We start from the raw sequence: 288358 nt of genomic DNA, 5'->3' as shown, positions 1-288358 counted from the left end.
TTCTTAAGTTCTTATGGATGTGACAGTACAGAATATTTAAATTGAATAACTCCATTTCAGTGCTGTAAATAAGAAATAGTGCCATAATCAGATCAGACATGTTGACAACATTCTAAAAAACCAGAAAATAGGGTCTCTTTGACAGATAAAGCTGAGTAGATCTCATTCCTTTTTATGGCTTCATAGTATTCCATAGTGTACATGTAGCACATTTATTTATTTATTCAGTCTACCATTGATGGGCATTTAAGTTGATTCCATGTCTTTGTTATTATAAATAGTGTTGCAATGAACATATGCATTTATGTGTCTTTATGACAGAAAAATTTATATTCCTTTGGTTACATTCCCAGTAGTAAAATTGCTAGATCTAAATAATGGGGACACATGGTCAAAAAGAGGGGAACAACAGACACTGAGGTCTACTTGAAGGTGGAAGGTGAGAGGAGGAAGAGATTCAGAAAAATTATGCCAGGTACTATGCTTAGTAATTAGGTGATGAAGTAATCTGTACACCAACACCCCGAGTAACTTGTTTGCCTGTATAAAAACCTACATATGTACTTCTGAACCTAAAATTAAAATTAAAATCTTAAAAAAAACTGAGCAGAGTTGCCACAAGCCTAATATACAACTGTGAGAATGTTGCCTTTTAGATGGGAGCCAGTCTTCACAGAGAAGTTATCTCTGTGAAGCTATGATTTAGCAAAAATCGATAGCAGAAGTGGTTTTTGAAGTAGAAAGAACCACTAGAGGGACTGTTCATGAATGGGCTTGGTTAGTTGGACACTTAAACAATAGAATACTCTACAGTTGTTAAAATATTGATGCTAGTTCTTTATGTTCTCACAAGAAGTGTCCTTGATCTTACTGTCATGTGAAAGAAGCACATTGCAAACCAAATGCATATTATAATTTCATTTTTGTTTAAGATACTAGCAGGAAGATAGAAAGAAGCATACAGTATATGTAAGAATATATTCAAAAGTATTACTAGTATGTTTCTCTAAGGGATAATATAGCAGTGGACTTTCTTAATATTCTGTGCATTTATATAATGTTTAAACTGTCTAAACTGATATGCATTTCTTTCATAAACATAAAAGGAAGAAAAACAGGGAAGGCACATTTTAAAAGGCTGGTTGGGTTGGGGAAGAAAAGAGGGATAAGAAAAGAGTGATTCATGGTGTTGAACATATCATGGAGCTGAAATAGACTGAAACTGAGAAAATGTTATCTTTATGCAATATGGAAGTTCATGGAGGTCTTTGCCAGAGTAATTGCAATTGTGATGAGCTGCATTGTCTCTCACCAAGAAGGGATAAATAATTCAATGTTTCTCAAAATTGACCATGGAACGCTTTTTCCCATGAACATCTGAAAAGGCTGTGATTTTCTTTCTTCTCATCTCCTCAAACAAGTAGATTTTAGACAAATAGTATGAGAGTTATATAAGAACTGTAGCACAGGGTCTGCACTATAATGACATAAGTTTTCCTTAATCAAATGTGCACCAAAGAGAAGACATGAACCTACACCTACTAATTTCAGTAACCCATGTTGTTCTTTACGCTTTCCTGATATCCTACCAACCAAAAAAAGTCCAGGACCAGATGGATTCATGGCTGAATTCTACCAGAGGTACAAAGAGGAGCTGGTACCATTCCTTCTGAAACAATTTCAAACAATAGAAAAAGAGAGACTCCTCCTTAACTAATTTTATGAGGCCATCATAATCCTGATACTAAAACTTGGCAGAGACACACACAAAAAAATAAAAAAGAGAAAATTTCAGGCCAACATCCTTGATAAACATCAATGTGAAAATCTTCAATAAGATACCAGCAAACTGAATCCAGCAGCATGTCCAAAAGCTTATCCACTATGATCAAGTAGGCTTCATTCCTGGGATGCAAGGCTGATTGTACATATGCAAATCAATAAACATAATCCATCACATAAACAGAACCAATCACAAAAAACACATGCTTATCTCAATAGAGGCAGAAAAGGCCTTTGATAAAATTCAACACCACTTCATGCTATCAAGTCTCAATAAACTAGGTATTGATGGAACATATCTCAATATAATAAGAGCTATTTATGACAAACCCACAGCCAACATCATACTGAATGGGCAAAAACTGGAAGTATTCCCTTTGAAAACCAGCACAAGACAAGAATGCCCTCTCTCACCAATTCTATTCAACATAGTATTGGAAGTTCTGGCCAGGGAATCAGGCAAGAGAAATAAATAGAAAGAGAGGAAATCAAATTGTCTTGTTTGCAGATGACATGATTGTATATTTAGAAAACCCCATCTTCTCTGCCCAAAATCTCCTTAAGCTATAAGCAACTTCAGCAAAGCCTCATAAAAATTAATGTGCAAAAATCACAAGCATTCCTTTATGCCAATAATAGACAAATAGAGACCCAAATCATAAGTGAACTCCCATTCACAATTGCTACAAAGAGAATAAAATACCTAGGGATACAACTAACAAGGGATGTGAAGGACCTCTTCAAGGAGAACTACAAACCACTGTTCAAGAAAATAAAAGAAGACACGAACACATGGAAAAACATTCCACGCTCATGTATTAAAAGACTCATTATTGTGATAAAGGTTATACTGCCCAAAGTAATGTATAGACTCAAAGCTATTCCCATCAAGCTACCATTGACTTTCTTCATAAAATTAGAAAAAAAATACTACTTTAAATTTCATACGGAACCAAAAAAGAGCCTGTATAGTCAAGACAATCCTAAGCAAAAAGAACAAAGCTGGAGGCATCACGCTACCTGACTTCAAACTATACTACAAGGCTACAGTGACTGAAACAGCATGGTACTGGTACCAAAACAGACATAAAGACCAAGGGAACAGAACAGAGGCTTCAGAAATAACACCACACATGTACAATCATCTGATCTTTGACAAACCTGAAAAAAACAAAAAATGAGGAAAGGATTCCCTGTTCAATAAATGGTGTTGGGAAAATTGGCTAGCCATATGCAGAAACTGATACTGGACCCCTTATCTACACCTTATATAAAAATCTGTTCAATATGGATTAAAGACTTAAACGGAAGACCTAAAACCATTAAAACCACAGAAGAAAACCTATGGAATACCATTCAGGACATAGGCATGGGCAAAGAATTCATGACTAAAACATGAAAAGAAATCGCTACAAAAGCCAAAATTGACAAATGGGATCTAATTAAACTTATGAGCTTTCACACAGCAAAAGAAACTATCATCAGAGTGAATAGGCAGCCTATAGAATGGGAGGAAATTTTTGCAATCTATCCATCTAATGAATGACTAATAACCAAAATCTAAAAAGCACTTAAACAAATTTACAAGAAAAAAACACACAACCCCATCAAAAAATTGGTGAAGGATATGAACAAACCCTTTCCAAAAGAAGACATTTACACATCAATAAACATATGAATAGATGCTCATCATCACTGGTCATTAGAGAAATGCAAATTAAAACCTCATTGAGATACCATCTCATGCCAGTTAGAATGGTGATCATTAAAAAATCCGGAGACATCAGATGCTGGGAGGATGTGGAGAAGTAGGAACACTTTTACATTGTTGGTGGGAGTGTAAATTAATTCAACCATTGTGGAAGACAGTGTTCCTCAAGGACCTAGTGCTGAAAATACTATTTGACCCGACAATCCCATTACTGGGTATATACTCAAAGGATTATGAATCATTCTACTATAAAGACACATGCACAAGTATGTTTATTGTGGCACTGTTCACAATAGCAAAGACTTGGAACTAACCCAAATGCCCACCAATGATAGACTGGATAAAGAAAATGTAGCATATATACACCCTGAAACACTATGCAGCCATAAAAAGGATGGGTTTATGTCCTTTGCAGGGACACGGATGAAGCTGGAAACCATAATTCTCAGCAAACTGACACAAGAACAGAAAATCAAACACTGCATGTTCTTACTCATAGGTGGGTGTTGAACAATGAGAACACATGGACACAGGGAGGGAGCATCACACACTGGGGTCTGTTGGGGGGGAATAGGCCGGGATGGGGTGGGTAGGGAGGTTGGGGAGGGATAACATGGGGAGAAATGCCAGATACAGATGACGGGGAGATGGAGGCAGCAAACCACATTGCTATGTATGTATCTATGCAACAAACCTGCATGTTCTGCACATGTATACCAGAACCTAAAGTGCAATAATATATATATGAAATAATTATATATATACGTGTATATATATATATATATGTGTGTGTGTGTGTGTGTGTGTGTGTGTGTGTGTGTACCTCTTAAGAAGCACTAATATCCTCCAGAAGATTTTCTTAATTGAAGCATGGGTAGTATTTGAGACAAAAGATATTCTTTCTCAATGGCTTTGAAGATGGAAAGCTGACATGGCTAAGAATTGAGGACAGCCTAGAAGATCTGACAGTGATCCTCATTTCATTTCTTCAGCCTCAAGGAACTTAATTCTGCCTACAACATGAACAAACTTGGAAGCACATTATTTCCCAGGGCTTCCAGATGAGAGCACGGAAGGCCAAATTCTTGATTTCAAGACTAAGACTGATTCTTGTGAAACTTAGCCTGGACTCGAACCCACTCTACGAGTGGACTTCTAACCTATTAAAGTAATAAATGAGTATTGTTTTTAAAATCTTACCAGTGGTGTATAAAATTTCCTTTTGCCTCATGTCCTCATCAACAATAATATTGCTTCATATTTCATTTTTGTCGACATTATGGATAAGATAAGACATGTTGTTATTGTTTTAAGTTGAATTTCTATGTTTACTAGCAGCCAGATCATTTTATAGATAATACAAATAACACTAAAAAGTGAGTGTGTTTACCCATATCAATAAGATATCAATAAGGTAATAAAGAAGCAGAATAAGGATTAAAAGTTGGAGTTAATGAAATAAGTTATGTCACTCTTCTTAAAACCTACTGGAACAATATTTATGTCATAACTATTCAAATTATATAAAGGGAATACATGGAATATAGTATGAATATTTGTCCTTACCCAAATTTCATGTTGAAATTGTAATCTCCAGTGTTGGATGTGGGGCCTGGAGAGAGGTGATTTGATCAGGGGTGGATTTCTCATGAATGGTTTAGCACCATCCTCTTGGTGCTGTCCTAGTGTTAGAGAGTTATGTTTTGCCAGATCTGGTTGTTTAAAAGTGTGTGGGAGGAGCAACGAAGATGACTGAATAGAAGTAGCTCCAGTCTTCAGGCTCCCACATAGAAGAACAAAAACAGCCAGTGAATTATAAATCTTCTATTTAGGTGCCCAGGTTCTCTCATCAGGACTGACTAGGCAGTTGGCACCATGCACAGAGAGCAAGGAAAAAGAGGGTGGAGCAAGGGCCTGTCAATAAGTTGCATGGGGCAAAGGGAGCTTCCTCCCCCAGCCGAGAGAGGAGGTGTGGGATTATGCTACTGAGACCTGAAAACCACGCTTTTCTCACATATCTCTGCAGGGATCAGGAGGTCCCCTTGTGAGCCCATGCCATCAGGGCCTTGGGTCCAAAACACAGAGCTTGACAGACTCACCACAGCTACATGAGTCAGCAGCAGCTGGGTCAGGAACTGAGACAGGATTTTTTGCATACTCCAGCACCAAGAATGTTGGTGAGGCAGGAGATCCACCCATGCCCATGGGAAGGGGACTGAAGCCAGGGAGCCAAGTGATTTCACTCAGCAGGCCCCACTTCCATGGAACCCAACAAGCTAAAACCCACTGGCATGGAATCCCCACTGGCCAGTGCAGCATGCTGGAGACTGCCTAGGAAGACTGAGTTCTGGGGAAAGGGGCAGCTACCATCACCACCATTCCAGCCAGGGCTTTTCACTGTTGCTGGTGCCAGTGAGACTGGGTGGTTTGGACCAGGTCACACTGCTTCTTTACCCGGGACCCTGACCCACTCCTTCTCACTGGGCAGAGGCTTCCTGTGGGATTTTCAGCATCCTCAGCCTGGAGTTTATGGACAGATTTCAGATTTTCCTGAGGGAAACTTCTAGGAGGAGGGGCAGTCAGAGTATCATGGGTGAGCAGTCTTAGTGTTTGCTCTCTGCCAGCTCTGGAGAGTTAGGGCAGCCCAGACAAGGAGGATTCTCCCCAGTGTAGCACATCTACTCTGACAAGTAACAGGCTGCTTATTTAAGTGGGTTCCTGATCCTCTTCCTCCTGATGGGGTGAAACCCTCCAACAGCGTTCTCCAGACACCTCATACAGGAGCATTCCAGCCAGCATCTGTGCCCCTCAGTGAAAGATTTCTCAGAGTAAGGAGTAATCTTCCATCTTTGCTGTTCTGCAGCCTCCACTGGTGATACCTCCAGGGGTGGAAGGGACCCAGGTGAATCGGATCTGGAGTGGACCCCTAGCAAACTGCAGTACCCCTACAGAAGAGGGGCCAGACTGAAAAAGAAAAAGCAACAACAAAATAAATGAGAAAAATCCCATGAAACCCCATCCAAAGGTCAGAAGCCTCAAAGATCAAAGGTAGATAAACCCATAAAGATGAGAAAGAATCAACAAAAAAACACTGAAAACTCAAAAAGCCAGAGTGCTTCTTCTCCTCCAAATTACGACAACATGTCTCCAACAAGGGCACAGAACTTGGATGAGGCTGAGATGGATAAATTGACAGAAGTAGGCTTCAGAAGATGGATAGGAAACTTTGCTGAGTGAAAGCAGGATGTTCTAACCCATTGCAAAAAAGCTAAGAACCGTGATAAAACATTAGATGAGCTGTTAACAAGAATAAACAGTTTAGGGAGAAAAACAAATGACCGGTCTAGCTGAAAAGCACAACATGATAATTTCATAATGAAATTCTCAACATGAAATTTCACAACATGAGAATTTCATAAGTATCAATAGTTGAAGAGACCAAGCATAAAAAGGATATCAGAACTTGAAGATTATGTGGATGAAATAAGGCACACAGACAAGATTAGAGAAAAAAGAATGAAAAGGAACAAACCAAACCTTCAAGAAATATGAGATTATGTAAAAACACTGAACGTACAACTGATTAAGGTACCTGAAAGAAACAAGGAGAATGAAACCGAGCTGGAAAACACACTTCAGGATATCACCTAGGAGAATTTCCCCAACCTAATAAGAAATGCCAATATTCAAATTCAAGAAATCCAGAGAACCTCATTAAGATACTACATGAGAAGATCAACCCCAAGACACATATTCTATATTCTCCAAGGTAGAAATGAAGGCAAAAATTTTAAAGGCAGCCAGAGAGAAAAGCCAGGCCACCTACAAAAAGAAACCTATCAGATTTACAGCAAACATCTAAGTGGAAACCCTACAAGTCAGCAGAGATTGGGGGCCATCATTCAACATTCTTAAAGAAAAGAATTTCCAGTGCAGAATTTCATATTCAGCCAAACTAAGCCTCATAAGTGAAGGAGAAATAAAACCATTTACAGACAGAAAATGCTGAAGAAATTTGTCACCACCAGGCCTACCTTGCAGAAGATCCAGAAGGAAGCACTACATCAGGAAGGGAAAAACCATTATCAGCCACTACAAAAGCATGCTAATATACAGAGACCAGTGACACTATGAAACAACTACATTAACAAGTCTGCAAAATTACCATCTAGCATTAAGATGATAGGAACAAATTCACACATAACAATATTAACCTTAAATTTAAATAGGCTAAATACTCCAAATAAAAGACACTGAATGGCAAGCTGAATAACGTGTTAAGAGTCATCACTGTGTTGTATTCAAGAGACTCATCTCACATGCAAAGACACACATAGACTCAAAATAGAGAGTACAGGTGGAAAATTTACCAAGCAAATGGAAAAGAGAAAAATTCAGGGATTGCAATCCTAATTTTTGAAAACTCAGACTTTAAACCAACAAAGTTCAGAAAAGACAAAGAAAGTCATTGCATTATAGTAAAGGGGACAATTCAACAAGAACTAACTACCCTAAACATATGCACACCCAATAAAGGAGCACCCAAATTCATCAAACTAGTTCTTAGAGACCTACAAGGAGACTTAGACTTGACACAATAATAGTGGCTGACTTTAACACCATACTATCAATATTAGATCATTGAGACAAAAATTAACAAAGATATTCAGGACTTGAACTCAGCTCTGGCTCAAGTGAACTTAAATAAATAGCTACAGAACTCTTCACCCATAAACAACAGAATATACGTTTTCAGTGCCACATGGCACTTACTCTAAAATTGATCACATAATTGGAAGTAAATCACTCCTCAGCAAATGCAAAAGAACTGAAATCATAACAGTCTCTCAGAACACAGCACAATCAAATTAGAACTCAAGATTAGGAAACTTACTCAAAACCACACAACTACTTGGAAATTGAACAACCTGCCCCTGAATGACTCTGGTGTAAAAAATGAAATTGAGGCAGATACTAAGAAGTAATTTGAAACTAATGACAACAAAGTGACAATGTACCAGAATCTTTGGGACACAGCTAAAGCAGTGTTAAGAGGGAAATTTATAACACTAAATGCCTACATCAAAAAGCTAGAAATATCTCAAATCAACACCCTAACATCACAACTAAAGAACCTACAGATCCAAGAGCAAACAAACCCCAAAACTAGAACAAGACAGGAAATAACCAATATCAGAGTTGAGCTGAAGGAAATAGACACACACACACACACACACACACACACACATACACACACACACATACAAGCACTTCAAAAAATCAAAGAATCCAGGAGCTGTTTTTCATTTGAAAAAAGAAATAAAAAATAAAATAGATTGCTAGCTAGAATAATGAAAACTAAAAGAGAGAAGAATCAAATAGACACGATAAAACATGATAAAGGGGATATCACCACTGAACCCACATAAATAAAAACTACCATTAGAGAATACTATAAACACATCTCTGAACATAAACTAGAAAATCTAAAAAAAATAATAAATTCCTGAGCAAATACACCCTCACAACACTGAACCAGGAAGAAATTGAATCCCTTAATACACCAATAACAAGTTCTGAAATTGAGGCAGTAATAAATAGCCTACCAAAAAAAAAGCTTAGGACCAGACAGATTTAAAAAGCTTAGTACCAGACAGATTTACAGCTGTAGTCTACCGGAGGTACAAAGAGAAGGTAATATTCTTTCTTTTGAAACTATTCCAAACAATTGAAAAAGGAAGGACTTATCCCTAACTCATTTTATAAGTTCAACATCATCCTGATTCCAAAACCTGGCAGACTTGCAACAACAACTATGACAACAACAAAACTTCAGGCCAATATCCCTGATGAACATTGTTGCAAAACTCCTCAATAAAGTACTGGCAAACCAAATCTAGCAGCATATCAAAAGGCTTATCCACCACAATAAAGTCAGCTTCATCCCAGGGATGCAACGCTAGTTCAACATTCACAAATCAGCAAGTTTATCATGACATAAACAGAACTAAAGACAGAAACCATGAGTTTATCTCCAAAAGCACAGTAAAGACCTTCAATACATTTCAATATCCTTTAATGTTAAAAAAAATCAATAACCTATTTATTGAAGGAGCATACTTAAAAATAGTAAGAGCCATTTATGACTAACCCACAGCCAGTATCATACTAAATGTGCAAAAGCTGGAAACATTCCCCTTGAAAACTAGCACAAGGAAAGGATGCCCTCACTCAGCACTCATATCCAACATAGTATTGGAAGTTCTGGCCAGGGCGATCAGGCAAGATAAAAAAATAAAGGTATTCAAATAGGAAGAGAGGAACTCAAATTGTCTTTGTTTGCAGATGGCATGATCCTGTATCTAGAAAACTTCACCATCTCAGCCCAAAAGCTTCTTAAGCTGATAAGCAACTTCAGTAATGTCTCAGGATACAAAATCAATGTGTAAACCATTTTTATACATCAACAACAGACAGAGTGCAAAATGTTGTATGAATTTCCATTGACATTTGCTACAAAGACAATTAAATATCTAGGAATACAGCTAACAAGGGAAGTGAAGAACTTCTTCTAGGAAAATAACAAACCACTGCTGAAGGAAATCACAGAAAACACAAATGGAAAATCATTGTATGCTTATGGATAGGAAGAATCAATGTCATGAAAATGGCCATACTGCCCAAAGTAATGTATAGATCCAATGTTATTCCCATTAAACTACCATTGGCATTTTTCACAGAATTTGAAGAAACTATTTTAAAATTCACATTAAACCATAAAAGAGCACATATAGCCAAGACAATTCAAGGCAAAAAGAACAAATCTGGAGGCAACACACTTCCTGGCTTTAAACTAAACTACAAAGCTAAAGTAACCAAAACAGCATGGTACTGCTACAAAAAGAGACACATAGATCCATGGAGCACAACAGATAACTCGGAAATAAGACCGCACAACTACAACTGTCTAATCTTTGACAAACCTGACAAAAACAAGCAACGAGGAAAGTAATCCCTATTTAATAAATGGTGCTGGGAGATCTGCCTAGGCATATGAATAAAATTAAAACTGAACTTGTCTCTTACAACTTCATCATCAATGATAGACCAGATAAAGAAAAAGTGGTACATATACACAATGGAATATTATGCAGCCATACAAAAATTAATTCAAGATGGATTAAAGAATTAAATGTAAAACCCTAAATTATAAAATTCCTAAAAGAAAATTTAGGAAATACCAGTCAGGATATAGGTACGACTAAAGGTTTCATGATAAAAATGTCAAAAGCAATTACAACAAAAGGAAAAATCAACAAATGGGATTTTATTAAACTAAAGGCTTCTACACAGCAAAAGAAACTATCATCAGAGCAAACAGGCAACCTACAGAGTGGGAGAAAATTTTTTCAATCTATTCCTCTGACAAAGATCTAATATCCAGTATCTACAAGAGACTTAACGAATTTACAAGTAAAAAACAACCCCATTAAAGAGTGGGCAAAGGACATGAACAGACACTTCTCAAAAGAAGACATTTATGTCATCAACGAACATATGGAAAAAGTTCAACATCACTGATTATTAGAGAAATACAAGTCAAAACCACGAAATACCATCTCACACCAGTCAGAATGGTGATTATTAAAATGTCAAGAAACAACAGACCCCAGTGAAGCTGCAGAAGAATGAGAGTGCTTTTACTCTGTTGGCGAGAATGTAAACTAATTCATTCACTGTGCAAGGCAGTGTGGCAATTCCTCAAACATCTAGAATGAGAAATACCATTTGACTCAGCAATCCCATTACTGTGTATATACCCAGAGGAATATAAATTATTCTGTTACAAAGATACATACATATATATGTCAACTGCAGCACTATTCAAAATACCAAGGACATGGAAGCAACCCAAATGCCCATCAATGATAGACCAGATAAAGAAAAAGTGGTACATACACACAATGGAATATTATGCAGCCATATAAAGTAATGAGATCATGTCCTTTGCAGGGATATGGGTGGAGCTGGGAACCGTTACCCTCAGCAAACTAACAAGGAATGGAAAACAAAACACCCTGTTCACACTTATAAGTGGGAGCTGAACAATGAGACTACATGGACACAGGAGGAGAAAAACACACACAGGGACTGTTTGGGGGTGGGGGAGGAAGGAGAGCATTAGGAAAAATAGCTAATGTATGCTGGGCTTAATACCTAGGTGATGGGTTGATGGACACAGCAAACCACCATGGCACTAGATTATCTATGTAACAAAGCTGTGCATCCTGCATGTATACTCCAAAACTTAAAATAAAAATAAAACAAAAAAGGGTGTGGCACCTAGTGCACTCTCTTTCTCTAGTTTCTGCTTTGGCCATGGAGGAGCCTGCTCCTGCTTCACCGTCTGCTATGAATAAAATCTCTCTGAGGCCTTCCAAGAAGCAGATGGCATTACACTTCCTGTACAGCCTGCAGAACTGTGAGCCAGTTAAATCTGCTTTCTTATAAATCAGCCAGTATCAGGTACTTCTTTATAGCAATGCAAAAATGGCCTAATGTAACATGTTTTATATCTACATCAATTTTTAATACTTTACCATAAAGATATTTTACCACTGAAGAACAATCCAAGAAAAAAAAATGATTGAGTTCCCTAAATAGCTAATTGTGTAATTTCATTGCTTTTCTATAAAATCTATCTTGACTACAATTTTACTAATCATCACAGCTGCTTCTGTCAAAACAAGAATGCATTATTTCTTAATTCCCTTTCCATTAACAATTAAATAACAGAATAATAGAACCTGCAATAATAAATATGCACTGTTAATTCAAAACTATATTAACAGTGGATAATATGTAATTGCTACCTACTTATGCTTGCTACACAATTATATATTTGCTATGCTTTGCAAATACATTATAGAAGAATGTATGTCTTCAGGAAATAATGATAAAAGAAACTTGTAGATTACAAATTCACCTGCTGAAGTCAAAGTCACGTGTTTCAATGGTTATTTCTTCAATATGACAATAGCACTAGCATCCTGTCTTAAGTGTATTTTTCTAAGTTAAATAAATATTGACATTTTTATTAAGCAATATAACAAGAATTGCAGATACTATACTTATAATGGTAACTATTAACATGTTTAAACCTGTAGTGAGTATATTTTTGTCAATGATTCCCATATTTTGACTAGTTGAATATTAGAGTTTAAAAGGAACTCCCACGTGTTGGTATCCATTAAGAAACATGCTTATTCAAGCTAAAATGAAGAAGGGAGAAACATGAAAATACATCAAAAGATCAATGAATCCAGGAGCAAACATTTTCTCTTATTCTGTAGATTGTCTGTTTACTCTGTTGATACTTTCTTTTGCTGTTCAGAAGCTCTTTAGTTTAATTAGATTTCATTTCTCAAATTTGCTTATGTTGCAATTGCTTTTGGTGTCTTGGTCATGAAATGTTTGCAGTTGCCTGTGTCATAAATGGTATTGCCTAGGTTGTCTTCCAGGGTGTAAGGAAGGAGTCCAGTTTCAATTGTCTGCATATGGTTAGCTAGTTCTCCTAGCACCATTTATAGGAAATCGTTGCCCTATTGCTTGCTTTTGTAGGTTTGTTGATGATCAGATAGTTGTACATGTGCAGTCTTATTTCAGGGTTCTTTGTTCTGTTTAATTGGTGTATGTGTCTATTTTTGTACCAGTATTATGCTGTTAGGTTACTGTAGCCCTGTAGTATAGTTTGAAGCCAGGTAGCATGGCGCCTCTGGTGTTCTTTTTGCTTGGGATTGCTCTGGCTATTCAAGTTCTTTTTTGGTTCCATGTGAATTTTTAAATAGTTTTTCTTCTAGTTCTATGAAGAATATCAATGGTAGTTTTATAGGAATAGTATTGAATCTATAAATTGCTGATATGGTTTGACTGTGTTCTCACCCAAATCTCATCTTCAATTCCCATGTGTTGTGGGAGGGACCACGAGGGAGGTAATTAAATCATGGGGGCAGGTCTTTCCTGTGATAGTGAGTACCTCTCACAAGATCTAATGGTTATTATAAGGGGCAGTTTTTCTGTACAAGGTCTCTTTGCTAGCTGCCATCCATGTAAGACTTGACTTACTCCTCCTTGCCTTCACCATGATCGTAAGACCTCCCCAGGCATGTGGAACTGTAAGTCCAATTAAACCTCTTTCTGTTGTAAATTGCTTTGTCTTGGGTATGTCTTTACCAGCAGCATGAAAACGGATGAGTATAGTAAATTGTTAGCAGTAGAGTGGGGCACTGTTGAAAAGATACCCAAAAATGTGTAAGAAATTTTGGAACTAAGTAACAGGCAGAGGTTGAAAGTGTTTGGAGGGCTCAGAAAAAGATAGGAAAATGTGAGAAGGTTTGGAACTTTCTAGAGACTTGTCAAATGGCTTTTACCAAAAGCCTGGTAATGAAATGGACAATTTAGTCCAGGCTGAGTTGGTCTCAGATGGAGACGAGGAACTTCTTGGGAATTGGAGCAATGGTAACCCTTGTTATGTTTTAGCAGAGAGACTGGCAGTATTTTGCCCCTGCCCTAGAGATTTATAGAACTTCAAACTTCAGAGGGATGACTTAGGGTATCTGGAAGAAGAAATTTTTAAATATCAAAGCATTCAAGATGTGACTTGGGTGCTATTAAAGACATTTGGTTGTATAAAGGAAGCAGAGCATAAAAATTTGAAAAATTTGCAGCCTGACAATGTGATAGAAAAAAAAATCAATTTTTCAAGGACAAGGTAAAACTGGTTGCAGAAATTTGCACAAGTAAAGAGGAGTCAAATGTTAACTCCCAAGGCAATAGGGAAAATGTCTCCGGGTCATGTCAGAGGTCTTTATGCAACCCTTCCCATCACAAGCCCAAAAGGCCTAGGAGAAAATGGTTTCATGGGCAGAGCCCAGAGTCCTTGTGCTGTATGCAGTCTAGGAACTTGAGGCCCAGTGTCTCAGCCAATCCAGCCATGACTAAAAGAGGCCAAGGTACAGCTTGGGCTGTTGCATCAGAGGGTGAATGCCCCTAGCCTTGGCAGCTTCCATGTGGTATTGGGCCAGCAGGTCCACAGAAGTAAAGAATTGCGGTTTGGGAACATCTGCCTAGATTTCAGTTGTATTGATTCTTCACATCCATGAGCATGGAATGGTTTTTCATTTGTTTGTGTCATCTCTGATTTCTTTGAACAGTGTTTCATAATTCTCCTTTTGGAAATCTTTCTCCTCCCTGGTTAGCTGAATTCCTATGCATCTTATTCCTTATAAGGCCATTGTAAGTGGGATTGCATTTCTGATTTGGCCAGCAATAATGAGGCCATCCCTCCATAATGTCAGATTGTATGGGGAACCAAAATACCTATGCCCCAGGTAATAATGTGGAGCCCTCCACTCAAATATCAATAGAAGCCAAGTGGGGAACCTAAATCTGTATCTCTACTCTTTAGCAATGAAAAGTACTCCCTTCTTTTCCTGCTGGAGTGGTGTCAGAAAATCTTAGCTAAATAGAAGGTTTAAGTAAGATCTAGTATCTCATAACATAATATTAAAATGTCTAAGTGTCAGTCAAATAATCACTCATTATGTCAAGATCACCAGGATGATCTCAAATTAAATGAAAAACTAAAATCAATAAATGCCAACATTAAGATGACAGAGATGTTATAATTATCAGACAAAAATTTTAAAGGAACCATAAAAAAGCTACAATGAGTAATTGTGAGCATGCTTAAAATAAATGATGAAATAGAAATTCTCAAAAAAAAACCCAGAAAAGTTCAAAAAATAGAAAATATAAAGTAGAAACAAATGGAAATTTTAGAACTAAGAAACACAATAAGTAAAATAAATATTTCAGTAGCTGAGCTCAACTGCATAATGGATGAGTTTGAATAAATAATCGTTGATTTGGGAAAAATAACAAAAGACATTATAAATCTGAACAACACTAAGAAAATAAACATTAAAAAATGAACAGTCTCTCAGGAACTCTTGAGACGACAAAAAATGTAACTTTCATGTTATCAGAGTCCCTCCCAAAAGAGGGCAGTCCTACCTTCCCCCCAAAAAAACAGCTGGGCAGCCCTTTGACCCTCACTGCCTGCACCTACCTGGCCCAACAACCAGCCTGGTGTTCCTACCCCCAGAAAAACTAGCTATTGTCTTTATGAACTACCACAGCATAGGCAACTGAGTCAATGGCAGACTTTGTTAACAAGGATTACAGCTGAAGAAACTGCACAGAGATAACCCTGCTACGTCAACCCAGAAATAAAGACAATGCACCATAACCAACCAAAAACTCCGGACCCACGTACAGGAAAAAGTCTCTCCCTACAAATATACTCCAAAAAAATTGGAAAAGAAACTATTCAACTAGTTGCAGAAATATCAATATAGGGAAGGAAGAAAGATGAAAATGCAAGAAAACATGAAACTCCATAAGTATCATTAAAAGTTTTCAGTATGTTTTTCAAGATAGCAGATTAAAAGCTTTTAGTGTGCCTCAGCCACTTGGAAATAGAATGCTACATAAAGATTAACTCTGTAAGCTTAAATTCAACAAAGAAAGTGGGAATACACTGGGATAGCAAAGGACACTGCAGATTCTGATGAAGAAAAAGTGGACAAACAACCTCCATGACAGTGTCCAGCTGATAAAATTGAGTGATGCCCTTGTTAGTGAAAGGGGCAGAGCATGTCCCTCTATGACTCACCTTTCCACTAGTGATCTGTGCAATCCAGGCTAAGGGAAGCATTTTTTAGTACATTTTTCTTGTTCACTTATGTATTTCCTGGTTAACTGGGACATTGAGCTTCTTTCCATTGATTCTTGGCTGTTTGTACTTTTCCTATGAGTTGATGGCTTATTTTCTTGCCCATTTTCTTTCTTTTGGGTTGTCTTTTAATTATTATTTTTTAGGAATACAGAACACTATTAGAAATGTGACAAAAGTTTTATCTAGGTTTCTTTGATATGTTTTGTCATTCACAAGTTTTCTAAAAATTAATATACTCAGCTGAGTGCTAATGCCTGTAATCTCAGCACTTTGGGAGGATGAGGTGGGCAGACACTGAGGTCAGGAGTTCAAGACCAGCCTGGCCAACCTAGAGAAACCCTGTCTCTACTAAAAATACAAAAAAATTAGCTGGCATGGAGGTGGGCACCTATAATCCTAGCTACTCAGGAAGCTGAGGCAGGAGAATAGCTTGAACCCGGGAGGCAGAGGTTGCAGTGAGTCGAGATCATGCCACTGTGCTTCAGCCCAGGCAACAGTGTGAGACTCTGTCTCAAAACAAAAAACAAACAACAAAAACAATAATAATTTTGTGTTCTTTTTCACCTACAATTAAAAAATACTCCATTTTTTCTTCTAACATTTGACGTTGAACTCCATATTCCATCTAGAACCTATCCGGAGATGTAACTTGGGCTATAATTCTTTTTTTATTTTAATTTTTAATTTTTTAAATTTTATTTCAAGTTCCAGGTTACATGTGCAGAACATGCAGGTTTGTTACATAGGTGTATGTGTGTCATGGTGGTTTGCTGTACCTATTGACCTTTCCTCTAAGTTCCCTCTCCTCACCCCCAAACACAGGATGGGGAACAACACACACCAGGGCCTGTTGAAGGAAATCACTTTCTCCCATACCCTGAAGCTAACTTGGGGAAGGATTTGAGATGCTGAGAGGGAAAGAAACTGGGACTGAGAGGAGGACACCATTTTTAATCCAGGCTTATACAAAGACAGTAATTTTTTGGCTACCCAGCAACGTGGCTGTGAAGTCATTTCAGTCTTATGCCAGAAACTACAGTGCTCACTCTGGAGCATGGTAAGGGCCCTCATAGCCAGAGCGGGATGGCAAGTGTGGAAAACACCCCAGCAGTAGGTACTGAAATTGTGTTTTCCCTCATCATAGGTCTTGAGAGGGAGGAGAGTTGCTACAGTTGCAGTTACTTGGAGATAAGACTCTCACCCAAAGCCAGTTTGGCAACCTGGGACTTGTCTGCATGTGTCATTGTTGGGTGTCTCATTGACATTATGGTGCACAGGGTCCCTCTCTGCTCCACCCCAAGAACATCTTCAGCAATTCTGAGCACCTGCTTGGCCAGAAAAGCCTCCTGAGTCACTCTATCCTTCCTATGCAAAGATAATGGGGCATTCAGGCCCTCTCTACTTCATGTATAAACAAATGCCCAGGTACTTGAAGCACCTACTCACCTAGATCAGAAGCTGAGCCATCCACCCTTTCTGTGCAGAGATTGTGGTAAAGTGGGGTCCTTTCTACTCCATATCCAGGCTTATCTCCAGGCATTTGGAGCACCCCTCTACTTGGATCAGTAGCTTGAGCCACCTCACTCTTCCTGTGCAGAGACTGTGGTGAAGCAGGGCCTCTCTGATCAATGCCCAGGCAGATCTCCCAGCATCTAGAATACCACCTCTTCTGTATTAGGAGTTTAGACTGACCTCCTTCCTGTGCAAAGCATTCGTGCAGAGAAAGCTTCTCAGTTTTCTGAGAAAGCTTTCTCAGAAACCCTTATGAGTGCTTGTGTTGACCACCCCCATCCCTGGAACTGTTTTTTGTGCCTGCCATTGTGGGACCTGTAGGCAGACCTGCCCAGGCTGATTCCACCCATCTTGGTTGCCCATCCAGGCCTATGCATGTAGCTTAGACCATTGTGAACTTCATGAATCAGCCCATTGCCTGAGTCAACAGTGAGCTTCTCCCAGTAAACAAGTATCAAGTAAATAATTTCCATTGTCCATAGCTGGTTATTATCCATGAGATCCACCTACTGGTCTAGAGGTTGAATAGTGGGACACAATGGGAAATCTTCTGACATAAGCATACAGCAGTGGGAGCAAGATGAGTTTCCTGAGGCTCATAGGAATAATATGAGCTTCCTGAGGCTCACCCCAGCCCCACACAAGGTATTTAGTTTGCTAACACATCCAGAACATTGCTACTATAACCAGCATTTGGGAAAGCCACCATACAAAGGCTATCTATAACCAAGAAACTTATACAATCACTTTGCCACTGAAAACATCCACAGAGATCTAACCCTTGGCATGGTCTGTCCCTAAGTGAGGAGAGTAATCCAGCTTGCCAAAGCCCCCTTGAGTCAAAGAAAATGTGGGAACCTGGCTGCTGAAGTTGGTAACCACCACGGCCCAGGAACAGATGTGGAGAGGAGATCATTTTTGCCCCTGCCCCCTCTTCAGTACACTATTGAGGATTTGGCAGCGGCTCTTCCTGTTTAGGACCCAGGGAGCATGGACTGAAAAAGAGTCCCATTCTCAGGCTTCTATAGTGGTCCTACTGAATGCTAAAGGGCACTGGAGGATAGAGTTTTTCTTACTTCTCCATTACCTCTGCACCCATCTCTACCTGCCAGCTATTGCTCTTAAGTGCCACCTATTGGACTGCAGCCTAATCTACACAATCAAACATAATTGCATTGCTACAACAAGCAACATCTGAGAAAGCTGCTGCATGAACTTATCTGCAATCAAGAAATCAGTACAAAACCTTGGAACCCTGAAAGCACACCGAAATGGAGCCAATCAATCATACATGGGCACATCCCCAAAGGTAAAAACAATAAAAAATCTGAAGCCCCATTCATATGATCGTTTTTTTTTTTTTGAAAGCTTCAACTTTCTCAGATGACAAGAAGCCACTGCAGGACCTCTGGAAATAATAATAAAAAAAATCCAGAGTGTTTTATCACCTGCAAATGATCCAACTAGCTCCTAAGCAATAAATATTAACCAGAATGAAATGACAGATTTAAAATTCAAAATATAGCTGGCAAAAAAATTAAATTAGATGCAAGAGAAATTTGAAACCAAACACAAAGAAAAATAATAAATGATCCAAGATCTAAAACACAACATAGCTATATAAAGAAATAAAGAAGCAGGGCTTCTAGAATTGAAAATTTCACTACAGGGATCTCAAAATACTTTTGGAAGCTTTAACAACAGAGCAGAACAAGCAGAAAAAGGAATTCAGAGATCACATACTCTGTATATGCATGTTGGGTGCATACACATCTAGAATATATAAATCTTGTTCTTGATTTGAGACTTTGATTCAACCCAGTCAGACAAAAATTTATAAAAAAAGGACTTTTAAAAATAAACAAAACTTTCAAGAAATATAGGATTATGTAAAGCAAGAAAATACATCATTTGTTGGCATTATTGAGAGAGAAGAAGATAACTTAAGAAACTTGAAGAGTATATTTAGTATTTATTTCAGGAAAATGTCCGTTGTCTTGCTAGAAAGGTCAACAAGTAGATACAAGAAATCCAGAGAATGATGCCAAGATACTATACAAGATGATCGTCCTCAGAAGACTATCCAAGGTACGTGCAAAAAAGAAAAATAAATCTTAACAATATCAAGCAGTAATCTTATGAGATAGAAGAGATTGGAAGTCCATTTTCAACATCCTTAAAAAATGCTAGTAAAAAATTTCATATCCTACCAAAATATGATTCATCAGTGAAGGTGAAAAAAATTATTTTTCACACAAGCAATCACTAAGATAATTTATCACCAGATCAGATTTACAAGCATTGCTTAGGGGAGTTCTAAACATGAAAACAAAAGAATGATACTTCCTACCACAAAGACACACATATATACAAAGGACCCTATAGGGCAACTATTAATTGAGACTACAAAGAAGTTACTAACAACACTATGACAGGAACAAAACCTCACATATCAATATTAATTTTGAACATAAAAACAGACTAAATGCCCCTATTTAAAAGAAACACAGTGACCAGTTGAATTTTTTAAAATGCATTCTTATTTTGTCTACAAGAGATCTATCATGTAATGACACCTTTAAGTTCAAAGCAATGGGATGGAGAAAAAACTATAATGCAACTGCAAAACTTAAAAACAGCAGGGCTTACTACTCTTGAGTCAGATACAATAATGATAAAGAGTTGAATTCAAAAATATGTATCTTTTCTAAATGTATATACATCCAATATTGGAGCACCCAGATTTATAAAACCATTAGATCTAGACCTAGTAAAAGACACTAATGACCACCTAATAATAGTGGAAGACTTAAATAACATAATAACAGCATGAGAGAGATCATTGAAGCAGAAAACTAACTGAAAAGTTCTGTTATTAAATTTGACATTTGAACAATTAGACCTAATAGACATCTAAGGAATACTCCACCCAACAGTCCCAGAATATATATTCTCATCTGTATGTGAAACCTGAAGAGTGACAATGTGCTTGGTTATAAAGTAATTCTCAGTAAATAAAAAAAAATTATAGAAAGCATCTTCTTAGATCACACTGGATTGAAAATGGAAATTAACACCAAGAGGAATCTAAAGTTATACAAACTTTTGAAAACTAAACAACTTATTCCTGGATGGCTTTGGGATTAAAAAAAATGAGGCAGAAATCAAAAAGTTCCTTGAAACAAAGAAAAATACAGACACACTATACCAAATTTCTTGGAATATGGTGAAATATATTTAACCAGAGAAGTTTATAGCAATAAATGCCTATATGAAGAAGATAGAAAGACTTCAAGTTAATAAGACTACACATACAGGAACTAGAAAAAGAAGAAAAACCTGAATCCAAAGCTAGCAAAATCAAAGAAATAACAAAAAGCAGAGCAGAAATAAATGAAGTTGCAACCCCCCAAAACCATACAAAGGACCATGAAACCAAAAGTTAGTTTTTTGAAAGGCTAAACAAGGTTGATAGACTGCTACTGGATTAAAAAAAAATTAAAGAGAGAAGTTTCAAATAAGCACAATCAGAAATAACAAAGGAGATGTTACAAGTTTTCCCACACACAAAAAAAGTTTCTCAGAGACTACTATGAAAATCTCTATGCACACAAATTAGAAAATCTAGAAGGAATTTATAAATTCCTAGAAACATGCAACCAACCAAGATTAAACTAAAAAGAAATAGCAATCCCAAGTAGACAAACAGCAAGTAATAAAACTGAATCAGTAAGAAAATCCTTTTAACTAGAAACAAACACAAACAGACAAAAAGACAAACCCTTGAACCAGATGAATTCACAGCCAAATTCTAGCAAGTGTACAGAGAAAACATGGGGCTAATCCTATTGAAAATATTCCTAAAATTCAATGAGAGATTCCTCCATATCTCATTCTATAAACTAGTTTTACCCTGATACCAAAATCTGTCAGACATACCAATCAACAAGAAAAAAAATCCCAATTCCATTAAAAAGACTGCAATGGATAGCCTGGGGAGAAATGCCAAATGTGGGTGAAGGGGAGAAAGCAAACAAAATACACTGCCATGTGTGTACCTATGCAACTGTATTGCATGCTCTGCACATGTACCCCAAAACCTAAAATGCAATAAAAAAATAACAATATTGAAGCATTAGGACTTCAAAGGTTGTGTTTTAGTAACTCAATAAAGCTTTCCTTTCTCATAAAAAAAAGAGTGCAATGGATATGAGCAGACACTTCTCAAAATAAAAAGGCATACAAGTGACCAACAAACACATGAGAAAATGCCTAACATCACTATTAATCACAGAGATTTAAATTAAAAGTGCAATGAGATACTACCTCACACCAGTCAGAACAGCTATCATTAAAAAGACAAAAATAACAAATGGTGAGGTTGTAGCAAATAGGAAATGCTCATATACAATTTGTCATAATGTAAATTTGCTCAGCTCCTGTGGAAAGCAGCTTAAAGATTTCTCGAAGAATGTTAAGTAGAATTACAATTTGAACCAATAATCCCATTACTAGGTATAAATTAATCAGAAAATTAATAGTTCTACCAAAAAAATCACATGCCCATGTATGACCGCATTGTACACAATAGCAAATTAACCTAGGTGCCAATCAACAATTGATTTTATACATAAAATGTGGTTCATATGCACCATATAATATTGTACAGCCATAAAAAACAAAATCAAGTTTTTTTTGCATCAGCGGGGATGCAGTTGGAGGACATTATCCTAAAGCAAACTAACGTAGAAACAGAAAATCATATATTGCAAGCTCTCACGTATAAGTGGGAGCTAAATTGGGTTCACCTAAACATAAGGATGGGAATGATAGACACTGGGGACTCCAAAAGGAAGGTGGGTTGGATGAGGGCAAGGCCTGAAAACCTTTTTTTTTTTTTTAATTGAAAGCAAGTTTATTAAGAAAGTAAATGAATGAAAGAATGGCTACTCCATAAGGCATCCCTGAGGGTTGCTGGTTGCCCATTTTTATGGCAATTTCTTGATTATATGCTAAACAAGAGCGGACTATTTATGCCTCCCCTTTAAACCAGAAAAACTTCTTATTGGGTACTACATTAACTATCCGAGAGACACGATCAATAGAAAGTTATAACTCAGCAACACAATGTATCTTTGTAACAAAAATGCACATGTACCATCTGAATCTAAAATAAAAATGAAAAACTTTAGAATGTTTTCATTGAAAGGCCCCAAACGAAAAATCATTTATGACATGTCTGAACTACTAGAAGAATGCTCAGCAGAAACCTTGCAGGCTAGGAGAGAACACAATGATACATTCAAAGAACATGAGAAAAAACCTGTTGTCCAAGAATGCTATATCTTGCAAAGTTCTTTTGCAGAAATGAAGTAATAATAAAGACAAGTAAATGCTGAAGGAATTTATTAACAGTAGATTGACCTTTCAAGAAATGCTTACTGGACTACAACAATTGATAATAAAATGATTATAGTGACTATCATGAAAACACATGGAAATTTAAAACTCACCAGCAGAGATAAATTCATAAATCAAGCTTAAAATACCCCAGTGATGTAATAGTGCCATGTAAATATCTTAATTCTTTAGTATAAGGGTTTAAAGTAAAAGTGATCAAAAGCAACAGTTGCAATTAGTACCTAAAAAATCCCACAGTAGCTAAAGAGATAAATTGAGACAACAGAAATATAAATTGTAGGGGATAGAGGAAAAGTCTAGAATGTTTACATTTGACCAAAGCTCTGGGGCTCTCAGCTTCAGAGAGTTTACTATCAATACAATATTCTTTAACTTTGCTCCATCTTATCTTCAAAAATAAAAATAAATATTAGAATATAAACAAACATAAAAGGGCACTGGGAAACAGCTTAAAACCACTGAAAACCACCAAACCACTGAGGCAAATAATCAGATAGGAAGAAAGGAATAAAACAGCCAGAAAATTAACAGAATGGCAGGACTAATGTTCTTGTTGATCAAAAATCTTGACTTTAAATGGATTAAATATATTAATTAAAAGAAACAAAGTGGCTAAATATATAAAATAAAACCCAACTATATTCTGCCCTCAAGAGACTAACCTCACTGTTAAATGCACACAGATTGAAAGTGAAGGAAAAAAAGCTATCATGTGCAAATAGAAAAAGAAGAAATAAAAAGCAAGCAGAAGTAGCCATACTAATATCAGATAAAATAACTTTAAGTCAAAAAATATAAAAAGTACAAAGAAATTCAAACTACAATAACCAAATGATCAATTCAACAGAGTATAAAATAATAAAAACTATATTGGCACCAAAAATTGGAACACCCATAATCATAAAGCAAATATTAGAATTAAAAAGAATGATACAATGCAATAATAATAGTGAGGTATTTCAACACACTAGATTCAACAATGAATATATCATCTACTCAAGATATCAGCAAAGAAACATCAGACTTAAATTGCATCACAGAACAAATAAACCTAACATATATTTACAAAATGTTTCACCCAACAGCTACCAAATATACGCTCTTCTCAATTTTACACAAAATACTCTTTGGGAATATATCAAATTTTAGGCTATAAAACAAGTCTTAACATATTTGAGAAGCTTGAGACCACATTAATTATTGTTTTGACCACAATGTCATAAAACTCGAAATTAACAGCAAGAAAATTATTGGAAACTTTATAAAATATGTGGAAATCAAGCAATGTGCTTTAACAACCATTTTTTCAGCAACCATTGGAGGTTCCTACAGAACAAAGGAAAAGCATGTAGAGAAAAATTCATAGCAGTAAACATTTAACTCATAAAAGAAGAAATATGTCTAGCAATCTAATGATACACATCAAGGAAATAGAAAAGCCAGAAAAAACTTAATGCAAAACTGGAAAAAAATTTCAGCATAGAAATACATAAAACAGAAACTAGAAATATAACTGATGAGTTCAACAACTATATAATAGGCTTTTTGAAAAGATGAAATTGATGAACCATTAGCTACATTAAAAAAAACCCAGAAGATTCAAATAATAAAATCATAGATAATACATAGATATTACAATTAATAATGTAAGTACAAAGAATTTTAAGAGACTACAGTGAACAATTACATGTCAACATAATTGGCAACAGAAGAAATGGATAAAATCTTAGATACATACAACATACGAATATTAAAAAAATGAAGAAACAAAATATGATCAACCAAGAGTGATTGAGAAAGTTGAAATATTAGTAAACAGCCTTTCATTAAAGCAAATCCCAAGGCCTAATAACTTCACTTCTGAGTTCTACTGAACATATAAAGAATATCATCTTTTTAAACTAATGACAGAATTGAAGGGGTGGGAATACTTTCAACTCATTATAGATACCAGCATTATCCTCATTTCAACCTGACCAAAAAAAAAAAAAATACCAGAAAACTATAACCAGTTTCCCTGATGAATACAGAGGTCGAAGCCATTCAACAAGTCTCTAGGAGATTTCGAATTTTCCCATATTTTCCTGTCTTGTTCTGAGCCCTCCAAGCTTTTCCAACTTCTCTCTGATATCCGGTTCCAAAGTTGATTCCACATTTTCGGGTATCTTTTCAGCAGTGCCCCACTCTACTGATACAAATTTACTGTATTAGTCCATGTTCACTCTGCTGATAAAGACATACCCAAGACTGAAAAGAAAAAGAGGTTCAATTGAACTTAAAATTCTATGTGGTTGGGAGGTCTCAGAATGTATATATATATATATATATCTCAAAAAGATATTAGTAAACAAAATTCAAAATCAAATTGTAAAATACTTCCCTCGGACAATTGGGATTCACCACAGGGATGTGAGGATGGCAAATTATTAAATGCAACAAAACTCATTAACAGAAAAACAAAAAGCATACAATTATTTCAATACTTGCAGAAAAAGCATTTGAAAAATTCAACATTAATCCACAATAAAATCTCTAACAAATTAGGTATAAAATTTGTATACATCACCAGAATGAAGATCATAACTGACAAATCCACAGCTGATACCACAGTGAATAGAAAAAAGCTGAAAACTCTTCCTCCAAGATTATGAACAAGACTACGATGTGAACTTCCACCACTTCCATTCAACATACTATTGACAGTCCCAGCCAGAGCAATTAGGCAAGAGGAAGAAGTAAAAGACATCTGAATTGGAAAGGAACAAGTCAAAATGTATTTTTTTTTTTCCTGCAGAAGGCATGTTCTTATATATTAAAATCCGAAAGACACCACAAAAAAATCTTTTAGAACTAATAAAGTTGCATGACACATATAAAAATCAGAAGCATTTCAACATATAAATATCAGAAACATTTCTATATAATAATAGTGATCTCCACAAAAACAAAGTCAAGCAAACAATTTCAATTATAATAGGTAAAAAACAAAATATACCTAGAAGGAAACTTAACCAAGTAGGTGAAAGATATCTTCACTGAAAACTATAAAACTTTAAGAAATGTAATTGGAGAGAATAAAATAAATGAAATAATATTTTGTGTTCATTGAATGGAAGATTTAAAATTTTGTAAATGGCCACACTAAAGTAATATACAGACCTAATGCAATCCATATTAAATACCAATGACCTTCTTCACAGGAATCGAAAACAAAATCCTAAAATTTATATGGAATCACAATAGACCTTGAATAGACAAAACAATCCTGAGCAAAATGAACAAATTTTGAGACATCACACGATCCACTATTAAGAAATGTATCCCAAGCAGCATGGTTCTAGCCTAAAAATAGACACATAGACCAGTAGATGAGAACAGAAAGCCTAGAAATAAATTCAGGTACCTACAGCTAACTGATTTTTGACAAAGTTGCCAAGAATACACATTAAGAAAAAGGCAATCTCATTAATAAATAGTACAGGAAAAACCATATCCACATGAAGAAGAATGAGAGTGGACACCTACTTCTCAGCTTATGCAAAAACTAACTCAAATTGGATTAAAGAGTAGAGTTGGCCCGGACACGGTGGCTCAAGCTTGTAATCCCAGCACTTTGGGAGGCCGAGGTGGGTGGATCACGAGGTCAAGAGATCGAGACCATTCTGGTCAACAAGGTGAAACCCCGTCTCTACTAAAAATACAAAAAATTAGCTGAGCATGGTGGCACATGTCTGTAATCCCAGCTACTCAGCAGGCCGAGGCAGGAGAATTGCCTGAACCCAGGAGGCAGAGGTTGTGCTGAGCCGAAATCGCGCCATTGCACTCCAGCCTGGGTAACAAGAGCGAAACTCCGTCTCGGAAAAAAAAAAAAAAAAAAGGGTAGAGTTAAAAGAAAAACCTGAAACTATCAAACTACTAGAAGAAAACATATAGGAAAATGCTTCGCAACATTGAATTTAGGCAAAGAGTTTTAAATAATACCTCAAAGCACAAGCAATAGAATAAAAAATAGGCAGAAGGAATTACATCAACTAAAAAGCTTTTGCATAGTACAGGAAACTGACAACAGAGTGAAGAGAAAACCCATAAAATAGATTTTTCCGCAGGTATCTAGGGATTGCAAATATATTTGCAAATTATATCTGTGACAAGGTTTGAATATCCAGAATATATAAAAAAATTTGAAACAACAACAACAAAAAGATTTCTTTAAATGAGCAAATAACCTTAATAGATATTTCTCAAAGAAGCCATACAAAAGGCCAACAGTTACATGAGAAATTTTCAACATCACCAATCATAAGGGAAATTCAAATAAAAACTACAAGGAGACATCATCTTACCTTAGTCATGATGGGTATTATAAGAAAAAAAAAAGAAAAGGAAAAAAGTGTTTGAGAGGATGTGGGAAAAAATGAAAAACATCTACACTGCTGGTGAGATTAAACTAGCACAGCAATTATAAAAAAACAGCATGGAGTTTCCACCCAAAACTACAAATATTACTACCATATGATCCAGCAATCCCACTACTAGGTAGGTGTTCAAAAGAAATAAAATCAATATGTTAAATATATATCTGCATTTCCATGTGTATTGCAGCATAATTCACAATAATGAAGATACGGAATCAACGTAAGTGTTGAAAAATGGATGAATGAATAAAGGAACTGTGTATAAATACACAATGGAATACTGTTCAGTGCTAAAAAATGAAATTCTGTCAATTTATGAAAACATGGATGAACCTAGAGGGCATTACGTGAAGTAAAATAAGCCAGACCCATAAACATCACATGATCTCACTCATATGTGCAATCTGAAAAAACAAAAAAGATTGATATCATGGGAACAGAAGTAGGGAGGAAAACAATGGTTACCAGAGCAGGGATTGGTCAGCAGGCAGAAAGCTACAATTCAATGGGAGGATTAAATTATGGCATTATTTTTTTACATTAAAATGACTATTGTTAACAGTAAAATATTGTATATCACAAAATAGCTAGAGGAGAGGCTTTTGAATGTTCTCATCACAAAGAACTAATAAATGCATGAGGTTGTGGATAGACCAATTACCCTCATTGGATAATTAGACAACATAGACATGTATCAAAATGTCAGATTGTATCCCATAAATATGTGCAATTACAAAGTGTGAATTAAAAATAAGTTTAAAATTTTTAAAAAGGAAAGGGTAAAGTCTCAGATAAAAAAGTCTTAGCTTCCACCTTATGAAAGTAGATAAAAAGAGAAAAACCAACCCAAAGAAATTAAAAAGGAGAATAATACAGAAATTGAAAACGGGCAAACAAAAGAAAAAAATTTTTTTAAATCTGATTTTTTTTAAAAAAGCAATAAAATTGTCTAATCTCTAGCAAGTATGACAAGGAACAAAAGTATATATGAATATAAATAAAACAGAAGATTTCAATATGAATGCTGAAGACATAAAAATAAGGAAAAATTACAAACATGACAAAACACACAAATTTGAATAATTAGGCAAAATGTATCCATTCCTTAAGAAACAAAACTATCACAACATATTCAATTTGAAATAATGTATTTTTAATATTTCAATTACTATAATTATTAATTAACTTTAATTGGTATTTTAAAGCTCCCCACAAAAATCAACTAAAGATAGTATTGCTGGAGAAATCTATCAAACATATACAGAAAAATTAACTATTTCCAATTTATTTTATAAAGCTAGTATTATCTTGATACAAAAACAAAACAAAATATATAGGAAAATAAAACTATAGATCAATATCCTTCATGAATACAAATATAAAAGTCCTTAACAGTAAGCAAACAGCATTCAGAAGTATGGAAAAGAGAATTATCCACCATCACCAAAGGAAGTTTGATCTAGGTATGCAAGGCTGGTGCAGTATGAAAAAATCAATTGATGTAATCCATCATATTAAGAGCCTAAAGAGAAAAGATCACATGAACATACCAATCAATGAAAAGAAAAGCATTTGAGAAAATTCAATCCCCATTCATGATACTCCAAGGAAAACAGGAAAAGAAAAAATCATATTTAAGTTACTTTAAAATTATCTACACAGAACTACCTCTAGCCTTATTTTTTTTAATTGCATTTTAGGTTTTGAGGTATATGTGCAGAACATGCAAGATACTTGCATAGGTACACACATGGCAGTGTGTTTTGCTGCCTTCCTCCCCTTCACCCACATTTGGCATTTCTCCCCAGGCCATACCTCCCCAGCTCCCCGCCCCCCACTGTCCTTCCCCTATTCCCCCCAATAGATCCCAGTGTGTAGTACTCCCTTCCCTGTGTCCATGTGTTCTCATTTTTCATCACCCGCCTATGAGTGAGAATATGCGGTATTTCATTTTCTGTTCTTGTGTCAGTTTGCTGAGAATGATGATTTCCAGGTTCATCCATGTCCCTACAAAGGACATGAACTCATCGTTTTTGATGGCTGCATAATATTCCATAGTGTATATATGCCATATTTTCGCAATCCAGTCTATCATCGATGGGCATTTGGGTTGGTTCCAGGTCTTTGCTATTGTAAATAGTGCTGCAATGAACATTCGTGTGCATGTGTCCTTAGAGTAGAACGATTTATAGTCCTTTGGATATATACCCAGTAATGGAATGGCTGGGTCAAATGGAATTTTTATTTCTAAGGCCTTGAGGAATCGCCACACTGTCTTCCACAATGGTTGAACTAATTTATACTCCCACCAACAGTGTAAAAGTGTTCCTATTTCTCCACATCCTCTCCAGCATCTGTTATCTCCAGATTTTTTAGTGATAGTCATTCTAACTGGCGTGAGATGGTATCTCAATGTGGTTTTGATTTGCATCTCTCTAATGACCAGTTATGATGAGCATTTTTTCATATGTTTAATAGTCTAATACTACACAGAACTACCTCTAGCATTATTCTTAATAGTCTAATACTAAACGTTTTCTGTTAAGATTATGGATGATTCAAGGTTGTCCAGTCTAACAATTCTCATTTTAATTCAACATAGTAATAAAAGTCCTGGACAGTTCAGTGAGGCAAGTAAAGAAAATAAATGACATATAAATCATAAAAGAAGAAATAAAAATATCCTTATTTGAGATGACATTATTGTCTATCTACAACACTCCAAGAACTCTACCAGAAAAAAAATAAAAACACCTCTCATAGAATGTGTCAGTAATTTCAACAGGCCAGTAGGATATAAGTAAAAGATCCAAAAATCAATCGTATTTTTATGTGCTAGCAATGAGCATGTAGGCAGTAAAATTGAAAATACAATAACACTTACAGTTACTTAAAAAGTTAAATACTTAGATGTAAGTCTTATGAAGCAACTACACAATTTGTATATAGAAATATACACAATGGAGAAGACAGAAATAAAAAAGGTCTAAATAAATGGAGAGACATACTGTCTCAGTCTGGTTGTGCTGCTATAACAAAGTACCACAGACTAGGTAATTTATAAATAACAGAAATTTGTCACAGTTCTGGAGGCTGGGAAGTCGAAAATGAAGTTGTCTGCTGTTGAGTGCCCAGTGTTTCTGCTTCCAAGATGGTTTCATGTTGTGCTGTTATCCAGAGCAAAAACATGCTGTGTCCTCACATGGTGGAAAGAACAGAAGAGTCAAAAAAAAGTGAATGTCCTCCATAAAATCCTTTTATAAGAAAAGCACCTCATCTCATTCATGGATATGAAGCCCTCATGACTCAATTGCCTCCCAAAGGCCATATCTCTCAACAACATGACATTGGGGATCAATTTTGAAAGAGGAAAAATAACTCAAACCATAGCACATAATATGCCCAATGATTGTTAGGCTCAACATACTAAAGATGTCCATTCTACCCCAAGTTTTATGTAGGTTAAATATAATTACTATAAAAATCCCAAAATGTTTTCTCAATAGTATAGAAAAGATTATTCTAAATTGGATATGCAAAGGAAAAGGACCTAGAATAGCTAAAACTATTTGAAAAAGGATGCAGTGAGAAGAACCAGTGTTCTTGACTTCAAGGCTTATCATATATGGTGATAAAGTCTGTGCTGTTGGCTGTGATTTGACACACATCAGTAAAACACAATAGCGAACCCTGAAACAAATCTGCACAAATATACTTATTTAATTTTTCAAAGAAGTGCAAAGTCAATTCAATGGAGAAAGGGTATTCTTTTCAGCATATGCTGGAGAAACTGGACATTGATAGGCAAAAAAAGGAAATGAATCTTTACCCGTTTCATACCTTATATAGAAATGAACTAAAAATGGATCACGGACTTAAATGTAAAATGTTAAACTATAAACAATTTAGCAAAATGCATATGAAAAATTTTTTTGAATCTAGGGCTAAGCAAAGAGTCCTTTAATTTTGTTCCAAAAACACGCTCCATGAAAAATTAATAAATTAGTCTTTATGAAAATTAAAACTTTTGCTTTGTGAAAGACCCTGTTAAGAGACTGAAAAGACAAGCTAAAAGACTGGGGAAAATATTAGCAAAGCATATATATGACAGCGAACTAGCATCTAGAGTATTTAAAGAACTCTACAAACTCAAAAGCAAAAATGTAAAAAATTCAATTCAAGTGCAGGCAAAAATCATGAAGATACATTTTACTGTAGATATACAGATGGTAAATAATAACACGAAGAGCTGCCCAACACCATTAACCATCAGGGAAATAAAATTTGAAAACACATGAGATATCATGAAACACACCTAATATAATGACTATAATAAAAAATCATGACAACATCAAATGCTGGCAAGGATGCAGAAAAACTGAATCACTCATCTCAACTGCTATTGGAAATAAAAATGTTACAATCATTTTAGAAAAATGTTTGGCAGTTTCTTACAAAATTAAACATTCCTTCTTTTGAGAAATGTATATTGAAGTCATTGACCTATTTTTAAATCAAATTATTTTTGTTATTAAATTTTTTAGTTTTTTATATATTCTGAATATTAATCCCTTGTCAGATGCACAGCATACAAATACAGCTAATCCTTGAATTGTATGGGTTTCAACTGCATAGGTCTACTTATGTGCAGATATTTTTTTCAATAAATATATTGAACACTCCTTTGGAGACTTGAAACAATTTGAAAAAAAAACTCAGTCGAACTGCAGAACCTAGAAATAGTTATATCATGAATGCATAAAATACATGAAGATATTAATCTAGTTTATTGTGCACTACCATGAAATATACACAAATTCATTATAAATTTGAATTTATCAAAACTTAAGCATACAAACACTAACATATCATAAACAACATAATTTTCAGTTGAGAGAAATGTAAACAAGCATAAAGATGCAGTATTAAATTATGACTACATAAAACCAACTGTAGTACTTACTGTACTACTGCATTAATTTTGTAGCCACCTCCTGTTGCGACCATAGTGACCTCAAGTTCTGTGATAATCCCATTAAAATGCAATGTGATGCTCATCATCTGCATATGAGTAGTTCATCTCTCTAGTAAATTTTGTATAGCAGTAAAAAGTGATCTCTTACAGTAAAAAGTGATAAAAAATTATTTTTTATAACATTTAGTGCAACACTATGAACCTTGCATAACACCACTGGAGACTCATATGAAGTGCAATTAGTGATATTGGAAGTGTTTTCAAGAATCAGAGGAAAGTCATGTCACTGTAAGAAAAAGTTGATTTACTTGATGTACACAGCAGATTGAGACCTGCAGCTATAGTTGCCTACCATTTCACACAGGTGATCCATCTTGTAAAACAAAAAATGTAAACTTATAGAATCTATAAATACAATAGAGTATTGTAAATGTATTTTCTCTTATAATTTTCCAAATTAAATACTGTTTTCTCTAGCTAACCTTGTTGTAGGGATGCAGTATATAGTGCATATATCATATGCACTACGTATTAATTGACTTGTTTATGTTATCAGTAAGACTTCTGGTCAATAGTAGGCTATCAGTAGTTAAGTTTTAGGGGAATCAAATGTCAATTGTAGATTTTCAGTTGTACAGGAGCTGGAAGTCTGGCACCCCTAATTGCTGTTGTTCACGGATCAACTGTATTTTCTCCCATTCTATACGTTGTCTTTTTACACCATTAATGGTTCCCTTTGCTGATCAGATGCTATTTAGCTTGATATCATTTCATTTGTTCAATCTTGCTTTTGTTGTCTGTGCTTTTGAGGTCTTCCTCAATAAATCTTTATTCATAAATCAATATTGTGTAATATTTTTCCAATTTTTCTACTAATTTCATAGTTTGAGGTCTTAGATTTAAGTATTCAATCCAATTTGAGTTAATTTTTCATATGGCAAGCCATAGGAATCTGGTTTCATTGTTTTGCATGTAGATATACAGTTTTTCTGGGATGTTTAATTGATAATACTGTCCTTTCCCCAATGTAAGTTATCAGAGTGTTTGTAAAAAAAAAAAAAATTAGATGGCTGGGTTCTCTGTTTTGTTCCATTGATCAAAAACACAAATACTGCATAATATCATGGATATGTGAAATCTAAATATTTCATCTCCTAGAAGTAGAGAGTAGAATGGTGGTTACCAGTGGCTGCAGAAGGAAAGAGTGATAGGAGAGGAGGGATCATTCAGTGGGTACAATGTTACAGTTAAATAGAAGAAATAAGTTTTCAAGTTCCATTGCACAATATGGTGAGTATAATTAACAATACCATATTGTAGATTTCAAAATAGCTAGAAGAGAAGATTTTGAATGTTGTCACCACAAAGAAATGATAAATATTTTAGGTGATTGATATACTAAATATCCTGATTTGATCATTACACAATGTATAAAATGTACAAAAATGTTAAACACAGTGTATAAAATACAGGAAATACAATGTATAAAATATTAAAATATCACACTGTATTCACACTTGGTGTGACTACAAAATGTTAATATGAGGAATTCTTATGGTGATGGAACTATTCTGTATGTTGACTGTATTCATGTCCATATCAGTTTTAATATGATAGATTTTCAAGATATTACCATTGGGACAAGCTTGGTAAAAGATACATGGAATCTCTCTGAATTGTCTTTTAAATCTGTATGAGAATCCACACTTATCATAAAATTAAATATTTATTTACATATAATTTAAAATGGTGCTTAACTCAAAGGTTACATGATATACAAACATTATTTTTCAATTGACAAATGATTAAATGTGTTTATGTGGCATATGTGATGTTTTAATATATGCATATATTGCAGAAACAATAAATCAGGCTAACACATAAATTGCCTCTCCTGCTTGTTACTTTTTTGTGACAAGAATGTTTAAATCTACTCTTTTTATTCAAGATTTTTTGATATAGCTTGTACCTTCTCCATGAGAAAGAAACAGAATAGTTAGGAGTTATATCTCAAATAGATTGTGTAGAAGAGAGTGCCAGGATTTATCAGAGAAGTGACAAGAAATACCAGAAGTAGAAAGAAGGTTTGAGGTAGCTTGCCAGGGCAGGGAATGGCTGAGAGCCAGGAGATGCTCTTGGATCTCCTGGATGCAGGAAATCAGTAAGACAGGACTCTCCAGGGATCCACACTCCAAAACGGGCTTTTGCAATCTTGGCTATAGGAGAAATCCTTGATCCACTAGGGTCCCATACTGACATATAGAGCTACCTAAAGATTGCACAGAGACATATCTCCAGTAAAAGAACCCACAGAGAACCCCACAGGCTCTGAAACCTACAGCCCCTTCAGATGGGTGACATGTTGAGATCCAAGCCAAAGACATGAGTGCAGCCACTGCACTGCTCTAAGGAGTTCTGGGTATTCCCACAGACCCTGGGAGGATTCCTACCACTTTGCTTCTGTTGAGACTGAGACATGAGTGGACTGCATTCCCCAGTTTCCAGCCCATGTTGCTTGCCTGGGAGGGACTTCACCTCCTTTGGTCCCAGGCCCAAGGCATCATTTTGAGAGTGTAATGTTGGGTTCTGCCCTACCCTCAGGCTGCTTTTGGTAGAGACAGCTGTAGCCACCACACGGCCAAAGAGGGACAAAGGAACCTGGCTTTCCTACACATATTTAGGACAATACTCACTGTGTTCAATGGGCTTCTGTGAGATGAAGACACAAGGAAACCATTCTCTCCATGGCTTCTTGCTCATTCTGCCTGCCTATCAGGGGCCCCACACTTCTTGTTGCAGACCTAAAGCATCATTTTGATAGTTTAATACTGGGATAAGCCCACAATCAGTCCAAGTTCAATGTGATATGACTGTAGCTGTTGCCTAGCTGTTGTGAAACAGACAAAACAGAAAACCTTTTGTGAAAGAGGAATAACAGGATTTTTATGCATATCTAAGACAGTACCCACTACCCTGCAGCAGACTACTGTGAGACTGAAATAGAAATATACTGCATTCCACAAAGCTTCTTGCCCATGCTGATCACCTGAAGAGGCTGTGCTCTCTATGGTCACAGGCCCACAGATGATGACCATTTGAGAGTTTATTGCAGAGCTGTGTCCCTCAATTGGGCTGACTTTGAGGTGACATGGCTGCAAGCACCACCTAGGTGGTGGAGAGGCAGGAGATGGTAAGCTCCCCTAAGGACACTGAGGACAGTACCCACTGTCTTACTACAGGCATGTGTGGGACTGGGGACAAGGCTTACCAACATACCCCAGCTATCAGCAACACCAGAGATTGTGTGCATTCTAGTGTATTGCTCTACCACTGTTACTGCCATTACCCACAGGACACCACCTAGTCAGGGATCTGAGATACTGCCCACAGTCCAGCCCACCACTCCTGCAACTAAATGTCTAAGCAAGCTGGGGGCCCAATAATCAGCCCTTCACGACCCACTAACATCAGAGCCAGCATAAGCTGTTTTTGTTCTTAAAAACAGGCATACTTAAGTTTCTTCTGCCACCACCAGGGCACAAGAACTGGCTCAGTTGGTATTTGAGTGCCCATCACAACTTCACCACAGTATTAAATAAATGTACTGTAAGCTGCTGAAAATAAAATTACAGATACCACTGATCCCATGTATTGCTGAAGAAATCATACAAAGATCATGTTATTGCAGGAATCCAAAGTCAAAGCCAAAATGTCCTACTCAACTAATAATCATATACATTTTCAGAAAAAAATTCTCTCCAAGAAAAGCAATTTTAAAGAATTGGAACAAACAATAGCTACTACTGATGTGCAAATGTGAAAGGACATAGGAAACATGTAAAAGCAAGGCATTATGATACCACTAATGTTTCACAACAGGTGTCCAGCAATAGATTCTAGTCAAGAATTCATCAAAATTTCAGATATAAATACAAAATAGTGATTTTTAAGAAGTTCAATAAAATGTAAGAGAAACATGAAAACCAATACAGAAAAAAAAAACAGAAAATCAATTCAAAATACAAATGAGAAATTTACCAAAGAGATATCTTTTAAAAAATTTTTAAAAAAACAGAATTTCTGAAAATAAAAAAAAATTTATTGAGTTGCAGGGAACACAAAATACATCATAAAGCTTCTGTAATAGAATAGAGCAAGCAGAAGAATCTCAGAACTTGAAAATGGGTCAGTCAGAAAATTTTTAAAGACAATACAAAGAAATAAACAAAGGCTTCAGAAATTTGGGAGTCAATAAAGAGACCAAACTTGGAAAATATTGGTATTTCTGTGGGATCAGAGTGATCAAAAGTTTTGAAAATCTATCTGAGGAAATTATCAACAAAAACTTTCTAAGCCTAGCCAGAGAGTTAGACATCCAGATACAGGAGGCCCAATGATGTGCAGTATAAAATACATTGTAAAAAGGTCTTAAACTTGGCATATTATAGTCAGAATGTCTAAATTCAAAGTGAAATAAATAATTTTAAAATTAGCATGAGAAAGGTGTCTGGTATCCTATAAGGGAAGCTCTAGCAGACTAACAGCAGAATTTTTGGCAGAAACATTACAGGTGAAAAGAGAATAGCACTACATTTGGAAGTGCTAAAAGAAAAAAAAAAAAACTCTCCACCAAGAATTTTAAGTCCTGCCAGAATAAGCTTTATAAATGGAAGAAAATTAGTCTTTCCTAGGCAACCAAAGGTTAAGGAAAATTGTCACTGGTAAACCTAACTTACATGAAATGATCAAAGAAGTCTTAAATATTAAAATGAAAGGTTGATATTTACAATCTCAAAACACATAAAAACATAAAACTCACAGGTTTTATAAAACAGTAACCAGAGGAAGAGAAAGAAATCAAATGCTGACATTACAGGATATGATCAAACCACAAAGACAAAAAGGGAAAAATAAACAAATAATTTACAAAACATTGTGGACACAACTAATACTATCACAGGAATAAAGCCTCACATACTAATATTAACCTTGAATGTAAGTAGATAAAATGCCACACTTGAAAGATGTAAATTTGCAGAACAGATTTAAAGCATATAATCCAACTATATGCTATTTAGATGAAACTCACTTTACCTCTAAAGGCATATATGTAAAAGGAGTAAAGGATAGAAAAAGATATTCCATGCATATGAAACCCAAAGCAGGCAGGAGTAGCTACACGTATATCAGGTAAAATATACTATAGATAAAAAATACTACAATAAGACAAAGAAGGTTATTTTATAAGGATAAAGCAATCAATCAAATTAGAGGTGATAACAACTTTAAATACATATGCACCTAACATTGAAACACCCAAATTTTACAAACAAATATTACTAGACCCAAAGAAAGTGACAGACAGTAATACAAGACTAACGTGGGCCTTCAATGCCCCTCTCACAGCACTAGACAGATCATTGACACAGAAAATTAACAAATAAACATTGTACTTAAATAGGATTTTAGACCAAATAGACTAAATAGACTTAACAAGCATTTATAGAATATTCTATCCAAAAAGTATAGAACACACATTATTTTACTCAGCACACAGAGCATTCTCCAAGACAGATCAAATAGTGCCAATGTAATAATTTTTAACAAATTTGTGAAAGTCAAAATTATATCAAGTATATTCTTAGGCTACAGTAGAAAAAAGCTAAAAATCAATATCAAGAGGATCTGTGGACACTATACAAATATACAAAAATTAATAACGTTCTCCCCAATGTTTATTGGGTCAATGAAGAAATTAAGACACAAATTGAAAACATTTTTTAAATGTAGGAAAATGAAAACACAACATACCAAAAATTGTAGGATACAACAAAAGTAATGCTAAGAGAAAAGGTTATAGCATTAAGTGCTATATCAAAAAGGTAGGAATACAACAAATTAATAATGTAACATAGCATCTCAAGTAACTAGAATAAAAAGAACAAATCAAACCCCAATTTAGCAGCAGAAAAAAATTCAGAATAGAACTAAATATAATAGAGAGAAAAATAAAACAATACAAAGGATTACCAAACTGAAACAGAAAAAGAATGCATAGTGAGACTGAACCAGTATTTAAAAATCTTTTCATAAAATGTCTCCCAACTTATAAAAGGGATCAATACTATTTCTCAACTGAATTCTATCAAAGATACAGAGAAGAAAAATACCAATCTTCCTGAAGTTTCCAAAAACCTGAGAAGGACATTCTCCCTAACTGATTCTACGATGCTAGTATCACTGTATTAGTCCATTCTCATACTGCTATAAATACTTGAGACTGGGTAATTTATTACAAAAAGAGGTTTAATTGGCTCATGGTTCCACAGGCTATTCAGGGAGCATGTATTGGGAAGCCTCCGGAAACTTATAATCATGGTGGAAGGTAAAAGTGAAGCATGCATATCTTACATGGTCAGAGCAGAAAGAAGACAGAAGTGGGAGGCAATACACACTTTTAAATCACCAAATCTCGTGAAAACTCACTATCACAAGAACAGCAAGTAGAAGATCTGCCCTCACGATCCAATCACTTGCCACCAGGCCACTCCTCCAACACTGGGGATTAAAAATCAACATGAGATTTAGGTGAGGACACAAATCAAAACCATATCATTGGGCCCCTGACCCTTTCCAAATCTCATGTCCTTCTCACTTTGCAAAATACTATTATTGCTTCTCAACGGCCCTCCAATTCTTAATTCATTTTAGCATTAACTCAGAATCCACAGATCAAATTATCATCTAAGACAAGATAAGTCCCTTCCATCTTTGAGGCTTAAAACAAAACAGACAAAACAAAAAACAAGTTAGTTATTACCACGATACAATGGGAGTCTAGGCATTAGCTAAATATTTCCATTGCTAATGGGAGAAATTGGCCAAAACAAAGGAGCTACAGGTCCTATTCAAATCTGAAGCCAAGCAGGGCAGTTATTGAATCTTAAAGCTCCAAAGTAATCCCCTTTGACTCCATGTCTTGCATCCAGCACATACTGATGCAACATATGGGCTCACAAGGCCTTGGTCAGCTCTGACCCTGTGGCCTGGCAGGGTATATTCCTGGCAGCTGCTTTCATGGGCTGGCATTGAGTGCCTTTGACATTTCCAGGCACACAGTGTTGATGGATCGACCATTCTAGGGTCTCGAGGAAGGTGGCCCTCTTCTCACAGCTCCACTAGGCAGTGCCCCAGTGGGCACTCTGTGTCAGGGCTCCAACCCCACATTTTCCTTCTGAACTGCCCTAGAAGAGGTTCTCCATGAGGGCTCTGCTCCTTCAGCAGACATGAGGGCTCTGCCCCTGCAGCAGACTTTTTTCTGGATATCCAGGTGTTTCCATACATCCTCTGAAATCTAGGCAGAGGGTCCCAAGCTTCAGCTCTTGCCCTCTGCAAACCTGCAGGCTTAACACCAAATGGAAGCTGCCAAGGCTTATGGCTTGCATCTTCTAAAGAAGCAGCCTGAGAAATATCTGGGGCCCATTCTGTGACAGCTGAAATTGGAGTGTCTTAGAAATAAAGAGTAGTGTTCTGAGATTGCACAGGACAGTGGGGCCCTGGTCCCAGCCCATGAAACCATTCTTTTCTCCTAGACCTCCAGGCCTGTGATGGGAGAAGCTGCTGTAAAAGTCTCTGAAGTATCTTAAAGGCCTTTTACTCATTGTCATTACTATTAACATCTGATTCTTATTTATTCATCTAAATATCTACGGATGGTGTGAATTCCTCCCCAGGGAACAAAAAATAGGTTTTTGTTTTCTAACATATGGCCAAACTCTAACTTTTCCAAACTTGTATGCTTTTCTATTCTTTTAAATATGAGTTCTAGATTTGTGTTATTTTATTTGCTCATAAATATAAACACAGGCTGCTAGAAGCAGTCTTGCCACATCTTGAACTTTAAGCTGCTTAGAGAGTTCTTCCGAGATACATCCTAAACCATCATTTTCAAGTTCAAAGTTCCACAGATATCCCGGGGAGTGGTACAATGTCTCCAATCTCTTTGCTAATGCATAACAATAGTGACCTTCACTCCAATTCCCAATAAGTTTCTCATTTTCATCTGAGTCCTCCTCAATCAGGACTTCATTGTCCATATCACTGTTAACATTTTGCTAACAAAAATTTAGCAAGTCTCTAAGACGTTACAAATTTTATCTCATCATTCTCTCTTCTTCTGAGGCCTCCACAATTTTCCATCCTCTTCCCATTACCCAGTTGCAAAGTTGCTTCCACATTTTCAGCTATCTTTACAGCAATACTCTACTCTTCACTACCAATTTTCTCTATTAGTCTACTTCTTGCATTGCTGTGAAGAAATACCTAAAACTGGGCAATTTATAAAAATGGAAGGTTCGATTGGTGCACAATTTTTTAGGCCAATTAAGCATGAATGGGGAGGCCTCAAGAAATTTACCAATATGGTGGAAGGAGAAGGGGAAGCAGGCATGTTTTATACGGCTGGAAGAGGAGGAAGAGCAATGGGAATTGCTACACACTTTTAAATCACAAGATCTCAAGAGAACTTAGTATATCTTGAGAACAGCAAGTGGAAAATTGAAACCCATGATCCGATCACCTTTCACCAGACCTCTCCTCTAAAATTAAAGATTACAATTTGACATGAGATTTTGGCAGGGACACAAATCCAAACCATATCAATTACCCTGATACCCAAACCAGACAAAAAAGTAAACTTAAGAGGAATATCCCTGATGAACATTGACACAAAAATCCCCAACAAAATACCAGCAAATCAAATGCAACAACACATTGAACAACTAATACATTAAGGTCAAGTGGGTTTTATCCCAGTAATTCAAAAATAATTTCGCTTGTGCAAATCAATAAACTTTATATGCCATATAGAATTAAGAACAGAAACTATAGTAGATAAATATAGAAATAGTATTCACCATCACTTTATAATAAAAAAAGCTCAACAAACTAGGAATAAAATGAACATATCTCAACATAATGCAGGCTGTATACATCAAACCCACAAGCAACATCATACAGAAAGAAGTAAAGTTGAAAACATTCCCTCTAAGAACTGGAACAAGACAAGGATGCCCACTTTTACCTTCTTATTTAACATAGTAATAGAAGTCCTTGCCATACAATCAGGCAACAGAACAAAAGCCATCCAAATTGGAAAAGAAGTCAAATTATCCCTGTTTGCTAATGATATAATCTTACATCTAGAAAACCCTAAAATTTCCAACAAACTTCCTACATTTGGTAAATAACAAATGAATTCAGTCAAATTTTATGATATAAAGTTAGCAGTATTTTTATACACCAACCCCAGTCTAGCTGAGGATCTAATCAATAAGACAATTCTATTTACAATAGCTACAAAAAATAAAACATCTGGAAATATTATTTAACCAAGGAAGTGAAAGATCTCTACAAGGGAAATTAATAAACACTGATGAAGAAAATAATAGATGACACAAACTGATGAAACAATGTCCATTGTTTATAGAATACAACAATTGATATGATTAAAATGACCATATCACCTAAATAAATCTACAAGTGCAATGTAATCCCTATCAAAATATGAACATTATTTTTCATGGAACTAAGAAAAACAGTTTTGAGTCCATATGGGATCAAAAAAGAGTCCAAAATAGCCAAAAGAATTCTAAGCAAAATAGAAAATAGAAAGAAAGGAAGAAAGAGAGAGAGAGAGGAAGGAAGGAAGGAATGGAGGGAAGAAGGGAGGGAGGGAGGGAGGGAGGGAAGAGAGAAAGACAGAAAGGAAGGAGGGGGGAGGGACAAGAGGAGGCAGGGAAGAAGGAAGGAAGGAAGGAAAGAAGGAAGGAAGGAAAGAAAGAAGGAAGGAAGGAACAAAAAAAGAATCTGAAGACATCACACTGACTCACTTTAAATTATACTACAAAGCTGCAGTAACCAAAACAGCAGGAAAAGGATATTGATTTCAATAAATGGTCCCAGAAAAACTGGATTGTCACATGGAAAAGAAGGAAAAGAATGACCCATATCTCTCACTATACACTAAAATCAATTCAAGTTGGATTAAAGACTTATATGTAAGACATTAAACAGTAAAAATACTGGAAGAAAATCTAAAGAAATCTCTTTTAACCATTGTTCTAGGCAAAGAATTCATGAGTAAGTCATCAAAAGCAGAGGCAAAACAAAATCAAAAATAGACAAACGGGACTTATTTAAACAAAAAGTCTTATGTATCACAGAAGAAATGATCGAGAGTGAACAGGAAACCTGTGAAATGATACAAAATATTTGCAAACTATGCCTTGATAGGCAGTAATATCTAGAATTTACAAGGAACTCAAATCAACTCAACAACAAAAATAATTTTATTTAAATGTGGGCTAAGAACATAAATTGACATTTTTTCAGAAAAAGACAAATGTTTGGAAACATCATAAATATTCAATATCACTAAACACTACATAAATGCAAATTAAACAATAATAATATATCACCTTACACCAGTCAAAATGGCTATTACTGAAGTTAAAAAAAATACAGATACTGGAAAAGATGCAGAGAAAATGGAATGCTTATACACTTTTGGTGTGAATTTTAAATTATTACAACCTCTATGAAAAACAATATGGATGTTTCTCAAAAAACTAACAATAGAACTACCATTAGATCCAGCCATACCATTATGGGGTATTTACCAAATGAAAAATAAATTATTAAATTAAAAAGATACTTTCACTTCTATATTTATTGCAGCACTACTCACAATAGTAAAGTCATGGAATCAAAACCTGTTAGCACCTGGGGTGCTAACTTCCTGGGTCTCAGTTTTGTTAATACAAAAAATTGGATAAAAGTAATATATATTATATGTTATTAATATACATTTATAATAATGTATTAATAACAATATATAGATTCAGCCATGATAAAGACTAAAATTATGTTTATTGCAGCAACATAGATAAAACTGGAGGACGTTATGCTAAGTGAAATGACTCAGATACAGAATGACAAATGCCACATGATCTCACTGGTAAGTGGGAGCTAAATAATATGAGTACACATAGGAGAAGAGTGTGAAATGATGGATAATGGGGACTCGGGGAGATGGAAGTGGAAAGGGGTTGGTGAATACAATATGTATTGCTCCAATGATGTATGCATTTAGGGGTCTGACTTCATCTCAGTATGATATATTAATATAGCAAAATTTTACTTTTACTGTATAATTATATACAAATAAAAAGAAAGGAATACAATCTACTCTTTTAGACATTTTGATATATACAACATATTATCATTAACTGTAGTCCACATGCTATGCAATAGCTCAATGAAGCTTATTTCTCCTGTTTAATTGAAACTTAATATTTTTGATCAACTCCTCTCTATTCCCTATCTCCCTTAACTGCCAGCCTCTGGTAACCATCTTTCTATTCTCTGTTTTTATGCATTCCACTTTTGTAGATTTCAAATATAGCTGAGTTCAGGCAGTATTTTTTTTTCTGTGCCTGGTTTTTTCAGCTTAGAATAATGTTTTCCAGGTTCATTCATGTTGTCACAAATGATGCCTCAAATTTCTACTTTCTATGGTGGTATAGTATTTCACTGTGTATATATACTATTTTTTCTTTATCCATTCATCCTTTGTGTATATTTAGGTTACTTTCTATTTTCTGCATGTGAATAATATTGAGATAAACATAAAAGTGCAGATATATCTGTAAAGGATTTCAAGTTTTCTGGATATATACAAATAAGTGGGATTCCCTAATCATACAGTAATTCTATTTTTAGTTTTTGGAAGAATCTCTGTACTGTTTTTCTGTACTGATTTCCATAACAGTTTACCTGAGTTCCATTTTCTCCACATCCTCACCAACACTCATTAACTTTCATCGTTTTGATAATAGCTACTCTAATAGGTATGTGGTAACAGCTCATTGTGATTTTAATTTGCATTTCACCAATGATCAGAGATTTGAGAATTTTATCATATATCTGTTGGTCATTTCCATGTCTTCTTTTGAGAAATACTTTTGCCAAAATTTTAATCAGCATTTCTTTTCTTGCTATTGAGTTGTTAGAGCTTGTTATTTATTTTGGATATTAGACCCTTATTAGGTATAAGATTACAGAACATTTTCTCATTATCCACAAGTTTTCTTTTCACTCTGTTGTTTTTTTTTTTTGGTATATAGAAATGTTTTAATTTAATGAAATCCTATTTTTCTATCTTTGCTTTTGTTGCCTGTGCTTTTGAGGTTCTAGTCAAAAATTCACTGCCCTGATTAATGTCCATCCATGTTAAGTGTCCATCCATGTCACAGTAATGTGATAAGATACATATGATAATATATATATATGGAGTGAGTTAAACATATGGCACCTTTATCTAAGGAAATTTCGCAGTATCCTCCACACCCTGTTTTCTTCTATATCTTAGGAAATTAATTTAAAATTGAGAGGCCGAGAAAGGTGGCAGAATAGAAGGCTCTCCTCATTGTACCCCTCACAATAAGGACACCAATTTAACAACTATCTACACAGAATAAAAACCTTTCATGAGAATAAAAAAATTAGGTAAATCTTCATGGTACCTGGTTTTAACTTTGCATCCCTGAAAGATGCATGGAAGAGAAGGAAACAATAGTCTTGAATCACTGATACCACCTCTTTTGCATCCCCCAGCAGTAACATTATGATACAGAGAGTCTTTCTGTGTGCTGGGAAGGAAGAATACAGCAATTTTGAGGCATTAATCTCACTGGTGTTCTGTCAGAACAAAAAGAAAAAACAGACCAAACTCAGCTGATATCCACCCATGAAGGAAATATGTAACCAGCCAATTCCCAGAGGGGAATTGCTGATGCCAGCAGCTGGAAATTGAGTTCCCGCAAACCTTGTCACCAAGGGCTAAAATGCCGAGGGTCTCAAAGTAAACCTGAAAGGCAGTCTAGGCCACAAGGTCATTTGTATATCTAGCACTAGGCCCTGTTCTGGGCCCACCTTACAATCTTAGGTTAGCCCTAAGACTTACCTAAGACTGTAAGTCTTAGGTGAGTCACAGGGCTGAACTTGGCTCTGACACAGTGGACTGAGAAGCAGGGCGGATGCCACCTCCTGAGACACCAGCTGGGGCAGGTAAGAAATTGATAGAATCCCCCCATCCTATCCAGACTGCAGAGCTCACAACTTCAAAAGAGATGCATTTCTTCCACTTGAGAAGAGGAAAGGAAAGAATAGAGAGTACTTTGTCTTGCACCTTGGATACCAGCTAAGCCAAAGTAGGATAGGGCACCAGTCAGAACTGTGAGGTCCTCTGTCCAGACCATAGCTCTTGAATGACATTTCTAGACATTCCCTGCACCAGAAGAAAACCCATTGCCTTGAAGGGAATAATTTAATACTGGAAGCATTGGTCACCTGATAACTGAAGAACTCTTGGGCCCTGAATAATGAGCAGTGTTACCTAGGTACTATGTTGAGGGCCTTAGCTGAGTTTCTGAGGCTTCCTGGCTTCAAGTGAGACTCAGCAAATTACCAGCTGTGGTGGTTACGAGACAAAACTTTTTCTGTTTGAGAAAAGCCGAGGAAAAACAAAGAAGACCTTGTTTAGCACTTAATGTACTAGCTTGGCCACAGGGGATTTTGATTCTGGAACTTGACTCTTGGGTAGCATTTCTGGATCACCCTGGGTCAGAGGAAAGCCTGATGCCTTTAAAGGTGAGTCTAAAGCCAGGCAACATTCACCACAAGCTGATTTAAAAGCCCCTTGGCCTTAAGGGAACATTTGCTCTAGTCTAGCACTACTCTCCATGGCCCATAGTGGTGATGGCTATGAGTCAGTCTCTTCTTCCGGTGCAAAGGAAATGAAAGAAAGGAAAGAACTGCATCTTGTGGTTTGAATGCCAGCCAGCTCAACCACAGTACAATAGAAAACCAGGTAGATATTATGTCTGAGGCTTCTGACTCTAGACATTAACTTTCAGAAAGCACATTTGGACCCACCTGGGGCCTGGGAGAACTCACTGCCCTGAGGGGAATCCATGGGTATTTCTGGATTTGCCCTCTATTGATTGTAGAGCCTGAGGGCTGAGGGACTGGAGCAAACATAGTCAGTAGCCAAGGAGTGGTTACAGCTGGCCTTGGGTGAGACACAGTGACATGATGGCTTCAGGTCTTAGCCAACACAGTGATAGTGGTGATGTCAACAGGGGTGCTTATGTCACAACATCTCTAGCTTCAAGTGGTTCAGAAGAGAGAGAGATAGAAGAGAGAAAGACCTGACTTCAAACTATACTACAAAGCTGTATTAGTTTGTTCTCATGCTGTTATGAAGAAATACCTGAGACTGAGTAATTTAATTTTTTAAAATATTTTCTTTGTCTCACAGTTCCACATGGATGTGGAGGTCTCAGGAAACTTACAATTATGGCAGCAGGTACCTCTTCATGGCGTGGCATGAGAGAGTAATTAGAATAGAGTGAAGGGGAAAGCCCTTATAAAACTATCAGATCTCCTGAGTACTCACTTCCTATCATGAGAACAGCATGAGGGAAATCATCTCAATGATTCAATTATATCCACCTGGTTCTGCCCCTTACACATGGGAATTATTGCAATTCAGGGTGAGATTTGGGAGAGGACATAAAGCCAAACCACATCATGCTGCCCCAGCCCCTCCCATATCTCATGTCTTCACATTTCAAAACACAATCATGCCTTTCCAACAGTCCACCAAAGTCTTAGTTCATTCTAGCATTAACCCAAAAGTGCAAGTCCAAAGTCTCATCTGACACAAGGCAAGTTTCTTCCACCTAAGATCCTGTACAACTGAAAGCAAATTAGTTACTTCCTAGATACACCAAGGGTACAGGTATCAGGTGAATACACCTGTTTCAAATAGAGTAAATTGGCCAAAACTGAGGGGCTAAAGTCCTTATGCAGGTATGAAACCCAATAGGGCAGTTATTAAACCTTAACATTCCAAAATGATATCATTTCACTCCACATCTCACACCCAGTTAATTTTGATTCAAGAACTTGGCTCCCATGGCTTTGGCCAAGTCTACCTTGTGGCTTTGCAGGGTACAATCCCCTCCAGGCTGCTTTCATAGGCTGGCATTGAGTGTCTGTGGATTTTGCAGGCAAACTGCCAGTGGATCTGTCATTCTGGGGTCTGGAGGACAGTGGCCCTCTTCTCATAGCTCACTAGGCAGTTTCCCATTGAGGACTCTGTATGGGGCCTGCAACCCCACATTTCCCTTTCACACTGCCCTAGCGAAGGTTGTCCTGAGGGCTTTGCCCATGCAGCAGACTTCTTTGTGGACACCCAGGCATTTCCATACATCCTCTGGAATCTAGGTGAAGTTTCTAAAAAACAATTCTTGACATTGTGCACCCAGAGGCCCAACACTACATGTAAGTCACCAATGCTTAGGGCTTACACTCTCTGAAGTAACAGTCCAAGCTATACCTTGGCACCTTTTAGGCACAGATGTAACTAAAGCAGCTGGCATGCAGGGCACTATGTCTCAAAGCTGCATAGAGCAGTCCGTGAACCTGGCCAACAGAAACCAGTTTTCTCCCCTGTGCCTCCAGGCTTGTCATGGGAAGGGCTGTTCTCAATATCTCTGACATGTTCTGGAGACATTATCCCTGTTGTCTTGGTAACTAGCATTTGGATCCTCATTACTTAGGCAGATTTCTTTAATTTCTCTCCAGAAAATAGGATTTTTTTTAAATTTACATCATTAGGCAGCAAATTTTACAAACTTTTATTCTCTGCTTACTCTTGAACACTTCGCTGCTTAGAAATTTCTTCCACCAGATACCCTAAATTATCTCTTTCATGTTCAAAGTTCCACAGATATCTAGGTCAGGGACAAATGCCACCAAGCTTTTTGCTAAAGCATAGGAAAAGTCACCTTTGCTCCAGTTCCCAAGAAGTTCCTCATCTCCATCTAAGACCACCTCAGCCTGGAATTCATTGTGCATATCACTATCAGCATTTAGGTCAAAATAGTTTAACAAGCCTCTAGGAAGTTCCAACCTTTCCACATTTTCCTGTCTTCTTTTGAGCCCTCCAAACTGTTCAAACCTCTGCCTGCTACCCAATTACAATGTTGCTTTCAGAGTTTTGGGTATCTTTACTTCAGCATCCTATTCCTGGTACCAATTTACTGCATTAGTCTATTCTCATACTACTAATAAAGACATACCCATAACTGGCTAATTTATAAAGGAAAGAGATTCAAATGACTCACAGTTCAGCATTGCTGGAGAGGCCTCAGGAAACTTACTATTGTGGTGGAAGGCACCTCTCTATAGGGTTGCAGGATAGAGAATGAGAGCCAAGAAAAGGGGGAAACCTCTTACAAGAACATCAGATCTCCTGAGAACTCATTCACTATCACAAGAACAGAATGGAAAACCACCTCCATGATTCAATTATCTCTACCTGTTCCCACCCTTGACACATGGGGATTACAATATTTCAAGGTGAGATTTGGGTAGAGACACAGAGCCAAATTATATAAAAAGATGTAGTAACCCAAACAGCATAATACTGCATAAAGACAAACATATAGACCAAGGGAACAAAATAGAAAACACAGAAAAAAATGCACACACCAAAAGTGAACTCATTTTCTACAAAAATGCCAAGAATATATACTAGGGAAAAGACAGTCTCTTCAATAAATGGTGCTGGGAAAATTGATATGCATATACAGAATAATGAAACTTGACCCATAGCTCTCACAATCAAAATAAACCATATCAATATTGATTAAATATAAGACCTGAAATGATAAAAAATACTAGAAGAAAACATTGGGGAAACTCTCCAGGACTTCAGTCTCTGTAAACAATTTCTTAAGTAATACCCTACAAGCATAGGTGATGAAACATAAATGGGCAAATGAGATTAGATCAAGTTAAAAAGCTTCTGCACAGCAAATATTCAACAAAGTGAAGAGAATACCCACAGAATGAAAAAATATTTATATATTTGCAATCTACCCATCTGAAATGAGATTGCTCACCAGATTAAATAAGCATCTCATAGAATTCTGTAGGAAAATAGTTGATAATCTAATTAAAAAATGGAAAAGATGTGAATTGCTATTTCTTAGAAGAAGACATACAGGTAGAAAACAGGCATATGAAAAGGGGTCCAACATCATTGATTATCAGGAAATTAAAAATCAAAACTACAATGAGATGTCATTTCACCACAGTTACAATGGCTTTTATCCAAAAAAGAGGCAATAACAAATGCTGGCAAGTATTTGGAGAGAAAAAAAATAATAAACATGTACACTGTTTGTGGGAATGAAATTAGTATATCCACTATGGAGAAAAGTTGGGTGATTTCTCAAAAAACTAAAAAAAAAAAAATGTAGCTACCAAATCATCCAGCCATCCCACTGCTGGGTGTATATGCAAAGGAAAGGAAACCAGTATACCAAAGTGATATCTGCACCATCATGTTTCTTTCAGCAAGGTTCATCATAGCTAAAATTTGGAAGCAACCCAAGTGTCCATTAACATACGATTGAATAAAAAACATAATACATATACACAGTGGAATATTACTCAACAATAAAATAAGGGGATCCTGTCATTTGCAAGAACATAGATGGAACTGGAGATCATTATGTTAAGTGAAGTAAGCCAAGTACGGGAAGACAAATGCCACATGTTCTTACCTATTTGTGGTATCAAAAAATCTAAACAATTAAACTCATGGACATAGTAGAGAGTAAGAGGATGGTTTTCAAACGCTGGAAAGGGTACTGGGGTTTCGGGAAGGAGGTGGGGATGGTTATTGTGTGAGAAAATAGAAAGAATGAATAAGTTTGGCTGTTTGACAGCACAGCAGAGTGACTATAGTTAATAATAATTATGCACTTTCACATAACTAAAAGAGTGTAATTGAACTGTTCATAACACAGTTTAAACACTTGAGAGGCTGGATACCTCATTCTCCATGATGTCATTGTTGCACATTGATTGCATGCCTCTATCAAAACATCTCCTGTATCCCATAAATAATATACACCTACTATGTACCCACAAAATTTAAAAATAAAATAACAAAACATAAATAAACAAATAATTGTGAAAAACTTAAGTACAAATATCAACACTCACAAAGTAGAAAGGGCTCTTTTAGATAAAAAAGAGTAAACTTTTCTTTTGGTCTCAGAAATGACCATTGTACATTTATTTTAAATATTATATGAAAATATTTTAAAATAATTTACAGTTAACTTTGCATGGTATGGTACTTGAAATGATTCAATATTTAAATTCCATTTGAAGTAGAATCTTCAATATATCTTTGCATACTTAAACTTGGTGTATTAGTCTGTTTTCACATTGCTATAAAAATACGTAAGATTGGGTAATTTATAACAGAAAAAGTTTTAATTGAATCAAGGTCCACATGGCTGGGAAGGCCACAGGAAACTTATAATCATGGCAGAAGAGGAAGGAAATACGATCTTCTTCACAAGATGGCAGGAGACAGAAGAGTGAGGAGCAAAGCGGGAAGAGCCCATTATAAAACCATCAGATCTTGTGAGAACAACATGGAGGAAACCGCACCCATGATCCAATCACCTCCCACCAGGTCTCTCCCTAGACAAATGAGGATTATGAGAATTACAATTCAGTATGAGATTTGGGTGGAGACACAAAGCCTAATCATATCACTCACACTGAAAAAGATGGCCCATGAAGCCATTCAAGTTTAGGATGATCCTATCCTCATCTAAAACACAGAACACTAAAAAAGATTTGAGTAGATTTTTTCCCAATTGTTTCAAAGTTGGTGCAGAACTAGAACCATTATAAATGCACAGAATATACGTTATTTTATTACATGAAAGGGATGCCTTAAGGCATTAGTGTTTAATTCTCTCTCCTGTTTCTTATTGAGAAAGAGTAGCAGATATTAATATAGAAAGCACCAAATTGGTAGCTAATAGCCAAAATCAGACAGCAGGTAAATTTGGATAGGTTAAAGAGTAGGATGGAGAGATTCAGGACTCGGGACATTACCTGAAGAAATTGGACTCATGTAGTTAGTTCTGTTATGGGACCCTGAGCAACAAGAGGAAACTAGGCAACATTGTTTATTTGTTTGACAAACATTCATTTAATATACAACTTCTGATAGGCATTGAGCATAAAAATGGTAATAAGACTTATTTCCCATGCTCAAAAACTCACAATAATTATTGCTAAGCAATTAATAAGGTTACATAATTCCTGAATCAAAGTAAATAATTATTGTTGTGTTAAATGATTGTGCTTGTTTTTTATTTCACATAATAAATGACCACAAATTTAGCAACTTATAATTACATCAATTTATTATCTCACAATTTTGTAGCTGAGAAGTCCAAGCACATGTTAACTGGGTCCTCTGCTCAAGGTTTTGCCAAGCTGAACTCAAGGTGTTGGTTGACTTGTTTTTCTATTTGGAGATAAAGATCCTCTTCAGAGATCATTGAGGTTTTTGGGCAACTTAAAATCTCTGACAGTTGTAGGACTAAGGTCAATTCTTCTGGCAGGTTGTCACTCAGGGATTACTCTCAGCTAGTAGAGGCTACTCTAGAGTCTTCGCAACATTGCTTTTTTACAGTCCTGCTCTCATTCACACCTCAAACCTCTGACTTCAGGAACAGACCAGTCCCTTCACCAAAGGCTCATATGGTGAATTAAATCCACCCAGGATAATTTCTCTTTTGATTAACTCACAGTCAGTGGACTGGTAACGTAATAACAGGAGTGATATATCATCACATTCACAGGCCCTGTCCACATTCAAGTGAAAAGTATTATTCAGGGCAAATATACCAGAGGGTGGAAATGTTAGTGCCTTAGAATTCTATGTACTCCAGTGGTGTAAAGGATATAAATAAATTAAATGTTCAGGACTACAAAGCAAGAGGCATGAAACACTGCTTAGGGCAGGAATGGTAAAGTAGCAGACTTACCTGCCATACTCTACTCCCTTGCCTGTGGCAGAATTCCTTTGCTAATAGCCTTAGGCACTTTATCACTAAACTGAAATATGGCTTAGCAGTCCATTTGTAACTAAACAAGTTGAAATTGCTATTCCAATCTTATCCCAGAGGAATTAGGGAAGTCATTACAGAGGACTTGATGCTTGTGCCTCTAAAAATGAGTAAAAAATCACTTTGTGAAAAAGCGGAGGAAGACAATTCAGGCAGAAATAACCATATGTACAATAATATAAGGATACAGCAATGCATGGGGCTTTTAGGACAGAAAGTTTCATGTAGCTAAAGCATAAGGTAAAAGTAGAAGAGATAGTGTCTGAAATATAGCCTTGGGGTAGACTATAAAGAACCTAATAAATTGTACCAGTTATTCTATTCTATGGATAGGATAATTATATAATTTATTATCTAAATTGGAACACTTTGGAGAGTGAAAGGTGGAATTATTAATGATGATGCCAGAATTACATGTATAAACTGGAATTGCCCCAAGCAAACCCTACTTATAGCTAACAACACACCAACATTTTAATTTTAGAGAGTGACCTTGAACAAGGGCACTTAATAGAAAGTGAATGGAAAATTAATTTTATTCAAATGTAGTGTTCAATTAGGCTGGTCATGGTGCTAATTGCACCAATTTGTTCCATGATCCCTGCTTTTATTGAAGGTTTTCTCTAAATTTTTGGTAATCATAATGAGTGTTGTGCCAGCTATTTCAGATTATTGCTGAATTAATTCTAGATGATGTGAAAGGCATGTTTATTCTGATGCAATATTTAGCAAACCATGAGGTTGTATTCAATGGAAAATTCAAGGACAGGGTGACCATAAACTTATCAAACATATGTTTGAAAAATTTAAAAAAGAATCCACACTGTAATTTTTCTAATTAGTATAATAAAAGCAGATTTTTCTTTAAAAACAAAACAAAGAAAACCCTCAATTCTGCAATGCTGCTTTTTCATGTGCCATTTTGTGAAAAGATAACTTTAATTAATAGCTCAAATTATATGAAAACACAGCAGGATGAATACTGTTTCTCTGAATAAATACCCTTTAATGAACTGAACTCAGTTATGGTGATATATTTTTACATTCAGCTATGTAAAATAGACACATGATTCTAAACCAAAGATTTTTATCTGGATGACAAATGGAAGTTTGCTCTTTCCCATTTTTCATCATCTGGAATGACATTATGTGGTTAAATATGACATAAATTCACCATGTAAATTTGTTAGAGACCATTTCATAATGGGCACCACTAATTATGAAATAAATTCTAGCTTGTTTTCTCTAAGGTATGGAATCTCAATTTATGAATGTCAGCACTTCATAAATCATTCTCAGAAGCAAAGGGGAATCACACAAATCTAATTTTTAGACCCCACTGGTCTTCCTTTAATTTTTAATAAAATAGAAAATATACTTTATCAATAGCAACAAGAAAATAACTTAAACATTCAACTTTGCAAAAGACTTATAGAAAATATCAAAAACTTCCAAATATAATATATTTTGTAAAGAGCTAAAGGTGAAGAAGAGCAGGGGATGTAATGATATTTCAGTCTTGAAAGTAGAAAATGACCAAAATGTAATTACATATGATACTACCATGAAATTGTCTTTATTTCAGCATAAAATAGATCAAGAATTTTGGAGATTTAGAGGACTAATTAATTCTCCGAGTAAGATAATTGTCAATTTGCCACCATATTTTACAGAGGATCTGCCCATTATGTGAAAGCTTTTCTTTTGAATTGTGACAATCAGCAATTTGTACTTCCTATGTTCATAAATGTTTGGCCAGGTTTTGTAGTTATAGCTTGCAAATTGCAACAAAAATATGATAGACAAATTGCATATAATTGCAAATTTTTGTTCACATAATGAACACTTTTGTACATAATTTTTTGCCTTTTATGTTTTCATAGTCTGTGCATCCATGATTTATAAGCAAAAAAACTATGACTATTATAAGCAAAAAAATGAACAAATTACTGTGATGGATACCAAAATATGTATCTTAGTTATTTAATACAAAACAGGAAGTTTGGGGCAAATAAATAGAAGCATAAATGAAAGTGATGTAGAAAATCAGTAGAACTTGTTTTCTGAGCACTGGTCACCACCCCACTGATGAAAACAGTATCTGGTCAAAACAGAATGCAGTAAAGAAACTATCCAAAACCAGGTAAAACCAAGATGTTGATGAAAGCAACCTATAGTTTCCCTCACTGCTCATTAAATGCTAACTTTAATTCATTATCATGCCAAAAGACACTTCTACCAGAGCCATGGCAGTTTACAAATGCAATGGCAATGCCCCCAAGTTAACTTATATTATTTAAAAGAGAAGGAAATTTGGGTTCTGTGAACTCCCCAACCCTTTTCTAGAAACTTTATGAATACCTGTCCCTTTTTTAGCATGTAATTAAGGAGTAGGTATACATATAGCTAAGCAGCAATACACAAGTGCTGGTCTGTGAAGTAGCCCTGCTCTGTATATGGAACAGCCATTTTCCTGTACTCCATTGCTCTAATAAATTCGTTTTATTTTCACTTTACTCAGTTGGCTCACTCTTGAATTATCTTCTGGATGAAGCCAAGAACACAAGAACTCTCCCAGGCTATAGCTCAACTTTGGGATTTGCCTGATTCAAAGGGGGAGGATTCAAGAAAGTTATCATAGGGACGTTTATATTTAAGTGGAGTATATAGCCTGTGGAATAAGATTTGAACAGGTGGAGTTCAGAGAAACAATATAATATAAGAAAACAGAATATGGGAATAAAGAAAAGATAAAAATATCATGACAACAAATGGAAAAACAAAAAATCATGTTTCACAGAAAATCATTTTTGTTGTATGCAGATCAGTGGCAGAAGAGAAGTGTGGAAATGTAGATTTGGGGCAATTTGGGCAAATGTCTAATATCAAAACTAGATATTTACAATTTGTTAAACTTCAGAATATAATCTAAGGATCTTTTGTTGTTATTTGTTTCCCATATACATCATATCTTAAATCGATTTATTTAGTCCTAACTTGCACATAGAATCCATTATTGTAAAAATACAATTTGATATGCTTTGACAAATGTATACAACTGTGTAATCACCAATTTGATAAAAACAAGAAACATTCACATCACTTTTTATGACCCTGTACACTTAATCCAAAATTTTTCTGCCATACAGAGGCAACCTCTAATCTGCTTTCTCTCTATACAAATTATTTTAACTACCCTAGAAATTGATAATAAAATAATACTATTATGTACTATGTTCTCACTGGCCTCGTTCTGTCAAATTAATATTTTGAAGATTAATCCAATTTATGTATTGCAAATCAGCAGATAATCCCTTTGTATTCATAAATAGTATCCCATTGTATACATTTGTCACAATTTCAATATCTGTTTACTTGTTGAGGGACATTTAGCTAGTCTCCAGTTGTTGACTACAATGAATAAATCTTTTATGATTATTTCTGTAAAAGTATTTCTATAGGCATATAATTTTATGTCTCTTGGGTAAATACCTAGGAGTAAAATTGATAGATCATATAGAAAGTGTATGTTAAATGCATATGTAACTGTCAAGATGATTCTTAGATGAGTGTATCATGTTAGATTCCAACAAACAGTATATGAGAGATCCAGTTGCTCTAGATCCTTGCTAGCCCTTGGTACTGTCAGTTTTGCAAATGTTAGCTATTCCAATGGGTATACTGTAGTATATCATTTGAATATTAATTTTTATTTCCCTTCTGACTAATAATGTTTAGCATTCAATGTTGTGCTTACTAAGCATTTTTACATCTTCATTTGTGAGTTAATGTTCACAATTTACCAATTTTTATGGAGCTATTTATTTGTTTTGCTTTGTAAGAATCCTTATGTGGTTTGGATATAAGTCCTCTTTTAGATATATATTCTACAAATATTATTTTCCCAATCTATATTTCATCTTTTGATTTTATTAATGTCATACAAAACACAGAATTTTAAAAAACTTAATGAATTCAATTTATCATATTTTGTTTTATAATGCCTTTTTTGTCTCTTACATAAAAAATCTTTGCCTACTCTAAAAATTTAGGAAAGTACTGAAGCATTTCATGAAAGGATACTATGTTTATTTCATAAATATTATAGTTTTGTCTTTTATCTCTAGGTATTTGACCCATTTGACATAATTTCTTTTTTCGTTTTTACTATGGCATGAGGTAAGTCAAGGTTTATATTTTTTACATAGGTTATCAATTTGTTTCAGCGTGATTTGTTGAAAATGCAGTTGTTTTCTGTATTAGGTTCTTACTGATGCTGTAACAAATTCCCAGACATAGCAACTTAAAACAATGCAAATTTATTACCTTACTGTTCTGTAGTTTAGAAATACAGCATAGATATTACCAGACTAAATTCAAGGGCATTCTCAGGGTCATATACTTTTCTGGAGACTTTAAGGAAGAATTCATTTTTTTGTTCAATCAAATAATTGGGAGAGCTCAGTTTCTTGTGAATGTAGGACTGAGATCCCCATTTCTGTACTGGATGTCAGCTGAGGGCTATACTAACTTCTAAATGCTACCCTTTCTTTTATTTTCATCACCAGCAATGGTTGGTCAAATATTACTCACACTTTAAATGTCTACCGTCCCTTCTCTGTTAGAGCTACCTGACTGACTCTTCTGCCTTCTTCCACTTTTAGTAACACATGTGTTTACACTGGGCCTATGGGGATTATTCAGAATCATCTCCATATTTAAGGTCTGTAACCTTAATTCCATCTGTAAAGTTTCTTTGCCCAGTGACATGACATACCCATGAGTAACACGAAGAAGCAAATATAATGAGGGCCAAAATCCTGCCTACTACATTTCCCTTTCAAATTGCCTTGGTATCGTTATAAAAAATCAATTATTCTAATATGTGTGGCTCTTTTTCGTACTCTCTATTTTGTTCCATGGATCTTTATGTATAATCTTATGCCTAATATATAGTCTTGATTATTGCAGATTTATAATAATTCATTATATTTGGTAGTTCAATCCTCCAAATCTATTCCCCTTTTCCTAAATTGCTTATGTTATTCAAGGTCACTTGCATTTCCATATGAATTTTAGTATTATCTTGTCAAAACAAGCTGAATTGAATTGAATCCACAAATAAATTTGGGGATAATTAGCATCATTATCACTGTCTTTCAAATTACCAATGTTATATACTTATCCACTTATTTTTTCCTTAATTTTTCTCAACAACTAAAAAAAAGTGAACATTTTGCCAATACGTTATAAAATTTATCTCTGTTTTTTGATGCTAGATGCTATAAAAATGTTATTTTAATATCTAATTTTCTAATGGCTCCTTATTTTAATACAGATATAAAATTTATTTTTGAGGATTGACCTTGCTAAACTTATCTATGAATTCTACTAGCTTTTATGTAGATTCTTCATTATATTCTATATGCATGATGCCATGGCTTAAATGTTTGTCTCCTCCAAACTCATGTTGAAATTTAATTACTATTGTGAATCTGAGGAGATGAGACCTTTAAGAGGTGCTTAGATCAGAGGGCGTCAACTTTATCAATGGACTAATGCAGTTTTGTCAATGCATAGCAAGAAGGCTCTTCCTATATACTGGAACCTTGATACTGGACTTCTCAGACCCAAGTACTATGGGCTAATTTCTTTTCATTGTAAGTTACCCAGTCTAAAATATTCTGATATAGCAACACAAAATGGGCCAAAACACACAATCATGTTGTTAGAAAATATTATTTTATATTATCATTTCTATTTTGCATTATTTTAATTAATAACTTTATTTGTTTTTGCCTTACTTCACTAAAATTTCCAGTACTGTGATGAATACAAGTAGTTCAAACTAGCATTTTGGCTGATTTCCAAATTCTACAAAAGATAATTTAGTCTTTATTTTATTAAATACAATATTATTTGAAGGAATTTTGTAGATGTCTTTTCTTAGGCTCATAAATTTACCTTTTTAGTCTTTGTAGACTTTTTATACTGAATTGATGCTCTATTTGTCAAATGCTCTTTCTGTATTTATTGAAATGATCTTATTTTTGTTTCTTTGTTCTGTTACTGTGATAAATTACATTGATTCATTTTCAAATTTTAAGCCAGCATACATTATTAGGATGCAATTCACTTGTACACAATGCATTATACTTTTCACTTACTCCAATATTTGATTTGCTGGATTTAAAAAAATAATTGTTTGTATTCATGAAAAACAAATGCCTATACTATTATTTTTTATAATATAGTTACTTTTCATAATATTTTTGTCTTTTAAAAATATTTGTTAAGGTTAATTATAGCCTTGCAAAAACTAGTAGGGATATGCTCCCTCATCTGTTTCTGATAGAGTGTGTATAGATTTGATATTATTTCTTCCTTATTGTTTGATAAAATTCACCATTGAAACCACCATCTAAGCCTAGAGGTTTCTTTGTGGAAAGGTATGTCTTAACAAATTTCATTTCTGTAGTGGGTATAGGGTGATTTGGATTCACAATATTTTATGAATCAGTTTTTATAATGTTCATTTTTGAAGTAATTTATCCACTTCATTTAAGTTATCAAATATATTGGCAAAAACATTATATTTGTTCAGAATATTCTCATCCTTTTAAAACCTGTTGAGTCTAATGATTTTCTCTTTTCCATCCCTGATATTGCTAATTAGTATTTTCTTTATTTCTTAAACTGTTTAGCTAGAGATTTAACAATTCTATTGATATTTGAATTTTTGTTAGAACCAGCTTTTGGTTTCCTCTACTATTTGTTTGTTTTCTATTACATGGATCTCTTCTATTATCCTCATTGTTGCTTTTTTATGTTCATTTTTCTTAGGTTTTACATTTCATAAAGTAGCATTTTGAACTTTTAAGACAATTACTCTCATCTGCTGTCAGTATTTTCTAGAATTTTAAAGAAATAATATCATCCTATATGTAGCTTTTTTGACTGATTTCTTTCACTCAGAGTAAATATTTTGAAATTAAGCCACCTTGGTATATCTAACAATAATTAATTTTTATTTCTTCATAGCATTCCATCATCTGGATACACCACACTTTATGTATGCATTCTCATATTGATGGATATTTTGAATTATTTCTAGTTCTTAGGAATTTCTAATAACAGCATTATGAACATTCTTAAACAATTATATTTGTGTGGATATGTGCTTTTATCTCTCTAGGATATATCTCTAGGATATATACTCTAGGGTATATACTTGGATATATATATATCTAGGATATATACTTGGCAGTAGAATGTCTACGTCAATGGTAGCCTAATTGTGAATTGTTAGGAAACTGTAAAACATTTTTTGAAAGCAGTCGTGACATTTTATATTACCACCAGTTGTGTTAAGTGTTCATATTACTCCTTATTACCAGGGCATGATATGGTCAGTCTTTTCAACTTTATAAATTCTAGTTGAAGTATATCTTATTTGGTAAAGTGTTTGCTGAAATCTGTAACCCATTTTACTGAGTTGTTTGCATTCATACTATTTCATTCTGATAGATTTATTTCATACTCTGTATACGTGTTCTGGATCAAATATGAGATTTACAAATATTTTCCCCCAGTCTGTAACCTGTATTTTCATTCTCTTAATACTTCCATCTGAAAAGCAAGATTCTTAACTGTTATCGATTTGAATTTATTATTTTTAATTTAATGGATGTATTAATGTCACATGTTTCAGTTTATTTGAACATGTATAGTATCCATCAAATTTTGACATTTTTTAGCCATGGTTTCTTTAAATATATTTCTGTTCTACTTTTCTCCTCTCATTTGTGGACTTCAATAACATTTATATTAGACTACTTCAAGTCATCTAAGAACTCCCTAGTGCTGTTTCATATTTTTCCCACTGTTTTCTCTCTCTGCTTCATTTTGGAATCTTTCTATATTACAAAATCACTAATACAGTTTCTCTCAGTGTCTAATATATTTTAATCGTATCCATTGTATTTTATCTCATATGTTTTATTTTTCAAGTTTAGGATCATTTGGATCTTTAGATCTTCCATGTCTCTACTTGACATGCTTATTTATTCTCTACTTTCTTAAACATATGTAATATAGTGATAATAACTCTTACTGTCTTTGATTCCTAATTCTGTCATCTCTATTATTTCTGGATCTGTTTATATTTACTTAGTTCTACCTTTATTATTCATTTTATTTTTCTGCTTTATTGATTGCTTAACTTTTTTATTTAACACCAAATATTATAAATTTTACATTGCTAGGTACAAGACTTTTTATATTCCTATGAATGTTCTTGATCATTTTTCCAAGATATAGTTTTGTTTTTCAGATAAGGTTTCATTCTTTTACAACTTACTTTTAAGTTTTGTTAGGTGGGATCAAAGCAGCCTTTAGTGTGTCAGTACTTTTGCTCCACTAATTAGACAATGCCCTTATGAGTACTGGTCTTAATTTCTTGTGAATTATAAAGGTTTCTTCTGGCAGGTGAAAACAGGTACTATTCTTGGAAATATGTGATTTTCATAAATTGTTCCCTCTGCTCCTTTTGGTTTGCACATTTTCTCTCAGGTAGTTTTTTGCACATTCATTCATTCAATACTCAGCTGAAGATTCAAGAGGAACTCTAGAGCATTCCTTCAATACTGCTATCACCTCTCCAGTATTTCGTCTTGTGGAGTCTAGCCTTTCTTACCTTTTTGAGTTATCTACTCATCTCCTTAATTTATAAAGACTCAGGTTTTTCCTGGCTTCTGCCCCATTCATTTCAGTGTTGAAATTTACTATCATCTCAAAGATCACTGTGCTATATTGCCTGATGTCCAATGTCTGTAAATGTTGTTTTACATATTTTGGCTGGTATTTTAGTCAATTCAGATGGAGGGAAAATTCGCTTCTTGTTCTTTCCATTTTGTTTCAAGTAGAATTTTTAATACTGTGATTTTCACTCAAATATAGGAAAATATATATTTTGTATATTTTGTCTAGTTTTCTCACTGTTAAGTTAGGAAGCGAATTATGGAAAGAAATAAAATTCCTATGCATGATTTGCGATGTGTTTGTAATATGGGTTGTATTTTTGTAGCAGTAATAATTGAACATATAGGATTGGTAGAAGGCTGAATAAAAGAAATGACAGAAATTAAGTAAATGACTAATATAAGGTAAAAAGTATGATGAAATAAATGATAAATTCAGCTTTGAATATGCATAATAATTTGTGGTATCAATAAGACACTAAGAACATTATCTATCAGGAAATTGGAAATATAGGACTGGAATTTGGGAGAGAGGTTAGAACTACATTGCTTAAGAAAGAAAGAAAAAAATAAAGAAAAATGCTGGAAAATAGGCCAGGATCTTATTCATATTTGTAATCATGGTAACTAGCACAATGTCGGCATGTTTTAATTGCCCAGTAGAGGAATTGTAAATAAAGTAATAAAAAAAACAGAACTTAATTTAGTATAAAGAGGAAAAAAAGTTAGAGAATGGATAATCAGAGAGGTAAGAGTTTCCTCAATTCCACATTATTGGTAGCAAAGTCCTAAAAGTTTGACTTATGAGCAATTTTGAAAAGACATATATTGATTTTATAAAATTAATTAACATGTGAGAACATAAAAAGTAGTATTTTTTAATAATCTCTGTTTTCCATATGCCAGCTGCAAGATAAATGGCAAGTGAGATGGTTAATACTTAGGGTCAACTTGATTGGATTGAAGAATACAAAATATTGATCTGTGTATCTGTGAGGGTGTTGCCAAAAGAGATTAACATTTGACTCAGTGGGCTGGGAAAGGCAGAATAACAATTAATCTGGGTGGGCAACATCTGCTTAACTGCCAGTACAGCTAGAATATTAAAAGTAGGCAGAAAAATGAACAAAAGACAAGGTTGGCCTAGCCTCCCTGTGCTTGATGCTCCCTTCCCAATCTTTCTCCTGTGCTTGATGCTCCCTGCCCTTGAACATAGAACTCCAAGTTCTTCAATTTTGAGATTTGGACTAACTCTTCTTACCCATCAGCTTATAGACAACCCATTGTGGGATCTTGTGATTATGCAAGTTAATGCTTGATAAACTCCCCTATATATGTACATAAATACTATTAGTTCTGTCCCTCTATAATTTGTGGTATCAATAAGACATTGAGAAAATTTTCCATCAGGAAATTGTAAATATAGGACTGGGATTTGGGAGAAAGGTTAACTAATTTGAGAGAAAGGTTAACCCTAACGAATACAGATTTTGGTACCAGGAGTGGTTCTAGAGGGGCAGAATACTAAATACACAGTTCTTTCATTGGTTTGGGGTTTCTGGATTTGGCTGCTTAATATAATTAGACCCCAAAATGCTAAGAACTCTACTTCTAATAGTACGGAGAACACTGATAGCTCTTGGCATGAACTGTTTAGAGAGTTAGGCAAAATAAATGCATTTGACACTCCTGATTCACTGCTCATGAGAAGCAAGGGGTTTAGTGACTCTATACATAATTTTGACCATATTGGAGAACCAGTGAATATAAGGAAGCTGGTTGGTTGCTCCTAAGTTTAATAGACAGAGTGATGAAAGAAAATGATGAACTCAGAGACACTATCTCTCATCTTCAGAAGAAGATATTGGGCCTCAAAGCTGCTAATATTGCCCTGAGTGAGAATCTTACCTCCTGTAGAGAAATAGCTAAAATTGTGGAAAAACAGACACCAGCTCTTATCATGCAAGTGGCTGATCTGCAACAAAGGGAGCATGCACAGCCACTCCAGATGTCTACTGTTAAAGTGAGGGCAGTGATTGGAAAAGAATGGGACTCTGCAACTTGGAATGTGGACATGTGGAAGGACCCTGATAAAACTGAGTTTGTAAACTCTGATAAAGCTTTTTTTTTCCCCAGAAGAAACAGCTTCCTTATTCCCAGTAGTGGCGACTTTTTTTTTTCCATCTTTGTCTGAGGAGATAAACCCTGTGCTGCCTGAGGCAACAGTGATGGACTCCCCTGAGGCAGTTACCAGGCAAAATAATGTTGATTTTCCTCAGAAGCCAGCCACAAAACCCGCGTTTGCTTATAGGCCTATAACTAGACTAAAGTTCCAGTGTATCCCTAGAGGTGAGGTTGATAGTATGACCCATGAGGAGGTGTTCTACACTTGAAAATAACTGCTGGAGTTTTCTAACTTAAGTAAACAGAAATCTGAAGAACAGGCATGGGAACAGATATTAGGGGTGTCTGATAATGATGGAAGGAACATAGAGTTGTATCAGACTGAATTCATTGATTTGGGCTCACTAAGTAAAGACTGCATTTAATGTCACAGATCAGGGAGTTAAAAAACATTCTAATAGTTTATTTGCTTGGTGAGCTGAAGTATGGATTAAAAGATGGACCAAGGTGAGTGAGCTAGAAATGCTAGATCACCCTTGGTTTAATGTAGAGGAGAAGACTCAAAGGCTTACGGAGATTGGGATGATGGAGTGTATTAGTCCCATTAGACTTAATTATTCCAGTTGGGAGGGTCCAGAAGATATACCCTTGACCAATGCCTTATGAAATAGATTTGTGAGGGCAGCACCTGCATCTTTGAGGAACACTGTAATGTTTCTACTATGTATGACAGTTCTAACAGTGGAAAAACAGTAACTCAACTATAAAACTTAAATACAATGAAAAAAATTAGATCTAAAGGTGACAGATGCCAAGTTGCATCACTCAACTATCAAAGGCAAGGTGGGTGTAGCTATCGTAATGGACAGCAGAGGAAAAGCAGCAATCAGAGTAGTCTGACTCATGTAGAGCTCTGGCATTGGCTAATTAATCACCATGTTCCTGGAAGTAAAACTGATAGGAAATCTAATTCATTCCTACTTATTTTATGTAAGCAGAAAACTTTCAGGTTGAATGGACAAAAGACAAATTTGAGTCATAAAAACAGAGAATCATGGCCCCTCAATCAATTTCCATACTTGAGCCAGTTTAAAGACCCAGAGCCTCTTGAATAAGAGCCTCTGCAGAAGACAGACCTTTCTTGGAGGATGACAGTGGATTATCAGGTGATGAATCCAACTGCAGCTGCTGTACCAGATGTGGTTTCATGGCTTAAGCAAAGTAACAAACCTCCTGGTACCTGGTATGCGGCCATTGAATTGGAAAGTTCCTTTTTCTCTATTACTGTCCATAAGGCCCACCAGAAGCAATCTGCATTGAGCCAGCAAGGCCAGCAACATGACTTTAGTGTCTGACCTTAGGAGTATATCAGCTCTTGGCTTTGTGTTACACTTTTATTCAGAGAGACTTTGATTGCTTTTTGGTTCCAGAAGATACCACATTTGTCCATTATATTGATTACATTATGCTGATTGGATCAAGTGAGCAAGAAGTAGTAAACACACTGGGCTTATTAGTGAGACGTTTGCACGCCAGAAGATGGAAAATAAATCTGACTTAATTCATGATCTTTCTACCTCAGTAAAATGTCTAGGGGTCCAGTGCTTTGGGGCCTGTAGAGATATTCCTACCAAGGTGAAGGATAAGTTGCTGCATTTAGCTTCCCCCTACAACCAAGAAAAAGGTACTATGCCTAGTGGGCCTCTTTGGAATTCAGAGGCAACACATTCCTGATCTGAGTGAGTTACTCCAACCTATCTTTCATGTGACCTGAAAGGCTTCCCTTTTTTAATGGGATCCAGGACAGGAAAAGGCTCTGCAGCAGGTCCAGGTTGCTATGCAAGCTGCACTGACACTTGGGCCACATGACTCAGAAGATCCAATAGTGCTTGAGGTGTCATTGGCAGATTGGGATGCTGTTGGGAGCCTTTTGCAGGCCCCCATTGGTGAATCCAGCACGGGACTCTAACATTTTGGAGCAAGGTACAGCCATCTTCTGCACATAACTGATCTCCTTTTGAGAGACAGCTCTTAGCCTGTTACTGAGCTTCAGTGGAAACTTGATGTTTGACTATCAGTCATCAAGTCACCATGTTACCTGAACCGCCTATCATGAACTGTGTTCTTTTTGACCCATCAAGCCATATTGTAGGTTGTACACAGCAGCATTCTATCATCAAATAGAAGTGATATATATGTGATTGGAATTGAACAGATCCTGAAGGCACAAGTAAGTTGCATGAGGAAGTGGCTCAAATGACCATGGTCTACACTCCTACCACCCTGCCTTCTCTCCCCCAGGCTGTACCAGTGGCCTCATGGGGAGTTCCCTATGATCAGTTGACAGAGGAAGTGAAAATTAGGGTCTGGTTCACAGATGATTGTGAATGATATTCAGGCACCACTCAAAAGTGGACAGCTGAAGCACTACAGCCCCTTTCTAGGACATTACTCGAGGATAGAAATGAAGAGAAATTTTCCCAGTAGGCAGAAGTTTGAGCAGTGCACCTGGTTATGCACTTTGTATGGAAGGTAAATTGGCCAGATGTGTGATCATATACTGATCCCTGGGCTGTAGCCCATGGTTTGTCTGGATGGTCAGGAACTTGGAAGAAGCATGATTGGAAAATTAGTGACAAGGAAATTTGGGGAAGAGGCATATGGATGGACCTCTCCAAGTGGCCAAAAACTGTGAAGACATTTGTATCCCAAGTGAGTGCTCACTAATGTGTGACCTCAGCAGAGGAGGATTTTAATAATCAAGTAGTTAGGATGACCCATTCTCTGGACAACACTAAGCCTCTTTCCTCAGCCACTCCGTCATCACCCAATGGGCCCATGAACAAATTAGCCATGGTGGTAGGGATGGAGGTTACACAAGGGCTCAGCAACATGGACTTCCACTCCACAAAGCTGACCTGGCTACAGCCACTGGTGAGGGCCCAATTTGCCAGCAGCAGAGACCAACACTGTCCTCGATGTGGCACCATTCCTCAGGGTGATCAGCCAGCTACTTGGTAGTAGGCTGTTTATATTGGACCTCTCTATTATGAAAAGGATAGAGGTTTGTCCTCACTGGAATAGACACTCACTCCAGATATGGGTTTGCCTGTCCTGCACACGATGCTTATATGAATACTACTACCGTCTGTGTACTCATGGAATACCTTATCCACTGTCATGGTTCCCATGCAGCATTGCTTCTGATCAAGGTACTCACTCTACAGCTAAAATAGTGGGACAGAGGGCTCATGCTTATTTAATTCACTGTTTATACTATGGTCCTTATTATACTCAGGCAGCTGTATTGATAGAATGTTAGAATGGCCTTTTGAAGTCACAATTACAATGTCAACTAAATGACAATACTTTGCAGAAAGAGTTAGGGAGGATTCCCTCTTTTTGTATTGTTTCGAATAGTTTTGGAAGGAATGGTTCCAGCTCCTCTTTGTAAGTCTGGTAGAATTCAGCTGTGAACCCGTCTGTACCTGGACATTTTTTGGTTGGTAGGCTATTAATTGCTGTCTCAACTTCAGACCTTGTTATTGGTCTATTCAGGTATTCAACTTCTTCCAGGTTAGTCTTGGGAGGGTGTAAGTGTCCAGGAATTTATCCATTTCATCTAGACTTACTGGTTTTTGTGCATAGAATTGTTTGTAAAAATATCTGAAGGTAGTTTGTATTTCTGTGGAATCATTTTTTATTGCATCTATTCAATTCTTCTCTCTCTTCTTTTATATTAGTCTGAATAGTGGTCTGTCTATTTTGTTGATATTTCCAAAAAACCAACTCCTGGATTCACTGATTTCTTGAAGGGTTCTTTTTGTCTCTATCTCCTTCAATTATGCTCTAATCTTAGTAATTGCTTGTCTTCTTTTGAATTTGTTTGATCTTGATCCTCTAATTCTTTTAATTCTGATGATAGGGTGTTGATTTTAGATCTTGTCTCCTTTCTCATGTGGGCATTTAGTGCTATAAATTTCCCACTAGACACTTCTTTAAATGTGTCCCAGAGATTCTGTTACATCATGCCTTCATTCTCATAGCTTTCAAAGAACATCTTTATTTCTGCCTTCATTTCATAATTTATCCAGTAGTCATTCAGGAGCAGGTTGTTCAGTTTCCATGTAGTGTGATTTTGAGTGAGTTTATCCTGAGTTCTAACTTGATTGCACTGTCGTCTGAGAGACTGGTTGTTATGATTTCCATCCTTTTGCATTTGCTGAGGAGTGATTTACTTCCAATTATGTGGTCAATTTTAGAGTAAGTGTGATGTGGTGCTGAGAAGAATGTATATTCTGTGGGTTTGGGGTGGAGAGTTCTGTCAATGTCTATTAGGACTGCTTGGTCTCAAGTCCTGGATACCCTTGTTAATTTTCTGTCTTGTTGATCTAATATTGACAATGGAGTGTTAAATTCTCCCACTATTACTGTGTCATGTCTAAGTCTATTCATAGGTTGTTAAGAACTTGCTTTATGTATCTCGGTGCTCCTGTATTGGGTGCATATATATTTATAGTTAGCTCTTCTTGTTGCATTGATTTTTTTTTACCATTATGTAATGCCCTTCTTTGTCTCTTTTTATCTTTGTCAATTGAAAGTCTGTTTTATCAGAGACTAGGATTGCAACCCCTGCTTTTTTTCTCTCTCTCCATTTGCTTGGTAAATCTTCCTCTGTCCCTTTATTTTGAGCCTATGTGTGTCTTTGCATGTGAGATAGGTCTCCTGAATATATCAAACCAATGGGTCTTGAGTTTTTATCCAATTTGCCAGTCTATGTCTTTTGATTGGGGCATTTTGTCCATTTACATTTAAGATTAATATTGTTATGTGTAAATTTGATTCTGTCATTTTGATATTAGCTGGTTGTTTTGCCCATTGGTTGATGCAGTTTCTTCCTTGTGTCAATGGTCTTTACCATTTGGTATGTTTTTGCAGTGGCTGGTACTGGTTGTTCCTTTCCACATTTAGTGCTTCCTTCAGGAGCTCTTGTAAGGCAGGCCTGGTGGTGATGAAATCTCTCAGCGGTAGCTTGTCCATAAAGGATTTTATTTCTCCTTCACTTACAAAGCTTAGCTTGTAAATACGAAATTCTGGGTTGAAATTTCTTTTCTTTAAGGATGTTGAATATTGGCCACCACTCTCTTCTGACTTGTAGTGTTTCTGCCGAGAGATCCACTGTAACTCTGATGGGCTTCCCTTTGTGGGTGACTTGACCTTTCTCTCTGACTGCCCTTAGCATATTACCCTTCATTTCAACCCTGGAGAATCTGATGATTAAGTGCTTTGGGGTTCCTCTTCTTAAGGAGTATCTCTGTGGTGTTCTCTGTATTTCCTGAATGTGAATGTTGGCCTGCCTTGCTAGGTTGCAGAAGTTCTCCTGGATAATATCCTGAAGCCTGTTTTCCAGCTTGGATTCATTCTTTCCATCACATTCAGGTACACCAATCAAACATAGATTATGTCTTTTCACGTAATCCCATATTTCTTGGAGGCTTTGTTCATTTCTTTCTACTCTTTTTTTCTCTAATCTTCCCTTCTTGTTTTATTTCATTGAATTGATCTTCAATCTCTGATATCCTTTCTTCTGTTTGATCGATTCATGAAACTTGTGTATGCTTTGTGAACTTCGTGTGCTGTGTTTTTCAACTCCATCAAGTTGTTTATGTTCTTCTCTAAGTTGGTTATTCTAGTTAGCATTTTGTATAACCTTTTTTCAATGTTCTTAGTTTTTTTGCATTGGGTTAGAACATGTTCATTTAGCTCAGAGTAGCTTGTTATTACCCACTTTCTGAACCTTGCTTCTGTCAAATCTTCATACTCATTCTCCATCCAGTTTTGTTCCCTGTGATCCCTTGGATGAGGAGAGGCATTCTGGGTTTTGGTGATGTAACCCTTTTTGTGCTGGTTTCTTCCCAGGACAAATCTTCGTGGATTTATCTACCTGTGGTCTTTGAAGTTGGTGACTTTCGAATAGGGTCTCGGAGTGGACATTTTTTCTGTTGATGTTGAAACTATTTCTTTCTGTTTTTTAGTTTTCTTTCTGCTGCAGAACTATTGGAGGTCCACTCCACACCCTGCTTGCTTGGAAATCACCTCCAGGGGCTGCAGTACAGCAAGGACTGCTGCCTGTTTCTTCTCGTAGCTTCATCCTAGAAGGGTACCCACCAGATGTCAGTGAGAGCTCTCCTGTATGAGGTGTTTCTTTGGATATACCGGGGTCAGGGAGTCACTTGAGGAGGCAATCTTTCCCTTATCAGACCTCAAGTGCTATGCTGGGACCTCCATTGCTCCCTTCAGAGCTCCTGGCCAGGGACGTTTAAATCTATTGCAGTGGAGCTCACAACGGCCCCTTTTCCCAGGTGCTCTGTCCCGGGAAGGTGGAGCTTTATTTATAAGTCCGTGATGGGCTGCTGCCTTTTTTCAGAGATGCCCTGGCTAGCAAGGAGGGATTCTATTCACAGTCTGCCTGCAGAGGTGTTGCTGAGCTGCCACAGGTTCCACCTAGCTGCTGTGTAAACTCCTTTGTGATTCTGTTTACACAAGTAAGGTTAGAACTGCCTCTGTAAGGCAGATTGCCTCAGTAATGGCGGACTCCCTCAGTGTTGGTGGACTGCCTTCATAATGGTGGACACTCTTCCTCCCACCGAGCTCGACTGTTCTGGGTCAAGCTCAAACTTCTGTGCTGGCTGCAAAACACCCAAGCTAGTGGATTTCAATTTTCTTGTCTTTGTGGGAGTAGGACTCACTGAGCTAGATCACTTGGCTTCCTGCCTTCAGCCCCCCTTTTCTTCCCAGTGGAATGGGCACCTTGTCTCTTAGCCATTCCAGGCACCAGCTAAAACTGCAGCCCAGATTTGTGCTGGATACCTATGGCACCAGCTGAAATGGCTGCGCAGATTTGTGCTGGAAACCTGTGGCACTTGTCAGCCTGGCAGGAATCTCCTGGTCTGTGGGCTGTAAAGACCATGGGAGAAGTGCAATATCTGAACTGGAGAAGTCTCTTATGGCCTTTGTTGGGTAGGATGAAGGGTCCTCTGGCCCATTGCACTTCCCAGGTGTGGCAGTTCCCCACTCTGCCTCGGTTTGCCCTCCTTGGGCTACTCCCATTGTCCAACCAGTCACATTGAGATGAACCTGGTACCTCAGTTGGAAATGCAGAGATCACTAGCTTTCTGCATCACTCTTGCTGGGAACTGTGCTCTGGAGCTGTTCCTATTCAGCCATCTTGGTGACATACTCAAATTCTTTTCAAATTTAGCTTTCTCAGTATGGATTGGGTAAATATATAAAGCAGAAAAAGATAGTAAGTATATTATCTTTCAGGTGTCAAGATTTTATCTGTTTGTGATTAAAAATTGGGCATTCATGTGCTTTTGGTTTCATTAAATTATTTTGAGATGAGGATTTATTTTGCAGTAGGAAATATACTGATAGATGAATTAATGCATATTAAAACTTCAGACAATTTTGTGAAAAATAAGTGTAGCTGGTTCTTGTCCTCTACCTTTTATAGAACTCTGATACTTAGAGAAACCATAATCATTTTACTTAAAAAACTTTTGACCATGTCATTTCACTTTTCAAATGTCTGCAGTTTCTTATCACTATTTTTGCAAAATTTATCTTCTACGTTTCTATGGTTTCAGTCAGCTCTCACCTTCTCCATCTCACTATGCCAACATTCACCAAATTTATTTTTAGCTACTCTCTATTATGATTTGCTCTTCAGCCAGGAAAACTGACTTTACATTCCTAATGTAATATTTTCACTTTCACTCTGTCTCTACAAGTTAACAATCTTTCAGAGACCATTCTCCCTAGCCATAATTACACTAAATTTCTTTCAATAACTTGATTGAAAAAAATATTCTGGCACAGAGATTCTTCTTTAATTAGTACAAATCATATGTGTATATCCTGTATCTTCTAACATTGATTTATACAGCTTGATCTACATAACTGATACTTACTACAAACTTATTTTGGACAGGATTATTTTTCTTTCTTTTTTAATTTTAATTTTTATGGGTACACAGTAGGTGTATATATTTATGGTATACATGAGCTATTTTGATAAAGGCATGCATACCCTAATAATCACATCATGGAAAATGGAGTATCCATCCCATCAACCATTTATTCTTTGTATTACAAACAATTCAATTATATTCTTTGAGTTATTGTAAAATAAACAATTAATTTATTTGCACTATCATCACCCTGTTGTGCCATGAAAGACTAGGTCTTATTTATAGTACTCATTTTTTGTACACATTCACCATTCCCACCTTTCCCTAACCCCTCTTTCCAGCCTCTGGTAGTTATCCTTCTACTCTTCATTTCCATGAGATTAATTGTTTTGATATTTAGTTTCCACAAATAAATGCAAACATGCAATGCTTGTCTTTCTGTGCCTGACTTATTTCACTTAAAATAATGACCTCCTGTTTTAACCATGTTGTTTAAAATAAGATATAATTCATTTGCATGGCTGAATTGCACCCCATTGTATATATGTGCCATATTTTATTTATCTGTTTATATGTTGATGAACACTTAAGTTGCTTCCAAATCTTAGCTATTGTAAACAGTGCTGCAATAAACAGGAGTGCAGATATCTCTTCCATATAATTATTTTATTTCTTTTGGGTATGGATGTAGCACTGGGATTGCTGGATTATGTGGTAGCTCTATTTTCAGTTGTCTGAGGAACCTCCCAAAACTGTTCTTCATACTGGTTGTACTAATTGACATTGCCACCAACAGAGTACAAGGGTTCCCTTTTCCCTACATCCTCACCAGCATCATATATTGCCTGTCTATTGTATAAAAGCCATTTTAACTTGGTTGAGAAGATACCTCATTGTAGTTTTGATTTGCAGCTCTCTGATGGTCAGTGATGTTGATCACCTATTCATATACCTGTTTGCCATTTGTAGGTTTTCTTTCGAGAAATGTGTATTTAGATATTTTGCCCATTTCTATTTAAATTCGTTTTTTTTTCCTATGGAGTGGTTTTAGCTCTTTATATATTCTGGTTATTAGTCTCTTGTTAGATGGGCAATTTGCAAAATTTTTTCCCATTCTATGGGTTGACTCTTTACTTTGTTGATTGTTTTCTTTGCTGTGCATAAACTTTTTAACTTGATGTGATCACTTTTGCCCATTTTTCTTTCAGTTGCCTGTGCTTGTGGGGTATTACACAAGAAATATTTACACAGATGAATGTCCTACAGATTTTCTTCAATGTTTTCTCATAGCAATTTCATGTGATCAACACTTAGATTTAAGTATTTAATTTACTTGGATTTGATTTTTGTATATGGCAAAAGACAGAAATGTAGCTTTATTTTCTGCATATGTATATGCAGTTTTCTTAGTACCATTTATTGAAAAGACTGTCTTTTCTCCAGTGTATGTTCTTGGGACCTTTGTGAAAAGGTGTTACTGTTGGTTTGTGCATTTGATTTGGGGTTATTTATTCTGTTCCATTGGTCTGTGTGTCTATTTTCATGACAGCCTCATAATGTTTTTGTTTGCTATAGCTCTGTAATGTAATTTGAAGTCAGGTAATGTGATCTCTCCACTTTTGTTCCTTTTTCTTAGGATATCTTTGACGATTCTGGGTCATTTTTTATTTCATATAAATTTTAGGATAGTTTTTTTTCTATTTTTATGAAGAATGTTATTGGTATTTTGGTAAGGATTGCATTAAATCTGTAGGTTGCTTTTAGCAGCATGGACATTTTAACAGTATTAATTTTTTTCAATCCATGAACATGGGTCAGCTTTCCATTTTTATGTCCTCTTCAATTTTTTATCAGTGTTTTATAGTTTTTATTGTAGAGATCTTTCACTTCTTTTATTAAGTTAATTATTAGGTTTATAATTTATTTGTGGCTATTGTAAATAGGATTAATTTTATAATGTTCCCCATGTTCACTCTTGGCATATAAAAATGCTACTGTTTTGTCTTAATTATTTATCCTGCATCTTGGCTGCACTTGTTCATCAGTTTTAATAATTTTATTATGGAGTCTTTAAAATTATTCAAATATAAGATCTTACTATTTTCAAGCAAGGATAATTTGATTTCTTCCTTTCCAATTTGGATGTCCATTATTTCTTTCTCTTGTCTACTTCCTGTATATAGGACTCCCAGTACTCTGTCAAATAACAATGGTGAAAAAGGGCATTCTTCTCATGATCCACATCTTAGAGAAAAGGCTTTCAGATTTTCCGCATTCAGTATGGCACTAGCTGTGGGTCTGTCATATATGGCTTATATCATGTTGAGGCATGTTCCTTATTTTGGTCATTATTAATTTAATTTTCACATTTGTCTGTCTTGGCTCCCCATTAGGTCATAATTTTGTAAGAAAACAGATATTTCTGAAACTTTTTCTTTACAGTACCAACTATGGAATTAATTTAGATTTAGAATAACTATTGAATAATTATTATTGATGAATTAATGAACTCTATAATGTTTTCTATTATAAAACAGTTATTAAACAATAATGTTATAAGTAAAACTATTCTGGATATTTGTGGAATGCTATAAAATTTGCTCTGATAAAAGCAGCTATAATATAATAATGTTATAAATAAAACTATTCTAGATATTCGTGAGATGCTATATAATTTGTTGTGGCTGCCATGCAAGAAAATATAAGCCAAAACACATGTAACTAGATGGTTTCATTAACCATCCTACTGAAACTTCAACTGCATACTAAGTTTTTAGGATAAATGTTTTTAAGGGTCCTAGATGATACCATAGCTTTTGCATTTTAAGACAGGGACTTATGTTGGGGTAATGTCTCTTATACCTCCTATGGCTATCTTTATTTTAATAATAATAATAGAATCTTGTTAATAACATGTATACATCTTTATTTTTCACAATTTAGTGAGTATTTTGTCTTGCATTAGGCATGGAAATAAATTCTTTTGTTATGGAGATTATTGAGTTTTAACAATATTTAAAGACTTAACAAAAATATAAGTTCATGGGGGATGTGATCCCATCATTTCATAACATACTTCCTCTTCATCAGAGCCCCAGATTACGATAGCAATTGTGTTTGAGAATCTTCAATCATTAGAATAATAAATCAATCTAGGCTGCATGTTAGGGGGGAAAAAGACTTATAGAAATAACACCAATTTTCTTATTAAGTCATTTTATCAAATTTGGGGTGCGAGAAATATATATAATCAGAAGGACATTTTATGTTTTTTTTCTTTAATTTTAAGGGGTGCATGTGCAAGCTTGTTATATAGGTAAACTCATGTCACAGAGGTTCAATATACAAATTATTATATCACTCAGGTGTTAAGCCTAGTACCCACTAGTTATTTTTTCTGATCCTCTCCCTCCTCCCACCCTCCACTCTCAGGTATGCCCCAGTATCTATTGTTCCTGTCTATGTGTCCATGCGTTCTCATCATTTACATACCACTTATAAGTGAGAGCGAATGGTATTTCATTTTCTGATCCTGTAGAAGTTTGCTAAGGATAAGGCCTCCAGCTCCATCCATGTTTCTTAACAGGACATGACCTCATTCTTTTTTATGGATGTACAGTATTCCAAGGCATATGTGTACCACATTTGCTTTATCCATTGATAAGTATTTGTGTTGATTCCATCTCCTAGCTATTATGAATAATGTTGCAATTAATATATACATGCACATCTTTTTATGATAGAACGAGTTATATTCCTTTGGGTATATACTTAGTAATGGGATTGCTGGGTCAAACAGTGTTTCTGGTTCTAGACCTTTGAAGAATCACTGCACTGTCTTCCACAATGATTGAACTAATTTACATTCTTATCAGCAGTGTAAAAGTGTTCTTGTTTCTCTGCAGCTTCACCAGTGTTTGTTGCTTTTGTAATTTTTAATAATTGTCATTCTGACTGGCATGAGATGGTGGCTCATTGTGGTTTTGACTTGCATTTATCTAATAATTATGGATGTTGAACTTCTTTTCATATGCTGTTGGCCATATGTACATCTTATTTTGAAATTTATCCATTCATGTCCTTTGCCCACTTTTTAATGGTGTTTTTTGCTTATTTATAGATGCTATTAGACCTTTGTCATATGTAGAGTTTGCAAATTTTTTTCCATTATATAGGTTGCCTGTTTATTCTGTTGATAGTTTATTTTGCTGTGCAGAAGCTCTTTAGTTTAATTAAATTGAATTTGTCAACTTTTGCTTTGGTTGCAATTGCTTTTGGCATCTTTGTCATGAAATATTTGCTATGCCTATGTCTTGAATTGTATTGCCAAGGTTGTCTTCCAGGTTTTTTTTTTTTTTTAATAGTTTTGTGTTTTACATTAACTTCCTTAATTCACGTAGAGTCGATTTTTGTGTATGGTGTAAATAAGTGGTCCAATTTCAATCTTCTGCATATTGCTAGCCAGTAATTCTAGTGCCATTGAATGAATAAGAAGTAGTCACTCCATTGTACTTTTGGTCATCTTTATTGAAGATCAGATGGTTGTAGACGTGGAATCGTATTTCTGTATTCTCTATTCAGTTCAATTGGTCTATGTGCCTGTCTTTGTACCAGTCCCATGCTGTTTTGTTTACTGTACCCTTTTTATAGTGTAAAGTCTGATAGCATGATGCCTCCAGCTTTGTTTTGTCTTTAGGATTACCTCGGCTATTCAGGCTCTTTTTGGTTCCATATGAATTTTAAAATAGTTTTCTTTAGTTCTGTAAAGAATATCATTGGTAGTCTGATAGATATTGAATTGAATCTATAAATTGCTTTGGGCATTATGACCATTTTAATGATATTTATTCATCCTATCTGTGAGCATAGAATATTTTTTCATTTGTTCTATTATTTCTGACTTCTTTGAGCAGTGTTTTGTAGTTCTCATCATAGAGGTCTTTGACCTCCCTGCTTAGCTGAGTTTGTGAGTATTTTGTTCTTTTTGTTATAATTGTGAATTAGATTGCATTCCATATTTGGCTCTTGGCTTTACTGTCATTGGTGTATAAGGATGCTAATTAATTTTCTACATTGATTTTTGTATTCTGAGATTTTTCAGAAACTGTGTGTCAGCTTGTGGAGCTTTAGGGCCAAGACTATGGGGTTTTCTAGATATAGGATCATGCCTTTTACAAACAGGGATGGTTTGACTTCTTTTTTTCCTATTTAGATGTCCTTCATGAAAAAATTAATAACATAGACTGCTAAATAAGATAATAAAGAAGGAAAGAGAGAAGATTCAAATAAGCACAATTGGAAATGACTAAGAGGATATTACCACAAACCCTACAGATATACAAATAACAACCAGAGACTGTTATGAACACCTTTATCCACACAGACTAGAAAATCTAGAGGAAATGGATCAATCTCTGGACACAAACACCCTCCAAGACAGAGCCAAGAAGAAATTGAATCCCTGAACATACCAATAATGAGCTCCAAAATTGAATCAATAATAAATAGCCCACCATCCAAGCAAAGCCCATGACCAGCTGGATTCACAACCAAATTCTACCAGATGTACAAAGAAGAGCTGGTACCATTCCTACTGAAATTATTCCAAAAAAATGAGGATGAAGGATTCCTCCCAACTCAGTCTATGTAGCTAGCATTATCCTGATAGCAAAACCTAGCAGAGGCACGACCAAAAAAAAAAAATTCAGACTAATATCCTTGATGAATATCGATGCAAAAATCCTCAACAAAATTCTGGCAAACTGAATTCAGAAGCACATCAAAAAGTTTATCCACCATGATCAAGTAGACTGTATCCGCATGATCAAGATTGGTTCAACATACACAAATCAATAAATGTGATTCATCATATTAACAGAATTAAAAAAAAACCACATGATTATCTCAATAGATGCAGAAAAGGCTCTTCATAAAATTCAATACTCCTTCTTAATAAAACTCTCAATAAACTAGATATTGAAGGAATATGCCTCACAATATAAGAACCATCTATGACAAACCCACAGCCAAGATCATACTGAACGGCAAAAAGCTGGAAGCATGCCTCTTGAAAATTGGCACAAGACAAAGATGCTTCTCTCATCACTCTTATTCAGCATAGTATTCAACAGAGGCATTTTAAAATTACCTTCCATACAGGGAGAAACTGTGGTCCTTTAATTTGAAGTTTCCTAAAATTATTTACATCTAAATCAATTAGTTAATTTACTCACTTCACTAACATTGAGGGACCCTCTGGAACTCTGTAAAAAGTATTCTCTAATAAACCAAGACATGTCTCATGCTCCCAGGAACTTCATAGTTTAATAGGAGAGATTAAGTGTGAATTGATATAACCATTGTGCTTGAGAAAGCAATGGCAAATATCAAATTTGAGTATCAGTCGTTTCAATAATTCTAGTCCTTACCAAGTCTCCTTTGGTTCTCTGCCAAGTGAATCAACCTGAATTGAATATGTAGTAATGAAAGACTTTTACCATGATATTCTAAATATAAATTCCCCAAATTTGCCTCTGTTTCTGCCCTCCAATGAAAAAAACATGGAATTTTTTCAAGGGATGGTAGCTGTAACTCTGGTTATTACCTGAACTCTGTTATTTGTGTCATTTTCTGTTTCCTTCTCAACTTTCTCCCACTGTCATAAAATAATTCTTTCCAATGGCAAAAAAAAAAAAAAAAAATCTTTCACTATGGCCTGATGTTACTCTGGTTCTTAGGTCTTTCAAAATTAGAATTATGCCAGGCTTGGTGGCTCATGCCTGAAATCCCAGCATTTTGGGTGGCTGAGGAGGGCAGATCACCAGAGGTCAGGAGTTTGAGACCAGCCTAGGCACCATGATGAAACCCCAACTTTACTAAAAATACAAAAATTAGCCAGGTGTGGTGATGTACACCTGAATTCCCAGCTACTTAGAATCTGAGGTAGGATAATTTCTTGTACCAAGAAGGCAGAGGTTGCCGTGAGCCATTGCACTCCAGCCTGGGCAACAAGAGTGAAACTCCATCTAAAAAAAAAGTGAAATTCTAGGGTACATCAATCCAGCAGACATTCACCTTGAGACCGTATTGGATTGGAGGGAGAGCACTGGCTCTGACGTCATAGCCTGGGGTTTGTTCCTAATGCCAGCACTTACTGTTTGTTTGACTTTGGATAATTTATCTAACATTTCTAAACTTTAGCTCCTATCTAAAATGGAGTAATAGCAGTAGCTGCTTCATCACTTTAATCTGAAGACTAAATATCAGGATTAGATCAGATTAGATAAACACATTATAAGCACTCAAAAATGGAAGGTTTAATAACATCAGTCTAGCCTTTACTGTGATATTAATACTGCTGCTATGAAAGTATCCTGTTTCTGATCAATAGCTGATATAACCTTGTTACCTTTTGCAGATTTACTCTATTGCATATGTGCTATATAGGCTGTCTCCTGTTAGCAACCCAATTTAGCATTTATCTACATTATCTGATTTCTTTCATATACCTAAAATCAAACCTACATTCCTAGGGATTAAGTAAGAGATCACTTTCCCATGTTGCTTCATCCAAGTTGATCCCAGTAGACAGGCATATTCAGATATTTAGTATAAACTCCATAAACTCTGAAGAAAGAAAGTCATAAGTATTTTAAGGAAGGAACAGAGAAGGTAATATAGGAGCTCAGAAAGTGGACCCATGTAATTGTCAGTTGCCAAGAAGCTTGCATTCTTCTATATTAATTTACTTATTATTCATATCCTATCTTACCTATGAAGAGATATATGCTCACCAAAACATGTGAGCAAATACTACTTTAAGATGGGATGTTTTCCTTAGTAATTTTAGTGAAAAAACTCACTAACCAAATTAAAAACAAAAAGACAGAATTCATATATTGCTGGTGGAAGTGTAAAGTGGTTATACAATCACTTTGGAATTTTATTTCACAGTCTCATAGATTAAAAAAATGTCTACTCCATGACCCAACAATTTATTATTCAGTATATACTGAATCCAAATGAATGCATGTATTCAAGAAAATATTTGTACAAGCATGGTCTTAGAAACCTTATTAAAATTAGCCAAAACAATCAACCAAACATTAATAAAAGTAACACACATATCCCTCAATCTGGAACAGATAAAGGAATTTATATTAGCAACATGGAATGCTACACAGAAATAAAAAGTATGTACTACTAATAATTGAACTATCATGGATAAACCTTAAAAGCACTATATTGAACAAAAAGAAGCCATACACGAAAGATTTTAAATTGTACGATTCAAATTATATAAGTTTCCAGTAAATAAAAAAATGCTAATTATTGTATTATAAATCAGTAGTGGTTAACTTTGGAGAGGTATTGACTTAGAAAGGTGTTGACTCAGAAACAACAGCTCAGAGGGCGATGAAAATGTAATGTTGCTCTAGAAAAGTGTAACAAGATGGTACACATGTGTAGAATTTCTTCATGAGGTGTGCATTTTACTACAGGCATACCTCGAAGATATTGCAGGTTCAGTTCCAGACTACTATAATAAACTGGGTCACACAAACTTTTTAGTTTTCCAGTACATAAAAAAGTAATGTTTACACTATACTGTAGTCTATTAAGTGTGCAATTGCATTATGTCTAAAAAGTGTTCATGCCTTAATTAAAAACTCACCGTATACAAAAATAAAATGAAAGTGGATTAAATTCTTAAATATAAGACCTAAAACTATAAAACTAATAGAAGAAAACATTGAGAAGGTGCTTCAGGACACTGGTCTAAGCAAAGGATTTTAGAATAAGACCTCAAATTCAAAGGCAACGAAAGCAAAAGTAGACAAATAGAACTATGCAGAACTAAAAAGCTTCTGCATAGTAAGTAAACAATAGAGTGACAAGACAAATAACAATAGGAGAAAATGTCTGCAAACTATTCATCTGGAAAAAAGATTACTTAGCATCTCAATAGCAAAAAAAGGTGAGCAAATGAAAACCAATTGCAACAAAAACAAAAATTGACAAATGGGATCTAATTAAACTAAAGAGCTTTGCACAGCAAAAGAAACTATCAATGGAATAAACAGACAACTTACTCTATGAGAGAAAATATTTGCAAAATATGCATGTGACAAAGGTCTAATATCCAGCATCAATAAGGAACTTAAACAAATATGCAAAAAAAATGAAAAGCACCTCCATTAAAAGGTGGGCAAAATATGCGAAGAGGCAGTTTGCAAGAGAAGATAGAGACACAGCCAATGAGTATGTTTTTAAAATGTTAAACATCACTGATTATTATAGAAATGCAAATCAAAATCACAATGAGATACCATTTCATACCAGGTAGAATGGCTATTACTAAAAACTCTAAAAATAAGAGATGCTAGTGAAGTTGTGGAGAACAAGGAACATTTATACACTGCTATTGAGAATGTAAATTAGTTCAGACATTGTGAAAATAAGTTTGGCAATTTCTCAAAGTACTTAGAACAAAACTACCATTTGATCCAGAATTCCCATTGTTGGGTATATACCCAAAGGAATAGAAATCATTCTACCACAAAGGCACATGCACACGTATGGTCACTGCAGCATTATTCATAACAGCAAAGTCATGATACTAACCTAAATGCCCATTAACAGTACACTGGATTTACAAAATATAGTATACATCCACCGGGTATGCAGTCATAAAAAAAGAATGGGATCATGTCCTTTTGCAGTAACAGGGATGGAGCTAGAAGACATCATTATAAGTGAACAGAAAAAAACAAATACCACAGACTGTCATTTATAAGTAGGAGCTAAATATTGAGTACATATGGACACTAAAATGGAAACAATACACACCAGGGCCTACTTAAGGGTAAAAGTCAGGAGAATAGAGAGGTTCATTATCTGGGTGATTAAATAATCTGTACACCAAACCCCTGTGACATGCCATTTACCTATACAACAAACCTGCTCATGTACATCTGAAATTAAAATAAAAGTTAAAGGTATACAAATAAATAAATAAATGGGAAAATGGCCTGAATAGACATTTCTCAAAAGAAAATGCATAAATGGCCAACAGGCATATAAAAAATGCTTGCCATAACTAATCATCAGTGAAATGCAAATCATTTTCATGTTATGGAGACCTCTTATTTCCTTACACCTGAAACAACCTCTGCTATCTCAAACTTTTTACTCTGCAGCTTCCTCACCTCTCTCAGTTTTCATAGAATTGAAGAGAGTTAGGGCTTTGCTCTGGAATAGGCTTTGGATTAAGATAATGTTGTGGCTGGTTTGATCTTCTGTTCAGACCGTTGTAACTTTCTCCATATCTGCAATAAGGCGGTTTGCTTTTTATTGTTAATTTGTTCCTTGGAGTAGCACTTTCAGTTTCCTTCAACACCTTTTTCTTTGCATTCACAATCTGGCTGTTTGCCAGAAGACCCTGCTTTTGGCCTATCTTATCTTTCAACAGACTGTCCTCACAAAGCTTAATCATTTCTGGCTTTTGATTCAAAGTGAGAGATGGGCAACTCTTCCTTTTGCTTGAACACTTAGAGATCATTATAGGGTTATTAATTGGTACAATTTTGACATTGTATTGTATCGGGAAATAGTGAGGCCCAAGGAGAGGAAAAGAGTTGGTGGAGGAATCAGAACACACACAACATTTATCAATTAAGTTCACTGTCGTATATAATTGCAGTTTATGTTGCCTAAAATAATATCAAAAATGCTTGCCATTACTAGTCATCAGAAAAATGCAAATTATGGTGATCACAGATTACCATGACAAGTATAAAAATGAAAACGTTTGAAATATTGTCAGAATTACCAAAATGTGACACAGAGAAAAAAAAGTGAGAACATGGTGTTGGAAAAATGGTGCCAATACACTTGCTCAACTCAGGATTGCCACAAACCTTCAATTTATAAAAACACAGTTTTTTCAAAATACAATAAATCAAAGGGTAATAAAATGCATTATAACTATATTTAGAAATTATACTTCAATAAAAATGCAAAAATACAAAGCAAGAAAGTGACTGATGTCAAATATATATATATATTTATATATACATACACAAACACTATGTATATACATGCACACACACGTGTGCATACTATTTTGGATATGGCAATCTGAACTTCAATTCTGAATCTACAATTGTCTCTTTCATTGTGCCTTTGTAGAAAGTGAGTCATTTAAATGAGCAGATTTTACAGATAACTATAACCATTTAAAGCACCAAAATATTTAATAATAACCACTTTTTAAGAAGAATCAGTATAAAATCTAAATAACATTTTACCACCTCTTTGCAAATCAAGTTTGACATGTTTTAGGTTATAAAAGTAAACATTACCATGGTATAATATTCAAGGAATAGAAAAATGTATGAGGAAGAAAACAAAAACATCTATATTTGTGAAATTTAAGTACAATCACTATTAGTATTTCAGCATGATTTCAGTCTATTTCAATGAAATATATTTCTATGTGTAGATACCATTACATATCACATACTTAACATACTGTTTTACCTTGCTTTTTAAAATATATCATGATGCAATTTTTTATATTTCTCTGCCTAGACATATTATAAAAATGACTACTTATATTTTTATGTATTTTATCTGACTTTTAAGGTAATTTCTAAATAATTACACCATAATTAATTAACAAATTTGACCAGTTTCATAATTTTATTTATATTAAAAATTAAGAACAGTTAAATTATAAATAATGGACTTCAATCTGTTTGCATAAATCCGTATATCATACTATGTCATTTAAAAGTGAGAACTGGATAACCATTCAGTGAATGCTATGTAATTGGAGATGATGTTTTATGGACTTATTCTATGATGGTTTTTACTTATTTAAAATGTGATCTCAGTAATGAGTATCTGTGAAAGATTAAAAATAGACACTGTCTAGTAGGTCCTTAATAGGGTTACATTTAAATACATGTCTATTTTTAGTATGTTTTCTCATACTGAATTTAGTATGCTAACAGTAGACACAATACCAATGAATCAATAATTAACCCAAAGTTTCAAATACATATACATTATTAAGTATGAGTGGGTAAGAAACTGTAAAGGGAAGATGAAACGCCTTTTAAAATTTCACAAAATGTGGAAACATTTATTATGGAATCAGAGTATTTCAAGGTGCCTTCCACCCTAGAGATCCTAGGAAACAGAACATTAAAACGGAGGTGACATCTACATTTATATTGAGTGATAGGTACAAAGATAACTACTAATTCAAAAATACTTTATATAGTTCCTCGTTAACACTGAGAATGATAGATGACAAATATAAACCCTTAGGGTTTTATTTATAAAGTCACATATGTTCATTCATATTGACGCTGATATGAAAAGAGACAGAGTGGATAAAAATAGTCAGGTATGAGAACCCAATGAAGCACTCAGAGAATGCTGAACACATAGTCAACTGGAAAGCAATCGGTCCTATATTCTGGGGCCAATTATTCAGAAAAGTGTGATGTACTTTTTAAATTGTACTACACTTTAATTTCTTTAAACTTCAATGGTGACCCAGTAACTCTACAAATTCCATGAAGGCAGGATCCATGAGCATTTTTTTTTTTAACTCTTGTATTTCTAGCACCAAGTATAGTATGTGACACTTTCTAGGCACTCAACAAATATTTTTTTATTGAATGAAAGAAAATATAGCTTAGTTATAAAGTACGTTAAAATTATACATGAGACATTATGGATAAATTAAATGCATATATATATATATATGAGAATATTTTATACACCTATCTATAGATTTATATCTATTTTTTATTTTAATTTTATTTTTTTACCTTAGGTGCATACTATATTTGGCATTTCTCCCCATGTTATCCCTCACGGATCTAGAAATAGAAATTCCATTAGATCTATATCTATTTATATATACATTATAAAATAGTTATAAGCACAAGTCTTTTTTTATTGTACTTTAGGTCCTGGGGTACATGTGCAGATCATGCAGGATTGTTGCATAGGAAGATACATGGCAAAGTGGTTTGCTGCCTCCATCCCCCCGTCACCTACATCTGGCATTTCTCTTCATGTTATCACTCCCCAACCTCCCCACTCCCTGCTGTCCCTCCCCTACCCCCCTCTACAGACCCCAGTGTGTGATGCTCCTCTCCCTGTGTCTATGAAAACACAAGTCTTACCAAAGTTTTAATCAATACTTTGTCTTCCCTCCAAAACTCTCATACTGAAATATTTTCACCCTCTAGTATAATAAACCTTAGCTAAGAAATTTTAAGAAATCAATATAAACTATTTCATAAAGGTGTTTAATATTTTCAAGGGATATAGCAAAACTTCCTGGGATTATGTAAGGACATAGGGGAGAGTGGTTTAATACCTGCATATATCATTCCAAATAGACTAGGTATCTCTATAACATTGGCCTTCAATTTTCACCATTTGTTCTTGTTCTATTTCTGGCCTTCCAAATTAATGTTTTTCATTTTTTAATGAATAATCTTCAGTGTAGTATCTTTAAGAGCTCTGGCTGTGGTAGATGGGACCACACTGAGAGATATTTATTGGTTGGTCATTTTAAGTTGAGTGTTACTTCTGTAATTTGTATACATTACACTGAATATTTACTTTGCTCAAATAAAAGGAAACTTTTTAGAAATTATCAACAAAATAGTGTGGCATTTTGTCTGCAAATATTTCTATATAAATGTTTATGTCTATATATAGGTATTAAACATATATATTCATTTTACTTTTGCTAGGACATTCAGCATGACAGTTATTAAAATATGTTATTTGTCTAATGATTTTACTAAAATACCACAATTGCCATTCTACATTCTACATATCAGGAAAATGGTCCCCCACTGAAATATGAAAGCAAAATTTTGTACACATTTTTCACCTCAATAGGTTTTGTTGCTCTAGATGATTTAGGCATCTTTAATATTTTATTCAGTGAATGTTGGTATAACAGGATGGCAGTTTGCTCATCACAGCTTCATTGAATTTCTTTTTATGGCATTTAAATAATAAATGTCACTTTTTAATAAACTGGCATTTTAAAATAATATTCTGGTATATTTTATCATTTAAATATGTATGTATAAGTCTGCTTTGATTTGAAGATTTCTGCTATTTTTAATGGAGCTTTCAATGATCTCTCACTCAAATTTAGAGGTTCTTTTCCTTTCACTCATCAGAAACAAATAAATGCAAACTGTAAATTGAGCCGGAGATGCCAATGTCCACAAAACAGACTTCTGTCAATACATGGAGCTTTTATGGTGTTGGTGGGAATCACTGTACTTTATTTCCCAACCTCCATTGAACTGCCAGAACTCGATGTGAAAAATGAATGGAAGCTCATTTTTAATGTAGAGAGCCTTTTCACCAGTGTCCAAGCTACTGTTCAGTAACTAGTTACTTGGGAAAGGGAAGTAACATTTCTAACTGTGAACCTCCCTAAATCAATCAAGTATAAACTGAATGGCTTTAAATGTATTCAAATTAATATAATTTGTCACAGTATACAACTTCAGTTAATTCCTGCAGTAATAACATGAGGTAGGTTTTATCCTCATTTTGCAAATAAATGAACTGAAACTCACAAAGGCTAAAAACACTACCCAAGGTACAAAACCTAATAAGAGAGATAAGATTCCATCCCTGCCTTCCTACCTCAAAGCCTGTGTTTTCTTTTCTACTCTTTGATGTCTCCCAGTAATCTTAACACTGTATTTAGAAGGCTGAATTTTAACTTAAAGCCTATAAATGTAAAGCCCTTTCAAAATTGCTCTCATGTTTACTCAGAAAAGTTGTTGACTATAAATCAGTTTTCACCACCCATTTACTCAGTATTTCTTAGAAAAAAAAAATATCCTTACCATCTTATTCTACAGTAAAAACTCCTCCACTGCTATTTTGGGAAAATACTTATTGTGTTGAATAATTGGAGTGCTTTACATTAACAGTTCATTTTGCTTCAGCTCTAGCAAGATTTGAAACGTCAGCATGAGCCATTTCTCTATATTCTGGAAGAATGAGAGAGAGTAGGGAATATTTGAAGACTCCAGACACATACAAAGTGTCATCCAGACCAGAGAGAATGATACGTCAGTGCCTGGCAGAGAGCATAATGAGGTGGGGAAGCTAATGTCAGATGAACTTGGTGAATTAGGCAAAGCAAAAGAGCTTTTGGCTAACTAACATAAAAGGCCAAGAAAGCACTGAAGGAGTCTACTTTTTTCTGATAACGATGCCAGGTTGAATTTAGAAAACAATGTAGTGAGGATAAGCCATGTGGAAGATAGTACAATAATATTCTTGTATACACATGGTATGGTAAAGGCAGCTAATGTAAGCAAAACGTTTGATGTTTTTGGTTAATTAAACCCTTTTGTTTGACAGATAAGGTTCGTAACATACTCTGTAATCATTCTATGTTGTTAGGGTAAAATATGATTTTATAAGTTGATTACTATATCATATAGTTAAACTTTAAATTTTACTACAGTCTTCATGAATTAAGTAAATTGGCTACAATTATGGATTTTATATTTTATGTTAAGAAATCAAGAATTCATACTATTTGAAATAATTGTAGTGTTTTCTCTAAGCTACAATTTTCCTTTGATACTGATCAAAAGGAACCACTGTTTTTCATTTATTGATTAAAATATCTCGTGTGCGTATGATGTTTTATCAATCTAAAAGGATAGCGAAACTACAAAGCAACCAATAATAGAGCATTGAGATGTTCTCCCCAGTAGCTATGATGAACTTGCTTCAATCCTGTCAAACTATTTAACGTTGTACACTTTATTTTTTCAGCTTTATTAAGGCATAATAGACAGATAAAAATTATATATATTCAAGGTATACATGATTATTTTATACATGTATCCATTGTGAAATGATTGCCACAGTCAATTCAACTGACACATCCATCATCACAATTAGTTATCATTGGCGTGCGTGTGTGTGTGGTGGAAACACAATCTACTCACTTTGCAAATATCAAGTAAACAATGTATTATTATTATTAGCTATTATTACCATGCTTCTCCCAATAGCTTATTCAGCTTATAACTGAAAGTTTTTACCCACTAACCAGCATCTCCCTGTTTCCACCAGCCCCAACCCCTGGCAACCACCGTTTTTTACCCATTTATTTGTTTATGGATACTTCTTTTATACACTTGTGACATATGCTATGTTGAATAATTAATTGGAAATTTCTAGATTAAAATATATCTGATCTTTAGTTTCTGACTAAATCGCTCCAGATATCCTATAAATTATTATAAACCTGTAGAAAATTCTAAGAACATGCAAAGCAATAAAAAAATTAAAAAGAGACAAAAATTTTAAAAAAGATAAAATGAAGGCCAATATATGGGCTAATGAGACTAGATTAAGAAACTAGAAAAAGTCTACCTCATGAAAGTAAGATCATCTGTGAGTAGAAGTGAGGTTAACCAACTCAGTTATGGCCCATTCAGAATCCTAGGATCTACAATAACCAGAATTCTAGACAACCATGTCTCTACTGTGAAGGTGCTACTTTGTGAGACAAACAGAGTATTCTTAAACTCATCCATCTTTCTATGTTCATTGAGAGATAGCAACTCCCAGAAAAATTACTGGACAGGCAATTGGTAGTTGTACATTTTATCTGGTGAATATGTAAGACCTAGCTGAAGTGCAGTAGTGTGATCTCAGCTCATTGCAAATTCTGCCTCTTGAGTTCAAGCCATTCTAGTGCTTCATCCTCCACAGTAGGTAATTTTTGTATTTTTAGTAGAGATGGAGTTTCGCCATATTGGCCAGGCTGGTCTTGAACTCCTGACCTCAAGTTATCCTCTTGCGCCTTGACTTCTCAAAGTGCTGGGATTGCAAGTGTGAGCCATGGTACCTGGCCAAAAAAGAGAGAGAGAGAGAGAGAGAGAGAGAGAGAGAGAGAGAGAGAGAGAGAGAGAGAGAAAATTCCAAATTTTTATTATACATTATGGAATAAGTGGGGTGCAAAAAACAAAGTGTTGCCGAAGGAAAGCAAAACTACCTTAAGTGCATGGCATATAAAAAACTGGAAACAGGATAAAAGCACGTGCACATTAACTGTTCTCTATGGACCAGAAAAACTAACCATTCTTTGAGTTAGGCTAGACTGAAAACAAATAGATCACTGGTTCTGTTGTTAAATATTTTGTTTGAAGAGTATTTTTGTCATTTGAAAATGATTAAAAAAGGAAAACACACAGCAATTTAGCCTCACCTAAAATGCAAAAGAAGAGAATATCACTGCAAATAAGATCCTGCAAGAGCCAGAAGAAAATATGTAAAATTTCTTCGACATCCTAAACATAGTAGAGAAAACCCATGTCATGAGATACAAGAGCACAAATGCATATGGATAACAGACTGAGATGTATAGGCAACAAAAATAGATAAAAACGAAAATAAGCAAGACAAGGAAGAGTTTCCGTGTACCTCAAATGCAATAAAAGATAACAAAATTAAAAGACACATTGGAGTTTCTTAAGAGAAAAACATACTGTAGAAGATAAAATTAGTAATGTAGACTGAAAACTTATTTTTACTGGAATCCAGAGACAGTGAAAAGGGATAAAATGGGAGAGAAAATTGTAGCTATGGAAAAAAGAAAATGGAGATCTAATCTATAAATAATTGTCATACCTGAGGAAAAAATTTACCAAAAGTTTAAATTAAAAATATGGTAGAAGACAACTTTCCAGAGGTGAAAAAATATGCATATTGAAAGAGATTACCAAATTACAGGCAAAAATAATGAAAATAAATACATATTCTGAAATTACTTCATCATTAGGAAAAATTTGAAAGTTCTACATGCATTTAAGATGTGGGAAAATATTAAATATAATTTTGAGAATACAGCCTGGCTCCACATATCTTAGTCCTGGAGGAAATATAACAGCATCTAAAGAGATCTGATGGGAAAAGGATTTGACAGGTCTTTTACATTCAGTCATGATGTATGAAGGCAATAGAAGTAAATCTTCAGATATAGAAGGGCTCAGAAAATTTACTATCCACATAGACTTTTCAATAGTTATATTGGGGCTTAGTTAAGCCTATTGAGCCTATTTTTAAAGTCAACAATGTGAAAATTATAGTATTATGAGACTAGCAAAATTTTCTTTACTCAATTTGAATGTCACTTTGGGTATCACATTGAGATTATAAATTTTAGGTGGTTTATGGAAACTCAGAGATAGCTTACAGCACTATCATAAGATAGTATTATTTGATTTCACCCTTTTTTCTATTACCAGGAAATGTGTTTTTTACATGTTTTTTATTTCACTGTTCAGATGAAATCTCTTGTCATTTTAAATGACAACTTTTACAAAAATTATTGGTGATGTACTATTCCAGAACTTGTTTCAGTATATAAACAATTTACATAGCTATTGTTTCAGAGTATTGTGCAGGAGAATTGCTGAATAATTTCCATTCTCCACAAAATCATACCAGAATAAAGGAATAAATATAATAAAATATTTATGATGAAGGAAGATGACTAATAGTTTACAGAATCTTTAAAACTCATTGACAATCTTGATTAATTTCTGTATAGATTGGTGCTTTGTGATTTACCACATCTAAACTCAGGTGGGATATCGATAATGCATACAGTAACTGATAGAGTTATGAGAGTGGTTGGAAAATACTAAGGTGAGTCCTCTACACCAAAATATCTCCTCATTGGCATGGCAGTATAAAATCTAGTTTAAAAAAAGACAAAAATCAGTCTGAATTCATAATCTTCCACCTCAACTTCAGCAACACAATAATTACATTGATGTCAATATTGATGGCCCAGGTATACAATATTATTTATTTATTTATTCAATAAATAATTGTTGAACAACTCTCATGTACAAAGAACTTTCCTGAAAACTAGATACAGAGCTGTGATAACCTTGTTCGGTGATCATCTCTTTTCTTAATCATATTCTTAATAACTTCTTTACTCAGATATATTAAATATTTAAACCTTCCTCATTCTTACATTTTAACCATCTCCTGGACTTAAGTCACATCATATTCATATCATGATACAATACCAATAATTCCAGTTCCATTCTTACCATTTTTCTCAATTCCTGGTTCTTTTTATTTTCTATTCTAACCCATTACTAGTATAAGAAATGATATAATACATAGTTAAGAGATTATCGTTCAGAAAATACTAACAAGTCAAATATGTATTTTACCAAACGAACAACACAAACAAAAAAATCTGCATCCAAATGCTACATATGCATTAGATGCTGATTTTTCAATGCCATATGAAAAGAAAATAATATCCAAAAACTGGGGAAGGAAAAAAATTCTACCATTCTCTTTACGGGCATTTCTCCACCTCTTCTTGGGACCTTGGAATTCAGGTCTTTGTTAGGTTATGTCGAATCCCATCTTTGTAAATATACATACAACTTTGAAGCCAAAATTTAAAAATTACCTTGAAAAAAATATTTCCTTGTCCAGATCATTCTTACCAACACTATTCAGGGATTTTATACATTAATTTACTGCCAGTTTCCAATTATATGTGAAAGCCAGTTGACTTGTACCATTGAAGAAATACGAGTGTGTGTGTGTGTGTGTGTGTGTGTACTGCCCATAAATATAACTTTGAGGGTGATGATTTAGATATCACCATATTTTCAGAGGGAAAAAACCTCAAAGTATCACATATGCTGAACTAAAGATTCAGTGAAGCTGGAGGAAATCTATTTATGGGATATATTTTAATGTGATGAGATAACGGGCACCTACAAACAACCAGCAGAAAGTCAGAAGTTACAGATAGAATAATTGATTTGACCAGAAAAACTTATTGAAATTTCAGGTCATTTTACCACTTGTTTGTAGATATTTCTCCCATTTTCCCACTCCTCAGTGTATTTTTAAACATTTTAAATTTTATTTGTTTTGGGTACATTGTAGGTGTACGTATTTATGGAGCACATGAGATATAGTGATACAGGCATACAATGCACAATAATATCAGGGTAAATCAGTTATCCATAACCTGAAGCATTTATTTCTTTATGTTCCAAACTATTCAGTTATACTGTTTTAGCTATTTTAGATGTACAATAAATTAAATTATTATTTACTGTAGTCAACGAGGTGTGCTATAAAATAATAGATCTTATTCAGCATATCTAACTGTATTTTTATCCACATTCACTGTTCCCTTTCCCCACACCCCATTCCTCTTCCTGTCTTTTGTTAAAATTAATTATAATCTGTCTTTATGAGTTAAACTGTTTTTATACCTCTGACAAATAAGTGAGAACATGGGAAGTTTACATTTCTGTTTGTTTCATGTCACTTGACATAATAATCTCCAGTTCTATCCATGTTGTTATGTTGTTGCAAATGACTAGATCTCATTCTTTTTTGTGGCTGAATAACACTCTATTGTGCATATGTACCACATTCTCTTTATCTATTAATATGTTCATCTACAGTTAAGTTGCTTCCAAATTTTGGCTATTGTGAAGAGTGCTGAAATGAACATGGGAGTGCAGATGCCTCTTCCATATACCGATTTCCTTTCTTTTCTGTATATATTGAGCATTGGGATTGCTCGATTGTATGGTAGTTCTATTTTTGTTTTCCTAAGGAACCTCCAAAAATTGTTCTCCATAGTGGCTGTACTAATTCGTATTGCCACGAACAGTACACTAGGATTCCTTTTTCTCCACATCCTCACCAGCATCGAATATTGCTGTCTGTTGGAAAAAGCCATTTTAACAGGGTTGAGAGGATATCTCATTTTAGTGTTGATTTTCATTTCTCTAATAATCATTGATGTTGAGCACCTTTTCATATATTTGTTTGCCATCTGTATGTTTTTTTTTGAGAAATGTATATTCGGACATTGTGTCCATTTTTAATTGGATTATTAATTTTTTTCCTATTGATTAATCTGAGCTCCTTATATATTCTAGTTACTAATCATTTGTCAGATCAGTAGTTTGCAAATACTTTCTAACATTCTGTGGGTTGTCTCTTCACTTCATTGTTTCCTTTGCTGTGCATGAGCTTTTTAACTTGATGTGATCCCATTTGCCCATTTTTTGCTTTGGTTGCCTGTACTTGTGAGGTATTGTTCAAGAAATTTTTGCCCACACTATTGGCTTGGAGATTTTCCCTAAAGTTTTCTTGTAGTGATTTCACAGTTTCAGGTCTTAGATTTAAAAGTCTTTAATTCGTTTATATTTGATTTTTTATATGGCAAGAAATAGGGGTCTAGTTTCATTTTTCTCCACATGGATATCCAGTTTTGCCAACACCATTTATTGAAGACATTGTTTTTTCTCCAGTGTATGTCCTTGGAGTCTTTGTCAAAACTGAGTTTACTGTAAATGTACAGATTAATCTTTGTGTTCTCTATTCTGTTCCAGTGAATTATGTACATGTCATTATGAAAGTACCCTGTGGTTTTGGTTACTAGGGCTCTGCAGTATAATTTTTATATTGGTTTATTATTTTAAACTTATTTTTATGTTCAAGAATCCATGAGAAGTTTTGTTATATAGGTAAACTTGTGTCACAGGGATTTGATGAACAGATTATTTCACCACCAAGGTACTAAGCCTAATACCCATTAGTTATTTCTTATGCTCCTCTCTCTCATCCCATCCTCCACCCACAAGTAGGCCCCACTGTGTTGTTCCCCTCTTTGTGTTCATATATTTTCATCATTTAACTCCTATTTATAAGTGAGAACAGGCAGTATTTTGTTTTCTGCTCCTGCATTAGTTTGCTAAGGATAATGGCCTTCAGCTCCATCCATGTTCCTGCAAAGGACATGATATAACTCTTTTTTATGGCTACATAATATTCCATGGTGTATGTGTGCCATATTTTCTTTATTCAGTCTTCCACTGATGTACTTTTAGGTATATTCCATGTTGTTGCTTCTGTGAATAGTGCTGCAATGAACATACAGGTGTATGTAAATTTATGATAAAATGATTTACATTACATTGTGTTTATATATACAGTAATGGGATTGCTGAGTCAAAAGGTGGTTCTGCTTTTAGCTCTCTAAACAATCACCACATTGCTTTCCACAGCAGTTGAATTAATTTGCACTCCTACAAACTGTATAAGCATTCACTTTTCTCCACAACCTCACTAGCATCTGTTATTTTTTGACTTTTTAATAATAGCCATTCTGACTAGTGTCAGATGGCATCTTATTTAGGTTTTCATGTGTGTTTCTCTAATGATCAGTAATATTGAGTTTCTATTTATGTGATTGTTGGCCATATGTATGTCTTCTTTTTAAAAGTGCTCATGTCCTTGCTTATTTTTTAATGGGGTTGTTTGTTATTTTCTTGTACATTTGTTTCAGTTCCTTATAGATGTTGGATATTATACCTTTGTCAGATGCATAGTTTGCAAAAACTTTTCTTATCTTGTAGGGTGTCTGTTTACTCTGCTGATAGTTTCTTTTGCTGTGAAGATGCTCTTCAGTTTAATTAGACCCCTTTTGTCAATGATTGCTTTTGTTGCAATTGCTTTTAGTGTCTACATTATAAAATCTTTGCCCATTCCGTTGTCCAGAATGGTGTTGCTTAGGTTGCCTTTCAGGGATTTTATAGTTTTTGTGTTTTACATTTAAGTCTTTAATCCATCTTGAGGTTATTTTATAACAAGGTTTAAAGAAAGGCTCCAGTTTCAATCATCTGTGTATCACTAGCCAGATATCTATGTCACAGGATCCTATGAGTGTCGCTTCATCAGCCAAAAAGCTATGTGGCTGGTGGTACCTCTGCTTGAGTTTTGTTTTGCTCTCACCCATTGAACTTGTTTTTCCCACTCAGCCTGGCGGGTTGCACTCGACTCGTGCTTCCTGCCCAGATCTCATGCTTGCCAACAGTGAGCCAGACACAGACCTGTGACCGGTGTGTAGATGAGCAAGTTCAGGGTCCAACCACTGTGTCCAGCCAGGCATGCTGGTTGCTGCAGTGGGGCAGGCAGCTCCAAGCACCAGCACAGTTACTAGCTCTGTGTGAGGCTGGACCAGATGCATGGCAAGCAAGCACCAGCACAGTTACTAGCTCTGTGTGAGGCTGGACCAGATGCATGGCAAGCAACTTCCATTGTGGGCACCAGCATCTGGACAAAGGGAACGTGGTGACACCCAAAAGCTTGGAGACACTAGGAACTGCAGAGCCCCAAAGAGGACGTTACAACGTGTCTCATCCCTGGTTTGGCAAGCCCTGATGTCTGGGCTCCCAGAAGGGCCACAGGTTTCCTCTCCTTCCTGTTGCCCACAGCACAGTGAGCAGGGGTTGGGAGCATGTTTTTGGGGGGCATGCTTCAGCCTGTTTGGGTTATTAGCCTTTTAGTCCCGCTGCCCCACTCTGGTTCACAGCTAGTGGGCTGACCTGGCCCTGCCACTGCTTCCCATTGTGTGAAGTGGCTGCCCAGTGCCAGTGGAGCATGGGAGGGCTACAGTGCTACAGCAGCTTTGGCTTGGGAAATTCCTACGTCTGGGCCCCCAGGAGGGTCACCATTTTTCACTCCCACAGTCCAGGAGCATGTCACCACATGCAGCTCTGTGAGCCAAACAAGAATTTGTTATAGTTCCTTTCACTCCCACCATTTGGTGGGTCTTGAGTTCTTGTCCTGCTCCTGGAAAGAATGAGGTTACATAGGCAACTGGAGGGTGGGCAAGGCAAAGGGGAGCTTCATTGAGTGACCGGACAGTTCTCAGCAGAGAGAAGACCTGAAGTCGCAGCTCTTATCCACAAGCAGGTTGTTCTGACAAGCATGTGACTCTGTCTGAGTGGGGGTGGGGGGATGGTGTTTATGGTTTTGGAATAGAGGAAGTACGTGCTGATTGGTCCATGGGTGGCAATGGGCAGGCCTGGGAAAAATCACCATCCCATTGGCCAAAAGACCTCAAGTGCAGAACTCCACCAGGAACTGGTAGCCCAGCCACCAGTCTTCAGGCTGTCCCTGACTTGAAGATTTCACCGAGGATATGGCCCTTCCCACCTAGGTACCTGTGTGCTTCCCACTGCCAACAACATACTATCTGTGGTGCCCAGGCAGTCTGCACCAAGGGTCACCAGCAGGAACACGTCAAGCCGCCCTCAGTCCCCAGCCTTGCTCCTATGTTTGTTGGTACTCAAAGTACAAATGTGGCTGAAGTGGCAGGGGGCTGGTGTGTCAGTGCCACCTGGAGCATGCACACACCTGTATGGGTTATGACAGCACCTGGGCTCAGTCACAACTTTGGTCTGCACCAGACCAAGCACCATGAGTGGGGAGAGGTCACAGAGCAGTAGTAGGCATTTCTGAGGCTGTGGGGGTAGGGAGCTTCCCAGTCCCCTAGGAGTGCAGGGATGCCTGTTCCAGAGCCATGGCTGGGCAGCTGCAGTTGTGCCTGGGAGTGTGAGCTCCTGCCTCACCAACTCAGGAGAGGATGGGGCTGTCACTGAGATCATCTGTTCCTGTCCCTCAGTGGCTCCCTGGAGCACACAGCCCTGTCTACACTTCCCACACTGCAGCTGACATCTTTGTAGCCACTGCTCCAGATGGGCTGCCACCACCATCATCAGCACCATTTTTTGAATAGGGGGTCCTCTCCCTATTGTCTGATTTTGTCATCTTTGTGAAAATCAAGTGATTATGAGTGTGCTGTTTTATCTCTGGGCTCTCTATTCTGGTCCATTGGTTTATATGCATGTTGTTGTACTAGTCCCATGCTATTTTGGATACTTTAGCCCTGTATTGCTTGAAGTCAGTTAGCATTAGCGTGATGCTTCCTGGTTTGTTCTTTTTGCTTAGAATGGCTTTGGTTATTCAGGCTCATTTTTGGTTCCATATGAATTTTAAAATAGTTTTTTTTAGTTCTGTGAAGAGTGTCATTGGTTGTTTTATAGGAATTGCATTGAATCTGCAAATTGCTTTGGGCAGTATGGCCATTTTAATGATATTGATTCTTCCCATCCATGAGCATGGAATGGTTTTTCATTTGTTTGTGTCATCTCTGATTTCTTTGAGCAGCGTTTTGTAATTCTCCTTTTAGAAATCTTTCCCCTCCCCGGTTTCCTGAATTTCTAGGTGTCTTATTCTTTATATGGTCATTGTGAATGGTATTGCATTCCTGATTTGGCTCTCTGATTGACTGTAGTTGATGTGTAGAATGCTAGTGATTTTTGTATGTTGATTTTGTATCCTGAAACTTTGCTGGATTGGTTTATCAGCTTCAGGAACTCTGGGGTCAAGACTGTGGAGTATTTCAGGTATAGAATCATGTCATTTGCAAATAAGGATAGTTTGACTTCTTCTCTTCCTATTTGGATGTCTTTTATGTCTTTCTCTTGCCTGATTGCTCTGGCCCAGACTTCCAATACTATGTTGAACAGTACTGGTGAGAGAGAGCAACCTTGACTTGTCTGGTTTTCAAGAGGAATACTTCTGAGATTCCCACAATCAGTATAATGTTGTCTGTGTGTCTGTCTTATATGGCTCTTATTATTGTGAGGCATGTTCCTTCAATGCCTAGTTATTGAGAGTTTTTATCAAGAAGGAAGGCTAAATTTTATGAAAAGCATTTTATGTATCTATTGAGATAATCATGAGGTTTTTGTCCTTATTTCTATTTATGTTATGAATCACATTTGTTGATTTGCATATGTTGAAACAACCTTGCATCCCAGGGATATAGTCTACTTGATCATGGTGGATTAGCTTTTTGATGTGCTGCCGGATTCAGTTTGCATATTTTGTTCAAGATTTTTGTACCAATGTTTACCAAAGATATCAGCTTAAAGTTTTTCTTTAATTATGTTTCTGCCAGATTTTGCTATCAGGATGATGCTGGCCTTATATAACGAGATTGAGAGGAGTCCTTTCTCCTCAGTTTTTTGTAATAGTTTCAGTAGAATTGACACCAGCCCTTCTTTGTACATCTGGTAGAATTAGGCTGTGAATTTGTCTGTTTCTGGGCTTTTATTGGTTGCTAGTCTATTTATTACTGGTTCAATTTTGGAGCTCATTACTGGTCTGTTCAGGAATTGAATTTCTCCCTGGTTCAGCTTGGATGGGTGTTTGTATCCTGGAATTTATCTATTTATTCTAGATTTTCTAGTTTGTGTGCATAGAGGTTTTCATAATAGTCTATGATGTTTATTTGTGTTTCTATAGGGTCACTGTTAATATCCCCTTTGTCATTTCTGATTGCATTTAATTGAATATTCTCTCTTTTCTTCTTTATTAGTTTAGCTAATGGTCTATTATATTAATCACCTTTTAAAAAACTGCTACTGGATCCATTGACCTACTGAATGGTTTTTCTGGTTTCCATCTCCTTCAGTTCAGCTCTGATATTAGTGGTTTCTTGTCCTCTTCTAGCTCTGAGATTTGTTTGCTCTTGCTTCTCCATTTCTTTTAGTTGTGATGTTAGGTCGTTCATTTGAGATCTTTCTAACTTCTTGATGTGGGCATTTAGTGTCTAAATTTTCTGCTTATCACTGCTTTAGTTCTGTCCCAAAGATTCTGGTATGTTTTATATTTGTTCCCATTAGTATCAAATAACTTCTTTATTTCTGCCTTAAGTTCATTATTTACGCAAAAATCACTCAGGAGCAGGCTCTTTAATTTCCATGTAATGGTATGGTTTGAAGTGGTTTTCTCTGTCTTGAATTTGCTTTTTACTGTACTGTGGTCTGAGGCAGTGGTTGGTATGATTTCAGTTCTTTTGCATTTACTTAGAAATACTTTATTTCTGAATGTGTAGTCGATTTTAGAGTATGGGCCATGTACAGATAAGGAGAATGCATATTCTGTTGTTTTGGGGTGGAGAGTTCTGTAGACGTCTATCTGTCCAGTGTTTAGTTCAGGTCTTGAATATCTTCATCAATTTTCTGCCTCAATAATCTTTCCAATACTGTCAGTGAGGTGTTAAAGTATCCCACTATTACGGTATATAATTTGAAGTCAGGTAATGTGATTTCTCCAATTTTATTCTTTTTGCTCAGAATAGCTTTGGCTATTGAATCTTTTGTAGTTCCATATAAATATTAGACTTTTTATTCTCTATTCTGTGAGAAATGTATTTTGAAAGAAATTGCATCGAATCTGTGCACTAATGTGTGTATTATGGATATTTTAAAAATCCCGATTCCAATCCATGAACAGGGAATATCTTTCTATTTTTTGGTGTCCTCTTCAATTTCTTGCATCAAAGTTTTACAGTTTTTATTGAAGAGATCTTTCACTCCCTTGGTTAATTCCTAGGTATTTTTCTTTATTTATAGCCATTGCAAATGGGATTACTTTCTTCCTTTTCATGGATGTACTTTATTTATCTCTCTTGTCTGATTGTTCCAGCTAGGACTTCCTGTACAATCTCAAATAACAGTGGTGAAAATGGGCATTCTCCTGTTGTTCCAGATCTCAGAGAAATGGGCTTTCTGCTTTTCCTCATTGAGTATGATACAAGGTCTGTCATATATGTCTTTTAGTGTTTTGAGGAATGCTCCTTCTCTACAATATTTTAGTTTTTAACATGAAGGGATGCTGAATTTTATCAAATTTCACCATCAATTGAACAAATCGTATGTTAATTGTCTTTCATTCTGTTGACATGATGTATCAAATTGACTGATTTGCATTTGTTGAACCATTCCTGCATCCCTTGGACAAATTCCACTTGGTTATGATGAATGATCTTTTCAATCTGTTACTGAATTCAGTTTGCCAGCACTCTGTTGAAGAGTTTTGCCTCATTGTTCATCAGGGATATTGGCCAGTCTTTTATTTTTTATGACTCATTGTCTGGTTTGGGTATCAGGTAATGTTGGCCTCATAGTCCTCAAAGAATGACATTGAAAGTATTCCCTCATCCAGTATTTTTCAGAATAGTTTGAGTGGGATTCACATTAGTTCTTACTAAATATTTTGTAAAATCAAGTAGTGAAGCCATCAAGTCCCCGGGTTTTCTTGGCCAGGAAACTTTTTATTGTGGCTCCATTCTAATTACTTGTTATTGGTCTGTTTTGGTTTTGGATTTCTTCATGATTCCTTCTTGGTAGGTTGTATGTGTCGAGGAAATTATCCATTTCTTCTACATTTTTCAATTTATTGCCACATAGTTAATCATATTAGTCTCTACCTACCCATTGAATTTGTGTGGCATCAGTTATAATGTCTCTTTTTTCAACTCATTATATTTATTTGGATCTTCTCTCTTTTTATTCTTAATCAGTCAGGCTAAAGGTTTGTCAATTTTTGCTTCTGCACAGCAAAAGAAACAGTCACTAGAGTGGATCGGCAACCAACAGAATGGGAAAAAATTTTCGCAGTCTACCCATCTGACAAAGGGCTGATATCCAGAATTTACAAACAACTCAAGCAGATTTACAGGAAAAAAACAAACAAGCCCATTCAAAAGTGGGCAAAGGATATGAACAGATACTTTACGAAAGAAGACATATATGAGGCCAACAATCATATGAAAAAATGCTCATCGTCACTGGTCATCAGAGAGATGCAAATCAAAACCACATTGAGATACCATCTCACGCCAGTTAGAATGGCGATCATCAAAAAATCTGGAGACAACAGATGCTGGAGAGGATGTGGAGAAAAAGGAACACTTTTACACTGTTGGTGGGAGTGTAAATTAGTTCAACCATTGTGGAAGACAGTGTGGCGATTCCTCAAGGCCTTAGAAATAGAAATTCCATTTGACCCAGCAATCCCATTACTGGGTATATACCCAAAAGACTATAAATCGTTCTACTATAAGGACACATGTACACGAATGTTCATTGCAGCACTGTTTACAATAGCAAAGACCTGGAATCAACCCAAATGCCCATTGATAATAGACTGGATTGGAAAAATGTGGCACATATACACCATGGAATATTATCCAGCAATCAGAAATGATGAGTTCGTGTCGTTTGTAGGGACATGGATGAATCTGGAGAACATTATCCTCAGCAAACTGACACAAGAACAGAAAATGAAACACCGCATATTCTCACTCATAGGTGGGTGATGAAAAATGAGAACACATGGACACAGAAAGGGGAGTACTAAACACTGGGGTCTATTGGGGGGAAAAGGGGAGGGCCAGTGGGAGGGGGAGGTGGGGAGGGATAGCCTGGGGAGAAATGCCAAATGTGGGTGAAGGGGAGAAGAAAAGCAAAGCACACTGCCATGTGTGTACCTACGCAACTGTCTCGCATGCTCTGCTCATGTACCCCAAAACCTATAATCAAATAAAAAATTAAAAAAAAAAATCTGTCAGAAAAAATAAAAAAAAAAGGTTTGTCAATTTTTTTATTGTTACAAAAACACATCTTTTCATTTTGCATTTTTTTTCATTTCAGTTTCATTTATTTGTTCTCTGATTTGAGTTTGTTTTCTCGTCTACTAATAATGTTCAGTTTGTTTTGCTTTTGCTTTTTTAACTTTAAGATGACTCATTCAGATGCTTAATTTGTTTCTACTTTTTTGATGCAGGCACTTATTGCTCTAAACTGCCTTCTTAGTACTGCTTTGGCTGTGTCACAAAGGTTTTGCTATGTTGTAGTTCCATCTTCATTTGTTTCCAAAAATTTTTCAATTTTCTTCTGAGTTTCTTCATTGACCCACTGGTTATTCACGAGAATAGTATCTAATTTCTATCGTTTGTATAGTTTCAAAAATTTATCTTCTTATTGATGTCTAGTTTTATTCCACTGTGGTCAAAGAAGGTACTTGATATTTTGGTTTTTCTTTAATACTCATTTTCTGACCTAACATGTTGTCTATCCTTGAGAATGATCCATGTGCTGAGGAGAAGTGCAACAATTGAATAATATGCTTTTTAAAATACATATTAGGTCCATTTGGTCTATCATGCAGATTAAGTCCGATGTTTCTGTGTTAATTTTATGTTTGCATGATCTGTCCAGTGCTGAAAGTGTCATTTTGAAGTCTTCACTTATTATATTTTGGTCTATCTCTCTAATTAGATCTTAATATTATTTGTTTTATATATTTGAGTGCCCCAGTTTTTTGTGCATACATAATTGCTACATCTTCTTGTTGAGTTGAACTTCTTTAACATTCTATGATGACCTTCTTTGTCTCTTTTTATACTTTTTGTCTTGAAATCTATTTTGTCTGATATAAGTATAGCTACTCCTGCTCTTTTTGGTTTTCATAGGCATGTAATATCTTTTCCACCCCTTTATTTTCAGCTTTCATGTGTCATTATAAGTGTCCTTTTTTTTCTTTTACTCTAGTCAGCTACTCTATGTCTTTTGATTGGTGAGTTTAGTCTGTTTACATTCAAAGTTATTATTAATAAGGAAGAACTTATTCCTGCCATTTTTTATCTTTGTTTTCTGGTTGCTTTGTAATCTTTTCTTCCTTGTTTCTTTTCTTCCTTTTAGTGAAGTGGGTTCCTCAGCTGATAAATTTTTATTTCTTTCTTTTTATTTTTTGTACATCTCTTGTCTATTTTTTGATTTCAGGTTACCATGAAGCTTGCAAGTAATATCTAATAACCCATTACTTCAAACTGATGGCAACTTAACACTTATTGTTTAAATATACAAACTCTCTAAGTAAAAAACACACAAAGAGAAGTCTAATACAAATTCTACCCTTTAACTTCTTCCCCAACATTTTAACTTTTTTTGTTTCTATTTATGTCTTATTATATTATTTATATCTTGAAACGTCATTGTAGCTATTATTTTTGATGCATTCATCTTATTTTTCTTACTCAAGATATAGTCTATACATCAAAATTACAATGTTATAAAATTCTGTGTTTTTCTGTATACTTAGTATTACCAATGAGTTTTCTTACCTTCAGATCATTCCGTATTGCTCACTGGTGTGGTTTTTTTTTTCAGATTGAGGATTTCCCTGTGGCATTTCCAGTAGTACAGATCTGATGTTGATGAAATCTCTCAGCTTTTGTTTTTCTCAGAAACCTTTATTTTTTCTTTTATTTTTGAAGTGAATTTTCACAAGATATACTATTACAGGACAAAAGTTTTGTTCTGTTTTTTTTTTTTTTTACCCTTCTGCACTTTAAATATGCCATGCCACTCTCTTCTGGCCTGTAAGGTTTCCAATGAAAGGTCTATAGCCAGATGTATTGGAACTCCTTTGTAGGTCATTTATTTTCTCTTACTGATTTTAGATTCCTTTATTTATCTGTCACCCTGGGAGTTTTATTATTAAATGACTTGTGATAGTCTTTCTATTCCTTTCTCATAGCAGCTTTAAAAAAATTAGTATGCTTGCTTTATGAATGTAAAATTCCATCATATATATAAATAATTTAGCTTAAATATATTTAATTTATATACATTTAATTTGAACATATATATTTAAAGTGTTATAATATATTAATATGCAGTCATTCTTCAGTATACATGAGGTATGACTGTATACCAAATTCTGTACATATCCATGTCTCACAATCAGCCCTGGGGAATCCGTGAATACAAAAAGCCCTTGTATACACATAATACAGTTAGCCCTCCATTTATGGCTTTTGCATCTCATGAATAATGGATTTTTGATCTGCAATTGGTTATAATTAACCTCCATAAAAGTGAACCTATGCAGTTCAAATTACTGTTGTTCAAGTGTCAACTGTATATGCCTTTCCTTCTGCTACATATCATATCTTTGTTTTCGTCAAAGTAAATTTTTCTATTAGTCAAAATTTTATTTTTCTATGATTCAATTTTTCTGTAATCATCTTTTCTTTCTAATTCAGGTGCTAAATTTCCCATATGGCTTTAGATTTCTAGTTTTCCATTCATTTTTGTCAATCAAACAGTATGTTTGTCACTTTCTTTGTCTGGGTGGCTATAACTAAAATGCCATAAACTGGGTGGATTTTAAACAACAGAAATTTATTGTTCATAGCTTTGAGGCTGGTAAGTCCAAGATTAAGGGGCCAGCAGAGTTAGTTTCTTGTGAAGACTCACATTCTTGTTCATAGATGTTACCTTCTTATTGCATCCTAACGTGGTGGAATTGGTTAGCTAGCTCCCTGGAGTTTCTTTTATAAGGGCAAGTAATCCCATTCCTGAGGCCTCTGCCATAATGACTTAAACACCACCCAAATAACCCACCTTTTAGTACTATCACATTAGGGATTAGGTTTAAATGTATGAATTTTGGAGGGACACATTCAAATTATTGTATGCCATGCCATACAGTAGTACCATGTTGCTATTTTTGATTGCTTTAGAAGTTACAGGTATGTTTTCCTGCTAATATTTTTTCTCTTAAAGAAAGGATACACTGTGATACATTCTAGCCTGTGGAAAGAAAGACTTCTACTTCAAGGTGAGAGATGAGAAGCAGGTAGATGGTCAAAATTTCAAACTTGCTCAAGTAAGAAAAGCTTTACTCAGAGTACATTACTTAAACCTAACTGATTTTGCTGTCTTATTCTCCATATGGACTCTGACTTTTTGCTTATGAATTTGTTTGAACTTAAGCTTTTTCTCCTTCTATGATCTGAAAAGACTTTGACCTACAAGTAGTGACCAGTGTTACTGATCGTGAGAATCTATATCTGCATTATCATGTGATAGCATTTGTATTATTGGTGACGATTATTCAAGTTAAACTACCATTCCATCATCTTAATATGAAAGTCTCATTTATTCATTACTATTGGAATATATAAACTAAAACTTTTAGTTTATCATGCTTATAGTTTCAAAATAAGTTTTACATAAATTATAATAATTAAGTTCTTTTCTTTAACATTTTGAATCATTCTGTATTGATCCCCCAAAAGGTAATAGCAAGCACATACCAGTGTTTTAAGTGCTTTATATATATTGTTTTAAATCTTCACAACAACTCTATGAAGTGGGAATTATTATTGTTCTCATATTGTAAATGACTAAATCCAGCCACTGAAAGGTTAAATAACTTGCTTAAGGTAACACAGCTACTCTATAACAGAGCTTAAGTTTGAGTAAAGATAGTCTAGCTTCTGAGTCTGTCCTTTTCACCATTATGCTTCTCAAAAGCTACTCAACAGCATTTTCTCTTTTTTCCAAAATTATAATAACAGAAATTTAGGAACATTTATTAACATCTAAGATTAAAACCTCAATTTATTCAGCACTTGGATTTCTTGATGTCTTAAAGATAGGCTTGCTCATCTGCTCTTAACAAGAAATCCCTTGATTATCTGTATTTGTTCATTAGTCAACTACAGGTAAAATAGAATATAATCACAAACACAATGACTTAATTTGCAGGTTATACTAAAATTCATAAGTTTTCCACATCTCTATTTACTTCAATTTTCATGTAATTTACAAAAGAAATGGCTTATATGATTCACAACTTCATTTGATAATTGACTTTTAACTTCTTTTGCATTGCCATTAAAAAATAAGAATATATCAAGGTGCATATAGTTGTCCCTGCCCTTCACATATTGGCCTTTAGAACTCATTGCTAATAGCTTTAGGCATTTAATAATGTATTTTATTGCAAGTTCGTATTAGTGAGGTATATCCTATTCCAACATTTTGCTCAAATGATTGCTAAACCAAAAACTTCATCTCTGATGAGAAAACTTTTTCTGAATATTTATTTATACAATTAATTTTAGTTGATTTAATAAGAATATAGGTAAATATCCAAGTGGATAAGTAAATATTATACCTATCACCAATGCATATGTTTAAAACAGTTTAAGAGTATGTGAAACTTTGATAATAAATATCTATATTTGTTAATGTCTATCACCTTTAAGAACTTTCTTACATAAAATCTTATGTCCACATTAAATATCCTGTAATGTATTAATAAGGTACTGTAAAACTTGGCTTTCAGAAGTGATTGTTAAAAATTAATAATTGATGTTAATGTTGATGATACTACTGTCACTATCACAAAATATTTATATGTATATTTATATCCCATTTAAATATAATTTTAATTTTAAAACTCCTGGATGAAAATCATTGTTAAAATATTTTTTAAATATTTTAGCACATAACTCACCACCTCCATTCCTATGTACTCTGATCAACCCACAAAAGTCCCTCCAAAGCCTTTACCTTGGACTAGAGGACCGACATTTATTTGCCTAAGAACTTCACTAGTCTATAAGTTCCTAGAAGACACTATGTTTGTTACACCAGCGACTATCAAAATAATTAATACATAGTAGATACTCAAGAATATTTATTAAACAGATAAGTGAAGAAATAGATGAAAACAAAATAACAAATTGCTTAGTGTATAGAAACAATTGAAGGCAAGGGAAGAAACTATGTTTTCCTAAAAGGATTGTCAGAACAAGAATACAAAAATGGATATTCATAGAGGCCAAGGAAGCCCAGAACTTAAGTGAATACGTGAGTGACAGGGACAAATAAAAGGTGTTCAAAGAGGTACAAGAGAAATAAAAAGAGAGTTATAAAAGCAGGGAAAGTGAAAGTTCTATGAGTTGAGACTTATTAACAATTCCAAACGTTACGGAAACATAAATAAATTGAAGTTAAATATGATTTAAAAATCATTCTTCCATAAGGAAGTTTATATAGTATACTATTGTCAATTCAAGAATTGCTCACAACTTAAAAAGTAATTTGAATTAAAGGTACTCTACACATGATAAATCACCAAGACTGGTCTGTATTATATTCTACAGAAGTAATATGAAACTTGAGGTAAACTCGTTTATTAAAAATAAAACGCTTACATTAATTTATGTGTTATAAGAGAATGTTGGAATGAGAAATACAGATTAATAATGTTTATCTCTGAATAATAATTTTAGTCACAATTTAAATTCATTAAAGCACATAAAGATAAATAAAATTAATAAATATAGGAACTTTAATTAGAATAAAAAGAAAAAATGTTCTTTTAGCATTTATATCAGATATAGTCATTATTTTTACATTGCAAAGTAATTCAAATCTCATACTTTTAAGCTGATTAAATTAGGGCCTCCTCATTCTATTTCTTGAAACTGCCCAATTTACAAAGAATTTGGATATTACAATTTACTGTACATGACAACTGGGCTCATTTTCATGATGCAGCCTACCACATCCATGTGATTAGATTTCCTATTATACACTCTGAAAAGGTTAATGAATACCTTAGCCAAGAAGCTCAGGTTTTATAATTGGGAGTAATAAGTTGATACGGTGAAGGAGTTCTTTGTTAATGTAATTGAAATGCAGATCCACAATGTGTTATAAAAAGACTGTAGTGACAGATCTAAAGAGAAATATGGTCTCATACATTTGTGATTTGCAAATATGATATGGAAATATACCGTATGTTTCTATTTGCTTATTAACTACAAAATATACCTCAGAAACAACTACTTGCTTTAAGCTATAAGCAAAGAGAATAGCCTTGTGACTTGAATCTTCACCACTCCATTCCAGCCCCTTGAGGTGAGAGAGACGTGAGGCTGAAGAAGGGTGAGGACAGGAGAGGATAAGAGAGAAAATAAAAATTTACTACAAAAAATTGAATGTATTAGGAGTATATTTGCTTTTCCTTTGGTTACTTTGTGTTTCTTCTCTGCTTAACATGAAAATAACATACATTAAGTACTAATTAAAACTCTATTTTTCCTAAGATATTCACAGTAAATGTTACCCCATACAATTATTCCTTGCTTTCTGACCCTTAGCTTGTACTTTATTCATAAAAATGTCATTGCAGTTACATGTACATTTATCTACAGCATAGTGGCTAATAGCACAAACTCACTCAGGAGACAAGGCTGCCTATATTCAAATCCCATTTCTGTTAGCTACTAATTGTGTGATCTTGGAAAAGTTACTAAAAATATACAAAACAGTGTGCTTCTTGCTTTATGCCCTGATTGACACAGTGATATACAAGGTGCTTTTCAGCTTGGCTCAGCTTTCCTTCCAAAACTTATTTTCTATAACTCCTCATGAATGTTTCTCTAAACATAGCACATGTTCTTAAACACATCATATATTTTAATGCCTATGTCTTGGTTTATATTATTGCCTTTGCCTGTTAAACTTCGCATCATATGAAGAACTACTACATATTATGATTCAAATGCCACCTCCTCTTCAAAGGTTTCCCTAATACAGTAAAGACTTTCCTCATCTACGATTCTGTAGCCTTTACAGTCCTTACCTCTAAATGAAGATCTGTTTTCAAAGTTTATTGGTGAGGTTTGGTGAAAAAGAACAGTGGGGAAAGGAAGTGTGCAGTACTATTTATGTTATGGAGTAATCCACATTTTGTAATAACCTCAAAAGAGGTTTTTTAAAAAAGTAAAATATCAGGATTCCTCTATTATTTTTTCACAAATTAAATTATATTTATATAACAGATCTAATTACTAAAAAAATACCTGAAGTATTTCTACATATTTTCATTGTCTTTTTTAACTCATGAAGCTGAAATTCCTTTCTGAAAGTCTGTCTTCTCAACAATGCTTTTCTTTTCTCTAATTGTCTCCTTGTTTTGTGAATGCAGTGGGAATTTGAGGCTCTGTAAAATGTTCCCACTCAGACTTTCATAGACTTAAAAACAAAACAAAACACTTACTCCAGACTCCAGAGAACATTGCCAATTTGTTTGTTAACTCTCCTTTGACAAACTATCAAACAGGTATTAAGGAGAGCCACCTATACATATTTCAAATAATCTTGTATAAAGAGCATGTCAACTCCAATTAGGGATACTAAGTTAATTTTGTCCACGAATCCCTTTTAAGCAAGGAATTTAAAACCCACATAAAATCAAGTAATTGAGTATTACTTTTTCTGTTTCAAGAAATGCTTAAAAGTATTTTATATTTATAATACATAAAAGAAAAGAAGGGAAACTGAGAAAAAGCCATGGTAGAGAACGAATGCCAGTGTCAATAAGATGTGTAAAGACAGAGACAAATGATGAAAATAGAAAGGAAAAGAAGTCATAGCAGTTAATGCCACTTTTCTGAGCTCTGTAAAGAATTTGTGGGTTTGTGTGACAATTAATATTTCATGTTGGAACTGTTTGATCAGCATTGAGGAGTGCTCTCCCTACAAATGAAAGAAAGAAACCATATTTTTAAGAATCATTAGCTACCTTATGTGCCCGGAAACTCTTCCTGTTTTTGTGGACTTTTGGGGTTCTTGGGTAATTTAAAAGAAAACAAAGGCACTTATTTAGAAGACATAACTTTTTTACAGGCAAAGAAATGCACGTAATGTCAGACATACTGTATCTTAAGTTTATCACCAAACTATATATCTATATTCTCTTAATTAGCTTGTGTATTCTTCTGATACACTGTTAAGCACCAAAGAAAATCTAAGCCTAACTAAAACATTTTCATGCATGAAGCCTTCCTCCTGTCTGAAGGAATACAAACTAGGGGAAAATGTGAAAAGATTTTATCACTGAGGACTGCAGAATCGATTTCCTAGAATAACTATGATGCTTACATGTAATCCTCAAAATTTCACAATTTTATCATGATAAGTTATGCTGCAGTGACAAACAGCTCCAAAATATTAATGCCTTAGAACAACTCCGATGTTTTTTTCACACATGGAAGTAGTCTATTATTGGCTGTCTAGGGTTTCTTCTGATTAATCACTAGTTTAAACCATACCAGTCAAGTAAATGGCTCACAGTTATAGACCAAAAGTAGCTATGGCCCCATCCAACCACAAGAAGGCAGTACAGGAAATGCAATCTTGCCCTGTGCCAGTGAGATGTGAACTAGAATATATGGGGGGAATGTATTAATGGCTTCCACTCACAATTCAAAATAAAGTCTTGCTAGCAAGATAATAACCAAGTTCTTACACAAACCAGAAAATAGATGGGGAAGGAGATCAACATTTAAATAAAAGGAGAAGCATTTAAATAAAATTGAATACATACATATTGTGTACACAAATACAAAATATTTGCAGAGTATTAAGAATTTATAAAAATCTTTTGCAGAGAAAATATCTTTATTTTGAAAATACTGAAACAGAGAAAGAGGAATCCAGTTTAGAATCTAGCAAAGAACCTTAATATCTAAATTATGTAACTGGACTTCACTAGGACAAAAAATACTGTCTGAGCATAATACAGTTTAAATAATATATCACGAGCTTTATATTTTTGATAGAGCAAGAGAATGCTATGAACTGCCTCTCCATTCTGAAGCAATCACTGCTGGGTTAGCCTGTCTATCCTCATCCATGAGACTGCTTTATAAACTTTTCCATTATGATCCCTTATTTTCTCCTTTCTGATTTAAAACATTTGTTTTACTGATGCTTCTGAGCCCTACCAATTCAATCATACCCTTCCCTCATCCCTGAATGTTTAACTCTGTTCTTTAGCTTTCAGGAGGCACATTAAGCCAGTTGTCCCTGATATCATGATATCAACTATTTTATTTTATTTTATTTTTATTTTGTTTTGTTTTTAGAATCCAGAATCTTTATTAAAAGACCAAAAAAATTCTTTCTAGTGTATTGTTTTTTCTGTTCATTACCGGGTATTCAACGACCAAGGTTTTAACATACATAGATGGTGAAATGTATTTACTTTGGATTCTGTAAAGTATAAATGCCTTAAAACAACATTGACTTCTAGTTTAGGGTGAAGAAAATAATTCAGATCCATAAAAGTGTTTGGATATTTTGGAAAGGAAACTCAATTCTAAAAGCAAATTTTCATAAGTTCAAAACTACACTGTAAAAATATGCCCTTTAAATTGTAAATTAGGCTGCCAGGTTGAAATCTGGCAAAGGCAGGCAACAGGACAAGAACAAGAAATGTTAATTGGCTAGGGCTTTATCAGACATCCAGTCTCATTAAAAGTGCATAAAATCAATTAGCAACGCACTTATATTAATAAGATAAAACATATTATTAAAAATATGGAGAGTTAAAGGCATTCTGTGTTCACTATTTCAGTTAATCCTCAATACAACACTGAGAGGTAAATTTTCTCATGAGTAATTTACAGATTAGAAATCCAAAGCTTACAGAAATTGAGCAATTTTCTCTAACTCACACAGGTACTCAATTGTAAAGTTCAAGTTCAATTTAGATTTTCTGGGTCCAAAGTATATTCTTTTTTAAAAATAGTGACTGTGGTTTACTAAAATGATTTATTCTTCACATTTTGAAGTATAAAGCTGAAATTTTCTTTTCGTGATTTTGAAAACATATAATTTTAAACTAACTTATTCTTTGATGATTCAAATTTGTAAAATATAGTTCTTTTAATGCAGTAATATATTGATACCAAGATTTGCTTTTCAGTAAGAGTCAGGCAGACTTTCTATTCCCAAGATCACAAAGCTCTATAAACATCTTCTAAAACACATGTCATGTTCTTATATGAACTACATTAGTAACATTGCTTCAACACTCTAAACATATGTATATTTAAACTACATAGCACACAGAACCTTTTGACTTCCCACCTGAGAGTACTGCTGAACGTTATTTTTACAGCCTTGTCTATTGAAAGAAACACAATGTAGGAGCAGTAGAAAATACAGTTACAATATATTAAGGGAAGTAACTGGAAAATAGCTTCAGTACTACAAGGCCAATTCATGCAAAACTGATTAAAATAATCATTGTAACAATTATTATTAAGGTTGTTAGAATTGTCGTCAAGAAATACTACTGTATTCTAGAGTAGGAGTGGGTTAGTGTTTCGAAAAAAATATATAATTATCTAAAATTAAAGATTGTGAGATATTTTAATTGCTTATAACCAAAATTATGCACTGTTGAAAAATGTCTTTTTCCTATACAGGTTCAACATAATATGCAGTTCACAGAGGCTCTTGTCACTATCATTTAAAATGATATATTGTGCTTATTAAACTGAACTGTGATAATTTAGGAGATGGAAAGAAATGATTTTAACTAGTTGCCCTCATTTGAAAATACATGGTTGGCTTCATTTTTGTATCAACCCAAAAATTAGCATTATAGCAATACATACTAACAAAATGAATAGAAATGATGATTACTTCTACAATTCAGGAAGTAAGGAAATTACTCAATTCTTCCATGGAAATAATCCTTAGGCTTAACTACTGAATATTGAGATATAACTGTAGTAATGAGACTTACCTTTAGTAAATATCAAGATATTATGTAACAAGTTACATGTGGTACCATTTGATGTAATCAACTTGAAAAGTCATACACTGATTAATATTACTAATTTAATTACCAGGTAACAGTTTTAAAGGACTAGCCAAGCTTATCATCAAATTTAGATAAAAAATAATTTGGCTCCTTCCAGAGACCTGAATGTAGTGATTTGAAAATTGTTATTTGATGAGACAAAACCATTTGGGGGATCAGATTTAATCTGAATAAGGTCAACTCTGGTGGTCTGATAGTGCTGCTTCCATGTATTCAATGTATATCTAGATGTCAGTTTGTTTCTCAATCGTAATCTCCCATTTCACTGTCATTTCTACTTAGAGAAGCAGGTAAAAAAGATGTATTATGCAAACTCTTCCTCTGAAATATGGAGAGTCATATATTTTAACACCATATCCAGAAGTTATTTCCACTTTCTAGTTGCAAAAGTAAAGTAATTTAGTCCTCAAATCCGGGGAGTACTGATAACTGAACATATACCCACAATTAAATGAACTAGTAGACTGCAAATGAATTCCTAGTTCTAATGTTGGGGATGTTGCAAGGGTAATGTGGAATCCAGAAATATCATTGCATAGTTCCAATTTCTATTCCTTATTATTCCACAGAAATAATATAAAAACATGATACGAAATATACACAATGACATCAAGTATAGCTTTAAATTAAAACCCTTTTCTTGTATATGTTTTTAAGTCAGTACAGGAATACATTTCTTAAAAAAAAAAAGGTATCTGAGAATTTCATCTTCTCATTTTCCAAGTCTGGTTTATTGATTTGCCATGAAGAATAGAAGAGTCAGATAGAAGAAATATGCTGTAATGTATTTAAGTTCAATTATTAAATTAAATTAGATCTAATGAGTATCATTGAAACCAGTGCCCCAAAGAGTGTTAGTCTCTTGTATTTTACAGGGATGTCTACTAAGATGCCATAAGAATATCATCTTACCTATTAGTGTTATTAGTAATATAAAAAAGAAGTATGCTTCATGCAAATAATATATTCAGCCAGTTTTAAAGCTGCCATCATGCACATATATTCTTAAAGATAAATATTTCTATTGAAAATGTTGCCTTTTCATCCATGAAAAAAATGTAATTTTAGGTATAACTGGAGCTCCAATAGATTTTAGACCTATGTCTAATCAGATTTAGAATTGGAGATATGATTATGGATTGTTTTGTTTATTTTAAAATATCCTATACAGTGTCATTTAATTGTTCCATGTAATCTAAAACACTGAGTTCAATGATTTAAGTTTTTGGTACTATTGCAGAGGAAGTGTGAAAATATAAAAATGTCGAGGTGTCAGATCAATGATCTAGAAAACAACTTTAGGTGAATGTACATCAGACGTTTAGAAATTCAAGTACTCCGAGAAAGAAGAGATCCTGAGTAACGTCTTCTGATTAGTTATGATGGGTGGGTCATGAATTATTTCCCATCTGAAGCACAGTATTTAAGGCACTCAAAAATACAGTCCCATATCTAGGGCACTCAAAAATGACACATTCAATTTATATAATAAAATATACATTTTACTTGAAAGAAGATTACATGGAAGGTGGTGGGAAGTTTGAAATCTGATTTTTTTACCCAAGTTTATATTTGAAATCATGTGTCCACAATGATGATTATGTCCAACTTTCTTGTGGCATCATAAGGAGATCATTCTGCCATTATGTGTACAAGTAATTTCTAATCAGTTATGTATCGTTTAGTCTTCTATTACAATATGTATAGTTTTCTTTTGGAGACTAAGTGACTTTGTAGGTATTTGGTCATGGGCTCATAAATCAGTATTTATGAGTTTGCATCCTATATAGTTTGATACCACTTAGAAATTAAAGGCAAGAAAGAGAAATAAATCAAACCCTGTGCCTAAACAAAACTGTATCTTTAAAACAACCAAGGCAATCAAAGTAAATATAGATGCATAGTTGATAGAATGTTGTAGATAAGGCACATATAGCAAATATGCAATGAGAATGTGATATTCATATGAAATAAAAGCATTCAGTTGTATAAATAAAATGATGAGGAATGAATGTCAATAAGTAGACTCAAAGATTAACATAAATATTTGTAAAAATTGCCCTATCAGCTAGATTTCTTATTGCAAAATAAAAAGAGGTTCTCAGAAGATGACTGAAGTTCTTCTAGGGTGATATATCATGATGGAATGGTAATTACACACTGTATGCCACATCATGCAGAAGACAGAATTTATTTGACAATTCTAAATAAATGCATAGCCACTATCATATACCTTTGTAACATCATGTTCAGAACTTCAAAACATTTTTTTATGAAAGCAATTCCTATAGATAGTTTGAAAATTCTCTCTGAGTTCTAAATGTCAGTAACCACAGTTCCTTGTCATTCTCATTTTATCCTTTTCCAAACAGTATCTAAAGAGTGGTTTAATGACAATTATTTTGACTACTCGCATTGCAATTATGTTTGCAATATTGACAAATTATGCTACTTTGTCATAAGTACTTTAAATAATTACAGTGCTTGTCAGATATCTCTAAATCAGATTATTTCATGCGAAAGCAAACTTAGTGTATCCATACTCAAATCATGTTATATTCCGTCCTTGATATGACATCACATCACTTTGGTTGACAGATGATAACATTCCAGATAAAGAAGCCTATTTTATCAGAGGATTATGCCTGTCATGGTATAGTAGATTTAGTGTCACTCACTAGCAACGAGCAACATTCTATTTGCAAGTTTGGGGAGGTAGGGATAAGGCTAAATGACAGAATATTACAAACAGTTTGCATCCTTCAGTACCTAAATGTCGATGGGCATGTGAGTTTTTTACATTTTAAAATTTTCCATTTGAGTTTCTAAGCCACCACTTGAAAGATGAGGTGTATGTCTGTGATAGAAATATTTCCACCTATCTTTTATGGTTATTAAACTAGCTTATAAATTGGAGAAAACACTTGTCACTTCTTGTCAGTGCTATGATAGCAAAAAGACACTTCTTTTTAAAGAAGTAGGATTCATATTTCCCAACAAGAGAGTATATATAATGCTAGCATATAATGACTATCAAGATATTCAATATTTATAATACTATCAATGCAGTCTTGACATATGTATATGCATCGGAAAATACAAAAGCTGTAGATGTTATATGTATATCTTAGAATGGTTTCTCCATACTACCTGTAAGGTACAAATACGCAAATCAAATTTAACAAATTTAACATATCCAAAATCAAATTTCATATCTTCCTTCGCTGCCAATAAAAGTTCCACCTACAGCCTTTTCCTATTTCAATTAATGTTTAATTAATGGTAACTCTTTCTCACTCCCTGCATCATCCTATCCATTAACAAATTATTTTGGGTTTATGATCTCTCTCTCTCTCTCTCAATATATGCTAACCTATGCCTCTTATATATTGAGAGAGAGATTATATATATATATATATATATATATAATATATATATATTGTATGTTTAAATAGCTTCTCTTATTTCAACTTCCACTACTATAACCATGTCTTAATTGGTTTGAGCTGCTGTAACAAAACACCATAAACTGGATTGTGTATAAACAACAGAAACTTACTTCTTATTGTTCTGGAGACTGAGAATTCCAAGCACAAGCCACCACAAGATTCAGTCTCTGGTAAAGGCCTACTTTCTTTTCCATAGTGGCACCTTCTTGCTGTGTCTTCACATGGTGGAAGGGGTGAGCTAGCTCTCTGAGATCTCTTTTATAAGGATATCATTTTTATTCATAAGGACTCCTTCCTCATGGTTTAATCACCTCCCAAAGGCCCCACCTCCTAATATCATCACATTAGTAATTAACTTTTAAGGTATACATTTGGGAAGCATAAACACTCAGACAATAGAACACCATGATTCGAGACCATCATTCTTGATTGACATATAGCCTATTAGCTGATCTATTTACTCCCACCCTTGCCCAATCCCCACCTCTACCTACATATACAGTCTAGCATTCACAGGGCAAAAAAAGAGATCCAATTACTTCTAAGTCAGATCTCATCATTACTATGGCTCTCAATCTCACTTAGCCTGTAAATGGATATTCTTACAATGACTTAAAAACTAGAAAAATCTCTTTCCTTACTTCTCTGATGTCATATCCCACAACTCTTTTCCTTTATTCTATTTGCTCTAGCTATAGCCTTCCTTGATGTTCTTCAATATAAGTCTCCTCAATTTTGGGCCTTTGCATTTTTTATTATTCATTCTGTAATGCCAAGATAAAATTAACATTTACCTTTTTAAATTATGCCTAATAAAAAGAGAGATGCTTCATGTTAATTTGTTTTTGTAGTTGGGTATACCTAGAATCATGTCACAGAAACTAGAGTGAAGCTTCTTAAGTTACCAGAGAACAGTTTACACCTTGGTGAACAGTTCCGCAGATTTATAATTCATGCAAAAACATGGCTATGCTATACTGTAATACAGAGTAGAGCATTAAAATGCATAAACTTTGGGTACATTGAGTACCTTCATGGAGTATACCTATGAATCATATTTAGAAATTAATTGTAGAGAGGTTGTTAATTCAAAATAATTTAATTAGAAAAGTTAAATTAATGGAAGACTTTTGAGTGTACATATGTATGAGAGAGGAGAAAGTGTCTATTGTAATTATTTAACCTTTGAGAATGATGACTTTTATAAAATCTATAGGGGATAAGGCATAGTATATACATAAGAAATAAAAAACCTTGTTCTTTTAATTTCTTAGATTTTCAAAATACTAATATCTATTTAGACATGGCTGCTTTTGTTAGATGAATGAACCAGTATGCTTTAAAATCAATGTCCTAAGTATTATTAGGAATCTACAGAGTTGGTTACCCTTAATTAGGAAATTTATGTAGGAGCATCATAAGAAACATGTTGTATGTTCTTCAGGTGGTTTTTTTTTTTTTTTTTTTTTTTGCATTTTTCACCAAACACAATCCAGAAAGAAATTAAATATAGAAAATAAATCAAGAATCAATCTTTATTTAAAATAAGTAAAAAAAAAACTGTTTAAGTCCTTTAGATAAATGCTTGTGGGAGATAATCCAACTTATTATTTAATATGAGGAATAGCTCTCATATTTCACATAGGTACTTTTTTTCAAGAGTTAGTTTAGAAAGTAAAAAGAAATTTAAAATTTTCTTTTGTATGGAATTCTCTTTTTAAAACATTAAAAATATTAAAGCCTGGAGCTAAATAATTGAACTAGGTATAGTAACATTTGCATTTTCAAAGAAGGCTCTTTCTCACCAGTGCTTGTTAACGAACACCAGGCACAGTTAAATAGACACTGGCATTTCTTCCATGCTGTTAAAAACAACTTTGTTGAGTATATTTGAAAGTGTATTTTCTTAATAACTCCTATTGTACAGTGCATGGCCTCCTACTGCATGATAATGACAATCTTCAAGGTTGTAATACTTCAAGTCCTATTAAAGATGACTGCACTATTTGTTGGCATATAATTACATTTTTTTCTACTTCAAAGTGTTTATTCTTGTGGTTTATTCAGTATAAGGCTGTTAAGTCAATCTCCACAGCTTTAAATATTATGAGACTGTGTTTTACTTCTACAAAAGAAGACCATAAAAGGCATAGGTTAGCATAAAATACCTGAAGGTCAAAAGAAAATTTTAGTTAGAACTATAAGACATCAAAACCTAGGGCCTAAGCTTAACCTAGTCTGTGTTAAACTACTATTTAAATATGATTTGAATATATCATTCATACATTTTAGTAGCTGAATAATATCTTTTTCATACACTTAAAGTATAATTTTGTGTGAGCCAAAGCTATAGTAGTAGCTTACTTTTTCAAAAACTGCCAATTTGAACAACTAAGGAACACAGAATTTTATTTTAACTGAATTATAAAAGGTTTTAGATAACTGCTGATTCGTTTATTTAAAAATAAACCACTTTAAACTTTATATGGAACCAAAAGAGAGCCCGCATAGCCAAGTCAATTCTAAGCAAAACGAAAAAAGCTAGAGGCATCACGCTACCTCACTTCAAACTATACTACAAAACTATAGTAATCAAATCAGCATGGCACTGGTACTAAATAAGAAATATACACAATTGGAACACAACAGAGTCATTGGAGACAACGCCACACATCTACAACCATCTGATCTTCGACAAACCTGACAAAAACAAGCAATGGGGAAAGGATTCCTTGTTTAATAAATGGTGTTGGGAAAACTGGCTAGCCATGTGCTGAAAGCAGAAGCTGGACCCCTTTCTGACAGCTTACACTAAAATTAACTCCAGATGGATTAAAGATTTAAACTTAAGAACTAACACCATATGAACCCTAGAAGAAAATCTAGGTGAAACCATTCAGGACATAGGCATAGGCAAAGACTTCATTACTAAAACACCAAAAGCACTGACAACAAAAGCCAAAGTAGACAAATGGGATCTAATTAAACTCCAGAGCTTCTGTACAGCAAAAGAAACAATCATTTGAGTGAACTGCAACCAACAGAATGGGAAAAAATTTTTGCCATCTACCCATCTGACAAAGGGCTAATATCCAGAATCTACAAAGAACTAAAACAGATTTACACGAAAAAAAAAAACCATTCAAAAGTGGGCCAAGGATATGAACAGACACTTTCCAAAAGAAGATATATATGAGGCCACCAAACATGAAAAAATGCTTATCATCACTGGCCATTAGAGAAATGCAAATCAAAACCACATTGAGATACCATCTCACACCAGTTAGAATGGCGATCATTAAAATATCTGGAGATAACAGATGCTGGAGAGGATGTGGAGAAATAGGAACACTTTTACACTGTTGGTGGGAGTGTAAATTGTAGAAGACAGTGTGAAAATTCCTCAACTACCTAGAAACAGAAATTCCATTCATCCCAGCAATCCCATTACTGGGTATATATCCAAAGGATTGTAAGTTGTTCTATTATAAAGACACATGCACACATATGTTCACTGTGGCACTGTTTGCAATAGCAAAGACCTGGAACCAACCCAAAAGCCAATCAACGATAGGCTGGGGGAGGAAAATGTGGCACATGTACACCATGGAATACTATGCAGCCATAAAAGACGATGCGTTCATGGCCTTTGTAGGGACATGGAAGAATCTGGGAACCATCATTCTCAGTAAACTGACACAAGAACAGAAAATCAAACACCGCATGTTCTCACTCATAGGTGGGTATTGAACAATGAGAACACATGGACACAGGGAGGGGAGCATCACACACTGGGGTCTGTTGTGGGGGACTAGGGGAGGGACAGCAGGGGGTAGGGAGTTGGGGAGGGATAACATGGGAATAAATGCCACATAGAGGTGATGGGGATGGAGGCAGCAAACCACATTGCCATGTATGTACCTATGCAACAATCCTGCATATTCTGCACATGTACCCCAGAACCTGAAGTGCAATAAATAAATATATATACATATATATATATAAATGACAGATATACAGAATAAATAAATAAAATAATTCATTTAAAACTAGATTTATAAAATCTTCTGAAAGAAACTACACCAAAAGCAAACCTCAGACTCTTTCCAAGAATTAATATTTTATTTTACTACAGAGCTTTGCTTTCTTCGAATTTAGAAGACTATTTGTTCCCTCTGGTTATAGTTTCTTGGAGCAGAAGTAATGTATTCTTGCATACACAATTAGTTATTTATGATGATTTACATGCTTATTATGGCCATGCTAGCTTATTTGCAAAAAAAAAAAACAGTCTGAACTAATAGTGGTGGGATTCTATTCTCACTGGACATGATCAAAAATCATTATTAGCTGCCTAGACTTTTGTAAGATCATTACAGACTTATCAATATTTTCTTATAATATTTTCTATTAATCTGAAGGATAAAGTATTGATGTTTTCTCCTATTGTTTAAAGTTTAACCTTGAAACATCATTTTTATTTTTTCACTTAGAAATGAAGAAAATATTTATGGGAATCATTAATTTAATCTGGTATGCATTTATAAGCCATGGATAAAGATCAACTATCCCCTTATGTCTATAGCAGACGGGAAATTAGCATATTCATTAATTGTATTTCTCCTTCCATTTATATTCCCAAAGTAATTATACTAATTTGACTTAATTATGCATAGTATATTCATTTGTGCCAGCAACAGGACAAAAAGATGCATTTAAATAAAATACCATATATATATTTAAATATAATACTGTAGATATTATATACATGAAACAAAACCAATAGAAGACATATATTTTTATATATGTATAACATATACTATATATAATATATATAAAGTATATATAAAATATACTCAACATACATATATAAGCTTCAGATTCTTTCTTAATAAATCTGAATAAGTTCTAAGATTTATTATAGGAATTGGCTTACATGATTGTGGGGCTATCTTAGAAAATCCAGTATCCATTAATCAGGCAGTCAGTGACAATCATGTAAGCCAATTCCTATAATAAATCTCACTCTTTCTCTCATTCTTACTCACTTTCTCTGTCTGTCTTTCTTTCTTTCTTTCTCTCTCTCTTAGTCTCTGCAAAGCCTTGTCCTTGTTTTTAAGGAATTTCAATAGAATTAATCAGATCCACCTAGATTATCCAGAGCGATCTATTTTACTTAAAGTCAACTAATTAGGGACTTTACATCGGCAAAATAATTTCACAGCAGCATCTAAATTAATGTTTGATTGAATAAATGGGAAATGTAGCCGAACCAGGGTGAAATGTTAAAACATATATAAAAATCTGTTACCATTTTAAAATATCGCCATAATTAAGGCTTTTTAAATGTAAAATATTCCACAAAGTACCCAGAGAATACATTCTTTCCCACCCTGAGTCACAGTACAAATAACTCCCCCAACAAAGGAAGAAGATAAATATAGTTAAAGGATTCAGTGATAAAACATTAAGTAAGAAATGGCATATCAAAATACACAAAGGAAAATTTGATTTTCAGTTGTGATAACTCAGTTTGAGTTAGAAAAAAACACTCTGCAGAAAACAATTAGAAAAGCTGTACAAAATATTTTAATATATTTTTAAGATATGAATGAGCTACTAAGGCATCAATAATATTAAAATCCAATATTTAGAAACAAAGGGAAAATTTGAATGATATGCAAGGCATTTCACTTTTCTTTTCTTCTCAGTGCATGAATCAATCATTACCAGATTTCTATAGGCTGAAAACCCATCATAATTTTTATCAGGTTCATAAAGCTGCAAAAGACAACTGGAATTCAAGGCCCAGCCAAAAGAAGAGTCTCTTTTAACCACCCCAGGCTTTCATTGTATGCTTTTGAGGGCTACACTCTAAGTAAAGGAAGAACTGAGTACAGAAAAGACCTTTCAATAAATTAAAGCCAGCTGTTAATCAGATCAGTCACTTAATGTATAGATGTGAGATGCCCATATTCTAACTGGAAGAAAAGCTCACATAAATCCTCTTTGAGTGAAGACTAGAATTCTAATTCTTCAAATATCTCTATAGTATTTCATATACAATGTCAGGCATGTAATAAAAGGAACATACATACTGAGATATAAAACCAGGCAACCAATATCAATAAAAAATTATGTGACAGAAATAGATGTAAAGAAGCTATAGATGTTGAGATTATCAGACACAAACATTAAAATAACTGTTAACAATATGAGTGGTATTAGTCAGGGTTCTCTAGAGGGACAGAACTAATAGAATATGTGTGTGTGTGTGTATGTGTGTGTGTGTATGAGTTTATTAAGTGTTAATATACATGATCACAGGGTCTCACAACAGGCTTTCTGCAAGCTGAGGAGAGAGGAGAGCCAGACTAAGTCCCAAAACTAAAGAACTTGGAGTCCAGTGTTCCAGGGCAGGAAGCACTCAGCACAGCAGAAAAATGTAGGCTGAGAGATTATGCCAGTCTCTCATTTTCACATTTTTCTGCCTGCTTTATATTTGCTGGCAGCTGATTAGATGGTTAATGATACTTAAATGTTGATATGAAGTCAAAAAATTTTGTGTCACATAGTAAAGGAAAAAGTAAATAAAATGAAGATATTATCTTAGTATAAGTGGATAGATGTACAAACATGCTTTTAACAAAAGGAAGAAATACTCATGACAATTCCAATCCCCTTTTCTGCAGCTGGTCACATGGTCATTTTAGCTGGTATTGATGACTACCTTCTTCTATTACCCATTCTGAATTCCCTTTGCATTCAGCAAGCACCTCAGCAGGTTGTGCTTTTATTCTGGGTTGAGTGACCCAAACCTTCATTCCTAAAGGATCTGACCCAAACCTTCATTCCTGAAGGATCAGAGCCAGCCCTGCCTGGATTGGGCTGTTGTAGTTTCCCATTAACCTTAATCACAGGGCATGGTAATACTAAGAGATGCCCTAATAGATCTCCTGTATTCCATGCATACACTTCCTTACCTCTGTTGTGAAGTAGTAGACTTTCATCTTGTAGTCCAGGTCAATCACTCCAGCCAACACTGTAATTCCCTTCTTAGCCTTGTTGTGTCTCCTGGTGGCAGAGTTCCTCCCTCTGGAACTAAGACCTGTAGGACAGCAGAATGTAATGTCACAGGAACAGGAAGCAAAAATTTTGCCAGTGGTTCACTAGGGGTTATGGTAAGTGGTGCCCCTTCCACTTCCACTTCTTGAATCCTGGACCTCTGAATCCTAGCTATGGAAGAAACAGTACCATATATTGGATGCTGATTCAGAGCATACATGGCCTTCTGGAGAACTTTGCACCAGCTCTGCAAAGTACTGTTGCCTAATTGGCATTGTAACTGTGACTTCAAAAGGCCATTCTACTGTTCTATTCATACAGCTACTTCAGGATGATGGGGAATATGGTAAGACCAGTGAATTCTATGAGCATGGGCCCTCTGCCACACTTCTTTAGATGTAAAGTTAGTGACTTGGTCAAAGACAATGTTGTGTGGAATAGCATGATGGTGGATAAGGCATTCCATGAGTCCACAGATGGTAGTCTTGGCAGAACCATTGCACGCAGGATACACAAACCCATATCCAGTGTTTATTCCAGTGAGGACAAATCTCTTCCCTTTCCATGACAGAAGAGGTCCAATATAGTCAACCTGGCACCAGTTAGCTGGCTAATTACCCCGAGGAATGGTGCCATATCGAGGGCTCAGTGTTAGTCTCTGCTGCTGGAAAATTGGGCACTCTGCAGTAACTGTAACCAAATCAGCCTTAGTGAGTGGAAGTACATGTTGCTGAACCCATGAGTAATCTCCATCCCCGTCACCATGGCCACTTTCTTCATGGGCCTATTGGGCAATAACAGGGATGACTGACTGGGTAAAGAGGATGAGTACTATCTATAGAATCAGTCATCCTATCCACTTGATTATTAAAATCCTCTTCGGCTGAGGTCACCTGTTGGTGAGCACTCACATGGGATACAAATATCTTCTTATTTTATTTTTTTATGTTTTTTTTTTTAATATGGAATGCTTCACAAATTTGTGTGTCATCCTTCTGTAGGGGCCATGCTAATCTTCTCTGTATCATTCCAATTTTAGTATATGTGCTGCCGAAGTGAGCACAGGATACAAATATCTTCGTGGTTTTTGAACACACAGACAGGTCCATCCTCCTATCTCTTCTCCAAGTTTCTTTGTCACCAATTTTCTACTTTTGAGTGGTGCTTGCATTTATTGTGCCAAACAATCTGTAAACCTGTCCCTAGTCTTTTCTTCCTTTGTCAACCGATTGTAGGAAACTCCCCATGAGGCCATTGGTGCAGGCTGGTAAAGACAAGTCAGGGTGGCAGGAGTAGAGACCATTGGCTTTTGAGACACTTCTTCATATAACTTACTTGTGCCTTCAGGATATGCTCAGGCCTGATTACGGATACACTACTTCCATTTGATGATGAAATGCTGCTATGCATGACCCACTTTATGGTTAGATGGGTCAGAAAGCACCCAGTTCATGATAGGCAGTTCAGGTTGCATGGTAACTTGATGACATATAGTCAAACGTTGAGTTTCCACCAAAGTCCAGTACCAGGCCAAGAGCTGTCTCCCAAAAGACAGTAGTTAGTTATGTGCAGAAGATGGCAGGGCCTTGCTCCAAAATCCTAGAGGCATCTGCTGTGATTCACCTGTGGGGGCCTGCCAAAGGCTCCAAAGACCATTCCTGTCTGACACTGACACTTGAAGCACCAATGGATCTGCTTCAGATGTCACTGTCATATCAGATTATTCTTGTAGCCACTTCGCATCTACTGTTCATTACGGTAGCTACGCCCACAATGCCTTTGACTACTGAGTGCTGTCACCTCAGGAAATAATTATTCCCACTGTATTTAAATTTTATAGTTGTATGATTGCAGTTCCCACAGTTATATCTGATATAAAGAGAAAGGCAATTACAGGGATCTTCAAAGTTGCAGGTGCTGCCCTCACATATCTATTTCACAAAGCTTTGGTCAAGGGTATGTCTTCTGGACCCTCTCAGCAGGGATGAGTAGGTCTAAAGTGATTAACCTACTCCACCAACCCAATTTTCCTAAGCCTTTGTATCCCTTCCTCTACTTTAAAACAAGGGAGATCAGGCATTTCCAGCTCACTAACAGTGGGCCATCTTTTAATCCATATTTCAGCTAACCAAGCAAATAAACTATTAAAACCTTTTTTACCTCCCAGAACTGCAACATTAAAAACAGAGTCCCTACTTAGTGAGCCCAAATCCATAAACTCAGCCTTATCCAATTCTATGTTCCTTCCATTATTATCCCACATCCTTAATATCTATTTCCATGCCTGTTCTCCAGTTTTCTGCTTGTATAAATTAGAAAACTTCAGCAGTTCTTTTTAACTGTAGCGCTCCTCCTCATGGGTGACACTGTCAATCTCACTTCTAGCGGTCCATTGGGACTTTAGCCTAGTTATAGGCCTAGAAGCAAACAGGGCTGCTGGGGATGGCTCCTGAGGAGAGTCAATATTATCTTTCCTGGCAACTGCCTTTAGGGAGGCCATCACCGTTGTCTCAGGCAGTGCATGGTTTATCTCTTCAGGCAAAGGTGGAAAGGCTGATGGCAGCTTGGGTCGGGGAGGGAATGTTGCTGCTAATGGGGATGGGAATTTTTTCTTCTGGCAAAAAAGGTTCTTCAGAGTTTGCTAACTCAGTGTCTGCAGCTTTATCAGGGTCCTCCCACATATCCCCATTCCAAGTTTCAGGGGTCCCACTCTCTCTTAATCAATACCCTCACTTTAACAATAGGCATCTGGTGAGGCTGTGCATGCATCTTTCATCACAGGTCAGCCACTGGCATGATAAGAGCTTGTGTTTGTTATTTCACAGTTTCATCCCTTACTCTATAGGAGATAAGATTCTTATTCACCACAGTCTTAGCAGATTTGAGGTGCAGTATCTGCTTCTGAAGCTGGGAGACAGAATTCCTGACTTCATCATTTTCTTTCATCATTTTGTCACTGAACTTTGGGGCAACCATCAAGCTTCATTATGTTTCTTTGTTTTCCACATGTGCTGAAAGGTAACATGTATAGAGTCACTAAACACTTTCTCTCACAAGCGGTGAATCAGGAGTGTCAAATGCATTTATTTTGCAAAACTCTCTAAACAGTTCACGCCGAGGACTATCAGTGTTATCCATACTATTAGAAGTAGATTCTTTAGCATTTTTGGGTATAATCCTATTAAGCAGCCAACTCCAGAAACCCCAAAACCAATGAAAGAATTGCATCTTTAATATTCTGTTCCTTTAGAATCTCTCCCCCTACCAAAATCTGTATTAGTCAGAGTTCTCTAGAGGAAAAGAACTAATAGGATATATATATAGTATAAGATTCAGCCTTATCCAACACTGTGTTCTTTCCAACATTATCCCATACAATATACACACACATACACACACACACACACACCCCTATACATATGTATATATATATATATATATGTACACACACACATATATATGGATATATAGAGAGGATATATATATATATCATACATATAAAGGGGAGATATATATATGAGATATATAAATATATATGATATATATACATATATAAAGGTGAGTTTATTAAATATTAAATCACACAGTGACAAGGTCCCACCATAGACAGTCTGCAAGCTGAGGAGCAAGGAAAGCCAGTCCAAGTCCCAAAACTGAAGAACTTGCAGTCCAGTGTTTCAGGGCAGGAAGCATCCAACACAGGAGAAAGATGTAGGGTAGGAGGCTAGGACAGTCTCTCCTTTTCATGTTTTTCTGCCTGTTTTATATTTGTTAGCTGCTGATTAGATAGTTCCCATCCAATTAAGGGTGAGTCTGCCTTTCCCAGACCACTAACTTAAATGTTAATCTCCTTTGGCAACTTCCTCACAGACACACCCAGGATTAATACTTTGTACCCATTAATCCTCTTAAGTTGACACTCAGTATTAACCATCACAATGAGTAAGATAAGAATTTTTGCCTAGAATAAGAATTTGTAAATAAGAATCATATGGAGTCTTCCAGTTTCTGATCCAGTATATAAAATGATTCAAAGTTGCCATTTTATTCTAACAAGACCAAAGCTGAACACACTGAAAAAAAAACAGCAAAACAAAACTATTTTTAGGCACATAAGAGAAGTGAAATCACATGGCAAACCACTGTTTCCAAAATTGGACAGATATATGGGCATATATGAAGAATGATGATATACAGAGCAGAAACCTCTGTGGGAACCAGATAGGTAATCCTGAACTGAAATTGAATAAGTAATGGAGAAATATTGTAAATTCATTACAATAAATATCAGAAAAAAAACTTCCATGTGCTTCTTTCAATGGGAGGAGAAATGAATGATTTGGAAATATACCAGAATATTCTGTTATTCTTAAAAATGTTTGCCTCAGGATGAGCTATTTTAAAAGAGCTTAAAACACTAGAAGTTTATCAGAACCTAACCAACCTGGGAGAAATGTAATTCCCAACTCAGAGCCCTTCTAGCCATTCTATTCCACCTAAGGCTAAGAAGAACTGGTAGAATTTATAGTCAAAGTTCACACCCAAACTGAAACTTAATCATAGGACTCCAGAATGCTTCCTTTGCCCTCGCTCCTTACTACTATTTTACAAAAAGCTTATTTACAGAAGTTCATTTTATTATTATTCATTTTATTATTGTTTTTAGTAGAAACAGGTTACCACAACGTTGCCCAGGCTGATTTCATACTCCTAGGTTCACGTAATTCTCCTGCCTTGACATTCCAAAGTGCTGGGATTATTGGCATCAGACACCATGACTGGCCGGTAGTTCATTTTTCCCAATCCACCATGAACCACATTTTAACAAAAAATTACAAATCATACTAAAATGTAAAAACAAACAAACAAAAAACAGTTTGAAAAAATGGAAAAAGCCATCAAGACCAGAGTTGGATATGGCAGTGTAATTACCTGAATAAGCCCTCATGAATAGGATTCAAGAATTCATAGGATTCAAGAATAAGCCCTTACATGAGGTTTCAGAGAGACCACCTACCTCTTTCATCATATGAGGTTAAGACAAGAAGAAAGTCACATACAAGACCAGAAAGGATGCCTTCATTAGTCACTACATCTACCAGCAGCTTGATCATGGGCTTCTAAGCCCCTAGAACTGTAAGAAATAAATGCCTGTAGTTTAGAAGGTATCAGTTTATGGTATTTTGTTATAGCAGTCCAAGTATACTGAGATAATTAGTAATGTTGAGAATGTTGAAAGGTTCAACCCAGAAACTTATAATAATTTACCATTAACATGGTAAAAGCTTTAATGAAAAAGGTAGACAACACATAAGATCAAATGGATATGTAAGCAGAGAGATGGAAATTTTAAGGGATAGCTAAAAGGAAATGACAGAGATTAAGATTAAAAAACACTGTAACAAAAGGAACAATTAAAAAAAAAAACATGTAACAGATGTAATATGAGAACACCAAAAGGAAAATAAAGAAACAGAGAGGACATGTTTTTTAAAAATGGCCAAGAACTCATTAAAAGTGAGGAAAGAAATGAACATACAGATTCAAGAAATTCAACTAAAATAAATCAAGAGAGAACCATAGGAAAACATATTATAATTAGCATATCTAAAATCAAAAATAAAGAAATAACTGCACAAGCAGCAAGAGAAAAGTGATTTAACACATATAAGGGAGCTTCTGTTATCAGTGGATTTCTCTGGAGAAATATTGCAGCCCAGAAGGGTGATAATATTTTCAAACTGCTGAAGAAAAAGTAAAATCCTCAACAAAGAATTTTGTATCTGACCAAACTATCCCAGAAATGAGTAAGACATTATTAGATAAGTAAAAGCTAAGGAATACATCACCGGGAGGCCTGTTCTACACACACACACACACACACACACACACACACACACACTAAAAGGTGTCTTTCAAGTTGAAATGCAAGAACAATAGACAGTAACATAAAGTTTTTCAAAAACTGTTTACCACCAGTAAAGGTAAATATGTGGATAAATATATTAAAACACACTATTGTAATTTTGGTGCATAGAATGTAAATGCCACAGGCAAAAATAATGATATATCTATGTCAATGACTGTACAATATATAAAGACATAAGTTAAGACGAAAACAACATAAACTGAGGGTAACATCAAGGTTGTAAAGGAGTAGAACTTTTGTATTGAATTGAAGTTAAATTCTTGCCAATTTAAAATAGAATGCTATAATTTTAGGATGCCTTATGCCATTTTATAGTAACCATGATGTAATTATTTATAAAATATGTACAGAAGAAAATGAGCAGAGAATCAAATCACATAAATAAAAAATTTTTACAAACACAAAAGAAGTCAATAATATTGGATAGGAAAAACAAAAAGGCTACAAATATACAGAAAGCAATTAACAACATTACAACAGTAAGTCCTTCCTTATTAAGAAATACTTCACAAGTAAATAGATTAAATTCCCTAATCAAAAGACAGACTGGCTGAGTGGATTAAAAAATCAAGATCCACCTATATGCTGTGATCAAGAAACTCACTTTAGATTTAAGGACACATAGGCTGTACATGAAATAAGAAAAAAAGATGTTCCATAAAAATAATAAACAAGAGAAAGCAGGAATGGCTATACAAATAGTAGACAAATAGACTAATCCAAAACAGTTACAAGAAACAGAAAAGGACATTACATAATGCTAAAAGGGTCAATTAACCAAGATATAGGAATTACAAATATTTATGCACCAAAGATCAGTTTCAAGTGCATGAAGCAATCTTTTATAGAATTGAAGTGAGAAATAAAAAACAGCATAATAATAGTGGAAATCAATACCTCACTTTCAATAAGAGATAGAAAAGCCAGATAGTTCCTATGGTACCAAAAAGTGCCTGCATAGCCAAGACAATCCTTAGCAAAAAGAACAAAGCTGCAGGTATCATGCTATCTGACTTCAAACTATACTACAAGCCTACGGTAATCAAAACAGCGTGATACTGGTGCCAAAACAGAGATGTAGACCAATGAAACAGAACAGAAGCCTCGGAAGTAAAGCCACACATCTACAACCATCCAATCTTTTACAAACTGGACAAAAACAAGCAATGGGAAAGGATTCCCTGTTTAATAAATGGTGTTCAGAAAACTGGCTAGCCTTAGGCAGAAAACTGAAACTAGGACCCATTCTCTACACCTTATACAAAAATTAATTCATGATAGATTAAAGACTTAAACATAAGACCTAAAACCTTAAAAACCCTAGAAGAGACCATTCCTTACACCTTATACAAAAATTAATTCATGATAGATTAAAGACTTAAACATAAGACCTAAAAACCTTAAAAACCCTAGAAGAAAACCTAGGCAGCACCATTCAGGACATAGGCATAGGCAAAGACTTCATGACTAAAACACCAAAAGCAAAGGTAACAAAAACCAAAATTGAAAAATGGGATCTAATTAAACTAAAGAGCTCCTGCACAGCAAAATAAACTATAATCAGAGTGAACAGGTAACATACAGAATGGGAGAACATTTTTGCATTGTATTCATCTGCCAAAGGGTTAATATCCAGAATCTACAAAGAACGTTAGCATATTTACATTTAAAAAAAGAAACAACCCCATCTAAAAGTGGACAAAGGATATGAACAGACACTTCTTAAAATAAGACATTTATATGGCCAAAAAACACATGAAAAAAAGCTCATCATCACTGGTCATTAGAGAAATGCAAATCAAAACCACAATGACATACCATCTCATGCCAGTTAGGATGGCGATATTAAAAAGTCAAAAAACAACAAATGCTGGAGTGGATGTGGAGAAATAGGAATGCTTTTACACTGTTGGTAGGACTGTAAATTAGTTCAACCATTGTGGAAGACAGTGTGGCTATACCTGAAGGATCTAGAAGCAGAAATACTATCTGATTCAGCAATCCCATTACTGGGTATATATACAAAGAATTATAAATCATTCAAGTATAAAAACACATGCACACTTATGTTTAATGTGACACTGTTCACAATACCAAATACTTGAAACCAACCCAAATGATCATCGATGATAGACTGGATAAAGAAAATGTGGCACATATACACCGTGGAATACTCTGCAGCTATAAAAAGGATGAGTTCACGTCATTTGCAGAGACATGGAAGAAGCTGGAAACCACCATTCTCAGCAAACTAACACAAGAACAGAAAACAAAACACTGCATGTTCTCACTCCTAAGTGGAAGTTGAACAATGAGAACACATGGACACAAGGAGAGGAACAACACACATGGGGCCTGTTGAGGGGTGGGGATCTAGGGGAGGGATAGCATTAGGAGAAATACTTCATGCAGATGATGTGTTGATGGGTGCAGCAAACCACCATAGTATGTATATATCTATGCCATAAACCAGCGTGTTCTACACATGTACCCAGAACTTAAAGTTTAAGAAAAAAAAGGTAGTACCTAGTAAGACATTTTACATTAAAATTACAATGATATGTTTTTCAGGAATTGAAGTGATTCAATTTTTTGATATTCAAACACAAAATGGTAAATTTTCATTTACTATAGCACAATTCAAGTATTCTTTTAAATTTAAATTTAGTCTACTAGAACATAATAGTGACTTTACATGAACTTTTAAAAGACGGCTGTTATACAAAAGTATGACTCTATTACTCTAAATTGCCTAGAATAAGTGGAAAAAACAAATGACAGTGGACAAAAGCCTTTATGAGTGAGTCAACACATAAAAGCTTGCACATCAGTAATGAGGCATTTCTAAGTAACATCCCAAAAGTATTTAAACTCATGTAAACAAGGCTATCTGTATTCCTTTAGGGAGAAAATGTACTACCAAAGATAAAGTATATTCAAATGCTTGTGCTTCAAACCATGTATTACTTGAATAGCTAACAAAACCAAAAAGGGATTACCTGTTTAATAACTGAAAGATATTATTTATTTTTGAAATTAAAGATGCTTTTTGAAACCAAAATAAACAAAAAAAGAAATTAGTACACAAATCAAGAAGTTATTTGAAACTAATGAGAACAAAGTTACAATGCACCAAAATTTCTGAGACACAATTAAGGAAGTGCTAGGAGAAGAATTTATAGCACTAAATGCCCACATCAAAAAGTTAATAAAGGATCAATTTAATAATCTAACATCACAACTAAAAGAATTAGAGAACCAAGAGAAAACCATTGCCAAAGCTAATATAAGACAAGAAATAACCAAAATCAGAGCTGAAAAGAGACAGAGACACCAAAAACTATTCAAAAAAATCAATAAATTGAGGAGCCGATTTTTTTGAAAAATATAATAAAATAAATATACCACTAGCTAGACTAATAAGGAAAAAATATTTAATTAATTAAACACAATCAGCAATGAAAAGGAGACTATTACTGCCGACCTACAGAAATACAAATGAACGTCACAGACAATTATAAATACTTCTATGCACACAGACTAAAAGATCTAGAAGAAATGGATAAATTCCTGGACACATGCACCCTATCAAGTCTGAAACAGAAAAAAGAAATTCAATCCCCTAACAGACTAATAAGGAGCTCTGAAATTGTTGTAGTAATAAATAGCCTATGAATCAAAGAAAGCCAATGATCAGACAGATTCACAGCTGAATTCTATCAGATGTACAAAAAAGGCTGGTGCCATTCCTGCTAAAACTATTACCAAAAAAAATGAGGAGGAATAACTCCTCCACGACTCATTCTATGAAGCCAACATCATCCTGATACTAAAACTTGGCAGAAACCCAACAAAGAAGAAAATATAATGCCAATATCCTTGATGAATATTGATATAAAAATCCTCAAAATAAAATACTGGCAAATCCATCAATACCTTAAAAAGATTCTTTACCACAATCAAGTCGGCTTTATCCCTGGGGTGCAAAGCGGGTTCAATGTACACAAATTAATAAATGTGATTCATCACATAAACATAACTAAAGACAAAAATCACGATTATATCAATAGGTGCAAAAAAGGCTTTTGATAAAATTCAACACCACTTCATGTTAAAAATTCTCAATAACCTTGGTACTAAAAGAACATATGTTACAAGAGCCATCTATGACACACTCAGAGTCAACTTTATACTGAAAGGGCAAAAACTGGAAATATTTTTCTTGAAAACTGGCACAACACAAATATGCTCTCTCTCACCAATCTTTTTCAACAGAGTATTGGAAGTCTTTGTCAGAGAAATAAAGAATAACGAAATAGGAAGAGAGAAAGTCAAACTATCCCTGTTTGCAGATGACATAATTCTATATTTAGAAAACATGATAGTCCCATCCCAAAAGCTCCTAAAACTGAGAAGCAATTTTAGCAAAGTCTCAGGATATAAAATCAATGTAAAAAAGTTACTAGCATTCCTATATAGCAACAACAGTCAAGCTGGGTGTCAAATCAGGAACAGAATCCCATTCAAAATGGCCACACAAAAAATAAAGTATCTAGCAATTCAGCTAACAAAAAAGGTGAAAGATCTCTACTAGAAGAACTAGAAAACGCTGCTTCTGGGAGGCAGAGGTTGCAGTGAGCTGAATTGAGCCAAACCTGGGTGACAGAGTAAGACTCCATCTCAAAAAATAAAAATAAAAAAGGAATTCAGGGATGACTCAAACAAATGGAAAAACATCCCAGGCTCATGGATAGGAGGAATCAATATCATTAAAATGGCTATACTGATGAAAGCAATGTATATATTCAATGCTATTCCTATTAAACTACCATTGGTATTTGTCACAGAACTAGAAAAATCTATTTTCAAATTCATATGGAACAAACAAAACAAACAAACAAAAAAAAAACAAAAACAGAAATGTCCAAATACCCAAGGCAATTCCAAGCAAAAAGAACAAAGCTGGAGGCATCCCACTACTCACCTTCAAGCTATACTACAGGGCTACTTTAACCAAAATAGCGAAGTATAGGTACAGAAACAGACACATAAAAAATGGAACAGAATAGAAAACCCACAAATAAGGTCATGCAGCTACAACTATCTGATCTTCAACAAAGCTGACAAAAACAAGCATTGGGGAATGGACTTCCTATTAAATAAATGGTGTTGGGATAACCGGCTATTCATATTCAGATGACTGAAACTGAATCACTTTTGAAGCTGAATACCGTTTTTACATCATATACAAAAAGCAAATTAAAATGAATTAAATACTTAAATGTTCAACCAAAACTGTAAAAATTCTGAAAGACAACCTGTGCATTATCATTCTTGACATAGAAACAGGCGAAGGTTTCATGACAAAGATGCCAAAAGCAATTGCAACAAAAGTAAAACTTGGCAAATAGGATCTAATTAAACTAACGAGCTTCTGCATAGCAAAACATCCTACCAACAATGTAAACAGACATTTTACAGAATGGGTGGACATTTTTGCAAAGTGTTTATTTGACAAAGATATTTTATTGAGTATCTGTAAGGAACTCAAACTAATTTACAATTAAAAAAACTATTAAAAATTTGGCAAAGGACATGAACAGACACTTTTAAAAAGAAAACATTCATGTGGACAATAATCATATTTTTAGGAAGCTCACTATCACTAATCGTTAGAAAAATGCAAATCAAATACACAAGGAGATATAATGACACATTAGTCAGACTGTCTAAGAAACACAGATGTTGTGAAAGTTGTATAAAATGAACATTTATACACTATTGGTGGGAGTATTGATTAATTTAACCATTGTGGAAGATAGTGTGGTAATTTCACAAATACCTGTAAACAAAACTACCATTTGACCCAGCATTCCCATTATTAGGTATATACTCAAGGGAATTTAAATTGTTCTATCATAAAGACACACACATTCATAGGTTCACTGCAGCACTATTTACAATAGCAAAGCCATGAAATCAACCTAAAGGCCCACCACTTGTAGGCTGGATAAAAAAAAAATGCGGTGCATATATACCATGTAATACTATGCAACCATAAAAGAAGAAAAAGACTGAAATCATGTCCTCTGCAGAAACATGCATACTGCTAGAGGCCATTATCCTTAGCAAACTAATGCAGGAATGGAAAACTAAATACTACATATTCCCACTTATAAGTGGAATATAAATGTTATGGATACACAGAGGGGAACAGTAGAAACTGTGGCCTACCAGAGGGTGGAGAGTGGGAGGAGAGTGAGGATTAGGAAAAATAAGTAATGGATACTAGGCTTAATACCTGGGTGTTGAAATAATCTATATAACAAACCCCATAACATAAATTTACTTTTATAACAAACTTGAGTATGTACTTTTAAAGTTAACCATAAAATAGAAATTAAAATTGGTTTTCTTACTGATACTTTTTTCACAATTAAAATAATATGTGCCAATTTAAAAAAGAAAGAAAATAAAGAAAAGTCAATGAGTAATAACTGATTTTTTTTCAAAAATCAAGACTATTTACAATCCTCAGCTTGATTAACTAACAAAAAAGAAGATTCAACTGACTAAAATCAGAAATGAAAGAAGGGACATTAAAACTGATAGCACAGAATTAAAAAAACATTATAAAAGATAATATGAACACTTGTTCACCAACAAATTTGATAACAGGGAAGAAATTGATAGAAACACACATCTTATCAATACAGAATTATAAAGTAACAAAAATGAACAGACCAAAATGAGTAAAGAGAAATACTGAAAAATTTCTAAGAACATTGAAGAAGAGTTAAAACACGAAAGACACTATTACATATAATAATAACATATAATGCATATTACATTATATATTATATATATGACAGACCAATATTCCCAATGAATATTAGTGCAAAACCCTCAACAAAATACTAATAAACTAAATTCAACAGCACATTTAAAGTAAAAGGCACCTGACCAAGTGAGATTTATTTCTAGGATGTAATGATGGTTCAACATACGAAAATCAGTGTGATATATTACATTAACAAAATAAAGGGAAAAATGACATTATTATATTTGTTATTGCAGAAAAAAGATTAATTAGAATTCAATGTACTTTTATAATTAAAAAACTAAATAGAGAATAGAAAGAAACTACCTCAACATAATGAAAGGCCATTTATGAAAAATTCGTAGCTAACATTATACACAATGGCGAAACAACAAAAGCTTTTCTTCTAAGATCAGGCATGAGGCAGAGATGCTCACTCTTGCCACTTCTATTCAACATAGTATTGGAAATCCTATTCAGAGAAATTAAGTCAATAAAAATACAGTAAAAGCTTTCTGAATTGGAAAGAAGTAAAATTATCTCCGCTAACAGATTACATGGTTTTATATACAGAAAACCCTAAAAAATTCCAGAAAAATTAAAAGTTACAAATTCAACAGTTACAAGATTGTAAAATCAAAACACATAAGTCAGTTGCATTTCTATACACTATCAATGAACAACCTGAAAAGTAAATAACAATTCCATTTATAATAACATCACTAATAATAAAATACTTGACTAAACCTAAAAAGTTAAAAAAAAAAGCACATACACTAAAAGCTATAAAGCATTGCTAAAAGAAATTAAGAAAAAGAAAGAAAGAAATGGAAAGACATCTTGTATTCACTGTTTGGAAGAATTAATGTTGTTAAGGTATCCATACTACCTCTGATGGTTAATGTAAGGTGTCAACTTAACTGGATTGAGGGGTGCCTAGATGACTGGAGAAACATTGTTTCTAAGTATGTCTGTAAGAATTTCTCAGAAGAGATTTACATGTGAGTCAGTGAACTGTGATAAAAGATGAAGACCTGACCTCAGTATGGGTGGGTACCATCCAATCAGCTGCCAACTCAGCTAGAAAAATGCAAGTAGAAGGCAGAGACATTCAGCTTGCTGAGCTTCCCACCTCTCGTCTCCCTCTTTCTCTCTCTCTTTCTCTCTCTCTCTCTCTCTCTCTCTCTCTCTCTCTCTCTCTCTCTCTCTCTCTGTGTGTGTGTGTGTGTGTGTGTGTGTGTCTTTATCTCTCTCCTCTTTTCCCTAGGAGGACACTTTTTCTCCTTTTGCCGTTGGATATGAGACTCCAGTTTCTTCAGCCTTTGGACTCCAGGCCTTGCACCAAAGGCCTCTCAGTGACAGCAAAAAAACATGAACTCATCCTTTCCTATGGCTATACAATATTCCATGGTGTATATGTGCCACATATTTTATTCAGTTTATCATTGATGAGCATTTGGGTTGGTTCCAAGTCTTTGCTATTGTGAACACTGCTGCAATAAACATACGTGTGCATGTGTCTTTAAATTAGAATGATTTATAACCCTTTGAGTATATACTCAGTAACGGGATTGCTGGGTCAAATGGTATTTCTGGATCTAGATCCTTGAGGAATCCCCATACTGTTTTTCACAATGATTGAACTAATTTACCCTCCCACCAACAGTGTAAAAGCATTCCTATTTCTCCACATCCTCTTCATCATCTGCTCTTTCCTGACTTTTTAACTGGCATGAGATGGTATCCTATTGTGGTTTTGATTTGTATTTCTCTAATGACCAATGATGAGCTTTGTTTTTCATGTGTTTGTCGGCCATATAAATGTCTTCTTTTGAGATGTGTCTGTTTATATCTTTGGTCTGCTTTTTTAAAAAAAATATTTATTTATTTATTTTTGGCTTTTTAAAATTGTATTTTAGGTTCTGGGGTACATGTACAGATCATGCAGGATTGTTGCATAGGTACATACATGGCAAGGTGGTTTGCTGCCTTCATCTCCCCCATCACCTATATCTGGTATTTCTTCCCTCATTATCCCTCCCCACCCCCCACTGTCCCTCCCCTAGCCCACCACAACTGACTGCAGTATGTGATGCTCCCCTCTCTGTGTCCTTGTGCCCACTTTTCAATGGGGTTGTTTGCTTTTCTTATAAATTTGTTTACGTTCTTTGTAGATTCTGGATATTAGCCCTTTGTCAAATGAAGAGATTGCAATAATTTTCTTCGATTCTGTAGGTTGTCTGTTCACGCTGATGATAGTTTATTTTGCTGTGCAGAAACTCTTCAGTTTAATTAGATCCCATTTGTCAATTTTGGCTTTGTAGCCATTGCTTTTGGTGTTTTAATCATTAAGTCTTTGCCCGTGCATATGTCCTGAGTGGCATTGCTTAGGGTTTCTTTTAGGGTTTTATGGTTTTAGGTCTTATGTTTAAGTCTTTGATCTGTCTCGAGTTAATTTTTATATTAAGGTGTAAGGAAGTGGTTCAGTTTTAGTTTTCTGCATATGGCTAGCCAGTCTCCTGTATGAGGTGCCTGTGGACCCCTGCTGGGAGTTGTCTCCCAGGCAGGAGGCACAGGGGTCAGGGACCCACGTGAGGAAGCAGTCTGTCCCCTAGCAGAGCTAGAGTGCTGTGCTGGGAGATCCGCTTCTCTCTAGAGCCAGCAGGCAGGAACATTTAAGACTGCTAAAAGCTGCGCCCAAAGCCGCCTCTTCTCTGTGGTGCTCTGTCCCAGGGAGATGGGAATTTTATCCATAAGCCACTGCCTGGTGCTGTTGCCTTTCTTTCTGAGATGCCCTGCCCAGAGAGGAGGAATCTAGAGAGGCTGTCTGGCTACAGTGGCTTTGCTGAGCTACAGTGGGCTCTGCCCAGCTTATATTTCCTGGCATCTTTCTTTACACTGTGAGGGGAAAATCACCTACTCAAGCCTCAGTAATGGCAGACGCCCCTCCCTACACCAAGCTCAAGCCTCCCAGGTTGACTTAAGACTGCTGTAGTGGCAGGGAGAATTTCAAGCCAGTGGATCTTAGCTTGCTGTGCTCTGTGGGATGGGAGACACTGAGGTAAACCACTTGGCTCCCTGGTTCGGCCCCCTTTCCAGGGTAGTGAATGATTCTGTCTCACTGGCATTCCAGGTGTCACTGGAGTCTGAAACAAAACAAAACAAAAAAAACTCCTGCAGCTATCTTGGTGTCTGCCCAAATGGCCGCCCAGTTTTGTGGTTGAAACCCAGAGCTCTGGTGGTGTAGGCACCCAAGGAAATCTTCTGGTCTGCTGCTGGTTGCAAAGACCATGGGAAAAGCATAGTTTCTGGGCCAGAATGCACAGTTCTCCAAGGCACAGTCCGTCATGGATTCCTTTGGCTAGTGGAGGAAGTTTCCTGACTCCTTGCACTTCCTGGGTGAGACAACACCCCACCCTGCTTTGGCTTGCCCTCCAAGGGCTACACTCACTGTCTAACCAGTCCCAGTGAGATGAGTCAGGTACTTCAGTTGGAAATGCAAAAATCACCTGCCTTCTGCATCAATCTCACTGGGAGCTGCAGACTGGAACTGTTTCTATATTTGGCCATTTTGCCAGTCACCAGCCAAAATGATTATTTTTAGAAAAGAACAAGGTTAGAGGACTCACTTTTTTTGATTTCCTGAAACATATTACAAAGTTTCAGAAATCAAAATAGAATGGCATTGGCATAAAGACAGATCAATGTGTTAATGGAGTAAAATAGAAAACCTAGTATTGGGCTTTCATGTATATGATCAAATAATCTTTAACATGAGTGCTAAGACAATTCAATGGGGGAAAGGACATAATCTTCAGCAAATGGTGCTGGGAAAAATGAATATCCACATTCAGAAGAATGAAATCAGACTCTTGTCTTATACCATGTACAAAAATTAATTCAAAATGGATTAAATAACTAAATGTAAGACCTAAAACTGTAAGACTCTTAGAAGAAAACTAGGGGCACAGCTTCAACATTAGACTTGGCAATGATATCTTGGACATGACACTAAAAGCACAGGCAGCAAATGCAAAAAAAAAATACAGACTACTTTAAACTTACAAACTTTAAGCCATCACAGTTGCCTTATCTTGAAACCAATACAGTGAAATGACAACATAAGAAATGGGAGAAAATAGTTTCAAATCATATATCTGATAAGGAGTTAATATTTAGAATACATAATGAATGCACACAATTCAACCACAAAAATCAAATAACTCAATTTTAAAAATAGACAAGAGATGTTAATAAATGATTCTGCAAAGATGATTTATAAATCAGCAAGCATATGTAAAGATGCTTTATATCACTAATCATCAGAGAAATATAAACCAAAACCACAATGAGATATGACCTCACATATATTAGGATGGTTATTATTTTAAAAACACAGAAAACAGCAAGTGTTGGCAAAGATGTGAGGAAATAAGAATGTTTGTGCAGTGTTGGAAAGATTGTAAAATTGTGCAAATGTTATCAAAAACAGTAGAAAGGGCCCACAGAAAAAGTAAAAATTGAACTATTTTGTAATCCTGCAATCCCTCTTCTGAATATGAACCCAAAATAACTGAAGGCAAGTCCTCAAAGAGATAGTTACACCCCTATGTTCATTGCAGCACTATTTATAATAGCCAAGATTTGGAATCACTGAAAATGTCTATTGATAGATGGATATTCACACAATGAAATATTATTCAGTTAAAAAGGAAAAAAATTCACATGATATATTATGGATTAACCTTGAGCACATTATATTAAACGGTGTAAGACAGTCACAACAAGAAAATACTATATGATTCTACTTATATGAGGTATCTAGAGCAGTGAAATTTATAGACACAAAAAGTAGAATGATTACCATAGACTGGAAGGAGATAGAAAATAGGAGTTGTTTAATGGGTACAGAGTTTCAGATTTGCAAGATAAGAAAGCTCAGGAAATCTGTTTCAAAACAATGTGAATATACTTAACAATACTGAACTGTAAACTTGAAAATAGATAAGATGGTAAATTTTTTATTATGTGTGATTCCTAGTGCCATTATCTCTAGGACTGTATTTGCTACTACTGTCCCTCTTGTTCAACTCTTCTTAGTTATATTGGTATCTCAGATGTCCCTCAGACATGCACTTGATCATTTCAACTAATTGTCTTTGCAGATTCTTTTGTATTTCTGAAATTCTCTTCCTGTAGATATTTGTTTAACTAACTTCTTCCCCTCCTAAAAGTTTTTGTTCTAATATTATCTTCTCAAATATGTTTACCCTCTCCTCTGAAGTTATAATTAACATATGTCTTCACTCCCACAACTTCTATTCTCCCTCATTTTGTTGTATTTATTTTTCCCATGATGTTTGTCTCCTTCTAGCTGAAAACACAACTGGACCTTTCCTCACCATAAGCAATCTTGTAATGGCTTCTCTTCTTGTGTGAATCATGTTCCTCACTTTAGCCCTTAAGGCTTTACATGTGCTCTCTGTTACCTCTCTAAGCTCATTTTCTAGTACTCCCATCCCTCACTCTTCCTTACTAACCTCCATCTAGCCACTTCTTCTCACTGTTCCTGAAAACTGCTATGCATGTTTTAGCCTTGAGGTATTGGTACATGTTGTTTTCTTTTCTGGAAGACGATTTCTTCAGATATAATTATGACTCTCCATTTCTTCAGTCTTTACTCAAAAGCCTTCTTCTTACCCAAGCCCCACATCTATATTTTTAGGCATTCCAACACTTAATATCAGGTTCCCCAGCCTTATATACATTTCCTTATCACTTATTATTATTTAGCATAATATATATATTTTTTGCCTCCTCCACTAAAATGTAAGCTACATGATGGAAAAAAACTTCTGTCTGATTTTTACTATTATACTTCCAGTAGTTAGACTAGTAGACACAAAGTAAATATTTGTTTATTAAAATTAGAAAGCATTACATCATAATTTTATTTGTGAACACATAAAAGAAAGCATATTTTCAGCAAAAAAACCTAGATGTCTTAAAGTTATATACTTTTTCTGAGGACTAATATGTTATACAGAATAGAAAATATTTTCCTTTAAATAAAAGATGAGGATTGTCACTGTGTAATGTATCTTCTTTATGAGATATTTTCAGTTATATTATAATGTGAAACAGTATTTGCATTAAAAAAAGAATGAAATCTAGTGAAATAAGTTCAATTTTGACCACTGCTCTATTTGCAAAGTAAATACATGTTAATTTCTTTTCTTCAAAACAGAGTGCAGATTAAGTGGCAATTACCATGTGACACACCCTTTAAATCTAATGAGCAAAGAATATTAAGAAATGCATAATTACTATACACTGTCTGTGCTTTTCATTTGTGCTAATGATAAAACGAGGTGGAGGGAATATTTGACTAATATAAATCCTTCTTCATACTTTTATAAAACAATTTAAGTATATGAGGCATGACTTTACAGTAATTCGACTTATTTTCTTTTGTGACTTCTAAGTTAAATCTGAAGACACTTCTAAAATGTGTTCAAACTATTTTTACATAAAATTCTTATAGGATTTTTATTTTATGTAAAAATAGTTTGAACACATTTTAGAAGTGTCTTCAGATTTAACTTAGAAGTCACAAAAGAAAATAAGTCGAATTACTGTAAAGTCATGCCTCATATACTTAAATTGTTTTATAAAAGTATGAAGAAGGATTTATATTAGTCAAATATTCCCCATTGATAATAGACTGGATTGGAAAAATGTGGCACATATACACCATGGAATATTATGCAGCAATCAGAAATGATGAGTTCGTGTCGTTTGTAGGGACATGGATGAATCTGGAGAACATCATCCTCAGCAAACTGACACAAGAACAGAAAATGAAACACCGCATATTCTCACTCATAGGTGGGTGATGAAAAATGAGAACACATGGACACAGAAAGGGGAGTACTAAACACTGGGGTCTATTGGGGGGAAAAGGGGAGGGCCAGTGGGAGGGGGAGGTGGGGAGGGATAGCCTGGGGAGAGATGCCAAATGTGGGTGAAGGGGAGAAGAAAAGCAAAGCACACTGCCATGTGTGTACCTACGCAACTGTCTTGCATGCTCTGCTCATGTACCCCAAAACCTATAATCCAATAAAAAATTAAAAAAAAAAAAAAAAAAAAAAAGAATAAAAAAAAATTTAGTCAAAAAAAAAAAAAAATTCTTATAGGATTTTTAAAGGCAAACACTCAACAAAGAAATGCTATTTGATGTAAGTACCTTGAACATAAAGTGAGAAAATTCAAATTTGAACACATTTCTTAATAACTGGATCTGTAGTATTTCATGGTACTTTATTTTTGTGGGCCACAGTTCCCTCAGTATTGAGTTAAATAATCTTTAAAATCCCCTTCCTTTGTTAAAATCATAAAACTTTCTAAAATAATTATAACTTCTATAATGGGAGGTATTTAACTTGGGTACAATTTTTTCAGTCTCCAGAAACATAGTCCATCCATTACACAGTTGTAACACCAAATGTTCTAAGTGATAAATATAAGTGTCTGAATATCTTTAAACATGCAGTGTCTATTCACTGAAACAGAAAAGACAACAAAACTGGACATTGTAGTTGCAACAGATTGACAAGTGACAAGATCAAGTTTATCAGTACATTAACATAGTTCATCCCTATGTAACTAGCGACTGTGGAAGGAGAAAGTTCTTCAATTTAAAGACTGTGACTATCTTTAAGCATTTGTCCCAAGTTAAAGCTTAATGACATAGAGCCATTGTTTTATATATTTTCACTCTGTAGATGAATATACTCACAAAAAATGCAATCTCAAATTTGTAGAAAATGTACCTTTTTAGCAGATTTTTACCCAAAATGCAAACAAAATTTGTGTAAGATATTTCTAAATATTACATTTAAGTCTAGCCTATGAAGAACTCCTAAACAGGTTACTAGGTTAACACATACACATTTAGTCTACATGATGCATATTAATATTTAAATGACTAATTTCCCCCTGTATATATCAAATTTACCTGTCAGTAACAGATCATTCATTTATGTATTCATTTATTTAAGAAATATTTACTTCTGATTTACACTTGTTTTATAAAAGGCTGTAAAGAGCATCACTGCTATCTTTCCAACAACAATAACAGAAACAAACCAGACATATACAAAATTTGCAATTTTTTTGAATCTATCAGAAAGCTGAGGTCACAAGACAACCAAATAATTTTAAATCTAAGAAAAAAGAGGTAATGAGAGATGAGATGGATTTTTCTAATTTTCTGTAAATCCAGATGTATCTCAAAATTTTTAAAAAGCTGTTATAAATTGTTGACAAAATGGTAAAATTTGACCAACACTGGGGAAAAAATATAGAAGCCCTAGTGACGGACATAAGGGGAATTCACATTTAATTATAGCATCTCCTCTGTGGATATCACTGGATACTCAATAAAGAAGTTGGTGAGGTCATGATAAAACATTCCTCATGGTGCAAGTCTGGGTGAGATCAATAGCAGCAGCAACTTCTATTCTGATCTATTTCTCCTATTTCACTTATGGAAACAGAAGCCTTAAGCTGTTGGGGAAAAAAAGGGCAACAAAAACTGTTGCCCTTAGAGCACTCATGAACAAACCACAGCTGGTGGAAGAGAAAAGACACAGCAACAACAACAACACTCTACCCACAGGAGGACAGGAGTGCTTACTGAGCTAAGAACTACATATAGAGAAGAGCAAAAGTATTGAGAAGATGGCACTTCCAAGGTACAGGGTCACTGTTTGCCTAGGATGGAGGGCTGAGAAGAACACCAGAGAACTCCTTCTGCCATCAGGCTAAGATTCACATGATAAGTAACAGTGAAATATTTCTGAGACTAAGAGTCTGGAAGAAGACCCTCTCTGAGAAGTAGTCTAAAGGGAATACCTACATTTGAGGGTAGAGCAGGTATTAATAAAAAACTTTAGGCATACCAAAATTTACCCTAGATAAAACGTATAACTTGAAAAACTTGAAGCGTGGCACACTCATATTAACAATTGCAGCAAGAAACTACAAACCCTGTTCCACTTTTAACTATAATCACACATACATGCACACACACACACGAAAACACACACACACGAAAACACACACACACGAAACACATCATACCTAAAGCTTAGTAAAAACAAAGGCTTGCCAAATTTTAACTTAAAAATTATTCAGCTTCATACTTACTGTTTTACGTGAGATACTTGTGTTTTAACAAAAATATATATGAATTATATTTAAAAGCAATTATAAAAATACTGCAAAAAGACCAAACAGTCAATAAAACCAGACTTGGATATGAGACAGATGTTGAAAGTCACACAAAAAATTTAAATAAGTATGATGAATATGTTGTAATTTCTCATGGACAAGATAGTATGCTATATTGGCATATTTTAGCAGAAAAAAATAGAAACCATAAGAAAAAGTCAAATAAACTGCTAAAAATAAAAACACAGTAACTGATAGAGAATGCCTTCGATGGGCTCACCAATAGATTGGAAACTACTGATTAATGAACCAAGGAACTTCAAGATATGCCCATAAAAATTATTCAAATAGAAACACAAAGAAAAAAAGGTAAGAATAAAAGTATAGAGAAACCAAGATTTGATAAATAATATCAAATAATCTACCATATATGTAATTGGAATCCCAAAAGGAGAAGAGGAAACAGAGAAAAAGAAATATTGGCCAAAAATTATTCAAAATGAATACCACACAGCAAACTACAGAATACAGAATTTCAGAGAAAACCACATGAAACAATTACCAACATATCCCCTGCTACACACACACAAACAAAATCTTATGTTCAAACAGATGAAAATCTAATTCAGTCAGAGAAAATGACACATTACATGCAGAGGAATGACGATGGAAACCATAGGGGATTTTTCTTTTTGTGAGAAACCATATAACACATAAAACCTTAAAACAACACCTGTAAAGTCATGAAGTTAAAAAAAAAATCAACCCACAGTTAAATACCTAGTGGAAATACCTTTCAAAATACGAAGAAGAAATCATTTCCCTAAAAACAAAACTGAAGGGATCCATTGCTGCATACCTACTGCATTAGTTAGGTTTCTCCAGAGAAATAAAACCAACAGGATAGACAGATGATAGGTGTATCAGCAGATGATAGATAGATAGATAGATAGATAGATAGATAGATAGATAGATAGATAGACAGACAATAGATATTATAAGGTATTCATTCATCTGATGATTATTCTCACAAAGAAATTACACAATTTGCTTTTCATAAGGTAGAAACAAAAAGAAAGCTGATGGCATAGTTCAAAGTCTTGAGAGCTAAAAAACTGATAGTGTACATTATAGGCTGAGTCTGAAGGCCTGAGAACCAGGAACACCAAGTGCAAGTTTATGTCCCAGTGCACACAGGCAGAAAGAGAGCAAGATAGTCTTTTCTTCTTCCACCTGTTGCTCTATTTATACTCTAAATGAATTTCATTACTCCCACCCACATTGGGGAGGACAAGCCACTTTTTTCAATCTATCTATTCAAATGCTAGTATCTTCCAGAAAGACCCTCATAGACACACTTAGCAACAATATTTAACAAGATATCTTGGCATCTTATGATCCAGTAAAGTTTATGCAAAAAAGTAAAAGTCATAATTACACTACAAGAAATGTCAGGGGACATTCTGCATGCAGAGAGAATATAATGTCAAGAGGTAGTTTAAATCTACACAAAGACATGAAGTGCTCTAGAAAGGGAAAAATTGTTAAAAATTGTGTTTGTCTTAATTCTAATTGTTCTAATTAGTTATTTGATTTGCTTTACTTGTCTAAAACAAAGATAGGAGAAAAGAATAGGGAGGCAACATTTGTAAAAAATTATACTACACATAATATGGGATAGTATTTCAAGGTAGACTTGAATAATTGAATATGTGTATTTTAAACTATAGGATAATTACTAAATTTTAGATAGAATAATGTGGAATAAGTCAATAAGGGAGATAAAATGGAATCATAAAAATGCTCAATTCAAAAACAGGCAGAAAAAGATGGATAAAAGAACCTGTATAATTAATGAAAAACAGGTGGCAGGATGGACAATTTTAATCAACCCCCATCAATAAGCACATTAAAGATGTATTGTATAAATGCTGGAATTAAAAAATATAGATTGCCATACTAGATTTAAAAAATCAAGACCAACCTCTATGTTCTTTAGAAGAAAATCACAGTATGTGATTATAAAGTAAAGAAATAGGTTCAAAGAAATAAATGAAAATATATGCACTGCAAGCACTGATCAAAAATAAAGCTAGAATATATTAATATCAAACAAACTAGACATCAGAACAAATGATATTACCATGGAAAAGAGGGACATTATATAATAATAAAGGGATCCATTTTTCAAGAAGACATAACAACTCCCAGTGCATATGCACTTAACAACAGAGGTTTAAAACACATGAAGCAAAAATGATAGAACTGAAAGTAGAAATAGAAAAATTTACAATTGTATTTTAAGATACTAAGATTCTTCTCTCAGTAATTGATAGACCAAGTAGAAAATCATGGAGAACAAAGATCACAAAAGTACTATCAGAGAACGGATCAAGATGGCAGAATAGAAGGCTCTACTGATTGAGCTCCCAGCAGGAACACCACATTTTAACAACTATGTGCACACAATAAAGCATCTTCATAAAAAAACAAAACTCAAGTAAGCAATCACAGTGCCTGTTTTTAACCTTATATTTTTGAAAGAGGCACTGAAGAGGGTATAAAAGGCAGTCTTGAATTGCTGACACCACCCTTCCCCACTTCTTCAGGAAGTAGCTGCATGGCACAGAGGGAGAATCTTTGTACTTGTGGGAGAGAGAGCACAGAAATGAGAGGACTTCTGCATGGAACTCAATGCTGCCCTATCACAGCAGAGAGCAACACCATGCTGAGCTCAGCCAGCATCCATCCACAGAATGAGCATTTGGACCAGACCTAGCTAGAGGTGAAGTGCCCATTCCAGCAGTCAGAACTCCAGCAACCATTGCTACTGCAGGTTAGTGTGCTTGGGCCTTACAAAACTTTGAAAAGCAGTCTAAGACACAAGGACTGCAATTCCTATGCAAGTGCTCATGCTATGTTCATTTCAGAGCCAATGAAATGGGGCAGTGTGTGATCTAGCAAGACATCAAACTGTATGGCTGCAGGAGTGCTTGTGACAGCCATCCCACAACCACAGGCAGCACAGCTTGCAAAAATTAAAGTGACTTCTTCATTTTAATTGAAGAGAGGAGAAAGAAAAGTAGAGAACTTTGTCTTCCAACTTGGATACCAGCCCACCCACAGTAGAATAGTGCATCAGAGTTGCGAGGCCCCCATCTCAGGTCCTAGCTCCTGGATGACATTTCTAGAGGCACTTTGTGACAGAACAGAACCCACTGCCTTGAAGGGAGTACTCAGTTCTAGAAAGAGTCATCATCTTCTGATTAAAAAACCCTTGGGCTCTGAAGAACCAACAGTGATACCTAGGCAGTATGTAGTGGGATATGGGTGAGACCCTGAGACATGCTGACTTCAGGTACATGCTTGGTCACAGTGGAGTAGAACAACAAATGGGTCCTTGGGGTTCCTGAATCCAGGTCTAGGCTCTTGGACAGCATTTCTAAACCTATCCTGGACCACAGAAGACCCCACTGCCATTAAGGATGAGTCTCAGACATGGCAGCACTCACCACAAGCAGATGGACGAGCCCTCAGGCCTTAAAAGAACATCAGAGTAGGCCTGGCAGAACTCTCTGTGGGCCAGTGATAGTGGTGGCCACAGAGAGAGGCACATCTGCTTGTTGAAAAGAGAAAAACCAATGAGAAGGACTTGGTATATTTTGGCTTTACTGCCAGCTTAGCTACAGTAGAGTAGAACACCAGTAGATTTATAAGGTTTTTGACTCCAAAGGCTGGTTTCCAGACAGCATCAGCATCTCTGGACTCACCAAGGGTCTAGGGGAACTTGTCACCATGAAGGAACAGACACAAATCTGGCTAGCTTTGATATTGATAATTGTAGAGCTCTATGGCCTGGAGTGTACAGAGGTAGTGGCCAGATAGTAGTTGTAGCAGACTTTGGGGCAGAACCAATGCTGGGCGGATTTCAGGTCTGATGAAAGGCAATTCTAGTGATGGTGAAAATAAAAGTGCTTGTGCCTCCCGTCTTCAGAACCAGGTGGCTCAGCACAGACAGAGGGAATTCATTTGTTTAGGAGGAAGTAAGGTAAGACAACAAGCGTCTCTGCTGGTAATCTGGAGAGTTCTTCAAAATCTTGTCAAAGACCACAATGCAGTACCTCTACAAGTCTGCAAGAACCACAGCACTATTGTGCTCAGGGCTTAAGCCCCTTCAAACATCTGGAAAACCTTCCAAAAAAGGCTGGGCACAAACAATCCCAAATAGTAATGATACAATAAATACCTAACTCTTCAATGCTCAGACACTGGCAAACATATGTTTTTTTTTTTTTTTGAGGCTAGCCAGAAAAACTTTGTAAGACAAACAAAATCATAGATATTTTATTAACACCAGACCTGTCCTCTAAAAAATGCTAAAAGAAGATCTTCAATCTGAAAAAAAAAAATACGGTAATGAGCAATAAGAAATTATTTGACCATTTACCTCCAATGTATAAGTGAGATCATACAATATTTGACAAATAGAGGGAAACAGCACACACTGTAGCCTATTGGAGTGTGGAGGGTGGAAGAAGGAAGAGAAGTAGTGAAAATAACTAATGGCTACTAAACATAATACCTGGGTGATGAAATAACCTGTACATCCAACCCTCAGAACACACTTTTACCTATGTAACAAATCTTCACATCATGCACATGTACCCCTGAACTAAAAGTAAAAGTTAAAAAAAAAATCTTTGGAAGGTACAAAAGACATTGGTAATAATAAGCACACGGAAAAACACAGAGTATTATAATACCGTAATTGTGATGAGTAAGCTACTCTTACATTAAGTATCAAAATTAGATACTAACAAACCAGAAATAATAACTACAACTTTTCAATACATAAACAGTACACCAAAACATAAAGAAAACAACAAATATTAAAACATGGGAGGATAAAGGGTAGAGTTTTTATTATTACCATTTTTGTTTGTTCATGAAAGATGTGTTAAGTTGTCATCAGTTTAAAATATTGGGTTGTAAGATAGCATTTTTATTCCTCATAGTAATTTCAAATAAAAAAACCCTTACAACAAATATACAAAAAATACAAAACAATAAATTAAATTATACTAACATAAAAAAAAAATCACCTTCACTGAAAGGAAGACAGGAAGGAAGAAAAGGAGGAAGAGAAGACCACAAAACAACCAGAAAACAAATAAAATGGCAACAGTAAAGTCTTTACTTACCAATAATGACATTAAAAGTAACTAGACTAAACTCTCAAATAAAAAGACATAGAATAGCTGAATGGATTAAAAAACAAGACCCAACAATATCTTGCCTACAATAACCACACTGTACCCATAAAAACACACATAGACTAAAACTAAAGGAATGAATTAAGGTGCTCTATACCAATGTAAATCAGCAAAGAGCAGTAGGAACCTATGCTTACATTATATGAAATAGATTTCAAGACAAAAACTGTAAGAAGATACCAAGAGGTCATCATAGAATGATCAATGTATAAATTCGGGAAACAAATATAACAAATATAAATATTTATGCACCTAACACTGTAGCACCCACATATATAAAGCAAACATTATTGAAGTTAAAGGCATAGATAAATCCTCAGAAGAATAATGGCTCAATATTTCAACACTCTACTTTCAGCATTGGAGAGATTTTTCAGGCAAAAAATCAACAAAGAAACATCAGATGTAATCTGCACTTCAGATGAAATGGACTTAATAGATATTAACAGAACATCTTATCCAATGACTGTGGAATACACATGTGTCTCCTCCATACAGTAATACAAAATAATTCTCATAAATAGTCCATATGTTAGGTCACAAAACAAGTAAGAAAACATTCAAAACATTGAAATAGTACCAGGTGTATTATTTGACTACAAATCAGAAATCAATAACAAGAATTTTAGAAACTCTACAAATACATGGAAAGTTATAAATGTGTTCCTGGACAGCCAGCCAGTGGATCAATAAATAAATTAAGAGGAAAGTTGAAAATATTCTTGAAACAAATGATAATGGGGAAAAAATACCAAAAATTTGGATAAGACAAAAGCACTACTAAGAGGGAAATTTATAGCTATAAGTGTCTACATCCAAAAATGCCAAATAAATAACCTAATGATGCATATTAAAGAATTACAAAAGCAAGAATACATCAAAGCCAAAATTAGTAGAAGAAACAAAATAACAAATACTAGAACACAAATAAATAAAATTGGCATTAAATAAACAATATAAAAGATCAACTAAATGAAAAGTTGTTTTTTTGGAAAAGATAAGTACAATTGACAAACTAAGCCTTTAGCCAGATTAAGAAAAAAAGAGAGAAAATCAAAATAAATAAAATCTGAGATGAAAAAGTAGACAGCAACAGACACTGTAGAAATTCAAAACATCATTTGTGGCTGCTATGAACAAATATATGCCAATGTGTTGGAATATCTAGAGAAAATGGATACATTCCTAGACACACACAACCTACCAAGATTGAGTCATGAAGAAATCCAAAACGTGAACAGGACAAAAACCAGTAATGAAATCATAGCTGTAATAGAAATTCTCCCAGTAAAGACTCCCAATACAAGCTCAAGACCAAATTTCTTCACTGCTGAATTTTGTAAATCATTTAAAGAAGAAATAATACCAGTTCTACTCAAACCATTACAAAAATAGAAAAAGAAGCACTATTTTCAAACCTATTCTATGAGACCAATAATAGCCTGATACCAAAAGCAGAAAAAGACACATTAAAAAAATAAATAAATAAAAAAGGCCAATACAACTGATAAATACGGAAGTAAGAATACTCAGCAAAATACAAGTAAATCAAATTCAACAACACATTACAAATACCGAACATCATAATAAAGTGGTATTCATTCCATAAATACAAGGATGGTTCAACATATGCAATTCGATCAGTGTGACACATCATGTCAACAGAATGAAGTACAAAAACCATATGCTCATTTCAATTGATACTGAAAAAGCATTTGATAAAATTCAGAATCGTTTTGTGAAAAACCCTAAAAAACTGCATATAGATGGAATGCATCTCAACATAATAAAAGCCATATATGACAGACACACAGCTAGTATCAATGATTGGGAAAAACTGAAAGCCTTTTCTTTATCATATGGAACAAGATAAGGATTCCCACTTTCACCACTGTTATTTTACATAGTACTAGAATTCCTAGCTAGAGCAATCAGGCAAGAGAAATAATGATCAGAACTGGAAATGAAGAAATCCAATTATCTTTGCTTGCAGATGATATGATCTTATATTTGAAAAAAATTAAAGATCCTTCAGGAAATTCATAAGAGCTAATAAACAAATTCAGTAAAGTTGCAGTATACAATACCAACATAACAATATCAATAGCATTTCTACATGCCAACACTAAAAAATCTGAAAGAGAAATTTAAAAATTTCCATTTACAATAGCATTGAATATAATTAAATACTTAAGAATGAACATAACCAAAAAATTAAATTGTCTGTATATTACAAACTATAAAACACTGATAAAAAATTGAAGGAGGTAAAATATGGAAAGATATTTCATGTATCCATACAACACAAAGCAATCTACAGATTCAATGTGATACAAAAACACCAAGGACATCCTTCTCAGAAATAGAAAAAAATTAAAACTATCCTAAAGTTTATATGGAATCACAAAAGACCAGAATAGCCAAAGCTATTCTGAGCAAAAAGGATAAAACTAGAGGAATATGATTCAAATTATACTACAGAACCTGTCTTCAAATTATACTATAGAGATATAGCAATTAAAACAGCAATTACCTACATAAAAACAGGTAATTTTACCTGTATAAACACACACACATAGACCAATGAAACAGAATACAAAACCCAAAGAAAAAAATCCATACATCTACATTTAACTCATTTTTGACAAAGCTTCCAAGAACATACTTTAGGGGAAGGACAGTCTCTTAAATAAATGGTGCTGGGAAAACTAGATATCCACATGAAAAAGAATAAAAGTAGACGCTTATCTCTCACCATATCAAAATCCAAACCAAAATGTATTAAAACTTAAATGTAATACTTGAAACTATGAAAGTACTATAAGAAAACACCTTGAAAATGCTCCAGGATGTCAATCTGGAGAAAGATTTTTCTTTGAGTAATACCCCACAAACAAAAGCAACCAAAACAAAAATGAACAAACGAATTACATCAAGTTAGAAAGCCTCTGGACAACAACGATAACAATCAAGACAGTGAAGAGACAACCTACAGAATTGGAGAAAATCTTTGCAATCTTCCCATCTAATACAGAATTAACAACCAGAAGATACAAGTAGCTCAAACAACTCTGTAAGAAAATATCAAATACTCAGATTTTAAAATTGGCAAAAGATCTGAATAGACATTTCTCAAAAGAAGACATGAAAATGGCAAACAGGTATACAAAAAATTCTCAACATTATTGATCATCAGAGAATGCAAATCAAAACTGCAATGAGATATCATCTCACCCCATGTAAAATGGCTTTTATCCAAAAGCAGGCAATAACACTGCTGGTGAAGATGTGAAGAAAAGAAAACCCTCATACACTATTGGTGGGAATGTAAATTACTACAACCACGATGGAGAAGAGCTGGTCAAAAAATTGAAAATAGAGATCCTATAAGATTTAGCAATCCCACTGCTAGGTATGCACCAAGAAGAAAGGAAATTAATATATTGAAGAAATATCTGCATGCCTATGTTTATTACAGCACTATCCACAATAGCCAAGATTTGGATGTAACCCAAGTGTTCATCAAGAGATGAATGAAGAAAATGTAGTTATATATATGTTATATATTATATATATGTTATATATTATATATATATATATAAAATGGAGTACCATTCAGCCATAAAAAATGAGAGCCTATCATTTTATTCCTTTTCTTATTTTTTATTCCTGTAAACTGATTTTTTTTTTAAATTGTGTATCTGGTTCAGAGGTACATGTGCAGGACTGCTATAGGTAAACTCATTTCATGAGGGTGTACAAATTATTCTGTCACCCAGATATTAAGCCTAATACCCAATAGTTATTTTTTCTGCCCATATCCCTCTTTCCATTCTCTACCCTCTACTACATCACAGTGTCTGTTTTGTCTTTCTTTGTGTCCATGAGTTGTCACGATTTTGCTCCTACTTATAAGTAAGAATATGCAGTATTTGGTTTTCTGATGCTGCATTAGTTTGTTAAGAATAATGGCCCCCAGTTCCATCCATGTTCTCACAAAAGACATTTTGTCATTTTTTTATAGCTTCACAGTATTCCATAGTGTATAAGTACCCTTTTTTTTTCTTTTTTTTTAAATTTTTTATTGGATTTTAGGTTTTGTGGTACATGAGCAGAGCATGCAAGACAGTTGCGTAGGAACACACATGGCAGTGTGCTTTTCTTTCCTTCTCCCCTTCACCCACATTTGGCATTTCTCCCCAGGCTATCCCTCCCCACCTCCCCCTCCCACTGGCCCTCCCCTTTTCCCCCCAATAGACCCCAGTGTTTAGTACTCCCCTTTCTGTGTCCATGTGTTCTCATTTTTCATCACCCGCCTATGAGTGACAATATGCGGTCTTTCATTTTCTGTTCTTGTGTCAGTTTGCTGCAAATGATGTTCTCCAGATTCTTCCATGTCCCTACAAACGACACGAACTCATCATTTCTGATTGCTGCATAATATTCCATGGTGTATATGTGCCACATTTTCCCAATCCAGTCTATCATCAATGGGCATTTGGGTTGATTCCAGGTCTTTGCTATTGTAAACAGTGCTGCAATGAACATTCATATACATGTGTCCTTATAGTAGAACGATTTATAGTCTTTTGGATATATACCCAGTAATGGGATTGCTGGGTCAAATGGAATTTCTATTTCTAAGGCCTTGAGGAATCGCCACACCGTCTTCCACAATGGTTGAACTAATTTACACTCCCACCAACAGTTGTAAAAGTGTTCCTTTTTCTCCACATCCTCTCCAGCATCTGTTGTCTCCAGATTTTTTTTTTTTATTGGATTATAGGTTTTGGGGTACATGAGCAGAGCATGCAAGACAGTTGCGTAGGTACACACATGGCAGTGTGCTTTGCTTTTCTTCTCCCCTTCACCCACATTTGGCATTTCTCCCCAGGCTATCCCTCCCCACCTCCCCCTCCCACTGGCCCTCCCCTTTTCCCCCCAATAGACCCCACTGTTTAGTACTCCCCTTTCTGTGTCCATGTGTTCTCATTTTTCATCACCCACCTATGAGTGAGAATATGCGGTGTTTCATTTTCTGTTCTTGTGTCAGTTTGCTGAGGATGATGTTCTCCAGATTCATCCATGTCCCTACAAACGACACAAACTCATCATTTCTGATTGCTGCATAATATTCCATGGTGTATATGTGCCACATTTTTCCAATCCAGTCTATTATCAATGGGCATTTGGGTTGATTCCAGGTCTTTGCTATTGTAAACAGTGCTGCAATGAACATTCGTGTACATGTGTCCTTATAGTAGAACGATTTATAGTCTTTTGGATATATACCCAGTAATGGGATTGCTGGGTCAAATGGAATTTCTATTTCTAAGGCCTTGAGGAATCGCCACACCGTCTTCCACAATGGTTGAACTAATTTACACTCCCACCAACAGTGTAAAAGTGTTCCTTTTTCTCCACATCCTCTCCAGCATCTGTTGTCTCCAGATTTTTTAATGATCGCCATTCTAACTGGCGTGAGATGGTATCTCAATGTGGTTTTGATTTGCATCTCTCTGATGACCAGTGACGATGAGCATTTTTTCATATGATTGTTGGCCTCATATATGTCTTCTTTCGTAAAGTATCTGTTCATATCCTTTGCCCACTTTTGAATGGGCTTGTTTGTTTTTTTCCTGTAAATCTGTTTGAGTTCTTTGTAAATTCTGGATATCAGCCCTTTGTCAGATGGGTAGACTGCAAAAATTTTTTCCCATTCTGTTGGTTGCCAATCCACTCTAGTGACTGTTTCTTTTGCCATGCAGAAGCTGTGGAGTTTGATTAGGTCCCATTTGTCTATTTTGGCTTTTGTTGCCAATGCTTTTGGTGTTTTGTTCATGAAGTCCTTGCCTACTCCTATGTCCTGGATAGTTTTGCCTAGATTTCCTTCTAGGGTTTTTATGGTGCCAGGTCTTATGTTTAAGTCTTTAATCCATCTGGAGTTAATTTTAGTGTAAGGTGTCAGGAAGGGGTCCAGTTTCTGCTTTCTGCACATGGCTAGCCAGTTTTCCCAACACCATTTGTTAAACATGGAATCCTTGCCCCATTGCTTGTTTTTGTCAGGTTTATCAAAGATTGTATAGTTGTATGTATGTTGTGTTGCCTCCGGTGCCTCTGTTTTGTTCCATTGGTCTATATCTCTGTTTTGGTACCAGTACCATGCTGTTTTGATTACTGTAGCCTTGTAGTATAGTTTGAAATCCGGTAGTGTGATGCCCCCCGCTGTGTTCTTTTTGCTTAGAATTGACTTGGCTATGCGGGCTCTCTTTTGGTTCCATATGAAGTTTATGGTGGTTTTTTCCAGTTCTGTGAAGAAAGCCAATGGTAGCTTGATGGGGATAGCGTTGATTCTGTAAATGACTTTGGGCAGTATAGCCATTTTCACGATATTAATTCTTCCTAACCATGAACATGGAATGTTTCTCCATCTGTTTGTGTCCTCTCTGATTTCGTTGAGCAGTGGTTTGTAGTTCTCCTTGAAGAGGTCCCTTACGTTCCTTGTGAGTTGTATTCCAAGGTATTTTATTCTTTTTGTAGCAATTGCGAATGGCAGTTCACTCTTGATTTGGCTTTCTTTAAGTCTGTTATTGGTGTAGATGAATGCTTGTGATTTTTGCACATTGATTTTATATCCTGAGACTTTGCTGAAGTTGCTTATCGGTTTTAGGAGTTTTTGGGCTGAGGCGATGGGGTCTTCTAGGCATACTATCATGTCGTCTGCAAATAGAGACAATTTGGCTTCCACCTTTCCTATTTGAATACCCTTTATTTCTTTTTCTTGCCTGATTGCTCTGGCTAGAACTTCCAGAACTATATTGAATAGGAGTGGTGAAAGAGGGCATCCTTGTCTAGTGCCAGATTTCAAAGGGAATGCTTCCAGTTTTTGCCCATTCAGTATGATATTGGCTGTTGGTTTGTCATAAATAGCTTTTATTACTTTGAGATACGTTCCATCGATACCGAGTTTATTGAGGGTTTTTAGCATAAAGGGCTGTTGAATTTTGTCAAATGCCTTCTCTGCATCAATTGAGATAATCATGTGGTTTTTGTTTTTGGTTCTGTTTATGTGGTGAATTACGTTGATAGACTTGCGTATGTTGAACCAGCCTTGCATCCCTGGGATGAATCCTACTTGATCATGGTGAATAAGTTTTTTGATTTGCTGTTGCATTCGGCTTGCCAATATTTTATTGAAGATTTTTGCATCTATGTTCATCATGGATATTGGCCTGAAGTTTTCTTTTCTTGTTGGGTCTCTGCCGGGTTTTGGTATCAGGATGATGTTGGTCTCGTAAAATGATTTGGGAAGTATTCCCTCTTTTTGGATTGTTTGAAATAGTTTTAGAAGGAATTGTACCAGCTCCTCTTTGTGTGTCTGGTAGAATTCAGCTGCGAACCCGTCTGGACCTGGGCTTTTTTTGTGTGGTAGGCTCTTAATTGCTGCCTCGACTTCTGACCTTGTTATTGGTCTATTCATAGTTTCAGCTTCCTCCTGGTTTAGGCTTAGGAGGACACAGGAGTCCAGGAATTTATCCATTTCTTCCAGGTTTACTAGTTTATGTGCATAGAGTTGTTTGTAATATTTTTTTAAATGCAATCTGTTATTGATTGGCATTTATATTCATTTCATGTCTTTGTCATTGTGAACAGTGTTAAAATAAAATTCCTTGTGTATGTATTTTATAGTAGAATGATTTATATTTTCCAGGTGTATAACCAGTAATGGGACTGCTGGGCTGAATAGTAGTTCTGTTTTTCATTCTTTGAGGAATTGCCACAGTGATTTCCACAATGGTTTAACTAATTTACACTCTCCCAACATTGTGTAAGTGTTCTCTCTTCTCTGCAACCTTGACAGCATCTGTTATTTTTAAATTTTTTAATAATAGCTATTCTCAGTGGTATGGGATAGTATCTCATTGATGATTAGTAATATTGAGCTTTTATTTCATATGATTGTTGGCCTCATGTATGTCTTCTTTTAGGAATTGTCAGCTCGTGTTCTTTTCTTCACATTTTAATGGGGTTGGGTTTTTTTTGGAAATTTGTTTAAATTACTTATAAATGCTGGGAATTAAACCTTTAACAGATGTGTAGTTTGCCAACACTGTCTCCCATTGTGTAGGTTGTCTGTTTCCTCTGTAGATGGTTTCTTTTGCTGTGCCAAAGCTCTTTAGTTTAATTAAATCTTATTTGTCAATGTTTGCTTTTGTTGCGATTGCTTTTGGCATCTGTGTCATGAAATCTTTGCTCATTCCTGTGTCAAGAATAATATTGCCTAGATTGATTTCCAGGATTCTTACAGTTTTGGGCTTTACATAAAAGTCTTTAATGTATCTTAGGTTGATTTTTGTATGTAGTGTAAGGAAGGAGTCCAGGTTCAATCTTCTGTATATTGCTAGTCAGTTATCTCAGCACCATTTATTGAATAGGGAGTCCTTTCTCCATTGTTTTTTTATCCCCTTTGTTAAAAATCAGATGGTTGCAGGTGTATGGCCGCATTTCTGTGCTCGTTATTCTATTCAATTGGTCTCTGTGTCTGATTTTAATAGTAGTCCGGTGCTGTTTTGGTTACTGTAACCCTGTAGTGTAGTTTGAAATAGGGTAGTGTGTTGCCTCCAGCCTGGTTCTTTTTGCATAGGGTTGTTTTGGGTATTCAGGCTCTTTTTGGTTCCATATAAATTTTAAAATAGCTTTTTCTAGTTCTGTGAACAGTGTTATTGGTAGTTTGATAGGCATAGCATTGAATCTGTAAATTGCTTTTGGCAGTATGGCCATTTAATAATATTGACTCTTCCTATCTATAAGCATAAAATGGCTTTCCATTTGCTGGTGTCATCTCTGATTTCTTTAAGCAGTGTTTTGTAATTCTCATTTGAGAGGTCTTTCACCCCTTTACTTAGTTGAATTCCTAGGTATTTTATTCTTCTTGTGGCCATTCTGAATTGAATTATATTACTAACTATGTTCTCTGCTTCTCTTTTGTTGATGTATAGAAATGCTAGTAATGAAAAATGAGAACACATGGACACAGAAAGGGGAGTACTAAACACTGGGGTCTATTGGGGGGAAAAGGGGAGGGCCAGTGGGAGGGGGAGGTGGGGAGGGATAGCCTGGGGAGAAATGCCAAATGTGAGTGAAGGGGAGAAGGAAAGAAAAGCACACTGCCATGTGTGTTCCTATGCAACTGTCTTGCATGCTCTGCTCATGTACCCCAAAACCTAAAATCCAATAAAAAATTAAAAAAAAAAGAAATGCTAGTAATTATTGGACATTCATTTTGTATCTGGAAACTTTGAAGTTGTTTGTCAGCTTCAGTAGCTTTTGGGCTGAGACTATCCTGTTTTCTAGAGATAAATTTATATCATCTGCAAACAAGGATATTTCAACTTCCTCTCTTCCTATTTGGATCCCCTTTATTTCTTTCTCTTCCTTAATTGCTCTGGGCAGGGCTTCCAATATTATATGGAATGCTACTGGTGAGAGATGGCATCCTTGTCTTGTGCCAGTTCTCAAAAGGAATGTTTTCCACACTTGGCCATTCAGTATGATGTTACCTGTCCATTTGTTATATATTGCTCTTATTATCATGAGGTACATTCCTTCAATACCTAGTTTATTGAGAGTTTTTAACAAGAAGTGTTGAACTTTATCAAATGCCTTTTCTGCATCTGTTGAGATAATCAATTGAATTTTTTCTTTAGTTCCGTTTATGTGATAAGTCATATTTATTGATTTTTGTATGTTGAATGAACCTTGCATTACAGGGAAAAACTGTACTTGATTGCAGTGGATTCACTTTTTGATGTGCTGCCAGATTCACTTTGCCACTATTTTGTTGAGGATTGTTGCATTGATATTCATCAAATATATTGGCCTGAAGTTTTCTATTTTTCATTGTATCTCTGCCAGGTTCTTATATCAGGATGGTACTGATCTTAATAAAATGAGTTGTGGAGGAATCTCTTCTCAATTTTTTGAAATACTTTCAGTAGGAATGATGGCAGCTCTTCTTTTTACATATGGTAGAATAGGTCTGTGAATCTATCTTGTCCTAGGCTGCTTTATTCTTTCTCTGGTTGGTAAGCTCTTTATTATGGATTCAATTTCAGAGGACACTCCTGGTTTGCACAGGAAATCAATTTTTTCTTGGTTCAGTCATTAGATAGTGAGTGCTTGTGTCCAGGAATTTAAACATCCTTTCCAGGTTTTCCAGTTTCTGTGCATAGTGATGTTCGTATTAGTTTCTGCTGGTTATTTGTATTTTTGTGGGGTTAGCGGTAACATCTTATTTGTCATTTCTAATTATGTTTATTTGGATCTTCTATCTTTTCTTCTTTATTAATCTAGCTAGTGGTTTATCTTATAAATCTTTTCAGAAAACAAACTCTTGGCTTCATTGATGTTTTGTATATACTTTTGTGTCTCAATCTCCTTCAGTTCAACTCTGATTTTTCTTGACTTTTGTCTTCTGATAACTTTAGGGTTGGTTTGCTCTTGCTTCTCTAATTGCTTCAATGTGATGTTAGATTCTTAAGTTGAGATCTTTCTAACTTTTTATGGGGTCACTTAGTGCTATGAATTTTCCTTTGATCACTGCTGTAGCTGTGTCCCAGAGATTCAGGTTTGTTGTATCTGTGTTCTTACTAGTTTCAAAATACTTTTTGCTTTTTGCCTCGATCTAATTATTTACCTGAAAGTAATTCAGGAAGAAGTTGTTTAATTTCTATGTAATTGCATTGTTTTCAGTGAGATGTTTAGTCTTGACTTCTATTTTTATTGCATTGTTGTCTAAGAGTGTTTAGTATGCTTTTAGTTCTTTTGTATTTGTTGAGAATTGTTTTATTCCATTTATGTGGTCAAATTTAAAGTGTGTGACGTGGTTATGAGAAGAATGTTTATTCTGTTGTTTTCCTTGTGAAGAGTTATGTAGAAGTTTATCAGATTCATTTGGTCCAATATTGTATTCAAGTCCTAAATATCCTTGTAAATTTTCTCTTAGTAATCTGTTTAACACTGTCAGTGGAGTGTCAAAATATCCCGCTATTATTTTGTGGGAGTCTAAATCTTTTTGAAGGTCTCTAAGAACTTGCTTTGTGAATCTGTGTGCTCCTGCATTGAATGCATATATATGTAGGATAATTAAGTTTTCTCTTTGGATTGAAACCTTTACCATTATGTAATGTCCTTATTTGTCTATTTTGAACTTTGTTAGTTTAAAGACTGTTTTTTCTGAAACTAGGATCAAAACCTCTAATTTTGTCTGCTATTCTCTTGCTTGGTTAATTTTCCTCCATATTGTTATTTTGAACCTATAGGTATCATTACATGGGAGATGGGTTTCTGGAAGACAACATACCAACGGGTTTTGGTTCTTCATGCAGCTTGCCACTCTGTGCATTTTAAGCAGGACATTTTCTCTATTTACATTCAAAATAGTATTAACATTTGTGGATTTGATCCTGTCATTCTGTTCTTAGTTGATAATTTTGCCAGTTTGTGTTGTTACTTTATAGAGTCATTGGTCTGTGTATTTAAGTGTGTGTTTGGGTTGGCTGATCATGGTCTTTCATTTCTATGTATATTGCTACTTTCAAGATCTCTTGTAAGGCAGGTCTGGTGGTAATAAATTCCCTCAACATTTGCTTAACTGAAAAGAATCTCATTTCTCTTTCGCTTTGGAAGCTGAGTTTAGCTGCATTTGAAACTATGAGTTAAAGATTTTATTTATATAAGAATGTTGAGTATAAGCTTCCAAGCTTTTCTGGCTTGTAAAGTTTCTGTTGAGAGTCCCACTGTTAGCCTGATGACATTCTCTTTGTAGGTGACCTTTTTATTTTCTAGCTGTCATTTATATTTTTTCTTTCATGTCCACTTTGAAAAATCTGATGACTATGTGTCTTGAAGATGATGTTCTTGTGTTGAATCTTGAAGGATTTTTCTGTATTTTCTAAATTTGACTGATGGCCTTTCTAGCAAGTTTGCAGAAATTTTTATGGACAATATCCTGAAACATGTATTCCAAGTTATTTGCTTTCTCTCCATTCTTTCAGTGATGCCAATGATTTATAGATTTGGCCTCTTCATAATCCCATTTTTTTTTTTATTTTTGCTTGACTGTCTTATTTCAGGGAGCCAGTTGTCAATTTCTGAGATTCTTTCCTCAGCTTAATCTATTCTGCTGTTGATACTTGTGATTGCATTGTGTGTTTTTCACCTCTATCAGATTGTTCATTTTTTTTTCTGGCTATCTTGTCTTTGAGCTCCTGTTTCATTTTATCATGAGGTTGTGATTCTCAGTTACCCTGAATTGGATTATGCCATTCTTCTGAATCTTAAAAATCTTAATTTGTATCTATATTCTGAATTATATTTCTACCAATCAGCCAACTCAGCCTAATTAAGAACCTTTGTTGAAGAACTAGTGAGATTGTCTGGAGGACATAAGACACTTTGGCCATTTGACTTACTGGAGTTCTTGTGTTGGTTCTTTCTCATCTCTCTTTGTGGGTTTTCCTTTAATTGCACTGTGCTTTCTTTTTTGTTTTTTAAGGGGTGGAGGGGGAGGAGCCACCTGGACACACCTCACAGACTGATGCCACTGATGGGCATCTAATACCATCTCTCACTCTGGCATCTAATCTCTCCTTGTTTGTCTGGGGGATGGGTACCAAAGTCTAGCTTGCTCCATCCACTGTGAAGATTTATTCAGTAGTAGTAGTATTTTTTTTGAAAGAAAGAAAAAAAGGAGTGAAGGAGAGGAAGAAAGAGGAAGAAAAAGAGGGAGAGAGAACGGAAATATTGCTTTATTCTAAAAATGGGTATTAATAATGGCCGATCAATATTTTGTGTATTTAAGGTGGAGAATGTATATTTTGTGTATTTAAAATACACAGTCTGTATTAAAAAAAGCATTGTGCTTTCAATACAGTCAATAGGCTTATTTTTGGGGTGTTTTCACAGAGCCAAGGCTTTGGGCAGACTTTTTTTTTGGGGGGTGGGGGTTGCTGACTTATTGTATTTGATTGCACAGGGGAATATGTTTGTAAAGTACTTTTGGTCTTGAAGCATTGGGATGGCATCCAGTAGATGATGCTTATGGTAGTGTTCAGTTGGTGGCCTCTTGGTCAGTCTGGTGGTTCCCCTGTATTTCCTCACAGTTGCAGCCATGTTTCCTCTTGATGCTATGAAAGTCTGCACTCCTTTCCCACTTAAATGCTGGCTGCAGCTCATAGCTTTGAAGTTCTAGTTTGCCCACAACAGCTCTGGGGAAACTCCAGGGATGTTTGATACTACTGCTGGCCAGAAAACACTGGTAAGGTGACTGGAGACCCTGGTCAGGAGATGCTGCCCAGGGAAGGAAAACAGGGTTATGGATCTGCATAAATAAACAGTCTGACTGCTTCCTCATAGAACTGCTGGACTGTGCTTGGGTTGCCTTCAATTTCAGACCCTGGTTGCTTCCAGCTCCATAGAGCCCTAGGGCAATAATGACTAAGGCTGTGAAACAGCAAAGATGGTGGCCTACCCCTTCCCTTGGAAGCTTTTTTAACACTGCTACCAGTGACTTTCTGGTATTCTAAGCCAGTGGATTTTCCCGCAAGGTGCCATGGAAGTGGAGTTTGCAGATCACCAGTGTTCGGCTCTCTGGGTTTATCTTATTTCTTAGGGTTATGTACAGGGCTTTAACTTCCCATTTTGCTGGAGTTGCAGCTGCTTTTGCCAGAAAGTGTGGGTATCTGAGCCCTACCCTGCTCTGCCTGTGCCTGAATCGCTGCTTGGCCATGGCTCCATGTAGCCCTCCATAAAAGAATGAAGGCCTTGGTAAAGTGGATATATGAGAAGATATCCTGACCTGAGAGTTGCAAAGATCTGTGAGAGAAATGCGGGTCCCCAGCGTTGCTCACTCATTTGCTCACTGCTTCCCTGAACAGGGAGTTTCCCCTGGCTCTGTGTTACTCCCAAGCAGGCAGCATCCTTCCTGCCTTGCTTTTCTCCATTTTCAGTAGGCTGAATTATTTCCTTGATTAGTCCTAATGTGTGTACCTGGATGTTTTAGTTGAAGTTGCTGTATTTACTTGCTCCTTCCTTTCCTCTCCATGAGAGAGGCACACATTAGTTGCTGCCAGTTTAGGCAATCTTCACCAAACAAACCCGCCTCCAAAACTAAATCATTTTCAACAGTATGGATGGAATTGGAAGTCATTACGTTAAGTGAAGGAAATCAGACACAGAAAGACAAACATCACATGTACTCACTTATCTGTGGGAGCTAAAAATCAAAACAGCTAAACACATGGAGATGGGGAGTTGAAGGATGGTTATAAAAGGCTAGGAAGGAGAATTGGGGTCTGGAGTAAAATGAAAATGCTTAATGGGTACAAAAAAATCGTTAGAAAGAATGAATTAGACCTTGTATTTGATAGCACAACAGGGTTACTATAGTTAAAATGAATTAATTGTATATTTTAAAATAACTAAAATATTCTAATTGGATTGTTTGAAATACAAATAATAAATATTTGTGAATATGGACACCCCATTTTACATGATATGGTAATGCATTGCCTGCCTGTATTAAAACATCTCATGTACACCATAAGTATATAAACCTACTATGTACCCAAAAAATTAAAATTGCACTTAAAAAGGAAAGAAAACAACAGGCCTAGTTGAATTCTACCAAATAATTAAGAAAAGAAATCAACTCTACATGATAGCTAAGACAATCCTAAGCAAAAAAAAAGCAAAGCTGGAGGCATCACACTCCCTGACTTCAAACAAATTACAAGGCTACTATAATCAAAACAGCATGGTACTGGTACCAAAACAGAGATATAGACCAATGAAAAAGAACAGAAACCTCAGAAAGAATGCCACCCAACTACAACCATCTGATGGTTGACAAACCAGACAAAAACAAGAAATGGGGAAAGGATTTCCTATTTAATAAATGGTGTTGGGAAAACTGGCTAGCCATATGCAGAAAGCTGAAACTTGATCCCCACCTTACTCTTTATACAAAAATTAACTCTAGATGGATTAAAGATTCAAACGTGAGACTTAAGACCATAAGAACTCTAGAAGAAAACCTAGGCAATACCATTCAGGACATAGGCATGGGCAAGGACTTCATGACTAAAACACCAAAAACAATGGCAAAAAAGCCAAAATAGACAAATGGGATCTACTTAAACTTAAGAGTTTCTGCACAGCAAAAGAAACTATCAATAGAGCAAACCGGCAACCAACAGAATGGGAAAATATTATTGCAATTTGCCCATCTTACAAAGGGCTAATATCCAGAATCTACAGATAACTTAAACAAATATACAAGAAAAAAAAACAACCTCATCAAAAAGTGGACAAATAATATGAACAGATATTTTTCAAAAGAAGACATTTATGCAGCCAACAAACATATAAAAAAAGCTAATCATCACTGGTTATTAGAGAAATGCAACACAAAACAACATTGAGATGCCATCTCACACCAGTTAGAATGGTGATCATCAAAAAATCAGGAGACAACAGATGCTGGAGAGAATGTAGAGAAATAGGAATGCTTTTACACCGTTGGAGGGGGTGTACATTAATTCAACCACTGTGGAAGACAGTGTGGCGATGCCACAAGGATTTAGATCCAGAAATACCATTTGACCCAGCAATCTCATTACTGGGTATATATACCCCAAGGATTATAAATTATTCTATTATAAAGACACATTCCCATGTATGTTTATTGAGGCACTATTCACAATAGCAGACTCAGGACAAACCCAAATGTTCATCAATGATAGACTGGATAAAGAAAATGTTGCACATATACACCATGGAATACTATGCAGCCATAAAAAGGATGAGTTCATGACCTTTGCAGGGACATGGATGAAACTGGAAACCGTCATTCTCAGTAAACTGACACAAGAAAAGAAAACCAAACATTGCATGCTCTCAGCTATTAGTGGATGTTGAACAATGAGAACACATGGACACAAGGAAAGGAACATCACACACTGGGGCATTAGGAAAAATTCCTAATTTAGATGATAAGGTGATGGATGCAGCAAACTACCACCATGGCACATGTATACATATGTAACAACCCTACACAATCTGCATGTGTACCCCAGAACTTAAAGTATAATAAATAATTTTTTAAAAAAATTGTAAACCACATGATTTTATTTGTTCAACTTTTCAAAAAGGTAAAACTGTACGTATCAAGCACAGTTCACTGGTAACCATTGTTTGGGGTTGGAGGAACAGCTAATTAGGAAGAATTGCAGAAAGAAATTTGGAGAGAAAAAAAGGACTCTTCTATTTTGAATGAATACTGTAAAGGCTAAATAAAGACAGAAGGACCTGGAAACATAATGTACTACAGTGGTCTTTTTCTTTTCCCAAAAAAATACCATTGACAGATTTTGGGACTTTTGACATAATTACTAGTGATAAGCAAATTGAACATATCTTGTAGTTCATGGGAGCCAGAGAAAAAAGTTACATTAAGCAAAATGAATCTAAAATAAATATTATACTGCTGAAATAGAGTTAAAGATATTAAGAAGAAGAGAGAGAGAGATTAGAAGATTATAGACAGCTATATAGACAGCTAGATAAATAGAGCCTAAAATATAGATAGGACATACATTGGTTATTATGCATACACATATTTTCTTCTTATCTTAGAGCTTTCATTCTTGTTGGGTTGGGTCACAAAAGAAGCACCAAACCTTTATTTTGTTGGATAGTAATAAATACAATGGAGAAATGTAAAACAGGTGAATATTTGTATATAGAGAATAGAGGAGTGTAGTTGCATTGCTATTATATATGTGTGTATATGAATATATGCGTGTATGATTATGCATATATATAGTTTATATCAATATCTATCTATCTATAACCATCTGTAACAAATGATGCTTGGAAAACTGGATATCCACATCAAAAGAATGAAGCTGAACACTTGTCTTATACCATATAAAAAATTAACTCAAAATTGATTAAATAACTAAATATACGAACTAACACTACACAACTCCAATAAAACTAGAAAATCGAGAAGTTTTCTTTGATATGGGAAAATGAGCAGAGACATGAATACAATGAGATACTTCATCATATTAATATCGGAGAAGATATATTTTAGCAGTGGAATGAGTGAGTGTAAAGACTGTAAGGCAAAAGTATGATTGGTGTGTTATTGATTATAACATAATCTAATTAGAGAACTATGAACCTTTGACTACTTGGCCTTGTTATTATTTTTCCCTTTTGAATAAAGCCCTTTTCCTAAATGTTAACATCATGATAGAACCATACATTAATAGAAATTGGAGAAACAATTTTTAAAGCTTTATGTAAAAGGGTAAGATTTCCCATTCCGAGGTGTTCTACTTTCAAAATATTTTCATCTCTTCAATCCCCTTTTACTCCTTTATTTCCAATAGTACACTAAAGAATATTTTTAAAACTTTTAAAACAATTTTCGAGAGTACATTTTCACTTAAAGGTTGCCAACCTATAAAATTATTATTCTTATAATTTACCAAAGTCTTTCTCTGCTCAATATATTCCTCTCTCTCTCTCTCTCTGTCTGGCTCTCCCTCTCTCTCTCTCTCTCTCTCTGTCTCTCTCTCTCTCTCTCTGTGTGTGTGTGTGTGTGTGTGTGTGTGTGTGTGTGACAGAGTTTTGCTCTGTTGTCCACGCTGGAGTGCAGTGGTACAATCTCAGCTCACTGCAGCCTTCACCTTCGGGTTCAAGCAATTCTCATGCCCCAGTCTCCCAAGTAGCTAGGACTACACCCCCAGCTAATTCTTGTATTTTTTTAGTAGAAACAGGGTTTCACCATGTTGGCTAGGCTGGTCTCAAACATCTGTCCTCAAGCGATCTGCCCGCCTCAGCCTCCCAAAGTGTTGGTATTACAGGCATAAGCCACCATGCGCAGCCAATATATTTCATATATGTGTTATCATCTGTCTTTTTGTTGTGACTTTTACAGGCAATTGATATTTTTTTCTATTTTATAAATATATAAACTTAAAATATTTATATTATTCTCCTTGACTCACAAAATGCGAATATCAGTAATCTTGTAGTTGTGACCTAGTGCTTTGCAATTACCTTATTTTCTACAGTTGATCTTAGCCAAAAAATCAAGAAGCAATATATAAGTACCTTATTTACTGAGCGAAGTCAAAGACTAATTAATTCATAGCCAAGATTTTGGTTGAATATGTGAGTGCACGTGTTTTTAAATAGGATGAAATTCCAGGGTCATCAATCAAAGCCAAGTATGTAAAAGTAAAATTTGCAGTGCAGATCTAGCCCCTTGACCAGACATGTTTACAAACATATTACTATTTTTTCTCTGAACATAAAGGATAGGCTTTTAAATATAGAACTTTTTAAAAACTGTATTTATGCATATGGCCAAAGTATTTTAAAACAGCACTATATTTTCCGTTTTTATGCTGCTGATAAAGACATACTCAAGTCTGGGAAGAAAAAGAGGTTTAATTAGACTTACAGTTCCACATGACTTGGGAGGCCTCAGAATCATACTGGGCAGTGAAACGTACTTCTTCTGTAGGCGGCAGCAAGAGAAAGTGAGGAAGAAGCAAATGTGGAAACCGCTGTTAAACCCATCTGGTTTTGTGAGACTTACTCATTATCAGGAGAATAGCATGGGAAAGACCTGCCCATATGATTCAATCACCTCCCCCTGGGTCCCTCCCACAACATGTGGGAATTCTGGGAGACACAATTCAAGCTGATATTTGGATGGGGACACAGCCAAACCGTATCAAGCACTAATTAAATAAAAATTGTATCAGTTTCAGCAAAAATCTATAGGTTCTAATTTCTTTCAGGGCATTTGCTTGCTTTTAGAATTTTATGTCTTGTCCATCTTTTGGATTATGAGTTGTCTCTGACTTTGAAAAGAAAGCATATATATTTAATATACAACTGGTCATCTCCTTCTGCTTTTTTATTTGATGTCATATAATCTTGATGCACACAAGTCGTTGAATCACATAGTGCATCTGACAAGATGTGAATACCATGATACACTGTATAACAATCACATATTATGCTGACATTAATACTTTAACAGTGCTTATTCCCTCACCATTCTCTCCAATCAATTATCTGAATTAGCACATCTTTATATTTTTATATTCCCAGTTTTTAGATCCATTACCTTATTATATTTTTACTTTGATTTCAAGCACCTTTTCGAAAATAATATTGCAATAAATTCTAAGAGGATAATAGATATTTGAAAATAAAATAAAACTGAATTTCAAACAAAGATCCTGTTAACATCATAAATCCTGGAAGATCAGAAAAGTGTATTACAAAATTTGTCATCGCAGTGAAGTACCTTACTTACGAATGTAATATATCAAACAATTTTCCATATTCCCATACATTTTCATATTTCATATAAAACTATACTGGGTATGGATTTAATTACTAGGATTATAAATCACTTGTCTAACTGTCTCATTGTTGACATGAATTTTAAATATTCAACTTCTTAAAAACTAACAGAAACCTCAGCTAGCAGCTTCACTGCATGAACTAAGTGTTTTCTGGGATAAAAGACATTCTTTTTGTTTATAATACTTTTGTTCACATTATCACAAAAGCTATGTAAAAGCACATTTGAGATAAAAGAAATAGCATATCATGGCACTGTAGCTTAAGTAGATTTTCTATTCATTACACAGATAAATAAAGCCAGTACAGTGTATTACAAAATGTGTTGTTTAGACCACTTCAGTATTACTTGGTAATATCCTCCACAGGAAATAGTATATCATTGGCACTCACTGTCAAATCCAGTTTCTAGTGGTGAAGCTGCACCCTTTCCACTCATTTAAATGTGGATTATATTGATATTCTTTTGATTTGGGATGTAAAAATACTAGAGAAATAGTTCTTAAATTTCTATTTCCTTGCACTACCAGTGTTTAAAAATAAATAGATAAACCAAGAAACATTATATTACTGACATTAGGTAAATTTAAAGTACCCAATATAAACCGATAGCTATATGTTAGGTTTCATTCTACAAAACAAAAGAGATATGCATTGATGATGTATTCTTTCTGTTTTCTGTGATTTATTTCTTGATCTTGAAATATCAGTTAATCCCTGGTTAATGCTCTATATTCCATATATGTATAGATCTTATTTTATACAACTTCTTAAGCAAGTCCTGAAATGGATATTCCAAGTAATGTTCATTAGCTAATTTTTTTGTCCTCCACCAACATCTCACTCTCAGCCTCATTCACAGATAAAAGTGAGGCCATTGTGAATGAACTCCTTCAACTATTATACTACCCCTGATACATTTGCATCAAGAGCAGCCATTCCTTTCTAATTTCTTCCTCTTTCACAAAATGACGCTTAAACTTTTAAAGTGAATTCCCTCAACCATAGCCAACCCCAGGGCCTTGTTGTACCAATAATACCATTATTTTCTATATCTTGAAATTATTCCCAATTAATCCCTGGTTTCCAAGCCTTCCTCCTTCTGGTAGACTGTATTTTCCAGAATCATCCAATTTGGCAGATTCAGTGACATGATTCCAAAGAATTAAGCCTAGGCAAGCAATAAAGGCATAGCACCACCTAGTGACTGAACTGGCAGCTGAGAAATTAAGGGGTTTCTTTGATGGGTAATGAGGTGAGTAGATTATTCAATCAGAATGAAGCAGGAGTTGGGAAACCTAAGGTGAAAGCATGTGTCGATACTAGGCACTGTTAACTAGAAAGCTATACTAGGAATATGTTTGAGTAAAGCGTATTCGTGACAAAACAGAAAGAAAATCAAGTGCTCAACAGGCAGAACTATATAAAGAGCCAGCCCGCCATAGGACAAAGACTAAGAGTGAATAAAACAAAAATTGTGGTATAAAACCTAGTTTAAACCAGAAGAAAAAGGCTTGAAGTTGTTAATAACAAAGCTGTTTGGAAAATTAAAAATCTAATTATCTAAAACTTGTGATAGCTCAGGGCAAAAATTTTGCTTCACAGTGTTTTTAAAACATTCTTATTCTGGCAAATCTGGGGTTGAAACTGGAAGCTGATAGCTTTCTCTGACCTTCTTCCCTCAGTTAAAATTGTAGTTTCTTCTATGTCATTGATGTTCCAGAGGAACTCAAATTAATTCACTTGAAGGTAGAATCGCTGATACTCTAAAGAGAGATGTTTAGAAAAGGGGCGTAACTACAAAAGCATATGACGTAGGCCCATGTCACATAATAACAAAATTTTGGCGAAATTATTATATATCAGTGTGGCAGTTTGTATTATTTGTTCTAAATACTCTCTGCCCACTCTACCAAGTCCATGTTTATTTCCCTAGGGCCTATCCTGGTGGAAAGAGTATCATCCCTACCATATTGCTGTCAGGCTAATTCGTGTAACTTTAGGATAATGGAATGTGAGTGGAAGAGATACATGTGGCATCCACGTAGAAGTGTTAAGATGTGTGGTGTAGTTGTATTGTTACTCTTTTTGTTGTGAAACAAGCTGCTCACACTTCAGATAAAGATTGCTCCTTCAACGTGAGACTGGATACTATAAGCTATAGAATAGAGCCAAAAATTGCCAACAAAGAGTTTATAAAGTGGGTGAGATATGAATCTTTGCTATTGTAAGACACTAAAATTTTGAGTGTGTTTCTCATTGCATTATTATATAGCTTAAAGTGACTAATATAGTCAGCTCTTTTATTCAACTACTCACCTCCTACATACTGCTAGTTACGTTATCTAAAAATCATATACTGTCAATTATCAGAATGTCTCTCACAGATCATTTCATCCTACATCAGTCTGAGGTGTGAATCCCCACTACTTTCTTCTCAGAAAGTGACAGTACATTTAGCCTTCATTTGGATACCTTTGATAACAATGATCCCAGCAACTCTTGAAGTCTTACATAGTTCTGATTATTCATACATTTTCATTTTCTATATTGAATAATAATCTAATTCTTCCTTAATCTATAATTGTGTAGATTTTTAATGTAATGTGGACACATGTGAAAGACTTGGAATTGTACCTATTATATTATTTTTTGTTACATTTGATCCACAGCAAAGAAAATAAGCAAGAAAGAAGCAACTTATCAAGTACAAAGGATCTTCAGTGACTTTTGAAATCAGAAGACAGTGAGATGACATACTCAATGTTATGAAAGGAAAAACAAAATGCCATTACTTCAGAATGCTATATGCTGCAAAAATATTCTTCAAAAATAAAGGAGAAATAAGACATTCCTAGATAAAAAAAAAATAACTAGGATAATTTATTGCTAGTAGATCTGCACTACAAAGAAATTCCAAAAAAAAAAAAAAACCTTCAGGCCAGGCACAGTGGCTCATGCCTGTAATCCCAACAATATCAGCTCAAAAATATGAAGAAAAAATGACAAAGTTGAGGAGACAAATATTTCCACAACAATAGTTGTACTAGCCCACCTTTAATTTTCTATATATGTAACACAGTCCCCAAAATAGACTATAGTGGTACAAAAGCAACTATTAGACAATATGTAAATGGGCATGACTCTTTCCCAATAAAACTTTGTTTACCAAACAGATGGCAAGGTTGAAGGTCAAAGTTTCTTTATTCCTGACATAGAAGACTAGCTATCTGATAACAATAGAAAGAATGCTTGGTATATCTTTTAGAACTCAAATGACCATGCAGAATGATTTATAATCTCATTTCTATTGTGATACCCAGAAATGCTTGATAAAAAGTGATAGAATTCTACAGTTTATTTTATCTTTTTAGTATTATTCTGTTTTGTTTTTCTATGGCATTTGTAGTAGATGGCCTCTGTGATTGACCCAAAAGCTACCTGCATCCTGGAACTCACACACCTGTGTGATTCCCTTCTCCACAATGTTAGCTAGACTTATTGAATAGCTTCTAATGAATAAAATATTGCAGAAAGCAGAAGTGATAGAATTCGACTTCTTAGATTGGTGTATTAGTCAATTCACACATTGTTATAAAGAACTAGCTGAGACTGGGTAATTTATAAAGAAAAGAGGTTTAATCACAGTTCTACAGGCTGTACAGCAAGCATGGCTGGGGATGCTTCACTAAACTCATTATCATGGCAGAAGGCAAAGGAGAAGCAGCCATGTCTTACATGGAGGGAGAAGGAGAATGAGAGCAAATGGGGAGGTGCCATACACTTTTAAACAATCAGATCTTGTGAGAGTTAACTATCTGAAGAATAGCAAGGGGTAAGTCTATCTCCACTAACCAATTACCTCCCACCAGGTCTCTCCTCCAACACTGGGGATTACAATTTAACGTGAGATTTGGGTAGGGACACAAATTGAAATTATATCAGTTGGGTTATGAAAACTCTTCAGATTTAGTATCTCACCCCCACGTGTTGAAAGACACACATGCCCACATGGCCAGGAGCTAATATCCTGATCAACAGATAGGATCTGAGACCTGCCAACAGCCACATGAGTACGAGTGAGCCCAGAAGTGAATCCTGACCCTCTGAGAGCCTTGAGATGACTGCAGCCCCAGCAGATACCTTGATTACAGCTTTGTGAAGTGTCCTAAGCTGAACAAACCAGCTAAACTGTACTTAACCCACAGAAACTGAGAAATATAAATGCTGTTTTAAACCACTAATTTTGGAGGTATTTTGTTATATAGCAATAGGAAACTAATAACATTTTTTATTTCCTCCTCCCTTCTCCAAGTGTTGAATCTCTCCTAGTTAAATCAAATTCATCTTATACTATTGCCTAGAACTCCACATTTCTTTCTTTCTTTCTTTTTTTGTTTTTTTAAGACGGGGTTTCACCATGTTGGTCAGGCTAGTCTTGAACTCCCGACCTCAGGTGATCCACCCATCTTGGCCTCCAAAGTGCTTGGATTACAGGTGTGAGCCACCACGCCCAGCAGAACTCCACATTTCTACATCATAAATATGTGGGCTAGACTTGACCCAGCACCACTGGGATCTTAATATGAGAGTAATAGTCTATAGTCTTAAAAAGTATACTTTTTTTATTTTGAGGATACTTGTATTTTATAACAAATCAGAAAGAAACATAATTGAAAGTTATGACCATATGCCAGAACATAACACAGAAATCTGCACTAAGCACCCATTCAGACTTGTAAAGAAAGCAATGTTTTCTTCCTTCGTTTATATCATCACATTCATTTTAAATGTTTTTTTAATACGATTTAAACTTGTGTCTGAATAAAATTGATATAATTTCAGGTTGCTCTGTGGTTTGAATGTGTTGCCCACAACTTGTGTTGGAAACTTAATCCCAAATGCAACAGGGTTGAAAGGTGGACATTTATGAGGTAACTAGATCATGAGGGCTCTTCCCTCATGAATGGATTAAGGCTATTATCAAGAGAGTGGATTAGTTAATTGGGCTCATGTTGAAAGCAGGAGTTCAGCTCCCTTCCCTCACTTTCTCTTGCATAGTCTCTTGACCTTCCACCTTCCACCACAGGATGGTGCAGCAAGAAAGGCCTCACAAGGTGCTAGCCCATAGATCTTTGACTTCCCAGCCACCAGAACTGTGAGTCAATTGAATTTCTGTTCATTATGTTACCTAATCTCAAGTATTCTGTCATAGCAGCATGAAACAGACTAAGGTTGATTTGGTGAATTGAAAGTGCCCATCATTTGTCTTTATTGTATATATGTATGATATAATGTATATGTATACATCTCTGTGTATAACAAAATACTTAAAATATTTTCAGGAATTTCTGTTAATTATTATTAATTTGTAGAGTTGTATTTTTATTATTTCCTCACATGTACTTATAAGAGGATGTTAAAATGTTTGTGTTAATTTGGCGTAGTATGTGAATTACAGGTTATTTTTATATTTCAAGCAAATCAGAATTATCATTAGTAAATATATTTGCCAGAGACCTCTCTGTCCTGTCTACACACACACATCAATTAATTTTTTGAAAATCTAAAACATGTACATTCATGTAAATAAATTCTTGATTTTCATATGTTTTAGGTAATAAAGTATCTTCATTTTGTTAAATACTTTTAAGTCAGAAATGGCTGAGTTTAAGGAATAATGTGGCTATAGAAGTTACAGATGATGGGTGTGAAACACACCCCCAACCTTAATTGTGCAATAAATTAGAAATAGAAAAATAATAAGTGTGTATTTGAAAACTACTAAACATTGATATGTAGTCAGTACCAAATAGAAGTATCAAATTCAGAGTCAATGTAGGGAATGAGTCATAATATAGAGATGAAATGCTATGAAGGTAAAGGAGCATCCTGTTCTGGGTGGAAAAAACAATAAATACTGTAGAAAACAAGGGAAAAGAAGATCCAAATAAATCTAAAGATTTAATTTGGGTGCCAAACATTTGTATACTTTCAGTCAACCAATCATGCTGTATTATATTTACTCAAAGAGCAAGAAAGACATTTGTTTACTCATTCATTCATTTATTTACAGAAAATGTGAATTGAGAATCTACTATATTATAATCACTGTTCTAGATAATGAGATAAAAATATAAATAAATAACTGTCACTGGAAAGTAATACATTTGCCAATTATGTGATATAGTGCTTATCCAGGTATACATTCATTAAAAATGACATACTGAGCATGTATTATATTCTAGGCATTATGATAAAAAGGCATTTTGTTTTCTTTGTCCTTTTTATTTGTTTTTTACATATATAAATGTAAGGGGTACACATGAAGTTTTGTTACATGGATATATTGAGTAGTTGTGAAGTCTGGGCTTCTCATGTATATACATTGTACTCATTAAATAATTTCTCATCTCTCATTTCTCTTCCACCATTTTTGGTCTCCAATGTCTATTATTTAACACTCTATGTCCATTTGTACTCATCATTTATCCTCCACTTATAAGTGAGAACATGAGGTATTTGACTGTTTCTGGGGTATTTCACTAGAGTTAATGGCCTCCACTTCCACCCATGTTGCTGCAAAAGACATAATATCATTTTTTATGACTGAATAGTATTCTGTCATGTATAAATGCCACATTTTCTATATCTTTACATCCATTAATGAACACCTGGGTTGATTCCATATCTATGTTATGGTGAATTGTGCTGTGATAAACATAGGAGTACAGGTATCTTTTTGATAACATTTCCTCATTTTGTGAGGGTAGATACCCAGTAGTGGGATTACTGGATCAAATATAAGTTTTGTTTTTTTATTTCTTTGAGAAACCTCCATACAGTATTTTTCAAGAGGTTGTACTAATTTACATTTTCACCAATAGTGTATAAATATTCCCTTGAGAAACACAAGTACTTTGATGAGCCAAAATGAACATGGCTGTTGTTTTCATCTTACTGATCATTGAGTAGCATACACATATAATGATAAATAATTACAGTAATGAATATATAGTGCAAAATGTACTGGAAATTTGATATTAAGGAAAGAGTCTCATGGAAAATTATTTAATTTAGGATACAAAGCATGAGTGCTAGAAAACAGAAAATTGGGTGTGTGTGAGTGGAAGGAGGTGGTGTATGTGGAGGTGGAAATAATGTTCCAGAGGAATTACCATTTGGAATGGCTTTGTTACAGGCTAAATTGTGTGTACTTCAAAATTCATATGCTGACACTCTAAATACTAGTACTTCAGAATATGAATGCATTTGGAGGCAGTGACTTTAAAAGGTAATTAAATTAAAAGTAGGATGTGCTCTGGTTCAATATGATTGGTGTTCTTATACCAATAATGAATGCTTAGTTCATTCATTGACTTAACAAAGTCATTAAGAACAAAGATCCCTTCCATTTTTCAATTTACGCCTTCTATATTGGCTTGCCCTTCTAGAATGAATCCTCCTATGGTCCTAGAGTGCTGGCATAGTTCTAAGCATCATTTGCCAATGTCAATATTCAGGAGAAATGCAATGGATATCCCTGTCTCAGGATCCTTTTTAAGACTGAGTGAAACCTTTCCAGAGGATTCTCAGTTTGCTGTCTCTCATATCTTATTGCACAGAATTATATCACATGATTATTCTAAAACATTTATTTGGGAAAGAAAATAAATCAGAATAATTGAGTTGGACCAATGAAGAATAACCAGCTCTCTCAGTAAAGGAGCCAAGCTTTTTCAGAAGGACATCATATTTTTGTTGGTTTGGTTTGGTTTGGTTTGGTTTGGTTTTGGATGGAGTCCTGCTGTGTCGTCCAGGGTGGAGTGCAGGGGTGTGATCTCAACTCACTGTAACCTCTACCTCCCTGGTTTCTCCTACCTCAGCCTCCCAAGAAGCTGGAATTACAGGTACCCACTACCATGCCAAGCTAATTTTTGTATTTTTACTAGAGATGGGGTTTCACCATGTTGGCCAGGCTGGTCTCAAACTCCTGACTTCAAGTGATCCACCTGCCTCAGCTTCCCAAAGTGCTGGGATGACAGGCATGAGTCACCACACCTGGACAGAAGGATGCCATCTTTTTTTATTATTTTTTTACATTTTCTTTATTTTTTTTTTTGTATTTTTTATTGCATTTTAGGTTTTGGGGTACATGAGCAGAACATGCAAGACAGCTGCATAGGTACACACATGGCAGTGTGTTTTGCTTCCTTTCTCCCCTTCACCCACATTTGGCATTTCTCCCCAGGCTATCCCTCCCCACCTTCCCCTCCCACTGGCCCTCCCCTTTTCCCCCCAGTAGACCCCAGTGTTTAGTTCTCCCCTCCCTGTGTCCATGTGTTCTCATTTTTTATCACCCTCCTATGAGTGAGAATATGCGGTGTTTCATTTTCTGTTCTTGTGTCAGTTTGCTGAGGATGATGTCCTCCAGATTCATCCATGTCCCTACAAACGACACAAACTCATCATTTCTGATTGCTGCATAATATTCCATGGTGTATATGTGCCACATTTTTCCAATCCAGTCTATTATCAATGGGCATTTGGGTTGATTTCAGGTCTTTGCTATTGTAAACAGTGCTGCAATGAACATTCGTGTACATGTGTCCTTATAGTAGAACGATTTTTAGTCCTTTGGATATATACCCAGTAATGGGATTGCTGGGTCAAATGGAATTTCTATTTCTAAGGCCTTGAGGAATCGCCACACTGTCTTCCACAATGGTTGAACTAATTTACACTCCCACCAACAGTGTAAAAGTGTTCCTTTTTCTCCACATCCTCTCCAGCATCTGTTGTCTCCAGATTTTTTAATGATCGCCATCCTAACTGGCGTGAGATGGTATCTCAATGTGGTTTTGATTTGCATCTCTCTGATGACCAGTGACGATGAGCATTTTTTCATATGATTGTTGGCCTCATATATGTCTTCTTTCGTAAAGTGTCTGTTCATATCCTTTGCCCACTTTTGAATGGGCTTGTTTGTTTTTTTCCTGTAAATCTGTTTGAGTTCTTTGTAAATTCTGGATATCAGCCCTTTGTCAGATGGGTAAACTGCAAAAATTTTTTCCCATTCTGTTGGTTGCTGATTCACTCTAGTGACTGTTTCTTTTGCCGTGCAGAAGCTGTGGAGGTTCATTAGGTCCCATTTGTCTATTTTGGCTTTTGTTGCCAATGCTTTTGGTGTTTTGTTCATGAAGTCCTTGCCTACTCCTATGTTCTGGATAGCTTTGCCTAGATTTCCTTCTAGAGTTTTTATCGTGCCAGGTCTTGTGTTTGTCTTTAATCCATCTGGAGTTAATTTTAGTGTAAGGTGTCAGGAAGGGTTCCAGTTTCTGCTTTCTGCACATGGCTAGCCAGTTTTCCCAACACCATTTGTTGAACAGTGAATCCTTTCCCCATTGCTTGTTTTTGTCAGGTTTATCAAAGATTGTATAGTTGTAGATATGTTTTGTTGCCTTCGGTGCCTCTGTTTTGTTCCATTGGTCTATATCTCTGTTTTGGTACCAGTACATGCTGTTTTGATTACTGTAGCCTTGTAGTATAGTTTGAAATCCGGTAGTGTGATGCCCCCCACTGTGTTCTTTTTGCTTAGAATTGACTTGGCTATGCGGCCTCTCTTTTGGTTCCATATGAAGTTCATGGTTGTTTTTTCCAGTTCTGTGAAGAAAGTCAATGGTAGCTTGAGGATGTCATCTTTTAAAAGAGTTTGAACAATAATCAAATCTATGTAGAAAAAAGCAAAAAAAAAAAAAAAAAAAAAAACGACTTTTGGTTATACAACTAATAGTGTCTGTCACATGATTATATGATTAGATTTCTGATCTGAAATGGCATTTGTTTCATTTGTGTTTAGAAATATTTTTCTGGGTACTTGAATGGAGTGGTGCATAATAGAAATGAAAGACTATTTAATAAACTATTACCGTATGACAGGTATCTTGAATCAGAATGGTATCTTGGACCACAGTGGAGGAAACAGAAAAAAGTGGATGGTATCAGGAAAGTCTTAGGGAATAAACTCAGCTGAATTTGATGATGGATTAAGTATGGAAAGTAAGGCAACAGGAGGTATCAAATTCTAGTTTTCTGGTCTGTGTAACTGGATGGAGGGAATAGAGAAGAAAATAACAGATTTGGGGAAATAAATTGTGACTTTTGCCTTGGGCACGAGGAGTTTGAGCTTCATCGAGCAATCCAATGTGATGTATCAGTAGTATGAATATTGAGCTTATATAACAACCTGGAAAAATATATACAGTTATATCTGTAATTTAAAATGAACTTGTCAACTTTTGCTAAACATCTCCCATAAAGCCCCACTTCCCAACACTGTTGCACTGAGGATGAAGTTTACAACTCATTTATTTGGGGGAACATATTTAAACCATAGCACTCCTTTTAGCTATGAACAATAATGCTGCTATGAATATGTGTGGAAAACAATATTTTTATATCTGTTTACACTTCTTTGGATATATATTATACTTACGAGTATAATTGTTTGATCAAGTGGAAACTATCTGTTTAACCATTTCAGAAATTTTCAAATTGCTTCCCAAAATTGTACTAATTTACAAACCCGCCAGAAGTGTATGCAGTTCCAATATCTCTACATCATCAGCAACACTTATTATTATCTGATATTTTTGTTGAAGTCATCCTAGTGGGAGTATAGTGTAATTGATTTACATTCCCTTGATGACTTCTTTCATAGAGCATATTTTCACATGCTACCTGTCTAATTGTGTATTTTCTTCATAGAAATATCTATTCAGATCTTTTACTAAGTCTTAATTGTATTATTTAACTTTTATTGAGTTGTAAGACATTTTATATATTCTAAATACAAGTCTATCATAAGATATATTTTGTAAATGTTTTATCATATTCTGTGAGTTTACTTTTCAAATTTTTGATACTATCTTTGAAATACAAAATGTTTTAATTTTGATGAAGTTCAATTTATCTATTTTTTGTTATGTATGCATTAATGTTATGTCTAAAAATCTATTGCCTAATGCCAGGTCATGAATGAATATGTTAATTGTGGTTTATTAATACAAAAGTATTCATACAATGGAATAAGGCAAGAAATAAAAGAACAAAGTATGAATATGTACATCAGTCTGAGTGAATTTTTCAGATATACTAATAAGCTAAAGAAGCATATACCCAAAGAACACATTCCATGTGATATTATTCATATAAATATTAAGAATAAGCAAAACAGTTTTATTTGATAAAATTCAAAGTAGTGTTTATCTCTAGTAGGATATTGACTCTGACGGGCATGAGAAAAGTTCTTAGGGTTTGAGGTCTTGGGTTCTGGGAATATTCTATAATTTGATTAAGGTAGTGGTTTCATGGGTATATGTGTATGTACATGTCTGTGTGTACATATACATATATATACACACATGTGTGCATATATACACATATGTATGTGGGTATATATGCATATATGTACATGTAATACAGCTTAACTGTTAAAATTAATACACTTTACATAATAAATTTATGCCGTGAATGAAATGAAATGTATAAATATGTATGCTGTGAATAAAAAAGTTTTAAAAACTTGATGTCAGTTAATGCATACTTACTGGAATTTGACAATATGCTAAGAATAAGCTACAGGTGTTATGTAGAAGAATTTACATTCTAGCCAAAATTTTTTATATAATAATAATAATATTTAAAAACTTTAAAAACACTATAATTGCCTCAAAGTTACCAAAATTAATTCAATTTATTTGTCTCTGGGATTAAATTTACTATAAAAAGCCAGTTTGAGTGATAGTCTTTTTAAGTACAATTTCTGTCATGAGTTACAGGAATTTTTAATTTTGATTAAGGAATTGAATTTCTTCTTAGAGAAATCCCTAGGTTACAATGTTGTTTATAATTATCAATGGAGCAAGAAGAATATTTCTTGAGAAAGTTCACCAATCATTAACCTCTTCCTGCTAAAATAGCTAATAGAATACATTACCACATTAAGCAATCTATAGCTGTTTCCCATAAAAAAAAATTCACCTTTCAGCTTCTCCTTCTGATAGCTCCAAGGAATGGGAATCCATTACATTGGGTACATTTGTAACATTACTAAAATAAATTGCTTACCTTGCTCTAACAATTTCTAAACAGTAGAGATTCAAAATGCTGTAAAAATGTCCCTACTTCAATTTCATCCTCTGCCTTACTTCCATTTGTTGAATTCTAGAGGGACCTGAAAAACTCTGAATCTATTGAATCCATTCATCTATTTAGCCACTGGTTATATACTTATTGAGATTCTACTATGTGTCAGCTACTTTTATAGACACTTTAGTTATAGATGTTCATTTGTTTACTGTTTTATTCATTCATTCAGCAAATATTTACTGAATGTGAATTATATGCCAATCATCTTGGGCATTCAGTACAGAATAGTAAATAAGGGAGACTTGGTTTCTGCCTTCATAAAATGTTTATACTCTAGGTAAGGGGGCCAATTAATAACGTAAATAAATCACTAATATTCTGGAAGAGACCACAATCCAGTGAAAGAAACAAATTAACATTAAATAATTTTCTATTCAGTTTAGAAATGTTTAAAATTAAGAAATAACTGTAATTCTGTAACAATAGTGCAGCAACTAATTCTGTCAAGGGAGATGTAGAAGAACAGGATAAATGTTTCATTCTTTTAGAAACTTTGCAACTGTCTACACCTATCAGGCTTCATTCCTCTGTTATTCCTGATCATAACACAAGAATTCAAAAGTTTTTGTGATCTATTCTCTTTGGCATTCTCATTTCTATGGCAATATTTTCTTTCTCTATCCCTAACTTTCTAGTGCTTCCTGTTTTACCTAAAATTTTCAGTTTCAAGACTTAAAAATGCCTCTAATTTTAGAGTCCCTATCACTTTTTCTATAAATGTAATTTAGTTCTCCTTTGAGATCCTCATTTTTCCTGAGTCTCTGTTAGGTCAAAGCTACTCATATTCCCACATTTCATGGTGATGCTAAGGCAGGAGGCAGACTCATCATTGACTTTTCCTTCCAGTGGTGGTTACAGAGCATTATTTTTCTATCCCATTGTAAAAACTCTGCTTTTCTGAGCCTTAAACTGTTATAGCAATTTGTCCCCCCTTTTATGGCATAACACTATCTTGGCACATTGTCAATTCTGAATTAGTGCATTCGTATCCCTCAAACCCTGTTTCTACTATTTCAACCTAGATATAGATGTCAATACCTCTGTGAGTGTTCCCTAAGAAAGCATTGACACTAAAGCTCATCTACACTCATCTACACTCATTGATGAGTGTAGATTTTACTGATTATTTCATTTGAAAGACAAGAGTGGGTTTCCATCTCACATGTTTAATAGGCCCTGAAGATTTACCACAAAATATTTATTTTCTTCAAAGTTCCTTCTGTCTGAAGAAATCAATGGACATTCTTCCTTCTTTTTGTAAAAATCACTAAAGAGTATAAGAATGCACCTTGTGGCCCCAGTTGTTAAAAGTTTAGTGAAACAGCTCTTTTAGAGTTTTCATACAGGTTAAACTGTATCCCATAGAACTTAGATATAAATACAAATTAAGAACTCAAGCCAAAATGAATCCAAGTGAAAATGAATCATAAGTGAAAATGAACCATACTCCATGAAGCATAACCCCTCTATTCAAAAAGTAGCTTTGACTATAGATATTTACTAGTTCAAATTCACTGTGAGAATGGTGATCATTAAAAAATCTGGAGACAACAGATGCTGGAGAGGATGTGGAGAAATAGGAAAACTTTTACACTGTTGGTGGGAGTATAAATTAGTTCAACCATTGTGGAAGACAGTGTGGCAATTTCTCAAGGACCTAGAAATAGAAATTCCATTTGACCCAGCAATCCCATTACTGGGTATATATCCAAAGGATTATGAATCATTCTATTATAAAGACACATGCACACATATGTTCATTGTAGCACTGTTTAAAATAGCAAATACCTGGAACCAACCCAAATGTCCATCAATGACAGACTGGACAAGGAAAATGTGGCACATATACAACATGGAATACTATGCAACCATAAAAAAAGATGAGTTCATGGCCTTTGTAGGGACATGGATGAATCTGGAAACCATCATTCTCAGTAAACTGACACAAGAACAGAAAATCAAACACCACATGTTTCACTTATAGGTGGGTGTTGAACAATGAAAACACATGGACACAGGGAGGAGAGCATCACACACTGGGGTGTGTTGTTGGGGAGACTAGGGGAGGGACAGTGGTGGGTAGGGAGTTGGGGAGGGTAACATGGGGAGAAATGCCAGACACAGGTGACGGGTATGAGGGCAGCAAACTACATTGCCATATATGTACCTGTGCAACAATCCTGAATGATCTGCATATGTACACCAGAACCTAAAGTGCAATAAAATATATTTTTTAAAAATTCACTGAGCTTAAAAAGTGTGTGTGTTTGCAGGAGTGTATGTGAGAGAGAGAGAGAGAGATTTCCACATATGAATATGTCCATATATCTAAAACAATCATTAACTAAACTATGTATGTTTGATACCAGTTCATTTCTACTCTATTATAATTTATTATCTTGATAATGTTTAGAGCTAACAGAATCCCTAAGAGATTCCTATGAAGAGATACCTAATCTAAAGAGAAAAGCCAATTTTTTGGGGTAATGGTCTTGTTCCATACAGCAGACAGAAGAGAGAAACAGTCCATTTTACAGAATGGAACTTGAAAAAGCTCATTCCCTATCTAATGTGGTTCCCATCATACAATACTGATATATTTAAATTTTATCTTACAAAAGTATTACCTATGAAACCTATGAAAAGTTTTAAGAAGTTAAATCATCTTATCAAAATTGGTTTTTAGATCTATCATTCCAGAAGGAATGGGCTGGAGGAGTATAAGACTGGAAGGCAGAGAGATGAGTTAAGAGATGAGAATCTAAGGTCTGGCAATGAGGTCAGAGAGAGTTCTAAATGATATGTTGATGGATAAACTGGTAAGACTAGATGATTAGAAATTCGAGAATTACAGATGAGGACAAGGTCAAGACTGACTACCATATTTCTAACTTTACAACTAGAGTATTGAAGACTCATAGATCCTTTGGGAATTTCATGAAACTGTAAACCCTTTCTCCAAAGAAAGAAACATGGGTATGCACAGAAAGAATTTTAAAAACGATATAAAGACGTTCAAATTTCTTTCTTCTAGTGGACATAGTGGGATAATTGGTTTGTGTGTGTGGACCAGACTGATGTCTTGATAAACTCTGATGTATTGAATTTACAAACTGTCATTTAATTATGAATTAAAAAACTATCCAATAAATTATTTAGGTTTTGTGCTTTTTCACATAGTTTAGGAAAAATATACATATATAGTTACACTTTCTTCTTTCAAATGGTTATTTTCCTATCATACACACCCAGGGCCAATAATTACAACTATGTGAAATTAGGAATAAATAAAAAGTTCTAGCCATTCTAATGTCTTGGTTTATATTTTACACAAAGGTAAAATATTGTGATTTTACCTAATATTTGCTATTTATTGAATGCTTATTATCTTAGGTATATTGAATATAACATCTATAGAGATCAAAGATTAGTAGAGGATACAAGAAAAATCACACAAATAACTATAAAATAAAGGCCGATGAGGTAAATATTACAGGAGTATGGCAAACAAAGTTCCTTGAGATAAAGAAGAAACAGTATCACATATCTGTTTAGTGTCTTAGGACTCGAATGCAAGGTCTCAAAAAAATAAGCGTACTCATTTTGCATATTTAAAATTACAAGGATCTAGAGGTCACAGACAATCTTTGAATAACTTTGTACAAGTGTCTAATGTTTTTGGAAATGATAATGAGGCTGTTTTTTAAATATCAAATGAGAGATTATTAATATACATATATATAAGCCAAGGCTAACATTCATTTTCTATATTCCTTGCCTGGAGTGCTTACTAATAAGATATATAATAGTTTTATATAAAAATACATATAAAATCATAATGATAATTAAAAGAACTAAAAGGGATTTGTGTAAATAAAATAAATATGTTTGGGCAAACATATAGTTGGAGAGTATATATTTGCATGTATTTGAGAGACATTAAGAAATATACAAGGTGTTGAGAAATTTTATCTTCTCCATTTAATTTATTACATGGCAAGGCTCTTGCTTAAGCTTTCTGGTTCAATCTTTCTCTCTTCTTTTTGGATTTCCATTCCCATAAGTCTCATAAGCTTTCTTTATTCCCTTTCTTTTTTTATTTTCTCCTCTGACCGGATAGTTTTAAATGGCTGGTCTTTGATTTGTTCATTCTTGCTTTGCTTGATTGAGTTTTCTGTTGAAGCACTATATTAAATTTTGAAAATTCAGTTATTATAATTTTCAGCCCTAGAACTTTTTTTAGATCTTTTTTAAGATTTCTTTATTTTTAGTGATATTCTAATTTTGTTCATACATTGTTTTCTTGATTTTCTCTGTTTTCCTTTGTAGTTCACTGAGCTTCTTCAAGATGACTATTTTGAATTATTTGTCAAGTGATTCATAGATCATTATTTCTCTAAGATTTGTTACTAGATTTGCTTTTGGCTACTTTGGTACTATTATACTTTCCTGACTCTTCATGTTTCTTATAGCTTTGCATTAGTGTTTGCATATTTAAAGAACTGGCCTCCTCTTTCAGTCTTTTCAGGCTGGCTTTCGCATGAAAAGATCTTCCCTAATAAAACAAGCTAGAGATTCTAGGAGCCCTTCAAACATTTGCTGAGGATGTGTACATTTCACTCCTCTCCATCTCTCCTGGTAGAAAATAAAATTTCAAGTTTGTATGCTTCTCCCAATCTCATAGAGCCATGCAGGCCACTATAAACCTCTCATCCTTTTTCTCTAGGACAATGCACTGAAATGTCAGGATGTTGGGGTCAACCTCCATTTCTCTCCCTTATTTGTAAAGAAATCTCAAGATTGTGTGCTTCTCATCAACCCTGCAGAGTTGTGACAGCTGCAGGAGTTATCCACTCCTTTTACCTTGAAGAATGCACTTGAATGTCTGAGGCTGGGTACAATTTCCACTTCCCTCCCTTTTTCTTGAAGGACAAGTCTCAGAGTTATGCACTTCCTCTAAATTCTTAATGCCCTGAAAGCTGCTGTGAGTCCCCACCCCTTTATTTTGTTTTGAGCTACTCCTGCAGGTATTCTAACTATGTTAGTTATGGAGTGAGGTGAGACAGAAGTAGGCAGCACCCCAAAAGGCGGTGAATGTTTGATGCAAGCTACACTCACTTTTTCCCCTAAGGAAGAAATCACAGGATGAGTAGATTACTTTAGGTGCTGATCTGTGCCAGCTTGGGAGATGGTTGACATGGTCAAAAGGAAACTGATCCTCTTGCCCATATTAAAGCTGATTTTCTCAGTTTTGTGCTCATCTGAGGTGTTGCAATTTAAGTGAATTCTGAAGTTCTCCTAAAGGTATTTTGGCACAATTCTGTGTTTTTCTTGGGTGTGGGATACAAGATCTAGGATTTCCTATTCAATTTTCTTGCTGACATTATCCTTCTGTCTTTCTGTTTTTATGTTAAAATATGGATAGTTACAATATTTCTCAGATGTGCATAGTTACAGTATTTCTCAGATGACCCTGTCAATGAGTCAAGGTAAACAATCAAATTGTTAATTTTTAAAAAATTTTCCACAGCACAGGTGAATTTCACCAATTTGTAATGGCCAGAGTGAAGGTTTTGTAGCATGAATAATTATATGTAACGTATAGTATAATCATTTTTATATTATGGTTCCATAAGAGAGATAAAGCACAAACTTTCAGCTTCTGAAGTGACAGCAGAGCTGAATTTAGAGCAGAAAACACTCTTGGTTTGAGAGCTTTGTTCTATTTCCATCTCTACAACAATATGTGCCACCCTGGTCTCCTCACATAACACATTAGTACTTCTATACATAATTTGAGACAAAATTTAGAGGGCTTGGAAGTGGATATAAAGACAGAAAAGGAAAATCACATTATAAAAAATATTGACAGGATTCAACAAAATATTAGTTATAAAGAGTAAAGCACATTGACATGTCAAAAAGCTCTCCCCACTTCTGTTCTGCCTCTTACCTATGTCGTAGTTACTTAAGTTGTATAGCAGTAAGGATGTTCTAGGTTCTGCTGTAGTCAAATGCCACAATTTTAGTTTCTTAACAATAAACAAGTATTTGTTTACTCGTAAAGAGTCTGCTATAGCTCCAGGTGACTCTTCAGGGTATGGAGTGTCTACTTCTATTTCATAACAGAGTCACTTCAACATGATGGTCTGGGGTCCATTTTGGCAGGTCAAAGAGAGCATGACACATAGACTCATAAATGTGTCAACCCCAAAGTGATATTTATCACCATCAATTACAGTCAGTTAACTAGAATTAGTCACATGGCCCATTCACGTTGCAAGGGTGGGATATGTACTCTTCTATATGTCTAGATAAGCAAAGAGAACTGAAAATAATCATGAACAAGAAAAATCATTACCTACAAGACAAGGAAAAGGTGGCCATAAACCAAGAAGTTGAGTGATAGAATTCTTCAAAAAGGAAAATAAAATCAAACAATAGATGAAAATATAAGAATATATAAGGGGATTAAGATATGAGATAATATGTTTTAATAATTTTAAATATTCAACAATATTATCATGTACAATTTTCTAAAAAGAGAAATTAATAGTGATGATAATTTTTTGTTTAGTCCCTGAAAATATGACATCAACTTAAGATGAGCTTTTAAGCACAATAATTCTTTAAGATTTCTTGGAAAATATCACTTTGCCTGGTAAATGATCTTTTCCACATAAAATATCAGTATGATAATTTTGATTGTGGCATTATGTAGTACCTCTTTTAGGAAAGGAAAAGCACATCTTTTGGATTAACTCTCATCAGGTATTAGGAAAGTGAAACTAAACTTTTTGCTTTTGGATGTCTTCTTAATATTTGTCTTAACATTCACACCAAAGAATGATGTAAATATCCTCAAATAAACTTTCAAGTGTAAAATTAACTTTCATGAAAGAAGACATTTGCAGTGTATTTTGAGTTAGTCAAGCTAAATAATTGGTAATCAACAGCATTTAAAATTTAAAAATTAATGAATGTCAGCCAGAGAACACAGAGAGGGTGTTTGAAGGCCCCAGTTGAGAGGTCCTGTTCAATGAGAAGAAATGGGATTAATGACTCGCTTTAAAAATCAGTCCAGCTGGGTGCGGTGGCTCACGCCTCTAATCTCAGCACTTTGGGAGGCCGAGGCAGGTGAATCACGAGGTCAGGAGTTCAAGACTAGCCTGGCTAAAATGGCGAAACCCCATCGCTTCTAAAAATGCAAAAAAAAAAAAAAATAGCAGGGTGTGGTGGCACGTGCCTGTAATCCCAACTACTCGAGAAGCTGAGGCAGGAGAATCACTTGAACCTGGAAGGCAAAGGTTGTAGTGAGCCAAGTTTGTACCATTGTACTTTAGCTTGGGTGACAGAGAGACTCTGTCTCAAAAAAACAAAACAAAACAAAAATCAGTCTGGTCACATTTTCATAGAGCAGCTGTGCACTTCTGGGGGATCTCTTCCACCCCTGGTCAGCTTGGTCCCTCCAAATTTCAACGGCTGGAATGGCTAATTTGCTGAAACAGCAAAAACGACGGTCTGCCCCTGCTGGTGGGAGCTCCATCTCAGGGAGGTGTAATGCTGTTAGCAGTGGCTGACTGAAATTCCAGGCCAGTGAGTTTTAAGTGTAAGGTGCTGTGGAAAAGTTGCCTGGAGACTGTTGCTGTTCAGCCCTTGGATTCACTCTTTTTTCCCATGGATATGTACAATGGTTTAACTTCCTACTTTGCTGGAGTTGCAGCTGCTTTTACTGGGAAGCCCAGAAACTCTGAGTGTCTAAGGCTCCCAGGTCTCCATGCAGGCCTGAGCAGCTGCTGTGCCAAGACTCCAAGTAGCTCTGTATATCAGACTGAAGGCCCTGGTGGAATTGATTCACAAGGGGATCTCCTGACCTGAAGGTTGCAAAGATCCGTAAAAGAAGTGTGGGTTTCCAAGGTGGCACATTCACTCATCGCTTCCCTGGGCAGGGAAGAATCTCTTGGCTCTTTGTTACTCCTGGATGGGCCATCTTCTTGCCTTGCTTTTCTCCATCAACGATGGATTAAATTGCTTTCTTGATTATTCCCAATGTGAGTACTTGGCTGTTTAAGTAAAGGTGCTGTATTTACTCACCTCTTCTGTTCCTCTCTGTGAGAGACACACACACTAGTCAGTCATCTTCAATCCTCTCTCTTTTTATCTCTGATTTTATTTGTTTGGGTCTTCTTTTTTTATTTCCTTAGTTAGCCTAGCTAAAAACTGTAATTTTCTTTTATCTTTTCAAACCCAAATTTATGTTTGATCTTTTGTATTATGTTTAATTTTGCTTCCAATTTCATTTACTTATGTGCTGATCTTTATTATTTCTATTTTTCTATGAATGTGGGGTTTGGTTTGCTCTTCTTTTTCTAGTTCTTTAAAATGCATCATTAGGTAATTTATTTGAAGTTTTTCACTTTTTATGTAGGTGCTTATAGCTATAAACTTTCCTCTTAGTACCTGATATGGCTTGGTTGTGTCCCCATCCAAATATCAACTTGAATTGTATCTCCCAGAATTCTCAGGTGTTGTGGGACCCAGGCAGAGGTAACTGAATCCTGGGAGCTGGTCTCTTCAATGCTATTCTGATGATAGTGATTAAGTCTCACAAGATCTGATGGGCTTATCAGAGGTTTCCGCTTTTGCTTCCTCCTCATTCTTCTTGCTAATGTAAGAAATGCCTTTCACCTCTCATCATGATTCTGAGGTATTCCCAACCATGTGGAACTGTAAGTTCAATTAAACATCTTTTTGTTACCAGTTTTGGATATGTCTTTATAAGCAGTGTGAAAACAGACCAATACAGTAAATTGGTACCAGAGAGTGGGATACAGCTGAAATTATACCCCAAAATATGAAAGCAACTTTGGAACTGGGTAACAGGCAGCGGTTGGAACAGTTTGGTGGGCTCAGAAGAAAACAGGAAAATGTGGGAAAGTTTGGAAATTCCTAGAGACTTCTTGAATAGCTTTGCCCAAAATGCTGATAGCAATATGGACAATAAAGTCCAGGCCTATGTGGCCTCAGGTGGAGATGAGGAACTTGTTGGGAACTGGAATAAAGGTGACTCTTGTCATGTTTTAGCAAAGAGACTGGTTGCATTTTGCTCTTGCTCTAGAGATTTGTGCAACTTTGAACTTGAGAAAGATGATTTAGGGTATCTGGTAGAAGAAAGCATTCAAGATGTGACTTGGATACTGTTAAAGGCATTCAGTTTTATAAGGGAAGCAGAGCATACAAGTTTGGAAAATGTGCAGCCTGACTATGTGATAGAAAAGAAAAAAAAGACATTTTCTGGGGAGAAATTCAAGCCAAAGCTGCAGATATTTGCAAAAGTAGAAGGGAGCTTAATGTTAATTCCCCAGACCATGGGGAAAATGTCTCTAGGCCATGTCAGAGACCTTCACATCAGCCCCTACCATCATAAGCCCAGAGGCCCAGGAGCAATAAAGTGGTTTCATGGGCTGAGTGCACAGTCACCTTTCTGTGTGCAGCCTAGTGACTTGGTGTCCTGTGTCCCAGCCACTCCAGCCATGACTGAAAGGGGCCAACATAGAGCTCGGGCTGTCACTTCAGAGGCCGAAAGCTCCCAGCCTTGGAAGCTTCCACATGGTATTGAGCCTGTGGGTGCACAGAAGTCAAGAATTGAGATTTTGGAACCTCCACTTAGATTTCAGAAGATGTAAGGAAATGCCTAGATGCTTAGGAAAAAGTTTGCTGCAGGGACACAGCCCTCATGGAGAACCTCTGCTAGGGCAGTACAGAAGGGAAATGTGGGGTCAGAGCCCCTGCACAGAGTTCCTAATGGGGTACCACCTAGTGGAGTTGTGAGAAGCAGGCCAGACCCCAGATTGGTAGATCCAACAGCTTGCCTGGAAAAGCAAAAGACACTCAATGCTAGCCCATAAAAGCAGCTAGGAGAGGAGCTATACCCTGCAAAGCCACAGGAGTACAGCTGCCCAAGACCATGGGAATCTACCTCTTGCACCAGTGTGACCTATGGAGATGTGAGACATGGAGTCAAAGGATATCATTTTGGAGCTCTAGAATTTGACCGCCCCACTGGATTTCAAACTTGCATGCAACCTGTAACCCTAACCTCTTTGTTTTGGACAATTTCTTCGATTTGGAATAGTTGCTTTTACCCATTACCTGCACCCCCATTGTATCTAAGAAGTAACTACTTTGCTTTTGAATTTACAGACTCATAGGTGGAAGGGACTTGCCTTGTCTCAGATGAGACTTTGGACTGTGGACTTTTGGGTTAGCGCGGAAATAAGTTAAGACTTTGGGAGACTGTTGGAAAAGCATGATTGATTTTGAAATGTGAGTACATGAGATTTGGAGAGGCCAAGGATGGAATGATATGGCTTGGCTATGTCCCCATCCAAACCTCGATTAAGCTGTATCTTTCAGAATTATCACATGTTGTGGGAGGGACCCGGGGGAGGTCATTGAATCATGGGGGCCAGTCTTTCCCATGCTATTCTCATGATAGTGATTAAGTCTCACAAGATCTGATGGGCTTATCAGAGGTTTCCACTTTTGCTTCCTCCTCAGTTTTCTCTTGCTGCCGATGTACAAAGTGCCTTTTGCCTCCTGCCATGATTCTGAGGCCTCCCCAACAATGAGAAACTGTAAGTCCAGTTAAACCTCTTTTTGCTACCAGTTTCCGGTATGTCTTTATCAGCAGTGTAAAAACAGACTAATATAGTACCACTTTTGCTGTATACCACAGGTTTTGGTGTGTTATTTTTCTTATCATTTGTTCCAAAAAATGTTTTTATTTCCTTTTTAATTTCTGCATTGACCTACTGGTAATCTGGTAGTGTATTGTTTATTTTTCATATGTTTCTCTAGTTTTCAATATTTCCCTTGTTTTGATTTTTAGTTTTATCTATTGTGGTCACTGAAGATACTTGATATTATTTTATGTTCTTGAATTTTTTAAGTCTTGTTTTATGGTATAATATATAATCTATCCCTGAGACTGATCCCTGTGCTGAGGCTATTGAAATAAATGTTCTGTAAATGTCTATTGGATGTATCTGATCCATAGCACAGATTAAGTCTGACGTTTCTTTGTTAATTTTCTGTCTGGGTGATCTGTTCAATGCTGGAAGTGGGGTGTTGAAGTCTCTACCTACTAATGAATTGAGGTCTATATCTCTCTTCAGCTCTAATATTTGTTATATATATTTGGGTGCTCTGGTGTGGGTGTACCTATATTTAAAATTGTTATATTATCTTGCTGCATTAACCCCTTTGTCATTCTAAAATGATCTCCTTTGTCTTTTTTTAATAGTTTTTTCTATTAAAAATCTATTTTATCTGTTGTAAGTATAGGTACTCCTTTCCTTTTTTACTTTCCATTTGTATAGAATATCATTTTCCATCTCTTTATTTGTAGTGATTTTTTATATGTGAAGTATCTTTCTTGTAGGCAACAGATAATTGGGTTATAATTATTCATTCAGCCACTCTATGTCTTTAGATTAGAGAGTTTAGTCAATTTATATTCAATGTTATGAATAAATAAGGACTTACTTTTAGCATTTTAGGATTTAATTTCTAGGGTATTCTCTACTTTTCTTCCTGTATTCCTTTGATTAATAGTGATTTTCTCAGGTTGTATTTTAATTTCTTGCTTTATTGTGTGTCTCTCTTATAGGTTTTTATATTTTAGGTTACCATGAGGCTTGCAAATATCATTGTGCATCTCATATTTTAAACTGATCAGAACTTAACTCTGATTACAAAAACAGTCACATTTTTTTAAAAAGAGAATACTAATAAAAACTCTGTATTGTAATAGCCTCTCCCCACTTTCTAACCTTTTGTTGCTTTTATCTATTACACTGTCTATGTCTTTAAATGCTGTTGTAGTTATTTTTGATATGTTCATCTTATATTTTTCCCACTCAAAGTATGTGTATTTTACAAACAAATATATATTCATCTGTGTTCTTACAATTACCAGTGAGATATATATATATTCAAATGAGTTCTTTCTTCTTGTTAACCCCCTTTTCTTTCAAGGGGGTGCTTGGGGGGTGATGATAAACTCCTTTTGTCATTTCTCATAGGATAGATCTAATTTTGATGAAATTTCTCTGCTCTTGTTTGTCTGAGAAAGTCTTTATTTCTCCTTCATGTTTGCAGGATATTTTCACTGAATATAATACTGTATGGTAAAACATTTTTTCTATAGCATTTTAAACGTGTTATGTCACTCTCTCCTTGCCTGTAAGGTGTCTACTGATAAATATTCTGCCAGACATATCAGAGATACTTACACATTATTTGTTTCATTTATCTTGCTGCATTTAGAATTCTTTCTTTATACCTGATCTTTGGGAGTTTGATAATTAATGTCTTGAAGTAGTCTTTTGCAGCTAAAATCTGTTTGGTGTTCAACAACTTTTTTATATTCTAATATTGGTGTCTCTCTCTAGGTTTGAAATGTTTTCTGCTATTATCTCTTTGAATAAATTTTTCACTCCATTCTATGTCTTTACCTCCTCTTCTCCTTTTTAAGGCCAATACCTTTAGATTTGACCCTTTGAGGCTATTTTCTAGAACTTGCAGGTATGCTTCATTCTTTTGTATTCTTTTCCTTTTGTCTCCTCTGACTGTATCTTCAAATAGCCTGTCTTCAAGCTCAATAATTCTGTCTTATGTTTGATCAGTTCTGCTAATCAAACAAATCCGCTGAGAGACTCTGATGCATTCTTCAGTTTGCCAATTTAATGTTTTAACTCCAGAATTTCTGCTTAATTTTTAGAAATTATTTCAATTCTTTTATTAAATTTATTTGATATTATTTTGTATTTCTTCTCTGTGTTATCTTGAATTTCATTAGTGTTTATCAAATAACTATTTTGAATTATCTATCTGAAATGTCAGATTTGTCTGTCAATTTCATATTAGTCACTGGTGGCTTTTTTCAGTTCATTTGTTGAGGTCATGGTTTCCTGGATAGTCTTGATGTTTGTCAATGTTTTTTGATGTCTGAGCAATGAAGCATTAGATATTTATTCTCATTTTTGCAGTATGCTCTTGTTTGTACTTATGATTATTAAGAAAGGTTTACAGATATTCTATGGGAATTGAGTGCTATGATCTTTGGTTACTTTAGCCTTATCTGCATTATGGAGTACCACAAGCTCGGTACCACAGTGACTCCTGAAGACTCACAGAGATATTGTTTTGATTATCTTGGGTAAGGTCTCAGAGAAGTCTTCTGATTACCAAGCAGAGACTCCTGTTGTCTTTTCTTACTGTTCCGCAAACATGGATCATCCCTCTACATGCTGAGCTGCCTGGAGGAGCTGGGCATGGAGGTGATGTAAATACTCCTATCAACACTATCACTGGGTAGGTGCTTGGTCACTCCTTAAGCCAACACAATACTGGTCCTGTTCACAGCCTGCGTTGCCTACTGCTGATGTTTATTTGAGGCTCAGTGACTCTTTAGTCAACAGATTGTGGATCTTGTCAGAACTATGTATTTTCCTTTAAAACAGTAGGTTCTCTTCAGGACCAGGGTGGGTCCTATAATGCTGCATAGGTGCTAGGGCCTGAAAGTAAGGGCTTTAGAAATCAGCTTCATGCTGTATTTTACTGTGCCTGTTGCAAGTAAAGTTGCAACAGTTGCAAGAGTTGCCAAGTTGCAACACAAGCTCTTTTTTACTCTTTGCTCCTTTTTTCTCAAGCAAAACAAGTATCGCCTCATGATCAGCTGAAAATGCACTGTGTCACACCTGAAACCTGCACAGTACTAGGTCTTGCCCAAGCCTTGTGGCAACTACTAACTGACTACCACTGATGTTTATTCAAGGCTCAAGGGCTCCTTAATCAGAAGGAGATGAATCCTATTAGGAATATGTCTCCCCTTTAAGGGCAGCAAGTTTCTTTCAGGTGTAGGATGCATGTAGAAATTCTGTCTTAAGATCTAGGGCCTGCATTCATAAACCTTAGAAATTAGCTTTATTTTTTTATTTTACTGTGACTCAATTGGTTTCCAATTTCAAAGAATGTCCTTTCTAGTTTCCCTCCTCCTTTTCTCAAGCAGGTATCTCTCCTGGAGTTTCAAGCTGACCTGCCTGATGTTAGGGCTTGGGTAATGCAAGCACACCGTTGGCTGTCCTAGCTAGTGTCTTACTGGGTCCATGCACCCCAATTACCCTGGCTCTGAGCCCAATACCACAGCAGAACTTGCACAGGAATTTCAGACCTTATGTTCTAGACTTCCTTTCATGTTTATTTTAAACCTCACAGCTCTTTAGCCCTTGGTGGTGGGACTAGCCAGAACTCAGGTTTCAACTGTTGGAGTAGATAACTCCTGTCCGGTTAGGGCTCGTCTAAATGCTCCATCAATGAATGATGGCTGAATTCTGCTCTATGTTGCATTCTGGTCTCACAGGGCAGCACTGAGTTCCAATGCAAAAGTCCCACAGTCACTTTGCCTTTCCTCCCCACAGGCACACAGATTCTCTCTCACCCCACCACATGGCACTATAGGAAAATGGAGAAAGTGTGGTACATGCAATTCAAGATTGTCATTTTATCCTCTTCTATGCTTCTTACCTTGATATGATGTTTAAACCAGGTACTGTGATCACTCACCTGATTTTTGGTCCTTATAAAGGTGCTTTCTTGTGTACATTTTTGTTCAGTTTGTTGTCTTTGTAGGGTGAGGACAATTACTGGAGCATTCTATTTGGCCATATTGTGCCACCTTCTAAAAGAAAATTAAATGGAATTTTCTTGTGACTTTGGGTTAGGCAAATATTTAGTAGACAAGATACTAAAACATAAACAATAAAAAAAGACACAAACATAATAAACTGATTTTCATTTAAAAATTTAACTTTTGTTGTACACTGGTAAAACTGAAAAGATCAGACACAGACTGGGAGAAATTATACATAAAACATATCTGATAAAGGACACGTATCCATGCAAAGTCAGTTACATAATTGTTGGTTCAAGACAAAAAATAGAAGTGTGAGATGGTTTATCAAAAAGCAAATGAAATATGACATTAAAGATATTAATATATAAAGTTCCTTTAAAAACATTTTATTACTTGTGAAATATAATAGGAGTAATTGTGATTCTAACTATAAAATTTGGAATTTAAATTATAATAATGTTTATTATTATTAATATGTATATTTTCCAATCCCAGTTTTAAGTGCAAGCATACAAATGTGTATACTACATGTGGAATCACTGATATTTTGTAGCTCGTGTATTTATATATACACACACACATATATTGTTCTCACCACAACAGTAGAAATACTGCATAAGAGGTTTGTACACTGATTGATATGTCCCTGTTCTTCCAACACTCTTTACTTTCAACTTACCGATGAGTAAGGAAAGGCTAACAGAAAAAGGACCTATACTTTGTGGAATCCTCATTTATTTTCATTTGTTATCTTTTTCTATGTAAGCAATTAGGTAATGAACTTATATGATAAATATTATTAGTCACTACATAAATTAAAATTCACTTTCAGCAATCATACTCTAGAATAACTAAAATTTAGAAGACTGACAATAATAAATGTTGACAAGTGTGCTCAGTGAATAGAACTTTCATACAGTGCTGTTGGGAATGCAAACTGGTGGAGCCACGTTGCAAACAAGATCACTCACCAAAAAGGTATAACAATTCCAAATTTGTATGCAACACATGACCCTATTAAAAAGTGTTCACAGCACCTAACTCAGAAATAGAAAAATCTACAATTTGAGTAGAAGAGCATAACCTAATTATATTTTAAAGTCAACTTATTTTAAAAATTAGATTGGATATGGAAGTTTTGAACATTATTAAGAAACCACATTAATGTCATATGTAGGACACTCTACTCAACTAAAGAATACATTTTCTTTTCAAAAATTCTTGAAATATTTTTTAAAATTTAACATTCATTGGGGCATCAACAAGTTTTAAATTTCAACAGAACATATTGTCTGACTATTGTGAAATTAAGCTGGAAATCAAATAGCAAGATGTAGAAATTATTATAGGTGTAAATATTATGAAATTCATTTCAAAATAACCCCTGTGTCAAAAACGAAATCACATATCAAAATAACCCCTTAGTCAAAGAAGAAATCACAGTAGGTATTACAAAATATTTTAGACTAAATAAAAATAAACATATTACAGAATAAGACATGAAGTAACTTCTAAATCCATGCTTAAAGTAAACTATATAGTTTTAAATTATATTTTAGAGATTTGAAAGGCTAACAACTCGGATATTATCACAAAAATTAAAAATATCAATAAATTAAACCAAAGGCAATCTTATGAAATAAAAATTACAATAAAAATAGAAATAGGAAACAAATTTAAAATAGAGATCATCAGCTAAAAACTGAAATAGTGATAGCCAAGGTTGCCTCTTTGAAAAAAATTCAAAAGTGTGCTCGGTCATACCTGAATACAGTATATCACTGGGTCTCATTCAGGGCCTATTCTAACCACTTCCAAGCTACAGACTATGTTCACTCAAACTCTGGGGCTCTATAATCAGCAAGTGTCAAAGGCAAACAAGCCTGTATCCTTCATTTCAGGATGGCAGGCGCCCCAGGTACTAGGTGTGCCCACAGTTGCCAACTGAGAGACAGTGCCTGGAGTCAAAAAGCATAGAAGTCTACCTGATCTATTGTACTGCAGCTGAGCTGGCATTCAAACCACAAGATAGAGTTTTGCCCACTCTCCCCATTGGAATGGCAGAGGCACCTCCCCTTGTGATCAATACCACAACAGACTCACAGTCAATACGTTCAGACTATTACTCATGTTCCCTTAAGACCTAAGGCATTTTCAGTCAACTTGTGGTGAAGACTGCCTGGCTGGGGACTCACCCTTCAGTGCAGTGCACTCCCCACTGGCCCAGGAGAGGACCAGAAATGCCATCTAAGAGCCAAATTATAGAATTTGGGACCCCAAGTTTCTGCCTGGTGCTGCACCCACCTGGGACTGAGCTGTTACCTAAAGCTATCAATTATCAGAGTATCTCCCAAGGCCCTCAACTTTATACTGGGGATTGTTGCTAGTTCTTCAAATCCCAAGGGCTCTTCAATTAGCAAGTAATTAATCCTGCCAGGACTTTATTTTTTCCTTCAAGGCAATAGGTTCCCTTCTGGTCCAGGGAATGACTAGAAAGGTACTCAGGGATTCTGGATATGGGGGGCCTCACCACTCTTATTGGTGCCCTATCCTGTTGTGGCCGAGCTGGTATCTAAAATGCTAGACAAAATCCTTTTCACTCCTCCCTCCCCACTCCTCAGGCAAAAGGAAGGGGACTATTTTGGAGCTGTGAGCTCAGAAGCCTGGGTTCAGGGAAGGGATCCAGTCTAGTTACAGTTCAGCACCAGGATCCACCTAAGAGTTGAAGTTACTGTGGCCAAGACTGCCATTCACATTTATGTAGAGCACCTGAGAACTGCAGCCTGCATTTGCAATGTTTCCGGGAACATGACTTCTGACCACTGCAGTGATTCATCTCAGGCTAGTGCTGGTTTAAATGGTCCCTGTGTATGGTGGGCAGATGTCAGCTAAGTTTGGTCTGTTTTTTTGTTTGTTTGTTTGTTTTTTGTTTTTTGTTTTTTTCTGCTGTAACAGAACATCCCTGAGTGTAATACCTCACAGTTTCTGTCTTTCCCTCTTTCAAGTACATGGAAGGCTCTCTACATCATGCTGCAGCTGCAGGGGGATTGGGAGGGCTGGTGTCTCAGATTCAAAGCTGTTTTTTCTACCTCTTTAGTGCCCCATTCAGTGATACAAATTTCAAACCATGTACTATGACTACTCACCTGATTTTTGGTTCTTGTGAAGGTTTACTTTTTTGTGTAAATAGTTGTTAAATCAGTGTCCTTTGTGAAGTTATTTATCAGTTTAAGAAGTTTTTGTGCTGAGTGACTATGGGCTTTTCTATATTTAAGATCATGTCATCTACAAGCAAAAATAGTTTAATTTTCTCTCTTCCCATTTAAATGACCTTTATGTCTTTCTCTTGCTTACTTGCCCTGGCCAGAACTTCCAATACTATGTTAAATAGAAGTGGTGAGAGAAGGCATTCTTGTCTTGTGTCAGTTTTCAAGGGAACTGCTTCTAGCTTTTGTCCATTCAGTATGATGTTAGTTGTGGTTTTGTCATATGTGACCCATTATTTTGAGGTATGTTCCTTTAATACCTAGTTTATTGAGAGTTTTCAACCTGAATGAATGTTGAATTTTAACAAAAGACTTTTCTGCATTTATTGAGACAAATATGTGTTTTTTGTCTTTAGTTCTGTTTATGTAATGAATCACATTTATTGATTTGCGTATGTTGAACCAAGCTTACATCCCAGGGATAAAGCCTACTTCATTGTGGTAGATTGTCTTTTTGATGTGCTGCTGAATTTGGTTTGCCAGCATTTTGTTGAGGATTTTTGCATTGATGTTCATCAACGATATTGGCCTGAAGCTTTTTTGTTGTTGCTGTATCCATGCCAGGTTTTGGTATCAGACTGATGTTGGCCTCATAGAATGAGTTAGGGAGGAGTTATTTGGAATACTTGTAGTAGGAATGGTGCCAGCTCTTCTCTGTACACCGGGTAGAATTAAGCTGTGAATTTATCTGGTCCTGGGCTCTTTTTGGTTACTAGGCTATTTATCACTGCCACAATTTTAGAACTCATTATTGGTTTGTTCAGGCAATCAATTTCTTTTTGGTTTAGTCTTGGGAGGGTGGATGAGTAAAGGAACTTATTCATTTCTTCTAGATTATCTAGTTTATGTGCATAGAGGTGGTTATAATATTCTCTGATGGTTGTTTGTATTTCTGTTTTGTCAATGGCAATATCCCCCTCGTGGTTTCTGATTTTATGTATTTGAATCTTCTCTTTTATTCTTTAATAGTCTAGTTAGTGATCTATCTATTTTATTAATTTTTTTTTTCAGAAAAGCAGCTCTTAGATTCATTGACACATATAAAAACTAACCTTAAATATAAATGGGCTAAATGTACCAATTGAAAGACTCAGAGTAGAAGCTAAATAAAGAACTGAGCCCCATTGGTGTGCTGTCTTCAACAGACCCATCTCACATGCAGTGACACATATAGGCTCAATATAAAACGGTGGAGGAAAATCTGGCTAGCAAATAGGAAACAGAAAAAGGCAGGGGTTGCACTACTGGTTTCTGACAAAACAGAATTTAAAATAAGAAGGATCAAAACAAGACAAAGAAGACCATTATGTAATGGTAAAGGAGTCAATTCAACAAGATCTAGCTACCCTAAATATATATGCATCCAAAACAGGAGTGCCCAGATTAATAAAGCAAATTCTTAAATACCCTTAAAGAGACTTAGACTCCCACACGATACTGGGAGACTTTAACTCTGCACTGACGATATTAGAGAGATCATTGAAACAGAAAATTACCAAAGATATTCAGGACCTGAACTAAGCCCTGGATCTAGTGAAATTGATAGATATATACAGAACTTTCCACTCAAACACAGAATATTCATTATTCTCATTGTCACTTGGTACTTACCCTAACATTAATCACAAAATATAAAATAAAGCTCTCCTCAGCAAATGCAAAAGATCCATAATATAAAAAATAGTGTCTCAGACCATAGCACAATCAAATTAGAAATCAAGAGTAAAAAATTCACTCAAAGCTATACAATTTCATAAAAATTGAAGAAGCTGCTCCTATACTCTTGGGTAAATAATAATGAAATTAAAGCAGAAATTTCACAGGAATAGAAAAAAACTCCTAAAATTAATATAGAACCACAAAAACACTGAATAGCCAAACCAATTTTGAGAAAAAAAGAACAAAGCTGAAAACCTCACAATACCTGATTTCAAGCTATATTACAAAGCCACAGTAATCAAAACAATATGGTACTTATATAAAAAGAGATGCATAGACCAATGAAACAGAAGAGAGAGCCCAGAAATAAACACATGCATAAATAGTCAGCTCATCTTTGAAAAGAGTGTCAGGTATATGCAATGGAGAAAGGACAGTATCTTCAATGAATGATGCTGGGAAAACTGGATATTCACATGTAAAATAATAAAATTGGATGATGGTTTTATATGATATACAAAAATTAACTAGAAGTGGACTAAAGATATTAACATAAGGTCAGAAGCTATAAAAATCATAAAAGAAAATACAGAAAAAAAGCTCTTTGGCATTAGTATTGATGACAGTCTTTTAGATATAACACCAAAAGCACAGGCAACAAAAGTAAAAATAGATGACAGGACTCTATCAAACTAGAAAGCTTCTATACAGCAAAGGAAACAATCAACAAAGTGAAAAGCAATCTAAAATGGAAAGAAAATATTTGCAGACCATGTATCTTATAAGGCGTTAAAAGTATGTAAAAGACTACAAAACTTAATAGCAAATGTAAAAGACTACAAAACTCAATAGCAAAAAAGCACCTAATAATCTCATTAAAATTAACAAAGAACCTGTATATATATGTCTTCTACATACAGAAGTCATACAAATGGCCAATGAATATATGAAACAGTGCTCAATATCACTGATTTTCTGAGAAGTGAAAATGAAAACCACAATGAGATATCAATTTACATCTGTTAGGATAGTTATTATAAAAAGGACAGGCTATAACAAATGTTAGCAAAAATGTGAAGAAAAGGGAACCCTTTTACACTGTTGCTAGGGATGTAACTTGGTATAGTCATTATGAAAACAGTATGGTATTGCCTCAAAAAACTAAAAACAGAACTACCATATGATCCAGCAAATCCCACTTTATTGTATCTATCCAAAGAAAACAGAACAGTATTTCTAAGAGATATCTACACCAATTTGTTCATTGCAGCATTATACACAATAGCCAAGATATGGGAATAGCCTTAGTGTTTATCAATGGGTGAATGGATAAATAAATCAGGGAACATATATAAAATGGAATATTATTCTAACCACAAAAGGAAGGAAATTCTGCCATTTGTGACAACATAGATGAACCTAGAGGACATTAGGCTAAGTAAAATAAGAAATGTACAGAAATAAAAATACCACATAATTCAACTTATATGTGGGTGTTAAAAAGTTGAACTCATAAAATCAGAGAGTATAATGGTGGTTGCCAGGGCCTGAAGGGTGGTTAAAATAGGGAGACGTTGATTAACAGGTATACATTTCAGTTATAAAATAAGTTGTAAGATTCTCATGTATAGCATGGGTTTTGATGGACATGTTAATGAATTTAATTGTGGTAATTATTACACAAAATATACATGTAACAAATCATCATGTTTTACATCTTGCATATATTTCATCTTTGTCAATTAATGTATTTTAAAGCAATAGCAATCAAGACAGTGTAATATTTTTTAAGGACCACACAAGTAGATAAATGGAACACAGTAGGAAATCTAGAAATAGACCCACACAAACATGGGCAATTGGTCTTTGATAAAGAATCAAAGGCCATTTGGTGAAGAAAGGGTGATCTTTCAGCAAATGGTGCTGGATTATCCCATTTAATATAATAAATCTATACACAGACCTTACATCTTTCACAAAAAAACTCAAATGAAAGAAGAGATAAATCTTTCTTACAGAATAATTTTACTTAACAAATGTAGAAAGAGATAGAAGAATATAAATAACACCATTAAACCATCATAGTAATAATTTGGTAAACAATATCCACTCGTGAATGCTATATTTAGTGGGTAAAAGTTTAAACAGAAACAAAGTATTTGCATAATTTCAAAGTATGTCTCCCAAGACATTTAGTAATTATAAAAAAGATAAACCATGACTTATAGTGGAGAATCCTGACAGACGCCACACACATATGAAAATCAGGACATCTATAAAGAGCAATTATTTTAGTTGTTTCCTTCCAATTTGAATGCTACTGATTTATTTTTCTTGTCTATATTTTCTAAATAAAGCCTCCAATCCTATGTTCAAGAGATGTGATAAAAGTAGACATCTATCTCATTCCTTATCTTAGGAGAAAAACTTTTATTATTTGACATTGTGTATGATGTTGACCTTGAGCTTTAAAATATAAAGCTGCTTTCATCATCCTCAGCAAAGTAACACAGGAACAGAAAACCAAACACTGCATATTCTCACTCATAAGTGGAAGTTGAACAATAAGAACACATGGACACAAGGTGGGAAACAATACACACCAGGGCCAGTCAGGGGATGAGGGGTGAGGGGAAGGAAAACATTAGGACAAATGGCTAATGCATGTGGAACTTAAAACCTAGATGACAGGTTGATAGGTACAACAAACCATCATGGCAGATGGATACCTATGTAACAAACCTACGCATTCTGCACTTCTATCCCAGAACTTCAAGTAAAATGTAAAAAAAAAAAAAAAGAAAAAGAAAATATATGTCTGTTTTAATACATTCCTGTTACTATAACAAAATACCATGAACTAGGTAGATTATTTTTAAAAAATATTTCTTAGAATTCTGGAGACTGAGAAGTCTATGATCATGGTACTGGGATATATTCAGTGAGTCTCCCATGAGGGCTTTCTTTCTTTTTCATAGATGATGCCTTTTCACTGTGGCCTCACTCATTATTGAATGCTTTCTCTGCATTTATTGAGATGACCATACATTTTTCTTTTATTCTGCCTATGTGATATATCAGTTATTGACTTGCATACCTTGTAAAATTCCTACATCCCTGGAATGAAATGTACTTGTCCATGGTGTATTATCTCCTTGACGTGGTGTTGAATTGCATTCAGTTCGCAGGTATTTTGTTGAGAAGTTTTGCATCTATGGTCATCAGAGATATTGGCCTGTAGTTTTCTTTCTTTTCCTTCCTTCCTTCCTTTTTTTCCTTCCTTCCTTCCTTCTCTCCCTCCTTCCTTCCTTCTTCTTTCTTCTCTTTCTTTCTTTCTTACTCTTTCTTTTTCTTCTTTCTTTTCTTTTCTTTCTTTCTTTTTCTTTCTTATGTTATAACCCTTCCTGGCTTTGGTATCATGGTTATTCTGGCTTCATCTAATGAGTTAAGAGGATTTCTTCTTTCTTAATAATTTTAGTATCGTTTCAGTAGAATTGGTACCAATTTTTCTTTGAATACCTGGTAGATTTCAGCTTTGAATCCATCTGGCCCTGAGTTTTCTTTTATTTTGGCAATTTTTTTTATTACTGATTCAACCTCACTGCTTACTATTGGTCTGTTTAGTGTTTCTATTTCCTTCTGATTTAATATAGAACTGTTTTATATATCCAGAAATTCATCCAGTTCCTCTATATTTTCTAGTTCATATGCATAGAGGTGTCCACAGTAGTCCTGAATAAATTGTATTTCTGTGGTATCAGTTGTAATGTATCAATTTTCATTTGTAATTGAGCTTATTTAAATCTTCTCTCTTGTTTCTTGCTTAATATAGCTAATAATCTATCAGTTTTATCTTTTCAAATAACGTACTTTTTGTTTCATTGATCTCTTGTATTGTGTTTTCATTTCAATTGTATTTGTCTCTGCTCTGATCTTATTTATTTTCTTCTCCTCCCTTTGCATTTGGTTTGTTCTTGCTTCTCCAGTTTCTTGAAATGTGACATTAGGTTGGCAATTTTTTATCTTTCAGACTTTTCAATAGATGAATTTAATACTCTAAACTTTATTTTTAGCACTGTTTTTGCTTTATCCCTGAGTTGTTATAACTTGTGTCACTGTTAAGATTTTTTCAAATGATTATTTAATTTCCATCTTGATATAATTTTAACTCCAAAATCATTCAGGAGTAGATTTTTAAATTTCCATGTGTAGTTTTGGAGGTTCATTTTGGAGTTGGATTCTAGTTTTATTCCACTGTGGCTTGAGAAAATACTTAGTATGATTTCAATTTTTAAAATATATTGAGTCCTGTTTTATGACCCTTTCATATGGTGTATCTAGGAGAATGTCTCTTATGCTGATGAGAAGAATACATATTCTGCAGTTCTTGAGTGGAATATTCTGTAAATATCTGTTAGGTCCATTTGTTTTAGAGTCTAGTTTAAGTCAATTGTTTCCTTGTTGATTTTTTATCTTGATGATCTGGCTAGTGCAGTCAGTGGAGTGATGAAATCCTCCACTATTATTATGTTGCTGCTCATCTCATTTTAGGTCTAGTAGTAATTTTTTTATGAATCTAGAATCTCCAGAGTTAACTGCATTTTAAGATTGTAACATCTTATTGGAGTGATTCTTTTATTACTATGTAATGACTTTGTCTTTTTTTATTAACTCTTGCTTTGACATCTATTATATCTGCTACTCTTGCTTACTTTTGCTTTCCATTTCTATGGATTATCTTCTTCCATTCCATTACCTTGAGTTTATATGAATCCTTACATGCTTGGCAAGCCTTAGTAGACAGCATGTTTGGCTTGTGATTTTTTAAATTCATTCAGCTAACCTGTATTTTTTAAATGAAGCATTTAGGTCATTTAAATTCAAGATGAGATGTAAAATATAATGCTATTTCAGTCATCATGTTAATTGTTCCTAGATTCTCTATTTTCTTCACTATGCTATTGGTTTATATGCTCTGTGTGTTTCATGCTTTCAAAAGGTTTGATTGTCATGCATATTTCCCTTTTGTTTCAAGATTTAGAACTCATTTTAGCATTTCTTGTAAGGTTGGTTTAATAGTGACAAATTTCCTCAGCATTTGTTTGCCAGAAAAATAATTTTATTTCTCATTCATTCATAAACCTTAGTTTTGCTAAATACAAAATTCTTGACTAACATTCATTCTGTTTAAGCAAGCTAAAAGTAGGATCCCAGTCCTTCCTGGATTGTAAGGTTTCTGCTAAGAATTCTGCTGTTAATCTGATAGGTTTTTCTTTATAGGTTACCAGAAGTTTTTGTCTCATTGCTCTTAGAATTATTTCCTTCAAGTTGATTTTAGATAGACTGATGACTACATGCCTTAATGATGTCCTTTGGGCAATGAATCTCCCAGGAGTTCTTTGAACTCCTTATATTTGGACATATTAATCTCTATGAATGCTAGGGAAGTTTTCCTCAATTATTCCCTTGAATAAGTTTTCAGAACGTTTTGCTTTCTTTTATCCCTCGGGAACACCAATGAATCTTAAGTCTGGCTGTTTTACATAATCTCATATTTCTTGGAGACTTTGTTCATTTATTTTTATTCTTTTTTCTTTACTTTTGTCTCATTGGTTTAATTTAAAAGCCTTTTATTTGAGCTCTGAATTTCTTTCTTCCAGGTGGTCTTCTCTATTGTTAAAATTTTCAACTGCAGTGCATTTAATTACTCATAAAAACAATTTTCCAATTTTGTTATGTGTTCTGTTAGCTCTTGCAACTTTCTTTGCCCCTCATTTCCTCCATTACTGTTTTCTTTTGTGATAAGATGTTTTTAGGGTTATCTTGTTATTTCCTTTTGTGTATATTGAAATATACTTTCTTCATAGTTATTGTGAACACAAAATTTTTCTTTCATGTTATCATGAGAATTACATCTGACATCTTAAAGTTATGACAATCTACTTTGAATTCACACCAACTTAACTTTAATAAAACGAGTGTCCTCTTACATATCTCTGCTCCTCCCACTTTATATTATTGATGTCACAAAGAACATCCTTAAATACAGTGTGCTCAATAACAGATTTAATAATTAGTTTCATGCAGTTATCTTTTATGACCTGTGAAAGATAAAATGTGGTTCTATAACCCAAATGACAAGAATATTGGTGTTTATACTTTTCTTTGTATTTATTTTGATGGAGATCTCTGTATATTCATATGGCTTGCAGTTAATGCCTAGCTTCCTTTTATTTCCATCTGAATAACTTGCTTTCATGTTTTTTGTACAGCAGATTTTACAGTAACTAGCTCTCTCAGTTTTAAAATTCAGGAATGTCTTAATTTCTTCCTATTTTCTAAAGACAGTTTTGCTGGTTACAGAGTTCTTAGTTGAAAGTTTTTTTGTTCTTTCAGCACTTCAAATATATCATCCCACTGCCTTATGGCCTCCAAGGATTTTGCTGAAAAACCTGTTGACAATCTTATTGAGGATCCCTTGTACATGAGGTGTTGCTGTTTTTGTGCTGCTTTTAAGGATCTATCTTTGTCTTTGTCTTTTAATTGCTTGTTTTTTCTAACAGATTATCATATTTGTATGTGTGAATCACATTGAATTTTTCTCTACTTCAATGTAATATATCTTTTTAAACATGAAGGTTAGTAGTTTTACACAAATCTGGGAATTTTTCTACAATTATTTCTTTAAATATTTATTCTGACACTTTTATTCTCCTCTCTGTGACCCTCTTTATACATTCATTTGTCTCCTTGATACAAATGTTTGATTATCTGTTCATTTTTCTTCATTCCACTTGTTTTATTTTTCTTAGATCAAGTAATATAAGTGTCTTATCTTTAAGTTCACTGATTCCATCTTTTACCTTTTCAAGTCTCCTTCTGTACCCCTCTAATAAACTTTTCACTTCAGTTATTTTACATTACAACTTTGAAATTAAAAAATTCTAGCCCTTTATTAATATTCTCTATTTGGTGAGCCTTTGTTTTTTTATTTTTTTCTTCTTTATACATGAATATGTATAATATACTGACATATTTAAAATAGCTGTCTTAAACTGTTTATTAAGTCCATTATATAGTCTTTTTCAAGAAAACTTATCACTAATTGTTTGCTTTTTCTTCCTATGTATTGGCCATATTTTCTTGTTTCTTTTTATATATCATACATTTTTGGGTAAAAAACAAAACAATGTAATTTGAAAATCTGAAAATCAGGGTTTCCTCTCTTCTAGATTTTGTTGTTTTTGCTTTTTGTTGTTGTTTGTTTCGTTACTTTTCTAAATAATTTTTCTAGGTGTGTTACCTTTGTAATGTGTGTCCACGGAAGTCTCTTCTCCATATTCTGAGTGGTTGGATGATAATTTGACAGGGATTTTCTTAAATGCCTTGAATCAGTAAGTTACCCAGTCTTTGCTAAGGAGAGTTCTGTGTGTGTTGGATCATGCCTTTGATACTTATCCAGACACTGACAACTCTTAACATTTTCTTTTGCCTCATGCAGTGCCTGAAGTTAAACCAAATATAACAAATAAAGGCCTTCTAAAGCTTTTCCTGAAATTGAGTATAGCCCTGAGATTTCTCACAACCCTACACTTGTGCATTACCTAATAGTCTCCTTGGAATATGTTGGAGCTTTTTAAAGCTTCTTAAAATACTTTATTTTCTAGTTTCTCCTTAGAACTATTTGGTTACTCTATTGATTTCTTTCCAACTGTTATCCACTGCCTCAGGCTACTGTGAATTCAAACAATTACCTCTATATTTTATACAAATGCCCCCAGATATAAGGCTTTCCCTACAGGGTGATTTCCAAGTAAAGTAGAATAAAGATAGCTTTGCTAGTGAGTCTTCCAGGGACCTCCACCTGCCAGACAAGTCAATAATACCAATTCTCCTGGGATGATGATATGAAAGAGATCCAAATGCCTTCTGCCTACTTTGGTGGCTGCCACTCTGCTGGTTCTGTTTACTGTGGTGGCTGCCAGTCTGCTGGGTTTCAGTATAGTATCAAGTGTTGGTTTTTAAGGCTACCACTGAGCTGGACAGAGGAGTATGTAAATAGCATAAGCTAAAATACCAAAAAGCTTATTGTTTCTACTGAGATTCTACGGTTTTATTTTTTATTTAATAAATGCTCCCTAGATTGCTGTAAACCTTTGGTCGAATTACAGAGTTCTCAAATGTGAATTCTGACAATTTATGCCAGTTTTATTTCATTGTTTTTATGGAGGAATTTTTGGAGATCCCTACTCCGTTCATTTTATTTGACATCATCAGATTTTTGTTATATGCCTATGGAGTAGAGCAGGAGCATAGAAGATGGGGAAACTTATTCAAAAATTTGAAATAAATATTTTTCTATGAGGATAAAAAGCTTTATTGCAAGATGGCCCTGTCACACTAAGTAATATCTTTCTTTCTAGTAATTTAGTATTTTTTCTTCTCTCTTTCAGATGTATCTTGACTGCTTGTATTTAAAATCTTTCTTTACTAATTAATAAGTATGTCACTTTGGACAAGTTAATAAACCTCATTGTATCTCTCTTAATATATCTGGAATCATGTGATAACAGTACTTACTCTGTAGAATTGTTGTAAGAAATATATGATTAAGTTACATAATCTGCATTAAGTCAGTACATAGTATATATTGTCATGCAAGTGATGCTGCCAAATCCTGGATACCATATCGATGATAATTCTCCTTCATTTTGATATCACATGCAATAGCTAGAACGTGGAAGAAACTCAACTATTTGTTTAGTTGAGATTCACTTTTCAGTAAACATGTATGCTTTTTATTTCTATTTATTTTTATGATAATTGAAGAACTAAGATTTTATGTTTATAAACCAACTATAGAGATTAAAATCCTGATAGCTATCTGTCCTGAAAGAATCAAGCAGCCCAATATTCTCATTATTTTTACCTTTTCAGGTTAAAGTGAATATTTCACATAGAACGGTTTTATTGTCACAAATGAAGAGGTACAAAGATATAATTAAAAGTTGCACAATTGCTGTTTATTACAGCTGACAGTTGTATCCATTTCTACATACCTTGTCCGGAGTTATGGAATATCTAAAACACACACAAACAACTTTATGCCTGCTGTGGAAGCTAATGTGATTTCATTCTGGAAGCTAATCTGCTACGTTGGTTTCTGATTGATCCCAGTTCTAGGAAGGCCTCTAAAATTTCTAGTTTATTTATTGTACCTTGCATAACAACAGATTCTTATGAAAAATCCTGCCCTTAGGTCAAACAACTTCAATGTTATAGTAATTCAATTATCTGACATATCCCTTCTGAACCACCCCTCCTCAATGGTATTTAAGGTCTAGATCTGAGGGCTAATTGTGTGGGAACCTACCATCTTGTTTTGTTGTTGCCCAAGACATAGACATGGCTTCTGTTCATAAGTCCCTGTTATGTGTTTCTTTCTATGAAATTGTATCTGTCAGACTTTCTTCAGCCTCTCAACTTCCTCAGTCTTTGAGGTAGGTTTACAGAGGTCTGCCCATGGTGAAACACCTGAGCATGCACACATACACACAGACGCACACACACGCATACCACTTTTTTTAGTTGGTTTATTGAGAAGTGAAATATCTTTGGAATTAGAGGGAGATGAGAAAGCAAAAGAGGGAAACAGTATGACTTCTCAGGGAAATTGTTCATCAATTTTATATTACTAATGTCTTGAAGGAAATGAGAATAGTACTACTGTACAACTCAGTTAGTCAAACTGATTCATGAATTAAGCAATGTTGCCAGGGCACATACGTTTCTGTATAATCCTTACCAGATATTTCAAAAGTAACTCTACCTGAAAAGCAGATTCCACCCTTTACTGTGCTTTCTGAATAAATAAATTTACTAATATCAGTGGCTGAGTTAGTATGTTTGAACAATGATTATACCAAGAGGTTTGAGGTGGATCAGTCCACTATGATATTACCATCTTATGACAGTACCATCCTCATGTCCATGCTATAAAAATAAACTATGCATGTGGGGATTTTTAATTTCCAATAGAATAAAATTTCACCCTACCCAATTGACGGTAAACATAAAAACTGTTACCTGTTAAGCAGTGAAAGATAGAAATTTAAATAGGTTTTTAGGAAGTTGATGCCACTTTAAAATTATATCCCTAATTTCATTTTGTGTTTATGCTTTAATAACCCAAGAATAATGTGTTTGCTATCAATAGCAAATATTTTAGTTGGGATATATATATAAATGCATTATGCAGTTTTGCCAATAGAATTTCATTGATAGTTTGTATGATATAATGATGGCTAACATTTATTGAGTACCTGCAAAATGTCAGGCATTTTACAGATATTTATGAATATTTAAAATGCTTATTATGAACTAGACACTATTCAAACAACTAAGGACAGAGTAATGAAAGAAGCAGATGAAATTTCCTATTCTTCTGAAGCTTTAATCTACATAATTTTATTAAATTATGTCAACAAACTTAGAAGTATGAGAAAACTGAGTCTTAGCGAGCTTAATTAACTGGCATATCTTTTGCCATCCAGCTAGTAGAAAAGCCAAGTTTCCAACAATGTTCCAAAAAAGACGGTCTGATTCCTGAGTCTATGCTCTTGATTCTCTGGACTTGGGCATTAAAAAAAAAGTTACTGTTCATTTTGTTTAGCCATATATTCTGTATGAGTGCCAATAATATTATAGGCAAAATTCTTATGAAAAATATACTCTTAGTAGAAATTTAAGAGCTATTCCTTCAGATCAATACTTTAAACATAAATCTACAACTTGTAGTTTTGAACTAGATAGAATAAACCTGCTACAGTCTTCCTTTTTTCTCACTGATTCCTAGTAAAAACACTGGGGAAAAATGCAAAAAACAATACCCAAGCACTGTGAAGAGTAAAAGCAAAACAAAACAAAAGAAAACAAACAAAAACAAGCAAGCAGATTGAAGATCAAAGTCCAAAGAACTATTTGAACTTTTGGTCTCTGTGTGTTTTCTGTTTTCTTTTCCTCATTTATCTTCCAGCTGTGGAATAAGGGCAGGCCTTATCGGGAAGTGTGCAGCAGTCATAGACAGTAAAAACTAGAAAAGAAAATGTATCCTTCATAAGACAACTAGGGAAAGGGCTGCCTGTAATCTAGAGAGTATGTGAGAATTTCTCATTTTATTTTATTTCTCCTATCCTTTGTCCTGAGACAGCTGCGCTGGTGGCATATGACACCTCAGACTGAGAGAAAACCCATTTCTCTGGATAGAGAAATTTTGAAAGGGGCCCCTGTTTGGTGAATGTTAAAGAAAACTATAATTTGCTTGCTTTATTTTTCTCACTGCTTCACTCCCAAAACAGGGTTAGTCTTTCAGAAATGCATCGCAAGACAGGGAACTAAACTTCTGGAAAAAGTCCCAGATTTCTAACCAGAAAGCAAAGAGAAGGATTCCCTGGAGACTGGAAAATATAAGGAAAATCCCGGGAAGGAGACAGATGGATAAATGTTTCCCTAATTTTATATACAAGCCGATACATGTCCCAGGCTGATTCACAAGCTGTGCATGTGTGAAAGGAGCCCAAAGAAGTAAAGAATGTGTCTCATGATTAAAATGCAACGTACACTACCACTCAAATCTCAGATCAACCTCTGAGTGGCTCTTGCTAAAGGCTGGCCCAAAGAGTATGGAAAAGCTTTTACATTAAAATGATAATAAAGCTACTACCCACTGAGGTCAAGACACACAAAACATTGATCTCAAATTAAATGGACTGGCTCTCTGCTGAAACACAACGTCAACATTGTCCAAAGGATTTTAACATAGCAGTGTCTCACATCATAATTTTCAAAAATGTTCAAGATATAATCCAAAATTGCTCAAGATACAAAGAACCAAGAAAATGTAACCATTTCTCATGAAAAAAGACAGATGCCAACCTGTCCAATGTCAAGATGACTAAGATATTGGAATTATCAAAGACATTAAAGCAACTATTACAGATATCTTTCATAAGACAAATATAATGCTCTTGAAATAATTGGAGAGTGACATTTTCATCAGAGATATAGAAATTATTTAAAAGATAGAACTAAATAAAATTTATATTTTATTTCTTATTTTATTATTAATTGACAAATAATAATTATATATATATTTATGGGGTTTAATGTGATGTTTTGATTTTTGTTAACATTGTAGAATCAAGCTAATTAACAAATCCATTATCTCACATACCTATCATTTACTCTCAATAATTTTGAAATATGCAATGCATTATTTTTTATCATAGCATCTGTGCAAGTGATCAGAAAAGCTTAGTCATCCCATTTAACTGAAATTCTGTACTCTTTGATCAACACCTCAACTTTTACTATTCAACCCTATCCTCCAGTCTTTAGTAACCACTCTTCTACTCTTTTGTTCTACGATTTCAACATTTCTCCATTTCACATATAAGTGAGTGCAACATTTCTCTTTCTGTGCCTGGCTTATTTTAATTAGAGTAATGTCCTACAGGGCCATCCATGTTGTTTTAAATGACAAGATTTATTTCTTTTTAAGGCTGAAGGTATTCTATTATTTATATATATCTCCATTTAATGATGGTCAGTTAGCTTACTTCCATATCTTTGCTATTGTGAATAATGCTGAAATAAACATGGTAGTTAAAATATCTTTTTCGTTTTATTTGGATATATACCCAGAAGTAGGATTGCTGTATTACATGGGAAATGTATTTTTAGTTTTCTGAAGAACCACCATGCCATTTTCCATAATGGCTGCATTAATTTACATTTCCACCAACAATGCACAAGAGTTCCCTTTTCTCTACACTCTTGCCAAATACAAATTTTAGAACTCAAGAAAGTAATATCTGTAATAAATATTTCACTGAATAAGTTCAATACCAGGATGGACATGAAAGAGCATAGTCAATAAACTTTGAAATAGACCACCAGAAATCTGGAAAAACAAGGAAAAAAGGGATTTAAAAAGTAAACAAAAACTCAGAGACCAGTGGCGTAATAACAAAATGCATAGCATTTGTGTCTTTGAAGTTTCTGAAGGAAGCCGGAAAGAAGTTAATCCCAAGAAAACATTTTGAGGATATAGTGGTTGACATTTTCCAAATCTAGGAGTTTCCTGTTGTCTACATTTTTCTCCCTTCAGATGTATATACAGTGATTTTATATTTTTAATAAAACAAGTTCTTGTGATATATGGAATGAGCTATGGAGAGTCAGGTAATAGAACTGGGTTTTAGAAGGCATGAATCTAAATTATGTTTTTAAGGTTTAAGTTTTGTACTGAGATTTTTATCTTAGATTTGTATATATTTATATAACAACCTATATAAATTAATAAAAATCAATCAATTCCCAGCTCTCAATTTGCCTAGAGCAGTGAATACCAACCATAAATTAGCTGGCTGTATTTGGGAACATGATTGATCATCAAGGTCAGATAAGGGAACTGACATAAATAAGACAAGATGGTCATTCAAGTGAATGATAGCACATGTATAGTGAGGGTCAAGACAGTAACTCTCAGGGAGTTTTATCTTTCAAGTGAGACAATAACATGCAAATAGTTAACAAACCTGCATAGCTCATAAATCATAGGTTGGGTTTATTATGGGTAAAAATCTTCCCCAAAGATGAAGAAAAGCTTTTTAGAGGTGTGAAGACCTCTGTCTCTAATATTTTGTGTTGCCCCTAGACTGATCATGGAAGCTTACAAGAAGAGAGGAAAAGGTTTGAGTTGTCAGAGCATTCAGTATAAAAATGCTTTATTGAGTGCATAATTACATTTTAGGCAGCTTATATGTTATCTCAATAACTCCAGCAAACTAGAATTGATTAATTCTTATTTGGCAAATCTGGAAGAGCTTTATAAAAGAGGTGACTTTTGTGCTGGCCTGGAAATATAGGTCGAGAATTTAGGAAGTGGTGTCCCAGGTAAACAGCATAACTTTAGAAGAAACATGGATTCATGAAAAAATAAGATACATATAGGAGAGGGGTGCAAACGTGACTGTATTTTCAGGAGTTCATTCTGAAGGGAATACGAAAAATGGAGAAAGAAATTAAAGAGATTAAAACTCCTTTTTAGGTTTTAAATATTTAAAATACTCTACGACAATTTTCTTGGGCTTTTAATATACTTAAACATAATAAATTTGTATTATGTCAATAAGGGAGGATTCTGACATTCCTGTAATCTTGAGATTGACCTATTAATGGTCATATAGAATTAGTATCATCATTTTCTGAAAAATTTTCGCAGGTGTCATGTCACAGGTATGACACAAAATTAAATAAATTGTACCTGACCTTTTATTTTTATTCATCAAACATTTACCTAATATCTACTATGTTTAGGAGAGTTAAATAAAGTAGATTTTCCACATCGTCAAGGTTTAAAATAAAGTTGAAATGCTGACGCATTTGCAGGTGACTACAAAAGTGGTGTTTAAATGATGTGACAGAACAGATTGTTATAGAAGCACATTAGAAGAATTGGCCGATGCTGCCTTTGGGGAATAAGAAATCTTCACAAATTAGGTAACATTTTACATAGATTAGGGAGCTCTTGGATCATATGTTTTCTTTCATAGCAAAGATAAAACCTTTGTTGGTTTACAGGCTGACAGTTAGAAATTAAAGATGAATGAAAGGTAGTTTGTTATGCAGAGTGAGAGGCCTTTGAAAGAGAAAGTGCACCACATACCCAGCCAAGAGTTGTGAAGGACCAAGAATAACAGAAAAATAGTGAGATATTTAGTATGTCTTGCCTGTTGCATACACAGAAAAAGTGTACCCAGATGAATTGTGCAAGGTGAATTGGGGTCAAATAATGACAGTCCTTGATTGTCCAGGAGATTGAATTCATTTTGCAGGCTTATGGAACCAATCAGTTGTTTTTCAGAAAAGAAAATGATATGATTAGTGTATTAGTTTGTTCGTATTGCTATAAAGGAATATCTGAGGCTGGGTAATTTATAAAGAAAAGAGATTTATTTGGAGCCTGGTTCTACAGGCTATATAAGACTTGTAGTGCTGGAGTCTGCTTCTGGTGAAGGTGTCAGGAAAGTTCCAGAAGGAAGTGAAGAGGCAGCAGGCATATAATATGGCAAGGGCGGGAGCAAGAGAGAGGATAGGTCCCATATTTTTTAAACAACCAGCTCTTGCATAAACTTTTTACCTCTGGGAGAGCACAAAACCATACATGGTAAATCTGCCCCTATGACCCAAAAACTTTCCACAAGGCCTCACCTCCAACAGTGGGGATCAGATTTCAACATAAGATTTGGACCAGACAAATATCCAAACTATATCAACTACTCTTACAAACCCTAATAAAAATTAATAAAGTGAATGCATTCATGCTATTGGAACAATGAATTGAGTAATAATGGTGTCAAGTTTGTTTCTAACTGGATGGATAGTTTATAGCTGTGATTTCCCAACTATCCACAGATATACTATATTCATCAGTTATTGGAAAGCTGTGCCTCAATATTTCCAGCTTTTGAACCAGCACCTTAAACCCTTCTTTTATCACTACCCTCTGTAGATTGCATTAAGTTCTGGAATTCAGAAACCTACAAAAGTAGCAAATGAAATTGAGTCAACTAGTAAATTTGCTAGGTCTCCTCTAATATTTGTGAGGCCAAAAGCACATGTAAGAATGAAAACCCATATAACCTATGTATAAATATTTAAAATGCATAACAATGCCAAAATATTTATTATTAAATAAATTGTGTTATATCCTCATATGTTGACAGATACACCTGCATAAATACTTGGAAACCCAGGTTCAAATTGAGGATTTTTTACCTCTCAGAGTTTAGAAAATTTTAAGTTCATATTCCGATAACCAGCTACATTCAGTGCTTGAAGGAACTGATATATGAGAAACTGAATATACAGACAATCAATGATTGGACCATATATGACAATAGAACACTAATCCACAACTTCTACAGCAACCAGAAGACTGAAAAACCAAACCACAACCTCTACAACGATCATCCTAGAATTTTGAATACTTGACTAGTGACTGCCAGTTTTCCTATGTTTTGCCACCCCTTCCCATTCAGGACCACCAGAAAAAGGTAAATGTGTTCCCCAAACGAAACACATGGGATATTCTGAATCTAGTTAACACATCTAACAGCGTTCCCATACCAACAACCTCCCATCTGAGCACATCTAAAATCTTCCCCCACCTTTTTTTTTTGCTATAGTGATTTCCCACATTTTTGCTTGCCTTTTAGTTCCTGTAAAACCTAAGGGATGGTGGCTGACACCCTTTCTGTAGCAAGTAATAAATGAGTACATTATTTGGATTATAATGATTTTTGTGTGTATATATGTGCATAAAAGTATGGACAATCCAGTCTGGAAAACAATGCTGTATCCATACTTCCCAGAGTGACCCAGTGACCATCTTTTGGGCCTTAGGAAGACACAATAAAGGCGGCCTGATTAGATCACAGAAGCAGGTTGAGTGTCCTTTGACCAAGTAATTCCAGAGTCCTGAGTAATTGAAACATCATCTGCAAGGAGAGGCACATATTCCAGGTAGAACAAAACTGCTGGTCTTGGAGACCTCTCATTCCATTGGGAGAGGTATAGCTAGAGTAGAGCCAGGGAAGGGCTCTGATGCCTGGGCAAGGCTCTTTTTTACCCATTCTCAGCAAAGGCTTCAACTTGAAATCTACAGAAATTTTAAAAATCATTACCTCATCCAAATATGGGTTAGAAAATCTCAGTGCTTTCTCAGTTTCCTGACACCCCCATAATTCTGTAAGTATTTACATTCTTTTGTAATTCCTGTTTATTTGCCTTATATACTTTTAAGGCAGACAATTTTTTGTGTCCTGGGTGCTAATATATAGAGTCAGACTTCAATATATTATTATTTGTTGATGGAAAGGTATCAACTATAGTTTGGAAAACAATAGTTTTCTCTTTTAATTCAAAGAATGAAGAAACTAAATATCAAGTTGGCTTTACCTACTAATTTCCAAGATCTTATTGTCTATATAGGAGAGAAACTGGCAATTTAAAATTTCTTTACCACCATCAATTCCAATATTCAAGGCTTTCAGGAAAATATGTGTTTTGAGGAGGAAAATATTTTCCATTGTTTTCATATAGTTGGAAAATTATGAGGAAGTCTGAGAATTCTGCAGGAAGTAATATAATTGTAGTTCTGAAGATGTTTTACTTTGATTACTGATTTTAAATTGTGCTTTTATGTGTAAGGCACCTAGGGAGATATTAGCCTTATAGGTGTAATATAAATGAGAAGTATTTTAAAATGATAGTCCTGAAGCTTGATAACAGTATTTCTACTATTTTGGTTTTGTTGGTGATTTTGTTTGTTGTTGTTTGTATTTATTGTTGTTGTTAGTATTTGTTGTTATTGTTAGTAGAAATTATCTTCAGAACAATTTGAATCTCTTTTTTTAGCAGGGCATTAGGTATACCAAAATCTCTTGTACAGACACATTGATTAGAAATTAATTTTACATTTTCTTAACAGGCAGGTGTCTCCTATGGAATAGCAGCAGGCTTACACTGTTACCTGTGAGGATTTCCCCAGGCTCCAGTCGGAACGTTATGAATTATAAGAGTCTTGACGATAATATTCCAATGGGAAGTGAGAAGCATGATACCATCCTTGCCAATTTTGGTCCTGGTTAGAGCTAAGACATTAGCATTTTGAATCAATGATATATCATGGAAAAAGAATGTCTGATAGCTGCCCATTATTCCAGAATCATAGTGAGCAGAAAGTATAGGAAGTTGCAGTCGAATAAATTGAAATCTTGTAAAGAATTTTTTTGTGTTATTTCTTTAAACAAAAAAATGCCAAAAATGTACCTGGCTTTTTCTTATTAAAAAATTACCCTCAGAGAAACAAAAAGCACTTCCATTACACTCCATAAAATATATATGCTAACTCTGAATATATTTTGTAAAATAAATTTTTTCCTTTTAACTGTTTTTTTAAAAAAGCATGGTTTCTCTCCTTTACTAAACTTTATGCATTGAGAGGAAATCCAACTATTTACAAATTCAATATAACCTCAAATGATTATTAAGAGTAAAGGATTATTATAAGTTAAAAGAAATAGTCATTTACTAAGTTGTATATGCTAAGAGATTACATAAATCCCTACTGAAAGGATAAACAATTCCTTCATTTGTCTTTTCAGCAATAGCTGAAACATCTGTCACTAAGAGAATATGTTATTTCCTTTGCACTGAATTTCCAGATTTTGACCTTTGAGGTGGTTTGCTGGATTCATCTTGAAGTCAAGTTAAAACATCTACTGAATTAGAAAAACTATTACAGTAACTGGAAAAAAAAGACGTTTAAAATAACAGACCATTTTGTCACATAGATTTGGTGAGAAAAAACAATGTGGTTCTTGAATACAAGAATCTGGTGTTTGTCCTACCTTCAATGCTGCATAGCTGTGTGACCTTGGAAAAACTAACTTGCCCACTGTTTCCTAGTTTATTTGTCTTTGAAACATAGACAATACACAACTGCTGTTTCAAATTTGCCATGCAGTTATAAGAAGATATAAACTAAAATTATTATTGTTTTTCTTTCACAAAAACACTATGCAAATCCAAATAATTGGTAACATATAAAGAATGATACACCAAATTACAACAAAAATCTCTGTATTAATTCTCTAGCATTGCCAAAAGACACATTCCTTTCCTATACTAGTAATAAGAACTTCAATACATTATATATTAACTACTAGTTTTATCTATTAACAACCTTAAGAACCTGTCATTCAACATTCATTTTAAACCATCCTGCATTTATTTCCTTTTATTTTGTCTTTTCTTCTTTCCTTTCTTTCATTTTCTTTCTCCCCTCCTTCTTTCCTTCTCCTTCCTTTTCTTCATTACATCATTCCTTCCTTCTTTCCATTTTTTATTCCCATATCCCTGTCTTCCAACATTTACCGAAGACTTGCTACTATCCTAAGCAATAGAAAAATGAAAAGGAAGAAATAAAATACTAGAAGGCATTTAAAAATAAAACATGTAATAGGAAGTTCCAAGTATTTCCTTGGACTGTGACTGTATTTAGAGGTGTAAAGGAAGGAGTAATGAGAGATGAAGTTGGGATGTAGACATAGAGGATCATGGAGGGCTTTAGGAACTATATTTAGGGTGTCCTATTTTATTCTATGGGTGACATAGAGCTAGTGAAAAACTTTAGCTTGCAGAAAAATATAATACTTTTTGAACATTTTAATTCTTTCTATGGTAGGGAGGAACGTAAGACATATTAAATTGTTCAGTAAGAAAACCAAGAGTGTTTCAACAACCTAGCTGACAAGTGATAACAATGTGGACTGAGATCAATGCAATGGACATTGCAAAGAAGGGAAAGAAATGAGATAATGTACAAGCAAGAACAGAAGGGACAGACTAGACTGGATACAAGATATGAGAAAGAGGAAGGATTTGAGGATGACCACAAGAGAAGGTACTGTGTGGGAGAAAAAAATAGTTCAGTTTTCAGCATGTTAAATTTGACCTGTCAATGAGCCATCAGTAAGGAGACCAGTAGAAGATGGCATCTGATATGGTTTGGATCTGTGTCTTCACCACAGCTCATGTTGAACTGTAATCCCCAATGTTGGAGGTGAGGCCTGGTGAGAGGTAAATGGATTGGATAAGAACATATCTCTTATGGATGGTTCAGTACCATACCTTTGGTATTGTCCTTATGACAGTGAGTGAGTTATCATAAGATCTGATTGTTCAAAAGTATGTACCACCTCCCCCCTCTCTCTTATGCTCCTGCTTCTGACATATAAGACCCTTACTCCCTCTTTACGTTGTGCCATGACTGGAAGCTTCCTGAGGCTTTCCCAAAAGCAGGCACCACTAATGCTTCCTGTACAGCCTGTAGAGCTATGGGCCAATTAAACCTCTGTTCTTTATAACTCACTAAGTCTCAGGTATTTCTTTTGATCAATGCAAGAAGGGACTAATAACAGCATCTCCATATCTTCACATACACTGTTTCCTCACCCTGAGCATTCATTCCTTAATCTGTTTGTCCGGTTGTTAATTATCTTTTAGGTCTTACCTTAAAGATTTTTGCTCAGAGAGGTTAACTACCATTTCCCAGTTATATACTCTTATAACATTTTCTAGTTTTCATTCCTAAAACTCATAAATTTTAATATGTAGTTGTTTGTGCAAATATTTAACATGTCTGTCCTGTTACACTGTAGAATCCACGAGAATACAAGTAATTTGTCCATCTTATTCTTCATTGTCTCCAGTTCACAAAACAGTGCCTGAGCAAATAAATTATTATTTTATTCTTATTACTATGTTTTTGAGATGGAGTCTCACTCTCTTGCCAGGCTGGAGTGCAGTGGTGTGATCCTAGATCACTGCAAACTCTGCCTCCCAATTCAAGTGATTCTCCTGCCTCAGCCTCCCAAGTAGCTGGAACTATAGGCATGCACCACCATGCCCAGCTATTTTTGTATTTTTAGTAGAGATGGACTTTCATCATGTTGGCCAGGATGGTCTCGATCTCTTGACCTCATGATTCGCCCGTCTTGACCTCCCAAAGTGCTGACATTATAGGCATGAGTCACTGTGCCCCGGCAGATAAATTATTCTTAAATGAATAAGTCTAAGTCAAGTTTCAGTGGAGCTGTGTGCCTAAAGATAGAGCTTTAGTTGGTATCAACATATGGAGTAGATGAAACAAAGCCACAAGAGTGGATAGAATTAACTAAATCTAATGCATAGAATGGGACAAGTGCAAAGGATGAAATAAATTAGAATGTAAATTCCATGCATCAGGAACACTGACTTCTTCAATTCTTTATCTACAGATCTTAGAACAGAGTCTGGGATATAAAGAGCATTCACATATTTATTGAATGAACAAATTTAAAAAAATGAATTGACAGCATGTATATTTAAGAGCCTGAGAGTTCTTCATATATGTGGACATAATAATAAATCTCCTCTCTCTCTGCAAAAATTCCCAGTTCTGTCTATCATCCTTTCTATATCGTTTCCAGACCTTTTGTTTTCTATGTGCCTGTCCTCTCAAAAGACTATTTTACCCGTGTTACTCTAAAACAGCATTCCCTCCAACTAAAAATAACTTTCACAGTATAGTCTGGACAATGTAAAAAGATAAAAATTTTTATTACGAACCTTACACCTATGTAAATGCAGACTGAGATTTCGCTCACTGTTTTTGTAGCAATAATACCACATTTACTACACTGATCCTGAGTCAATAAAAATATCTGTTTTACAGGAGCTGATCTTAGGAAGTTTTACCCTTCTCTTATACTTTTGCAGTTAATTTTTTATGACTTAGTAGAGCCCTTCACTATAGTTCTGACTGATCTTTACAGCCTCTCAGATTATTCTCATTAAATCCTGGTTCTATATTAGGTATTTTGCCAATCTACGTCTTCCACAAATCTGATAAACGTATTTATGTTCTTTGTCTTAATTAAATTTGTTGATAAAAATGGAAAACATTAAGCCCAAAAAATGAACTCTATAGCTCCCCAATAAGACTCTTCACATATAAATACTCTTTAAGTATATTTTGAAGTTTTCTAACACACGTCTCTCTAACTTCACGTTTCTCCACATTGTAATTTCATTCAATTTCTATGCAAGGAAACATTATTGAGCAACTATTATTTATAAAACACTATGAAAGCCAGAATCTTATGCCAAGATACCATGTGAGGTTTCTTTTCAAAATGTGGTTGAAACCCTGATTCACCATGTCAATGGAATCTTCTTAATCTACTAGTCTAATAATACTAGCATATTAAATTGCATTTTTATTATAAGACCCAAAACAATAACACTTGAAAATATCAGATATTCATTTAAGCATTGCCATCAATATATGACATATTTACATATACCACATACACTTAGGAAAGATGATGCATAATATAATAAGGCTTAATTGATTGAGACATATTTGGTTCTTTTTTCCATATCAGTACCACGACATTCTAGTGAAGGAGTTCATAAAAAAGTTAATAGTGCTCTGAAAGTAGAGTAGAAAAACAAAGACAAACAATCACTTACTCTGTTGTGCTGCCTAGGATATTCTCTGAGTAGTACAGAGTTAAACTAAGAGAAAGAATCTAAACAATAGATGTCTATCAAGGACAAGTCCTTTGCTTGATCACAGACTCTTAATGTAATAGGATCCATTAGAGTTTCTGGTTACAGCTTTATCCACAAATGTTGCTATGGTTTAAATATGTTTTGTCCCTATCAAAACTCATGTTGAAATTTGAACTCGTTTTGCTGCTGTTTGAAGGTGGGGACTAGTGAAAGGCGTTTAGGTCATGGGAACACACCCATCATAAAGAGATTAATGCCCTCTCTTGAGGATGTGTAATTTCTGTCTCTTGCTAGAATAAAATAGTTCTCACAAAAGTGGGTGTTTAAAAGGAGTCTGGCTTCCTCAGTTTTTCTCTCTTGCTTCCTCCTTTGCCATGTGAGCTCTTTGCACATGCCTACTTCTCTTCTCCTTTTTTTCGTGAGTTGAACTGGCATGAGGCCCTCAAAAGAAGCCAGGAAGATGCTGGAGCCATGCTTATTGAATTTCCTATCCTACTGAAGAGTGAGCCAAATAAATCTATTTTTTAGATAAATTGCCCAGGTGCAGGTATTCTATTATGGCAACAGAATTCTGTTATAGTCACCTAAGACAGGTGGATACTTTAGAAAGCTTCCTTGAGGTACCATTCTCAAAAGAGTAAGGGCCATTTGCAATGTTGGTCCTTTGCAACTTACAGAGGCATTATGGCATAGTCTATATTACATTTTCTTTATTTTAAAACAATGTGAGTCAAGCACTATGCAGGTATGATAATAAAAGAATAAAATCAAATGGATTTAGAAAGTGTCATGGAATTATAAAAGAAACTATATTAATAAGGAATATGCCTATTTCAGTGAAGTCTACCATTTTGGTTTAGACAATATAAAAAATACTTATCCATCAGTTGACAATAAAATAGAATGAAGCATATTTCAGGATTCATAGGTACTCAAAATAACCAAATTGTATTTATCTTCCTCATCCTCCCTCTTAAAAACATGGTTCAGATCTTTGTGATTTTTAATTAGTTTTATAATGAGAAACAGAGCCCAAAGCTGTTGTCATAGCAAGAATCTACTTTTATGCTTGGTCACCTCTAATAATTATGAAAAAAACGACCATTTTTATTGCTCTGGTTTTACTTAGAATCTGAAGAATTGTTTCCCAAGTGGGCATTTAGAGCAAACCAGATTAAGCTCTCTATTCCTGCAGTATGCCAGTAATAGTGGCAGGAAACAGACAAATGCCTAGGCCGATAGGGTTGTGTCCCTGGTGAAACCCCACCTCCCAGCTGAAGACAGTTTAAAGCCTGAAAGCCAAAGCTACAAATCCAATCCATGGGCTGGATTGAGAACCTGTCTTCCTGTTTGGTGTGCTTTCTTCTGATTGAACCTCACCCTTCACTTATTTTAGACATACCTGCACTTTCCTAAATTGGTTTTCTACACTACCGTTCCCACCTTTAATTGGTGCCTTTGCTTTGGTCTTTCTTTGCATACTCACAAACCAATCAGCACACACTCCCCTACTCTGAGCTAATAAAAGACCTGGACTCAGTCACACTTGGAGAAAAATGACCTGCACAGCCTCTCTGCTAAAAGCTCTTTTGCCATTCATTACAATTCTTCTCCACCCTTCTCACTCTTTAAATTGTCAGCATATCTTCATCCTTCTTGGATGCAGGACAAGAGCTTGGGAACCACCAAACATGGGTACAAGCACACTTGTTATAACAAGTGCAGGCCAAGTGGTCAAGTTGCCTCTAGCAGCAGGCCTGGGGAAGAGTAAGGCCCGGGTCTGGGGGTGGGGTGTCCCTTGTTGTGGAGGTCCCCAGTTGCAAAGTGTCTGGGAAATATCTGGGGGCTTATGCAGTATTCATCAGAAGGGTAAGTAAATGCAAATCTATGACTCTTAATTTTTGTTTCAAGGCTTCTTGTCCTCAGACTATTTTTCTGAAGGCAGATGAAGCAACAAACCTCTGATTAGCTAATTAAGAGTGAATTGCACAACTACAGAGGACAGGATGCTGGAGAGGACTCTCCTCATCACTCTCAGGGATTGGGAATGTCATTCCTATCCAGTCTCTTCTAAGGAATTTTCCTTCTTTGTTTTGGCGCTGTCATAGAACCTATCTCTTCTTTTATAATGTTGAGCGTGTTGTTCCAAACTACAGAGGTATTACTGGGAAGAATGGCACTTGACTCAGTCATCAAAAATGCAATTCAGAACTACCTGGTGTCTACCTATTCTTAGAAGCAGGAAAGAAACAGCAATTAAGAGTTTCTCTCCTTGTTGAAGGAATCCATTTGCATAAGAGCACCTTACCCTCCCTTCACTTGAGCCATTTTTTTCTCTTTTCTCCATCATGTTAGGAGTTAGTACAGCCCTAAAAGTACAGGGAGCTTTTCTATGTAAGAGGTTTCTTTTTCTTTTGGAAGGCATCTTACTTGGCCAGGACCCCAATTCATGGGACTCCCTTTTCTCTCCCTTGTTTGAGGAGGACCCAGTTCCACAGCTTCACCTTAGCATTAAACTTATAAGGAACACCACCTGGGATTTAACTTAATGAGTCCATGCACCCTCCAGAGGCATCTTTTTGTCCCAAACTCAATTTCAAGCTTTGGGTTGAAACCCTAGAAAGAAAAACTGGATCTGAAGGATACAGAGGCAGACAACAACAGAAGCCAAGGGGCACAGTTCAGGTGAGCATAATTAATTTCTGTCGATTACCGCCCTCACCCCATTTAATGGATGAAGGTCATATCTGTATCCACAAAATGGATGAGGGTTATAGATGGCAGGGAGGATAGGCTAGCACGTAGGTGAGTGTGGATAATTTCTGCCCTCTAGGCTTCCCTGTTTCATAAGGTAAATCTGTATTGACACCTATGGGCAGCACCTGCCTAGATCACTGGGATTCAGGAATACAAGGACAGATGGAAAGTAGATGACAGTACTCTGGCTATTCACTAGGAAGAGAAAGGAATTAAGGGACTCAATGTTGTTCCTCTTTCTAGATGGGTAACCAATCATTTTCAGTCAGTGAATGCATCCTGAGTGATAGGGATGCTTTTGGGGAAAAAATTCTTCTTTTTTTCTATTTCCTCCTCTGTCCTCTTTTTGCAGATGGTTAATCACATCTCTGTACCACAGGACACTAACCTCTGAGAAAAGTTTAATTTCCCCAAACCTTAAACTGCTTGGCATAAAACTAAAATGAACTGGGAAGAAGTTATAATTCTGAGTAATCTCTCTTTTTTTTTTTTTTTTGAGCTGGATTCTTGCTCTGTAGCCAGGCTGGAGTGCAATGGTGCAATCATGGTGCTCACAGCAACCTCCGCCTCCTGAGTTCAAGCAATTCCCCTGCCTTGGCCTCCCAGGTAGCTAGGACTATAGGCACACACCACCATACCTGGCAATTTTTTGTATTTTGGTAGAGACAGGGTTTCACCATGTTGGCCAGGATGGCCTCAATCTCCTGACCTTATGATCTGGTCACCTCAGCCTCCCAAAATTCTGGGATTACAGTTATGAGCCGCCATGCCCAGCTGAGTAATCTCTTGAAGAAGGACAAATTTTATAGTATGCAAATAACTTCTTTGTCTGCTCACCCTTTACAGGACTCCAGGGTAAAAAGACCTCTATATCTCAAGGATAAGAGACCCAGAAGACTGAATTGTTGGCAAAAGGGTAAAAGGTTTGGTTTGTTTATTTGCTCTTTACCAGTCAGACTTCAGCTTTTCTTTCTCTCTGTGCAAATCAGTGGAATAAATGGTAAAAATCACTGTTTATATCCTCTATAAAGTTTTGATTAATGGACAAGAATTTGTGAGGCTAGTCTTAAGCTGCAGTAATTCTGTTGTGCTTTGGGCTAAGAATTTGTCATTCTGTATCATTCTATCAGCAAGAGGGGTACCTTTGGATATAATTTGAGTCTAGAACCTCCTAAGCCCACTGTTCAAACCAGCTTTGCAAACTGGTCAGTAAAAAAATTTTCTTCAGGTCTCTAAAAAAATACCAACAAAACTGGATGATGTCTTCTTGTTTTACATCTTTGGGAGCTTAACATCGTAACCATGTAGCAGTACCTTCTTTTAGTATCTTCCACTTTACAATGGCAGCCTGGGTTCAATCCTGGCTTAGGGAATGAGTACTTTCTGGTTAATAACTGTGTGACTTTTAACATTTGCTGTTTTTCCTCCCGTCCATGAACAACTTCCAGTTTCCCTTATTAAATTTTCCTTTCTCCAAGCTAGCTGTAAAGATTCTGTAAAAACTGTTTGCCACCTCTTTGAAAATACCTCATACATTTGTGGTTAAGTAATAACTTTAGTTGAGGCTTGTTGATTTCACCTGTGAAGTTACTTTCAGTAAAGTTCAAAATTTAGAAATATTGGCTGCTTGGTTTGGCCAAAGTTGGGTAATAAGGGATTTAAAATAATCTTCTTAAAGAGCGCTATGATTAAAAGTCAGCTTAATTAAAAGTGGATATCCAAGCTAGAGGTATATTTAAAACCTTTTTTTTCGTTCATCAATCTTGTTTTGCTGGAAAAAGGTATTTTTCTCTTCAGTCAAATAAACTACTTTCATCCACTCTTCATGCATGAGAGGCCCTTAGATAAGTTCTGATAGCCTGGGACTGCTTGGGAAAAACAGAGAAAATGCCACTAATCCCATTTTGGGGAAAAAAACTGTTTTCTTCATGGAACCCTAGAAATTAAAAGCAGATAGATTCCTCACAAAATCTGTTTTTGTCTTCCAGCTATATCTGCCTACTAGGCCCTAGAAACTGCATGTTATCTTAGCCCTGTTTTTTGAAGGACCCCACTCTGTGGCCAATAATTCAATTAGGAGTTTGGCAAATAAAAAATCTTACAACTACTGGATCCTCTTCTACCTGTCTGTGTAGTTATATATGTGTTATATGTATAATGTTTATATTTTTAAAACCTCTAATAATTTGTCTTAAAGAAAACAAGCACTAAGATCAAATGTTTTTTGAATTTCCATGTGACATTAATCTTTGAGAAACAAATACAGGTTTAAAGATTATGGGTAAAATACAAATGCCTTCAAAATGAAAATATGCTGTCTAAATTATACAGGTCAGATATTAGGTTTGCTAAATGCTTTAAGGTCATCGACTGCTTATTTGACCTTTGAAAATTGTGCAATTTACCTGCTTCACATTTTGGTAAGACCTTGGGGCATATGGAGTTTAACATGCCCCTAACTATGCTGGAAAGAGTCAGACCTTAACTGTGCCTAGTACATAATTAAAATAACTGATTAGGTTTCACATTAAAATTAAAATTGCTTCTACCCATCTGACAAAGGTCTAATATCCAGAACTTACAAGGAACTTAAAAAAAATTACAAGAAAACAAGCAACCCCATCTAAAAGTGGACAAATGATATTAACAGATACTTCTAAAAAGAAGACATTTATGCAGCCAACAAGCATATGAAAAAAACTCATTATCACTGGTTGTAAGAGAACTGCAAATCAAAAACACAATGAGATATCATTTCACACCAGTCAGAATGGTGATTACTAAAAAATCAAGAAAAAACAGATGCTGGCAAGGCTTTGGAGAAATAGTAAGGTTGGTGGAAATGTAAATTAGTTCAACCATTGTGGAAGACAGTGTGGCTATCCTCAAGAATACAGAACAAGAAATAACATTTGTCCCAGCAATCTCATTACTGTGTATATACAAAAAGGAATATAAGTTATTCTATTACAATGGTACATGCACACATATGCTTACTGCAGCACTATTCACAATAGCAAAGACACGGAATCAACCCAAATGATAGACTGGATAAAGAAAATGTGGTGCATATATACAATGGAATACCATGTAGCCATAAAAAGGAATGAGATCATGTCCTTTTCAGGGACATGGATGTAGCTGAAAGTCATAATATTCAGCAAACTGTCACAGAAGCAGAAAACCAAACACCACGTTTTCTCTCATAAATGGGAGCCGAACAATAAGAACACATGGACACAAGGAAGGGAGCAACACACACTGGGGCCTGTTGGGGGGTGGCTGGAGGGATGGAGACCATCAAGATAAATACCTAATGCATGTGGGGCTTAATATCTAGGTGATGAGTTGATAGGTACAGCCAACCATCATAGCACACATTTACCCATGTAACAAACCTGCACGTTCTGCACATACATCCCAGAAAAAGTTGCTAATAGTTACCATTAGAACATGTAACAGAGACTACTAAAAACTGATTTACATGCAAGATGTATAAGAAAAATAAAATGTGTTTTTATTAAAAGATTATTAGATGGCATGGAAATTTAAATTTTTGCCTAGTTTAGAGGGTTAAAGAATTGTTTTATATTGGATAAAATAAAGCTACAGGTTTAATAAAGTTCTGGAAGGTTTGTAAAGATTAATTTTGCAAAATAAATTCTATGTGTGAACATATTGACTAATTCAAAAGGGTACAATATATTTTTTTTAAATAAGTTCAGCATTGAAATAAAAGCAAAAGGTTTTCTTAAAGCACTGGTCTGCTCTTTAACAAAAATTTGTAAAGGGTTATAAAAGCTTTATAAGACTCTCACCACATGGTCAAACTTATTAATATTGGATAGAATTATCAATAAGACTTCATTTTTAAAAATTGAGGTTAACATTAATAGTAGAATAATTTATGGGAGAAATGTGGCTTTCTCTCTCTTGATCAAGACTTTCATGTACTATTAAAGGATAATAAAAGATTTTTTTTGCCTTGCAAATCAACTAACAAAAAAGGAAGGGAAAAACAGAGGACTGATTTTTTGGAAAGCTAAGTCTTCCCTCTTAATGATTAAAAGTTTTTTGCTCTGTTGAAATGTTTTTCAGTCATCATTTTGTCTAAATAAACAACTTATGCTAATCTGAAATTCTATTTCATAATATCAAATGTTTTAAGCCTCTAACACATTTAACAGTCTTTCCAAAATCAAATTTCAGCTTCAAAAATTGTATTTTCTGACCTCTAGTTTTTGGATGATAGAGAGGGCCTCTAGGGCATCCAAAAAAAAGAAACAGGATTATTTGATATGTGCAGTTATATGGAATTGCCAAAATAAAAATAACATTTAATCTTCTTCAGGTTGTATTTTAGTGGATAATATTAATATAGGGTCCAAAATTGTATGTGATTTCTAAAATTCTAATATCTGAGTATATGCTATCAATCATAATTAAGGTTATTATGTTAAGTTATTGTTAAGCACAGAAATAACATTTCTTTGTCAATTGTGTCTTTGACTGTGACTACCTGAATACATTTTGTCATTCACTGATTATTGCTGTCTTGTTTTGATTCTCTTTGAAAGATTTTTAAAATCAGCTATAGGACTTTAACAGGTGCTCTCAAATTCAGGTCTAATAGGACTTTAACAGGTGCTCTCAAATTCAGGTTTCTAATAATTTTGGAGATTGTGACATTGAAATAAAAGAAAAACTTACGGGACTCATGAAGAGCTAAAATGTTCATGAATATCAACCAGAAAAAGACTTAATGACAGACACTAAACTAATAAAAAGCTGAAGTAATCCTTTTTAACTTTTTGCTTAAAATGTTGTTGATTCTTTGTTTTTCAAAGTCAGGGCAATTTATATTTTGAGCTATTTACAGCTTTTAGCAATTGAGTAAGCTATACACATGCAAACAAAATTTGGAGCATATTTGTTTCTCTCTGCCTTTTTTCTTCAGAATTTGGAAACCATTTGTGAGTATTCTTGACATATTGTAGTATAAGTACGCTTATTTTCATAAGTACAATAAGAATCCATTTTCTTTTGCAACAGGATGCAATTGGAGAAACTGGTTGTTTTAGCAAGGCTTTGATGGGATGAGTGTGCTTTCCCTTAAGAAATCAAGATTGCCTTGCAGACCAATAAAACCCCTTGCAGAAACTGGTCTTATACCTTGCCTACATAGTCCTTGTGCAGGGTTTCTAACCTGTGGTGAGCAAAGAATGTAAATTACTAACAATCCGAGAAGCCCCAATTTATCTTAGGACTTCAGGAAGAGAGAAATTTACCCAATTCATTGGTATTTGAGGATATAAACTCATGGCTGGGCTCAGCTTTAAAAAGTCATATCTGAGATTTCTTGTAGAATAGAGTTCCATCAAAGCCAATTTAAAAGCCTATGTGAAAGATCATTATTCTTGCTGTACTTTATGCAAATAATCAGGCCAAGTATAAGACTGAAGTTTATTTTGCAAATTACTCAGTCTTATAATGATTTGTTTTTAACAAAAATGAAGACTGGATTAAGAAAGATTTGGTTTCAAAACTTATCATACACTTGTTATTAAATTCTAGTTTCATTACTTGTTTTTAAGTTTTTGTCTGCATTTTAGACTAACCCTGCTTTTTCCTGTGAACCAACCAGTGATCTCTGGCTGCAGCTAAGAAGAAACAAAAGAGATGGGTAGTGTAAAAATCTGGATCAATATTCTAGTTCTGGGTAATTATCCTGCAAATTCTGCCAGGTGATAGGAGTAAATAGCATATCCATAACTTGGAGGTTTCTTTGGGAAAATAAGAACAAGGGAGCTAAACAAAGCCAAGCCCCATGTACCCAAATCTTGGCAGGCACCTCCATATCCCCTCTGTGCTAATAGCTGTTCTACCACTCAGTAAAATTATTCTCTATCCTCCTCTCCTTTTGAATTGTCAGGATAATCCTCATTCTTCTCAGATGTGAAACAAGAGCTTGGGAACCACCGAACATGGGTAAAAGCTGTAACACAAGTGGGCCAAGTAGATGAGGCACTCCAGCAGCAGGCCCTGGGCCAAGTGAGGAGCAGGCTGGGGAGGGGGCATCACCAGCCATGGAGGTCCCTGGTTGGTAAAATGGCCCAAAAAAATCTGCTTTATAAGAAGTCCTATATTAGGAATTGCAAACCCTAGGTTCTGCCATCTGAAGTCAAAAAGCCATTCCACTGCAGATGTTTAAACAGACTTCAGCAAAGGTAATTCATTACATAGCTGAATGCAAGAAGTTTAAGGTTTCTTCAAGATCTGTGGTGAAATACCTTCAAACATGAAAGAAATATAGAAAGTATTATATTCAAAATATGTAGAAAACAATAAGATTTAGTACTTACATGTAAACTTTGGTATACGTCAAGCTGTGTGTAACATACATTTTTGCATACTTTAACCCCTTTAATTTTTACAGTTTATAATCATTGCCTTGTTACAGATGAAATATGAGACAGAGAAGTTATTCAACTTGCTCAAAATCACATAATCTACAAATTACAGTCAGACTAAAAGTCAGGGCAAACTGGCTGACACACTGTATGTGTAGTTTGTGTGTAGTAAAGTCTCATTGGAGAAGGCCAGATTGAACTGGTCAAACTCCTGACTACATAAAGGGAAGATCACGACTCAATTAACAAAACAAAACAAAACAAAAGGTAGGAATGATGTTTAATGCATACTTATCACTGCGGAGAGACATTTTCAAAGTTGAAGGATTCCTCCAGAAACCCAACTGATAAAAGTTTTGTAAGAAGATCCATATCTTTGCATAGGCACTATATTAAAAAATATGTATGTACCTAAGCCTATCCATTTTTATTAAGCATAGTTATATGTCGCAGACAAAATGTATAATTGGCAAGATTAAATTTCATACCTCTAAAAAATTAGTTTCCATTCCACTAAGACTCCTGACCCATGTGGAAATATAAACAGTGGCAAATATAACTGGTAGTAAAAGATTGGCAATAGCCAGACATTTGAGTGCAGTGTAAACACAAACAAATCAGCTTCTGGTGAACATAGAGTACAAAACCAATCTATTTCAATGACAACAGATATCACACTATTGTCTTCACAGCATTGCTACATAGTATTCCTTTTTAATCATTATCTACAAAGATGAATTGATCTACAGCAATAGAATATAACTGATTTCCCAAAGTTTCAAAGCCTATAAAATACTTTGATTATTTTAATAAATTTGAATTCTCTTCATTTTAATTTTAGGTTAATATCCTATAAATACCAGTTGTGTTTCTCTGCTATTGTTCTGATTCAGCTTCATTCTAGCATTATTAAAGTAATTAGCAGCCACCCCCTTTTACCCAATAGGCATTTAGTTATCCAATAGGCACTGTTGAGATCTGATTTCAAAACTACTTTGAAAACTAAATTGCAGTGGCTTCATTAAAAATAAAATGCTACTATTAGTAAAATGACTTGCTTAACTATTATTCTTCCTTTACTGTCATATAAATAAATGGGATAGTAAATGAGCAATGCAAATCTAATTTGGGGATAATCATTTAGTGTGCATTTTACATTCATAAGAAAGCCAAACTGGCTGGCTGTATTTTCATATAAATACACATGGAAACACACACACACACACACACACACACACACACACACACACAGAGAGAGAGAGAGAGAGAGAGAGAGATTCATAACAAATAAAATAATTTATCAAAAGAAAAAAATGTTGATTTATACTTGATTACCTAAAATGTGTGCTGTAGCAAAGTAATGCCTCAAGTGCACTTTAAATGATATCTACACAGACAGATAAAAATCATTCTGTTTTAGGAAAAGGAGATAAAATTAAACAACAAGTTGCAAGCTTTGGTTGACAGTTTCTGTCATTTTTATTTCCTACTATAGCTAAATAGTAGCCTCATAAAGCGAATCACTTTCTTCACTGGTTATGAAAGTTGTACTAGGAGGTAGAGAACACCCAAATTTCAATTGAATTTAAAATCCTTTTCCTTATTACCATGCTACCTTGTTATAGTAGGTAGCTAGCCAGGCATGAGCTGGGCGGGAGAGGGCTCTTCCCTCCAACTCCACCAGGAATGTCAGGCACTTGTCAAGTCATGGTCAGGTAACTGTCACACTCCCTCTCTAAAGTAATAATTTGTTGCAGTCAGCACTGGGGAAAGATAGTTTTCCAGTAGATAAAAACAACTAAAACTGGTGATCAGCAGCTTCCTGATAAGACATCAAGAGTTGGGCAAATGGTCTCAAGCATGTACATTAAGAGGCAAGATAGCAGAGTATGACCTTCCAGGGAAATTCTTCAGGTAAAGGGAAATACGCCTCAAGTAAGCATGCATACAACTCCAGTGAACATACTACATATGTGGGCAGCCCGCCCCAAGGGAAGAATCAAGGGAAAAGGGATGCAAAATACCAAAAGTAGGCCAGCATATAAAACCCCAAGTCAAAAGGTCAATTCCCACACTTGTCCTTCAAGATGCCCACTTGGACCTCTACCAAATGTACTTTCCTTTCTTTCATTCCTGTTCTAAAGCTTTTTAACAAACTTTAACTCCTGCTCTTAAATGTGCCTCAGTCTCTCCTTCTGCCTTATTGCTTGCAGTCAAATTCTTTCTTCTGGGGAGGCAAGAATTAAGGTTGCTGCAGACATGTACAAATTCACTGGTGGTGACTTGAATACTTTCACCACCACTAATAACCATATAGGTTATATATGAGTTAAAGTTAATATCTGAGCTAAACACACTGATTGGGTTACATATTCCAAAGTAGAAACATAAAGTAATATTTTCTAAATAAAATGGGGAGGAAGGCAGCAGACCACATTGCCATGTATGTACTTATGCAACAATCTTGCATGTTCTTCACATGTACCCCAAAACCTAAAATGCAATATTATACATATAAAAACTATATTATAATTCAGTAGTTTTCAAATTATGGTTAATAGTGCATCAGTGTTCCAGGAACGCTTGACATAAATTTTATTTCTTAAACATCTGTCTTAATGAATTAACCAATTGATTAAATGTACATTCAAATATGTCATATACCAAATTTTAGCTTTTTGTTGAGGTGACAATCACATTGATTTCAGTTGTCAATTTACCATATTTTTCTGCAGACGTAGGAATAAAGCAATCCATGAAATCTGTAGAACATACTCAAAAATTTTGCAAGTATACCATTGATTAAATTTACAGTGCTAACATGGTCTTAAAAAATGTCCTAGATTTCCTTCTAGGGTTTTTATGGTGCCAGGTCTTATGTTTAAGTCTTTAATCCATCTGGAGTTAATTTTAGTGTAAGGTGTCAGGAAGGGGTCCAGTTTCTGCTTTCTGCACATGGCTAGCCAGTTTTCCCAACACCATTGTGGCGATTCCTCAAGGCCTTAGAAATAGAAATTCCATTTGACCCAGCAATCCCATTACTGGGTATATATCCAAAAGTCTGTAAACCGTTCTACTATAAGGACACATGTACACGAATGTTCATTGCAGCACTGTTTACAATAGCAAAGACCTGGAATCAACCCAAATGCCCATTGATAATAGACTGGATTGGAAAAATGTGGCACATATACGCCATGGAATATTATACAGCAATCAGAAATGATGAGTTTGTGTCATTTGTAGGGACATGGATGAATCTGGAGAACATCATCCTCAGCAAACTGACACAAGAACAGAAAATGAAACACCGCATATTCTCACTCACAGGTGGGTGATGAAAAATGATAACACATGGACACAGAAAGGGGAGTACTAAACACTGGGGTCTATTGGGGGGAAAAGGGGAGGGCCAGTGGGAGGGGGAGGTGGGGAGGGATAGCCTGGGGAGAAATGCCAAATGTGGGTGAAGGGGAGAAGAAAAGCAAAGCACACTGCCATGTGTGTACCTACGCAACTGTCTTGCATGCTCTGCTCATGTACCCCAAAACCTAAAATCCAATAAAAATTAAAAAAAAAAAGTCCTATCCATGATTATGAAAGTAAATTGTATAAGCCAATCTATGGCTATAGTGCATCCAAGCCACATTCAATTAAATGCTCAGCATGGTACAAGAATATCTCTCCAGCACATAATTGAATCAATTTGAATCATCAGAAAGGAAAGAAGTAGGACACTGTATTGGATATAGTTTTTATTGAAAATGTTATTTCATTCTTATTCAATTTACATACTTATAACAGGAAATCAACTGTTAAAACTAATACCTACAATTTGTTTTGTTTTTTTAAAGCTTTTATCAATTTTATGTTAAAAGCTCTTATCTGTTTTATAAAAGCATGTATATGTTGTAAACATACAAGGTCATTGTAATATTTAATTTGAAAGAAAGATTCTACTGCTGATACTTCAAAATTCTTGATCTAATAAGAAGGTTAGAATTAAGATACATTTGATCAGAGCCTAGAAAGATTGAGTAATAGCAACAGAATAATATTTTAATCTATTCAAACTTTTATATAAAAGAAGACAGAGAAACTATATAGCCAAAGTAAATACCTATGGACAATGTTTAAAATAGATTAAAATCGGATTACTTGTATGATATCCATGTGTGTTCTGGCTGAAGAAGAAATCAATAAGGGTGGTGTCCAATGAACCTGAGGATGCAAAACTCTGAAATAACCAACAGGTATTTATTGGAAAATGAACTATGCCAACTTGAAAGCAGAAACTTTGTCAATGCCAGGCATGCCTTGCAAGACCTCCTGAAGGAAACACTAAAGATGGAAAGGAAAAACCATTCCCAATCACTACAAAACACACTGAATTACAAAGACGAGTAACACTATAAAGCAACCACAAATGAAGCCTGAAAAAATAACCAGCTGGCATAATAATGACATGATAAAATTTACAGATAACAGTATTAATTTTAAATGTAAATGAGCTAAATGCCCCAATTAAAAGAAATCGAATGGCAAGCTGAATAAAGAACCAATGCCCACTGGTATGCTGTCTTCAAAAGACTCATCTCATGTGGAAAGACACTCATAGGCTCAAAATAAAGAAGTGAAGAAAAATTTACCAAGCAAATGGAAAAAGAGAAAAACATGGATTTCAATCCTAGTTTCTGGCAAAACAGACTTTAAACCAACAAAAATCAAACAAGACAAGGAAGGGCATTACATAATGGCAAAGGGTTCAATTCAACAAGAAGATCTAATGTTCCTAAATATATATGAACTCCAGAAAGGAGCACCCAGATTTATAAAGGAAGGTTTTAGAGGCCTTCAAAGAGACTTAGACACAATTAAAGTGGGCAATTTTTAGCTGGACATGGTGGTGCATGCCTGTAATCCTAGCTACTCAGGAGGCTGAGGTAGGAGAATTGCCTGAACCCAGGAGGCGGAGGTTGCAGTGAGCCGAGATCATGCCATTGCACTCCAGCCTGGGTAACAAGAGTGAAACTCTGACTCAAAAAAAATTAAAAAATAAAGTGGGCAATTTTAATATCTTACTGACAATATTAGATAAATAATCAGGACAGAAAATTAACAAAAATATTCAAGACCTGAATTCAGCTCTGGATCAAATAGGCTTGATATATATCTAAAGAATTCTCCATGCCAGAACAAGAGAATATACGTTATTCTCATCTCCGCATGGCACGTGTTTTGAAGTCAATCACATAATCAGAAGTAAAAATCTTCAACATATGCAAAACAACCCTGAAATCATAAGAAAACAGTCTCTTAGACTGCAGCATAATCATATTAGAAATGAAGGCTAAGAAATTCACTCAAAACATTACAATTACATGGAAATTATATAAGATGTTCCTGAATGACATTTGGATAAATACTAAAATTAAGGGAGAACTCAAGAAGTTCTTTGAAAGTAATAAGAGCCAAGATAAAACATACCAGAATTTCTGGGACACAGCTAAGGCAATGTTAGGAGGGAAATTTACAGCACTAAACGCCCACATAAAAAAGAAAGATCTTAAGTTAGCAGCCTAACATCCCAACTAAAAGAACTAGAGAACTAACAGCAAACAATCCTAAAATAATAAAAGACAAGAAATAGTCAAAATCAGAGCTGAAATATAACTGATTGAGACAAAACCACTGAAAACATTCATAAATCCAGGAGCTGTTTTTGTTGTTTTGTTTTGTTTTAATTAACAAAATAAATGGGCCACTAGCTAGGCTAATAAAAAGAAGAGGGAGAAGATACAAACACAATCAGAAATGACAATGGGGATATTAGCAGTGAATAAGAAGAAAAGAGAGAAGATACAAACGCAATCAGAAATGACAATGGGGATATTACCAGTGACACATAGAAGTACAACCAACTAGAAGAGAACATTAGAAAAACTTTATACACATAAAATAAAAAAACCTTGAACAAATGAATAAATTTTAAGACACATACACCCTCCCAATACTGAAACAGATAGAAATTAGATCCCTGAACAGAACAATAATGAGCTCTGTATTTGAGGAAGTAATAAATAGCCTACCAATCAAAATAACCCAACATCAGACATACAAGGAGGAGCTGGTGCCATTCCTACTGAAACTATTCGAAGAAATAAAGGAGAAACTGCTCCCTAGATCATTTAATGATGCCAGCATTATCCTGATACCAAAACCTGGTAGAGAAACAACAAAAAAAGGAAACTTCAGACCCATATTCTTGATGAATATTCATTAAAAAATCCTCAATAAAATACTGGCAAACCGAATCCAGCAGCACATCAAAAAGCTTATCCCCCACGATCAAGCAGGCTTTACACCTGGGATGCAAGTTTGGTTCAGCATATGCAAATCAACAAATGTGATTCATCACATATACAGAATTAAAGAGAAAAACCACATGATTATCTCAATAGATGCAGAAAGTGCTTAATGAAATTCAATATCCCTACATCTTAAAATCTCTCAATAAACTAGGTATTGAAGAAATATACCTCAAAATATTGAATCATATACAACAAATCCGCAGCCAACATCATGCTGAACAGACAAAAAAGCTAGAAGCATTTCCCTTGAAAATCAGCTCAAGTATACCTTCTCTCACCACTCCTATTCAACATAGGGTTGAAAGTCCTATCCAAGGCAATCAAGCAACAGAAAAAAATAAATGGCATCCAAATAAGAAACGAAATTCAAACTATCCCTGTTTGCAAATGACATGATCTTGTTTCTAGAAAACCCCATGATATCAGACCAAAAGTTTTTTATGCTGATAAACAACTTGAACAAAATCTCAGGATAGATCATCAGCATACAAAACTACTAGCATTCCTATACACCAACAACAGTCAAGCTGAGAGCCAAATCAGAAATGAACTCCCATTCACAACTTTCACAAAAAGAATAAAATACAGAGGGATGGGGCAAGATGGCCAAATAATTACAGCTCCAGTCTGTAGTTCCCAGCAAAAACAATGCAAAAGGTGGGTGATTTCTGCATCTCCAACTGAGGTACCTGGTTCATCTCATTGGAACTTGTACCCCTCTGTGGGTATAGCTCACAGAGGGCAAGCAGAAGCAGGGTGGGGTATCACCTCACCTAGGAAGGGCAAAAGCCCAGGGACCTCCCTCCCTTAGCCAGGGGAAGCCTTGAGGGACTGTGATATCTGGCCCAGATACCATGCTTTTCCCATGGTTTTTGCAACCCAAAGACCAGGAGAGTTCCTTGTGTGCCTAAACCACCAGGGCCCTGGGTTTCAAGCACAAAATTGGGTGGCTACTTGGGCAGACACTGAGCTAGCTGCAGTAGTTATTTTTTATACCCCCAAAGTGCCTGGAATCCCAGCAAGACAGAACCGTTCACTCCTCTAGAAAGGGAGCTGAAGCCAGGGAGCCAAGTGGTCTTGGTCAGCAAGTCCCACTACTACAGAGCCCAGCAACCTAAGAACAACTAGCTTGAAAGTCTTGCTTCCAGCACAGCTGTCTCAAGTTTACTTGGGATGATCAAGTTTGGTGGAGAGAGAGGTGTTCGATATTACTGAAGCTTGAGTAGGTGGTTTTCCCCTCACAGTATTAAGGAAATCACAGGAATGTTTAAAATATGTGGGACTCACTACAATGCTGCAAAGTGGCTGTGCCCAGACAGCCTCTCTAGATTCCTTCTCACTGGGCAGGGACTTATAGATAAAACTCCTATCTCTGAAAGAAATGCAGCAGCTCCAGTCAGGGACTTATAGATAAAACTCCTATCTCCCTGGGAGAGAGCACCTGACAGAAGGGGTGGCTGTGGGAGCAACTTGAGTGGACTAAAACATTCCTGCCTGCTAGCTCTGAAGTGAGTCCCAAATCTCCCAGCACAGTGCTCAAGCTCATCTAAGGGACAGACTGCCTCCTCAAGTGGGCCCTGACACCTATAACTCCTGGGAGACACCTCCCAGCAGGGGTTGACAGACACCTCATACTGGAGAGCTTTGACTGGCATCAGGCAGGTGTCCCTCTGGGACAAAGCTTCCAGAGGAAGGAACAGACAGCAATCTTTGCTGTTCTGGTTTCCCCATTGGCGATACTCAGGCAAACAGGGTCCGGAGTGGACCTCCAGCAAACTCCAGCAGCCCTGCAGAAGAGGGGCCTGACTGTTAGAAGGGAAACTAACAAACAGAAAACATTCCATCAAAAATCCCATCTAAAGGTCATCAGCATCAAAAATCAAAGGTAGACAAATCCACTAAAATGAGGATGGGGTCAGGGGTCCCACTGACAAATCTACTAGAGCAGCATATAAAAAAGCTTATCCAACATGATCAAGTCGGCTTCATCTCTGGGATGCAAGACTGGTTCAACATATGTAAATCAATAAATGTAATCTATTACATAAACAGAACCAATGACAAAAACTACATGATTATCTCAATAGATTTAGAAAAGGCCTTTGATAAAATCCAACACTCCTTCATGCTAAAACCAATCAGTAAACTTGATATCGATGAAACATATCTCAAAATAACAAGTTATTTATAATAAACCCATAGCCAATATCATACTGAAGAGGCAAAAGCTGGAAGCATTCCCTTTGAAAACCAGCACAAGACAAGGATGCCTTCTCTCACCACCCTTATTCAACATAGTACTGGAAGTTCTGGCCAGGGCAATCAGGCAAGAGAAAGAGATAAATATTCAGATAGGAAGAGAGGAAGTCAAAGTGTCTCTGTTTGCAGATGACATGGTTGTATATTTAGAAAACACCATCGTCTCAGCCCCAAAACTCCATTAAGTTGATAAGCAACTTCAGCAAAGTCTCCGGATACAAAATCAAAGTGCAAAAATCACTTTGCACGTTGCATGCTATACACCAATAGTAGACAAACAGAAAGCCAAATCATGAGTGTACTCCAATTCACAATTGCTACAAAGAAAATAAATTACCTAAGAATATAATATACAAGGGACGTGAAGGACCTCTTCAAGGAGAACTACAAACCACTGCTCCAGCAAATAAGAGAGAACACAAACAAGTGAAAAAAAAACAATTCCATGCTCATGGATAGGAAGAATCAATATGGTGAAAATGGGCATACTGCCTACAGTAATTTATAGATTAAATGCTATTCCTATCAAGCTACCATTAACTTTCTTCACAGAATTAGAAAAAAGTACTTTAGATTTCATATGAAAACAAAAAAAAAAAGCCCATATAGCTAAGACAATTCTGAGGAAAAAGAACAAAGCTGGAGGCATCATGCTACCTGACTTCAAACTATATTGCAAACAGCATGATACTGGTACCCAAACAGATATATAGAACAGTGGAACAGAAAAGAGTCAGATATATAGAACAGTGGAACAGAAGAGTCCTCAGAAACAATGCCACACATCTACAACCATCTGATCTTCCACAAACCTGACAAAAACAAGCAATGGGGAAAGGATTCCCTGTTTAATAAATGATGCTGGGAAAACTGGCTAGCCATATGCAGAAAACAGAAACTGGACCCCTTCCTTATACCTGATACAAAAATTAACTCGAGATGGATTAAAGACTTAAACATAAGACCTAAAACCATAAAAACCCAAGAAGAAATCCTAGGTAATACCAATCAGGACATAGGCATGGGCAAAGACTTCATAACTAAAACATCAAAAGCAATTGCAACAAAAGCCAAAATTGACAAACGGGATCTAATAAAACTAAAAAGCTTCTGCACAGCAAAATAAATTATTATGAGCGTATAAAGGCAACCTACAGAGTGGGAGAAAATTTTTGCAATCTATCCATCTGACAAAGGTCTTATATACAGAATCTACAAGATACTTAAACAAATCTACAAGAGAAAAACAATCCCATCAAAAAAGTGGGCAAAGAGTATAAACAGATACTTCTCAAAAGAAGACATTGATGCCGCCAACAAACATATGAAAAAAAAAAGCTCATCATTACTGGTCATTAGAGAATTGCAAATCAAAATCACAATGAGATACCATCTTACACCAGTTAGAATGGCAATCATTAAAGTCAGGAAGCAACAGATGCTGGCCAGGATGCAAAGAAATAGGAACACTTTTACACTGTTGGTGGGAATGTAAATTAGTTCAACCATTATGAAAGACAGTGGGGCGATTCCTCAGGGATCTACAACCAGAAATACCATTTAACACAGTAATCTCATTACTGGGTATATACACAAAGGATTATAAATCATTCTACTATAAAGACACATGCACATGTATGTTTATTGCAGCACTATTCACAACAGCAATGACTTGGAACCAACCAAAATGCCCATCAATGATAGACTGGATAAAGAAAATGTGGCACATATACACCATGGAATACTATGCAGACATAAAAAAGAATGAGTTCACGTCCTCTCCAGGGACATAGATGATGCTGGAAACCATCATTCTTGGCAAACACAGGAACAGACAATCAAACACCACATACTCTCATTCATAAGTGGGAGTTGAACAATAAGAGCACATGGATACAGGGAGGAGAACATCAAACTCCAGGGCCTGAAATGGGCTGAGGGGAAAGGGGAAGGATAGCATTAGGACAAATACCTGATGCATGTGGGGCTTAAAACCTAGATGACTCATTGATGGGTACAACAAATTACCGCAGCACATGCCTACCTATTCAAAAAGCCTTCACATTCTGCACACGTATCCCATAACTTAAAGTATAATAATAATAAAAAGAATAAAATACACAGGAATACAGCATATTTACCATAACTTAAAGTATAATAATAATAATAAAAAGAATAAAATACGCAGGAATACAGCTAACTACAGAGGTGAAAGACATCTACAAGGAGAACTACAATTCAATGCTCAAAGAAATCAGAGAAGACACAAATGGAAAAACGTTCCATTCCCATGAATATGAAGAATAAATATCATTAAAATGGCCATACTGTTTAAAGCAATGTATCCATTCAAAGCTATTCCTATTAAATTACCATTGAGATTCTCCACAATGGCAAAGAAACTGTTTTAAAATTCTTAAGGAATCAAAAGAGCCTGAATAGCCAAGGAAATCCTAAGCAAAAGAATCAAAGCTGAAAGCATCACACTATCTGACATCAATCTGTACTACAGGTCTGCAGTAACCAAAACAACATGGTACTGGTATAAAAACAGACATGTAGAACAAGAAAACAGAATATAGAACCCAGAAATAAGATCGCACACCTACAACTATCAGATCTTTCACAAACATGACAAAAACAAGCAACGATGAATAGGATCCTCTATTCAATAAATGTTGCTCAGATAACTGGCTAGTCATATGCAGAAGATTAAAACTGGAACTTTTCCTTACATGATACACAAAAATTAACACAACATGGATTAAAGACTTAAATATAAATCTGCAAAACATAAATATCCTGGAAGATAATCTAGGCAATATCATTAACACAGGTAAAGATTTGATGATAAAGATGCCAAAAGCAATTGCAACAAATGCAAAAATTGGCAAATGTGATCTAATTAAACTAAAGAGCTTCTACAAAGCAAAAGAAACTATCAACAGAGTACATAGGCAACCATCATAATGGAAGAAAATTGTTTCAAACTATGCATCTGACAAAGGTCCAGTATTCAGCATCTATAAAGAACTTAAACAAATTTACAAGAAAACGAACAACCCCATTATAAAATAGGCGAATGACATGAACAGACACTTTCAAAAGAAAACTTTTATGTGGTCAACAATCCTATGAAGAAAAGCTCATAGCATTGATCATTAGAGAAGAAGAAATAAAATATTTCTTAATTTTTTAACTTTTATTTTAAATTTAGGAAGTACATGTGCTTGCTTAATGCATGAATATTACATATGTAAGGGTAGTGGGTGGGCTTCTAGTGTACTCATCACCAAAATAATGGACATTGTACTCAGTGGGTAATTTTTCAACCTCACCTCCATTCCATCCTTACCAATTAGGAGTTCCTAGTCTATTTTCTGTATCCTTATGTCTATGTGTGCACTTTATTTAGCTCCCACTTTAAAGTGAGAACAGGCAGTATTTGTTTTTTTGCTTCTGTGTTAGTTCATTTGGATAATAGCTTCCAGCTCCAACCATGTTGCTGCAAAGAACATAATTTTCTTCTTTTTTATTGCTGCATAGTATTCCATGGTATATACATGCTAAATTTTCTTTATCCAATAAACTGTTTGTGAACACTTATGTTGTCTCCATTACTTTGCTATTGGGAATGGTGCTGTGATAAACATAGGAGTGCAGGTGCGTTTTTCATATAATGATTTCTTTTCCTTTGGGTAGATACCCAGTAGTGAAATTGCTAGCTTAAATAGTAGTTCTATTATAAATTATTTGAGATAATGCTTATATTGCTTTCCATAGAGGTTGAACTAATTTACATTCCCATCAACAGTGTACAAGTCTTCCCTTTTCTCTGCACCCCATGCCAACATCTGTTTGATTTTTGACTTTGTAATAAAAGCCATTCTGACTGGTGTAAGATGACATCTTAGTGTTCTTTTAATTTGCATTTCTGTGATGATTTGTGATGTTAAGCATTTTTCATGTGTTTGTTGGCTACTTGTGTTTCTTCTTTTGGAATTATTTGTTCATATTGTTTTTCTAGTAAAAAAGAAAAAATAAAATAAGCAAAGAAATAAATGAAAAAAACAGAAAAAAAATTAAATAGACAAGAAAAAATTAATGTACAGATATTAGAAATTCTTGATAAAGAAAAGCAAGGTAAGGGAACAGAACAAATACTAAAAATCCTACTTCAACAAAACTTTCTAAAAAAGATTTTAAACTACATATTGAAAGAACACACTGCGTATGTGAGAATACTGACAGAGAACTACAAATACTGAAATATATTCTGGTATAATTACAGAACTTTAAAGAAAGGAAATATCCTTTGTACAACTGTCAAAACACACACACACACACACACACACACACACACACACTTATAAAGGGAAGACTTGTGAAGGAAAGAAAATTAGTATCACCAGCCTTCTGTGACAGCAATGCTTCATGAAACCCCTGTAATAACATTTTAAAATACTCAGAAAAATAAATGCATGAGAAGGACTTTCTATCCAATGAAACTAACTTCCATTTTATGTATAAAGGTCATAAGTTTTTATCAATATACAAAAACTTAGCTAATGTTGTCCCCATGAATTCTTCCTAAGCAGTCATAACAGAGAACAAACTTCATACAACCAAAATAAGTAGAGGAACTTCAACGAAAGAATAGGCTGTGAATATTAAATATTTAGTTACCATCAGAACTAAGGTTAAATGAATGCAAAGGTGAAAAGTATTATTATGTGATGGCTGTATGCTTTGACAATGTTTATGTCCAACTATTTTTAAATTGGATGGAAAACAGAGAGTATACATAAAAATATTTTAATGTCCTCAGAAATCATATTAGAGATAGTAATAATACTGTTATTTTGAGCCTAGTGTGTATATAATGAATAATTATAGCATCTTCAAAATTAATCATTCCTATTTCCTTAAGAAGCAGGATTTTCAGTGTGGAAGAAAGGAGATACAAATATTATAGAAAAGTAGTTAAGGCCTGGCTTAGTGGCTCTCACCTGTAATCTCAGTACTTTGGGAAGCCAAGGCAAGAGGATTCCTTGAGGCCAAGAGATAAAGACAAGACTGAGCAACATTGTGAAACCCCCATCATCTCTAAAAAATAAAATAATAAATTATCTGGGCCTGGTGGCATGTACCTGTAGTCCCAGGTACTTGAGAGGCTGAGGTGGGAGGACTGCTTAAGCCCAGGCATTAGAGGTTGCAGTAAGTTATGTTTGCACCACTGCACTCCAGCAATAGAGTTAGACATCCATCTCTAAAAGAAATTAATAAATAAGTAGAAAATAAGTTAATTAAAACAGTAAGCTTTGTCTGGACACAGTGGCTCACACCTGTAATCCCACCAATTTCAGAGGCTAAGGCAGGCAGATCACCTATAGTTACAAGTTCAAGACCAGCCTGACTAACATTGAGAAACCCCGTCTCTACTAAAAATACAAAAATTAGCTGGATGTGGTGGTACATGCCTGTAATCCTAGCTACTAGGGAGACTGAGACAGGAGAATCACTTCATCCCAGGAGGCAGAGGTCGCAATGAGCCCAGATCACACCATTGCATTGCAGCTTGGGCAACAAGAGCAAAACTCCATCTCAAAAAAAGAAAAACAACAACAAAAAAAACCACAGTAAGCTTTAATGTGAATGGGATATGTATGTGTATGTTATATTATATGTTATATAATATATGCTATATTATATAGCATTACATATGTATACATGGTCTTAATTGTCCTCAGTAATTCATGTTGATATTTCTATCATATTTAAGGTTTCAGATGTATATATCCCCAAGGATCTCCTAGTTTTGCTAAGTAATAAATTTAGGTATAATCCCAACTCAGTAGCAATTAACAAGCCTAGTGCCCAGATTGTCTTGAAATATTTCTCTCAAACAAAATATTTTTAAGAAATCACTGATTCTAGATTTAGGGCAAATATATATATATATATAAGATGAGGTTGAAAATTCTTATAATTTCAGATAGTGTAGAAGCTGGTAAAGAATACTAGGGTCATTTTTAAAGGACTTACGAGCCAACTTGGAGAGTCCCTCATTGGACAAAATATATGAACTCTGGCAATAACAATGACAAATGATTAAATTCCATAGAATATGCTTAAATTCACAAATTGTACTGGCATTTCAAAAGAATATGTCACCATTATAAAATAATAGAGAAACAATTTATTAGCTTAAAAACTGATAAAATGAAAGAATCAAGTACTATACCTGTCTTTCCTTTATGTACTGTACTATTGGATGGCCAAATAGGTAACGAGGGAAAATATATTTTTATAAAAATATCCATCCAGGTACAGTGGCTCACGCCTATAATCCTAGCACTTTGGGAGGCTGAGGCAGGTGGATCAACTGGGGTTAGGAGTTCAAGACCAACACGGCAAAAACCCATCTTTACTAAAAAATGCAAAAAAAAAAAAAAATAGCCAGGTGTGGTGGCGGGTGCCTGTAATCCAAGCTATTAGGAAGCCTAAGGCAGGAGAACTGGCTGAACCTGTGAGGCAGAGGTTGCAGTGAGCCAAGCTCTCACTACTGTACTCCTGCCTGGGTGACAGAGTGAGACTGTCTCAAAAACATGTATATATCCAGAAATATTAAATAATAAGTCACATTATTTGAATATGTCCATTTGCAATATGATTGATATAGAAATTAAGTATTAATGACTTTGTGAGAGACCAGAATATACCAATTATGAATTGAGTTGAAAGCAATTTAGAAGAGGTTCAGGAAAGCTCTCTGCCCTTCCCTAGTTTTTCTAAAAGGAGAGCTTAGGTTTACAAAGATAACATACATATTTCCTTCCCTTCTACCAGTAAGAACAAAGATTAGTATGGAGAAAAACTTTATAACCTTATCATCTAGAGATGAAACCAGAGGAATTTATATTAATGAACATTTCTAATTAGCATTTATCTGCTATTTATTTGCCTGTCTACAAGTTGCCGCCCCAAGAAACTCAAAGTATTTTTTTAATGTCTTAACACTTCTTTAAAAAGGTATCTTTTTGTCAAAGATGCTATATTAGCTGGAATTCAAAACCACTTATTCAAGACCTATTCATTTCCTGGGTGCCTACCATATATGTAATATATGAAATATACATGTCAACAAACTTCTTTGTTTTTCTATTGTTAGCATGTCTTTTGTTACAGTGGTTCATTCCAACTGAGAACCTCTGAGGGCTGAAGAACAATTATTCTTCTTTTCCTATAAATGCCAACATTACAACCAGATATTTTGTAACTTGTTTACTTTTTCCATACACTACCTATTCACTTGCCAAATGAATCAAATCTAAGTCTAATCCATCTCTGGATCCATTGGCAGTTTGCAATAAATTCAAAAGACAGAGAAACATGCTGAAGATCATGAGCATTTAATAGTAAAATCAAGACTATTGGATACATTAACTCTCATACATCAAATCGCCTGGATTCCCTGATGATAAATTATAAAGAAATGAAAGTGCTAGAGAACTTTAGAGTCTTTTAAAATTTTTTTCTCATTTGTCATTCCAAAACTTATTCCATTTATATATTAGTGATGTAAATACTTTTTCTAAAATTCTCCAATCTGTGATATTGGTGGATTTTCTAGCCACCTTTATTGAATATTAAGGGCTTCCTTTCAATTCGTTTTAATTATCAGATGTTATCATATTAAAATATTTCATTAATTTTATGTTTCTCTTCAAACAATTTTATATACCCCTATTTCAGATTATATTGTTAGGGCTAACTCACTCTCAAACGTCATCTGTTTTTCATAAGTACTTTGATCTTCTCTGCTCCTGAATGCTAATGCCATCCATTGGTCTTTTCTTAATGGAGAACCTGGGAGAATTAAGAGGACTTAGTCCAATTCATAGCAAACGTACTATTGCTATGATCTGAATGCTTGCCCCTCTCCAATTCATATGTTGAAACTTAATCCTTAATTTGGTGGTATTAAGCACTGGGGATATTGGAAAGTGATTAGGTCATGAGGTCTCTGTGGCTTATAAATGAGATTAGTGCCTTTATAAATGAAGCCTGAGGGAGTTTATTCACCCCTTCTACCATGTGAGGGCACATATAAGGTATCATCTATGAAGAAGTTGGCCCTCACCAGAGACTAAATCTGAGACTGAGAAGTCCATGATCATGGCACTAAACACGGTACCTTGATTTTGAACTTCTCAGCCTCCAGAACTGTGAACAATAGGTTTCTGTTGTTTATAAATTACTCATGTAGAAAATAACATATATGGTGGTCCACTTTCAAGACAGTGTGCCTCGAATAGGCTTGGTTCTGTGAACTAAGGAAGAACAGGATGCGCTAGGCCCCTGCCTTAATAGCCAGTGCCTGTTAGTCTAGGCCCTTTAGTTATCTCACCCAAACCAAAAGGTTTAGCTTGGAATGAAAGTTTACTAGATTGCAAAATACCTCACTTTATCTATTCTTAACAGCTTGCCTAACCACTTGGGTCATAGATCAAATACTCGAAGAGCCCCCAAGCTGATTATGATTATAATACATTATGGGCTGCAACAAAATGCAGAGACAAGACCCTAAAGAAGATACCTAAAGCCCCAACTCAATGACCAGTAAGGACAAAGAAAAGAAACTCATGTAATGTCTGGGAAGATTGTAACCCTATAGTTCTCAGCCTAGAAGGAACTGAGGGAGGGACTTGCTCACTAGGGGATAAATTGCTTTTTATAACCATACTGGGTATGCCTACTCACCAGACACCCGATCTTGCAAAGACCATCATTGCTTCTGCTGTTTTCCATGTCTCTGAGTCCATTCTTTGGGTTTCCATGGGTGAGTGTGTTTTGCAAACCCAGACGAGGGTATTTTGTTACAGCAGCCTAAATAGACTAGGACAACTATATAAAGGCATGATCCAAGTGAAGTTTACTTCTATACTAAAGAAATTGTTATGTGTTAACTCAGAATTTTATTGCTTTTTATCAATAGCCATTGCAGAACTGATTGTGCAAGAAGGAGATTTAGCATAATATTTAAAATAAGAATCAAGATTGACATATGACATAAATATGTTTTGGTAAGGAAAACTAAGAAATATTTCAGTTTTTTTCCATATATGGAATTATCAGCTGATTCTATCTCTACTATATGTCAGGTAAAATATAAAAATTCTGATTTTTAAAGTGGTTCAGTGAAAATTGAGAAACTTTTGGTAGCCATATTTGTGTATGTGACAGACTAAAAATAGCAAGTTTTCTGATATGTATTCTGAAATAGATGCAAGTTAAAAATAAACTTTGAGTATATCTGATGAATTTTCTCCTACAGTTCCAAATACATCCCCTATAGAGGGGAAGGTAAAAATGGCATTGTCTCAGGTTATCTTGGGTGTTTAAATGGCAAAGGGAGAACTATCTACTTATCCTTGGCTTTGAATGTGATTCTGAATCATATTGCTGAAGGATTTTGTATAAGCTAAGAAAAACAAAACTCATAGAATAGTGGGATTTTCCTTTTTATTATCTCATACCATTCATTTGAAAATGTTTCTTTTTTAAAAAGTCAGTTTATTAAACATACTTTCTTGACTATTCAGCAACATGGATTAAAATGGGCTGCTTGAGAGAAGGTAGCATGAAATGATGGAAACAAAAGGAGCTTGAAGTCAAGCTAAACTAAACTGAATCCTGTCTCCTGTGTGCCTTAGGCAAGTTACTAAACCCATTCCATCTCAGTTTTCTCACTGTTAAAAGAGGCATTGCAAATTTATTGCATGTAAAATACCTACCAAGTCAGCCCACATACTAGGTGCTTAATAAATTATAGTTACTATTACCTTTGTTTTGTGCAATTTGCCTTTAAGGTAAAAAAAAGAGATACATCTGAGATAGTTACAGCTTTTAAATTATACCAGCAAATAGCAATTACTTGTCAAACTTGCTTCATTTCATCCTTCCTCAATCATCTCTTCTTTCTGCAATCATCAAAATAAAACACAACTATAGATTGCTGCAAATAGCACTCACAAACGAAAAGAATACAAAAAATCATGCAACTGGGAGACTATTATAGCTAAATAATACAATAGTTTGTTTCCTTTCTCCCTTTAGGTACAAAGTGCCTTTTCTACTTTGTGAAAATCTGGGCTTCCCCTCTGATTCTGAAAACCTTATAGACTATGATCATCAGCTGCTTATGGATTTCAATATTTATTATTAATAACATACCTGGAATAATAACTTTTTGACCTTTTTATAATTGAATATATGTGTTTGCATGTGTTAATATAAGTAAGATATTCATTAGTTTTGCTGAAATGAATTAAGTAAGGACAGTGAATTAAGGGACACAATCAAATAAAATAAAAAATTACCATTTGGAGCTAAAAAAGGATATATTTAAAATATATTGCCATATATATTAACTATTCAAGTATATCCTCTACCTTTGAAATAATGAGTTATCTTTTATTAAAAGTTATCAGATGTTTACAATAAAATTCTGGAGTATTTTCAGAGTTTGATAAATTCCATACCTTCACTTTAAAACCATTAAGAACCAATAAGGCATGATTTAATAAAATGTTTCTTTGGTTGATTAGGAGAGAGGAAGATCTTAATTTCTGAACATGCTACAATTTTTTTCTAGAATTTCCAATGTGAAAATTAAAGCCATTCTTTAGAAAAGGCACTTACAGTACCTCAAAGGCAGTAATTATCTAAAATTTGCAAGAATTAAGAACACAGCTAGATGCCAAGTTGCTATCAGGTGCTTCAAACTATCCTTCATACTGCTAACAAAAGAACAATTTTTATGATATACATTTTTCTTGTTGTTTGGAAAACTTGTACCATTCTGCAAAAGAAAAGAATCAAATAATCTTTTCTAAACTGTTGCAGTTGGTATTGAAGAAATGTGACTAGCAATCTCATCCTTAAAATCTGCATATTGAAATTAAATAAACATATCTGGTAATATTTTTTGTTTGTTGTTTCATTTTTTGCTTTACTAATGTTAGAGAAGACTGTTTACCTCCTGCTTGTTACACTTTGTGGCTCTTCAGCTGTTTGAATTATAAAGTCTCTGACCCAATAGTAACACTTAAAAAAAAAAAAAAAAAAGCCTGAGACTTCTGCAACGATGGCCAAATAGGAATAGCTCCGGATTGTAGTTCCCAGCAAGAGGGATGCAGAAGGCAAGTGATCTTCACATTTCCAACCGAGGAGTCAGGTTAATCTCAATGGGACTGGTTGGACTGTGAGTGTAGCCCAAGGAGGGCAAACTGAGGCAGGGTGGGGTGCTGCCTCATCCAGGAAGTACAATGGGCCAGAGGGCAGTTCCTCCTACCCAATGGTGGCCATCGGGGACATCTGGCCAGTTCTGATGTTACGCTTCTCCTGCGGTCTTTGCAGCCTACAGAGCAGAAGATTTCTGTGTGCCTATAGGTACCACTTGTTTCCAGGGCAAATCTGGGAAGCGTGAGTTCACAGCACAAATCTGAGCAGCCATTGTCACTGTTGCCTGGAGCATCTGTGAGACAGTCACCCACACACCTGAGAGAAAGGAGTTTAAAGGCAAGGAGCCAGGTGATCTGGCTCCATGGGTCCCATCCCCATGAAAACCAGCAGACTGAATCCTACTGGCTTGGAATTTTTGCAGCCAGCACAGTAGTTTGAGCTCAACCAGGGACAGTTAAGCTCCATGGGGGGAGAGGTGTCCACCATTACCCAGGCAGCTCTAATCTTACCTGTGTAAACAAAAGCACAAAGACATTTACACAGCAGCTGGAGGTGGGGAGCCTACAGCAGCTCAACAATGCCTATGCAGGCAGATTGTGACTAGACTTCCTCCTTGCTGGGCAGAGCATTTCTGAAAAAAGGCAGCAGCCTGTCAGGAATTTATGAATAAAGCCACACCTTCCTGAGACAGAGCACCTGGGTAAAGGAGCGGTTGTGAGCTCTGCTGCAGCAGACTTAAATGTCCCTGCCCAGCAGCTCTGAAGGAAGCAATGGAGTTCACAGCATAGCACTTGAGCACTGACAAGGGACAGACTGCTTCCTCAAGCAGCTCCCTGAACCCTATATATCCAAAGAGTCATCTCATACAGGAGAGTTCTGGCTGACAACTGGCGGGTACCCTTCTGGGATGAAGATACCAGAGGAAGGCACAGGAAGCAATCCTTGCTGTTCTGCACCCCACATGGGTGATTCCCAGGCAAGTAGGGACTGGAGTGGACCTCCAGTAGTCCTGCAACAGAGGGGCCTGACTTTTAGAAGGAAAACTAAAAAACAGAAAGAAATAACTTCACCATCAACAAAAAGGACATCCATTCAGAGACCCCATCCAAAAGTCACCAACTACTAAGACCACAGGTAGATAAATCCACAAAGATGGGAAGAAACCAGCACAAAAAGGATGATGACACCAAAATCCAGAATGCCTCTCCTTCACCAAGAGATCACAACTCCTCACCAGCAAGGGAGCAAAGCTGGATGGAGAATGAGGCTGATGAATTGACAGAAACAGGCTTCAGAAGATGGGTAATAACAAACTTCTCTGAGAGAAAAGAACATGTTGTAACCCAATGAAAAGAAACTAAGAACGTTGAAAAAAGTTTGATGAAATGCTAATGAGAATAAACAGCTTAGAGGAGAATATAAATGATTTGATGGAGCTGAAAAACACAACATGAGAACTCCATGAAGCATACACAAGTTTCAATAGCTGAATCAACCAAGCAAAAGAAAGGATATCAGAGATTGAAGATCAGCTCAATGAAATAAAATGAGAAGGCAAGCTTAGAGAAAGAAGAGGGAAAAGAAATAAACAAAGACTCCAGGAAATATGGGCTTATGTGAAAAGACCTAATCTACATTTGATAGGTGTACCTGAATGTGACTTAGAGAATAAATCCAAGCTGGAAAACACTCTTCAGGATATTATCCAGGAGAACTTCACCAACCTAGGAAGGCAGGCCAATATTCAAGTCCAGGAATTACAGAGAACACCACAAATATATTCCTCAAGAAGAGCAACCCCAAGGCACATAACCGTCAGATTCACGAGGGTTGAAGTGAAGGAAAAAATGCTAAGCGTAGCCAGAGAGAAAGGTCAGGATACCTACAAAGGGAAGTCCATCAGACTCACAGTGGATCTCTCAGCAGAAACCCTACAAGCCAGAAGAGAGTGGGGGCCAATATTCAAAATCATTAAAGGAAAGAACTTTCAACCTAGAATTTCATATCCAGCCAAACTAAACTTCATAAACAAAAGAGAAATAAAATCTGTCATGAACAAGCAATTGCTGAGAGATTATGTCACCACCAGGCCTGCATTACAAGAGCTCCTGAAAGAAGCACTAAACATAGAAAGGAATAACCAGTACCAGCCACTACAAAAACATACCAAATGGTAAAGAGTATTGACTCAATAAAGAAACTGCATCAACTAACGGTCAAAACAACCAGCTAGCATCAAAATGGCAGGATCAAATTCATACATAATGATATTAGCCTTAAGTGTAAATGGGCGAAATGCCCCAATCAAAAGACACAGATTGGCAAATTGGATAGAAAGGCAAAACCCATCAGGGTGCTGTATTCAGGAAACCCATCTTACATGCAAAATACATAGGCTCAAAATAAAGGGATGAAGGAAGATTTACCAAACAAATGGAGAGCAAAAGAAAGCAGGAGTTACAACCCTAGTCTCTGATAAAATAGACTTCAAACCAACAAAGATCAAAAGAGCCAAGAATATTACATAATGGTAAAAGGATCAATGCAACAAGAAGAGATAACTATCCTAAATATATACACACTCAATACAGGAGCACCCAGATACATAAAGCAAGTTCCTAATGACCTACAAAGAGACTTAGACTCCCACACAATAATAGTGGGAGACTTTAACACTCCACTGTCAATATTAGATCAAAGATCAGTGAGACAGAAAATTAACAAGGATATCCACTACTTGAACTCATATCTGGACCAAGCAAACCTAATAGACATCTATAGAACTCTCAACCTCAAAACACAGAATATACATTCTTCTCAGCACCACATCACACCTACTCTAATATTGACCACATAATTGGAAGTAAATCACTCCTCAGAAAATGCAAAAGAACGGAAATCATAACGAACAGTCTCTCAGACCACAGTGCAATCAAATTAGAACTCAGGATTAAGTCAGGATCACACAACTTCTTGGAAACTGAACAACTGACTCTTGAATGTTGACTGGATAAACAATGAAATTAAGGCAGAAATAAAGATGTTCTTTGAAACCAATGAGAATGAAGACACAATTACCAGAATCTCTGGGACACATTTAAAGCAGTGTCTAGAGGAAAATTTATAGCAATAAATGCCCACATGAAAAGCAATGAAAAATATAAAATCAGTACCCTGTCATCAAAATTGAAAGAGCTAGAGGAGCAAGATAAAAAAAACTCAAAAGCTAGCAGAAGACAAGAAATAACTAAGATCAGAGAAGAACTGAAGGAGATAGAGACACAAAAATCCGTTCAAAAAAAATCAACAAATCCAGGAGCTGGTTTTTTGAAAAGATCAACAAAATAGACAGACTGCTAGCCAGAATAATAAAAAAGAAAAGAAAGAAGAATCAAATGGATGCAATGGAAATGGTAAAGGGGATATTACCATTAATTCCACAGAAATACAAACTATCATCAGAGATTACTACAAAAAACTCTATGCACATAAACCAGTAAACTTGGAAGAAATAGATAAATTCCTGGACACTTGCACCCTCCCAAGCCTAAATCAGGAAGAAGTTGAAACCCTAAATAGACCAATAACAAGGGCTGAAGTTGAGGCAGCCATTAAGAGCTTACCAACCAAAGAAAGCCCAGGTCCCGATGGGCTCACAGCCAAATTCTAGATGTACAAAGAGGAGCTAGTACCACTACTTCTGAAAGTATTCCAAACAATACAAAAAGACAGAATCTTTCCCAAATCGTTTTATGAGAACAATATCATCCTGATACCAAAACCTGGCAGACAATAAAAAAAGAAAACTTCAGGCCAATATCCATGATGAACATAGATGCAAAAATCTTCAATAAAATACTGGTAAACTGATTGCAACAGCACATCAAGAAGCTCATCCATCATGATCAAGTAGGCTTTCTCCCAGGGATGCAAGGCTGGTTCAACATTTGCAAGTCTATAAACGTAATCCAAAACAGAATCAAAGAAAAAACCACATGATCATCACAATAGATGCAGAGGAGGCCGTTGACAAAATTTAACAGTTCTTTATGCTAAAATCTCTCAATAAACTAGGTATCGGTGTAACATATCTCAAAATAATAAAAGCTATTTTCAACAAACCCACAGCCAATATCATACTGAATGGACAAAAACTGGAAGCATTCCCTTTGAAATCTGGCACTAGACAAGGTTGCCCTCTCTCAACACTCCTATTCAATATAGTGTTGGAAGTTCTAGCCAGAGCAATCAGAGAAGAAAAACAAATAAAGTGTATTCAATTAGGAAAGGAGGATGTCAAATTGTCTCTATTTGCAGATAACATGATTGCATATTTAGAAGACCTCATTGTCTCAGCCCAAAATCTCCTTAAACTGATAAGCAATTTCAGCAAAGCCTCAGGATACAGAATCAATGTGCAGAAATCACAAGCATTCCTATTCACCAATAACAGACTAAAAGAGAACCAAATCAAGAATGAACTCCCATTCACAATTGCTACAAAAAGAATAAAACATCTAGGAATATAAATAACAAAGGATGTAAAAGACCTCTTCAAGTAGAACTATGAACCACTGCTCAAGTAAATAAGAGAGGACACAAATAGATGGAGAAACATTCCATGCTCATGGTTAGGAAGAATCAACATTGTGAAAATGGCAATACTGCCCAAAGTAATTTATAGATTCAATGCTATCCCCATTAAGCTACCTATGACCCTCTTCATGGAACTGGGAGAAACCACCTTAAACTTCATATGGAACCAAAAGAGAGCCCACATAGTCAAGACAATCCTAAGCAAAAAGAACGAAGCTGAAGGCATCACACTACCTGACTTCAAACTATGTTACAAGGCTAAAGTATTGAAAACGGCATGATACTTGTACCAAAACAGAGATACAGGCCAATGGAACAGAACAGAGGCCGCAGAGGCAATGCCACACATCTACGACCATCTGATCTTTTACAAACCTCGTGAAAACAAGCAATGGGGAAAGTCTTCTGTTTAATAAATGGTGTTGGGATAACTGGCTAGCCATGTGCAGAAAACAGAAACTGGACCCCTTCCTGACACCTTACACTAAAATTAACTCCATATGGGTTAAAGACTTAAACATAGGACCTAACACCATAAAAACCCTAGAAGAAAATCTAGGCAAAACCATTCAGGACACAGGCATAGGCAAGGACTTCATGACCAAAACACCAAAAGCATTGGCAACAAAAGCCAAAATAGACAACTGGGACCTAATTAAACTCCAAAGCTTCTGTACAGCAAAAGAAACAGTCATTAGAGTGAACTAGCAACCAACAGAATAGGAAAAAATTTTTGCAATCTACCCATCTGACAAAGGGCTAATATCTAGAATCTACAAAGAACTAAAATAGATTTACAAGAAACAAACAAATCCATTCAAAAGTGGGAGAAGGACATGAACAGACACTTTTCAAAAAGGAGAAGACATATATGAGGCCAACAAACATATGAAAAAATGCTCATCCTCACTGGTCATTAGAGAAATGCAAATCAAAACCACATTTAGATAACACCTCACACCAGTTAAAATGGTGATCATTAAAAAATCTGGAGACATCAGATGCTGGAGAGGATATGGAGAAATAGGAACACTTTTACACTTTGGTGCGAGCATAAATTAGTTCAACCATTGTGGAAGACAGTGTGGTGATTCCTCAAGGACCTAGAAATAGAAATTCCATTTGACCCAGCAATCCCATTACTGGGTATATATCCAAAGAATTATAAATTGTTCTATTATAAAGACATGCACACGTATGTTCATTGCAGCACTGTTTACAATAGCAAAGATCTGGAACCAACTCAAATCCCCATTGATGATAGACTGGACAAGAAAATGTGGCACACATACACCATGGAATACTATGCATTCATAAAAAATGATGAGTTTGTGTCCTTTGTAGGGACATGGATGAATCTGGAAACCATCCTTCTCAGCAAACTGACACAAGAACAGAAAATCAAACACCACATGTTCTCACTCATAGGTGGATGTTGAACAATGAGAACACATGGGCACATGGAGGGGAGCATCACACACTGAGGTCTATTGGGGGAAACTAGAGGAAGGGCAGAAGCGAGTAGGGAGGTTGGGGAGGGATAACATGGGAAGAAATGCCAAATGTAGGTGACAGGGGAATGGAAGCAGCAAACCACATTGCCATATATTTACCTGTGCAACAATCTTGCATGATCTGCACATGTACCCCAGAACCTAAAGTGCAATAAAATATATATATATAGTAAAAAGAAAAGTTAATGCAAGATGGATTAAAAGCTTAAATGTAAGTCCTCAAACTCTAAGACTCCTAGAGGAATACCTAGGAAATACAATTCTGGACATTACCCTTGGGGAATAATTTATGAGTAAATCCTAAAAAACAATTGTCACAAAGACAAAATTTGGCAAGTGGAATCTAATTAAGCTAAAGAGCTTCTGCACAAGAAAAGAAACTTCAACAAAGTAAAAAAATAAAGAAACTACACAATAGGAAAGATAAGCAAACTATGTATATGAGCAAAGACCACATATCCAGGATTTATAAAGAAGTTAATAATTCAGCAAAAGAACACCTAATGGTCTAATTAAAAAGTGGCAAAAGACATAGACACATACTTCTCAAAAGTAGATGCACGAGTTTCCTACAAAGATATGAAAAATGATCAATATCATTAATTACCATGGAAATGCAAATCAAAACCACAGTGAGATAACATCTAATACCAGTTGGAATGGCTATTATAAAAAGTGAGATAATAACAGGCTTTTCCAAAGTTGTGGAATAAAAGGGATTTCTTACAATATTCGTGGAAATGTAAGTCAATTCGACCTCTGTAAAAAGCAATTTGGACATTTATTAAATAATTAATAATAGAATAATTCAACCCTGCAATTTCACTACTGGATATATATTCATAAGAAAATGAATCTTTCTTACCAAAACACATGTACTCCATGTACTCATTTGTTCATTGCAGCAATGTTCACAATAGCAAAGAGAAGAAATCAACTTAAATGCCCATCAAGAGTGAATTGGATAAAGAAAATGTGGTATACATACTCCACAGCAATGGAAAAGAATGAAATTACTCGGTTTATGCCCAAAGGAAAAGAAATTATTCTCCACCAAAAACAAAACAAAAACCTGTAGACTTATAAGTTAATCTCTGCACTCTTCACAATAGCAAAGATATGGAACTAACCCAGGTGGCCATCAATAGTAGGTTGGATAAAGAAAATGTGGAACATATATACCACGGAATATTATGTAGTCATAAAAAATAATGAAATCATGTTCTTTGCTGCAACATAGATGCAGTTGGAGGCCATAATCCTGAGCAATTAACCCAGGAACAGAAAACCAAATACCACATATTATCTCTTACAGGTGGGAGGTTAATATTCACCACACATAGACATAAATATGGGAAAAACAGACACTGAAGACTACTAGACCAGGGAGGAAGAAAGCTGCAGGTTGGAAAACTACCTATTGGCTACTATGCTTACTAACTGCATGATGGGATCCATACCTCAAACCTCAGAATCACACATTATTCCCATATAACAAACTTGCACATATATCTTCTTTATCTAAAATAAAAGTACAATTAACTCCAGATGGATTAAAGATTTAAACATAAGACCTAACACCATAAAAATCCTAGAAGAAAATCTAGGCAAAACCATTCAGGACATAGGAGTAGGCACGGACTTCATGACCAAAACACCAAAAGCATTGGCAACAAAAGCCAAAATAGACAAATGGGACCTAATGAAACTTCACAGCTTCTGCACAGCAAAAGAAACAGTCATTAGAGTGAATCGGCAACCAACAGAATGGGAAAAAATTTTTGCAGTTTACCCATCTGACAAAGCGCTGACATCCAGAATATACAAAGAAGTAAAACAGATTTACAAGAAAAAAACAAGCCCATTCAAAAGTGGGCAAAGGATATGAACAGACACTTTACAAAAGAAGACATACATGAGGCCAATGAACATATGAAAAAATGCTCATCATCACTGGTCATTAGAGAGATGCAAATCAAAGCTACATTGAGATACCATCTCACGCCAATTAGAATGGCGATCATTAAAAAAATCTGGAGACAACAGATGCTGGAGAGGCTGTGGTGAAATAGGAACACTTTTACACTGTTGGTGGGAGTGTAAATTAGTTCAACAATTGTGGAAGACAGTGTGGCGATTCCTCAAGGACCTAGAAATAGAAATTCCATTTGACCCAGCAATCCCATTACTGGGTATATATCCAAAGGATTTTAAATCGTTCTACAATAAGGACACCTGCACACGAATGTTCATTGCAGCACTGTTTACAATAGCAAAGACCTGGAATCAACCCAAATACCCATCGATGATAGACTGGACTGGGAAAATATGGCACATATACACCATGGAATACTATGCAGCAATCAAAAATGATGAGTTTGTGTCCTTTGTAGGGTTATGGATGAACCTGGAGAACATCACTCTCAGCAAACTGACACAAGAACAGAAAATGAAATACCATATGTTCTCACTCATAGGCGGGTGTTGAACAATGAGAACACATAGACACAGGGAGGGGAGCACTACAGACTGGAGGCTGTAGGGGGGAATAGCGGAGGGACAGTGGGGGCTGGAGAGTTGGGGAGAGATAGCATGGGGAGAAATGCCAGATATAGGTGAAGGGGAGGAAGGCAGCAAATCACACTGCCACATGTGTACCTATGCAACTCTCTTGCATGTTCTTCACATGTACCCCAAAACCCAAAATGCAATTTTAAAAAGTACAATGTTTTAAAGAATATATTCTGGGATGGGCTTAAAAATATTTATATTAAAAGGTACTTTAATGATACTGTTTGAAAAAGGACCAGAGAAACCTATACTCTGAATTTATTTAAAATATTTCAGTGCTTAAAAACTACCTATTTGGTATTATGCTGATTATATGGGTGACTAAATTGTGTGTATACACAATCTCCATGAGACACAATTTACTCATGTGACAAACCTGCACGTATATTCCTCATACCTAAAATAAAAGTTGTAAAGAAAATATAAGCAAGAAATCTTTGGGTTACTTTTACTTGTCACAGAATCTTAAATTACTTATATAAGATAAGTATTATATTAAAGAGTTAAATGACATAAATATTGGCTGTATCGCTAGCAATTTTATAGAATATCATGGGCTGGAAAGACATGCAGGCTTCTATTAGAATATAAAATTTCTTATCTCTAAAATAAAATGTCTCGTGGGTAGTACTAACCCTGAAGCTAAACTTTCACTATCTGTGAATTAGTTAATATAGTAGGAAAATGATCTAGATGTCGCTACAGCTTTAAATCTTAATTCAGCATACAGTGAGTAAGAAAGATGAGAGGTCACAGTATTACAATAATACGTTCTATAAGCTTAAAGATCATCTGCCTTTTGTTTATGGAGAATTACTTAAATAACACATAGAGGTTATTGTTAAAAATCAATTATTTAAGTTGCTAAATTCTATTTAAACTTGGGTAGAAATCTGGAAATATCCTAGGATTTAAAAAGGCACTAATATTCTGCATGTTACCCCTTGCACCTTTCTGAGCTTTAGAATACTACAAATTAAGAGTAATCTACATCTACATGTATAATTTTTAAGGTCTTTTGTGGTCTAACATTCAATATGGTTTTAGTATGAGGTTTTTAGAAGATAAGAAGAAAATATAAATTATAGTCTATAAGCAAAAACTGATGTTCAGAGTTCATTTCTTCCTCTTTGTAAACTAATCAACCTTCTTTGCATTAATGAAGACAAAGTTTATGAGACCCTCTTTAAGAACAATTGAAGTAGCTTGAAAGTTTCAATATTTGTGTCACAATCAGGTTTAGTCATTAAATGTTCCTGTACATTAGCTGAGAGCCATAACAAAATAAGCATGTTTTTCGAATTAGCCTAGAAGACACCTTATAAATGATGTGACAGAATGAACCTACAGGAGGAATTCTCAAGTTTTTGTCCTCAAATGTGGTTGTCATATTACTGTCACCTGATAATCTTGTTAAATATACAGATTTGTAGGACCCAACATAAAATATTTTATTCCATTGTTTTAGAAGTAGAGACTGAGAATCTGTAACTTGTGCTGAAGGTGATTCTGATGTGGGCAGTATATTGAGTACTTGTGAATACCATTGATATGGAGCCTATTTGCAGTGATAGAGTAGAGACACCTGACCAATACCATAAGGGTAGGATGAGGACACTGGGTATCCTTTAAATAGAAATAAAAAATATACTCCAAATACAATTAATAAAACACTATTTACTAATGTATAGCGTTTCTCCAGGACTTATTAAGAAAACACCATGGAAACAGAAATTAGTTACTCTTATTTCTTATTCTGAATATTTAGGGAAGAATGTGACATACTTATGCCATGTCTTCTATTACCACAAAACTAAAGAGTTAGAGAAATCTATCCAGGAGTGATAGAGAATACTATCCATACTATCCGGAGTGATAGTATGGAAACAGAAATGAGTTACTGTTATTTCCTATTCTTTATTTTTAGGGCAGGATTGAAATGCGGTGGCTCATGCCTGTAATCCCAGCACTTTGGGAGGCCGAGGCGGGTGGATCACGAGGTCAAGAGATCGAGACCATCCTGGTCAACATGGTGAAACCCCATCTCTACTAAAAATACAAAAAATTAGCTGGGCATGGTGGCGTGTGCCTGTAATCCCAGCTACTTGGGAGGCTGAGGCAGGAGAATTGCCTGAACCCAGCGGGCGGAGGTTGCGGTGAGCCGAGGTCGAGCCATTGCACTCTAGCCTGGGTAACAAGAACGAAACTCCGTCTCAAAAAAAAAAAAAAAAAAAAAAAAGAAATACTTATGCCATGTCTTCTATTACCACAAAATTAAGAGATAGAAAAATTGATAGTAAATTATTATGTGAAATCTTTTAGTATTATAACAAGATTAATAACAAAACTCCTAAAAATAATCTTTATGTGTCAGTTACATTGCGAACTACTCCATATAGATTAACAAAGTCCATCTTGCAACAACCCTATGCAATGAATGCTACAAAACTAGCATCTGTTGACCCTATCATTCTTTATTGAAACAAAAGCAGACTTTATTCAGGAAATATGTTACATTCCCACAACTGTCTCCAGGTACCCCCACCATAATCTGCACCCATTGCATCTTATTTCTGTCTTGCTACAATGGAAAAAGTAGTGCTCCTATCAAAGATGTTTTTCTATCTGTATCAGTCAATGTGCCAAAATTCAATTTATTCATTTTATTTCTGTATTTTATCTCTTCTCACTTTCTCAAGGAGGTTGCTCCTTTAGTTATCATTTCTGTCATGCATCACTAATTTCTTCATGTCTGCATATTCTGAAATTCTCACATCCCGAAATGAACTTTCCTTTGACCACGCATCTAGCCAATTCCTCTTCTCTCTGCTCTGCTTCACAACTAGATTTCTCAAAAGACAAATTATACTACATTCACTTTCTATGTACTTTTCTATGTCCTACTATCTGGCTTTTGTCTCGTGTTTCTACATGGTGGCAGGTGCTTGCAATCACAATACTCAGGAGGTTAAGGCAGAGAATTACTTGAACCTAGGAGGCAGAGGTTGCAGTGAGCTAAGATCATGCCACTGCACTCCAGCTTCTGCAACAGAATGAGACTGTGCCTCAATCAATCAATCTATCAATCAGTAACTGAATATCACTGATAATAGTGAATTTCCATTTTATTTTTTTTAACTTTTACTTTCATTCTCTATTCTCCAAGAGCCCCGATAATCAGAAGCTTATGGTAAAAATTACCATCCTGATAGCAATGTGAGGGATCAAAACAGGATTGGAGGTCTTACAAAGCTTCATTCACAAATAATTATTAGTTTTGGCATATCTTATGTTTCTCAGGAAGACTACATTTGAAAAGTTGTATTATTTCATCTGACTTAGATTCAGCCAGTGCAAAAAGCCTTTCTGTGGAGAAGTGTTTAAAACAATCATGAGCAGATATTTCAGCTTCATCATTTCTTCAGAAAATGGATAGTTGCTGAGGCAAAAAATGGACTAGTAAAAATATTAAAATGAGAAAGTAAGAAAAAAGATGTTGATAGGGCTTTGAAAAGCTTCATCAAAGGATGGCTGGTGCAAGGCAGCAGAATAGAAGACTCCACAGATCGTGCTTCCTACCCTGCAAAGACACCAATTTAACGAGTACCTACACAAAAAAAGTACCTTCATAGGAACCAAATATCAGGTGAGCATACACAGTACTTGGTTCTAACTTCTTATTACTGAAGGAGGCTCTGTAAAGGGTAGAAGAGACACTCTTGAATAGGATGACTCCCTTCCCATCCCCTGGCAGCAGTGGCATGCCACAGAGGGCATTCCTGTGCTCTAGGGAGGAGAGCATAACAGTTGTGAGGCACTGAAACAACTACTGCCCTTTTATAGCAGAAAGAAAAACTGGACCAAAGTCAGTTGACATGCATCCACAGAGAGAGGATTTAAAGCAACCCGAGCCAGAGGGGAATCAATAGCAGCAGTTGTAACCTGAGTTCCTGGAAGCCTTACCACAGTAAGCTAAAGTGCTCTGGGGAACATAATTAACCAGACAGGGTGTCTAGACAACAAACACTGTATTTCATAGGCGTTACCTACTGCTGAACTGTGCCAAGAGCCAGAAGACTGGGGTGGGTGTTGTGCTCTCTACTGGGATACCAGCCGTGGTGGCTAAAGAAGTGCTGGCATTACTCCTCACCTAACCCAAGGTTGCACAAATTGTCACACCAAAGAGATACCTTTCTTCTGCTTGAGGAGAAGAGAGGATAGCATTGGGAAGGTTTGTCTTGCATTCTAGATGCCAGCTCATCCATACAAGATAGGGCATTTGTCAGAGTTGTGAGGCCCCTATTCCAGGACCTACCTTGGAGAGGACATTTCTAGAACACCCTCGGCCAGAAAGAAGCCTGCTTTCTTGAAGAGAAGGACTTAGTCTTGGCAGAATTAATCACCAGCTAACTGAAGAGGGCCTGGCTCCTGAAATACCCAGATACTACACCAAGGACCTTGGGTTAGACTCTAAGACTTGATTGCTTCAGTTGATACTCAGCATATTACCAGCTGTGTTGGCTATGGAACAGTGCTCTTCATGATTGACAAAAGTGGAGAGAAAAATAAGGGGGACTTTAAGCTGCACCCTAGGTACCAGCTCAGCCACAGTAGGATACAGCACCAAGGTTCTTTCGATCCTTGCTTCTGGGACTTGGCTCCTGGATGGCATTTCTGGACCTTCCTTGGGTCAGAGGGGGGCCCATTGCATTGAAGAATGAGTCCAAGACCAGGCAGTATTCATGACAAGTGACTGAAAAACTCTTGGGCCTTTAAGAAAACATTAGAGGTAGTCTGGCAGTACTCTCCATGGGCCTGTGGTGGGGTGGTCATGAGGTGAGCTTTCTTTGCGTTTGTAAAGGGAAGGGAGAAGGGAGAGTGGAAAGGACTGAATCTTGCATTTTGAGTGCCAGCTAAGCCACAGTATATTAGAGTACCAAGTATATATGTCTATGGTTTTTATTATAGTTCCTAGCTTTTCGATGGTATCTCTGGACCTGCCTGGTGCATGGAGAAACTCACCATCTCAAAGGGTAAAACGCAGGTCTGGCTGGCCTTGCAACCTGCTGATTGTAAAACCCCAAGGTCTTCAATGAACATACACAGTAGTCAGGGAGTGGTTACAGTAGGCTTTGGGCAAGATCCAGTGCAGTGTAGGCATCAAGTCTGACCCAGTGCAGTCCTAGTGTTGGTGGCCACAAGGGCCCTCTTTAACCCCATCCCCAGATTCAGGTGGCTCATAATAGGAAGACCATATATGTTGGGGAGAAAGTAAAGGATGAGAACAAGAGTCCCTGCTTAGTAATCCAAAGAATTCTGCTAGATCTGATTCAAGAATCAAGGTGGTATATCTATGAGTTTGCAAGAACCATAGCATTACTGGGCTTGGGGTGCCTTCTAAAACAGATACAGCTAGAGCAAACACTCAAGTAATTTCAAATGCCTGAAAAGACTTCACAAGGAGAAGGATAAACAATCCCAGACTGCAAAAACTGAAATAAACACCAAAATCTTTAAATGCAAAGACACAGAGGAATATCTATGAGTTTCAAGACAAACAAGAAATCACAACCTTACCAAATCAACTAAATATGTAATCTTTCGGACAGAGAATTCAAAACAGCTGTGTTGAGAAAACTCAAAAGATTTTAATATAACACAGGAAAGAAATATAGAATTCTATTAGAGAAATTTAACAAAAAGATTAAAATAGTTAAAAAGAATGAAGCAGAAACTCTGGAGCTGAATAATGGAATTATAATACTGAAGAATTCATCAAAGTATTTTAGTAGTGGAATTGATTAAGCAGAAGAAAGTATTAGTGAGATCAAAGAGAGACTATTTGAAAATACGTAGAGGAGACACAAGGAAATAAAAAGAATAAAAGGAATGAAGCACACCTACAGGATCAAGAAAGTAGTCTTCAAAAGAGAAATCTGAAAGTTGTGGTCTTGAGAGGATACAGAGAAACAGATAGGGGTAGAAAGTTCACTCAAAATTATAATAAAACATAACATCCTAAACCTAGAGAAAAGATATCAATATCCATGTACAAAAAGGATATAGAACGCTAACCAGATTTAATCTAAAGAAGATGACCTCAAGGCATTTAATAATTAAACTTGTAAAGGTCAAAGATAAATAAAGCATCCTAAAAGTAGCAAGATAAAATAAACAGTAACATACAATGAAGCTCCAATGCATCTTGCAGCTGACATTTTAGTGAAAACCTTGCACACAAGGAGAGAATGGCATGACGTATTTAAAGTACTGAAGGCAAAAAAAAAAAAAAAAAAAGATTAACATTGAATAGTATATCCAGCAAAAATATCTTTCCAACATAAAGGAGTAAGACTTCTCAGACAAACAAAATATTTTATTAACCCCAAAACTGTCCTACAAGAAATGCTAAAGAGATAAATTCAATCAGAAGGAAAAGAACATTAATAAGCACCAAAAATTATCTGACAGTAGAAAATTCACTGGCAATAGTAAGTAGAAAGAAAAACACCAAATATTATAACACAATAACCATGGTGTGTGAACAGCTCTTTTTTTTTTTTTTTTTTTTTTGAGATGGAGTTTCGCTCTTGTTACCCAGGCTGGAGTGCAATGGTGTGATCTCGGCTCACCGCAACCTCCACCTCCTGGGTTTAGGCAATTCTCCTGCCTCAGCCTCCTGAGCAGCTGGGACTACAGGCACACGCCACCATACCCAGCTAATTTTTGTATTTTTAGTAGAGACGGGGTTTCACCATGTTGACCAGGATGGTTTCGATCTCTTGACCTCGTGATCCACCCACCTCGGCCTCCCAAAGTGCTTGGATTACAGGCCTGAGCCACTGTGCCCAACTCTTAAGTTAAGTGGAAAGACTAAACGATTAACCAATCAAGAATTACCACAGCTATTTTACAAAACTGAGTTTAATAATATATGAAGAGAAACAACAAAAAGTTAAAAAGCAAGAGTATTAAATTAGAGTGTAGAGTTTTTATTAGAATTCTTTTGCTTGTTTGTTTTTTTATGCACACAGAGTTAAACTGTTATCAGCTTATAATAATGGATGATAAGAATATTTGCAAATCTCATGGTAACCTCAAACAAAAAAGTAATATGAATACACAAAAAATAAAAAGCAAGAAACAAAATTTTATCATAAAAGAAAATCACTTTCAAAGAAAAAAGATAAAATTAAGATGGGAGAGAGAACCAAAAACCAATGAGAAAACAAATAACAAAATGGCAAGAGTAAGTTCTTTCTTATCAATAAAACATTGCATGTAAATGGACTAAACTCTTTTATTAAAAGACAGAGTGATTGAATGGATTAAAAAATAAGACCTAATAATCTGTTACAAGAAACACAATTTACCTATAAAGACACACGTAGTCTAAAAAAAAAGTGATGGAAAAACATATTCTTTGCCAATAGAAACCAAAAAGAGTAGGAATACATATACTTACATCAGAAAAGGTAGATTTTAGTACAAATGCTATAAGAAGATACAAAGAAGGTTACTATCTAATGATAAAGGGTTCCAGTAGGAGCATATAACAACTATAAATACATATGCTTCCAAAACTGCAATATTCAGATATATAAAGCAAATATTATTGAAGCTAAAGATAGAGATAGATCCAAATACAATAATAACTGGAGACTTCAGTAGTCTACTTTCAGCGTTAGGGAGACCTTCCAGACAAAATATCAGCAAATAAACATGAAATTAATCTGCATTATAGACCAAATGGACTTAATACACATTGAGAGAAGATTTCATCCCAGTGCCAAAGAATAAACATTCTTCTCCTCAGCATATGGATTATTGCCAAAGATAGACCATCTATTAAGTCACAAAGCAAGTTTTAAAACTTTAAAAAATTTAAATAATATTAAGCATCTTCCTTGACCACAATGGAAAAAAATTAGAAATCAATAACAAGAGGAAGTTTGGAGACTATTACAAATACATGGAAATTAGACAATGTTACTAAATGACCGTGAAGCAATGAAAAATTTAAGAAGGAAATTTAAAAATGCCTTGAAACAATTTATAAAGAAAACAGAACATAGCAAAACCTATGGTATACAGCCAAAGCAGTACTAAGAAGGAAGATTATAACTGGAAGAAGCAGTACTAAGAAGGAAGTTTATAGTTTTATGTGCCTACATACAAAACGAAGAAATACTACAAATAAACTACCAAACAATTAACTTTAAAGAAATAGAAAAGCAAGAACAAACCAAAACCAAAATTAGTAGAAGTAAATTCAGAGTACAATAAAAGACATTGAAATGAAGAAAAAACAGTATATATTTCAAATAAATAATATTATAGATGAAAAATAAGACATTACAAAAAGTAGAGGAGGAGGGAATATTTCCAAACTCATTCTATGAGGCCAGTATTATCCTCATACCAAAAAAAAAAAAAAAAAAAAAAAAAAACAGATAAAGCAACATTAAAAAAAAATGCCAGGCACGGTGGTTCACGCCTATAATCCCAGCACTTTTGAGGCCGAGGCAGGTGGATCACTAGGTCAAGAGATCGAGACCATCCTGGTCAACATGATGAAACGCCGTCTCTACTAAAAATACAAAAATTAGCTGGGCATGGTGGTGCAACCTGTAGTCCCAGCTATTCGGGAGGCTGAGGTAGGAGAATTGCTTGAACCCAGGAGGCAGAGGTTGCAGTGAACCGAGATCACACCATTGCACTCCAGCCTGAGTAATAAGAGCGAAACTGCGTCTCAAAAAAAAATAAGAAGAAGAAAAAGAAAACTATACACCAGTATCAATGATGAATATTGAAGTAAAAAATCTAATCAAAATACTAGTAAGCCAGCCAGGCACAATAGCTCACGCCTGTAATCCCAGCACTTTGGTAGGCCAAGAAGGGTTGATCACCTAAGGTCAAGAGTTGAGACCAGCCTGACCAACCTGGTGAAACCCAGTCTCTACTAAAAATACAAAAATTAGCCAGGCTTGGTGGTGGGCACCTATAATGCCAGCTACTCAGGAGGCTGAGGCACAAGAACAACTTGAACCCAGGAGGCGGAGCTTGCAGTGAGCTGAGATGGTGCCATTACACTGTAGCCTGGGTAACAAGAGTGAAACTCCATCTCAAACAAACAAACAAACAAACAAACAAACAAACACCCCTATAATACTTTAAAGAGATCATGCATCATTACCAAGCAAAGTTTATCCTAGGGATGCAAGAATGGTTCAACATCTGCAAATCAATTCGTGTAACACATCATATCAACAGAATAAATAACAAAAAACATATGATTATTACAATTGATGCTGAAAAAGTATTAGGTAAAATTCAATATTATAATAAAACCCCTTAAAACACTGTGTAAAAGGAACGTATCTCCACATAATAAAAGTCATATATGACAAGACCTACCGCTAATGTTATAATGAATAGGGAAAAAAAAACTGAAAGCCTTCCTCTAAGATGTGGAACATGATAAAAATCAGCATATACTGAAAGTTCTAGCTAGAGCAGTCAGAACAGTGAAAGAAATGACGGCCATCCAAATTGGAAAGGAAGAAGTTCAATTATCATTGTTTGCAGATGATGTGATCATTTATTTGGAAAAACCTGAACACTCCACCAAAATGCTATTATAACAAAATATTGACAAATTTAATTAAGTTGCAGGTTAGAAAATCAACATACAAGCACCAGTAGTATTTCTACAAGCCAATAATGAAAAATTTGAAGGCCGGGCGCCGTGGCTCACGCCTGTAATCCCAGCACTTTGGGAGGCCGAGGCGGGTGGATCACGAGGTCAAGAGATCGAGACTATCCTGGTCAACATGGTGAAACCCCGTCTTTACTAAAAATACAAAAAATTAGCTGGGCATGGTGGTGCGCGCCTGTAATCCCAACTACCCAGGAGGCTGAGGCAGGAGAATTGCCTGAACCCAGGAGGCGGAGGTTGCGGTGAGCCGAGATCGCGCCATTGCACTCCAGCCTGGGTAACAAGAGCGAATCAAAAAAAAAAAAAAAAAAAAGAAAAATTTGAAAAGGTATTTAAAATGTTATCCCATTTACAACAGCCACAAATAAAATTAAATACCTAAGAATTAGCCAAATAAGTGAACTATCTCTGAAAAACAAAACAAAACAAAAATTATAAACACTGATTAGAGACATTGAAGAAGATACCAGAAAATGGAAAGGTATTCCATGTTTATGAATTGGAAGAATATATATTGTTAAGACGTTCACAATACTCAAATCAATCTATAGATTTAATGTAATTCTTCTCAAAACATCAATGACACTCTTCACAGAAATAGAAAAAAAAAACAGTCATAAACTTTATATGGAATAACAAAGACCCAGAGCAACCAAAAGTGGTCTACGCAAAAAGAATATTACTGAAGGAAATCCCATTGCCTGATTTCAAATTATAATACAGACCAGTAGTAACCAAAAAAGGTATGGTACTGGCATAAAAACAGACGCACAGATGAATAGAAAAGAGCAGAGAACCAATAAATAAATCCACACACCTACACTGCACTCATTTTCTACAAAAGGGACAAGAACATACACTTGGAAAATGACAGTCTCTTCTATAAATGGTGCTGAGAAAAACAGATATCCAGAAGCAGAAACATGCAACTAGACCACTGTCTCTAATCATACACAAAAATAAAATAAAAGTGGATTAAATTCTTAAATATAAGACCTCAAATTGTGAAATGACTGCAAGAATACATTTGGGAAACTCTCCAGAACAATGATCTGGGCAAAAATTTCTTGAGTAATGGCCCACAAGAACAGGCAACCAAAGCAAAAATAGACAAATGGGATCACACCAAGTTAAAAACTTCTGCACAGCAAAGGAAACAACAATATTAAGAGACAATCCACAGAATGGGAGAAAATATTTGCAAATAACTGATATGACAACTGTCAATGACCAGAATATATAAGGAGCTGAAACAACTCTCCAGGGCAAAATCTAATAATCTGATCAAAAATAGGCAAACAATATGAATAGGCATTTCTCAAAAGACATACAAATGGCAAACAGGCATATAAAATGGTTCTTAATACCACTGATTATCAGATAAATGCAAATCAAAAGTACTATAAAATGTCAGCTCACTCTAGTTAAAATGGCATATATCCAAAAGACAGGCAATTATAAATGCTAAGGATGCGGAGAAAAATGAAACCCGAATACACTGTTGGTGGGAATATAAATTAGTACAACCCCTATGATGAACAGTTTGGAGGTTCCTCAGAAAATCTATAAATAGAGGGACCATATGATCCAGCAATCCCACTGCTGGCTATAAATTCAAAATAGAGGAAACCAGCATATCAAAAAATATATGCACTCCCATTTTTTTTGCTGCACTGTTCCCAATAGCCAAAATATGGAAGCCCCCAAGTGTCCATCAACAGAAGAATGGATTAAAAAATGCAGTACTTGTACACAATGGAGTACTATTCGGCCATAAAAAGAATGAGATCCTGTCATGTGCAATAATGTGGATAGAATTGGAGATTATTATGTTACATGAAATAAGCCAGGCACAGAAAGACAAACAGCACATGTTCTCACTTATTTGTAGGATCTAAAGATGAAAAAAAAATTGAACTCATGGAGATAGAGAATAGAAGAATCTTTACAAGAGGCTGTGATGAGTAATGAGGGTTCTGGAGCGAGGTGGGCATGGTTGATGGGTAAATACATAGAAATAATGAATAAGAATTAGTTGATAGAACAACAGGGTGACTCCTGTCAACAGTAATTTAGTTGTACATTATACAATAATTAAGAGAGTATAATCAGATTGTAACAAAAAGGATAAATGAAGAAATAGATACTTTATTTTTCAAAATGTGATTATTACACATTGCTTGTCTGTATTAAAACATCTTAGGTACCCCATAAATATAGACACCTAATATCAACCCACACAAATTTAAAACAAAAATTTTAAAAAGTAAATCTCCAACATATTTCTGGGAATCATGAAAGTGACATGCATGCCAGTTGTGCAGATGGCTAAGATTGTGCGCCTACTTCAAAATGTATTGAGGAGTCCTAAGCTCTTGCTGCTGACTAACCTTGAATCTATGTCCTAGCAAAAAGGGAAGGCTACATCAGAATTGTCAACTAACTGGTAGAGTGTTGAAGGCATTTAACAAAATATACACAGCCCTTTGGCAAGTACTAGGAGACTTATTGGTCCTATACGTCTAAGATAATTTCTGTCAAATCATTAGATGACCAGTAAGCTATATTAGCATTGTCTTCAGTGGCCACACACAATAAAGAATACAGACTTCTAAAATGTATTCAGAAAACTCACTAACAAAAACAACAACAATTACAACAAGCAACAGCAACAGCAACAGCAAAAAATTCTTGGCGGAGAGAGAATCTCATTTCCAGAGTTGTCACATTATAAAATGTGTCGTGTTCAACAACAAAAAATAATGAAAATAAACAATAATGCATGACCATTACACGGGGGATACAAAATTAAACAGAAACTTTCTGAGTAATTCCAGATGTTGGACATAAGTTGGCAACTACTTTAAATTTGCTATTTTAAATATCTTGAAAAACTAAATGATATTATATCTTAAAAAACTGAAGGAAGTTATGAAACTTCTATATCATCAAAAATAGAATATCTATAGAAATATAAAATCAAATAGAAATTCTGAAATTATAAAGTACAATGAAATAAAAATTTTCAATACTGTGGTTCATGGGCAGATTTGAGCAGATGGACAAATGAGTTAACATTAAGATAAGTCAATTGAGATTATCCAGTCTGAGGAAGAGAAAAAGTTTTAAATTGAACAAAAATGAACAGAACCTCAGAGCTCCGTGGAACATCTTCAAGAATACTAACATATGTATAATGAGGGTCACAGAAGTATAGGAAAAAGAGAAAGATTATTTGAAATAATAATGTTTAAAATCTTCCCAAACTTGATTAGAAACATTAATCTACATATTCAAGAAGTTCAATGAATTTCAAGTAAGACAAATTCAAAAAGTTCTAGCCTAGATATATCATAATCAACTGTCAAAAGACCAAGAATCTTGAATGCAGCAGTGGAATAGCAACTTACTACATAAAAGAAACCCTTAATAAAATTTACAAATGAAATATTAGAAAACATATTGTCCAGAAAACAATGAGATAACATATTCAAACTGATGAAAAGAAGAAAATATCAAATAAAACATCTAGATCTAGTATAACTTCCTTCAAAAATAAGGAAAATCAAGACTATGTATTATGGATAAGTCTCCATCAAAGAGGAAAACACATAACATGAGAGATAGAAAAAAAAAGAGTATGTGCTCATGTGTAGAGTGACTACAATTACAATTAGCTCTCATTCATTCTTAGATAGTACTTAGGGGTAGATACCTAGAGGTAGATTATTGAATGACAAAATATATCCTATATTTTCAAGTACTTATCTCATAGTATATTATTTTTTCTTGCAACATGTTTGAGAAAATTTTATTTGAAATGATCCCCAGTGTTTGGCTCAGATGAATAATAGTTTTTCCAGTCACTGAAGCCAGGAAAATTGGAAGAGAAATATATTTAAAGTCAGAGTTGGATTCAGCTCTTGACATGATTAGTCTGGTATTCCTATGAGACATCCAGGGGCATATGTTAAATAGGCAATGGGATGTGGATGTATAGAATGCAAGAGGTTTGGGCTGAATACATAGACATTGGAGGCATTAGGACATAAATTTTACATTGATGTCATAGGAATAAATAAGTTCAAAATGAGCTTAGGGTCAGAAATGCCAAAGCCCTAGAAAAATCATTCAAATTATTACTGAATAAGTCCAATATTGATATAAAATATATGTATGTATGAGAAAAACAGAACACTAGTCAGAGAGGTAGGACAGTAGGCAACTATTGTTAGAAAAAGAAGAAATAACTAGATTTCTATCACTGACTAGAGAAGATGAATAACTCTAAGATGCTTCACAAGTCACTAACATAAGCAATTTTTTGCTATATAAAGGCATACTGGTATGATTCTTTGAGATATGGTACAGTCTCTTAATCTGTACAGTGTTGCTGTAAAAGAATACCACAGGATGGGTATTTAAAAAAAAAGATGTTTATTTAACTAATGATTCTGATAACTGAGAAATTCAAGAAGCATGGTGCCAGTATCTGTTCACATTCTGGTTGTCTTTCATTTTGTGTCACAACATGGCAGAAGGTCAAACAGGAAGCAGATGTGTGTGAAAAGCAAAACTGGAGAGCTGTCTTGACTGTATACCAACCCACTCTCATGGGAAATAATACATTCCTGTGAAAACAAATCTAGTCTTGCTAGAGTGAAAATTTGCTCAGTACCATGAAAATGGCACCAAGATATTTATGGAGGATTTGCCTTCATGTTCCTAACATCTCCCATTAGGTCCTATCTCCCAATACTACTTCACTGAGGATCAAATTTCAACATGAGTTTTTTTCTGGGGGACAAACCATATCCAACCATAACAAGGTGGAACCATTTTTCAAGATAATTCTTGTTCATTTCTGGACATATTGAAATATATAATAGCTTTTTCTGTGGCCACAGAGGGTGAATAATGAAAAACACATTGATAAGGTCTTCAGTTGTTTCTTGCATAGTGAAACTTACATTTTGAATACTCTTAACTGTAAGGGAAATGATAGTACAGATAACACTGTTGTCATCTTCCACAGGCGTATGAAGCAACTGATACCTTTGTCTTATGGCAGGGAAGAAAGTCAGGTGATCTAATCTCTTATGCAATTTTTCTTAACTCTTTAAGGTACCACCTGATTTATTCTGAGTCTCCCAAGTATATTATTTTTCCATGACATTCATAATATTTGATGTTACTGTAGCATTCTTGTGCTTTAAATTTTTATCTACTTATACTATTTTTCATTTGCTAAAGTTACTGCATGCCCTCTTCTTGGCGTACATTTAAAAAGATTTATTATGATTTATTCTGCAGGGAGTTCTGCTGCTATAAAGTAGGCCCTAAGTGTTCTCTAGTGGGCCATTAATTTGTCAAATGCTCCTGTATTTTTCCAAAAGCCAATTTTTTTCCTTTATAACTAAAACAAGAAGCTAGAATATGCACTAAACTGTCTGTCAGGCTTCATTTTATCTGGCTATTAGAATGGAGATGATAGTAGTCTGAAAGCCCTAAATAAATGATATTTAATGTTGATTTATTTAATGAAATCAACTTTCCTCCAAGCCAACAAAAGAAACACGAGTTATATTCATACGTACATGTATGCTCTGCAGATTTGAAATGTATATTTATTTTTTTGTAGTTTTAAAAAGTAAGAGTAGTGTAAGTCTGCGTGTGTTTGCTAATAGATCTATTCAAGGAACTACGCATGTAGATTCTTGTTCATCTAAAAGTCACCTAATGTCACTCCATTTTTATATATCTAGCTCCACTGTCTTGTATAGTGATCATTCTTGTTAAAAACAATAATGAACTCTGAGCCCTTGCAAGGCTCTAAATCAGCAATTCTATTATGGTTGTTTAACTTTAAAGGTATAGAATTAAACTAATATTTAAATTGTTTATCAACAAGGGTTAAAAGAATTGTTTAAACCTCTTTTAAATGTGTACATTTATAACCCCAATTTCGTTATTACACTGATCAATTTCAGACACGGAATTTCATTATAACTTCTAGTGTCAGGGACATATCTTGTAATAAAGGAATATGTTCTCACACACCATTATTGCACATAAGCAATACATTGACTGGTAACATACTTGAATATATGGTATAAAATAATGCTTTCAAACAAAATAAAATTCCTCAACATAAAATGTCAACTATATTCTAGATCTGTGATGTGATTGCTTTATGAAATGAATAATTTAAATAATATCTCTATCTGACACAACCCCTAATTCAAAATAGTTATGTACTTGAGGACTAAGAAAACAGAACAATATAAAACAGACCCCATGACAAGAGGGTAGAGAGTACTGAAAATAAATGAGCCATGCTAAGCCCAGTGATATTCATCTACAACAGAAAATGTTAGTAGCTAACAGTTGTGATTTGAACTTACCATTGATTTTCATTTCTTTGCTATAAATTGCCCGCATGCTATTAGTAGCAGGCCAACCTAGTTGCCACAATACTCTTCTCTATAGCATATAAATTATAGGCCTTAAATCAAAAAGTGCTTGAGTAGCACTTGAAGGTTATACTGTTCTATTTGTGTTGAAGAACTGAACTTTCTAAGACCATTAAGTACCTTCAAGTTAAACTTGTTGAGAACAATGAACACAATGTTGTAAAGTACTTTTTTTATTAGTTAATCATAATTTGTTTGCTAATAAATATTGAATGATAGCATCACTACAGAAATTTTGGGTTGACTCTACTAGATAAAAATATTCAATTTATTCCAACTTTTCCACCAAACTAGAAATAGAAAGCATCAGAAACACTGTCAAATAAAGTTTTATTATACTCTCAAATAGTGAGAACATAGTACCCAACAGGAAGTTTTTCAGTCCTTGCCTCCATTCCTTCTGCCTTATGCAGTCCCCAGTGTCTATTATTCTCATCTTTATGTTCATATGAACCCATGATTTAGCTCTTATTTATAAGTGAGAACATAAAATATTTGCTTTTCTATTCCTGCATTAGTTTGTTTAGGATAATGGCCACCAGCTACATCCATGATGCTGCAAAGGATATTATTTTGTTCTTTTTTATTGCTATGGAGTATTACATGGTATATATGTATCACATTTTCTTTATCTAATCCATCACTGATGAACATCTAGATTGATTCCATGTCTTTGCTATTGTGAATAGTGCTGCAATAAACAAACAAGTTCATGTACCTTTTTGATTGATAAAATTATTTATTGTCCTTTGGGTATATACCCAGTAATAGGATACCTGGATTGAATGATAGCTCTGTATTGAGCTCTTCAAGGAATCACCATACTGCCACATTATATTCATATATATATATGATAGCTCTGTATTGAGCTCTTTGAGGAATCACCATACTGCTGTGTGTGTGTGTGTGTGTGTGTGTGTGTGTGTGTGTGTGTGTGTGTATGCATGGCAGTATGGTGTTGGGAAAACTGGCTAACCATGTGCAGAAATATGAAACTGGACCCATTCCTTACACCTTATACAAAAATTGACTCCAGATGGATTAAAGATTTAAACATAAGACCTAACACCATTAAAAAAAAACCTAGAAGAAAACATAGGCAATACCATTCAGGACATAGAAATAGGCAAGAACTTCATGACTAAAACACCAAAAGCAATGGCAACAAAATCCAAGATAGACAAATGGGATCTAATTAAACTTAAGAGCTTCTGCACACCAAAAGAAACAATCATTAGCGTGAACCGTCAACCACCAAAATGGGAAAAAAATTTTGAAATCTACCCCTCTGACAAAGGGATAATATCCAGAATCTACAAAGACCTAAAACAGATTTACAAGAGAAAAACAAACAAACCCATCAAAAAGTGCGCTAAGGATATGAACAGACACTTTTCAAAAGAAGACATGCATGTGGCTAACAAACATATGAAAAAAAGCTCATCACCACTGGACATTAGGGAAATGAAAATCAAAACCACATTGAGATACCATCTCACACCAGTTAGAATGGCGATCATTAAAAAATCGGGAAACAACAGATGCTGGAAAGAATGTGGAGAAATAGGAACACTTTTACACTGCTGGTGCGAGTTCAACCATTGCAGAAGACAGTGTGGTGATTCCTCAATGATCTAGAAATAGAAATACCATTAGACCCAGCAATCCCATTACTGGGTATATATCCAAAGGATTATAAATCATTCTATTATAAAGACCCAGGCACATGGATGTTCACTGCAGCCCTGTTTACAATACCAAAGACCTGGAACCAATTCAAAATGCCCATCAAGGATTGACTGGACAAAGAAAATATGGCACACATACACCATGGAATACTATGCAGCCATAAAAAATAATGAATTCATGTCCTGTGTAGGGACATGGATGAAGCTGGGAAACCATCATTCTCAGCAAACTGACACAAGAAAACCCAAACACCACATGTTCTCACTCATAAGTGGGTCTTGAACAATGAGAACACATGGACACAGGGAAACATCACACACTGTTGTCTTTTGCAGGGGTGAGGGGCAATAGCAGGGGGTGGGGAGGTGGGGAGTGCTAACATTAGGAGAAATATCTAATGTAGGTAAGAGGGTGATGGCAGCAAACAACCATGGCATGTGTATACCTATGTAACAATCCTGCAAGATTTGCACATACATCCCAGAACTTAAAGTATGTGTGTGTACATATATATATATGTATATATATATATATACACACACACACTTACATATATATACATATATATATAGATATGTATACACACACACACACACATACATGTTGGTTAGCAGTCGGAATGTTATTGTTGTATAGAAATGCAAATGATTTTTATACATCGATTTTGCATTTAGGGACTTTGCTAAAGTCATTTACCAGATCAAGGAGTTTTTTGATGGAATCTTCAGGGTTTTCTAGTTATCGAGTTATATCATCAGCAAAATCAGATAATTTGACTTACTCTTTTAATATTTGGATGTCTTTTATTTCTTTGTCTTGCTTAATTGGTCTGGCCAGAATTTCCAGTACTATGTTGAATAAGAGTGCTGAGAGTGGCAATTATTGTCTTACTACAGTTCTTAAAAGCAGTTCTTCCAGCTTTTGTCTATTCAGTGTAATGTTGGCTGTGGGTCTGTCATAAATGGCTCTTACTATTATGACGTATGTTCCTTCAATGTCTAGTTTGCTCAGGATTTTGATCACACAGGCATGTTAGATTTTATCAAATGTTTTTCTGAATTTATTGATATGATCCTAGGTCTTTCTTTGTGATTCTGTTTATCCAGTGAATCACATTCATTGATTAATGTATGTTGAATTATCTTTCCATCTCAAGAATAAAGCCCACTAAATTGTAGTGAATTAATTATCTGGTGTGTTGCCAGATTTGGTTTGCTAGTATTTTGTTGAGGATTTTCACATGTATGTTCATCAAGGATATTGTCTTGAAGTTTTCTTTTTTTGTTGTGTCTCCGCCAGATTTTGGTATCAGGATCATACTGCTTTCACAGAATGGGGGAAGGAGTCTGTCCTTCTCAAATTTTTGAATATTTTCAGTAAGATAGGTAACAGTTCTTCGTATGTGTGATAGAATTCAGTTGTGAATCCATCTGGTCCAGGGCTTTTGGTAATAGCTAAGTTTTTTATTACTGATTTAATTTCATTACTCTTTATTGGCATATTTAGGATATCTGTTCATATCTGGTTCAAAATTTGGAGGTTTTTTTTTTCCAGAATTGTATCAATTTATTATAGATTTTCTGATTTTTATGCATAGAGAAGTTCATAGTAGTATGAGGATCTTATGCATTTCTGCAGGTTCTATTTTGATGTCATCTTTGTTATACCTGATTGTGCTTATTTGAATTTTACTCTTTTTTTCCTTGTTAATCTAGCTAATAGTGTATCAATCTTGTTTATCATTTCAAAAAACCAAGTTTTTATTTCATTGATTGTATGATTCTGAGAGCCTCAATTTTACTTAATTCAGCTCTAATTTAGTAATTTATTTTCTTTTTTTTTTTTTAATTTTTTATTTGATTATAGGTTTTGGGGTACATGAGCAGAGCATGCGAGACAGTTGCGTAGGTACACACATGGCAGTGTGCTTTGCTTTTCTTCTCCCCTTCACCCACATTTGGTATTTCTCCCCAGGCTATCCCTCCCCACCTCCCCCTCCCACTGGCCCTCCCCTTTTCCCCCCAATAGACCCCAGTGTTTAGTACTCCCCTTTCTGTGTCCATGTGTTCTCATTTTTCATCACCCACCTATGAGTGAGAATATGCGGTGTTTCATTTTCTGTTCTTGTGTCAGTTTGCTTAGGATGATGTTCTCCAGATTCATCCATGTCCCTATAAATGACACGAACTCATCATTTCTGATTGCTGCATAATATTCCATGGTGTATATGTGCCACATTTTTCCAATCCAGTCTATTATCAATGGGCATTTGGGTTGATTCCAGGTCTTTGCTATTGTAAACAGTGCTGCAATGAACATTCGTGTACATGTGTCCTTATAGTAGAACGATTTATAGTCTTTTGGATATATACCCAGTAATGGGATTGCTGGGTCAAATGGAATTTCTATTTCTAAGGCCTTGAGGAATCGCCACACTGTCTTCCACAATGGTTGAACTAATTTACACTCCCACCAACAGTGTAAAAGTGTTCCTTTTTCTCCACATCCTCTCCAGCATCTGTTGTCTCCAGATTTTTTAATGATCGCCATTCTAACTGGCGTGAGATGGTATCTCAATGTGGTTTTGATTTGCATCTCTCTGATGACCAGTGACGATGAGCATTTTTTCATATGATTGTTGGCCTCATATATGTCTTCTTTCGTAAAGTATCTGTCCATATCCTTTGCCCACTTTTGAATGGGCTTGTTTGTTTTTTTCCTGTAAATCTGCTTGAGTTCTTTGTAAATTCTGGATATCAGCCCTTTGTCAGATGGGTAGACTGTGAAAATTTTTTCCCATTCTGTTGGTTGCCGATCCACTCTAGTGACTGTTTCTTTTGCCGTGCAGAAGCTGTGGAGTTTGATTAGGTCCCATTTGTCTATTTTGGCTTTTGTTGCCAATGCTTTTGGTGTTTTGTTCATGAAGTCCTTGCCTACTCCTATGTCCTGGATAGTTTTGCCTAGATTTCCTTCTAGGGTTTTTATGGTGCCAGGTCTTATGTGGATCAATACAACAAGAAGAGCTAACGATCCTAAACATATATTTGGAGCACCCAGATACATAAGGCAAGTTCTTAATGACTTACAAAAGGACTTAGACTCCCACACAATAATAGTGGGAGACTTTAACACTCCACTGTCAATACTAGACAGATCAACCAGACAGAAAATCAACAAGGATATCCAGGGCTTGAACTCAGACCTGGAGCAAGCAAACCTGGTGGACATTTACAGAACTCTCCACCCCAAATCCACAGAATACACATTCTTCTCAGCACCACATCACACCTACTCTAAAATTGACCACATAATTGGAAGTAAAGCACTGCTCAACAAATGCAAAACAACTGAAATCATAACAAACAGCCTCTCAGACCATAGTGCAATCAAGTTAGAACTCAGAATTCAGAAACGGACCCAGAACCGCACAGCTTCATGGAAACTGAACAACTGGCTCTTGAATGTTGACTGGGTAAACAACGAAATGAAGGCAGAAATAAAGAAGTTCTTCGAAACCAATGAGAACGAAGACACAACGTGCCAGAACCTCTGGGACACATTTAAAGCAGTCTCTAGAGGAAAGTATATAGCAATAAGTGCCCATATGAGGAGAATGGAGAGATCCAAAATTGACACCCTATCGTCAAAATTGAAAGAGCTAGAGGAGCAAGATCAAAAAAACTCAAAACCCAGCAGAAGACAAGAAATTACTAAGATCAGAGCTGAGCTGAAGGAGATTGAGACACGAAAAACCCTTCAAAAAATCAATAAATCCAAGAGCTGGTTTTTTGAAAAGATCAACAAAATAGACAGACCACTAGCCAGATTGATTAAAAAAAAGAGAGAGAACAACCAAATAGATGCAATAAAAAATGATAAAGGGGAAATCACCACAGATTCCACAGAAATTCAAACCATCATCAGAGAATATTACAAACAACTCTATGCGCATAAACTAGTAAACCTGGAAGAAATGGATAAATTCCTGGACTCCTGTGTCCTCCCAAGCCTAAACCAGGAGGAAGCTGAAACTATGAATAGACCAATAACAAGGTCTGAAGTCGAGTAATTTATTTTCTTTTGTGAACTTTGGGTTTGTTGTTGTTCTTGTTCATCTAGTTCTTTGAGGTGCAATGTTTTGTTATCAATTTGAGATCTGTCTTCTTGGTGTAGGCATTCAGTGCTGTAAAACTTCCTCTTAATAAATAGAATTTTCTCCATTCCTTTACTTTGAACTTATGAGTGCCATTACATGAGAGCTGGGTCTCTTGTACAAAGAAAAAGATGGATTTTGTTTTTATTTTTAAAAATGTAATTTGCCACTCCATTTCTTCTAAATGGGGCATGTAGGCCATTTTAATTCAAGGTTAATACTGATATGTCAGGTTTTATTCCTGTCACAGTGTTGTTACCAAGTTGCTTTGTAGTCTTGATTGTATAGTTGCATTACAAGTTCTGTGGGCTATGTGCTTATGTGTGTCTTGTGGTAGCAATTAATTGATCTTCTATTTACATGGTTAGAACTCACTTATGCATCTCTTGTAGGTGTAGTCTGGAAGTGATGAATTCCCTTACAGATTTCTTGTCTAGGAAAGACTTTTCTTTGTCTGTGAAGCTTAGTTTGATGGGATATAAAATTATTGGCTGGCATTTCTTTATTTTGCCAGTGCTAAAAATCGACCCCTAATCTTTCCTGGCTCATAAGGTTTCTGCTGAAAAGTCTGCTGTCAGTTTGATGGGTTTCACTTTCTAAGTATTATAAATGCCTTTAAGAACTTAAAGTACAATTTAAAAAAAGAGTAAAAGATTTTTTTCTTTTACATTGACTTTAGATAGTCTGACAACTGTGTGCCTTGAGGATGATCATCTTATATCAAATCTCAAGGGAGTTCCCTCGATTTCTTCCTAAAATACATTTTGTGTGTTTCTTACTTTCTCTTTCAAAAATGCCAATAAGTCATATATTTGGTGGCTTTAAAAAATCACGTATATCTTGAAGCCTTTGTTCATTTTCATAAATTTTATTTTCTTTCTTTTTGTCTGACTGCTTTGATTTGAATGACCATTTTAAGCTTTAAATTCTTTCTTCTGCTTGATTTTGTCTGTTATTAAGGCTTCCATATATTTTTTGAAATTTTTATAGTGATATTTTCAATTCTAGTAGTTCTTTTTGGTTCTTTATTAATATAGCCATATCATCTTTCAAATCTTGGACTATTTTTCTGTTTTCTTTGTGTTGAATTTGAACTTTCTGTTGTATCTCATTGAGTTTTTCTGTCATCTAAATTCTGAATTCTCTATCTCTCATTTCCCTGCTGTTCCACAATCTCTGTACAGGAAGAGTGGTGTGGCTCAGGCTGCTTGTCCCACTGAGCAGTTGCTTCCAATGTATGGAGATATGCCTGGGTGTGAAGCATAGATGGCCCCCCTGTATACCAGGATCTCTAAACAGAAAGAGTGGGGCAATTTAAGTTGCTAAGCCAAGGAAGCAGTACTCCAAATGCCTGGAGTTATGCCTATGTATGGAGTGGAAAGGGTCCCAATACAAAAAGGTCTCTGCTCAGGAAGGTAGGGTAGCTTAGGCTGCTAACTCATGATTGGGTGTGATTGGGTGCTCCAAATGCCTGAAAACATGCATGGGGGTGAAGGACAGAGTGCCCTGCTGCACCATAATCTCAACAGAGGAAGCTAAGGCACCTAGGAATGACACATGCAGAGTGTTTCCAAATTGTCAAACTGACTCTGTCTGCAAGTCTCATTATCCAGGAGAAACCATGGTTGCAGAAACTCTCATTTGACTCCAGACCAAAAATGGCAGAGAGAACCATTCCAGCACCTACCATGGGGTTGTTTTTCACACGTACCATTCAATTGTGGCTTTGGAAACCCTTACACAACTCCAGAGCAAGCACTCTTATCTGTAGCCTGAAACTGAAATGTCTGCTTGGCCATACTGATGGGTCACTGAAGAATGACTGACTTTATAAAACCCTGAATTGAAAATGGTTTCCTCGGCTTGGTCTCAAGTCTGGGAAAATGCTAGCAACTTTATCTAGTATCTTTACCTCTCAGTCTCCAAGCCTCTCCTCAATTTAGCTTCAGGGTTTAGAAGAAACAAAATACTCTCCCTTGTCCTTAGTTGCATGGATCCCTTAGTGGAAAGGAGAGTCACTATGGGCGACTCTCTTCATCTCCCATATATTAGAGCTTCACTCTTTTTATCAGCCAGATTGCATCATGGGTGCTGTTTGCTCACTTTCACTTCCCTGGGATCTGGGGTGTCCTTCACTATTCCAGTGGATTCCCATTTTCCTTCTTGAATTAAAGCTCACAAAGTTGATCTTTATGTACACCCGTTCCATTTCTAAGTGACTAATGTTTGCTAAAAGCCTCTAATCTGCCATCTTGGAAGAAAAAAATTTATACAAGTCTTGATAGAAGATTTTTTTTTAATAAGTAGAAAGAAGTTCAGAAAAAGCATTATCCTGTTGAAAAAAGGAAACTTTTTCTGAAAAAGTTCAGAAAAAGCAATATGAGTCACTTGATATATTTTATAAAATGATGCAATCAATAGCAAGCTTTAAGGGCAATAAAATTGATATCTAAAAGTATTAAGTGTTTATAAGATGTTTTAAACCATGAAAATATATAATGTTTTGAAATAAAATCCTAAATGGGTTTCTAAAAAAATACCTCATTTAATATTTAGGGTTAAGTGATGAATGGGCAGTACAAATCTTCAGTATTTGGCAGAAAGCATTTATTTATGCAGTCCTTCTGAGGCAAAACCAAAGAACATGAGTACAGTTTTAAGAACCACTGGTTAAAAGGCTACATTTCCACTAAAATTATGTTTAGGTTGTACAGTTTAGTTTTTATAATGAGGTTAAGTTATAATCAGTACTTTGACAGCATGTATAAAAGCAGATATTTTAACTCTCTTCTTTAACACTAGTATTTCTGATTTTTAAAGTCTTTTCTATGTTTTAGAATCAAGTACTATATGTAACTGTGTCCTGATTGCTGACATAACATATCACTAGTAAATTAGATATAATTACATGCCAATATAGTAGGCAATTTTTAATCCATTTTTATTTCTGTCAGTCCAAATATATGTAAATTTGAATGATTACATTTTTGTTGTTATTTCATCTTTAAAAATATTATAGCACAGAGAGCTAAGATAACACTTATATGATGCTTACTATTATCAAGGTGTTTTTAAAGCACTCCTAATACTTCCAACCCTGTGAGTCTGGAAGCACTGTCATCTCCATTTTATTAATGGGTAAAGTGAGGGACAAAGAAGTTTAGTGATTTGCCCTAAATGGTGGAATGGAACCCAGATAGTCTGGCTTCAGAGACCGTATGCTTATCTGCTATATTACATTCTGTCAGGAACAGTTACTTAAAGCTCCGGATTAGTCTCATCACCTTCCAGAGGTTAAATAGTTAAGATTCTGTTTCGGTGTTTTCCCTCCACCCAGAAGTTCTCCTTTGCCTTCTTCAATCTACCACTTCTTCTCTGATCCTATAATATATATATTATATATTATATATATATATATATATATATATATATATATATATATATCTGCCATTGCATATACCCTTCTGTATTAGAATTGTCTATTTATTTGTTTGTATTATTATATATTGTGAGATGTTTAATGACAGAAATCATGTCTGAATCATATTTTTGTCACTAGGGTTAACTTAGCCGTAGTCTGTTGCTTTGTACATACTAAATATTTGGTGAACTAAGCTGAACTGAACACAAGTCACATGTAATGGAGGATTACAATTATCCTACCCAATGTGTAAAACAATGATTAACTGCTTATTATATGCAAGGCACTTTACTGTACATTTAATATACATATTATTACATTTTGTTCTTAAAAATATACTTGAGAGGCAAATATTACTATCATCATTTTATTTATGAAGAGACTGAGACTCAAATAGTTAAGTTGCTTGCCCAATGTCACTGCTATTATTAAGTGACAGACTCAGTCTTCAAATCCTAGTCTATGAGGCTTATAAAGTCTATGCTCTTTATCAACCTGTTATACTAATTCCAAGAAGTAATTTTAAGAGGAATTCTTCTATGACACTAACCCTACATTTTGAAAAATTCAAGGCACTATTCAAGCTTCTGGATACCGTAAACCACCTTAACAAGCAAGAGATTGAAACTAAGTTTTGGTGTCATGGCTCAAACCTGTAATCCTAGCACTCTGGGAGGCTGAGATGGGCAGATTGTTTGAGTGCAGGAGTTAGAGACCAGCCTGGGCAACATAATGAGACCTTGTCTCTACAAAAAAATATTAGCCAGATGTGATGGCACATGCCTGTAATCCCAGCTGCATGGCAGTCTGAGGTAAGAGAATCTCTTAAGCCTGGGAGGTGGAGGTTATAGTGAGCCAAGGTTACACCACTGCACTTTAGCCTCCCTGATAGAGTGAGACTCTGTCTAAAAAGAAAAATAAGAAGAAATTAAGACTAGTCCAAGAATCAGATAATTTAAATAGTAGAGGCAAGTCAGAGAGAGAGAAATATTTAAGTCAGGAAGACACTGAATATATAGACCTTCAAAACTGTAAAGCATGCTTGTTGATAAAGTGATAATCCCTTTTGTTATCTAGTTTTTGTCTGTAAAATCATTAAAATGATAAGTAGAATGTATTTATCCATGTTAAGGATAGGAAAGGTTGTATTCCATTCATAGTAAACCAAAGGGGCAAAAATCATTTACCCCAAATGTGGGTTGACTTAAAGAGAAAGGTGAAATGTATTTTGCGTTTCATATTCAGTGAGAAACATGAGTGTAATGGAAAATTTGAGCTACATTTTCTTCAACCTAGTGCTAAGAAAAAACTGTATTTAGAACCTGATAAGATTTTTGTACACATAAACTCTGTGTGCATATGTTGTACACAGATTTTATATTTTATATATGTGTAAACAATACTATATAGACAAATATTATTGTTATGGGAGATGAAAACTAATGTTAGACTCCTAGAAGTAAATTTATGTAAGTGAAGTTCGCTTGATTAGAGGTTGTCAAATATTTAACATCAGTTAGCTAAATTTTACATAACACAGGAGGAACAGAGAAAAGAACAATCACATTCTTAATAAAACTTTAAGAGTCAATACACTTTCTAGAAATACAATAGATTTTCAATGACAAATTTTGCAATGAGGTGCCTTTTCAGTTTAAAGCTAAAGAGCTATATAAAATATAGTGCTTATGGCAAGATCCAAGCATATATATATATATATATATATATCTGTTATAGATTCCCCAGGAGGATTAAACAAGGACTTATATTTTGGAATGAGATAAGAGAATTGGCAGTTGAAGTTAGAAAGTGTTTAAGTGAAATTTCATAACAAGAAATCCTTGATGGTTTGACATGCCTTCACCTACATCAGAAAAAATAAAATTGCTGTACATTTCTTGAAACAATTCTTTACAAGCAATGATGATGAGCAAAGAAAAAGAAAATAAAACAAGGCAAAGTATTTATTTAGAAATCATTTCAGATCTGCTTTTTCTTAGATAACACCACACGATAGTCTTCACCACAAAAAGATTTAGAAAATATTGAAATTTGGAAGAAGAAATGGTGATTGCATTATATTCTTAGTTCTCTACTAAGTTCAGG

The 288358-nt window shown here is 35.2% G+C and overlaps 1 long non-coding RNA gene and 1 other non-coding gene across 2 annotated transcripts; both read right to left on the bottom strand.

The window, feature by feature from the left end:
* Positions 1-84214: 84214 nt before the first annotated feature.
* Positions 84215-196004, bottom strand: LOC128930653 (uncharacterized). The gene is made up of 3 exons (XR_008478917.2): positions 195894-196004; positions 122263-122387; positions 84215-88488 (listed from the first exon to the last, which is right to left on the bottom strand). It is a non-coding gene; the product is annotated as an uncharacterized LOC128930653 (long non-coding RNA).
* LOC118150734 (U6 spliceosomal RNA) lies at positions 123301-123407 on the bottom strand. Its single transcript, XR_004738886.1, has one exon. It is a non-coding gene; the product is annotated as a U6 spliceosomal RNA (small nuclear RNA).
* Positions 196005-288358: the final 92354 nt, after the last annotated feature.

The sequence above is a fragment of the Callithrix jacchus genome, chromosome X (genome assembly GCF_049354715.1).
Source record: "Callithrix jacchus isolate 240 chromosome X, calJac240_pri, whole genome shotgun sequence".
In the NCBI taxonomy this organism is placed as follows: domain Eukaryota; kingdom Metazoa; phylum Chordata; class Mammalia; order Primates; family Cebidae; genus Callithrix; species Callithrix jacchus.
This window is presented reverse-complemented; position numbering and strand designations above follow the sequence as displayed.